General features: G+C 41.4%; 2 protein-coding genes, 1 long non-coding RNA gene, 1 other non-coding gene and 1 pseudogene across 6 annotated transcripts; 4 read left to right on the forward strand and 1 right to left on the reverse strand.

The window, feature by feature from the left end:
- Nucleotides 1-26,844: 26,844 nt before the first annotated feature.
- Nucleotides 26,845-130,236, reverse strand: B3GLCT (beta 3-glucosyltransferase). 2 transcript variants are annotated; one of them, XM_087814427.1, is made up of 15 exons: nucleotides 130,158-130,236; nucleotides 115,885-115,934; nucleotides 108,632-108,671; nucleotides 101,705-101,814; nucleotides 83,341-83,417; nucleotides 82,743-82,854; nucleotides 75,604-75,740; nucleotides 69,382-69,445; nucleotides 68,077-68,196; nucleotides 66,565-66,634; nucleotides 57,641-57,754; nucleotides 55,384-55,483; nucleotides 44,412-44,531; nucleotides 37,224-37,368; nucleotides 26,845-28,878 (listed from the first exon to the last, which is right to left on the reverse strand). In XM_087814427.1, the coding sequence occupies exons 1-15, from the start codon at nucleotides 130,219-130,221 to the stop codon at nucleotides 28,711-28,713; spliced, it is 1,491 nt and encodes a 496-aa protein (XP_087670553.1). In that variant the 5' UTR covers nucleotides 130,222-130,236; the 3' UTR covers nucleotides 26,845-28,710. The 2 variants fall into 2 exon arrangements, with proteins under 2 accessions (XP_087670553.1, XP_087670554.1); XM_087814428.1 differs by lacking the exon at nucleotides 44,412-44,531.
- Nucleotides 130,237-136,694: 6,458 nt separating this feature from the next.
- LOC107537529 (ubiquitin-ribosomal protein eL40 fusion protein pseudogene) lies at nucleotides 136,695-137,375 on the forward strand (annotated as a pseudogene).
- A 2,126-nt stretch (nucleotides 137,376-139,501) lies between these two features.
- LOC107537537 (uncharacterized) lies at nucleotides 139,502-150,684 on the forward strand. Its single transcript, XR_001603234.2, has 3 exons — nucleotides 139,502-139,599; nucleotides 144,858-144,951; nucleotides 150,364-150,684. It is a non-coding gene; the product is annotated as an uncharacterized LOC107537537 (long non-coding RNA).
- Nucleotides 150,685-152,885: 2,201 nt separating this feature from the next.
- On the forward strand, nucleotides 152,886-153,048 carry LOC148093759 (U1 spliceosomal RNA). The gene has a single exon (XR_015714116.1). It is a non-coding gene; the product is annotated as a U1 spliceosomal RNA (small nuclear RNA).
- A 7,873-nt stretch (nucleotides 153,049-160,921) lies between these two features.
- Nucleotides 160,922-185,592, forward strand: HSPH1 (heat shock protein family H (Hsp110) member 1). 2 transcript variants are annotated; one of them, XM_016213577.2, is made up of 18 exons: nucleotides 160,922-161,243; nucleotides 163,941-163,998; nucleotides 166,258-166,398; nucleotides 167,106-167,228; nucleotides 169,089-169,188; nucleotides 170,666-170,799; nucleotides 171,239-171,483; nucleotides 172,111-172,339; nucleotides 173,493-173,599; nucleotides 173,835-173,968; nucleotides 176,335-176,543; nucleotides 178,072-178,203; nucleotides 180,752-180,889; nucleotides 181,811-181,936; nucleotides 183,082-183,189; nucleotides 183,289-183,408; nucleotides 183,627-183,788; nucleotides 184,707-185,592. In XM_016213577.2, the coding sequence occupies exons 1-18, from the start codon at nucleotides 161,137-161,139 to the stop codon at nucleotides 184,914-184,916; spliced, it is 2,583 nt and encodes an 860-aa protein (XP_016069063.2). In that variant the 5' UTR covers nucleotides 160,922-161,136; the 3' UTR covers nucleotides 184,917-185,592. The 2 variants fall into 2 exon arrangements, with proteins under 2 accessions (XP_016069063.2, XP_016069062.2); XM_016213576.2 differs by lacking the exon at nucleotides 178,072-178,203 and having other exon boundaries at nucleotides 161,121-161,243.
- The last annotated feature ends 102,766 nt before the right edge of the window (nucleotides 185,593-288,358 follow it).

The raw sequence follows: 288,358 nt of genomic DNA on the forward strand, positions 1-288,358 counted from the left end.
AGAGCTACTGTGCAGGAGACAACCCTATGGAGCAGGATTTGCAGTGGGACTCTGGTGCTAACCAAGTCCACCTCTTGAGTGTGTCACTCTTGGATGTGGTAAAGTTGTAATCTGGCATGGTCTGAAGCTGACCACCGAGTGCACTGGCTCTGGGGCCTCCTGGGAGATGCAAAGTCCACTACTACCTGTGCCCTGCCTTGGGCTACCTGGCACAAGCTACAGGGCTATCTGCAGGTGGCTGCTACTTATGTTGTGCTTGGATGTGCCCAGAAGAGGCCAAGCTGTGAAAATTGGCAGGCTGCTGCTAGTGCCAGGCCTGGGGCCACTTACCAAGAGGTATGGGGCATGCTGAGGCCAACTGCTGCTTGTTTGAGAGATTTTAGGAAGTCTGAAGCATAAACCAAGACTAGTCATTCATATGGAAAACCACTGCAAACAACTTGGGTGGGGTTGCAAAATGGGTTGGGCAAGGGTCTCAGGCGGTCACCAGGACGGGGCAGTGTGGGCCAGGTTGATGGAGACTCAGATACGATGACTGCCTATTGGTACTGTGGCGGGGATGTCTCAGCAGAATAACAGTGACCTCTGCCAGCACTTTTTTCTGGGAGAAAGTTCCCCCTAATTCTTGCCCTGATGCCCAACAATTTAGTTCCTCACCATATATCTCTGGATCCTTTCAAGCTGCTGCCCCAGCACTGGAGCTCAGAGGGATATAGTCCAAGTATGTCCGTGGGCCTGCCCTTTAAGAGGAACTGCCTGAGATTCCAGCAGCCTCAGTGTTACTCAGCTGCAATCTCCACTGACTTTTATAGCCTGAAGTTATGAGAATTTCTTTTTCTAGTACTGGAACCCTGGCTTGGGGCTCCTGGTGTGGAGCTGGGACCCCTCACTCCTCAGGGGGGACCTCTGCAGCTGAAATATTCCTCCCAATTTTAATTAAACAGCCACAAGTGGGTGTCAGACCAGCTCGTTGGTTCCTCCGCCCCTCCTATCAGTCTCAGTGTGGCTTCTTCTTTAATCTTCTAGTTGTAGGACTTTCATTCAGCCAGATTTCAGACAGCTCTGAATGATCGCTGTTCTAGATTTTAGCTGTAATATTGATGTGGTTGTGGGAGAAGGAGAGAACCGTGTTTATCTACACTGCCATCTTGGTTCTCTCAACATCATTTTTAAAACCTTTTGTAATTCATCCAGTCTCTTGGTGGAAACAATGATCTTTTGCTGCTTTCTATATCTTAACCAGAAACAAAAGTCAAGTGTGCATTAGTTTTATGACAAAAGAATAGGAGTAATTCTCAATCAAAATGATTAATTTATAGAAAATTCCTAGATATAGCATGCATAAAAATTACTCCCAACATTTTAGCCTTAAAGGTTAACTTTGATAACATAACAATTTATAAGCATAAGATAATTCCTTCTAATTGTGGCTCACCTGACATGTATTTCAAATCATCTCTTTTTACCACCATTATTAGTTTTAAAAATACCTACTTTCCAGGACTCCTTAGCAAGTAGTAGTGGCTACTAGATACAGCTTTGACATGGCCTCTCTCTTGCCTTGAATGCAGACATGATGGTCTCTGTGTTTGCAGTGACCATTTTTTATCATGAGGCACAAGCATGAGAACAAAAGCCAACACACTAAGGAAGACATGGTAAATATAGAGAGATACAAACTCATCCCTGAAGGGAACTAAAATTTGTCCATTGAAGGGACAGGTATGGGTATAGGTCTTGGCTGGCTCTGAGCTGAGTTTGCTGGAGCCCCTCACCTGGCCCTGCAAAACTAACCCTGACAGTACAGGGAGAAGTCCCAGGGGTCAGTGCTTCACAGGAGTGAAATGGGAGCAAGACGGGGCAGTTTCTCTTTAATTTGCTTCTCTCTCTCAGCATGGGTTTAATAAAATTCTCTATACTTTTTGTGGATTTGATTTCCACTGCACTTACTCCTATAATTTTTAGATCAAAAACCATGCACTTGCTTTTCCTTGCCCTGCCAAATTTGAAGGGGAGACAAAAAGGGTTACCTTTTTGTAAAAATATGTTTTTTCTAATTTGTCCTGATCTCTTTCCAAAACTCAGTGCCTCCTGTTTATCTTTGTTCTCTCCTGCTCACTTAGCATTCTCCCCATCTGCTCCTTCTGCTCTTCACATTACCAGTTTTCTTTCGTATTTCACCTGAAATCCACTGTATTACCCTGTATATGCTGACATTTTCAGTATCTCTTTTCTTACCTGAATTTTAGATATTGCAAACAGGTTTGGGGAGAATGATGGAAGTTTTTACTTATATAAATTGCAGCAATAGTTCAAAGACTGGATAACTTTTTCAAAGTGAGCTAAGCAAAATATTGACATGCGTAAAGAAGGGCAACTGTGAGTCACACATTTCCGATGTTTTGGCATTGCTTTCTGTGTTGACTAAAACAGTGATTCTCAGAAAGGTACTCCTACAGAATAGTTTCCCAATGAGATGAGCTAATGTGTGCTCAAGTTTTAGCAACAGTATTTTCCCAATTACCTGGGAAAAATTAGATGAATTGAAATATTTTCTTGATTTTAAGATTTTTCTCCAGTCATGTTCATGCATGTGGAAGTTGCATGAACTTGTTAACACAAGTCACCAAATGACCAAATCTAATAAGTAATCAATAGCAAACAGATATTGACCAGAAATTCAGAATCTGGTAATCTTGCTAAATCTGATTGTATTTTTTACCAAATACATCATTTCATGTCTGAAGTGGTTTCTAATTTCATGAGGAAATAAACTCAACATTTATAGATTTCTAAAATGAATTCTTTGATTTCCAGTGTTCTGTTGTCTAAACACAGTGTGACTCATTATTCCAGACCATGACAGAGATCACTGTCCCCTCGTAATTGCGAAGTTATTAAAGTGTTTAAAATTTAGTTAGAGATTCTAATGCTACCTATCTACATTCTTCAAAATTCATTAGCTTGACCTAGTGGGCCCAGGAAAGAGTCCTGAATGAACAGTAAAGGCCAAAATTCTATCACAAGATTGTACCTCCTATTGTTTCTTTTATGGACTTTCTCATCTGTTTTTTCTACTTAAAACTAAAAATTCAGAATGTTTATTCCTTTCTATATATGTCAATTTGAAAAATGGTTGTTCCTGTCTAGGAAATTTTGGCTTACTTAATGTCAAATGAACTTGTACTAAGGTTCTTTCTTTGTTCATGGCTTTGCTGGCTATGGATTGTCATCTTACCATTGTTTCTTTTTTTTTTTTAATATAACTTTATTGATTTCAGAGAGAGGAAGGGAGAGAGAGAGAGATAGAAACATCCTGCAAGCCCCAGACTGGGGATTGAACCTGCAACCCGGGCATGTGCCCCGACCGTGAATCGAGCCCTGACCACCTGGATCCTAAGTGGACACCCAACCTCTGAGCCACACCCAGCTGGGCACCATTGTTTCTTATTAGTTGATGTGTATGTGTGTGTGTGTGTTGACTCAAATGACGTATAATTCAACTTCAGGTCAACAAAATTATTTAAATCCCTATCTTTGTAGACTCATTTAAGTTGAAAATATATAAATCAGGTGCTATGAAATAATGAAGGAAACATCATTATCAAACTATTAGTCTGCAGTAATGAGGCTGGATCCTGAGTTTGGGCAAAGAGAAATAAAGCCATCTTACACCATATTTGACATATGGATGCCGTGTGCCCAAGTGTTTGTGGCATAGATCATTTTGCAGGAGACTTCATGCCTCCACTGAGAGAACACCCTTGATATTTATGATTCATCTCCAACTCAAAGTTCACTTTGGTTTTTATGTGCCCAGTTCTCCCACTCTTCATGCCCGTGAGAAAGAAAAAAAAGCAATTGTTTCCCATGGATATACTATCACCCTTTGCATGTTACAGTGCAGTTGAGTATTTTAATTCCACTTGTCTTCACATTTAAATGTATCAATAAATTGTTCTGATCATCTTTCCCCATGTGGATGTCATGTCCAGAGTGGTGTCACTTTTTCCAAAGTCTAGTTGTTTTTAAAGTTATCATATGAGAGGAGAGGTAAGGCAATACCTTGCTTGCATTGACATAGATAACCAAGGCAACACAGTCCAGTACTGCATGAAAAGTAAGTACTAGTCAATATACTGACTGACAGCCAACTATTCTTACATATTCAAGTAAAATTCGATGCTACATAACAATTATGTGAAAGACAAAGAATTCATTTGTTTTCTGGTTATTTTCTACAGCTTGTATATTTTGTTTCCCAATAAATAACTGCTAATTTCATGCTATTTAACAAGACAATTGTGATAGAGAATGAGAAAAAGTGAGTTTCAAATAGTGTCTATGACAGGAGTTCTGAAATAAAGAGGAAATTTTGACCTTGAAGGAAGTGGCTAGGTAGAGAGAGCTGTGCCCAAATCAGAATGGGCCAAGAGTCCTCTGAGACATACAGGACTCAGGATGCTCCCGTTCCTCTGCTCAACACATTAACTTTGATGTTTTTGGGGACACTCTCCAGGCCCATGACTCCTCCTTTTTGTATTCTTTGTCTGAGCTATTTAACCCACAATCATGACTTCAGTGGATACTAGGCAGGTTTGTGTTCTTGCCCCCAATGACCCCTTCAGAGCTGCATGCTCATATTCCCAACTGTCCCAGTGGCCTTCCAGAGGCCACTTTAGGTACTTCAAATGCAATGGTACCACCTCTAAACTCTTCCTCCTCCTCAATCAGCTTGCCTTCCTTTCCTTATGGAAATGGCTCCACCACATTCTCACTGCCCAAGCTAACCTCCTTCCTCACCTATTTCCATTGCTCTGGCTTAGGCCTCATCACCTCTTACTTGATCTAGTACAACAGCATCCTCACTATCACTTGTCTCTAGTCTAAAACTGCATCAATAAACCCCTCAAAATCTTTCTCTAGTATGCAAATTGCAGTAAGTCTTTCCGTTGATAAAAATTATCAAGATCTTACCATCCCTCAGGACAAAATCTTAATTCCTTTTTCACAATCCACCATAAATCTGGATCTTAGTTCTTAAATCAGCACCGTCTTCTTAATTTCACCACTTTTGAGATGTTTGTGTTTTCACATTTTATCACAATAATACATACACATAGTTTTAAAAATCAAGTAATACAGAGGGCCCATAATTAAGTTCTTTCTCCAAACCTCTCCTCTCCCGGTCCAGAACCTCAGAGCGAGCACTTGAAATCACATGTTCTTAATTTTTCTGGTGTTTATCAGTGTATTTCTAGATAATAGATTTCACTATTATTTTTTACTTAGCAACTTTAGGGATCCCCTTACCTGCATTCTCTACCTCCCCCCAATATAGTCACATCATCTATTTAGCTCTCTACTGATTGCCCTTTTGAACTTCAAACACTATAGCTAAATTTCTATTTCTTATAGCATCAACTCTAGATATTATCTTTCAACACTTCAGATTGTAATATGAGGATCAGAGCCTTCCTACCCTTCCCTTCACCTCTCCCACCTACCCCAGGCACCACCACCCCATGACCCTTTCTAACTCGTCATGTGCACTTTCATTTTTATAATCTTTATATACTATTTGGTAACAATAATATTTTTGCTCTTTGTCTATAGGTGGATTCTTAAAGTTTTCAATACCAATAGCACACTTACATTATTGTGCAGATGTAGATATTGGTCACTCAGAACTAGTGTGTTATGATCATGCTTCTTCCCCTTACAGCTTTCATGTCCTGAAATACCTAATTGCCTTTCTAGTATTTCCTTCATTATATTCACCCAGCATCTCAGGGTGCTATCTGGTCTGTGAATCTTGTTTTTCTCCGGGAGCTCTCCCAGACTTGTCCATCTTTCTGCTGCATTCTGTTGCTCCTGGATCCCTACTGTTCACCTGAGTAGGAGCCATCATTTTCTGGACCCCTCCCTCTGTTCACTGTCCCATTTGGCTGGAACATCAGAGTTTCCTAAGGAGTAATTCACAGTGTATGAGAAATACAGTTTCTGTACCTTGGTATACTTAATATATCTACTGACTCCACACTTGATAGATGCCGTGGCTTGTATAGACAGCATTCTAAGCTCTAAATGTCTTACTGTTGGCACAGTAAAGGCATCAATCTGTTTGATTTCAACAGTATAGCTTAACACCCATCCTACTCTCTTTCCATATAAGACTACTGTAGTTTTCCTGATGGACCTGTTAGATATCCCTTTATCCTTGTTTCTATTAAGTGTCACATTGCTGTTGTGTAAATGTGGGAGGTTTCTATGTTTCATTTTATGTTTTATGTTTTATTTATTGTGCAAGACATAGAATAGAACCTTTTAACTGGAAAACTGAAGTCTCTTTACACCCCTGGGAAATTTTATAAAATTATTTCTTTGATAATTTCTCCCCTCTAATTTCTTTATTACCCATGGAAACCTCACTCATACATTGGATGTTTTACTTAATGATTTAATTTCAACCAAATTCTAGGAAAAGCAAAACTGTCATGACAAAAAGCAGATTAGTGGCTGCCTAGAGCCCACTGTGTGCAGATGGGACTGACTACAAAGGATCATGAGGAACATTTTGACAGAGAAATGTTTGACACCATAATTGTGGTGGTAGTTTCAGAAATGCATACATTTGTGAAAGTTCGTCCAATTGTATGCTCAATATTGGAAAATTTTATATCTCAAGGAAATAACTTTTTATAAAAGGAGCTGAATCAAAACCGTAAGAAGCATAAAGAGACCTATGGTGAGATATATTAGCGTAAATTAAAAGTAACTACAGTGTATTTGTACAATTACATATTACTCAGCCATAAATAGAAAAGAAGTACTGATATACATGCTACAACATGGGTGAGCCTTGATTTCAATTCTGCTGAGTGAAAAAACCAGACACAAAAGGCCACATATGTATGATTCAACTTTTATGAAATATTCAGAATAGGCAAATTCATAGAAACACAAAGCAGATTTGTAGTTTCCAGGGTCTGGGGATGAAGGAATGGGAATAACTGATTAATGAGCAGAAAGCTTTTATGTGGGGTAATGAAAACTTTATATAATTAAGTAGTGATAATGGTTACGCAACACTGTGAATGCACTAAATGCCACTGGATCATACACTTTAAAATGGTTAAAACTATATGTGTATTTTCTCACAATAAATAAAAAGTATATAATCATTGATGTTTCTATCTCCCTCCCTTCCTCTCTCTGAAATCAATAAAGTTTTTTGGTTTTTTTTAAGTACATATGTACTGTTTCTGCTTGCAGCACTGATGGGGTACCTGTATTAGACCAAACTTTCCACCAAGAAAAACTCTAAAAACAGAATAAAATTTAGAGGAAAAATAAAGCTTTTGAATCTGGTCAACAAATATTGGCCAAGGCAGGCAGCACTCAAAGAATGGGATAGACTTTCGGATGGTCCTTGTCTCACGGTGTCCATGCCTTTGTGTAATCCCCTCCTCTTGAGTACAGGTGTGACTTGTGACTTGCTTCTAACCAATATATCACAAAGGTGATGGGCTGTCATTTTTGCGATTCCGTTGTATCAGGTTGTAACTTCCATTTTGCTACAAGCTCTCTCTACTGCCTTTTCAGCTTGCATACTGTGATGGCTCAAGCTGCCACAGTGGAGTAGCCCATGTGGCAAGAACTAAAGACAGCCTCTGGCCAAAGCTCGCTAGGAAGTGAAGCCCTCAAGGAAACAGCCCACAAGGAACTGAATCAGGCCAACAACCACTGAGTGAGCTTAAAAGTGGATCCTTCCCTGGTCTAACCTCAAAAGGAGGTCCTGGTTCTAGTTGACACTTTGGTTGCAGCCTTAGGAGAAAGCAGGAAGCAGAGGATCCATCTAAGCCATGTCTGGATTCCTGCCCCTAAGAACCTGTGAAATAAAAAAATGTGTGTTGTTCTAAGCCCCTAAGTTTATGATAATTTGTCACACAACAATAGATGACTAATACAAAGAGCTAAGAACCCAGAGTTAAGGACAATATAGCAAAGTGAGCCAGACCTTCTTTGTCCCCTCTTTTCTCAGGGAATTGCTTATTTTTAGTGAAAATTATTGAGGTTGAGTAGAAAATAGCTGCCTAGAGATTTTTTTCCAGTTGGGAGGCAAAAATTAAACCTTTGTCTCCCTCCCTCTTTGCTCCCTAGGTCAGAGGTACAAATGAGTGAGGTGCTTTGCTATTGGTCCCCAGCCATGATGACAGCTCTGCTTCACCTCTGCCATGGGGCACATAGAGCCATCAGGAGGCCCCCTGCACCTTCATTGCTTACCAGTTCCCGAGTCAGCAAGGAACCATCACTGTTTCCCTTTGAGCTGGGCTGATGTGATGACCAGGAGTCATATCAGAAGAATGAAATGTGTGAGAATATTTTAACCACTAATGTCTCATAAATGGAGGCTGCTGTCTATAACTGTCAATGAACCACATTCCATATGGAGAAAGCTCTTAATCTTCCTGCATTAAAATAATCTTCACAAAATCAGAAACTGAATCTGTCAGTGGACATATGAATCTTATAATCTGAAATACTGGAATCTATGCATTGGATCATTATCAAGAACTAGTCTGTAAGTGAACATAGCATGCCTTGACATGAGTTTAGGGGGCTTTATAATTTTTTTGTGTACGTACAGGTAATTGCTTTTTCCCAATTAGCTAAATTAGGCTTGACTTCCAAGTGAGGTTGTAGAATGAAATGATTTGGCAATGGATTGTGACAAGAGAATGTAAAAGTCATTTATTTTATATTTTTGAAGAGAGGATTACAAACTGATCACTTACTGAAATTGGAGTATAAAGTTCTCAAAGCTTATTGAGAGAAAAAGAAGAGAAAGGGGAAAACATATTTTTCTCCTTTTGAGTTGTTTCACAGATTCTCCAGCAAATCTCTGATTGGATTATTCCAACATTTGTGTGTTCTGCTAACTTTCTTGATTGACTGCCTTTCTTAATATCACTGGAGGCATGATATGATATTTCTGCCTCTTAATTCGAGGGGAGTGAGTTGGTGCGACTTTCTGCATTAATATGTCAGAACAAAATATCACTGTTAGGTTCTGATGATAGAGGAGAGTTTTCATCTTTCTTAAAGTGCTTTAACCCAAAAAAAATTTTTGTCAAATGCTGACGTAAATATCTAGGTTGTGTTTTCTTCATTTTGTACATTTCTCTTTGGAATCATATAGGCAGGTATGTCTGGGCTCATTACAGAGCTGATATGGTGGGTTTAGTTCACCTGTACTAGGAAGACATTTAAAACCCATTGAGAGGTTGGCATTGGTAACTAAGGAAAGCCCTACTTTGCAACATTACAAAATCATAAGCTAAATTGTCTAGTGTAGCAGCCTTCAAACTATGTGAGTGGTTATAGATGTTTAACAGAACCAGTTTCGAGGTCTGCACTTGCATTCATACTCTGAACTTTAGGCTGCAGGTACAGGTATTCCTTTGACATTTTCCCTTCTCACTCATAAAAGAAAAGCCTATGGCTCCCATCCCAAGCTCAATATGACATACTGTTCTGGGTAGATCTCTGGGCGAAAAACCAAGAATCCATCTGGGCATCAGCAATGGGAAATGACTAAGTAAAAATACTTACGTAAGTCAGGTGGTTTCAATTCTTTCCTTCCAATAAAAATGAAGGATGATGTAATGGAGTCATTAGGTGGTGGATCAATAAACATTATTTTGAATGAATAAGTTACTGTGTAATTTTTGGCATATAACTCGGAGGATTTCAAAAAATAAATGAAAATATTATATATTTTTCCATTTCCATCTACTTATTGATGTGCTTACATTAATAAAAACTAAACTAGCAATAAATAATACTCATCCATGAATATATAAAATTTTTATAAAGCTCCACTGATCTCATTGAGTTGCATTTCCAATAAAATAATTTCTTATATTTAATACTTATCAAAAACCTAAATGTTGTTTTAATCAATTGTGTCTTCATAATAATTATAATGATAAATCAACCCAGAATTTTTTTTAACATTTAAAGTCTTTGAGTCAGAGGAGAACAAATATACACACACACACTTCGTAGCCAAGAACTATGATGGATTATTAATAAGTGACTTTTGAGAATTATGGGCATGAGTTTAAGGAGGAAAAGCAATGATTTAAGCTTATGATTGTTAACAAAGAACTTGTTCCTGTATTTTTTAGATGAATGATGGTAGGTATTAAATTGCCATGGTATCTGGATTCATCTGGATAAATAAAAAATGATTTAGCAGTTTCATTTTAAATATTTTACAATATACTATAATTATGTTTTATGACTATTCAAGCTGTCAATGTATAATGCACAAAATGTTAAAAAAATAATTATCATACAAGTATAAGTTAAAAAGATGAGCCAAAGTTTTAGTTGGAACTTTGAGAAGGAACTAGCATGAGATAAAACAGTTTCTAAAAGGAGGAAGTAAAACTGTCATTATTCACAGATGACATGATATTTTACATAGAATTCCTTAAAGATTCCACCAAAAAGCTACTAGGCCTAATAAGCTAATTTGGCAAAGTAGCAGGATAAAAATTAATATTCAGAAATCAGTGGCATTTCCATATACCAATAATGAACTTACAGAAAGAGAAACTAAGAAAACAATCACATTTATTATTGCAAAAATAAAAAATAAAACATGTACCTAGAAATCAATTTAACCAAGAAAATAGAGGCCTGTACTTGGAAAACTTTAGGACACTGAAGAAAGAAATTGAGGAAGATATAAATAAGTAGAAGCATATATTGTGTTTATGGATTGGAAGATTTAACATCATTAAAATGTCCATACTACCTAAAGGAATCTATAGATTCAGTGCAATTCCTATTAAAATTCAATGGCATATTTAATAAATTTAAACAAATATTTCAGGAGATTAAAGATGGTGGTGGACTGAGTGGAAGCTACACTGTCACTCTCTCAGGATCAAACTGGAATTACAACTAAAATATAGAAAAACCATCCTGAAGAGTCAACTACAACTGAAGACAGGCTGGAGAGCACCCTCATAGCCAAGGAGGAAAAGTGGAGACCACATAGAGACTGATAGGAAGTGCAGAGGCACAAGAGGGCTGGCTGGGCTCCCAAAGGCAGCAGCTGAAGGTCTAGAGGAACATCTCAGCTGTAGGGGGTTCCCACTGAGGACTCTGGTGCCTAAACCCCAAGCTGGGATTCCCAGCCAAGAGCACCAGAACTGAGAAAGGTGCCCACATAACATCTGGCTGTGGAAAGCAGCAGGGTTTCTGTCTGTCAGGGACAGAGAGCTGGAAATTCAGGCACCCTCTTAAGAGCCAACGCAGAGTTTCAGGGGCAGCCACTCACTTTGGGCCCCAACAGAGGAAGGGAAAAGTGGACTGGAGATGTATGAAGAATCTAGGGTTGAGGGCTCTGGAGATAGAGCTCAGAGAACACCCCTCTGGATTCCTGTGCCAAGTCATTCTCCCATACTGCAGAGGCAGACATTTACCTTTCAAGCAGCTTTTACCTGAGGGGCAAGCAATTGCCTCAACCCTGCTGGAAATCTATAGCCCTACCCAGAGGGGCTTCTACAGTCTGAGACTCATTAAAAGAATCAGATTCATCACCCTGCAGGCAGAGACAGACCTCAGAGTGCTTTGAGTCTTTGCCTGATCTACTTCTGGACCTGAGCCTTGGAAAAGCAGACTTTGCTGTGCATTTTGGTCCTGTCCAAACACACCCAGCCCCAACAGAGGGGACTTCAAGCCATGGGTTGTTGATAGCTCCAAACAGGGTACTCAAGGCCAGTCAAAAACAGTGTCTGACATTGGCCTGCACCAGAGACCTCCCCAAAACACTGAGAGTCCTAGCAGGCCTACCTAATACATAAAACAAACCCAAGTAGGCAGCCAAAATGGGGAGACAAAAAGCAAGCCCCAAATCAAAGAACAAGAAAAGTCTCCCTAAAAAGAGCTAAATGAAATGGAGATAGGCAATCTATCAGATATAGAGTTTAGAATATCGACTGTAAGGATGTTCAACAGCATGAAAAAAAGATATGAAAACTATGAAAAATGACCAGTCAGAAATGAAGAATGCCATAGCAGAAATAAAGAATACACTGGAGGAATCAACAGCAGATTAGAGGAAGCTAAGGATCAGATCAGCAAATTAGAAGACAGGGTAGAAAAAAATCACTCAATCAGAGACCCAGAAAGAAAAAACAATTAAAAATCGGGGGACAGTCCTAAGGGAGCTGTGGGACAACATGAAATATAACAATATTTGCATCATAGGAGTGCCAGAGGAGGTTGAAAGTAAGCAAGGGTTAGAGAACCTGTTTGAAGAAATAATGGCAGAAAACTTCCCTAATGTGGTCAAGAAAAAAGTCACACAAGTTCAGGAGGCACAGAGAGTCCCAAGCAAGAAGAACCCAAAAAGGCCCACGCCTAGACACATCATAATTAAAATGCCAAAAATTCAAGACAAAGAGAGAATATTAAAGGCAGCAAGAGAAAAGAAATCTGTTTCCTACAAAGGAGCTCCCACAGGATTTTAAGCTGACTTCTCATCAGGAATTTTATAGGCCAGAAGGGAATGGCATGAAGTATTCAAGGTAATGCAAAACAAGGATCTGAAACCAAGACTACTCTATCGAGCAAGGCTGTCATTCAAAATAGATGGTGAAATGAGAGCTTCCTAGACAAAACAAAAGGCTAAAGGAGTTCATCACCACCAAACCAGCATTGCAGTAAATGTTAAAGGTCCTGCTATAATAATAAGATGAAAAAGAGAGAGAAACATAAGCATAAAGAATTAAAATGGCAATAAATAAGGACCTATCAATAATAACCTTAAGGTTTAATCAGAGAGATCAACAGCTATTATGGTCATAGTTGGAGACTTTAACACCCCACTGACCTCACTGGGTAGATCTTCCAGACAAAAAGTCAACACAGAAACAGTGACTCTAAATGCCACACTAGATCAGAGGGAGTTAATTGATATTTACAGAACATTTCACCCCAAAGCTAATATACATTCCTCTCAGGGACACATGGGTCATGCTCAAAGACAGACCACACAAAAACAGTCTCTACAAGTTCAAGAAGACTGAAATCACATCAAGTATCTCAGATCACAATGGCATGAAATTAGAAATCAACTATAGTTAAAAAACTCAAAAACATTCAAACACATAGAGGCTAAATAGCATGTTATTAAACAATGAATGGATTATCAATAAGATCAAGAAAGAAATCAAAAACTTCCTGGAAATAAATGAAAACAAACACACAGCAACCCAAAATCTATGGGACACAGTGAAAGCAGTCCTAAGAGGGAAGTTCATAGTACTGCAGACCTACCTGAAAAAGCAAGAAAAATTTTTGATAAACTATCTAACCCTACAACTTAAAGAATTAGAAAGCTCCCCTGTAAAGCCATTGGACCAGGGTTTTTGTTTGCTGAGAGTTTTTTTATTGCTGCTTTGTTTTCATCAGTTGTTATTAGCCTATTCAGGTTTTCTAATTCTTCCTGATTCAGTTTTACATTATCTCACTCATATTTGGAATCTAATAAACAAAACATACTGAGGAACAAAATAGATCCAGAGACATAGAAGCATGGAACAGACTGATGAATCTCAGTGGGAAGGTGAGGTTAGGGGAGTGGGTGGGGAGAGATTAATCCAAGAACTTATATGTATATATGCATAACCCATGGACACATACAATAGTTAGTGAAGGATCGATGGAGAAAAAAGGGGAATATTTATAATACTCTCAACAATAAAGATAAATAAATAAATAAATAAATAAATAAATAAATAAATAAATAATAAAGAGAACATACAGATGGCCAATAGATACATGAAAAAATGCTCAACATCACTAATCATTAGAGATATGCAAATTAACACCACTATGAGGTATTATCTCACACCTGCCACAATGGCTACCACCAATAAATTAACAAACAAGTGCTGGGGAGGATGTGGAGAAAGGGGAATCCCAGTCCATTGTAGGTGGGAATGCAGACTGGTACAGCCACTATGGAAAACAGTGTGGTTTTCTCAAAAAATTAAATATGGAACTGCCATCTGTCCCAGTGATTCCACTTCTGGAAATATATCCAGGAATCCTTAAACACCAATTTGAAAGAATATACGAACCCCTATATTCACAGTTGTATTACTTACAATATCCAAGATCTGGAAACAGCACAAGGTCCCATCAGTAGATGAGTGGATAAAAAAGCTGTGGCACATTTACACAATGGAATACTATACAGATGTCAAAAAGAAGGAAGTCTTACCTTTGCAACAGCTTGGTTGGGCCTAGAGATTATTATGCTAGGTGAAATAAGCTAATTGGAGAAAGAAAAACACCATATGGTCTCACTTATATGTAGAATCTAATGAACAAAATAAACTGATGAACAAAATAGAAACAGAGGCTTGGATACATGGAACAGACTAACAGCTGTCAGAGGGGAGGGGGAAGAGGAGTCTGGATGAAAGGAAGTGAAGGGACTAGCCAAAGAACATACATGCATAACCCATAGACACAGACAACAGTGTGGTAATGGCCAGAGGGAAAGGGGTTGGGGATGGATGGAGATGAGAAAAGGAGGGGAAAATGGGGACATTTGTAATAGTGTCAACAATAAAAATGAAATTAAAAAAAGAAAGAAAAAAGAAAAAAGGGATGTGAAAAACTGTGATTATATTCAGTCAGTGAAAGAAGGGATGCTGAAACAAAATTGCTAAATTATAAACAAAACTGGCTAATACGTTATAGGGCAATAAAATCCTTAACATTATCTGCTCTAGCACACAGAGAAGAAAAATCAACACACCTTATCATTTTTCTACAAGCTAGCATAACCTTTACAGAATTATTCAATGACTGGGTTCCTATTTTATATCTGTTATATCTATTTTCCCCTCTCCAGGGTCTAATATGTGAGGGGGTGTGATACCAAAAGAACTGTGTGATATTTCTAATTCATATAAACAGAAAATGGTGCATTGAACATGAGGTTACATGCACCCCTATGTTCATTGCAGCATTATTCACAGTGGCCAAGTCATGGAAACAACTGAAGTGTCCTTTGATAGATGAGTGGATAAAGAATAAGTGGTGTATATATACAATGGAATGCTACCCAGAAATAATAAAAGAAGAAACATTGCCATTTGCAATAACATGGATAGATCTTGAAATTATCATACTAAGCTAAAGAAGTTAGACAATAAAAGTCAAGGGCCATATGATTTCATTCATATGTAGGCTATAAAACTGAAAGCGACAAGTGAATAAACAAGAAAAACAAACAAAAACTGATAACCCAGACAACAGTATGGTGGTTACCAGAGGGAAGGGGGTGGTAGAGTAGTAAAGGGTAAAGGGGGTTAAACACATGGTGACAGAAGATTTGACTTTGGGTGGTGGGCATGCAGTGCAATATACAAATGATGTATCATAGAATTATATACTTGAAACCTATACAATGTTATTAAGCAATGTCATCTCAATAAATTTAATTTTAAAAAAAGAAAAATGGGAAATATATGTGGGTCTCAAAAGTGTGGGATTGACGTGGAAGAAAAATAATTTTGGATGAGGCTGGAATTGTCAAGCTAGGCTCGCTAACCAAAATTCTGGATTCAGTGTTTCAGCCTGATGGGTTAGGAGGAGCTATGTTTGGTTGACTGAAACACGGACTAAAGGAGGCCAATTGCCAGAACTGCCTTGGTATGCTGTAGAGGAAAGCAGTCAAAGATTTAAGGATACTAGAATGTTAAAGTGGGTTTACTGTATCAATATGACTCCTCTGTCTTGGGAGGGTCCGGGGAACACATTTTTCATCATGATTATGAGAAAAAGATTTAGGAGGGGAGCCCCAGTGTCCCTGAATTGCTCTGTGGTTGCTCTTCTCTGTAGATCAGAAATTACAGTGGGAACAGTTTTGACTGAATTGGAATCTTTAAGTGCAATGTGGATTATGGGACCCAGGGTGGCAGTGGCCAGGGTGGCACTTAAATGCCAAAGACAATGTGGGCATGGTTACAGTACTGGACAGTGGGACCAAAGCAATAGTCAAAATAATCCAACTGGCCAAGATCTACGGAATTGGCTTGTTGATGTCATTTTCTCTAGAAAAGAAATAGATGGGCAGCCTACTAAATTCTTACCTGACTTGTGTAAGTGAAAGTGTTCTAGGTCTAGTATATAGAAATCTTGACTTCAATCACCTAAAAAAGACACAGCCCCTCATATCCAGTCTTCAAGCCCAGAACCTTGGATGAAGGGAGGGACAGATGACTACCCTTGAGGAAGCAATCCACTAAACTGCCAAATATTAATACCATTAGTCTTGCTCTCAGCCTTCCCCAAAGGGTCTGTGTTTTGGGGGAAGGAAAATAATTACACTTTTCAGAGAATAGTCAACACTGTCTCTAAATGGACAATAATTCCTGGAGACACAAAATGCCACTGTGGTCCACCATTCAGAATGGGTTCTTATGGAGGTCAGGTGATCGACAGAAATTTAATTTAGAACGCTCTCAGTGAGCCCAGGGGGTCTCCAAACCCACTCAGTTCCAGAATGCATAGTGGAAGAGACCTATTCAGTAACTGGCAAAATCTACACATTGGTTACCTGACCAATGGAGTGAGGGCTATTAAGGCAGGAAAGACCAAGTGGAATCACTAGAACTGTCTTTACCTATGAAAAAGATAAACTAAAACAATAATGCATTTCTGGAGGAATCTGAGAGATGTTGGCTGGTGATTCCTACCATATCCCTATTCAACCTGCTTATTTGTGAAGAAGGCAGATGGATCTTGGAGAATGACAGTGGATTTCCAGGTGGTGACTCCAATTACAACTGCTGTTCCAGATGTAACCTTATTGCTTGAGCAAGTTAATACACACTCCCAGGCATCTCGTATGCAACCATTAATCTGGCAAATGCTTCTGTTCTGTACATGTTAGTAAGGACCACCTTCACTGTCCTACCCAGAGGCATATCAACTCTACATCTCTCTGTCATAAAGTTGTATGGCAGGAACCTTGACTACCTTTCCCTTCCACAGGATATCATGCCAATTCATTACATTGATGACATTATGCTGACTGGCTTGGTGATCAGGAAGTAGCAACTAACCTATACATATTGATATCAGAGGGTGAAAAATAAATTTTACAAATTTTCAGAGGCTTTCCCCATCAGTGAAGTTTCTAGGTATCCAGTGGGGTGGGGCATGTCAAGATATTCCATCCAAGGTGAAGAGAATATTATTGCATCTAGATCCTCCTACCACCAAAATTAGACATATTTGGGTGTTCTACTCCAACCTATTGAATGAGTGACTCAAAATGATTTTTGTGAGACAATCCTCCTCAAATTGTACATTTGTAAACATTTAGGTATTAACAGCCAATGTCGTTGAATTACCTTTGCAAAAATATTTGTTATAAGGGCCTTGGAAAGATCAAGATAGTGACTCCTGGAGTATATTCATTTACATTCCTTACATACATTACATTACTATTACAGCCTAGTGAAGCTAGGGAATCTCTTTCCTCTCCCAGAACAGATTCACTTATGATCCGGGGTAGTAAGACAAGGTTTGCCAATAGCCCCTACATAAGACCACCAGAAGTTTTGTAATCTCTGGGTTCTCCTGCGATGCCTCCCACTACCTGCAGGAAACACCTGCCCTTCGTCACATGGTCCTGTGAGAGTCGAGGCACAGGGAGCAGAGACAAAATGTGACCCTGGCTATCAGTATAGCTAGGAGTGATAAATGATTTATTGTTTCTGACCCAGATGCCTCATGTTTTTCTGCCAGTATCCACAAAACTGTAACAGACTCACTTGTTAGCTTGCAAAGAGAATAAATCTCAGAGCATTCACAGTCTCTGACTTGAGAGTTTAACACAGATTGCTGAGTATGTTGAGTACATTGAGTCTTTTTATGTGTTTATTGGCTACTCATATGTAATCTTTGGAAAGTGTCTGGTCAAATCTTTTGCCCACTTATAAACTGAATTGTCCTCTTATCATTGATTTGTAGAAGTTTGATACAAGTATTGTGAACACTTTCTCCCAATTGGGCTTGGGAAAAGAATGAGATAAAATATGAAAAGTGTTAATACTCCATAGGACATACAGAAGTCAGCTTCTTATAACTACAGATTAAAAATAGTAGCTGAAATCTAGGTAAAGACAGCAGAATTTTATCTACCCAAATCAGGATATAAAAATAAAGTTGGAAGAGGTTATACTAAAATTGAATGAGGTTGAAATGCATGAAAGCATGATACGCTGGGGGAAACATTTATCCAAACAGTAAGGTATGTGCCTATTTGGGTTCACCATTGATGCAGTAGGCATAATTGACTACACACTCAGAACATTCAATGTGGCTCACAGAATTTTTGTGTCTCAATCTTGAATCTGTGACAGGTAAGTAATCAGCTTTCAGTCCTGAAACTCCAACCCAGTAAATTCAGCCAGCCTGTGGTGACAAATCTACTCTCCTTGATTCTTCAAATGGCATTGTCACAAGAAGGTATACCAATAATTATACAAATACAGAGTAAATTAAAGCCAAAATGAGGATACTTTTGTTCTACATTTTAGAATCACTATGTAAATCTATTTGTGTTTATTATTTAAAGTCTCTAAAATATTTAAGAAAGTCAGGCCTCCTGTTCCCGGAGGTATGGTAGACTGGTATCAATCCTACGAAAACAACAAAAAAAGAATGAATAAAAAAAATTTAATATCCTTAAACAAAAAGCTGAACTGGAAATGAGTATAAAATACACAAGGCAAAAACTAAATTAAGATGGTACTAAAAAGTAGGTGGAGGCTGCTTTGATGTTGAGGATATTGGCCACACGAGATAAAGTTAGCTGTCAGGGTTCCTGGGCAAAGGGCGTGGAGATGAGTCCCAGGGCTTAGATTGGAAGAGCTAACGAGGTGTCTCCAATCAAAACTAGGGCCACAGAGGGCTGTCTCCTCAGTGCAAGTGTGAAGTAGAAATCCTCCACCTTACCCCAGGGACTATGAGGAAGTTGCCTGTCTCCTACCTTGGCCTAGGGTAGAGGTGGAAACATTTAATATGATCCCAGTAAAAATGTCAGCAAGTTTTTAATTCCCCAGCAGTCAGTAATACTTGGATATACCAGGCCTCAGAACTACTCTCTGAATTTCCCCACTTGATGTGTAAGTCTCTCTTTCAGAGGTGATTTTTTTTTTGTCCTATCATGACTAGCCACCTGATCCACTCCTTTCTACACAGTCACTGTGAGATTCAGCTCCTTGATTATATATAGAAGAGGTTGCTCCAGAAAAAGGTTCTGAGTTGTGATTGTGTTTTTTCAATCTGTCCTTTCCTCTATAACTATCCCTTGTTACAGAGCAGACCTTCCTCCATCTCTGCAGGCCTGGTTGATCTGATGGTGGGCACTACATTGCCCCTGTAAACTTGTCAGTTTCTCCAATGATGTATTTGGTTCTCTGCTCCCTCAAAGTACAAATAATAAAACTTGCCCTGGCCAGGGTGGCTTAATTGGTTAAGTGTTGTGCCAAGTACCAAAGGGTCACCAGTTTGATTCCAGGTCAGGGCACATGGCAGGGTCTCAGGCTTGATCCCCAGTGGGGGGCATCCAGGAGGCAACTGATGGATGTTTCTTTCTCTCTCTCCCTCTCCCTTCCTCTCTCTCCAAAATCAATAAAAACACATTTAAAAATAAATAAATAAAACTTAACACAGGGTAATTTGAAAATGGTCACATCATCTTCTCTTCAGAACCCCTAAGCTTTCCTCTCAGGGAAATGCATTTATCAACATTAGAGTGAGGGCATGTGTCACTCACGGCACATAATAGAAAAGCAGAACCATACTAATATGTGCTTTGCAGAACATTACTATTTAAATCATTATTCATTTTTCACTCTCTGGAGGAAATAAAGTTGTAGTCATCTCTTAGAATAGAATCTTCTTGAAAACAGAAATAAACTCAATTTTTGCAAGGCTTCTAAAATGATTTTTTTAAATTTTATTTAAATGTAGCTATGACTTTATCCATTAAGATTATTTTCCCTTACTTTTGGTTTCTAGAGTGTTGACACTGAGAAGGAATATATCTGCCAAGAAGGACTTCTCAGTGATTGGTTGGCCGAAATTCCTAATCGGTCTAGCAGCTATGGCTGAAAGAGACTTCTCACACACACTGCATTTCAGGAAAAAGCCAGATTGAGCTGACAGCCTCCTGCACTGTGCTCCTGCTATCTGAACCCACTCTTATAAAGGAGTTCCTAGTATCATCCTCCAACCAATGGGCTGAGACCTGTCCATCCAATTAGAACTGTGCAACTATATTCTCATTTGAATTTATACTGACCAGTTAAAGAGGCTCCATAACAACCAATCAGCACGAGATTTTGACCAATCAGGATAGTACTGTTGGACATGAAGACAGTGCAGATTTGGATTCTTCATTTGCATAAAAATGGGCCAACTGGGGACTTGGGCAGGAACTTTCTCCATAAAAAGCAGCCTTCCCTTTGTTTGGGTGGGTGCACTTTCAGTGTCCACTGGTGGCTGTCTCTCTCAGGTTGGCAAACTGTTTATCTGAATAAAGTTTCTCCTCTTTCTGCACCCCCGATTGGAGACTTTTGTTGACATTGGGTTGGTGGCAGCAAACTTATGTTGACAAGAGCCTCTATGGAAATTTTCTAAATTAGTATATGTTGAGCATCTTAAATGTCGATCCAAAGATTTTATCATTTGAAATAGTAAGAAGCACTAGCATGAAGCAAAAGGCTGGCTTCCAACTCCATCATGAAGCAATCCTGACATCAATTTGTTACACACCATTTCTCTGAGTTGCTCTGTCTTCCGTGAAGTGTGAGAACACCAAAAGGTGATAATCACGTGGAAACAGACATGTTAATGAGCTGTTACTGAAATGTCATCAAGCCTCTCATCTGTAGATTCTAAACCTGTGTGATGACACGGAGAAAAATGTACAACTGTCACTAAAAACAGAGTTTTAGGAGAAGGCCAGTTACATTTAAGTTGTACACAAATGCATGTGGAATTGATTTGGCAGAGAAAGCCCTAGTCACACATTTAGTATAATCATACATGTAGCCCAGATAACACTTAACAGAAGCACACCAGGTAAATCTGAGTTCCAGCCAGGAAGACAGAGCCTTGAGTGGTGTGGTGGGAAGAGTAATGGCCCCGGAGATGTCCCATCCTAACCCTCGGAACCTGTGACAATTTTTACTTCACATGCCGTAAGGTATGCAGATGTGATTAAGTTAAAGATTTTGAGATTGGGAGATTATCCTAGATTATTCAGGTTGGCTCAATGTAATCACAAGGGTTATCTCATGCGCTCTCTCTCTTTTTTAGGATTTCTTATTGGCAACTTTATTCAATTCCCTTTGCTTGGGAATTTTAGGATGTCCTATATTCTATATCTCTGTTTAATTTTTTTTCAATAAGAGCTATTGACTAATAGCACACAATGATTATAAGTTAGATATGTGGCTCTATTAATAATTGTTTGACTATGGAAATTTATGAGAATTAGGAAAATTAGGAGCAAAATGTCACAAATAATTTGTAAACACAAGACATTGTTTGAATGTAGATTTGTATATACTATGCTAGGTGTTTTGATTCATTATAACATTTAGCTTACTTACTCCTCAGAACAATCCTAAAAGGTAGGAACTATTATTATATTCATTTTTATAGAAGAAAACATTGAGATGTAGAGAGGTTAAGTCTTGCTTGTCAAATCTGAATAATATAAGTCCCTTTTTCAGGTAATGTAGCTTATGGAATCTGGCCATTAGCTTAAATTATTTTCACTGTAATATTACTTAAATGTTTACAACTACAAGACTGATCGTATGTTTCTGTCTTAGTCTGCTTGGGCTGTCATAACAAAATACCACAGACTGAGTCGCTTAAACAACAGAATATATTTCCTCACAGATCTGGAGACCAGAAGTTCACGGTAAAGGTGTCAGCAGGATTGGCTGCATTCTGGGGCCTCTCTCTTTAGTTGTGAACAGCTACTTTCTCGCTGTGTTTCCATGTGGCCTTTTCTCCATGTATGAATAGAGAGTGAAAGAAATGTCTAGAGTCTCTTCCTTTTCTTATAAGGACACCAGTGGGTCCCACCCTTATGATCTCATTTAACCTTAATTACCTCCCCAAACATCCTATCTCCAAACGCAGTCACATTAGGAGTTAGGACTTCAACCTATGAATTTGGTAGGGAGGTAATTCAGTCCATAACAATTTCTTATGATATTATTCTTATACAACTATGAAAGCAAAATTAATTTACAAAGTACATACAAACAACATTCCCAAGTCAATAAAATGAATTACATTAATTTAGTGTGATGGCTTTTTCTCCAAGACTAAATAGCTGGTATTAAGTTTAATAGTAGAAAAATGGAAACTCAGGTCTGATTCTATTTTGACTCTTATCTGCATTCTGATTTGTAGAACTCTATTGCCTAAGCTTCTTGTTCACATAAGCATACAGTACACAATGTTATAACCTCAAGACTTTGATCAAAAGGGCTCAGGTATATATATATATGGGGAAGAAGTGAGGGGGAGAGGGGGGAGAATAAAGGAAGAAGGGAGGGAGGGAGGAGAGAAAGGGGGAGACATAGGAAAAGAGAAAAGTTGCATTAAAGATGGTTATCATTTTTTTCACTCTCTCCAAAATAACACCTTTAATAAGAAAAAAATTAAAAGTTCCTCAACCTGCCCGACCGGGCGTGGCTCAGTGGTTGAGCGTCGACCTGGGATCCAGGCGATCGGGGTTCGATTCCCGGTCAGGGCACATGCCCGGTTGTGGGCTTGATCAATGACTCTCTCATCATTGATGTTTCTGCCTCTCTCTTTCCACCTCCTTTCCTCTCTCTGAAATCAATAAAGATATATTTAAAAAAAAAAAAAAAGTTCCTCAACCCACCTCCCTGATATGACCGACATAAGCAATCCAACTCAAAATCACTGCCTTAATGTCTAATCTTAGCTAAGTCATCCTACCTCTTTTGCTTCAATTTAATCTCTTATAAAAATTAATTAAAAGTGTGAAAATGACACACTGCTGAGACTGTAAAAATATGTGTGAAATGGCAAATAACCAAAATAACCAGTGATAGAGAATTCCTTAGATAAATTCTGGTGTAAACATACAGTGAATACTATGTGGGGATTTTGTTATAGTATATTTAACAGTGTGTAAGATGTCCATGATATATTAAGTGAAGGAAGCAAGTTACAAAGGGGTATGAAAAATGTGATACAAGAGCACTCCAGTCATACTGGCTTTTTAGTTCCTCAGAGAAGCCATAAGCCCTCCACCACAGGGCCTTTGCATATGCTGTTTCTTCTTTCTAAAATGCTCTTCTGACCTCTTTACCCAGTTAACTGCTTTTTATATCTCAAATCAAAGCCCAACTCCCTCTTAGCACTTATTGAAGTTTATAATTATATATTTTGGTAGTAGTAATGGTAGTAGATTTTAATTACTGTCCATGCCCTAGATTATAAATTCTACAAGGGCAGAGAATTGTCTGCCTTTGCTTACCATTGCATCTCCAGAACCTGGAATATAATGGAAAACCTAATCAATATACTGTATATTGAATGAGCCAAAGTTACTTTTTGTATCCATAAAAATATTATCTTAAAACTATCTTATTACAGAGTTCTCCTATATTTCTGAACCCATGAATGAAAGTCAAATATATTTCAAATTGATTAAATTCAATATGACAACATTTTCCAGATTGATCGAACAGATACCTCATTGTAATTCAAGAACCTTGAAGTCTTGAAATTAAGGACTTTCAATAACGGAGTAGGGGTAGAAATCACACCTACAGGGAATAGTTAGTAATAGAATAGTTGGTAATGTGAGTTCTATATTAAGACAGTAGAATCATATAATAAAGTTCAAGCCTCTTCATTTCATTACAAATTTAAAGCCCAGAGACACAAAGTGAGTCGCTTGGGATTGCACAGTGAGGCCATCAGTAGGGCCTCTTAATCTTGTGCTCATTCCACCACAATGCAAAGGAATGGGATAATCCCTAACTCCAGCAGTGAAATCAGTAGAAGAAAAGGAATAAAACAGGAAGAGAAAATAGTAAGATATTTTAGATATAGAGATGTCTGAAAATATCCACTAGGCAGGCATGCAAAGAAGCCCAGAATAACAAAAGACAGGTCTCTCTTGACTTCTCTGCCTAAAGAATCACTTTAAAAAAAAAAGTGTGTGTGTGTGTGTGTGTGTGTGTCTTGTGTGTGTGTGTGTGTTTCCTGATGTGGGATGATCTAGGTGGCACCACTGAGTACCCAGTGTTAGCACAATGCCTAGTACAATGTAGGTGCTCAAAACATATTTGTCAAATGAATGGATGAGTGAACTACATGTTCTTGGTAGAGGTGAAAGGGCACAGGGATTAATAAACTCTGGAGCCAAAGTGTCTGGGTTCAAAAACCCAGCTCTGCCACTTACAGCTGTGTGACCTTGAGCTGGTTACTTATTCTCTGTGCCTCAGGGACCCCCAATGTAAATTGGGGAAAACAATAGTACTCACTTCAAAGGGTTGTTGTGAGAATTTAATAAGTTAACACAGGAAACACTCTGAACAGTGCCAAGCTCAGTGGCTGTTATTGTTGCAGTTATCCATAAGAGCATGCATTATAAAAAGTCAGACACCCTCAGCAGATAACTTTGTCTCGCACTTAATAAACGTGATCAGGTGCAAACATCCACTTCATGTCAACAAATCTAAAAGGCTTTCTCTGTGCTTACACCACCCCCACCCCCAACCTCATATGGCAGAGGAGCCTCTTATCAGAGTAGGTTTGTCCACTGAGTTCTGGATTCTATCTTGTTTCACCAGGACTGCCAAAGCCATCGTCCATCATCTTCCATCTCTACTTAATTATTCCCATCACATTGCCCAGAGCCTTTCATCTTAAAATACAAACTCCCTGAGGCCCATGTTCCCCCTCAAGCTACCTTCCCTTGTCTTTCAAATAACTCATAAAAAGAATTAACTTTAGACCCCAAAAAAAGTTTAGAATTGCTCTGCAATTTCAATGCGCATTCTTCCTTTTGCCCCACTCACTGAAGCAGTCTTGTCAAGGTCACTTCCGTGCAGGTGAATTACATGGTCACTTCTCTGTTCTCTCTCAATGGACCTCTTGGCAACATGTGACACACTTGATCATTCGCTTCTCTACACATTTTTCTCGGCTTCCTTTACACGCCCTTCTTCTGGTGTCCCTCCTACCTCACTAACTGCTCTACTCAGGCTGACTGTTTTCTTCTCACCCTACATGATCTCGTCTAGTCTGGTGGTTTTCAAACCCTACAAAATGCTGGTGAGTTCCAAATCCTGTCTCCAGACCTGACTTCTCCACTGAGCTCCAGACTTCCATATCAACTGTTTATTTAATGTCACCTGGATTCCTGATAATAACAGTAATGACACGGGCTTTCTTTTCTCAGAAATGCCAAACTTGTTCCTACCTTAGAGCCTCCAGTTTTGCTGTTCCCTGTGCCTAGAACACCCAGCATATACCTTGGCATTCTTCACTCTATTCAGTTGGATATTCACTCCACCACCTTCTCAGGTGCCCTCTCTGACCACTCCATCTGAAGTAACCCCCAGCCCAGACCCGAGTCTATCGCAGGACCTGTTCTTAGTGTCTTCATAGCATTTGTCACTATTAGAAATCATTTTGTCCATTAATTTGCTTACTAGTTTATGTCCCTTCTCCTTACATCTACTCCTCCAGGAATTTGAGTGCATTGAAAGTGAAAATATCTGCTAAGACTGAGTGCCAGAAACAAAACCTTCATTTTCTAGATAGGAGGGAAACACATTTTGCAGGTGGCATGTTTGTACAAGGCTTGAGAACATAAAACAATAGCCCCTATTGTGTGCCAGGCATTCAAAGATTCTAGAAATAAGTGGTGAACAGCACAAACAAGGGCCATCCTGGGATGTCTAGCACATAGTGGGTGTTTTATTAAACAGTGGCTGAATGAATCTATTCATTTTAGTTCACAGAAATTACATCTCTGGTTATGAATGGAGGACAATAGAACATTCTCACAAATGTGTATTATTAGTTTTTGAGGAAAAATAGATAAACAATTATAAGGGTTTGGATGTGTATAAGTCAGGGAATTCAGAGGGCACTGGTATTTACAGACCCATGCATGGTGTCACTTACAGGCTAGTGCACTGTTGCTTTATATTCTCAGTCTCTGAAGCCTGTGTTCATGTCTGGCTTCTGATTTACCTGCAAGACGTAAAAAATCCTGCATAACCAGACAACTTGCTTTGGCTATAGAAGAAGTAGCTTAAAAGCATATAAAACGTTCCAGTTATTCCACATATCCATTTGGAAGTAAATTTCTATTAAAAAGGCAAAGGAAAAAAAAATAGGGCAGTATCTTTCCTGGAAAGTTCAGATTCAGAATTGAATTCCTAAGATATAAGTTGCATGGCAATTAGTTCCCAAACAGCATCTCTCCAATTCATTATATGATAATATAGATTATGGTTTTATAGACTGTATTAATACATCTTCAATATCTGATTATTTCCTCATAAAAGGATAGCTGTTTATTAATGATTCTCTTTGAAAACTGTGTTTGATGAGCTGCCAACTTTTTTCTCTGAGTTCTCGAATCCCTTTTCCCCCATTCACTCTGTGCTCCCGTTCTAGGTTGGACTAATGAATACATTTGAGAAATCGGAACTTTAGGCAAAGACCCTTTATTTGTGGTTAGGCCTACAATAGTTCCAAAAAGTAAACATAATTCACAAAACACCTGAAAGTACCAGAGGAGATTCTTCAGTATCAGAGGCACCAATCGTAACAGGAAGCCAACATATGTCTTCATGTACAGAGGCAGGTCCGATCCTATCTAATGAACGTGCTGCTTTTTGAGCGCGATGATTGGTAGGAAGGTACAGGAAGAACTGAAGACTGTTCTCCACTGGGCTAGGCAGCCAGGCCCTCTAGGGGTATTATTACAAAGGACATAAGGGTGACGATGATGGCAGCAATGACAACAATCCAGCTGTGACAACAATGTTGAAGTCATCAGCAACAGCTGACCATACCTATAAATTCCTAGGGTGCTTCTACCCAGCAGATCATCTGTCCCTGATCCATTCCTTGGACAGACCACAAAATATACTCTCAGAAAACATAAATGCAATGCATCCAGATGACACTGAAAACACACCAGTACTGGTATTTGCTGATTTGGAAAAATGGTAAGTACTATCGCACCATTTTGGAAATGCGTGAAATCTAAGCTACAAGAAAAATATATTGTTAAAAACCACACACATGGTAAGGCTTTAAAATCTGTGCTTGGCTATATAAGCATTATGAACAAAATTAATAAATAAAAATTTTTATTTTAAAAAAATATTTTGCTTTAACAAAATTATTTTAAGACATATCAAAATCAAATTTTCTGCAAATACCTTTAGAAAACTGAATTATGTAATTAAAACATTAAATGACAGAGTTCTCTTTACAAATAATAAATGTGCTAAATTACTACATATTAAAGATATGATTTGAAAATTAGAGCTATTTCACAGTATTATGTTCAAATTTCATTCTTTAAGAACCCAGGAAAATTGCCAAATCACCGTGCTATCCTTCCAATATGGTTTCATGGTACCAAAGAAGGGGGGTCTATTCTGAGTCAATAGAGAGTCATTAAGTAACATTCAAAGAAAAATAAGAGCAAAACATCAGGAATAAATTAATGTAATTTACCTCCTGAGACTTCCATTGAGCTCACTGACCTGAATAAAACATGACAACTTTGTCTTTAAATATTGAGGACCCAATTGCCTGGCGGCATCCAGCACACTTTCCTGTTATGAGCAGGTAAAAAAGGGCTTCAGGGAGAAACAGAATACAGAAGAACCACTAAAGAAATAAAAAGTTCCTGCAGAAGACTTCTCTTTTTATGAGGCACAAACAGAAAAAGAGATAAAACATAACAAGATTATAGACTACAGGGGATTTCATAGTTAGACTCTTATGATGTTCCATGAATCATCCTTAGTATGGCATTATTCCTACCAGGTGACCAGAAAATAACTTTCACCATCAACAATACAGTTAAAAAGTTCACACCATTGCAATATCCATGTCAATCGATGTTCTCTCTCTATGCACGCACATGTGCACGCGCGCGCACACACACACACACACACACACACAGAGTCACATCTCTCCGGTCTCATGCGCAACCGAAACCTTCATTATAATGAAGAGAAGGAACAGGAAGACTTCTGGTGCCATTTATTTTCCCATGACAGTCAAAAAGCTGATGTGTCACAGCTTGAAAAATGTGCAGGAATCACTGTGTGGTACAACAATGCAGAATGCAAAAGAAGTGATTTTTCCCAGAAAAAAAAAACACCTATTTCCCCTAGGACTCCCTTTCCTCCCCCCTCAAAAAATACCACAAACAGGATTTCCACTGAGAGTCAGGAAGCTTCCGTGGCACATGAGAGTAGCATGTTCACAGCACACAGCACAAAGTCTCTGCTTCTGTTTCCTGCCCAGACTGTGCTCCCAGGCCCCCAGGCTTTATAACTCATCTTTAAAGCCTTTTTGTGTCTCTGGCCTGGCTTTGTGTTCCTTGCTGGGTGCCAGCCACGTAACATAAACCTTCACTGGGTCAATGTTCCAGTGTTTGTGGAAGGATATGGGAACCTGGTGAGAAAGGTAGTCCTGGGGGTAATCCACAGGCCGGGCCTGCAGGAAGAAAAGAGAATTAGGCTCGTTCAGTCACTGAGAACTCTTTTGTCCCAGAATAGCATGTGAATGTATGAAACAATTGCGTTTCTTCAACATCTGATATTTGTTATGGGAATCTAAAGCAAGAAGGAAAATCTGTTCCACTAAAACTTTCCTTCTCACTGTATGCTTGTAGCCTTTGTGTCTCCAGTTACTTAAATGCCCCAAATCCATCACTTTTTGCTTCTATGTTCCACAGTTAAGCCTCCGGGAGATTGTTCAACCACTTCCATAGTAAATCATTTTGGTTACTACTGTGACTTCTGCAAAAAGGCAGAAAAATGTGCCTCAGGTCTGTCTAAAGAAACTCCACCCATACACGGCTGTGTGGGCTGGGGCAGGGCATTCTCAGGGCTCCCTTTGCCTGTCTCCTGCTGACATGTCATTAGGGATGCTGCCTCTTTCAGAGGAGGGAATGTGGAGCTAAGTGACTTGCTCTCCTCCTACCTAAATATCTCGTCTGGCTCCAGAAGTGTGAATGGACATTCTGTGTAACCCAAAATGGTTTACAAGAGCCTAAAAAGTTTTTGCATTATCAAAATTTCAAAATTCTCTAAACTTCTGAAGTGAAATTTAAGTAGAATCAGATACAGGCTAGATTGACAAGACTGAACAAGTAACCTACAGGGTTTGGAAGGAAACTGAACCAGATCCTGTTTTGTTTGCTCTAAACAAAGCATCCACCTTCTCTCAATGTTCATCTTGTTTATAAATTTATACAGCCCATCTGTGTTATACAGTAACTCCGTGGGTTAACAGTACTGAGAGTCTTGACTTTAGTAAGACTAAAAATTACACATTTTAAGAACAAGTCTTCTCAAGGCTAGTATTTTATTACATTCTGCTTAAATTTTTGATGACTATTTAAACTCTTGTGAATGGTTCATGGGATACCTTCATTAAATTTTTATTTCATCTAGTCCTTGAAACAACCTTGCAAGATAATCAGATTATCATGACTCATCCTTAATTTATAGATGAGGAAACCAGAGCTCAAAGAAGCTGTGACTTCCTTGGGGTAGTATGACGAGCAAATTTTGGAACGGGGGCAAGGGCCCAGTTGCTAGTCCAGTGTCCTACCAGGACACCTGAGCTGGTCCTCAGTGCACAGGCCTGGCACATCACCTGTGCTTTGGCCCCGGCCTCTCTGGGAGGCTGTGAGGTGGTAGCACACATACCCTGCTCAGATGAATGTTCAAACAGTAATACCTGCGAGGAGGAGTTCAAAGTAGGGGGAGAACCTTCACACTGGCCATTGTATTGCCCTTTAAAAATTCTAAACACTCATTGAGTTAAACATTTTAAAAGGCAATTTAAAAGGAAAAGACAGTGAGACAGCAAAAACATACCAGAGTAAAGTCTAATTGAATTGGTAACATTTTGAATATTAGCTGAGGGAATTCATGAATTGTGCAATGATTATTAGCGAGGCCCTCTGAGAGTTTGCTGGCAGGGAGGAAACCCTAGGAGAACCATACTCCCAATTCAGTTATCAGATAATCTCACAGTGGCTCCAAAGAAAGAAATCGCACATTTAAAAATGAAAGTTGGGAGATACAAATATGTCTAATAAGAAGAAAAGAAATCCATAATATCTTTCACTTTATTTACTTATTTCTTGCAAAATCAAAAAGCTGACAACTCTATTTGTTTCTCCAAGTTAATAAAAGAAAATCATTTTATGGATCCACAAACTTCTAAAGTCTGAGGCCACCCCTGTCTTTCCCTCTGTTAATGTAGACTGGAAGTGATAACTGCTTCTTAGGGGCTCTGTATGCAGGGAAGAGCTGGCCTAACAAGCACTAGAAGGTGTAATCATGTCTGATGAGGCCACAGAAAAGAATGGGACAAAACTAGAAAAGTGAAATGCATCCAAGAGGCATCTGTAACATCAAGAAGTCTATATACCCTCTAATAATCACATCTCTGTGCCCAAAATGCCACAAGGAAACCCCAAATGGGCAGGGTCAGCAGGCGTGAGGAAGGCCTTCAGAGCAGATGTGCAGGAAAAGACAAAGGGCTTAGACTACTCGAGGATATAAATTGGGCAAAATTAAAATCTTTTTTCTGTAAAGATTATAGTACACCAAACAGTATAACAAATGGAGATTAAAATTGTATTTCCTTAGGCATACATACATGTGTTACAGCTGCACTGAGGTATAATTTACATACACACAATTATCACACAGTAATGGCAGTTTGAAAATTTTTGGTAAATATCTAGTTAGGCAACCACAAATCCAGTTTTAGAACACTTTAATTTCCTGGCAAGTGTTTGCAGTCAATCCCTGCCCCTGCTGGCAGACCCAGGAAACCTCTGATTTGCTTTTTCTCTATAGTGTTGCCTTTTCTAAACTTCGTTATCAGTGGAATCATATAGTATGACTAGTTTGTGCCCGGCCTCCTTCACTTAGCATAGTTACGTGTATCAGTGGTTCATCCCTTACTGCTGAGCAATACTGCATTGTGTGGCAATACCACACAAAGAACACATATTTCTGATCACACAGCTTTTAAGGGTCAGGAATCTGGACACAACTAGCTGGGAGCTCAGCTTCACAGTCTCTCATGAGATTGAGGCTCTGTGGTCTCATCTGAGGCTCAATTGAGAAAAGAGCCCCTCCCAGGCTCACTTGATAGTCATGGTAGTATTCAGGTCCTTGTGGGCCAGTGGACTGAGGGCATCACTTCCTTGCACCCAGGGCAGCTTGCTTCACCAAACTGCAGGCCAAGAAGGCGACAAGGAGAGTCACAAGGAAGATGGAAATCACAACCCTTTGTGACCTAATTACAGAAGACACGTCCCATCACCTTCGCCATACTCTACTGACCCAGCTCAAGAGGAGGGAATTATACAAGGGCGGGAATAGCAGCAGAAGGGGATCATTGAGAGCCATGTCATAAGTTGCCTACCATGTGTATGTTTAACTTTGAAAATATTGTCAGAATGTTTCCAAAGTGACTGTCTTTTAAGTTGCCACTAGCAATAGATGAGAGATCCAGTTTTCCATATTCTCATTAACACTTGGTATGGTCTGTCTTTCTGCTTAGCCATTCTAGTAGACGGATGGTGGTGCCTCATACAGACTTTAGTTTGCATTTCTCTAAAGACTGATAATGTTGAGCATCTTTTCATGTGCTTGTTAGCCATTCATGTATCTTCTTAGTGAAATGTCTATTCAAATCTTTTGCCCATTTTATACTGCATGGATTGTTTTCTGATTTGAGTTGTAAAAGACTGTTACATATTCTGGACATAGGTCCATTATCGGATATATGAATTGCCAAGTATTTCTCCCAGTGTATGACTTGGATTTTTATTTTATTTTCTTAATGATACCTTTTGAAGAGCAAAGTTAAAAAAAAATTTATGAAGTTTAATTTGTGAATTTTTCTTTTTATGGGTCATGCTTTTGATGCCATAAGAAATCTTTGCCTAAACAAAGATCACAAAGAATTATCCCTATGTTTTCTTCCAGACATGTAAAGCTTTAGCTCTGATATTTTGTACTATGATCCACTTTGAGTTAATTTTTGTATATGGTGTGGGGTAAAGTTCGATGTGGATATAGAGCTTGTTCTGGCACCATATGTTCCACTCCTTACTGGTTGCTTTGGCATCCTTACCATAAATGGGAGGGTTTATTTCTAGAATCTCTATCCTGTTCTATTTTTTTATTTTATACTAATTTCATATTGTCTTGATTATTGCAGCTTTATAGTAAGTTTTGAAAACCTGCAAGTGTAAATACTTGAATTTTGATCTCCTTTTTAAAAACTGTTTTGTGTTTCCTTATACACTTTAGAATCAGATTGTCAATTTTTATAAAGTAGCCTGTTATGATTTTCATATGGATTTCACTGAATCTTTAGATCAACTGGGGGAGTGTGGGGAAAGAAAATTTCCCTGAACTTGTTTTCATGTTTAAAAAAAAAAAAAAAAAAAAAAAAAAGCTTTAGCCCACTAAAAACATCTCATATCCCAGGAGAATCAGATCTGTCTAATTAATTGCTCTGATCCAAAATGGCAGTAAAACTTGCCTTATCTTTTAGAGAAGGTGAATGTTTACTACATCCTTGCTCTAGTCCCTAGGTCAAACCCCAAGGTGCCAGGAAGACCTGAACACTAACACCTAGGGATAGATTTACATTTCAAGAAGGAATGAGGTCCCTGGAGAGATTTTCTCTGCATACTTAAAGGGAAAAGTGAAAGCAGCCCTCTTTACTTTTATAAGCAGAGAAAACAATTTTTCCTTGCACCTTGCCTATGGGTATCTGCCTACTTGTATAGGACAACTGACCTGGCTCTCATCATATTGCCCTAGAGGGAAAAAACAGGTCAGAAGGGCAATGGGTGAGGGGTTCAAGGTGTGCTTATTATTTACTGTGAGGAATTTCATTTAAAAATCTCTCTGACCCAGAACATTTCATGCATTAGTTACATTTAGAATGTAACTAATAAAGTTAATTTTAAATAAATAAATAAATAACATTTATTTAAGATAAATTTTTAAAAATCAACAGTGAAAATTTCTATCATAGCAATATCTAGTTTTCCAATCTATAAAATATGGGTATTTACACATATACATATTTTTCTTCTCTTAATTATATTTATATGCACATATATACACATATGTATATATACATACAAACAAATGCACACTCTTTTATATTTTCCTTCATCTTCACCTCTTCCAGTTTTCTTCATTCCTTCTGATATATTCCAATTACCATATAGTGTCAGATCCTTTCAGCCCAAAGGATTTCCTTTAGTTTTTCTTGCAGGGAATGTCTACTAACAAAGGATTCTCTCACTTTTTGTTTATCTGGGAATGTCTTTACTCCACTTCCATTGTGGAAGGAAAGTTCTACTGGATATAGAATCACTGGGTGATTAGTTTTTTCCTTTCTGCCTTCAGGCTTTCATTATTTCGAATGAAAAAATCAGCCAATAATCTTATTTTTTTGTTTTCCTTTTCATTAGGCTTTTTGATGGTTTTAAGATTTTCACTTCTTCACTGTCTTTCAACAGTTTGACTATAATATGTCTATGTGTGATTCGTTTTATGATTATCCTACGTGAGCTTTGTTGAGTTCTTTGGGTCTATAGATTAATGTTTTCATCACATTTGGGAAGTTTCAACTTTCTTTTCTTCAAAAAACAAGGTCTTTTTCAATTCTCCTCTCTTTTTTCAGTACTCTCATTAAGTGTTTGTTGGTATACTTTATGGTTCACCCATGTCTCTGAGGAGGCTCTGTTCATTTTTTCCTCAGTCTTTTTTCTCTCTGTTCTATAGATTAGGTAACTTCTATTGGTTTGTCTTCAGATTCACTGATTGTTTCTTCTGCCACCTCAAACCTACTGTTAAGTCCATCTAGATAATGTCTCATTTCAGTTATTAGGTGTTACAATTCTAGAATTTTCACTTGGTTCTTTATCATAGTTTCTATTTTTCTATTAAGATTTCCTATTTGTTGAGTCATTGTCATATTTTCCTTTAATTCTATGTACGTTGCTTGCTTTAATTCTGTGCCTATAGTATTATTAACTTCTTTTAAGTCTTTGTCTATCAATTCCAGCATCTGGTCCCACTCAAAGTCAGTTTCTATTGACTACATTTCCCCCTAAGTATGTCTCTTTGCTTGTCTCACGATAATTTGTTGGAAACTGGTTATTTTAGATAAGGTGTTAGAGCAACTCACGAATCTGTTTACCTTTACTACTTTTTTTTAAGTAACGTCTGGACCTACATTGTGGAATCTTTCTTCCTGCAGTGTGTGGCTGCTGGTATCTCCACTCAAGTTAATTTTAATTTTTTTGTGTGGCTTGCTATAAGTTATCCCTATACCTGAATATTTTAGTAGTCAACTTATGATACAGGCAGAGGTTGCACTCAAACATCTCGAGCCCAAAGGGCTTCTATCAGTGTGTGGGAAAGCACATTTAAAGCTTCAGTGGGTTTTCAAATATGTTTTGGCTTTTACTTTCTGCTAGGCTCATCCACGGTCCCATGAGTGTGCACAGTTTCCTAGCAGGCCAAGAACTGTGGCGAGTTTTCCTAGCCATACTCTTGCTCTCTTATTTCCAGGGTATTAGGAATTACATTTTTGGCTAATACACCCTTCACTGTATCTGAGATTGCAACTTTGGACCAGTAAAGGTGCAGGTTTTTCTTTTTTGTTTCCTATCAAATTTGACAATTTTAGTTAACAATTTTAGTTTCATCTCTCCCTCCCCAAATCAAGTCTACCCACTCTGACAGCAAAGCTGGAGTGCTCTCCATTCAGGCCCATACTGGTAAAACTGGGGGGACTTCAGGCAGAAAGAGCTCAGGAGGCCTCAGATACTATTGTTCTTACCCAAAACTGTAGCAGTTTTTCAGCAGTAAATGCTTCTCAATGCTTTTGGTTGATTTTCAGAGTCTGGAAATGTTTATTCGGACAATTTTGTGCACATGGTTCACTGGCCATTGTATGCTGCCATACCCATTAGTAGCATATAAAAGAACAGAAAACCACATGCTCTAAAAACTTTATTTTTAACAAAGGGATATATACTAGGATAGACGGTCCTCGAAGCTCCTTTCTAAACCTATAATTTCACCATAACCTGCCCTGACTAAAAAGAGAAGGGAAGTGGCCCAGGCAACTTTGCATCTGGGACTGCTTCCAAGTGCCCACAGTACCTCTAAGTCATCAGGAATCCTAGATTTTCTCTCTTTGCCTCCTATCTCTTTCTCAATATGAATAAATATAGTATTTGGATCAGTGTGCACACCTCACAAATGGAAAGTAATATCCAAATCACAGCAAACTCTCTAAAAAGGGCTTAAGAAAGGCATCGCAGTACCTGTTGTGAGGTCAGGGTTTAAATACATTTTACAATTTTGGAAAGGCTTAGAATTTATTATGTGAACTACAGAAATAAAGAGTTTTAAAATGCAGGGAACAACAAATTTTTTTTTTTAAATTATCTTCAAAGGACTTTCACTTCAGGATAATTTTCCTTCTTTCTTTTCTCCTTATCATTTTATTTACTCATGTATTCTTTCTGTAAGTGAAAAACTGTGATAAACATCCAAGACATCATATTAACAATAAGTTATTTCCCTTACACCCCAACAGTTTTAAACACCCTTCCTTTTTCTATGAGAGAAACCTGAGATCGAGCGAGAGAGAGCCAGAGAGAATAACTTGCTTTTCTAAGTCATCATAACACCACACACAGACTTAAAGTGGGTAAGACCGCTCAAGGTTTTAAAAGATGGCTAAATACCTTCTGACTGGTACCAGGAAGGAGGTTTCTCAATACATTTCTTATTATTAAAGGTCTATCTTTATCCTTTTTTGTGGTTTGCAAAAATGCAGAAATGGATTCTGCCTTTTTGATGATGCAAACACCTTCTCTGCCTTGTTCATGTTACTTTCTATAGTGCTATTTCTGTCATGCTCAATTTTCTAGACTGCTATGATAGCATTTGCTGCTGGTTACTAAATAAAGCAGAAACATTAAATTTTCACTCTAAGGGAGGGCACTTAAGATACACGCATTCCTACATTTCAAATTTCAAAAAGCTTTGCATTTCTTCAAGAAGAGCACTAAATGGCTGTGGGCTTTGCTTATTTTTAGAGCAAGTATATCTGCTATTATTCTTACAATTCCAGGACATCCACTGACCTGATTCTTAAAAAACTACTAAAAATAAGGCAGAAGAATTCCCTTTTCCAGCCCTAAACTGCAGTATGGTGAAGCTACTAGCACCAATCATCCTTGGTAAACATCATCTTGTCTCTTCTTTTCTATGACCCCCAGAATATATACTTATTGAGATTTTTAAAGTTTAGCCACTCAGTTTAATAGCAACCAAAGGGGGGAAAGCCCAATAAAAAGGCAACCAATGGACAGTACAAAAATGGAGGGCAGTATAGAACGAGACATTTGGTGGCATGCAGGACAATACTACATCAGTCCTATATATTTCTAATAATTCTTAAATGCCATCAATTTTTTAACTCAAAAAAAGGGGGGAGGGGAGAGAATAGCTTTTCCACAGTGCTAAAGGCAAGGGGTACTGGTCAAACTCCATTTCATTTTCTAGGTTTCTGCCTTCCATTTCATGCTGTCCGTGGTATCAACCCTGTGGACAAAGTGGTCAGTCTGAATGCCTGCAGAGCCTGTCCATGCCCTTCTTAAGACTGTTTCCCGAAGAATATGTGAAGGGAAAGAAGGAGAATCCTTTAGTGAGAAGAAATCCTCCTTTCTCCCTCTGAGGTAGAAATAAAATCCATTTCCTCACCTGATGGAAGAGAGGGCTGTGTGTCACAGGGATTCCCAGGCCGCTGAAGCACATCCCCAGGACCATGTCATCGGGAGCATCATTGCTGTAGCAACGACACTTACTGGCGAGAAGTCTCCGGATGGCTTCTCTGCTGAAGACCATTCTAGCGGGAAGTCAGAGTAGACAAAGGGGTTAGAGCCAATCCTTGAAACCATTAATCCGAGTAAAGAAATGTCATTCTGAGGCCACACTTCTGACAAAGAGAAAAGACACTGACATCAGCAGTGTTGTATATTTAATATAAATTCTGGGGAAAATGTTTTTGTGCTTTCTATGAAAGGGAAATCACTTATCTATCTAGTAGGTAGTTTTATTTCTTTATCTATTTCTTGCTAATATTATGCCATGTTCTTTTCCTATATGCCACTGGGGACTGGAATTGTTCTTTAGTTCCAAAAATCTCAGTGAGATCAATAACAAAATCTACCCATACTCCCAGCAGGTAGATGGGCCCAGAAAAACTAGGTACCCCAGAAAAAATACAGGTGATAACTGACAATCAGATCAAATCTAAGTCTACAGAAGCTTCCACAACATGATTTTGAGAAAGTGAGAAAAGAAAAGAGAGGGAGGAAGAGAGATTATTGATTTGCCTAAAACAGTGCTCTGAAGGTACTTGATCTGATGTGTTGGGTACTTTCTGGTGAAACTCACATCCACTCCTGCCTTTCCAGACTCCCTCACCAGCCCATTCTGGCTTCCTTCTTACAACAAGGGTACAACCCTGGGGGAGGCCATCTGCCTCTGGCTCAGGTGGTCTCTGGGGGCAGGGGCAGGGGACAGTGGGCAGCCATAGGCTCCAGCAGAACCTTGGTGGCAGGCCCACAGCAGTAGTGAGGAGCCAGTCCTGAGTCTGGCTCACAGGCAGCACTGTGACAGACAGCAGCAGCTACAGCAGTGCACACAGATGGGCTCCACAAAACAGCACCTGCTTTGCTCCTCCAGCCGTAGGAGCAATAACAGCTTTCTACAGTTACCAACCTCTAGGTAAAGCCACTGAGCCCTTTTCCAACACTTTGTACCAAGTTCCTGAAATAAATTCTCCCCCGTTTAACATACAGATTGGTTTCTGGTTTCCATTCTGCTCCTAGAGTGGTAATGGATCATCTCCTGTCATGAATAACACAACAGTGATAGGGCTAAAGGGACGGATATGGTTCGCAACTTCATTCCCAACAAGCAATGACACTCTTGAAAGCAAAACTGTCTAAAATTTATCCATATATTCCCACAGCTGAATATTGGGCCTCGCACACAGTAAGCACTCAATAAAAGTTTGATGCATCAAACAAGTAAGAACAAAGCTCCTTTGCAAAGATCTTGAGGGAGGAAGAGTACAACGGCTCAGTCTAGTAGGAAGGGAAAAGCTTGGACATAATCACTGATGCAAAAATGTTGATTCCATGCTCAGCTGGGCTCAGCTCAGAGCAGTTTAACTAATGTGAGTGAACAAGCGCTGGAAACACAAAACGGAGACACTCTCCCAGCCCTTGCAAGGATGTCAGAAGGCACAATGAAATATGACCAGACAGGAGGGAAAAAAAGCTATTTGTTTAAGATTATACAAGAAAATGTGGCTATACGAGAAGAACTATACCAAAAGGAAAACTGCAAGTTAAAAACTCATCATAAATTGTCTTTCTCAAAGAAAATCTAGTGTCCACTTGTGACCCTGGACCTCACATGTGCATGGCTGTCAAACTCCAGCTCATCTCACTGACCCCACGAAAAGGGCCTATGTGAGGGGACACACGTGCACTATAAGCAGACAGTCCCCTTAAACGCCACCTATCTGATGCCACATCAAGGAAGATTTCCTAAGTACACTTGTATTCCAATCAGAGTTGTGATCTTGCTCACTGTCAAGCCAACTTAAACAAAAATGCTTCATTTTTTCCTTTTGCCAACATCTAGTAGAACAATAAAGAAGAGAAAAGCCTTTTATTTGGGCCCACTCTCTAGAAAATTAACTTTACAGGAAGACAAAATGTGAGCGTGAAATATTTATTAGTGTTTTTGTGCCTACTCACACAGAGCAGTCCTACATCCATTATTCACATAAACTGTATACACAGGGCCTTTAATAACACCTGTTTATTAGTGTGCTGATGGGTTATTTCAAAACAAAGGTGCCTCCAAAATGGAAAATTGCATCATCCATGGTGTGTTTGCTGTCTGTCAACTTTTAAATATTGAAAAAATGTTGAAAGGCAATAAGACTATTAATGTGATTTCCTTTAATAGATAATATACTAATTTTAAAAATAAGAAAAACTGAAATAGGAGGCAGGGACTTGCCACAGCAAGTCAAGAACACACGCAGAAGATACAGCACCTTGGGTTGGGGAAGTGGAGGAGGGTAAGGGGGAATTAATGTAATGACCAGAGTCTTGACTTGGGGTGGTGAACACACAATACAGTGTACAGATGATGTGCTGTAGAATTGTGCACCTGAAACTTGTATAACTTTGTTAACCAGTGTCATCTCAATAAATTCAATAAAAAGGAAAAAAGAAGATAAAGCACCTCAGAAACATGACCTCCACCCCCACCATCTTCCAGCAGATGAAAAGTCATGGCCTCTCTGGGAAACACTGCCCTCGGCCTCTTCTCAAGGAAGTTGCCAAAAAAAATCATGCCATCCTGATCACAGCTCCCCCCCCAACATGTATAAATAAGTATTTTCAAAATAGAAGTTACTGAACCAATTGTTCCCAAATACCCAAACTTTAAGGAGTAAGCAAAAAAGCAGAAACCCAACACCTGGATTCAAATAGTGTGCAGTGCACTGGTCTCATTTCCCAAACAATATAGAAAACCTATACGTAAATCACAAAAAACCTATACCGACTCAGCTCTGACCAGTGGGGCTTAGGGAGAAGGTTTCGGGCAGTGCTTTTCAAAAACTTACTTGACTATAAACCACTAAGAGAAAACAAGAAACATATTTGATATTGCAACAATTTGTGGGTATGTATAAAAAGGAAATAAAAATCTCACAAAACAATACTAGCCTTTAACTACATGTGACATACTATAATATTCCTAGTTTATTCTACTCCATTCTATATTTCATTATTTTAAAGTGATGGTTATGACCTTTGGTTTTATGAGCCATTAATTGATCCTGACTTGCTGTTTAAAGAAACATGTTGGTTTTTTAACAAGACCATCAGAAAGTCTAAGTAATACTAGAAAAACTATTCAACACTGAGTCTGCCAATTTTATCAAAGGTTGACATGAGAAAATCTCACAAAGAATATTTCTGCATCTTTGTAAAAGTGCTATTAACAACAGACTAGTACACTGGCCGATGTTAATTCTGTAAAGATCAAAGCCCAGTGATTTGCATCTGTTTACTCCATTCCTTATTCACTGTACATTGTAAAAAAATTGAGTCCTATGCTAGGAAACAAGACACAGGCACTACCTTCAAAGAATTCATAATTTAGGTGGAAAACAGAAAAGTAAATAGGCAATTAAATGATAATGGTTTGCATAATATGCCACGAAAGTACATCAGAAAGGCATCAACACAGATTTGAGAGGTTAGACCAGGCTGAAGGCTTCCAGGAATAAATAAATGACAATATCAAGTCCAAAAGAATGAAAAGGAGCCCTGGCCAGTGTAACTCAGTCATCAGAACACCGGCCTGTAAACCGAAGGGTCGCAGGTTGTACTCCCGGCAGGGGCACCTACCTGGGCTGCAGGTTTGATCCTCAGCCCCGCTCGAGGCGTGCGCGGGAGGCAGCCGATCAATGAGTCTCTCTCACATCTCTCTCTCTCTCCCCCTCTTTCCCTCCCTTTCTATAAAAATCAATGGAAAAAATACTCTTGGGTGAGGATTAACAGCAACAACAAAGAATGAAAAGGATTAGCCAGGGAACAGGGGCAGAACAATGCTATACAGAGAACAGCAGATGCCATGTCTTGGGGGGAAAGGGAGAAGCCAGGCCCCTGAGGAACTGAGATAAATTCAGCATGAATTCTTGAAGTTGGAGAGTATGGATGAATGAGGCATCTGCCAAGCTCATGAGAGGCCTGGTGGCCCTGATGTGGAGTATGGAGGCACTGGGAGGTTATAAAAGCAAGCAAAAGACTTTCACTCTCGTGGTAGTGCAAAGAACAAAATCACCATAACATAAGGAATTTTTGAAGAGATGGATGATATGAATGAAACCCAGATGAATTAATTCCTAAAGACACGCATACTTCAAAAGTGGAAATCAAGCCGCGGCAGCTTTCGGGGCAATGGGCGTAGGGGCAGGAAGGTGGAAGAAAAGACTTGCCAGAGGTTCTGGCCCCAATGTCCTCAGGAAACCTGGGAGGCTGTGGATTAGGCAAACTTAAGGTGATTAAAATGAGGCCTTATCTTGTTGAAATCTGAATGATTATCTCCTAGTCTTAAAGGCCAAAAGTAAAAAAGGGTTCACATTCTTGGGGAAAAATCAAAGCAATGGAAAGCTAGTGAAGGCCTCTGAGCAGAAGGCGAAGATCAGATATGTTTTGAGAAAGGTCTCTCTGACTACAGTGTGGACAACAGCATGGAGAAGTAGGGAGACCAGGAGGCTGTGTGGCAGGAACCCACCACACAGGAGATCATGGTAGCCTAGATTAGAACCGTGGAGGTACAAAAAGAGAGATATTTAGAAGATAAAATCCACATGACTTAGCAACCCAGTCAACTGCAGAGTGGAGGGGAATGAAGAAGAGGAAGGGTAAGAGCTGACTCACAGATTTCTGGGGTAGGAACTGGCATACACTGATGTCTGTCTTTCCTGGAAGGGAAGGACCACTGGAAGGACACAAAAATAGGGGAACAAGTCAGAAACAAGGAGGTCAGTATGGGAGGTGTTGAGTTTAATGTGCCCATGAGTCATCCCAGTGGAGATGTCCTTTGGTAAGTGGACATCTGAATCAGGAGGTCAAGAAAGTTCCAGGCTGGGGATAGAAATTGGGGTGCTCTCAGCACACAGACATGGGGGTGGGTGAGATCAATGAGAGAGTGAGAAGAAGAGAGGCTAGAAAAGATGACTGGAACATGGACATTTAGGGGATAAAAGGAACGGAGAAGGAATGAGCAGAAAGACAGAAATATACAACAGGAAGGTAAGAGAAACAGTCAACTTCATCAAAGGCTACTCAGAGGTTAAAGAAAATAAAGCCTGGAATGGATCCATTTGATTTGGCCATATGGATCACAGATAATGTACTTTAGGTAGAAGGCCAGAGACTTTGCCCCAAGTCAGATGCAGGTCAGGTGGTAGTGGGACCCAGGAAGTGGAGGAGTGAGAGTCGTGAATTCTTAAGATGTTTTCAAGGGGAGAAGAGAGATGCTGTGGTGATAGGAAGAGGTTTTAAGATGGGAAAACTGGAGGTGTCAGAAAAGATAGTAGCAAGGTAAAAGTTCAACATGTAGGAGGCTAAAGGTGTCACCTCGATGGTTTAGCAGTACCTGTCCAGGCCAATCCAGCAGTGGCCTGGGAGCTGGCATCCCCAGGGCCAGCCCAGTGCCTGTCACACACTGGCTTTTTGACTGAATGACCAATTAACGAGCAGTGAAAGGAAATGCAGGTAGTTAAAGCAAAACCCAGTTTCAAAAGGCCTCTAGTACCAGTCTCAGAATAACAGCCAAATCCAATAGGCAAGGAAGACAAGAGTCTGCTTACAGAATTCACAACTCACACACAAAAAGTCACTTCTAGGTTAAAAGTGTATTAACACCTTTGTGCTACTATATATATATATAAACCCCAAATATATAAACCCATATACAAACATCTTTCAGAAGTGGAAAGTTCTTGCTTAACAGGTACCTTGATCCTTAAGTGGCCCAACACTTCACCCAGAAAACTAAATGCATTACCATAAGGCTGCAAAGAGCTTAAACATTTTTTTTTTTTTTTAATGAAGAGGTGAGAATTCCTTGGCCTTACCTTATATTGTCTTTTCAAAGGCCTGTGTGGACCCCCATCTCCTATTCTCATGACCTCACGTAGATGCATGCCACTGCTGAACAAAATCAGTCCTCCTGCCCAGGCGTGGTTATCACTGCGAAAGAGCCACCCCCATGACCATGCTACATACACAACTGAATCAGCTAGGCCAAAGTGGAACACCTGGATATGATTCTTGAGACCCTGCATTAGGAACTTTTCTCATCTTGGGGACTGCAAAGTGAAAATATAAAGTCCCTGCACTTCAGGGTAGCTGGCAAGTGAAGAATTCCTGTGTCTAGAATTTTTCCCACCACATAGTGGTCCTTCAACAAACTCCTGTTGGATGGGTTTAAATTATTATAGTTGATAACTAAGTTAAGAGTCTCCCTAAATACCCCAGTAGCAAAAGGCTACAGAAATAACAGAAAAGACTACCTGCTTAATTGATTTACCCATATAAATCAAATTAAATTACCCATATAAATCAAATTAAAGTCTTTCCCAATAAGAGATTTGGCAGATGCTTCATTTAAAAGCATTTGGCCCTGGCCAGTGTGGCCCAGTTGGTTGGGTGTCGTCCTGTGCACCAGGGGGTTGACAGTTCAGCTCCTGGTCAGAGCACAAGCCTAGGCTGCAGGCTCAAGGCCCAAAGGGGGCATGTGGGCATGAGGCAGCTGATCGATGTATTGCTATCACATTGATGTTTTCTCCCTCTCCCCATCTCTTCCTCTTTCTCTAAAAGTCAATAAAAAATCTTAGGAAAAAACCCCCACAACATTTGAAATCTATAAATCCTACACAAACATCACTTAAGTGCTTGAGTCTAAACTTCTATACTACTCTTTTCCCAAATGTGATTTGTAAGCACTAGATCATTTAAAAATCTGATGACTTTTTTTCTGAAAATAAAATCTATATCTAATTTTTTTTCCATTTAAACAGACAATCAAAACTAACTGGCTACCCAGAAGCAAGCATTACTACAGGGACATTTCTACCAAGTACCTTGAATACATTTTTATATTGTCTCTTCAAGGGGTAAAATATTCTTTACTGTGGTTAACAAGTTGGATGTTCACTTCCAGCTACCATTTACAGAGCACTTACATATCAGTACAGATACCCACCACCACAGACCCAGCTCTGCATCCAGAAAAAGAAGAGCAATGTGGAGAGAATTTGCAGAAAGCCATGTTCATAGTTACCCTCCTCCTCCTGTGATGTAGCTATAGCCGCCAGTGCCCAGGCCGTAGCCATAGCGCTCCCCCAGGAACACTGGTTCGTTGGACTCGTAGCAGCTAAGCAAGTGCTGGAGCCTGGAGATGCTAGGATTCCAAAGGGAACATAAGCAATGACTATTTAGTTTAGTAAATATTTTTATGGTTCTTACATCCCACTGGTTACATTATAGAATACGAGTCTAAAATTATTCAGAGATGAAATTCGAGTGATTTACAGAAGAAATCATTTTTTTAATAACAAAAAAAAGAACTGATGAGCACTATACATTATCGAAAACAGGAGAGAAATTGAGAAACATGGACCTTCCCATCCAGTTTTAATAAGCCCCTGGCAGCACGTGGCTGCCCAGTTTGGGTGGCCAGTTAATGAAGAAGGGTAACACAGCGCATACTATACATAACTCACTTCTACCCGCCCTGTTCCTGAGGGTGTGTGAACTAATTATCATATCTCCTCAGATGTACCTGATATACTTTTAAAAATTCTTTGTTTTTTAATTCATTTTAGATAGAGAAAAATGGAGAAAGAGAGAGGCAGAGAGGGGGAGAGGGAGAACGTCATCAATTTGTTGTTCCACTTATTCATGCATTTATTGGCTAATTTTTGTATGTGCCCTGACTGGGGATCGAATCTGCAACCTTGGTCTATTCAGATGACACTTTAACCAACTGAGCATCCCGGCAAGGGCTTTTTCATTCTTGATGGCCAAAAAAGGAACTTTTCAGGAACAAATGAGATCCATGTCAGGGTGGCTAGCAGGTGAGGAAGGGACTGTGGGTGAACAAGCTTTCTAGGAAACACTCCAATTATGATGCATAGCTGTGCTTAGGTTTCCCTTGAGTACGGCACCCTTGTCTGTGGTCTTTTTGTGTCTATTTGTTTATACCTCTGGCCCCCATACTTCTTCCTCATGTGTCAACAAGGATAGCTTACAAAGGGCATTGAGAAGGTTCAAGGCTGGTGGGAAAAAGGTCTGCAACTATAGCTGCTGTGAGAATGAAAAAAGATTCACAGGAAAATAAAATCTAGAAGTAACTTTTTTAAGGTGACACAAAGGTTGCTGTTAAAAATAACTAGTTTTCCTATGTGGTAAGAACTCGTACCACTTACACATGCCTTATAAAATCCTTCCACTGGTTCTTCTAAACTAGAGCTTTCACACCACCCAATGTAGGTTCCCTCACATTAATCAGTGATCCTTACAAAAAGCTTTTCCATGCTGACTAACTTTGGATTACATTTTTTCTTTCTTTTTTAATTCAATAATTCATATTTTTTATTTTTTAAATTTATGTTTATTGTTGACATTATTATAGATGTCCCCCATTATTCCCCCCTCTTTGCCCAACTCCTTCCAGCCCCCACCCCCATCTCCCCTGGACCTCACCACACTGTTGTCCGTGACCATGAGCTATGCATGTATCTTCCTTGGCTAATCTCTTCACCTTCTCTTATCCAATCCCTCCCATACCCCTCCCCTCTGACATTCCTCAATCTGTTCCAATGTTCGATGCCTCTGGTTCTATTTTGTTAGTTTATTTTGCTCATTAGATTCCACATATAAATGAAAGCATGTGATGTTTGTCTTTCTCTGACTGGCTTACTTCACTTAGCATAATACTCTCCAAGTCCACCCATGCTGTTTCAAAAGGTAAGATTTCCTTCTTATTCACAGCTGAGTAGTATTCCACGGCATAAATGTCCCACAGCTTCCTTATCCACTCAACTACTGCTGGGCGCTTGAGCTGTCAACATCTTAGCTACTATAAATAGCGCTGTTATGAACATAGAGATGCATATATTCTTTCTTACTGGTGTTTCGGAATTCTTAGGATATATTCCCAGAAGTGGAATAACTGGGTCAAAAGGTAGTTCCATTTTTAATTTTTTAAGGAAACTCCGCACTGTTTTCCACAGTACTGCATTGCCTCCAACAGTGCAATAAGATTCCCTTTTCTCCACATCCTTGCCAACACTTGTTGTTTGTTGGCTTATTGACAGAAGATATTCTGATAGGTGTGAGGTGATATCTCACTGTAGTTTTATTTGCATTTCTCTGATGACTAGTGCTTTTTAGCATTTTTTCATATGTCCATTGGGCATCTGTATGTCCTCTTTGTATTAGTGTCTTCAGGTCCTTTGCCCATTTTTTAATTGGGTTGTCTTCCTGGTGTTGAGTTGTATAAGTTCTTTATATATTTTGGAAATTAACCCCCTTATCAAGTATATCACTGGAAAATATGTTCTCCTATACAGTGGGTTCCCTTTTTGTATTGTTTTCATTTGCTGTACAAAAGCTTTCTAACTTAATGTAGTCCCATTTGTTTTTTCCTTTGTTTCCCTTGCTCTAGATGTATTGGCAAAAATGTTGCTCCAAAGGATGTCTGTGATTTTACTGCCTACATTTTCTTCTATGATTTTTATGGTTTTGTGACTTATATTTAAGTCTTTTATCCATTTTGAGTCTATTCTTGTATATGGTGTAAGTTTGTGCTCTAGTTTAATTTTTTTTCATTTATCTGTCCAATTTTCCCAACACAATTGTATGCTCTTTCCTTCTTTGTCAAATATTGACCATAGAAGCATGGGTTGACTTCTGGGCCCTCTGTTCTGTTCCACTGAACTATATGCCTGTTCTTGTGCCAGTGCCAGGCTGTTTTGATTACAATGGTCTTGTAGCATAGTTTGATATCAGGTATTATGATATCTCCAACTTTGTTCTTTCTCAAGATTGCTGCAGCTATCTGGGGTCTTTTTTGGTTCCAAATAAATTTTTGGAATATTTGTTCTTGATCTGTGAAATATGACATTGGTATTTTAAGAGTAATTGTGTTGAATCTATAAATTGCTTTGGGTAGTATAGACATTTTAATGATGTTAATTCTTCCATTCCATGAACATGATATATGCTTGTACTTGTTAGTGTCTTCCTCTATTTCTTTCTTCTGTGTCCTTTAGTTTTCTGAGTATAGATCTTTTACCTCTTTGGTTAAGTTTATTCTTAGGTACCTGTTGTTTTTTTTTTCTTTCTTTTTTTCAATAGTAAATGTGATTGTTTTCTTAGTTTATTTTTCTTATAGTTTATTATTAGTGTATAAAAATACCAATAATTTCTGAATATTTTGTATCCTGCTACTTTGCCAAATTCGTTTATTAGATCTAGTAGTTTTTTTGTGGAGTCTTTAGCGTTTTCTATGTACAATATCACATCATCTACATATAATGACAGACTTAATGCCTTTTATTTTTTCTTCTTGACTGATTGCCGCGGCTAGGACTTCTAAATACTATGTTGAATAAGAGTGGTTAAGGCAGACATCTCATTCTTGTTGCTGATCTTAAGGCAAACACTTTTAGTTTTTGCCCACTGAGTATGATGTTGGCTGTAGGTTTTTCATATATAGCCTTTATTATGTTGAGGTATGATCCCTCAATTCCCACTTTGCTGAGAGTTTTTATCATAAATGGGTGCTGGATTTTATCGAATGTTTTTCGTGCATCTATTGATATGATAATATGTTTATCTTTCATTTTGTTTACATGATGCATCACATTTATTGATTTGCGAATATTGTACCAGCCTTACACCCCTCGAATAAATCCCACTTGGTCATGGTGCATGACTGTTTTTTTTCCTTAAATGTTTTATTTATTTCAGAGAGAGGAATGGAGAGGGAGAGATAGAAATATCAATGATGAGAGAGTCATTGGTCAGTTGCCTCCTACATGCCCCCTACTGGGGATCAAGCCCGCAACCTGGGCATGTGCCCTGACTGGAAATTGAACCATGACCTCTTGGTTCATAGGTTGATGCATAATCACTGAGTCACACTAGCTGGGTGGTGTATGATCTTTTTAATGTATTGCTGCATTTGGTTTGCTAATATTTTGTTGAGGATTTTAGCATCTAGGTTCATCACGGATACTGGCCTATAATTTTCTATCTGTGTAGTGTCTTTATCGGGTTTTGGAATTAGGCTAATGCTGGCCTTGAAAAAAAGCTTGAGGTTGTCTGCCCTCTTCTTGAATTTTTTGGAATAATTTGAGGAGGACAGGTGTTAGTTGTTCTTTGAATGATTGGTAAAATTCGTCTGTGAAGCCATCCAGTCCAGGACTTTTGTTTGCTGAGAGTTTTTTTAAATTTTTTTATTATTGCTTCAATTTCATTAGTTGTTATTGGTCTATTCAGGTTTTCTGAGTCATCCTGATCCAGCTTTGGAAGACTGTATGCTTCTAGGAATTTGTCCATTTTGTTCAGGTTGTCCCGTTTGTTAGCATATAGTTGTTCACAGTATTTTCTTACAACCCTTAGTATTTATGTGGTGTCAGTTGTTACATCCTCTCTTTATTATTTTATTTATTTGGGTCCTCTCTTTTTGTTTCTTGATGAGTCTGGCTAAAGTTTCATCAATTTTGTTTACCTTTTCAAAGAATCAGCTCTTGGTTTCACTGATCTTTTTCTATTACTTTTTTTAGCCCCTATGTCATTTATTTCCTATTTGATCTTTATTATTTCCTTCCTCCTACTTCCTTAGGGCTTTTCTTGTTGTTTTCCAATTCTTTAATGTGTAGGGTTAGATTATTTGAGATTTTTTTTGTTTCTTGAGGTAGACCTGTAATGTTATGAACTTCACTCTCAGGACTGCTTTCATTGTGTCTCATAGATTTTGGGGAGTTGTGTGTTCATTTTCATTTGTTTCTAGATAATTTTTTATTTCTTCTTTGATCTCATTGGTAACCCATTCATTGTTTAATAACATGCTATTTAGCCTCCATGTGTTTGAATGTTTTTTAGTTATTTTACTGTAGTTGATTTCTAGTTTCATGTCATTGTTAACCAAGAGGATTCTTCATATGATTTCAACATTCTTGAATTTGTTAAGACTAATAGTGTGTTCTAATATGTGGTCTATATCTTTGAAAATGTTCCATGTTCACTTGAGAAGAATGTATATTCTGCTGCTTTGGGATGAAATGTTCTGTAAATATCAATTAAATCTATCTGATCTAGTGTGTTAAGGTCCCCATTTCCTTGGTTTTTGTCTGGCAGATCTATCCAATGTTGACAGTAGTGTGTTAAAGCCCCCTATTATGAATATATTGTTGTTGATCTCTCCCTTAAAGTCACCAAGAGTTTTTTAAATATATATTTAGGTGCTCCTATATTGGGTGCAGATGTTTACCAGGGTTATATCCTCTTGTTGTATTGATCCCTTCAGTATTATGCAGTGATCTTCTTTGTCTGTTGTATGGTATTTGTTTTGAAGTCTATTTTGTCCGATGTAAGTATTGCTACCCCAGTTTTTTGGTTTTTTTTTTTCATTTCCATGGAATATTTTTTCCCATCCTTTCATTTTCAGCCTGTGTGAATTTTTTTATCTTAGGTAGGTCTCTTGCAGACAGTATGTTTTCTTATACATTCTGCTACTCTCTGTCCTTTGATTGGGACATTTTATCCATTTACATTTAAGGTTATCATTGATAGGTAGTCATTTATTGCCATTTTTCTTTATACCTGTTTCTTTCTCCATTTCTTCTTCTTCTTAAAACATTCCCTTTACCATTTCTTGCAATGCTGGTTTGGTGGCAATGAACATTTTTACCTTTTTTTTTTTTTTTTAAATTGTCTGGAGAGCTATTTACTTCAAGTTTTATTTTAAATGGTAGCCTTGCTGGATAGAGTAATCTTGGTTGCAGGTCCCTGCCTTTCATTACTTTAAAAACTTCATGCCTATCCCTTCTGGTCTGAAGTGTTTCTGTTGGTAAATCAGCTGACAGCTTGATGGGAACTCCCTTGTAGGTAATTGTCTCTCTCTTGCTTTCTTTATGATTTGGTCTTTGTCTTTAATCTTGGCCATTTTAATTATGACGTGTCTTGGTGTGGGTCTCTTTGGGTTAATCTAGATTGGGACTCTCTGTGCTTCCTGTACTTGTGTGACTCTTTCCTTCACCAGATTATGGAAGTTTCCTGTCATTAGTTCTTCAAACACGTTCTCTATCCCTTGCTCACTTTCTTTTCCTTCTGGTACCCCCATGATGCTTATGTTACTACATTTTATGTTGTCCCAAATTTTCCTTAAAAATATCCTCAATTTTCTAAATTATTTTTTCTTTTTGCTGCTCTCATTGGGTGAGTTTTTTCTACCTTGTCTTCCAAATAGCTGATCTGATTGTCTGCTTAATCCAGCCTGTTTATTCGTCCCAGTGTATTCTTTACTTCACATATAGTATTCTTCATTTCTGATATTATTTTTCATGGACTCTATGTCCTTTTTCATGCTGTTGAGCATTCTTAAAACCATTACTTTGAACTCTGTTTCTGATAAAGTGCTTGCCTCTATTTCATTTAGTTCTTTTTCTGGAGATTTCTCCTGTTCTTTCTTCTGGAGCTTGTTGGGGTTTTTTGTCTCCCCGTTTAGCTATCTCTTTGTATTTGTTTCTACATATTAGATAGAATTGTTATGACTCCCCCCAAGTCTTGGTGGGGTGGCCTTATGTAGTATGTAACCTGTGGAACCCAGTGGTTCAGTCTCCTTGATCTCCTGAGCTGGATGCTCTAGGAATGCCCTTTTGTGGGTTATGTGGGCACTCCTGTTGTAATTGGGTCTTGATTGCTGTTGGCTCATTTGTGGGTGGCATTTACCCTCAGGCTGGCTGACTGAGAGGATCAGTTCCTACCACAACATACAAGCTGCTGTACAGGTGCTGACAAAACATAAAACAAAAAACCCACAAAAGCAACAAAATTAAAGTAATAATAATAATAAAAAAAAAAACAAATAAAAAAAGTTAACTATACTAAGGAAAAAGGAAAAGTAGAAAAGGAAAAGAAAAAAGAATACGAAAATAAAAAGGAAAATAATAAAGAATAAGAAAAGAGAAACAGAAACAAAAGAATACAAAAATTAAACAGCAAATAGAGTAAAAAAAGGAGAAAGAAAAAGAAAAAAAAAATCCAAAAAATTCAAAGTAATAAGATAAACAAAGATGTATAGAAGAGAAAAGAAAGAAAAGAATAAAGAATAAAAAGTGCAGTTTGCCTCAGCAGAGCTGTGCCTGCTGTGGTCTCCCTTTGGATTTGCTGTTTGTGACACTTGTTGGATCCTGCTCCAATGTTGTCTGAAGCTGGGCACTTGGTGAGTTGGTTCTGAGCATCTTTGGAGAAGCTCTGGTGTATACCAATGTTGGATGCTATGTCTGGCCCTGAACAACCTGTTTGAGGCTACACACGATGCACAGCTTGTGGCTGCCTTTATGGCATTGGCTGCACATGAGAAGGGCCAAGCTGTGCTCTAAGGCCGACTTTTACCAGCACTGGGCATAGAGGTGGGTCAGCAAAAGTCTCAAGTAACCCTGGGATCCGCCTCTGACTGCCTCCACTTGCCAGCTGTTAAGCTTAGTCACTGAAAGGGCTTAGTCTCTGAAGAGCTTAGTCTCTGGCAGAATCGGGAGGGTGGGTCTATTGGGTCTCCCATTAAGAAGTATTCAGACTTCAGGAAAGATGGTAGGTGTAATCGCCCACCCCAGAACCACATGTCTGAGTCTGTCACGGGTTTTTCCCTGACCCTGGCAGGGTAGATCCTAGTAGCCAGGTAGGTGGGGCCTCTGGAGCCCAAAGGTTGAGTGTGCTAGAGGCCAGGAGGGTGTTCCTACCAGGTCTCCCATGAGGGGGAAGTGTCAGTCTGGTTCATGAGAAAGTGGGGGAATGGACCAGCTCCAATTCCAGTCACTGACACACACTGAGTCTGCCCAGGCCTTTCCCCTCCCACCTATGCCGCTGACTCCTCAGCAGAACTTAAGATGCACAGTGGAGTGAATGGGATTCCTGAAGTAACAGGTTTTCCCCAGGCTGCGCTACTTGGAGGGGGTTGCACCGCTCAGCAAAGATGACTGCTGCAGTATAGGAGGATGACCCAGTACAGGCATTTCAGAGGCTGCTCCCCCACATCTCCCTCCCAAGCCACAAACCACAGACTCTCTTCAGGCGACTCCAGTCTGCACTGCGTCCCCTCCTCTGGAGCTCAGGGTGAGTGGCCACAGACAAAACTTTGCAGAGGAAGCTTGTCTCCATCAGGCTCTGTCTCTCCTTCTGGATTACGTTTTCTTAATTGGCTAAATAAATGTCAGTGTTTCTCAAGCCTGTGATTCATCTCATCTCCAAAAGATGGATGTGATAGCATTTCTCTAAATTATTTATTATGTATTGTTTTCATAGGACAGTATTAACATTTAAAACACTAGAGTTCTAGTGTCTTGTTTTTTCTTTCTTTTGAGGGGGAAGGTGGGGTCCTGAGAAAACAAAATAGAGACGCAGAAGAGGAAGTCATCTTTTCTATCCATACTCATGCCACTTACAAAAATACCCCAGCTCATAGAGCTAAGGCTGAGAGTGAAGAGAACAAATTTAATGTATGAAAAAGCTCTCTCAAGACTGTGGTACTGAGAGTCTACAAGTCTTCTGATCAGGTTTATAACTGTCTGAAAGTCAAGGCCTTTGACAATGTTGACAATTTCTGAAGGCCAAAAAATGTTATCTTTGGAAATGATCCTGTGTTTGGCATACAAGTTAAATGTTCTAGGTAGCTAATTTGGAATCTGTCTTGAAGAAGTCGTTTAATAAATAGCTCTGCAGGGGAAGGCTAGTAAGTGTGTGGGTGCCTATAAAACACCACTCAGTTATGGAGAATGAACTTAAAGGTCCCTAAGGAAATCACAGCCTTTGGTTGGTAACAGACCCCGTAAAACTCAAAGCCCTCTGGGGCAAATGCATGTCTTTTTCTTGACCAGAGAAGAAATGAAAAGTACTTCTTTTCCTCCTGCATATTGTGAAATGATCAATTCAAACCCTCAACCTTCAATTTCTGAGGTTAAAATAACACATTAGCATCTCCTCTGGGTTTCTTTTCCTGATGGCATTAACCATTTCCATAGTCAAAATATCATCTTAAAGCTGAAGAATCATAAACTGAGTCTGAAAACTATCACATCCTTCATATTGGCTATAAACTGGAAATGTGGCAAATGCCAACCGATCTCCAATTCTATCCAAGTGGACTGACCCTAAATCTTGCAATTATTCAGCCTCATGACTTCAGAAAAGTTAGAGTTCATGGCAATCAAGGATGATGTCAGAGTCTTGAAAGAAAAAGGTGACAAGGTTCACCTCAAAAACACATTTAAGACACCATTAGGTATTATTGTTAGTAAATATGAAAAAAAAAAAAAAAAAAGAAACACTAAATGAAGATCTGGCAAAACTTCCAGGTGGAGTAACTGTCCTGAAGACTGATGGCATGTTACAGATGCAGTAAATGCTGCATGAGATGCTGTTGACAAGGACACAGCATGAAGGTGGCCATGAGCAACTTTGATGCTGACAGTTATGCCTGGAGTTCACTGAGCTTCTTGGATTAGTGGGTTTAGCATTTTCATCAAATTTGGAAAGTATGTATTTAAATATCTGTCATGTGCACCTTCTCCTTGGAGGACTCCAGTTGCATATATACAAGGTCACCTGGAATTGTCTCACAGCTCAGGGATGCTCTGTTCACTTGTTTAAAATTATTTTTTATCTTTGTGTTTCATTTGGATAGTTACTGTTGCAGTGTCCCCAAGATATCTGCAATGTCTAATCTGCTGTTAATCCCATCCAGTGGGTTTTTCACCCAGGCAATGTAGCTTTCATCTCTAGAAGTTTGATTTCAGTCTTACGTATACTTTCCATGTTTCTTTTTTGAACGTAAGGAATGAAGTTATAACAATTTATTAGTGATAACTTACAAACCACTAATTCTAACACTGTAACATTGTATCATTCCTGGGACAATTTCAATCAACTTAGTTTTCTCTTTGCTATGGGTGAATTTTCCTGCTACATTGTGTATCTAGTAACTTTTGATTGGATGTCAGGCATTGTGAATCTTTTTGGGTGCTGGATATTTTGGTATTTCTATAAATCCTCTTGAGTTTGTTCTTGGATATGAGCTTATAACTTGGAAACAGTTTGGTCTTTTAGGATCTTGCTTTTAAGATGTGTCAGGCAGGACTGGAGCAGTGCTTAGTCCCAGGTTAACTATTTCCAACTATTAGAGGAAGACCCTCTACATGCTCTATCCAGTACCTCATGAAGCAAGGGTATTACAGGCTAACTGGTGTGAACAGGTATATACTCAGCCCTGTGTGAGTGTCAGGCACCATTCCTTCTAGTTATTTTGGTAGGTTCTTTCCCCAGCCTCCAGCAGTTTCCTCAAATACAGTGCTGATCAATATTTACGGGGTGCTTCCACAGATCTCCTGTGTTCTCTTTCTGTGCAGCTCTGTTCTTTGCAGTGCTCTGTCCCACAAACTCTAGTGGCCTTGGTCTCCCAGACTTTCACCTTTATCTCTTCAACTCAAAGAGTTGGCCAGGTTCTACCTGAGTTTCCGTCCCTTGGACACTTTCATAGGGAATCTAGTTGGGGCAGTCATAGGACTCACCTCATTTGCTGCTGCGTCTCATCATTGTCCTTTGTTGCCTAATGTTCATTGTCTTTAAAATCCCCATTTCACCCTGGCCAGTGTGGCTCAGTTGGTTGAGCATCATACCGTGCACCTTAAGCTTGCTGTTTCGATTCCAGGTCAAGGCACATGCTCAGGTTGTGGGTTTGATACCCAGTCTGGGCACCTGCAGGAGGCAACTGACTGATGTTTCTATCTCACATCAATGTCTTCCTCTGTCTCTCCCTCTCCTTTCATCTCTCTCTAAAAATCAATAGAACGCATTTTTTAAAATCTTCATTTCATATATTTTGTTCCTATAGGGGATTGTTTCAATTGTGAGAGTAAATTCAGTCCCTGTTATCACATCTTGGCCAGATGCAGAAGTACCCATCATAGTTTCTAAATATGAATATATGTAGAATTTGAAGTCATCCTGGGATGAGAATGACCCCTTACCTTATTAATGTATCATCATCCACAATGACTAACCATGCTATTTTGTCATGGCTATGATTAAAAAATCTTTCCAAAATGGCAAATGTCTTCCCACAATGACCTAGGAAAGGCAAAAGGAAAACTTAGAATGTATTATTTTCTTTAAAATATATATAAATCATTTAAAAACATTTTTTTAGTTTTAGAGTTTTTAAAATAAAGAGCTTAAATGTTGGCATGTGCCTTAATAATTTGAAATTTTAAAAATTAGCCTCTTCTAATTTTCACTGACATAGCGAACCAGAAGGAACTTTAGAGATCATGAAGTCTAAGCCATTCATTTCACACATGAGGAAATGAAGACTAGAGAGAGATGAGAGGATTATATAAGGTCACATGGCTAACTTGAGGTAAAGACAGGACTTGTACCTTCACTCTAAAAAAAAGAAAGTTATAAACCTCAAAGAAATTACAAAAGCCTGGCATCTATCCTTACATATACTTATTCTGAAGCAATTGTTAGAACCTTAAGTATCACAACCATGGGGAAACAGTGGTGCAAAAGTGGAATTCTATACCTTCATTCACTTTGTAAATACTTGCTGTTAAGTTTTAATATGCTGGATATTGTGGCAGGTTCTACACTATGCACTAAAAATACAGTCTGACCACCCGGCCGGGCGTGGCTCAGTGGTTGAGCGTCGACCTTGGATCCAGGTGATTGGGGTTCGATTCCCAGTCAGGGCACATGCCCGGGTTGAGGGCTCGATCAATGACTCTCTCATCATTGATGTTTCTATCTCTGTCTCTCCCTCTCCTTTCCTCTCTCTGAAATCAATAAAGATATATATATATATAAAAAAGATACAGTCTGACTAAGACAGTCACAGGCTTTGGGACCACCAGATACATGTCAATGTGTATTGGAAAATGCTGGGGCCACGATAAGAATAAAATGCTTGGGAAGAGAACCCAAGTTGATAAATAGAAAGATGCCCTTCATTTTAACAATGTATTTGGTGACCGATAGAGAACAAGCTAATATTAATATTAAACCATTCAATTTGACCTTTATTTTTGTTATTCTTAATCTCTTTCTGTATTTTTAACCATTTTGGTATGTATTTTGAAAGTTATCTCAAATTTATTTTAGAATAAAGTAGAATATAAATATGAACAATAATGTTGGACTAATAATAAAATAAGAAATCCAGTAAGGAATGCATAAATGATTATTAAAGACAACCTAAATAAAAGTCTAAAAAGCAAGATTATAAAAAAAAAAATTTCATCTAAAATAATTTTTCCAAAACAGACAATAACAAACTCAGTAATACATTTAACCTTGTCAGAAGAACTGATAACTACAGGAACAGCGTATCTGATTCAACATAGTACTTATCAATCAAGGCATTATGAGTGACATTACCATGACACAAGATAAATGACTCTATAGAACTAGACAATTAACTTACTACTTTAATTTTTTATTCATAAATGGGCTTGGGAAACCAGAAAACTAAATTTTAAATGTAGCAGGAACACTGGATAAAAATTAAGATGAACACAGAGCACCTGAAGATGAGGTAGCCAAAGGTCTACTTACATTTTTTATATAAAAAATGTTTTTAATTAGAAAGCCTGCAATTTCAAGAGAAAACCTAGTGTACTTCCAACATTTATATATATATATATACACATATGTATGTGTATATATATACATACACACATATATATATAAATAAACAAACCAGTATGGAATGTGATTAAGTGCTACTTAAAGATACACACAAAACAAGCTCAGACCATAAGCTTCCTGGTGATAGAGTGTCAGCTTCATTCCTACTTGCCCCGGCATCTAACAGAGGCTGGTATACAGCAGTTTAGATAACATCCTGGCTGGTTAAATTGTTAAAATTAAATGAGGAGAAGCTTTGATGGAAAGATGATAAATTCACTTTGAACATCCCAGTTGAACCACAATGATTGTGAAGGTATGAAAAAGGTATTGTTAAACTTGATCATAATTGTCATGTGCTCAGTCATATCAATATGGCTTACTAAGAACTTATAACCTGTTTTAGTACTTATAGTGCTTAATCTGAAAAAAATCAGCCTATATCCATGGGTAAAGATGTTGAAAAGAGAGAAAGAAAAAAATTTATATAAGGCAAAATTATAGCATCTATAAGATATTTCATTTTATTACTAGTTGAATTTTCTCTATTTACAGAATGGACATTCTGAGCAAGAGGAGTGGTAGAAATGAAGGACTCACCTCTGTCTGTATTAGGAATTCCCAGATCCACTGTCGGAATGGAACTTTCTACGTAGTCACTATAGTACTCAATGAGACTGGCCTGACTCGCCCAAGTCTGCTTTACAATGGGGACTGAAAAAATGAGAGAAGCAATAGTCACTGGTAGAGTTATGTAGAGAAGCTTGGAATCTCAAAGGGCAGCACAATCCCCTATAAAGAAAGAGAACCATTACTTGTTCTTTTGCAGGTGTTCCAAGCTTTAGAGCTCGCTTTTCTACCCCTCGAAATACCAAATGCACATGAATAAAACCCTCTTCCTGAGCCACTTTCAATATACTCTAGAGCCAAGCACTTTGCATTCCTGGTGATAAATACACTTGCTTCCATATAATGATGCATCCTCTGATTATACTTATTGTGTTTAATTGGTACATAATCAACAATCTGATTATACTGTTGTTGCATTTGAGTTAATTTTAACTAATTTTTCTCTTTTGTCAATAGAGTTCATTTAAAATTCACAACTGGATTTTTAAAAAGCTTTTTAGGGAGGTGGGGAATATAATTACTTCCAAAGATGAGAATAGTCGTTGTGGCTCTGACTGAAATGCAATTTTGTCTCTTAAAATGGTGGTGGAGGGGTTATCTTTTCAAACTACATTGTTCCCACCCAAAGATTCCACTAGGACCACCCAACTCTATGAAGGGCATGACCCTACCATTTGGAATCACTACATATAATGACTGATATTATTGTTGTATTTTTGAAAAATGTGAAATAAGAGATTGAGAACCATTAACAGATAAATTGTTTAATACAATAAACACAAACAACAAAAACCTTTCCTAACTTTCTGTATTTTAGGGTGAGATGTTAAAGGCAGCTCTGTATCCACACCTGACATAGAATTCTGCCTGATTGCTATTTGATAGTCATTCACTTGACCAACTATCTGAGTAATTATTTGCTTCTGTGTGTGTGTTTAAGTTACTGTCTGTGCTTCTCTAAATGTTAAGGAGAATAAGGGACTTCTGTTGTAGTTTTGATAGAAAAAGCCATCCTATCTAGATTTTACACCCTGTTAATTTAAGAATCTCATCTCTGATGAACCAAATCTTCAGGCCAATATATTGAGATGTTATCAGATCTTTTCCTTTTTCCACGCCCAAGTAAAAATAAATTATATGCAAAAACTGCCAATGCAATGCCAAATTTAAGTGTTTAGCTATGTAAGTCAACAAACTCAGAGTCAAACTCATATAGTCTTTGTGCATAAAATACAACAGGGCACCACTTTGTAGTCCATAATTCATCTGCTTTAAGAAACAGACCTATGAATTCTGGATATTTGCTATATAATAAGCTCCAAATTACCTATTCTAACCAACTAAACATTTTTTTTATACATTAAAATATAATTTTCTGCAATTATAAAAAAAGGCAGATACAAAGATTTCTCCATGTCAAAATAAAGATGCAGTAAATGATAAAGTTGCTATGGAAAAAACAATCCGCACTGTTTTACTTCCAAATTCCAGCACAACAAAAATCTTCACCTTGACATTGCACTGGCAGTCTGCTTTGCACATAATGAGCAGGACTTAACCCAGAAAGGGCTCCCTGCAGCTTGCAGCCACTAAATGTCCCCACTCTAAGATAAAATGTTCCCCAATGCATAAGGCTGGAAAGGTCAAGAATTTCCCTCAGTGCCCAGCATTGGGTCTTACAAGCTTCCATTTTTCTCAGCCCTTAGCCATCAGTTCCTGTTGGCTCTAATAAGCCTTATTAAACAGCACAGGTATTTCTTCTCAATTAGTTGATTTAAATTAAATTAAAATCAAAATTGAGTGTGAGTTAGCTCTTTGCTATACCTAACTACTTGTTTTCAGTTGAAACAAATTTCATTAAAGGTCAGAATTACTGTATGACTGGTTCCCCAACACCTAGCACAGTGCCTGGGATGTACTCAATAAATAGTTAAATGAGGACTGAATTTTCTAGAAATTCCAACAGGAGGCCTAGGGCTATTTTTGGAACTAGTTTAAAGGAAAGTTTTATTCATAACAGCAATTCATCATTTGGTACAAAATGGTACCACTGTTACCAATCATTTAAAAATAAACTAACCATTTTACCATAATGAGGTGTTATGATTCTATAATACTAAAAGCATTCAACACTTTATCTGTCACTATAACTCCTGTGGATTTGTCTTATGTATCAACGACATAGAATTTCAAGCTAAGGCTAAGTTTTGTATAACAGCAGGTTAAGGCTTTATTTTTAATTAGGGTTGATTCTAAATTACTTAACACTTAAAAATATTGGTCTATTTTATTAGTGTTATTTGAATTCTAAATTGAATTCATTCTATTATTATAAAATATTTTATATGGTATTCAGGCAGTGCATTCTTAAAGATATTAAATGTCAAAAAATATTTCAAAATAGTTACATGATCTAATATTTCATCTTCAATAAAGAGAAGCATACTTTCTATAGCATTTTCCAAACAGTGAATGCCTCTTTCAAGGTTTGCCAAAAGATAACTTAAAATTGGAGCAAGGTAAAAGTTAGATTATAATAAAACCCCACTGCCCAGGAGGACTGTGTCTTGATATGAGGCAAGGGGCACACATTTATACTCTGGGTGAATTTACCTGTGAAACTCTGATTCCAAATGAAAATGAACATGACGCTTGAATACAATACAAAAACAACCACACAAACAACTATGAATGATTTTTTAAAAATTTATCTTTACTGTTGAAAGTATTACAAATGTCCTCTTTTTTACCCCATTGATCCCCTCCCCGCTGTACCCTTCCCCAACCCTTCCCCCTAGGCCTTCACCCCACTATTGTCTGTGTCCATTGGTTATGCACATATACGTATAAATTCCTATGTTAATCTCTCCCCACCTACCCACCCCGCCTTCCCTCTGAGATTCGTCAGTCTGTCCCATGTTTCTGCCACTGGATCTATTTTGTTCATAGGTTTATTTTGCTCATTAGATTCCACATATGAGTAAGATCATGTGATACTTGTCTTTTCCTGGCTGGCTTATTTCACTTAGCATAATACGCTCCAGGTCCCACCATGCTGTCTCAAAGAGTAAGGGACCTTTTGTTTTTACAGCTGCATAGTATTCCACGGTGTAAATGTCCAAGAAGGTGCTTGATATTATTTCAATCTTCTTGAACTTGTAGAGACTTGTTTTGTGTCCTAATATGTGGTCTATCTTTGAGAATGTCCCATGTGCACTTGAGGAGAATGTATATTCCGTAGCTCTGGAGTGGAATGTTCTGTAAATGTTAATTAAATCCATCTGATCTAGTGTGTCATTTAGAGTCATTGTTTCCTTGCTAATTTTTTGTCTGGAAGTCCTATCCAGTAAAGTCAGTGGAGTGTTAAAGTCCCCTACTACGACTGTATCGCCATTGATCTTTCCTTTAAAGACTTCCAGAAGTTTCTTCTTTTTTTTCCAGCCTGTGTGAGTCTTTTGTTCTGAGGTGGGTCTCTTGTAGACAGCATACATTTGGGTAATATTTTTTCTTATCCATTCAGCTACCCTGTGTCTTTTGATTGGAGCATTGAATCAATTTACATTTAAGGCTATTATTGATAGGTACTTATCTACTGCCGTTTCATTTCTTTATGCCTATGTTTCTCATTCTCTCTATTTCAACTTACTACAGTAGTCCCTTTAACACTTCTTGTAATGCTGGTTTGGTGGTGATAAATTCCTTTAGCCTTTTTTTTTCTGGAAAACTCTTTATTTCACCATCTATTTTGACTGATAGCCTTGCTGAATAGAGTCCTCTTGATTTCAGATCCTTGTTTTGCATTACCTTGAATACTTCATGCCATTTCCTTCTGGCCTGTAAAATTCCTGATAAGAAATCAGCTGACAGCATTATGCGAGTTCCTTTTTAGGTAAAAGCTTGCTTTTCTCTTGCTGTCTTTAAGATTCTCTCTTTGTCTTGAATTTTTTGCATTTTAATTATGATGTGTCTGGGCATGGGCCTCTTTGGGTTCTTCTTGCTTGGGACTCCTGAACTTGTGTGACTTTTTCCTTCACCAGGTTAGGGAAGTTTTCTGTCATTATTTCTTCAAACAGGTTCTCTAACCCTTGCTTACTTTCAACCTCCTCTGGCACTCCTATGATGAGAATATTGTTACATTTCATGTTGTCCCACATCTCCCTTAAATTGTCCTCCTGGTTTTTAATTGTTTTTTCTTTTTGGGTCTCTGATTGAATGATTTTTTTCTACTCTGTCTTCTAATTTGCTGATCCGATCCTGAGCTTCCTCTAATCTGTTGTCCATTCCTTCCAATGTTTTTTTTATTTATTTATTTCTACTTTGTCATTCTTAATTTCCTTCATAGTTTCTATATCTTTTTGCATGATGTTGGGCATCTTTATGATCAGTATTCTGAACTCTATACCTGATAGATTGCTTTTCTCCATTTCATTTAGCTCTTTTTCTGGAGAATTCTTTTGTTCTGTTATTTTGGTCTTGTTTTTTTGTCTCCCCATTTTGGCTGCCTATTTGGGTTTGTTTCTATGTAGATCTGCTAGGACTCCCAGCCTTTTGGATGGTCTCTGGTGCAGGCCAATGTCAGATGCTCTTTGTGACTGGCGTTGAGTACACTGTTTGAAGTTTCCTATACTCTACAGCTTCTGGTTTCCTGGGCATGTTTGGACAGGACCAATATATGCACAAAGGTCTGCTTTTCCAATCCTGGGTCCAGAAGCAAATCAGGCAAATATTCAAAGCACCCAGAGGCTGTTATTCAGTCTCTTAATGAGCCTCAGGCTATAGAACCTATACAAAGTGGGGCAGCTGATTGTCATAAGTCTCTTAAGGAGCCTCAGGCTGTAGAAACTACATTGAGTGGGGCCAGAGGTTTTCCAGCAGGGTGGGGCAATTGCTTCCCCCCCTCAAGGCAAAAAATACTCAGAAGGTAAATTTCTGCCTGAAAAAGATGTTCTCTGCACTATGGGGGAATGACTCAGCACCAAGGTCCAGATGGAAGCCCTCTGAGATCTATTTCCTCAGCCAGCCCCCATGAATTCTCCTCACTGCTCTAGTCTACTCTGCCTCCACTGGAGCCCAAGGTGAGTGGCTGCACATGAAACTTTGTGTGTTGGCCCTTTAAGAGGGTACCTGCATTTCTAGCTGTCTCTCCTTGGCAGACAGAAACCTTGCTGCTTTTCACAGCCAGATGTTACATGGGTATCTTTCTAAGTTCTGTTGCTCTGATCTGGAAAGCCCAGCTTGGGGTTTAGACCCCAGAGTTCTCAGTGGGAACCCCTCACAGCTGAGATATCCCTCTGGACCTTCAGTTGCTGCCTGTGGGAGCCTGGCCAGCCCTCTCACACCTCTGCGCTTCCTATTAGTCTCTATGTGGTCTCCACTTTTCCTCCTTGGTTATGAGGTTGCTCCCCAGCTAGTCTTCAGTTGCAGTTGATTATTCTTGGTGGGTTTTCTGTATTTTAGCTGTAATTCCAGTTTGGTCCTGGGAGAGTATCAGTGTAGCTTCCACTAAATCCCCTGCCATCTTGGATCTCCCCAATGATTCTTGATTTTATGAAATCTGCTGTTTTTGACAAACAGAAGATTAGTGTCTCAGTATGCAAGTCAATGACCACAAAATCAGAGACACCTGCCTAGACTGTGCTTTAATTCCTGATTATAGAGCTGGGGTAGATGGAAGACTGAAATGCATCCCTCATGGCTGATCTGAAACATTTTAGGGCAATCTGGGGTATCTTCATCTGTTCCAAATCCAGGGGAGAACTGAACGAGGCAACACTTGACTCATTTCCTCCCTTTAATAATTAATCTAATCATTCCACTTAACACTGGGTGTAGCCTTGCCCCTTGCTACATTTTACTCCAAGCCTCATATTTTAAATAAGCAGATTGTAGGGCAGCGCCTTTCAGCCTCTATAATCAGAGATCACAGCTATCACACATTCCTTTTAATAAGTTTGTTCAGATCTGCCTCTTCTAGATAAGATAACTGCAGTAAAGATATCAAATGGGTGTTTTTTAACCTAAAAATAATAGTGTTTATTTTTAGGAGCTCAGGAAGTTGTAAAATGGAACTAAAGGCTGAGCAAATAGCAATTTAACCTCTTTAATTAGAGGGAGACAGCATGAGGGCATCCCACAATCACCATATGATGAACATGAACCATGGCTACTCTGAGATACCTGAGACATGCATAAAGGTCAAGTGATGCAAAGAAAAGTCTTCACATTTTCTGACAGCTCACATCACACAGTGAAGAACACTAACCCAAGAGGAAGTGATCACTCTGAATATTAAATTCCAGAGATCTCCTTGCTTACATATAACCTGACATGCTATGCCCAATTTCCTTGCTTTATATAATTCTTATAAAGCTTCTTAAAACCCTACTAAGTGCTTCTATCTCAGACAGTGTTGCAGTTTTAATGGTGTCAAACATATATTTCTTACTTAAGCTAAAAGACAAAATATACTTTTGCTGACTGTGTCTTAAAGAATTTTTTTTTTTTTTTTCATTTAGATCAGAATCCAGACATAAGTAGTTACATAATAGTCAGTTTCACTGATAGGAAAAAATAATACAGGAGGTAAAATAACTTTTTTAAAATTTTGAAACTTTGCTTTATTCTGTTTTTCCATGAGTATAAAACAGGGTTCAATGTATAGTTTTCCTTGTCTTGACTAGAGCCTTGGACAGAATGTCCAGTCCCTCATTCTCTTCACTGGGGGTGGCCAACATTATAAAGAGCCAATAGTGGGGGCCATCACTAGTGTCCACTTATGCTCAGTCCCTGAGGCCAGCACACCCACAAGTGACAACCTGCCACCAGATAACTCACTAACAGTACAGCCCACTCTCAATTTGTCTTATCTAAGTTTTATTTTCCTTCATTGTCATTTGGTCTTTGTAACTTCAAGTGTTTCTACCACAGGAAAGAAAAAAGAAAAACAAAAATAGACCCCAATCCATGTATCCTGCTCAACTACAGCAGTAATATGCTTGTGAGTAGCAGTCTAAATTCCCTGCTTAATTTCTATTTGAGATCATCTGTGGGTTTCAGTTCCTGGCTATCCCCAATGTTGCTGAAAATAAAGGCTACTTCCACAGCACCTGGCTAAGTCAAACCTGACCTTGACTATAGCAGAGCAGCAACACAAATATCAAATACTATTTATCAAGTGTTAGGTTTGGAATACATCCAAGGAGATCACAGTATAGCTGTGCCATGGTAGAAAGAATGTGGGATTTGAAGCCAGAAAACCCAAGCTCCAGCTGTCCTGCTCAACTGACCACAAGAACTTGGGCCAGTTGTGTCTTGTCTATACTCAGCTTTCTCTACAATATCAAGTGAATAGCATTAGTTATCACATTACAAGGAATTGTCAACATGAAATTAGATGACAGAACATATATGAAAAATATACCAGAAAATGTAAAAAAAGGTAGCAGTCAAAAGCAGTTACGACGGCACTGTCATTATAACTAATATGATTACTAGATAATTCTTTGCAACAACTGGTGGCTAGACTAGACTTCCAAAAGGAAGGCAGAGCCCAGGGATGTCTCAGGCTTCACTTCCATCCAGCCAAATGGATATCGAAGTCTCTAAAATCCTGCTGCCTTAGACTATCTTTCCAAACAAGTCCAAGTTTAAAGAGGGCTTGCGACAGAAACCCACCTGTGAAAGTCTCATAATACATTTTAGGCTTCCTTGACTCCCAGATCCAAATTAACAGCAGCAAGCCAATGCACCTGGCTTTGGGGGGTTTGGTTTTAGTGCTCCTAACAGACTTCTAAGATTCTTTAATTTTTAAAGATTTTGACTACCATCACCACCACCGACACCACTACCATCATCACCAGCACCAGCAGCAGCAGCAGCACCACCACCACCACCACCATTCTTAACATTAATATCAAAGCAATCACTACTCTCAGTGCAGCTTCAAGATCCAAGTAAAACAAATTAATTCAAATACTTCCGCTTACTGTTAAAAAAAAAGCAACCTAGTTCATTTCCCTTTATACTTTTTTTGTGAAAGATATTTGTCAAATATCCTAGAGCCCTTCCAGATTATGAAAAAAGCAAAAAGATATTAAAGCTAGGTTAGGTTTGTGATAAATAAAAATTTTAACTGCTATATTGATTTTTAATAGTATTTTAGGACTCCTTATATAATGCTATATTTATTTAGGCTGAATTAATATGACTTGGAACTTAAGATGACTATTTTAGGTAAACATAAGGTTTATAGTTACATACTATTAAGACATTATTTATTATAACCACATTTTAATTGATGTCAATGTCTTAGAATTCTGTAAAGACACAGAAAATTTGAATAAAAACATCCACCTGTAAGCCACAATTTCCTTAAGAAGGGACTACTGTTTATAAGGAACTTTTTCCCCTTTCTCTCATATATCTACTCATGAGAAAATTCATGTCTTAAAAGTTCCACTGTGTGCACCTGAAAAAAAATGTAAAAAGAAGGCGTAGTCTTCAAGAAAACATTCCTTCTTGGTTCTGTCATCTTGAAATCCCCTACAATATTCTCAAACAGTTCAGAGACAGTGCATGGGTATAACAGGACATTGTTTTGCAAAATGCATTGTTATTCACATATTGTCTCCAAGATTGCAACAGCTGATTGCATTTCCAATCTAAAACATAGTATTTAGAAGGGTTAGGACCATTCAGGTTTCAATATAAAACTGTCCTTTCTAATTGTTCTGGGTAATTGAAGTGGTACGATGAGGAATACCAGTCAATTAATGCTTTCACTTCAACAATAAATGTGTCATTATCCCTTTCTTGAGTTTATATCTGGTTTTACTTTATTAAGAAGGCAATTCAGATTCTAAAAGTTCAATAAAAGTGAATAACCCAAAACATACTTCTATCACCATGAAATTTCTTGCACGTTTTTACTGCAACAAAAATATCCTCCTTCTTTATTGGATTTCCCTAAAAAACAAGAAAAAATATATGCATATATGAGTCCATATTATCTTAACTTCATACCCACATCAGATCTCACATGCTCTAGAGATCAAATGCACCAGTGTCAGGGATATCAAGCCTGTTTCCTGGATGAAGTTTTAGGGGGAAAGGAACTCAACTAATAACAAAGTCTTTGATGTCAGGCAGACTGGGCTGGGGATCCCAGCTCTGCCACTCATACAACGTGTCATCTGGACAAGTCCCTCCAGCTCTCTCTCTGAATTTCAGTCTTCCATTTAAAAAGCAGGAAAAATAACCACCAGTAAAGCTGCTTTTATTACAATAAAAGCTGCTTTTATTAAGCACATCATAGGTGCCCAATAAATGTCAGCTACTTTCCCTTTGCTTTTTCTGGTTGGTAAAGATTTTGACAAAAGGAGAGAACTAAGGGGATGTCGGTGTAAAATAAGAGATCACTCAGCTGATCACTCAGATGAAAGGGGGCACATAGAGACATCTCTGGACAGCCTGCTCCCAAAGGTGGGAATCATGGGTGTTCTGGCCACTTCAGCATCTGTTTAGGCCTTCAATAAAATTAATTCATGCCTCCTACATCACTTGGGACTGGTACATAGTGACATCTAACCACAGCTTTGTCATGTCACTCAAGGTACTAGGAGGTCACCCTCCCCGCCTAGATTCCCAAGAATACGCATTAAGGAAAAAGCAAGCATAATGTCGACAATCGAGCAAACACTGCAGATTCTCCCCACTGTTGCAGTGAGGGGGGGCATATATTCATCTTTCAAAATGCAACACAATGCCTTCTGTGTGACTGACTTGAGAATAACATAACATATGAGGGTGGTGAGTAAATGTTTCCTTATAAGAAGAACTGGTAACAACCGAGTGAGTTTCAGGGGTCTTCAGGCTCATCCTTGGAACTAGGCTGAGGGTCTGCCATAACGAGGAAGTTCATTCTAGAAATTCTGCAAAGTGTCAGGTAAGATAGAAGTAGGGTTGCCAGCTGAGAGAGTAACCAGATGGGCTGGGGAGAGTCTTGGGTATCATGGAAAATGTTTGAAATTGCCTTTCTAGGAAATGGACTAGGTATTCCGATAAATGCATGCTATACCATCAACCAAAGAAGTGACTCCAAAGAGTTTGGCAGGAAATGCCACACAAAGGCTCTGGGGGAGACTGTGCTGGTCACATCCTCACTTCCTGTCCCACTCACTGTGCAACCTCGAGCAAGGACTCCTCAGTGCCTCTCTCTTTCCTCTGTAAAATGGGGTGATGACAGTGCTTACCTTAAAGGGCTGTTACTAATAGAAAATGACGTACTGTTCTTACCTGGCACACAGCAAATGTAGATTTTTTTCCAGTATGTAAAGTGCTGGGACAACATATGCACAGCAGGTACATTTTCCTTTGATGTGCAAGGGAGTTTGTCTTCTATTACTTACACACAGAGGTAGGAAAGAGTGGAATGTGGTGGCACAGTGGGTGTCCACACCGTCTGTACACAGCTCAGGCACTGGAGTGAGGGGAGGGCCGTCACCTTTGTCCCAGATGTAGAGGGCAATCTGTCAGATGACGGGAGACCAGCAGTGAGTGAAAGAACTCAACCAATGTTGCAAGTATGAGAAGGTTTGAAACAGCTCAAGGAGGAGCAACCACACCTTCTATAGACAGCATGAGATGGAAGCATGTCAATTTGTCAAAATTCAACAGCTTTTTTAACTTACAAAAATAGTAATTCCATATGGATTGACCTATGTTTTATTAGCAATTAACTAAGAATCAATATTCTGAACTGTAAAAAATTCCAAAGTTGTTATAAGCAATTGTAGGGAAGGTATTTTGAGGATTCTCAAACATCACAGAGAAAGATGAAAGAAAATATTACCATGACTGGTTTCCTGCAGTATAGTAATGACATATCCTAACCACCTGACTTGCTGGAAACATCTAAAAATGCAGACAAAATATCTTTAAAATCAATGTAAGTGGATTGCTAAATTGGCAAAATAGTGTGGAGCTTATAAGGGCAAAAATGCAAGAGTGAGAACCTGGGAAGAAGGCACCAAGGGCAGCTTTTGCTGGTAGGTATCCGTTGAGCCCCGGGGATGTGGAGTTTCTGATTTGAGTTCCAAGCATACACTTGAGCATACACAGGATGCCCCTCTACCTCCCCAGCCCCTTAGTACCCACCTGCCCCATGTAGGGCACACTCCTGCCTGCTCTCTTCTTCTGTGTTCCAAGCCTGTGACCCATTGAGGTGTGGTGTCTAACAGCAAACCTTATATAGAGCTGGGACTCTGGAGCTAGGTGGAGGGGAAAACCATCTCCAAATCTCCTCTGGGATTTTGTACCCAAAAGCTAGGCCTCCCTAACTGTGCCATTTATGTGGTCCAAACACTGCAGAGGGACTTAAAGTGGCTCCATATCAGTACAACCCTCTGGCAGCAAGAACAAGTGCAAATCCTTACTGAGGAGCCAGAGTCTCAACACAGGACTCAGAGGATTATGAGACAAAGTTCCAAAGGAGCAGGAGCACTCAGAGAGAAACCACAAAAGCACAAAGAAAGGAGCTGACGGGCAAGTGCCAGCAGACACAACTCCATCGGATTGATAGGAGTGGCATGCCCTTGGTGGAGAGAAGATGCAGGGGCGATGGGGGAGGATGCACTGTTAGGGAATACAGAACATCTTTTGTAACAGAAGACGTGAATTCCTGATTACTTTTAACCAAACAAACCATGACGTACCTCATGTTTCAAATCTATTGTAAAGTCGGACCTCAGGGACTCACTCTTTAACCTCTTGGTAAGCCTAGAAAATAGAGACAATTTGAGGGCTTTTCTTACACCAGAAGAAGCATCAAACAAGAATAAAACATTCTTGAGACTTTCCCATGTTTGAAAACAGGCAAAAGTATAAATTTTAAGATAAAAATAGGAGTTTAATGTCGATGAGACAAAGGACTGTGAAAATGCAAATTTTGCTGCAAATGCAGTATTCATTATTATAACATCTGGCAAATAGTGTAAAATATAATACAATACACTGCAATACAACAAATGCCTTTTTTAAAAAGCCCTGACGTTTATTGACCCCCTGATAATCCTTACACTAAATAATGACAGAGAAAGAAAAAAATAGAAGAACAAAAGCCTGCTTTTGACCCTCCAATTTTTAATAACCCAAATGAATTACAATTTGTGAAGATTTCAGTGGAAGAGTACATGCGGTGTGGGAGAAAAATGTTTTCTTGCTTAAAAAATATCCAATGGCTCCTTGCAATGCAGAATCAAGCCCCAAGCCCCTGGGCCGAGGCAGGGGAGCCCCTCCACGCCCCTCCACCTCCCCACCCCTCAGCACCCACCTGCCCCACGCAGCGCACACTCCTGCCTGCTCTGCTCTCCTGCTGCACGGCTGCCTTGAAAACCCTCACTCAGCCTTCACTTGGCAAATTTTCTTCAAGACCAAACTCAAGACCACCTTCTCTGTGAAACCTTTCCAGGCTTCCCCACCAGAATAAATGAAAACTTCCTCTGCTTCCAGAGGAGGAAGCACAGCCCCGTTAGCTCTGTCGCGTGCATTAGAGTCTGTTGTGCACACATCCTTCTCTGTGCTCCACCTTCCGTGTGATGCCAGCGCGCCCACTGTGCCCGGCCAGAGTGAGCACCCAGTGAGCAGCCTGAATAGACAAGGGCAGTATATTCTTTGATTCCAAGCTGAGGGGGGTAGAATTACATACTTACCAAGACCACTGGGATTCCATATGGTTCTATACTCATTACAGGGCTAGAGACAAGACCATTAGTTCCAATTACAAACCTCCTAATACATATTTTAACTATAAAGAAATAATAGTGATTTTAAAAGAGAAAGTAGTAGTAAGTTTCAAAAATGTTTACTGGGTTTTTAGCCTGGTTAAGCCACAAAGATTTATTCAAAACTGTACTTTTTATTAGAGGAAAGATAAAGAAGAGTTATAATTTAGGTTTAGTTATAGAGCATTTGTCTCATGGTTGATGCTAACATAGCCTGGTGGCAGTTGGCTCCAAAAGAAGCCCCATGCAATCTGTCAGTTCCTGCTCAGTCTCTGACCTCAGATTTGTGAGTTGGAGTGGGAGAGGGTACAGGAAGGGACTATGTTCTCACACACATTCCCATACACATTAAGAGAAAAAAGGTCTGCCCTGGCATGGAATCTTGTCCAGTTTGAATTCTACTCATTTGGAGCCAGTTTTTATAAATAAACTATATCGAGGTAACTTTGGAAACTGGACTCATGCCAACTGCCTCCAAAATCTGATCAGACCACATTTAGACTCAAAAGACAGAAAAAGTAACACCATGCCACAGGCAAGGGACACAAAGTTGTGACCAGAATCCAATGGCATGGGACACCCATTGTGAGATGGTCACACTTTACATGCCCCTTCTTAATAGACAGTAATCACTTCTGAATTGTTAGCCTAAATGTTCCATCTGCTCTTTGTCTTTAAGTTTCTTTCTCATTCAATTCTTGAAATTTTTTCTTTGGGGGGGGAACTGTGTATAGCAGCCCATGGAGTGATGGCTACCTCAACATCACCAACTTTGTGTTGAAGGGTCACCTCATGCGACCATGTGACACTCCGAGCCTAAGTCAATCAGTCACCTTGCAAACGCGTTTAGTTCTGAAAGTGTGCAGGATGTTCCCCCAACTTAAAAGGCTAGTTCCTAGTGGTGGGAACTAGTTTTCATTTTTCTATACACCAAGTGAGACAGCACAAGTGATTTTTAAATGCTAATTTTAGTAACCAACACCACCAAAAAAACAAGGCCAGAAATTTCAATTGCTTAGATAAAATATTTCCTCATTAAATATTCAGTTCCTGTCAAACATGACATTTGATATTAGCTTTCTTATTCCTAGAAGGTGTTAAGTCATGCCCCAGTAACAATTCTAAGGACACACCAGCTAGGCTGGAAACTACAATAGACGTAGGGCCTCTTCAACTCTATTCCAGGAAATCTTCCTATGAGACTTTTCTAGTCCCATTTGCGAGCCAGTCAACAGAGCAAGCTGTTGAAGGAAATCCAGGTAAGGTTTGCTGGTGGGAAAACAAAAGAGGGCAGTGACTGTGGTCTGTAATAACACTGTAATGACAGTTTTCTGTAATATCACCTAACTGAAGAAATCATCTTTTCGGAAATTAACGAGTTTCTCCAAAGATAAGCATGTTTTCATGGATACTGTTGTTAGAAGATCCCACAGGTGGATTGCCAGGAAATGTTGAACAGTGTTAATTCAAACCTCACTGATGTGAGACCGGTAGGGCAAATAACACTTTTGGTGGGAAATAGCCTAAGAAAGTATGTCTTGACTACCTTTAACCAGTTTTTCTGGTGACTTCAGCTCGAGAAAGACTTTTGTAACTGTAACTGTTAATTGTTGTCCTACCTACTAAGTGGGCTAGAAAGTCAAGGAAAGGAGGCAGAAGGAATCAGCATTCCTGTAGAGGGCGCTGTCCATCGCCTACACAATACAGTTTCCCCTTCCTTCTTCCCAAGAGATTCCAGTTTTGATTAATTCTTGAGCCCAATAAGTGGACTCCAGGGTCAGAATTAGTTTTAACCCAACCCAAGCACTGACATTCCCTGGCAGGTGTTAATAGTCCAGGAGTTAGTACACGCCTGAAGTTGATCCAACCAACTTCACTTGGACAAGGTCCAACTAAAGACTGAGGATAAGCACTTACTTCCATGGTTAGAAAGGTTCTGTATTTCTGGACATAAATAAAACACATTAGCCCATATTGCCTTGAAACCACAAAAGGGACCAAATTTAGACTTGACTGATGCTGTGTACTCAGCAGGAGAGACAGAGAAAACCAGGGTCCTCAGTAACACCGTTGATCTCCTGCAATAACCAACCAAGACCTCGCCTTCCTAGTACAGTAATTAATGTCCTTCATCCAGCCTGGGAACTGATAGAGCTCCCAATAACAGGAGGAAACCCAGGAAGCACACTCACTTTGAAACGGGGAGAAGCCAACTGGGAAGATCCTGTTTTGCAGTTGATGGAGCTAATTGGTACTTATGCTTCCTTTAGTTCTAAGTATAACACTAATTTCTTGCAAATAAATAAGAATGTCCTATTAGCTGTATCTAGGCCACAGACAGCTGCTATGCTAAATGGGTTATATAATTTTGTTTGTTTGATTACTTGTCTGTATCATGAGAAAAAGGAAATATGGTCTAAAATAAGTAGAATTTTGAATTTGGTCCTATGGTAGAGTCTGCATTTTTATTTTGTTTTGTTTTTGGTGGAAGCAAAAAGGGAGAAAAGGCAGGGAAAAGACCATGGGTATTAATTAACTACAAACATTCTATGGTTTGTTGGTAATTGTTCAGTGCTGTGAAGGCAGGCGACACTCAATGTGGAAGCTAACTGGTGCCCCCTTCCTCTATCATGCTATAGTTATGGGGCAAGTACTAGAAATCTTCTGAACTTGTGAAAAAGATTTGTTTTTTGGCCCCAATTACCTTAGCTGTAGCTCCCTACACATCCTACTGCAATGACAAGAGGACTTCAGTTTTCTCACAAATCTCAGTAGAAAACATATTAAGCTTGTCCAAAAGGGAGTAAGCTGGCACTTGTCAATGAGTGTTTTTGATGACTTCATAAACACAAAGAGAATGACATGCCTGTGGGACTATCTCTACAGAATGCCAGGCAATCATAACATAAAGTGCCCCCATAACGAGTCGAATATCTTAGCTAGTGCAGAACCTGCAGCCCCAGCTCACAAAGCCCCTAGCAGCTGGTCACATGGTGGCATGAGGTAGTTAAGAGATAAGCCATGGAACCTGCCAGTGCTTGGTGGCTTCTACACATGTGAGCAGTGAGGCCAGAGGGCAGAATCATAGACCCAAAGGTTTTGTAGACCACGTGATGCCTTAATGCTAGCATGGCAAGCAATCAGACTGGACAAAACGATCTTGTATAAGGACAGTGGGAGCCAAAGAAATGTTCAAGACACATCACTACCATCCATCTGGTTTAAAAAGGGACAGTAGATATTTCTTACACTTAACTCAATAAACAGTGAGTCGCATTCAGCATGGAAATAGGTTTCCAAAAAGGTCCTTGCTGGCTGGGGAAATTGGGATGGAAGAAGAAAGGTGAAACTCTCTAGACTAGTAGGATTTGGGTTCAGGATGAGAGGCCTCCAGGATCAGAGGGACAGCATGGTGGCTTCAGAGAAATGGTTATAATCCTGGGCTTACTGTACAGGTTCTTTGTGGGTCTGTCGGTTTCCTCTTTGGCCCTGGGGGAAAGAGGCACTGTCTGTACTCAGAGAGCATCAAGGACAGGTTATAGCTATACTTGTCCCTCTCTTAAGAGAAAGACAACTCTCTTCTCAGTTCCCCTGCACTCTGCCCCAGCCCTTCTAAGAATGGAGTAGGGAAACTGTGGATCCTCCTAGACATGCCTGGTGCAGACTGGGAGCAGGGTGTCTTTACTTGACTGTCTCAGGACAGGCGCAATGGTCAAGGCTTTTAGGTGAAGATAAAAGAATCCACTGTGGCCAGTTTAAACACAAAATGCATTTATAAAGGAATATAGATGACTCACAGTATTACTGGAAAGTCAGAAGACAAGACTCTAGGCAGAGATTGTCAGAACAATCCCACAGAAATGGGTGGTCAAGGGATTGTGGCCTCTGTTTCCATCAGGAAGTTGCTACACCAGGAAGCCACTCTCTCAGATGCCAGGCCCCAGATGACCCCTCCTCTATCATGACCTCTCAAGCCAAATGCATTGTCTCCTTCCCCATGTAACTCAATTCCCAAAAAGAATTTTCCACGGGTCATCTACCTGATGGCAGCTGCCTCCCGTGGTTGTTCCCTAGCAGTAAGGAAGGCTTAAACAATACAGGGTATTGTTGATGCCATTTTTGGATTCTCAACAGAAAATATTGTTAAGCTTGACAATATTTTGTCAAAGAGGGGGTTACACTGTAAGGAATTTTCAAGTATCAAGGGAGTTGTCAAGCAGCCACTAATGTCAAGGTATCTACTACCTGTATACCTACAACAGGCTAGGAAGCTTCTCAAGACTCTGAACCCTAGAAACAGCATACTTCATGTGAGAAATAACAGAAACCCTTTTGCCCTTGAAGACATAAAGGCCACAATTGCTTTATCAACTTTCCATTCCTTAAAAAACAAAAACACATAAAAATTAATCTGAAGTATTCAGATTAAAAAGGGCCTGTTAACTACCACATTTCTCTTGAATTACAACTTAATTATCTTCATTTTCCACATCTAAAAAAAGCATTCTAGAAATAAATAACAAAAATAAATAACAAAAATAAATAAAAAAGCATTACTGCAATTATATACACAAAGAGCTAGGTAAGACTATCTACATTGCCTCCTGTCCCTCCGTGTGGCCCGTGTTTAAGTATGTATACCCACGCACATGACTATTATTCAACTGCCAATCCCAGGTGTGTTACTGATTCCTTTTCTTACTGACTATCAAAGTCAGACCTATTGCTAATTAGATCCATTAACAACAGTAATAACACTTCTGAGGGTTGAGTTCTCAGAGCCATGTATGTGTCCTCCCTAAGTCTCACAATTTATTTTGTTTGTTTGTTTGAATTTTTATTGAATATATTGGGGTAACACTGATAATAAAATTATATTGGTTTCAGGTATATAGTTCTATAATGTATCGCCTGTATACTGTATTGTGTGTTCATCATCATCATTTATTATTCACCTTATTTTGCAGGTGAGTAATAAGGAAGCACAGAGAGGTTGAGTGATGAGTCTGAGGGGACTAGTAAGTGATGGAGCAGAAGAAAAAACCCCTCCAGGTCTTTCCACTCTACCACACACTGCCTATGGCTAAAAATCCATTTGAGATCCATCAATTAAAACACTCAGTGAAATTTTTAAAAAATCTAATAAATCCTTACTTGTTTAAAAGGGGAATACTAAGGGCCCAGCCAGCAGCAAAATCTGGATATTTAAAAACTGTAGGATTTTCAGAAAAGGCGTAATGGTGAATTATTGTAGATTCTTCATCACATAATGCTTTTCCTAAAAACCATTCCTGTTAAATAAAGATATAAAATGTCATTTTAAAAAAACATTTCATGTCACACCAAAACCAAAGTCATATCGTTAGTTTTAGTTAATTAAATATTCTAGGTAATGGAGAATTAGCACAGATTACATATTTTTAAATTTTCTTAACAAAAATATAATTAATACTCATGATAATTAACAGAGTATAATCTTTGTCTATAAAGAGAGTAATTTAATATCATACCATCAGGATAAACAAAATTTAGTCATTATACCATAAATATAAAAGTGGTATTTTACAGAATATTCCATATCGAAACACTATTAAGGCAAAGAAAACAGTTCACCTTATGCCCCACTCAGGTTTGCAAAGAATTTGAAAAATTCCTTCCAGGATCAGTGCCTATTTAATTCATTTATTCACTCCATTAACATTTATTATTAATTATTATCAATTAGCATTTAACTTTGATTCCACACCAGACAGGAATATAGCTAACACAGTAGTGGGGAGAGAGAAAATAGGCAAGTAAACAGTGAGCTCAGATAGTGACTGCAATGTGCTGTGATGGAAATATCAGAGTGACTGGGGACTATCCTGGAAAGAAGTGACAACTGACCTGATGAGCAGTACTATCAAGGAGCCAGCTATGCACAAACCTGGGGAGTAACAGTCAAGGCGGTTAATACAGAGTCCCTGAGATGGGAAAGAGTTTGATGCATTTGATGAAACAAGGAACTCCAGTGTGGCTAGAATATACTGGGAGTGAGGAAACAAGGTATAAAAGAGAGAGGCAGAAGGCACACAAGAGTGGGTTTTACATGCCAATGGAACGCAACACAGACTTTATTCTAAATGCAATGGAAGACTCCCACTTCTGGCCACAACAGAATAGCCTGGCTCAGGCCTACCCCCCACTGAGGACAAGTGTAAAAGCTGGAGAAAATACTGAAAGAAAATAATTGAGATCATTAGAAAACAACAAAGACAGATAGGATGTGAGGGCTAATATCCCAGAGAAAAGCGGTACCCATCCATGGAAACCCCATATTCACCTCGTTTTATGCTCAGGAATTTGCTGATTCCCAGAGCAGAGAGGAGCACACCACAGAAAGCAGCAGCTGAGGACTCTGCAACCTCAGTGGACTAAGACAGAGGCTGGAGCTGGAGACTACCCAAAAGGTAGAGATTTAAGAGGATCCCAGTGAAGTGAGCCCAAAATTCCACATGTAATCTTCCTTCAATACTAAAGCCAAAGGAAAAACCAAGAAGCAAGTGGAAAGCAGCAGTGGAGAGGAAGAAGAGCTGAGCAGACTTCAGCAGCCGTGTGACAGAGCCCCAGGCTGAAGTACAGGGTTTTTCAGGAGAGGAAGGGTCTAGAAGTAAGGACAAAGATGGTCTACAACATGGTCCACAACACAGAAGAACATTAATTCCTCTTGTAGGAAGGGATATCATCCACAAACTCTTCAATTTTTCACATAAAATATCTGGCACTTAGTGAAAAATTACCAGGCATGACAAGAAACAAGACCTCACCAAAAACAAAGAGAAAAATAAAAAGCAGAGACACACAGATAAATCAGATTTTGCAATTATCAAAAATATAACTGATTCATATATTAATGAAATAGATGAATAATTTTTTAAAAATATGTCTTTACTGATTTCAGAGAGAGGAAGGGAGAGGGAGAGAGAAAGAGAGAAACATCAATGATCAGAGTCATTGATCAGCTGGCTGCTTCCTGCACGCCCCCTACTGGAGATTGAGCCCACAACCCGGGCATGTGCCCTGACCAAGAATCAAACCACCATCTCCTGGATCATAAGTTGATGCTCAACCACTGAGCCATGCTGGCCAGGTAAGATGAAGAATTTTACCAAAGAACTAGAATATACAAACAAGAGTCAAATGAAAATTCCCAAAATGAATAATACAGTAACTGAAGTTAGGAATTCAAGAGGATATTAGACACAAGAGAAGAGAGATTAGTGACGTGTAAGGCAAGTCAGTAAAAAATATCCAGATTGATACATGCAACAAAGAAATCAAAAGGAGGAAAATACAGAAAAAAGCATAAGAGCAATATGGGACACCATGAAGAGGTGTAAAATAAGTGAAACTGAAAAGCAAGAATAGAAGCAGAAAAAGAATGAAACGGAAACAATTTTTGTAGAAATACAGGCTTAGGACCTTCTAAAACTGACAAAAGTCATCAAGCAAGAGATTCCAGCAGCTTTATAAACTTCAATCAAGACAAATACAAAGAGGCCCTGGCCAGGTAGCTCAGTTCGTTAGAGCATCATCTTGATATGCCAAGGTTGTGGGTTGGATCCCCAGTCAGGGCACATATAGGAATCAACCAATGAATGCATGAGTGAGTGGAACAACAAATCAATGTTTCTCTCTCTCTCTCTCCTCTCTCTAAAATCAACCAATCAATCAATAAAAATAATTAAAAATTTTAAAAGACAAATACAAAGAAAACTACACATAGGTATATGGTGGTTGAAAAAACATAAAGAGAAAATCTTAAAAGTCGTTGGGGAGGATATACACATTTCTTTCAAAGAAGCAAGAACAAGACATACAGCAGACTTTTCAAGAGAAAAAACAGAATATGAAAGACAGTAGAACAACATCTTTACAGTGATAGAAGACAACTTTGGCCAACCAAAAATGCTGTATCTAGTGAAACTATCTCAGGTAGAATGGGAAATCACTGAAAGTTTTCAAGCAGATAAATGATTATCATCTGAATTATAGAGAGGCTAGAGTATTAGGATGGCAAGAGTAGAAACCAGGAGGTGAGCTAGAAACTCTTGAGATGATGAAAGCTTGGACCTGGGTAGTAGTATTAAATACGGAGAGAAAATGCATGAGAGGTGCATTCTGGAGGTAGAGTCAACTGGACATGCTAATACAGGATTGAGGGAAAAGAGGAATTAGTCATGAGTCCTAGGTTTTTCATATGGGCACCTGGATAGATGGTGATGCCATTTCTGAGATGGGGAAGACTGAAAAGGGAAGGGGTTTAAAGGGTCATTAAGAGTTCAGTTTTGAACATGTTGAATTTGAGGTTCCTATTAGACAAATAAGTGGAGGTATTAAGTAGGCAGTTTGACATACAAGTAGGAAGCACATGGCTCATTCCCTTGGTTTCTTCATGCTCTGCTCAAATGTGACCTGATCAGTGAGGTATTCCCTGAACACTCTATATAGAATAGTAAGTCCACCCCCCAATCTACCCTTTAACCCTCTTATTCTGCTTTATTTTCTCCATAGCACCAATGAACATCTGACACATTATTTGCATTTTTGCTAATTGCTTATCTCCCCTCCAACAAGAATAAACCCTGCCTGTTGGTAGGGCTCTTGTTCATTCTACTCACTGCTGTATCCTCAGAATACCTAACATGTTCAAGGTGTTCACTAGTTTTTGGTTAATGAGTGGAGCAAGCTCAGGACAGCTTTAAAAAACAACCACCCACTATGAAAAGAAACTAAAGCATGTTATTTAAATCAGGTACCCTAAGTTCTAATAGTTTTACATATTTTCTTTTCCAACCATCATCACTACCCCTTATCAGAAAATAAAAGCAGGAAGGATACAGTATTATTTCTTACGAGCCTCCTTCTGCTGTGGTTGTGTCCCAAATACCTCCCAGGGTCTTAGTTTTGGTCAATTCAGCAGCAAGTCAAATGAACTGTGTGAAAGCCAGCAACATAACCTACATGTTTAGGTTCACAGTCCCACCTGATGGCTTTCTTCTTGATATTTTGTCTATAAACATATTAAGTCATCACTGGGAAAGAGGAATAATTATAAGGCAAATGATCTCAGCTTGAAAATTCAACATTTAAAAGAAATCAATAACATAGCACTTTATGAAACTACTAAACAATTACCAATATGAAAACCATCACATTGAACATACCATGTCAATATAGCTTATTTAAAGAAAATAAACACTTTGGTATATTTTAGCCCCTTCCTCACTAATCTTTCACTGTTATAATCTCCTGTTCCCAAAAGAACTTTATGCAGAATGTGTTTTTATGTTTTAGCTCCTAATGTCAGTGTTCAGCTATTATCTAGTATACAAGATCGTTTTTCAATATTTTTGTCAGGCACTATACTGTAAACTGCTTAGAGAGGTTAATACAGAATCTGTGGAAAGAGGCGCTCCCCCATCTTTCTTTTTTTTTTAGATATGTTTTTATTGATTTCAGAGAGACAGGAAGGGAGAGAGGGAGAGAGAAGCATAGATAAGAGAAAAACATAACCAGCTGCCTCCTGCACACCCCCTACTAGAGATGAAGCCCGAAACCTAGGCACGTGCCCTGACCAGGAATCAAACCAGCGACCTTTTGGTGCACAGGACAATGCTTAACCAACTGAGTCATACCGGCCAGGGCTTCCCTATCTTTCTTTTCTTTTTTTAATATCTCTTTATTGATTTCAGAGAGAGAAAGGGAGGAGAGAGAGAGATAGAAACATCAGTGATGACAGTCATTGATTGGCTGCCTCCCACACACCCGACTAGGGATTGAGCCTGCAACCCGGGCATGTGCCCTGACCGGGAATCGAACCTCGATCTCCTGGATCCTAGGTCGGTGCTCAACTGCTGCGCCACACCCAGCCGGGCTCCCCCATCTTTCTTAATGGTTACCTTAATGGCTTCATAATAAAGACAATTATACTGCAGATAAGCTGGAAAAGAATAACTCAGATAATGTTCTACTAATACCTTAGAATTACTCTTTACCAGCACCCATGTATCAGCTCCATTAAAAATAAAAAAGTAAAACTAAATATATAAATGCCAACTTAAACATTCAATAATAGGAATTGCTTGTGTAAACTGTGTCACACTTATAAGATGAAACTGTAAATAGCCATTAAAAATTATAAATACTGTCAAAAAACTGTAGTGGAATAATGCAAAATAATTAAAAAGTCAAGACACATGGCAAACCCATCCTTATATTAAAGGCATACAGTGGGAAAAAGAAAGGCTTCAACAAGATATGGAAATTTATAGAAATAACCTGGAAAGGCAATTTAACAAAGATTAATTATTTTAATAAAGATTCAATTTTTTCACTTAAAATATTGTACAACAGCATAAATTTATGTTAGTAAGAATGACAGTAAGATACTAAAGGGGAAAATGTCAGAATCAAACACTTATACTCCACCACATTACATCATATTATTTTTGTGTAGTTTATTTGTGTCAATATCCAAGCCAGACTTGCTTTATACTTTTATTCCTAAAATTTCAAATAGTAGGGGGAAAAAAAACCCACTGGTTTGAGCTAACTTTAAAATTATGTAATTTTTATTCCTAAATGTTAGTTTCAAAAGAAATAAAGCATACTAGACCCCCCCCCCCCAACCATGGCAGAGTTCAGAAAAGAGGGGGAACCATCTCACTTTGCCTCTGTTCTTGCTTTTCATGAACTTGCTTTGAACTTTTGAATTTATTCCAATTTTCATTAAAAAGCACAGTGAGTCATCATCTCCTAAAAAGAATTAGAGCTATGGATAATGGAAAAATAATCTTCAGGTGAAATGAACACTTGGAGGAGATTAAAACTCCTACATCCTGAAAAAGATTTGGGAGTTTTTCCCAAGTCAAAAGGAAACATAAAAACCTAACAAATGTTCTACATAAAACATGGCAAAAGGTACACAGATGCTGGTTAGCATCATCTGAAATATGGTCATAATTCTTCTCTCCTTTGAAGGAATTATTTTTTTAACCTAACAACTTTCTCATTCAATTATATTTGTATCTTCCCAGAAAGCAAAAGCATGAATAGAAATTACAATGGATCCTTCACACATTTAAACATCGAAACTGGTGGTTTTATAATAGTAACAAATGTTCCAGTGCTTGAGAAATCTAATGTTCACTGTCACTCAACTTTTGGCATCTATTACCAACAGTCCAAACAGGCAGCCAGAAGCCACCTTTCCTTCCCGGTGTCATCTTTAAATGCTGGCCCAGCTCTGAGTGAGCACCAGAACATAGGTGAGGCAGGTGTTCAGTGGTATCAGAAAGGGTCCATTCTGTTTATTCCAAGTTTAAAGAATTCTATAATGTGATCAGGGTGTAACCTGGGCTTCTCCAGGAGAATGGAGCAGCCTGATTATTCTTGACATGTCTCTTGAGTCAGCCCTCTACACTTCCAGGGGCCCTGAACAGAGCCCAGCAGGAAAGCTGACATCACAGGATTATTTACTTGTTCACAAGTGTTTATTGACCACCTATTAAGTGTTCAACCCTCTGCTCATGCTGGGGCTTAGAGGTAAACAAGATCCAATGGCTACATCTTATCTTCACAAAATAAAATTTGAAAATATGAAAGCAGTGAATTTCTAACGTAAGATGCATCCCTTCTCACCTCCAGACCTTAAGTATAACTGCTTAGAACACTCTCTCTTCTGTTAACGCCTACTCATCCTACATGACTCAGATGAAATGTCACTTCCACTCGTGACCTTCCCAGATTAAATCTGATGCCCAGCTATGTGCTTCTAATAGCACCTCACGTTTTCCTTATTAAAAGAGGTCTCACTTTTAACTTGCTTCTTTAATGGTCTGTCGTCTTCCTGCTATCCTGTACCATCTATGTGGTGAGGACCCTTGTCTGTCTGTCCTGCTATCACAGTGGTACTCAAAAACTATTTTTTATCTAAAATACTATATGGTCACTGTTCATAAAGAGAAACATTTCTCAACTCTGGGTTATAGTTTCTTAACTTTCTGAAACTGCTAGCACATATAAGTAGATTTTTTTTTTTCATTTAAGAACAGCTCATTGTATGTTCCATCCCTCTGAAAGCTACAAAGCTTAGAGAGAATTATTTAACATTGCTTCCAAATATTCTACTATTATTCCATTCTTTTTCATTTTAAATTAAGTGTTTTATTAAGTTTAAAAACCTCTTGGTCAAAATCTTCTTTTAAGCATTTTCCCCAAAAGAAAAATAGTGGTATAGACACTATATTCACCTTTGAGGGGTCATATCTTCTGAGTGTTTTGAGGAGTCCTGGGACTTGTATTCTTGTCTCTTCTTCACAGAAGAAAATCCATGATGAATTTCTGCTATATGTTACAGAAAAGCTGACAAAAGGAAACAGGCTATAGTAAACACTTCCATAAAGCAAGTTTATAATAAGGTTTAAAACTGATAGGCAGGAAATGGATGAAAGGCATATAAAATGGCAAGAAATCTAGATTTTTTTCCTTATATTTGTCAACATAAAGTTTCGTAAAACAGGAAAGCCAAATGCTAATGGTTTATACAACAGCTAGAGTTCTTAAAGTTAATTCTCTCCATAATAATGCCAGTTCAGAAGACAGATAATTTTCAAATATAAGTATCAAATATATAGACATTTTTTCTTTTAAAAAAGAAACATATTTGAAAATAAAAGCCATTAGTGGTTAGAAAGGAATTGAGCTAATGTAGTAGTCATAAAAAGCAGAGTTCAAATTTACTTCACTTACTGGCTACGAGATAAAAACACCCTCTTACAAGACAACTAGGGAGCTTACGAGTGTCCAGGTAGAAACGTCAGGAATTGACACATTTCCAGTTAAACGTACTGTGGTAACAGTGGAAGTATGGTCCATGCACCTTCCTGCTTAGACAGCTCGTGAAGCAGAAGGACAGTGGGGAGCTCCTAAAGAAATACAGTGCAGTAATATTCCGTATCAGTCTTATAGTTCATACAAGTTCATTATTTAAGAAGAGAATGGTTTTAATATATATCTTTGCAGTTAAATATCAAACAAGCTTCATTTATTTATGTTATGTAGCATTTATTTTAACTTCCATGTACAAATATGAAATGCATAAACAGTAATCAAAGGTTAAATCAGACTAACAACATGGCATGTGAGAGAGAAAAAGCAAGCCTAAAGGCTAAATTAACAGCTGCCCAAGATGATTCAGGGCTTTCCTACTGTTGAGTCTAAATTATTCAGTAATTTTTACTGTCTTTTAAAAAATTGCTATAAATGTTTTACATATACACACATCTTCATGAGGGGTTATTTAAGAACAAATATCATGTGTGAAGAAAACTAATAAAGTTAACATTTGCATAAAAATTTCAAATAATTATGGAAGCATGCTAATATGAGCTATCTAGAAAAGAAACAGTAAATACTAAAAAAAGTTTTATAAGAAAATAAGTAGCAAATGAGCTATTATGTAGCAATTGAAATTATAATAGTGAAGACTATATAACAATGGAAACATCTTTATGTTAAATGGGAAAACACATGATTTCAACAACGTAAAATAAATTCATACAAGAGAGACTAGCAAGGAACCAGAAAAATTAAAATATTCATGTCAAGATGACAGAAGTTATTACATGCATGCTTTAAAACCCCTTTAATGCAGTTAAAACATAGGTTAGTTTTAAAAATGTTTTCAGGAAAAATGAATGAACCTCAAAACTTTTCTCCCAAATGAGTACTATCCTTCCTAATTATAGAAAATACAGAGTGGGCAAAAACAGGTTTACAGTTGTGAGTATGCAGAAGTTTATTCTTGTAATATTATTTATTAATTATTCTATTATTTTCCATATGAACAACTGTAAACCTACTTTTGCCCCACCCTGTATGTAAGTGATGCCACTAGGTATTACACCTTGACAGATAATGTCAGCAGAAAGGCTGTGAGGGCACTTTCCTGGCAGAGATGCAAAGTCAGGCTTATGAATAATTTCTGTCACAAGAAAAGTGCAGCAGGAAAAGTTTCCATCAGCACAAAGGGGAAGTTAAATTCTGGACTAAAATAAACTCTATGGATTAGTGGTGAATTGTAACCATTCCTATCTCCATTACTTCTTTGCTCACTAAATCATATGCCTGAACTTCACTTGGTGAACACAAAAATGGCAATCAAGCTTTCTGTACCCCTGTATCAACAAACAGAAACACTTCCAAAACTCAGATGCTGTGTTAGTAACTGTCTCCACAGGGGTATGAATGACTTTGTCTCAAATATAAGACGTTCTACCCTGACGCTCAGAAACCTGGTCTTGATTTAACTTCACTAAGCCAAGATCATTTTATAAATAAATTTTTGTCTACTAATAATACTAAAAAACCCCCAAGAGCTTTTATTCTTGTTTTATATAGTACACCTATATGTACATGTGTGTACATACTCATGTATGTATATATGAATATATTCTGTGTATGAACGCAAAAGACCTAGATATACATATACTCATGTGTATTAGCACTTCTTAGATACAATAGTTTAAAAGGTCACAATAAAATTTTCCATCAAATGGTCTTATCCCAGATCTTACCACTTGGAATTGTAATCATTCTATTCTTTCTCTCAGTCTAACACCACCATGGGGTTTAGACCTCCTTAAGGTATCATGTGACCTACCTAAGGCACCTTAGATGCAAAGTATGTTTTTTCAATATGTAATTTGGATGAATGACTGAGAAACAGTTTTCAAATAAAATCAAGGGGAAAGTATAAGCTATAGCAGAAACACTCATTCATGCAGCCGTCTGCCTTCTATTTGAGCTGTGAGTATGCACCAAACCCTGCTGCTTCAAAAGTAAAAGGTAAGACAAAATCTTATCAATAGGGAAACAATGCCACAGCAGAGGCCAGCATAAAGGGCCTAAAAATACAAATGATCAAGTGTGGGAAAATGACAGAAAAGGGAAAGAAAATGAAAAACTGACAATGATTTAAACTTTTTATGTCACCTCCACCTGTCTCGTTGAACCAAAGTCAATCTCCACTTCCATCTTTAGCACCTACCTATATCCTAACAAGCACTTTAATCTCAGAAAGCCCACTGGACTTTCAGTCAGTACTTCCTTTGAACATATTTCTTACCAAGGCATATATTCAATAAAGCCGCTAATAATTACTGAAAACAAACAAGTCCAAAAGCAACACTAACTCATCACCTGGTTGTTACACATATTCGTCATCTTCATTAGGGAACCAGGCTCGACTCCAGAGCTGAGCACTGTAAAAACGCTCTGAGAGTAGAGAAAGCCCATTATTCTTGAAACAGTGGGAAAGTCATGAAAAATTTTTAGCTAGAAATATGAATATTATGAATAAAAAAGCCAACATTTGAACATGGATGAAAACAGATATTAACATTTAAAATATCACAAATTACTTTCATTATTAGGCAAATTTGGTTTTGAATCACTTTAGTTTTCCTGCCTCTGTCTGGAAGGAATTCAACTCATTTAACCCCATGCTGCTGGCGTTTTCTCCTGTCCACAGGCTGCTTCCCAGTATTTGTAACCTCTCCATCACTTAATTAAAAATATAAGCCTAGCAGTACATGAGTTTATGGTCTGATTCAGTCTCACTGTTCAGTCCAAGTACTAAATTAGAGGCAAAAGCCCAGACATTGTTCAGTACAAGGCAAAAGTTCTAAAAGGCTGACCCTGTTTAAGGACTGATTTCAGTTCAACTGTATTTCCAAAGTCCAACTATTATATAGCTCTTAGGCACCTGAGCTTTTAGACCAACAAATAAATTATGATGAAAATTAACATCTGTTTACTGATATAATTTCTTCCATAAGAAATAGGTATATCTTATGAGGATAATAACAGAGATATACAACACTTATGTTTTATACATGTATCAGACAGATTTACTAGGCTTTAAAAACCCAGTATTATTTATGGACCAGTAGTTTATATATGATGCTATAATACCGTATTTTCCAGGAATCTGAGCCTATTTTCTTAAAAAGACATTTTTCCAGATACCTGTCTTAATCATCAACCATCCTTTCTTAACAAGAGGAAAATATTACCTCATTATTTATAAAATTTATTTTTATTAACTATTTACTTCAAGATGCATTACTAAGTACATTTTTATAGCTCATATAAATCTGTTTTAACTAATCATTCATTCACTCATGAGAGGCAGTAAAACTTAGCATCTAACGACCTGATTTCTAGACCCAAAGTACTTGAATGAGAATACTTGTGCCATGTCTCTGGGCTGAGCAACCCTGAGCAAGTTCTTTGACCAGTCTGTGCCTCTGTTATCTCATTTCTAATATGGGGATAACCATAGTCCTGGGGATCAAGTGAGTTACTACATGCTTCCACTTGGTACATGCTATGCATGTCATTGTTATTACTATAATTGATTTGACAATATTTGAGTAACTACTATGTGCCAGGCACGATTCTAGGAATACAGTAAACAGCTGTGATAGGGCTGAACCCCTGCCCCCTTGGGTCTCCCATTCTAATGAAGGAGACAAGCAATAAGCAAATAAATCTAGAAGACAATATCAGGGATAACTGGTATTAAATAATAAAGCCAGGTTAAGGGATGGAGTGAACAGGACACAGCTGACTAAACTGAGTGGAATTCTTCACACACATCAGCTGCACCCATCTTCAGGGGGCTGAGCCCCATCTCTGTGTCAGCAGGCAGCAGAGCAGACAGAAGAGGCTTTGGAGCCAGTCAGACTGAGATATAGGCTTGGCTGCACTTCTTATGATATGACCACGGGCAAGTCACTCAATCTCTCTGAGCCTCAGTTTCCTCTAGGCAAAATGAGGAAAATAACTGTAACCGCTTCACAGACTTATATGAGCTGAACTTGAAAACAGCACAGCACAGTGTATAGATAGGAGCACTGAATAAAATAATGGTGACATGCACTCAACGAGTCACCTAGGATGACTACTGGCATTCCAGGTCCGTCTCTACTTCAGGCCCTGGCCCATATACTAGAAGTCTCACTAGTCCCTCCAACCCCTTTTCCAAACATGAACTCATCATGTTAGCTCAGAGCCGTTCGCCTTCCTTTCATTCACCTATTCACTAACATTCAGTGGGAACCACAAACTGACCACCTCCCTCCATGGGAGTACTCACAGTTGCCCCAGACAGGAGTTAGCAAGCTCTTCCTATTCCTTCCAGGCTCAGTTCAGATGTGCTAACAAAGCCTTCGCTGACACTGCAGGCAGGGTTGACCTGTTCTTGCCTTGTCTCATTTTGCTGTGCTGACAGAGCTTCACGCAGCAGCACACAGGGCGGGTGGGGCTTACACATCCACAGTGATCCACTGGGAGCAGGCCACTTGACAGGCACTACCACCATGGGCACCTTCCATGTGGAACACTAGACACCAAATACTGATGTCACACCACAGGAGTGGGTTCTACAGTGACTGGTTTCCATGGGTCCCTGGCTCCAGACTCAGAATCCTGCCCAGAAATGTCCAAGTGGCTACACTCAGTCACAGGTGCCCTCCCTGAGCTCAGGGAGCTCAGCATCTGCCTCTGACATTCTTAGTGGGCCATGGCGCAGCTCCCACCAGAATCGCACGGTAACATTCTCCAGTACAGATGGGTTCAAATGCTGGGCAGCCAAAAGGAGAAAAATGTTCATGGTGCGGCCTTCCGCATGGTATGAAGAATTAATTATTTCTACAGAACACCCCTTCACCCCGGAAGCGGCCGTGGTCTCACTGGGGCATCTTGCCCAGGCCCTTGCATAAAGTAAATACCCGATAAAAGTTTTATTACATGAAAGATGAATAAATTCTTATTCAACAGCAATGTAATCAAATTTCCAGTTTAACACATTAACACCTATCAGTTACTACAAAAAAATGAACTTTTAATAATAAGCATCCAATTGCTCTCACCTACTAAGAAAAGTTTAGTGATAGTGACACAACTCTCACAACTAAAAGCTAACCTTTTAATAAAGTACCTCCCACGTCTCCTTGCCAATTAAAAAATCTCTAAAAATAAAAAAAACAAGGCCATGTTTCTCAAGCTTTGTCACACTATAACCTATGACAGGCTTTGCTCTGGCTTTCCTGGCTTATTTTATGGAAATGAGGATTTTTAAACTAACAAGCCATGGCCCACTAACTCTTCCCAAGAAAATAGTGATTCCAAAACTTTGTGAACAAGCAAAAATAATCATTTATTTGTGGGGTTGAGAGTCTGCCAGGTTTTCAATAAAATTCATACCACAAAAAAGGCAATAAAATTAGAAGTGTCTGTTCCCTTCAAAAGCTATTTACTTGGGGGTGGTGAGAGTGGGAAGGTTTCTAAGCAGCTTGTCTGGCTCCATTTGGCCCGAAGCAAAAAAGTGTAATCCAGTATCTACCATAAAATGTAATTTACAGCTGCACCAAACCCCCAAAATAAAACCTTATAAGCATATCCCACTTCTGAATTTGTTTTTCTGTATTTGCAGGCTGCCTTAAAAATAGAACCATAATTTATCTGTGGTTCTGCCCTTCCTCAGGTCCTGCCTTCATTCCAAACTCCACCCTACTCTCTCCCAGCACTCATTCCTTCCGTGGCTTACTTCCCTGTTCCCCATGCAAAATGATTTTCCAACCTAGCAGGATCCTTGCTCGGCACTAAGGTTAAAGGTCACAGTTTATAGTCTTCAACATGGTGTGTGCATCCTTGTTTTATTAGAATGTACTAAAAAACCCACACACAACGTAGCTTTATGTTTCTCCTTTACTGTTTTCAATTTCATCATATTTTGAAACTCCTTTGGAGGACAACAGTTTCCATAATGTTCAGCAACTGTTAATGCATTTCTGAAGCTACAGTGGAAATTACCTCACTCTAGGATCTCCCTGGTTACTGGACCCCATATCCAAAGGGAAGAAAAGCCCTCCTCTAACAACCTGTTCATCACAACATCAACACAGGACACTCCATGGGAGCCCTCCCCAGACTCTAAGCTTTTGTTCCCATTTCATGTAACAAACAAAATACACAATTTTTCATGCAAACATCCACTTAAGAAGGAATTTTTTTTAAGTTCAAAAAACAAAAGTCAAATAATAATTGACACACAGATGCTATGCACATAGTAGGCATTTAAAAGGAAATGTAGTAAAGTGCCTGATTAATTCGGAGGTCATCACCAAACAGTCCTATGGGCTTCCACGAGCCCCCCTCCACCAGGCTTTTTGTTCACACACCTCTTTAAATAGTCAATCTTTATAATGTCACGGGACCCTTCCATCTGTCATGTAAGGGGTAAAGCTCAAAAAAAAAAAAATAGCACTTCTTCAAAATCTTTATCTTTGTATTTACAGATTTGCCTTTAGGAACCACATTCGTCCACCACATCCCGTATCTCACGAACTTTGTTTGCCATCTGTTCCAATCTAAAAAGATCGCCATTCCACTGCTCCCACATGCTTTATTCACCCCACACTGTGCCTCCACAAATGCCAGTTCCAACCTGGCACCCCGAAAGTACAGGCAATACATGTCTTCGTCTTCCAGTCCCAATTCCAAGTTCTAAACTGACATCCCATAGCTATTGAACCATCTTTCCTACCTGAGTTGACAAAACTCTTCCTTCTTTATTCTCAGGTTTCACATGCACAATTAGCCCATTATTAACTCGTTCTTTTTACATTCTACTTCCTTTTTTTTAATGTCTTTTTTTTTAATCCTCGCCCGAGGATATGTGTTTGTTTTTTAATTGATTTTGAGACAGAGGAAGGGAGAGAGAGGAAGAAACATCAATGTGAGAGAGAAATATCCATCAGTTGCCTCCTGTACACATGCCAACTGGTACTGAACCTACAACCTAATTATGTGCCCTGATCGAGATTCAAACCCCCAACCTTGTGGTGCACGGGATGATGCTCTACTTCTTAAACAGCTTTCAATGAGCATCACCATTCTCTAGGGCCCCATGTGTTGTCCAGAGATGTTCTTTCATATTCAAAGTTACCTACTATATCTATGGATGTCCAATTAACATTTGTTGAATAAATACTTTAATATATTACAGGTACTTATTTTGGACTTCTAATTTCTACTTAATTATATAGTAATTTCTATTATGGAATATCAGTAATTCCAAGAACTAGAATGTCTTTTCTAATTCCCTTCTAACCCTTTGCTCCACAGCAATCTAGAATAGAACTCCACACACAGAACAGCGCTTGGTAAAGCCTGCTGCCTTACTGATTAGAAGAAATATATAATTATAAACATCAAAGTCCTTATAAATTTCATTATAAGATTTAAAACTGGAGATGGGAGTGACAACTTACAATGACCCCAATTATTTCAGAAAACAAAGCAAACAGTTATACCACTCTAGTAATGGCTCTAAGTACAGTATTGAGTATCACATTGAAAATTTTATATTCACTCATTATAAGGATGAAAAATGTTTGTGTTTTTAATGAGACCACAATTTAGGACCTTGAGGCAACACAGAGGCACAGTAATGACTTGCCAAAGCAGAAAGAACAGCTAGAAGCAGATGCATAATCACAGGTACCATTTCATTCTTGCTCCTTAATTGTTTTGGCAGGTATTGTAGTCAAGTTGCAACCTGACAAAAATAATGAATAAATAAAGGGCAACTCTAGACATCTGGTCATGTGAAAGGAATAAATATTTGGGGCTATAAGATAAATATTCAAATGATAAAACTTACTGTAGGTTCCTCCCTCACTAAGCCACTTTTGTGACTGCTCATGGTGGGTTAATTGTTGGAGAAACCCAAAGTTGCCACCTGAAGACTTTGTGGTTCAAGTCCCAGGGGACAGGAGGGCCCCCAGACAGCCTATTCCATTAGAGGTCTAGCACACACCTGCCAACCCATGGAACTATTCCTTCCTTAAATGAGCCAGGACGCTCCCTGCCACAGTACTGGGGCCATCCTGACACCTTCCCCCTCAGAATCTGTCTCTATGGCTCATGAATGAGCTGTCCATTCTTTCTAAAGAATATGTAAATTTCTTAAAACAAGTTCCAGTTAAGTTTTAACTGGGGAGCTACAGCTGCCTCTTAGAGGGACTTTGCCTCCCTATGTTTTATGCATCTCAGCATTTAGTTCTCTGTAGTTAGTTCATCTTTTCTATTTCCATGTAGTTCTAGGTCAGGGTATCTCATTGTTCCCCAAGTATTGTAGATAGCCATCAACCATCTTTGAATCTCTAAAATGCTATTCACAGGATAAATTCAACTTTTAATCATATATATAGCATAAAAACTCTATAAGGAGAAAAAACGAACCAGTATTAAGTACAGTTGCCCACTCTAAAATCTTTCTGGTCGTTTCAACTACCAAAGGACTTGTTAACCCAAAGATAAAATGATCTAAGTCAAAAGAGGACACTCTGGATCTTGTAAGCGAATTACATCCAAGGGTTAAAGCTCTGTCATAACTACAGCAGGTCATCCTCATATAACATCGTGCATTCAATGATGTTTTGTTATAACACTGATGAGGAAAATAAACTGATTCCCAGCACAGCTACTGTGTGTGTGGAGTTGCCGCGTTCTCTCTGTCTGTGTGGGTCTTCACCTTGTCCTCCGGTTTCCTCCCACATCCCAGAGATGTGCACGTCAGGTAAGCATGTGTTTACATTGTTCCTGTCTGAGGGCGTGTGGGTGGGTGTGAGCGACCCGGCAGTGGAAGGGTTTCGTCCTGTCCAGAGTGAATCCCTCCTTGTACAGTCAGCTGCTGCGACAGGCTCCGGCCACCTGTGCCCCAGAACTAGAATAAGTGGGTTGGAAAATCACTACCTCATTTGTTTTTATTAATCTTTCTTAAATAGTTATATAGTCCACATTAATTTCAATGTTCAATATTAGAAGTGTTTGGGGTCTTTATTTAGAGGTTTGGAGATGTTTTTGTGACCAGAAATATGCCATAGAAACATAATGTTTGTTTCTATCAATTAGCCTAGGGTGAAACTGTTTTCATTAAATGTCGTTTCTCTTAAAGTCACAGTTCCCAAGAACCTATCAAGAACATTAAGCGAAGACAGGCTGTACTTGCAGCTGGCTTCCATTCAAGGAAAGGATTTCAGAATAAGAAAACTGTGCTATCTTATCATTAAAGGGAGGCTTTCTTACTGCTTTAGTTCATATTGCATTTATTATAACAGAAATTAAATGCTGGGGGGCAAGAGTTTGCTTAATGAGATAGCTTAATTACGTGTCTTTAAATATAAAAACAATATTGCCACCTAGTGGTCATCTGAGTCACCAACAAAACAGGCTGTTGTAAATGTCAAGGACAATAACATTAAGGATATGCACACAAACTAAGTAAGCACAAAATAAAGTGCAAGAAAAGTTAACTGCTTCAGATGAACGGAGCTGTTCTCTACATTTTAGAAGCTGAGAAAACACATCAGTAACAATACACTTGCTCATGTTGTGTTTGGCATTATACAAGGTGCCCCGGAGGACACAGACAGGACCACAGAGGGTTCTCACCTCCCCCTGACACTGAGGGCAGGACAGTGCTTTAGAGGACCAAGGACACCCAGGGCACCCACATGGGGCACCAAAGGAGCACTGAGGTTACCAGCAAGACATGGAGGAGAGTTTGTCAAAATAACAGGGATAATGACAAGCTACCACCCTGAGGATGGATGGACGTGGAGGATACTATGCTGAGTGAAAGAAGCCAATCACAAAATATAAGTACTGTATGATTCCACTTATACAGAAAAGTCAGATCCATAGAGACAAAAAAGATGGTGGGTGCCAGGGCTGAAGGAAGGGGGCCAGAGTTTCAGTTGAGAAGGTTAAAAAGTTCTGGAAATGGGTTGCACAACATAAATGTTCTTTACACTAGGAAACTATATACTTAAAAATTATTAAGATGGAAACTTTGGTGTGCATCTTGATCCTGTCCAAATGCACCCAGTCCCAGCAGAGGGAACCACAAGTCGTGGGCTGTTGATAGCTCCAAACAGGGGACTCAAGGCCAGTCACAAACAGCATCTGACACTTGCCTGCACCAAAGACCCTCCAAAAGGTTTAGAGTCCTAGGAGATCTACCTAATACATAGAAACAAACCCAAGTAGGCAGCCAAAATGGGGAGACAAAAAAACAAGCCCCAAATGAAGGAACAAGAGAATTCGCCAGAAAAGGAGCTAAATGAAATGCAGATAAGCACTCTATCACATATAGAGCTCAGAATACTGATTGTAAGTATGATAAAAAAGATATGGAAGCTATGAAGGAAATTAAGAATGGAACAGCAGAAATAAAGAATACACTGGAAGAAATACACAGCAGATTAGAGGAAGCTGAGGATCAGATCAGCAAGTTAGAATACAGGTTATAAAAAAAACACTCAATCAGAGATCCAAAAAGAAAAAACAATTTAAAAAAAGGACAGTCTAAGGGAGCTGTGGGACAACATGAGACATAACAATATTTGCATCATAGGAATGCCAGAGGAAGTTGAAAGGAAGCAAGGGTTAGAGAACCTGTTTGAAGAAATAATGGCAGAAAATTTCCCTAACCTGATGAAGGAAAAAGTCACACAAGTTCAGGAGGCACAGAGAGTCCCAAGCACGAAAAACTCAAAGAGGCCCATGCCCAGACACATCATAATTAAAATGCAAAAAATTCAAGACAAAGAGAGAATCTTAAAGGCAGCAAGAGAAAAGCAAGCTGCTACCTACAAAGGAGCTCCCATAAGGCTATCAGCTGATTTCTCATCAGAAATTCTACAGGCCAGAAGGGAGTGGAATGAAGTATTCAAGGTAAACAAAAGTAAAGATCTGAAACCAAGACTACTGTATCCAGCAAGACTATCATTTAAGATAGATGGTGAAATAGCTTCCCAGACAAAAAGCAGCTAAAGGAGTTTATTACCACCAAACCAGCACTGCAAGAAATGTTAAAGGGACTGCTGTAATAAGAAATAAGAATAAAGGGAGATACATAGGCATAAAGAATTAAAATGGCAATAGATAAGTACCTAACAATAATAATCTTAAATGTAAATGGATTAAATGCTCCAATAAAATGGCATAGGGTGGCTGAATGGATAAGAAAATATGACACAAATATATGCTGTCTACAAGAGACCCACCTCAGAACAAAAGACTCACATAGGATGAGAGTGAAGGGATGAAAAAAAATTTCTATGCAAATGCAAATGAAAAAAAAGCTGAGGTAGCAATACTCATATCGGACAAAATAGACTTCAAAATGAAGACCATAATGAGAAAAAAGAAAGGTAACTAAATAATACTAAAAGGATTCAGCCAACAGGAGGATATAACCCTGATAAACATATATGCAGCCAATATAGGATCACCTTAATTTATAAAAAAAACTTCTGGAGGAGTTTGAGGGAGAGATCGACAGCAATACAGTCATAATTAGGGACTCTGACACCCCACTGACTTCACTGCATAGGTCTTCAAGACCAAAAAAAAATCAACAAGGAAATGGTGACCCTAAATGGCACACTAGATCAGATGGATTTAATTGACATTTACAGAACATTTCAGCCCAAAGCTGCAGAATATATATTCTTCACAAGTGCACATGGGACATTCTCAAAGACCACATGTTAGGACACAAAACAAGTCTCTAAAAGTTCAAGAAGTCTGAAATCATGTCAATGATTTCGGACCACAATGGCATGAAATTAGAAATCAATACAATAAAAACACTAAAAAACATCCAAACACATTGAGGCTAAATAGCATGTTATCAAACAATGAATGAGTTGCCAAAGAGATCAAGGAAGAAATTTTAAAATTCCTGGAAATAAATGAAAATGAACACACAGAACACAAAATCTATGGGACACAATGAAAGCAGTCTTGAGAGGGAAGTTCATAGCACTGCAGGCCTCCCTCAAAAAACACAAGAAAAACTTCTAATAAACTATCTAAACCTACAAGTTAAAGACTTAGAAAGAGAACAAGAAAAGCCCAGAGTAAGTAGAAGGAAAGAAATAATAAAGATCAGAATGGAACTAAATGACACAAAAACTATAAAAACAATACAAAAGATCAATGAAACCAAGAGCTGGTTCTTTGAAAAGATAAACAAGATTGATGACCCTTTAGCCAGACTCATCAAGAAACAAAGAGAGAGGACCCAAATAAACAAAATCAGAAATGAAATAGGTGAAATAACAACTGACCCCACAGAAATACAAAGGATTGTAAGAAAATAGTATGAACAACTAACTATATGCCACTGAGCTGGACAACGTGGATGAAATGAACAAATTCCTAGAAAAATACAATCTTCCAAACCTCAATCAAGAAGAGTCAGAAAGTTAGAATAGGCCAATAACTACTGATGAAGTTGAAGCAGTAATCAAAAAACTCCCAGCACACCAAAGTCCTGGTCCAGACGGCTTCACAGGGGAGTTTTACCAAACATTCAAAGAAGAACTAACACCTATCCTCCTCAAACTATTTCAAAAAATCCAAGAGGAAGGAACACTTCCAAGCTCTTTTTACAAAGTGAGCATTAGCCAAATGCCAAAACCAGATAAAGACACTACAAAGAAAGAGAATTACAGGCCAATATCCCTGATGAACATAGATGCTAATATCCTCAACCAAAAATATTAGCAAATCAGATCCAGCAATATATTAAAAAGATCATATACGACTACCAAGTGGGATTTATTCCAGGGATGCAAAGCTGGTACAATATTCACAAATCAATAAATGTGATACATCATATAAACAAAATGAAAGAAAAAAATCACCTTGTCATATCAATAGATGCAGAAAAAACATTCGACAAAAGCCTACACCCATTTTTGATAAAAACTCTCAGCAAAGTGGGAATAGAGGGATCATACCTCAACATCATAAAGGCAATATATGACAAACCTACAGCCAATATATTATCAATGGGCAAAAACTAAAACCATTTCCCCTAAGAACAGGACCAAGACAGGGGAGTCCACTCTCACCACTTTTATTCAACATAGTACTGGAAGTCCTAGCCCCAGCAATCAGGCAAGAGTAAAACATAACAGGTATCCAAAATGGAAAGGAAGTAAAGGTATCATTATTTGCTGATGACATGATACTGTACATAGAAAATCCTAAAGACTCCACCAGAAAACTACTAGATTTAATAAATGAATTTGGCAAGACAGCAGGATACAAAATTAACACTCAGAAATTGATGGCATTTTTATACACCAATAATGAACTATCAGAAAGAGAAACTAAAAAAAAATCCCATTTACCACTGCAACAAAAAAATTAAGATAGTTAAGAATAAACTTACCCAAGGAAGTAAAAGACCTGTACTCTGAAAACTACAAGACATTGCCAAAAACGATAAAGGAAGATATAAAAAAAGTGGAAGAATATACCATGTTCATGGATTAGAAGAATTAACATCATTAAAATGTCTATACTACCCAAAGCAATCTATAAATTCAATGCAATCCCTATTAAAATACCAATGGCATATTTCACATATCTAGAACAAACACTTCAAAAATTTGTATGGAACTAAAAAAGACCTCAAATAGCCATGGCAATCTTGAGAAAGAAGAACAAAGTTGGAGGGATAACAATACCAGATATCAAGTTACACTACAAAGCCACTGTAATCAAAACAGCCTGGTACTGGCATAAGAACAGACATATAGATCAGTGGAATAGAATAGAAAACCCAGAAATCGACCCAAGCCATTATGTTCAATTAATATTTGACAAAGGAGGCAAGGACATACACTGGAGTAAAGACAGTTTCTTCAATAAATGGTGATGGGAAAATTGGACAGGTGCATGCAACAAAAATGAAACTAGACCACCAACTTACACCATACACAAAAATAAACTCAAAATGGATAAAAGACTTAAATGTAAGATGTGAAACCATAAAAATCCTAGAAGAAAACGTAGATAGCAAAATCTCAGGCATCCCTCGTAGCAATATGTTTCCTGATACATCTCCTAGGGCAAGAGAAACAAAAGAGAAAATAAACAAATGGGACTACATCAAAATAAAAAGCTTCTGCACAGCAAAAGAAACCATCAACAAAACCATAAGGGAGCCCTCTGTATGGGAGAACATATTTGCCAATGATACATCTGATAAAGGGTTAATATCCAAAATATATAAAGAACTTTTACAACTTAACAAAAGGAAGACAAACAATCCAATTAAAAAATGGGCAAAGGACATAAATAGACACTTCTCCAAAGAGGACATACAGCTGGCCAAGAGACACATGAAAAAATGCTCAAAGCCACTAATTATCAGGGAGATGCAAATTAAAACTCACTCCTGTCAAAATGGCTATCATCAACAAATCAGCAAACAACAAGTGCTGACCAGGATGTGGAGAAAAGGGAACCCTAGTACACTGCTGGTGGGAATGCAGACTGGTGTAGCCACTACGAAAAAGTGTGGAGTTTCCTCAAAAAATTAAAAATGGAACTGCCATTTGACCCAGTGATCCCACTTCTAGGAATATACCCTAAGAAACCTGAAATATCAATCAGAAAGAACTTATGCTCCCCTATGTTCATAGCAGTGCAATTTACAATAGCTAAGATCTGGAAACAGCCCAAGTGCCCATCAGTAGATGAGTAGATAGAAAAGCTGTGGGACATTTATACCATGGAATACTGTGCAGCTATAAAAAAGAAGGATCTCTTACACTTTGGGACAGCATGGATGGAAATGGAGAATATTATGCTGAGCAAAATAAGCCAGTCAGAGAAAGACAAGTACCACATGATCTCACTTATTTGTGGAATATAATGAACAAACTAAACTGATGAAAAAAAATTAAGATGGCAAATTTTATTTTGTATGTTTTTTACCATAAGTAAAAATAACAATAACAGTGACAGTGGCACCAGCAACAAGAAAACAGGTGGGAGTCCGCACAGACAGTCCAGTCATGTGGACAGTTTGAGACCCTCCCACTAGTCCTCTCTGGGGACAGAACAGTACTGATAACTGTGTGCAAGGCTCAGGTTCCCTGATGTCACATGAGGTACCTTCTTTCTGTGTCCAGAGAAGGCTGCTCGTGCTCTGGCCAGCCCCAAGATGCCAGTTCCCTAGGGTCCCCCAGGGTCCCATTGCTCCCCTGGAAGTAGCACATTCCAGCTCTCAGTCACTGCCTATGAATGCTGCTAATTCCCAAACCAGCCATCTTCTGCCCAAACCTTCCTCCTGAGCTTCAAACAAATATGCAGCTCCCAGCCACTGATACCTCCACCTCAGATTTCATCTACAAAACCTCAGACATCTACACCCCATAACCTGCGACTCCGTCAGCCTCATCCTCAGTCTCAGCTGGTGGCCCCACCCCACCCCACCCCACCTCAGTCCTAGCTGGATGCCTGGTTTGACCTCCTTCAGCCTCACATGGGCTGAATCTCTTCCAATTCTGACCCCACGTCACCCCTGCCACCACCACCCTGGCCAGCTCCACCCCTATGTCAAACTCAGTGCTTCTTAAACTGTTTGTGACAAAGCAGGGTCTATACCCCCACTTTGGGCATCACTGCCCTAGACAAGTCCAAGGGCCTTAGAATTAGGCTCCTGGCTCCACTCTTGGTTCTCTTAAAGGACAGCCACCAGAGTGATGATTTTAAAATGAAAATCTGAGCAGGTCAATGTAGTAAGCACTCTCTCTAATAGTAATTCTCAACAGAGAACACTGTTAGTACAGGAAATAGGGGCCGCTCTTGTACCTACTGCCAGGAGGACATCAAAGAAATCTCTCTCAAAGTGCAAGTTAAGCCTCCGAGAAAAGCCTGGGTCCTCAAGAGGACATACAGCTCCTCTAAGGTCAGGTCCCAAACTCACTGTCCAGACCAGCTGCCGACACTGCCCACCTCCCACTTTACACCCACCCAGGGTAGCAGGCAGGGCCCCTACACACCATGCTCCTGCTTCTCACCTGGCTGCCTCTACCTGGCTGTCCACCTAGAAACCCCTCCCCGACTTCCACCCCCTCCCAACCTACCTAGTACCAAATTCTTTATTTAATATTTTTTATTGTATTGTGGTAAGAACACTTAACATGAGCTCTCTCTTCTTAACATATTTTAGGTGTACAACAGAGGACTGGTGGCTGAAAGGGCAATTTCGTAATTCAGATCTCTGGAGCCAATCCATCTGACTTATCTGAAACTTTACGCATGTTCATAACTCCTCAATATCCCTTCTCCCACCACCCCTGGTAAAATCCTTCAGTCTTTGATTCTATGAATTTGACTACTTTAGACACCACATATAAGCAGAACCATGCAGTGCTTGTCTTTCTGTGTCTACACTTCCACTCTGCTTTAAAATTGCCCATTTATGGGCCTGTCTCTTCTCCTCGACTGTGGGTCCTTCCAGTACAAGGACCATAGCTTACTGATCCTTGAACACCCAGTACTTTGCCCACAGTTGCTCTGTCAACACTGAATGAGTGAATGAGAGGTTCACAGATAAATTCCTCCATAAACTAGGCAAGTCCCTGAAGTGTAAATAATATCTTGATTTAGCAGAGATGTCAATTTGTCTGAGTCTCCACTCCTACTTTCCTCCGTTTGGTAAGTAAAACTCTAAGTTTGTCTGAGTCCAAGGCCCCCCAACTAGACGACCTTTCCCAGCCAATGTATGCCCACGTGATTATGTTCTGGACAACAGTATGTCAGGGGAAATGATGAGTACAACTGTAAAGTCACATCCTTAGAAGGAAGCTGCTTGCCCTCCACACGGTGAAATGCAGACGTACTGGTGGGGAGCCAGCTTCTACCGTGCAGATGAGGAAACCGTAGCCCACCATAAAGTAATGAGATGGAAGACCCTGAAGCAGAGCTGCCTGTTTGGGAGCGGATGTAAATCTCCAACTTCCTTAAATCATTGTTATGGTGTCTGTGTGAATGAATTTTCTGGTTCTTTTCCATATTGTCTCTCAAAGATTCACTTAATCATGAGATCATATTTTCCTAGCACCAACTCATCCCTGATTACTGAGTTTAGGCTAATTGCCACAGCCCAGCGAAGCTATGTGCCTTAATACTTGCTGGGATCCAACAGAGGGATTATTGGGGCTACTGGCTGCCCCTCTCCCCACAGCAGCTGCCTTTGTCCACCCCGCTAGGGCCTCCGGGGAGCAAGAGAAAGATGCCCAGCCAGTCAAGGGACGGCATGTCTGCCTCTCTGATGAAATCAGAACAGGTTTACAGAAGAAAATCTTTAAAAGCTGGGTTTCCAGACAAAGAAGAATTTCAAACTCATCAAGCTGCTCCTAGCTCCAATCACCAAAAAAAGCAGGCAATTACTTCCTCCCCCTTAGAAGATGTGATGCTCTAAGCAGGGGAGCCAAGGACCTGCCCTTGCAAGGATATGGGGAGGCTGGATAAATTTTATATGTAAATCATTTCAAGATAAAGCACAGTAAACCTTAATCTTAGTGGTATCTCAGCCTTCAATATCACTAAGCTGGCTAATTTTTCCACTGCTATGTACAACCCTCTATTTCCCAGCCCCCACCAAGAAAAGGCTAGCAATCCATCAAATACACATCTCCTGTCAGAGTTCTTGCTGAGTCAACCACAGGATGGTATTTATCTGCAAACACTTGTGTCTTGAAGGCCACGGCAGTGTGGAATAGCAGGCTTGGAGGAATTTTTTTCGGTTAGCCAAAAAGGAAAGCACCGATATGGCAGCACAATTTTCCTCTCCATGATCCTTCTCAGAAAACACATTAGAAATCAAATCAAAATTTCAATTAATAATGTCCAATTAAAAAACAGATTAAGATACTCACAGAGCAAACATCACACTGAGGTTAATGAAAACGTTATTTCAACATGAAAACTGCCTTGAACTTGCTACCAAAATTGAACATTAATTATCTCTACTATTTTAAGACCTGCTTTAAAAAAGTTACTTCTTCTTTGTATCATACTTTATTACAAAAGCACAATAGTCCCACATAATCATATAACTCTCTTAAATTAAAAAAACATATAATAATTTAGACTATCATGCCATTTTGAACCATAAATAGTCAAAACTAAATAAAAAGAAAACAAGTCAGAAGAGTTATTCTCATCTAAATAAAACTGATTCTCTATAGACCAAGAGCTTCAGAAAACATAAACATATCAATAAATGAATAATTAGCAGACATCCTCCTAAGCCATTTCAACATACCTGGGTAAGATCTGCAGCTTGCTGTAAGATGCTTTTTCTTAACTCTTCTGCTCTCTTTGCATGAAAAGAATTACTTTGACTCTGGATAACAAACACAATTCCTTTTAAATCTAGAACCAAAAAAGGAAAAAAGTTTTCAGGTATTTATTTTTTGACAACTGAAATGAACCTGAAAACAAGTTAAAGAAAAAAAGAAAGAAAGAAAACCTGCTACAAGATAAGCCTTCAGGAAATAAACTCTTAGGGGAAAAAATCAATTTATATGTAATTCTAGTGATAAAATCTCTTTTGAAATTGATCTCCAAAACTTCTTTCCCAGAAGTTAGCAAGTAAATAAGCTCGCTGTGCTAGACCAAGTCTATTGGAACCAACTATGGATTTGTCCTGCCTCTGTCAAAAAGAATGACTGTAAACATAGGAAAGTGTGAAACTATCTAGAACACTATCCCTCTAAGAAGCTGAAAATCTTGTTTGCAAGTAACCTTTTAACAATTCACACATAATCCTTCACTGTTACCTGTTATGGGTTGAATTATGTCCCCAAACTTCTTAGACTGAAGTCCTAACCCCCAGGATCTCAGAATGTGACCTTATTTGGAACTGGGTCTTTGTAGAGGTCAAGTTAAAGTGTGGTCATTAGTGTGGGCCCTGATCCAGTATATCTGGTGTCCTTACAGAGAGAGAAAATGTGGGCACAGACACACAGAGGAAAGGTGATGTGAATAGGAAGACAGCCTATTACAAGACAAGGAGGGAGGGCCTGGGAGACACCAACCTTGCTGACACCTTGATTTTACACTTCTAGCCTCCAGAGCCATGAGACAAAGTTCTGTTGTTTGAGCCACACAATTTGTGGCACAATTTCTGTAGCCCTAGCAAGCTAATACACTACACGACTGTTCTGGATGGCCCTACAAGGTGACATTCAATGGTGACTGCTTATGTCCCATGAGTTTACAAATAAATAACTCAGTCACCCCAGCCATACCTCACAAGGCATCCAGCCAGAACTGAGTATCTTCTCTAAGAAAACAGCCACAGTTCCATAGAAGCAGGGCTTTAGCAAGAACTGTTGCCTAAAAGCTCACCTATAACAACACTGGCCACACAGGCAGGATTTGTGAACCCCCTAAAGACTCACTGCAAGGTGGCTGGCTTTTCTACAATGGCAGAAGGGCAGAACCCCTGGTATGATATGCCCCCCTGACCAGGGGGACTATCAGAGGTTGTCCTGAGCAGAGATGGTTGCTCAGGCCCCACTGTGGAGAAGCACATTAGCCTCCCCCTATTCTGAGCTTGTAATAAAGAAAGAAACAGAAACCACCATTGTGTCAGCACCCTGCCACCAGACAGGGGTCTTGGCAGAAGGCAGATGTCACATAAATTGTAGCCTCCAGCCAGATTTACAGCAAATGAATGTGGGGACCATCCCCCCTTTAATATCTGGACTTAGGGACACTAACTGGGTTTTAACTTTATTCCATTATATTTTGTTGTTCTAATGTTTAGTTCTATAATTCCATTCATTTATTCACTCACTCAAATATTCATACAACACTAAGCCATCTAGTTCCTCAAAATAATCCCAAATGCTCTTTGATTAAAACTCAATTAAAGTTTTTAAAAGAAAATGCTGAACAACCTACTGAATGACCTCATTGCTCTCCAGCAGGAGTGTATATAAATATGAAGATCCTACATATTTATCTCTAACTCAGCTCTTGGCTCTGTGAATTGGACACCGAAGGGCTTACACGATGGCTTCTATTTCAACTAAAATGTAATCTTCCATCCACTACACCTGAAACATTAACAAAAAGTGACATATGAAAAGAGGAGTTATAAGGATTTACTTTTGTAAAGAATGAAGAAAAATTTCAAAGAATTTTTGCAAAATTTAATAAAGTTGAGGATGCACATTCCCCATGACCCAGAATTCTACTGCTATTCACCACACTGAGAACTCTCCAGCGTGTAAGCAGATCTGTAATGGGCATGCACCCAGCAGCATGTATAAAGGGTCTATAACGGGCACGTGCCTAGCCCCAGCAGCATGTGTAAAGGGGTCTATACAGGCATGTGCCCAGCAGTATATCTATACGGGCATGCACCCAGCAGCATCTGTAAAGGGTCTATAACAGACATGCACCCAGCAGCATGTGTAAAGGAGTCTATATGGGCACGTCCATGGCAGCACTGTGTAAAGGGGTCTATAAAGGGCATGTGCCCAGCAGCATATTGTGTAAAGGGGTCTATAATGGGCATGCAGCATGTGTAAGAGGAAAAAACTGGAACCAACTCACATATGCACTAACAAGACACACAAATCAGAAAACTATTCAATAACAAAAATTAACTAGCCCTAGGAACATCAACCCAGACGGATACTGTAGATGAACTGTACAGATGGAATACTGAAAAAAAGTAAGCTGCAAAGGAATAATTATATAAATCAATGGTTTACAAAAACATAAACATATACATAAAGTGGATATGTGCTATATACTTTTGTATCTATACGTGTGTATATCTGATGTGAGAATGATAAACAGCGTATCTGGATAATGGTTCAAAGGTTTCCACTGTGTTAGTAACTTTTTATTTCTTAAGCTAGGTGGTGGATCCATGGATGTTCATTACATTACTCTTTGTAGCTTTTTGTATTTTCAAAATAATTCATAATGAAATTTTTAAGAAAGCAGATCCATATGTCAAAGGCTAAAGCTGCTCTCACCACAGTAACCAACTCCCGCCACTTCTGCCAGATCAGCAGAGCTCCCACTGTTCACAGCTCGTCCAATGCAAGGAGGCTTTATAAGAAGAAATATAAAACGTTTCCCCTTCACATATCTGGGTGATGTGCTATGAGTTGTATGTGTTTTTTCTGCTAAGAAATCATCCTCTTTCTGCCTGGCTGGGAGTGGCTCAACGGTTGAGCATCAACCTAGGGTCCAGGCGATCAGGGGTTCGGTTCCCGGTCAGGGCACATGCCCAGGTTGAGGGCTGCAGCTGATCAATGACTCTCTCATCACTGGTGTTTCTATCTCTCTCTCTCCTTCTCCCTCTCCCTTCCTCTCTCTGAAATCAATAAAGATATATTTTTAAAAAAGAAAAAAAAAGAAATCATCCTCTTTCTGTTCCATGTGCTTCAACCAAATGTGCTGTGTGTACTCATTCAGCAAACATCACTGAGTCTCTAGCAAGTGCAAGGATCTCGTACACAAAGGTGACCAAGTAGTCCCTCACATCAGCATAGTCTAGCGCACTGCTGGTGGGACTGCAAACTGGTGCAGCCACTATGGAAAACAGTAGGAAGGCTCCTACTAAAAACAGGACTACCATAGGACCCACTAATTCCACTTCTGGGTATTTATCTGAAGAAACACAAAACACTAATTTGAAAAGATTTATGCATCCTCATGTTTATTGCAGCATTGTTTATAATAGCCAAGATATGAAAACAACTCAGGTATCCATCAATAGACAAGTGGATAAAGAAAGATGTGGTACATATATACAATGGAATGTTACTCGGTCATAAAAAAGAATGAAATCTTACTATTTGTGACAGCATGGATGAACCTAGAGGGTATTATGCTAAATGAAATAAGTCAGTCAGAGAAAGAAAAAATACCATGTGATTTTGCTTATATGTGGATTCTAAAAAACAAAACAAAACAAAACAAAAACAGACCTATAGAAACAGAGACCTAAGGGACAGTTGCCAGAGGGGAGAGGGGAGGGGATGAGTAAAAAAGATAAAGGGAACATAGTAATATAGTGATAGTCTGCACTGTGACAGATGATTGCCAGAACCGGTGTGGGGTTCACACTGTAATTTATATAAATGTCAAATCACTATAGTGCACGCCTGAAAGTAATATAACATAACACTGTACGCTACCTATACTTAAATTTTAAAAATAAAAATAAATTTTAAAAAAAGAAAGCAGACCATCATACCACAAAAGCATAAGTGCAAAGCCAGAGCCTGCATGGGGCGCTGTGAGAACACAGAGGATGGGGAGCCAGTGCAAGGAGAGCTTCTGGGAGGAGGTATTTCCAGTTTCCTTTAAAAAGCAGCCATTTTCTGCAGGCTTAGGCTCCGGGGTTTGCAGATCAGCACCAGAGAGAGAAGTGGGGTTATCACTGAGCCACAGCAGCCTTATCTCTGCAGCATCCCTGAGTGGGTGACCAGAGAGTATGTCAGGCATTTCTGAGGATAGGATGCAGAAATGATCAGTGATAAAGTTAGAGAGGGAGGCTGGCTCAGCCAGATCAGATCATGAAGGATGTATAGGCTTCACTCAGAGGCTGGGGCTCCAGATTAATAGCTTTCCAACTGGGGACGGAGGAGAAACAATGGGACAGTGGGACCCAAACCTTCACTGCCCTCCCCTCTCTTCTCTGTATGCCCCTAGGACAGTGTCCTCATCTCTTCCTCTGGAAATTTAAGACACTCACAATTAGGTATGGATAAGAAACAGGATGCTTATGTGGGAGTTACAGGTAGTGAGGCAAAAAAGGAAGGGTGCTCCCATCCCTAAAACCCTGATAATAATGACACAAAATAGTCTCCATGCCATTCGGCAGAACAGAACCAGGCTAGTACAGTTTAGTGCTGAAAATAGCTTTTGTGCTTAAATTTCTGCTGTTCTTTATATCAGCACCAAGAAATATTTTTTTGACACAGATCCTAAACCCTCCCTGAGTCACATCCTGGTGGTATCTAGATTGCAGGGGTCACCTCAGTAGTGTCTTCTCTGTTGATGCCTTCGACTGTGTGAGTATTAGCTCCCACTGCCCAGTCACTGGAGTTAACAAGAAAACTCTACTACTTCTTCCCACTTTGGCTGCACGTCTCTAAACTCAGTGCAATCTGCTTTCAGCAAACACTGCCACCACTCAAGATAGATTGTCATTGTTTCTCCTCTAGGAATGGGTGACAAACGGGTGGTACACTAAGTGCCTGACAATAATGATGAGTGTGACAAGAAGATAAAGAACTTAGTCAAGGACATGGAAAGGACCAATGTGGTTCTGCAGCCAGTGGAGAGCTGGGGAGTACTAAGTACAGGCAACAGAGCCAGAGATGCTTAGAAAGAGCCCCTGCAGAAATAATTCTTCTATGAAGGTAGAAGAAATCAAAGGTCCTCTATTTCTGCAGGGGCTGAGCACCTGTCATGTACCAAACTCTCTACTAAGCACTGATCCTTCCTGATCAGAAATTATCTGGGAACATGGATTTCACAATGCTGGTGTTTTCCTGATGAGAAATCAGTGTGGCTTCTTAGGATAAAAACTGGATAACAACCAGGATCATGATTTAGGGCACACATGCACTCACATGAAGAGCCACTCTCCAAATATGTGTCACTTGGTGAGAATAACGTCCCTAGTGAAGCTATGCCAGGGGTGGGGAACATTTTTTCTGCCAAGGGCCACTGGGATATTTTATAACATCATTTGCAGGCCATACAAAATTGATAAACTTAATAAATTAAGTTGATAAACTTAATAATTAGCTATGAAAAAAAGCTCCTAGATTTATTGAATTTCGAGTCCCTCCTGCGCTTGCCTTGGCAGGGCCAGACCAAGTGATTTCACCGACAGTATATACGGTGCAGGCTGGACGTTCCCCACCCCTGGATTAGGCAGTAAGTCAGAAGAGAAAAACAGACAGCCTGCCCTTGGAGACTGTCATCCAGCCCTGAGTGCTGTGAGACCATGATCTAAGCACTCTGACTCTACTGGGCAGCTGCCTTAGTAGCCGCTGGTCCCATGAACTCACTGATTGTGGGCAACAAATCCCCTGGGTCCTTTTCAGATGATTAGATACCATGTATCACCAGAATCGCCATCAGCACTTGCAAGAATGTAGATTTCCAGTCCAGGTAACTTTCCCTTGGTCCTTTCAAGCCCATGTTCCCGACAATGGTCATTAGTCTATTTAATAACCATTTACTACATGGAGACCCATCAGCTCCCATGAAATATATATACAAACAAATGGCCAAACCCACAGGGTTGGCAGCAGAGGAGAAATCTCCACATGGAGAGGAGTGGCTGAACCACAAAGAATGTTTTCACAGAGAAGAAAAGTCAACAAAAGAATGTCACTCCTTAAGTAAGGCTGCTCCCAGAGCCCACAGACCCCCACCCATGCCCCTATGCTTCTCTGCATGCAGGGCCACCTCCCAACCCCTACCCAGGTAGCCTCTCCTGCCTTCTCGACTCCTTAGAATCTGGGACAGGGAAGGAAAGGCCTAGAAAGGAAGACATACCTTTTCCCTCCTGTCCTGGCCCACCTTCCAGGTCTCTGTGGCCCACCTGAGCGATGGACAGTGACAAAGTTCACACCCTCCAGGAAAAGACCAACCCCTAAACACAGAGGTGTGGCCTTACCCTCACCATCAACACTGGGGATGTGTTTCCCACAGAATACAAAAAAAATTCTCACTCATGGTCATATCCCTGAAGACATAATATGCTGGGGGAGAAAAAAGATGAGTTTAAAAGAGGTTGCAAATAAGCGTTTATATGGCTGTGACAGAAGTGTGGTGTGTTTGCCAAGGAGCAAGCCATCCCTTTCACACCAGGGATCAGGAGGAGTCAGACAGGAGACATATCAGTGAGCAGACCTGGAGGGCAAGTGGGGTCTGTGGGTTCACAGTGGGGGACCTGGCTCCAGGCAGAGGAGGGCACCAGCAAAGGTCACAGTGTGTCCTTTTCTCCCACTAAGTGTGGGCCCCTAGTTACAGGGACGATGTCTTATTCACCTGGCAGGGTAATCTGCCTTTATTGGAAACTCAACAATATTTACACCATAAATAAAATAAGAAAGAAAAATGAATTTCACTGAAACATAATTTACAAGAAATACACCTGGGTACATACTCTTAAGTTTAAAAAAAAATCATTACATACCTATGTCATTTTTCCTTGATATACCACTTTTCTCCAAATTCTGTATTTTTAAAAAAAGAGAAAAAGATAAATCTCATCACATAACAAAGTTAACAATAATACACTGAATGAATACATATGCTACACATTCACATTTGGGGTGAAGAAACTGAAGATGAGAGCTTGGAAATGCTTCTCTACAAACACAGAACAGTATTAAGGGAGAAAAGCAACAACGATGTCCATGGCAGAAGCCTCCTAGGGGGCTGTCCCTTTCACACGTGATCTTGGGCAGTCATGTCACTGGGTTGAGTCTCTTCCTCCTGTTTAACATGGAGCTAACACTTAACGGGTTCAATGTCCTGGGAGGGTTAATTCAAAAACCTTGTGATAACCTAAAAATAAAAAGCTTTTCAAAGTGAGAGTCAACAGCGTTTGTTTGAGATCAATAAGAAAAGCTACTTGGGAAGCACTAACTTAGGGAGAAGCCCACAATTAGGAGACAATGGGGAGGGGTACTTATGAGAAAGGGAAGGGGAAGAATTACGTCCATGGAAGGAAGGCATTTCTATTGGTGCAGATAAGCTAACAGTGATGTTAATTCTAAACAATATTTTTAATTTTCAGTCTAGTAGCCATCATAACTGCTTCCTAGTTATCTCTGCAGACAGTTGTTTGGGATACAATGCTGCCTTAGGAACAATCTAAAGGCTACTTGGACAAGTTTTAACATTCTAAAGATTTAAGGCATAAAACCTGCAAAGCAGTTCTTCTGCGGTGGCAGCTCCGGTTCCAATTTTAAAGTGGTTCCATTTCTTTTTCTTTTTTTTTTTTTAACACTTGCAAACTCTTAGCACTACAAACATATCACAGATAGTATCAGTTCTGGCAGTGTGTTCCCTGCGAAGATGAACATTGTCTGGGCTTAGGTGTACGATCAAGAATGGTACCAGGTTCTCTCCTACCTGAGAAGCTACACTGGACCCTGGAGGTGGTCAATCTGTGGTTTGTGAGAATTCATGGGCATAGAAGGGGCATCTGACAGCTGCAGAGCCCCTGACAGAAACCTGGATGTGGGCACAGAAACACCTGACCCTGATCCTAGAAAATCAGGAGAAGCTCTGAAAAGATTTCTCTGACAAAGTGCCAGTGTCAGCAGCTACACCTGCCATTTCCATTGTTTCCTCCAGCAGGCAAGGAATTTTCTCTTAATTGTCCTTTTCTGCTTTCAACCACCATATTCTATAATTATGACAACTGGACAGTGGTGAGTATCATTCCATTTTCTTCACAGACAGCAACAAGAAATAACCTACAAAACTGGAAGCAGCTTAAAAGCTAAATACACAGAAATGAATCCTCTTAGAGTGCCAAAGGGATCAAGACAATAGACACGGAGGAGAGAACAAAATACAGGGGAATGTCTATCTTCAATAGTATTTTCTGAAATTATCTTCGTCTCAAGAACAGAAATACCACAGAGATGAGCACAACCCCACAGTCATGTATTCATTTGTTATACCTGATGATCAAGTGACACTTTACTTACCCCTGAACATGCTTTTTGGAAGAGCCAAAAAAAAAAAAAAAAGAGAGAGAGAGACTAGAAAGCTCAACCTACTTCTGTAAGTATGTGAACCAAAGCCAGGTACCAACATAAGTTAGCACGTGTGGACTGGCTATTTGCTGTGTCTTTCATACTCTAAATGCCACTTGTGGCCAGAACAGCCTGCTCTCAGAGAGGAATTAACAAAAATAATAACAATAATAATAAAGTGGAACCGGAGCTGCCATCCCAGAGGAACTGCCTCGCACAGCCATGCCTCAAAGCTTGGAATGTTAAAATGGCAAAATAACCTTTGGACTGGCCTAAAGCAACATTATGTTCCCAAAAAAATGTTTGCAAAGATAACAAGAAAGCAGATCTGGACTGATAGCTACAGGACTGAAACTTAAAAACATTCTTTAGAATTAACATCACTATGCTAGCTTATCTGCACCAATAGAAATGCCTTACTTCTACTAATGTAATTGTTCCCCTTCCTCTTCTTGTAAATACCCATTGCCTTTGTCTCCTGATCAGAACATTATTTGGGTTTCTGCCTAAATCAGTGCTTCCCCAACAGCTTATTCTTTTGGATTTCAAACAAATGCTTGTTGCCTCTTACTTTGCCTTTTATTTTTAGGTTAACATATCAATAAGCCAGTAACAAAAAGACAAACACTGTAGGATTCTGCTTATAGAGGCACCCAGAATAGTCAAATCAATAGAAACAGGAAGTAAAATGCTGGTTGCCAGGGGCTGGGGGAAGTGGAATGGGGAGTTATTGTGTAACGGGGCAGTTTCAGTTCTGCAAGATGAAAAGAGTTCTGTAGATTGCTTGTACAATAGTATACATGTACTTAACAGTACTGAACTATAAACTTAAAATTGCTTAAGATGGTAAATTTTATGTTATATGTATTTTGCTACAATTTTTAAAAAACAGCATTGAAGATGATCCAACCCAACATTCCCCTTTTACAAATGAGATAATGGAGACTCAGAAAAGATGAAGGATTTGCCATTGTCCGATAGTCATTCTAGCCAAAGAACTACAATGAAAGCCCAGGTCTTTTGATTCCTTTCTAATATTCCTTTCTTACACCCCCTCCCCACCATGAAAAATGCACATCCAGCTTTCCTCCAGAGGCATTCTTCAGAAAACACGCACATTAGATACAGATAGATTTAGAGAGTAAGCTAAAAATAATACCTACAACTGAGGTAGGAGAGTAAGAAGCTAGAAAAATTCCTTGGCAAGCAGAATGAGGAAACTGAGACAGCTAGCTGAACAAACTGGCTGAGCAATTTAAGGTCTCCAGAGCCGGAAGCCCTGGGTGCCTAGCAACAAGCAAAACTGGCACCTCGTCTCCAGGGTGGCCTTTTCTCCTTTGACATATCACTGGTCATGAGGTTTAGGTTTAGATCCTCTGACCTTTCCTCCCTAGAGTCAATGTCTAGGCTTCAGTTGTATTTCAGTTCCAGGCCCAGAAAAGCAGCAAAACCAGGTAGGTGACACCAGGACCAGCTGCAATGACTAATGGCCCTCTGCCCTGACACTGACCAATAAGTGGAAATCAGGACCCTGAAAAGGTACACGTGGAAAAGCTGATGAATATTCTATTGAGATCCTCCCAGTCTAAAATCCTCAAAACAAAAAAACCAATGCTCCTTCTCCCTCCAGGGAAGCATGCCTGGCACCTTCCCCTTCCCCCTCTTCTTCCCCTATAGGCATGCATCTCATAAATTCTAAGGGATCCGTCAAGACTTGCAACCAGGGGAGAAATGGGCAGCGGCAGTTCATGTGGGGCTAACCCCCTGAACCTGTCTCCATGGCCCTCTTTTCTCTGACTTTTCAGTGAGCGAAAGCAGCCCTGCCTAGGCTCATTTCTTTCCTATATTTCTAGAGAGCCAAAGCAGCCCCACCTAGGCTCTCTCCTGTTGCTTTCTATCCTAAGTCCTTCCTTGTTTCACTGTCCCCAGCTTTAATAAACATACTCTCAAAATCACCTGGACCCGTGTTGTGAAATCTTTCCTGTACAAAATCAAGAACCCACACACTACTGGCCAGCCCTAAGCTGACCTGCTAAGGGCCAGGTCCCCTTTCCAGTAACACAACAACAGTCATCTTCATCAACAAGTTGAAAGTAAAACAGCATTCTGACCTCAGTGTTTCTAGACTTAGTAACCTAAACAGGCTGGAATCCCACTGGACATTCTCTCACCAGAGATCTTTGTGAAACAAAAGAAGAGCAACCAAAATTATAGCTCTTTCTCTTTGTAATCGAGCACTGTTGTGCCGACTAGCTGACACAACAGCTAGGAAATGATTAGCCATTTCCAGTGGCTCAATTTGTAAACAGTAAAAATAAAATATCCAAGAAACGGCTGGATTAGGCGAACTGAAAAGGAACCAAAACAGTCTTGAGTAAGTTCCCCTTTGAGAAAGAAAATTAGAGTAAATAAAGTAATTAACAGAACATTCAAAATTCTGTCTCCGGTTTCCCTCGTGAAAAAGGCTTAGTTCTTCCCAAGAAAGAAGATACACACGGTTTGTTTTATTATCTCTGCTGCCATATGTTTCTTCCACTGACTATCAGTATCAGTCCAAATGTACTCACTGCCAACGTTTCATAAGCCAACTGAATTGCTACTTAGATCAGAAAGAGGTCTGTTCCTAACACCTCTACCCCACAGACAGTTCCTACTCTCGATGGAAGACTAATCCAAAGTTCCCTTTGTCCAGTTTTATTTTTTAAGGCACCACAAATTTGAACACTTGGAATCCATCTAGTTTATAAATTCTTCATTAAAAGAAAATAAGACATCCTCCAAAGAATGTAGTATGAAATATTTTAAGAAGGTAGAAGAATAAAGTGGCATCTTCTACCCATTCACCAACAGCTACCACCTACCCTGAGATTCTGAGTAAAATGAATTAAGCAGGACACGTTTATCAGAGCCCTCCACTGTAGGTGGGCCTGTGTTCTTTCCGCCTTCACCATTCACTAGCTCAGGCCTCAGTCTCTCATCTGTAAAATAGGAACCATAATTACAAGACCTGCTTCACTAGGTTTAATTAGGTCATATAATGCTAAGCATAATGTCTGCCCAAAGCAAATGCTCAATAACTGTTAGCTCCCCCTCTTTCTATTATCATCACCTCCTATGTAATGTCAACTACCACTGTAAAAGAAATTCACTAATAAAAGCAGTAAGGTCCATGGTTCCTCATTTTTTTTATTCGTTTAGGTTCCTCCTGAAAGGCTATATACGGCATTTCTTGCTGTCATCTCAGGTAAACATTTAAATAGGGCCTGGCACTGTTCTACATGGTGCGTGCACACACACACACACACACACAATCTTCAAAACAGCTTTTTGAGATAGGCTCTATTATCTGGTCTTACTGAGAATGCTGAGGCACAGAGAGGTTTGGTAAGTTCCATAGCAGGTCAGTGTTGGAGAAGGGATGTGACCCGCAGCAGTGTGGCTTCAGTGTTCAGCTCTAACTCCTTGTCATATGGGACACAATGTCACAAATCACCATAGGATGTAAGCCAGGCCAAACTGCAGGCCAAACAGGTACATGGCCATGGCTGAGGCAAGTACCCAGGGCATGGAGCATGAGCTTGGAGGGTAGGCTCCCTGAAAGTAGGCAGGTCAGAACCCAGGACAGTGCAGAGACGGGGAGCCCAGAAGAGAGGCCTGGGCCTAGTGGTGGGGCCCCAGGACCACAAGGCACTGGAAACACTCAGGATTTTCATGTGAAGCCACCTGACACTAGCTAGTAAACCTGAACCATGTTTGAGAAAGGCCTTCAGCCCTGTGTCAGGCTGGCCTGTGTTCTGGGGCATGTCACCAAGTGAGCAGTGAGGAGAGGGACACACAGGAGGCTGCTTCTAAGCAGCAATGACACGGCAGATAAACTAATGAGAACCCCAAATTAACATGGTTATTGTTAAGAGCCCTAACTCCTGTTTCCGAGCCATCTACAGACTTTGGATGACCTTGGACAAGATGATTCTTTTCTGTCTCCCAGTCTTGGGTACAGTCTACAGGAGACATTTTATCATTGCCTCTCCTCGTGGAATTAATGGCTTTTTTGGCTCTGTGGCCTAAGCACAAATGAGATTAATGACATTTTTCAAGGGCTTTAATACCTTTTCATGAAAAATGACACTAAGATAGAGGACTCCCTCTATATTTATATTTACATATGTATTTAAAGCAAAGGATACATATATTCCTTCATTTGAAAAGATTAGGTAAAGCCTGTATTTGAAAGTATGTGCTATAATCCTAAATTTATTACTTAAAATTTTAGTTCCCTATTAATAAACCTTGGGTAGCACTTTAAATTTATTATAGCCCTAGTTGGTTTGGCTCAGTGGTTAAGAGCGCCAGTCCCCCCACCCCCCATTGAACTGAAGGGTCTTGAGTTCAATTCGAGCCAAGGGCACATACCTCAGTTGCAGGCTCGATCCCCGGCCCCAGTTGGGGCTCACAGGAGAAGCAACCACTTGATGTGTCTCTCTCACATTGATGTTTCTCTCACTCTCTCTCTCACTCTCTCTCTCTTTCTCCCTTCCACTCTCTCTAAAAAGCAATGGAAAAAATATCTTTGGGTGAGTATAAAAAAAAAAAATTAGTTATAAATGAGCCTTGTTATTGACAAAGACACACACATACACATTTTATAGTAAACGTGGCTGCATAATATAAACTCACAGTGTGAAAAACTCAAGGATTCAGAAAATTTCACCTTTTAATAGTCATGTGACCTCTAGAACCAGTAGAACCACTTAACTTCTCTGAGGGTAAATTTTCTCAGCTTTACATAGGAATAGCTGTTTTGCTGAGCAGTAACAGGATCACTGAGAAGATTAAATTAAATGAAATGTCTGAAAATGTTTAATTAACCATAAAGGATCTTAAAACCTTAAGGAATTATTATTATTATTTCCAGTATAGGAACCCCATAGTATAGTCAGAACAGATAAAAGAAACAGTCTATTTAAAAATGCTTTTATTCTAACTGTGGGGCAAAAAAATAGTCAACTGACCCTTAATATAACAAAAACAACTCATATTTGAAAATATTGTTTCTTCTATGCTAAACTACTCTTGTACAAAGCCTGCATGGTAAAATTTAGATGAGGTCTAGAACGAAACCAATAATGAAATGATGACAAAGCAGCAGCTCAGAGATTTGAGTGAGTGCTGTCCCCTCTCCACTGGGGCCCCAGGTCTCATTTTCTGGTTCTGACTGTGTACAGAGTCTGGGTCTCTCAGCCAGTCCCACCATGCCCTCTCATGGTGCCACCTTGAAAGTGAGGGACACTTAGGCTCTTGTGACCCAGGAAACACAGCACAATCCTTTCACAGACTGGGAAAATTAAACCCAAGGTTAAGATGTGGCACAACTGGAAAAAACTATTGTACCCAAGCAAGATTCTAAAATGTCTAACTTCACATCACAACATCTTCTCCTTACAGTGAAATCTGAGACCTAGGGGATATGCTGTAACTACTGAAAGGTGTATTTAAACGCCAGCCTATCTGTTGGGTGCTGCTAGAGATTCAAAATCTATGTTGACCAACATTTCATAAATTCATAAAAAAAAGAAACTTGATAACCACTGAGAGAGGAAATCATGTCAGCTCCCATTAAAGAAATCACAAATGAACCTCAGATGGGAGGAACAGATTTGGTCATTGGAATCAGTACCTTAGATGGCGTCACCTCCTTCTTTACACCTTTAGAAGCCAATGCAAAAGCTGGAAAAAAAAAGAAACATTTTTATATTAAAATTAGCCATTAAGATTTATTCTCACATTGAACAGTTTTGCTTAAAATGAGAAAAAATAATGATACAAGACATATTTTGCTCATTTTTAAAAGCAGCTGCATTGCCACAAACTAGTACCACTGGCTGTCTTCATCTCCAGACCTAAAATTATTTATCAGCGAAAGCCAAAACTCTTAGGCTACCAAGCTAAAGAAATACCTCATCAGAGAAGATAGAATCTGTTTATACCATTGATGTCTATAGATATAAACCACAAAATAGATGCACACAGAATACAACTTCTTTGAAATTTCAATTCTGGTGCCATATGGTAAACAAAAAAACTTTCACGGCCAAAAGCTCTTCTGGAAAAAAAAGGCGTTTATTGAGCCACATGCTGGCTAGAAAAGGACCAGGCCCTGGGGCGTGCAGTCTAAGCCACAGCAGCAGGACAACATATGATAAGACAACATATCTGCCACTGTCTTGGAGCTGAGAGGAGTTTTTATTTATTATGTTTTGGGGAAGAAAGATGTAAGTTGTTTTGAAAGAATTTACACTGGCTACAGATAGGGGGGTGGAAAAGGTGAAGGGGCCAGTTCTAGGATAGGTGAACAGCCTGTAAGGAAGAAATATTTACTACTTTTGATTGGTGGTGAGCAACGGTCCTGAAAGTTCCTGATAAGCAGGATACAGTGGTTTTCTGCTGGGCGCTAATAGAGCCTGGAGGTGGATTCAAAGCTCCAACATACATTCAGGAAGGTGAGCAGTCACTGTTAGTTGGCCCACAGCTATTAAATGTTCAAATATTCTCATCTCTTTCTCTTACTCACTTGCCACTGTAATTTAATTTAGGACACCTCAGCTATTTTTCGTGTCACTTCTTAAGCAAAGGGGAATTCCTGAGCATCTGGAGAGAAGAAGTACAAATCCATACTCACAACCAGGGTCAGAGCCTGGCGGCAACAGGGCTAAATCCAGCACCAGCTTTCTATCTCAGGGATAGAGGGGGGGAAGTGTGGTGCAGACGCTGCTGCCACAAGAGGACACTTAAGGGAACCCTACTGAAGCCGTGGGGCCAGGGGAATGGAAGGAATTAAAATAACTTCCCATTTAGAGCAATTTAATGTTTTGAGTCAGAGCCCATAAATAAAGATATCCCTAGAGAAACGTCTAGGCTCTATGTTAAAAGTAATAGTAATAATAATATGACAATAACACTTTGAAAATGTAAAGCAAAATAATAAACCAAACAGGAAGGTGAACTGGGCAAAAAATAATCCTAATTTTACAGTGCATTTCTCAAAAGTTTGCTTTCTCCAATTAGCATTCCCAGGAAAAACAGGCAATGCCATGAAGCATGAATGTACTTCAAGGGTAGAACAGGCAATTCCATGGAGCAGTAATGCAGCACAAGGCATGTTGGTGGTGGGGCTCCCAGGTGACAGAAGTAGAGAGGACCTCACCCATTTGGGTAATTCCCAGCCCCATCCCCAGACATCACTGCCTCCAACTCTCTCCATTAACATTTGCTCAAGGGAAATAATCTAAAACATAGTCACACTAAGAAGCCAATCACTAAGGTGGTTTGATCATTTCCATTTCCAGATGACATTTCAAAAGGCAGAATGAAATTGTAATGTAAGTGAAATGAACCTCTACATGTGGAATTTAGATAACAGCAGATATTATAGGAAGCCTCCTTGAGACCACCTCTTATAAATCGCAAATCCCCAACTCCATCCCCCCATTGGTTTTTCTACAGGGCACATACTACCACTGACATAATATATATTTATTTGTTTATTGCTTGTTTTATATATTAGTTCACTGTAAGCTCCATGAAGGCAGGAATGTGGTTTTATTTACTGTTTGCCCATAAACCTAGAACACAGACAGCACATAAAAGATCAATAAATATGTAACGAGTGATAAATATGAATGAATGAACGAACGAATGAATGAATGAATGAGTGAATGAAAGTCTCCATGAGAGCCCTGGGGTCACATCACTTAGTGGCTGTGGGGTCACACACTAGGCAACACCAAGCCAGTAGAATGAAACCGTTCAGTGCCCCCACCTTAATTTATTTTCACTAGGATCTGACCTACTTTCTCGCTTTTACACACACATACAACACACAGCCCAAATCACTCATTAAGTTCTAAGAAGAAAGGAGAGATTTAACACCAAACACCTTTTAACCATTTATATTTTGTTTCTAGGTGTTTAATTTTTTTGGAGGGGGAGGGGTGATATGGGTTTATTTATCTCCAACCTACCATGCACATTTACAACCCTCAAGAAGAATCAAATATAAAATTATTAATAAACATCATTCAGAAAGGTCATCACATGTTAACCTCACTCAGCACCACAGAATTTTAGAAAATACGATATTCTGACAACTTGCAGGCTATAAAAACTGTGGTCAATCTAATACATGACTTTGATGGCAAAATACACATCCGCCAACCCCATCAATTCCTAATGCCAAACATGGACAGTCAAAGCTCTCTGGGTTAGAGTTAACTTTTCTATTAAGAAAAATAACCTCAACTGAACATGTGCAGTGACTTGTCCTCTAATAACCAGAACTTAGTCTTATGTCACTGTTTGCAAGTACAGATGGCTATGTCAACACAGAAGCCCCTGGACCTTTAGAAAGTAGACTCGCTACTGAAGAAAAAGTGTCTTTATTTGGTGGTGCTAGTTCTGAAAATGATTAATACATCACCTTTCATAAATAAGCAGCTACTATTATTTGATGATGTTACTGTTTCAAATAAGAATTACATAAAGAGCAGATATTCCCAATAAATCAAGTGAATTCCACAAATCCTGCCTGTCATATTCAAGACCCCATGCCTTTATTCAGACAAGGCCGAGGAGAAGGCAAACGTTTTCATTCTCTCCAAAAATACACAGGCCTACAGTTAAATATTCTTTTTTTAAAAAAAATATGTCTTTATTGATTTGAGAGAGAGGAAGGGAGAGGGAGAGAGAGAGATAGAAACATTAATGATGAGTCATTGATTGGCTGCCTCCTGCATGCCCCCTACTGGGAGTCAAGCCTGAAACCTGGGCATATGCCCTGACTGGGAATCGAACCTTGATCTCCTGGATCCTAGGTCGATGCTCAGCCGCTGAGCCATGCCAGCCGGGCCAGTTAAATATTCTTTAAAAAAAATGAAACATTATTTCTCCCCATCACTCTGCTGTGAAATTAAGAATGCTTCCCCTGACAGAAATAAATCACATAATATTTAAAGTAATGCCATAAGAAACACATCAGAGTACTTTCAGGCATAAGATCAAATCACATGGCAAAGATCATCCCCATTAGATGAATGAATATAAAGAAAATACTAGCTGGTTTTATCTTTGCTTCCATAATCTAAATAAAACAAAGAACTCATCAAAGAACCAAATGCATTTGGAAGACACAGAATATACTATACCATTATTAAACCCAGTTTTAAGATAATGAATCATTTATAGAATTCCTACACGAAATCTATAGCTGGAGGAAATGAAGGAGAAACACAGAGGAGGAAAGTGAGAGAAAGTAGCAAGCGAGATAAGAAATCACCTGGCACCTTGGACAACTCAAACAAGAGCTCAGGGTGGCAGTTTACCACCCTCTGCCTGGAGTGGGGGGAGCAAGAGGAGGAAAGTGCCCAGACCCCAGCAAAGAGAGGGGCTCCCTGGGGGCTACAAGTGTGTGTGCATTTGTGTGTGCATGCTCATGCGTGCACATGATGTTTGGCCTCCCACAAATTTATACATTCAGTGGGGAAAAAATATGCTGGAAAGCTTGGCCTGAAGGCCCAGTATGGTAGGAGAAATACTGCAAGGTAACTCATGCTTTTATATGTCAAACTGCTGTTTAAAAGTAATTTTCCTTTTTCAACTTTTGACATGAATTTCTGTGAACTACTACAGGGAACTATATGTAAAGTGCAAATCAGGTCAGGCAATAGAAATAACACCCTTTTTGTGATAATTTTAAATAATTCAAGCCATCAAATGTGTTACCACACACATCCTGAGAAATAAATCAAGATTTTACAACGATCCTGGGACAAAGATTTATGGGCCCCTCTAAGCCCTGGAGTGCAAGAAAACTGGAGAGGAATTAATTGCATTGCATTTAACCAACACTAATCAACTATCTTTTCTTGTTCCTTGGAAGGAGCACAGGACCCCATGCCCATGCAGGAAAGACGAGTGTACCTCCCAACTTCTCCCTCTGTCGTGTTCCTGTTCCCTGATCTGCCCTCCCAAACTCTCCCAGTAATGTCTACCACATGAAACAAATGAAATACAAAAAAACCCCCACAAAACTACCTCCAGGGGTGCTGCTGGGATTAAGTGAGTTAAGGAGGGCTGGGCATGAATGACAAGCCCAGTGGGTAATTATGGCCTTGCTGCTGGTGGTGAGTACAGTCGCACACTGTCAGTTTGGGCCATGTCTAGGTGTGTGCCTAGCACATGAGCCAAGAGAGGGAAGTAAACCACGTGCTCCCGGCTCTGCCATCGGGACCCACTCATAGCACATACCTGGAAGCTGGCAGCAGGTGCCCCCACAGGGCTAAGGGTCACACACTTGACACACTGTGGGAGGCATCCTTTGGGGCTTCACTTTCTTTCCTGTGACCTACTTACAAAACATCTTACCCAGCACAGCTCTGCCCCAGTAACTCTGTTCCCTGGAGCTTTACAGGTTCTCTGGAAGGGGGTCTTAAACTCTAGGATGCAGAGCCCACAGCCAATTTATTTGGTTCCAATTACCTGCTCTGAAGATAATCCATGGCAGGAGAGGGAGCAGAAACAAACAAACTCTGGCTCAGCAACAGGGGGCAGGGCCTGCCCTTTCTTCATTCTCAGAAAATCCATTGTCCCAGAACTTGTGGATGCGCTGGGTAGCAGCTCCATCTACCCATGCCCAAGCACAGGGTGGAGTGCCCTGTCACTCTTCATGGGCTGGGGGCAGAACCACGGCAGGCAATGGCTGAGGATCACATGGTTTAGCGTGTGTACTGTTCCTGGCACTTGCTAACTGCTCTGGGTGTTAGCAGGTATTATCATTATCACTATAAATTTATATTTTCTTTTCTTTTTTTTCTTTTTTTTCAAAATATATCTTTATTGATTTCAGAGAGGGGAAGAGAGATGGAGAGAGAGATAGAAACATCAATGATGAGAGAGTCATTGGTTGCGCCCACAACCTGGGCATGTGCCCTGACCGGGAATCGAACCCTGATCTCCTGGATCCTAGGTCAACGCTCAACCGCTGAGCCACGCCTGGCTGGGCTAAATTTATATTTTCAACTGTTCAACAGAAAATCCAAAGGTGGTTATGTGGGCATTCTAAGCCACACATGATGCTGGGAGTGGGGAAGAGGAATGAGCAGCTCTCCAGGGAGCTCATGTTTTAACAGGAGACAAGTCCCTCCATCAATGCCAAGCACAGAAGTGTGGCTCTGACGGCAGTCCTTCTGATGGCAGTCCCTAGGGAGAAACTGGGGGTGGAGGACACCTCACCCAAGAAGAGCAGCAGAGAGAAAAGAGGCTTCTAGACAGGAAAGCTCAGGGCTTGAGAAGGTAAAGTCCAGGCAGCAGAGACTTCAAGGACAGGAGCAAGGAGCCTGGAAAACAGGCTTCTGCATATAAAGCTCTGCCAACAGTCCAGTGTTTCCAGAGCGTGGACACCTGAGGGGAGGGAGTGGCTGGGGCCTGGAAGAGATGAGGCTGGAGATGCAAGGACATGTCATGACAGGGGTTGGTGTTAGGAAATCTGGTTGTATTCTGAGCACTATGAAAGCTTTTTAAGAAGGCAAGTGCCATGTTGAAACATGTGCCTTAGACAACTCTCCACAGGTAGCATGTGGGTAGGCCATGGGGAGGACATAAAAGGACACAAACACACTGTCGGGAAAGCTAAAGAGCCGGCAATGAGAGATAAGGGACTGACTCAAGGTAAGGCGGTGCCTGGGCACAGTAGGGTGGTGAGCATGAGCAAGAGCAAGTGTTGGGGATATTAAAGCAGAATGGACAGGCTTGGAGACAGATCCTAGGGGTGGATATGGGCGGGGAAGGAGAGTCCACAGGTGGGGGGGGGCATAGGTGATTCCGGGTTTCAGACGGGAGGGACTGGGCAGACTGGGCTGCCATCACAAGCTAGAGAATAAAGGAGGGTGAGCAGACGTGTGAGAAAACTCAATTTGGTACCCAATACCCTGAGGTGTCAATATCTAGTAGCAGCCTGGTCTCCAGGTATGGTGCTCAGCACGGAGGTGTGTGAGGAGAATTGCTGACTCGATGTCTCCACAGTACAGTAGAGCTGAAGCCCTGAGACTGGTCAGGAGACAGGAATAAGGGAATCCCCACCTTTCAGGGGCAAAATCGCAAAGAGGACAAAAAGGAAGGGCCAGGCAGAGAGGAGAAGCAAGGGAGACGGCCACTGTTTAAGGAGTTCCTAAAGTGTTAGTTTAAGGAGCTCTCTCCTTAAAGCTCGCAGTATAATGGGAAGACGCCGAAGTACAGGAGCCCCTGGCTCCAGGCCTGCTGGAGCATGAGGTCACTGGTCAGAGACGCAGAGTTTAGACTCACGCCACCTGGGAGTCAATCCAGGCTCTGCTGCTCAGTAGCTAAGCAACGTGGGACCAATGACTCAGTCTCTCGAAGCCTCTGCCTCCCTGCAAAGGGGGAAAATTAAACAAGAATGAAATAAGTCATTACATGTTCAAGCTCAGGACAGGATCTGCCCTACGGGAAAAGCCACTGAGCCTTTTGCTCAGGTGCCAATAACAAACTTAGGAAAAGAGATATGCTGCATTGGGGAAGATGCCAGCACAATTTTTTCTACCAGGGCAAATAGAGAGCTGGACAACATTTAGGGTCAGGGAACCTCTCTGCCTGTTCCATGGTTCTACCACACTTACAGTGATTCAGCCTTTTCAGAGAAGGAATGAGAGGAGGCCTGGCTCCCACCCAAGGACGGCAATGAGGGTACAGACATGACATTCCTCCTCTTCTGAGCCCAGTACCTACCCCAGCTTGTAACACATCTCCTGTTTTATCAAAGAACTTAGGAGGAAAAAGCCAGGACCAGTAGAGTCTATGTGCTATATGGCAAACATATTTACAGGAAGGACAGGAAATGGGAGGAAAATAAATAGGAAATAACCATATATTTTAGAAAGAAAATGGTCATTTGCTTTGAGTTATATCTCATTTAAACAAATGATATGAGAACTCATGTGCCACTCAGGACATGAACAGAAGAAAATTCCAACTCAAGCAGTTTTAGGGGAGATACAAAACAGATTGAGTCATAGCTAAGGAGCAGAGGAGTCCCAGGTCATACAACCTGCTCCAGAACACATGAACTAAGTCCAAGAGAGCAAATATCAAAACACAGGATATCAACATTTTGTGTAATTCCTTCATATTGCAGGAGTATTATTGAACCATTAACTGTCAAGCTAACTTATAAAAACACATTTATGCTTAACTTTTAGGTATCTTATTTTTGACATACAAAAAGTAGGTTTTAAATGCACCACTGTCAGGACCACTGACCACGGTACCCACAATCTGTGACATTCTAATGCCTGTAAGAAATTACTTGTCTAGTGTCCAAAAACCTTTGCTGTAACAATCCACTCCCTAGTTTTAGAGACTTACGGCCCACATGACAGCCCCTCCAGAAGCATTTGAAAATCGGCCAAACAATGCTGGAACCAGAGAGACTTTTTAGTTTGAATTTTGGGGGTTCTGGTTCCTTGCCCCAGTAGACAAAATGCCACACTGAGCATTGGGCCTCAATTCCATGTTGCTATTTCCAAAACAGCCCCTAGTATCATTCAAGACAAAGCCACTAGCAATCACCCAGTAATCATCCAGTTTAGATACCTGGGCCTAGGGTGGCCCAAGCAGGGTTCCTGCACCTGCCAGCATCTTCAATTCACCTGGAGCCTTGTCAGCAATGCAAATTCACAGGCCTCATCTCTGATCTTTTGAATCAGAAAGATCTGGAACTCAGAAATCTGTATTTTAAAAGGGGACCTTGAAGAGGAATCTTTAGGACACTGAGGTGATTCTCATTCTTGTGTGGGAAAGGTTGACACACACTGGGATGAACAGCTGGATAGGCCCTCAACGGAAATAACTGGGGCTATTTTCACAAGCCTTGGTCATTTCTTTACCTGCCTTTCCTCCCTTCATCTCATAAATGGAAAAACAAGCTCCTGCGTCAATACCCTTAGGATCTAGAAAAGATAAATGAAGCGTAAAGAGCCTTGAGCTCCTCACAGGAAGCAATGATGCAAACTAAAATATATCACCTTTCAGATCATAAAATATTCTTTTAAGAGCAAAAATAAGTCACAGCCCTGGGGAAAAAAATGGCACTGCTACACTTGAATACATTCAAAACTTATTTGATGATATTTTTATGTACTTTTCCCCCTAAACCTGTAGGTTTACATCATAAAGACTTTCCTCCTCAACTTCTACCAAAACTTTGGTACACATACATTTTGAATAAAGGCTTAAATAAATTGATTTTGTCAAGAAAGCCTCTCTTTTTTAAAAAAAATCTATTCAAATTGCCTCCAAATCATCTCTCTCCAGCAGACCCCTTCTGTGAGCTCAGCCTACAGATCTAACTGCCCACCTGACATGTTACCTGAATATCTCACATGGACCCCACTCAACTTGTCCACGCTGAGCTCATCATCCTCACTACCACCTAGAAGTAAATTTTAGAAAAACGTTTGAGTACTTAATGCACAAAACTGTTTACTTACAAGTGATTAAAGTGATAAATTTTATTTATACATATAACTATAATAAATTTATTTTTGTTTAAATCCAGTCCCTTCACCACTAGTGCCAATACCAGTAAAAAACACCACTCTCTGCCCACGGCTCAGGACAGAAACCTATGACTCCTCCCTGACCCCACTCTCTGTAGGCCGCTGTCCCTCTACCCACTTCACCTATCAATCACTGTATCTCAACGATTTTTATTCACCTCTCACATAGCTGAGCCTAGCAGCCTCCTCACTGGTCCCCCGCATTCACACCCCTGGCAGGCCTGCTCCCTTCCTCCCTCCACTGACTTCTGCTTCCCCATCAGGACTCAGTTCTGAGTCCTGATGTCCCTTCCTCTAGGAAGCCTTTCTTGAGCCCATACTCCAAAGTTTCTCATTGGCACTACTGACACTTTGGACCAGATCACTGATTCTTTGGGGGAGAAAAGGGGGTGTCCTGTGCATTGCAGTATGTTCAGCAATACCCATGGCTCCAGATGCCAGTAGCACTTCCTGCCAAACCACCCTGTGACACCGCAAAAGTCTCTAGGCAAGGACAAACATTCTGGGACAAACTCCCGGAGATCCCCCTCTTCTGAGAACCACTGCTCCAGACTCCAAGCTAAAGCCACAGCACTGAACACAGCTGCCATTGCATAGTTTCCAGTGTAGTGAGTATTTAATGTCATCTTTCCTTCAAGACTCCAAGCTCCATGAGGCTGCAGAAGGACTCTACCTGTCTTCTTTCTGCAACATCTCCAATCCTTAACACATAATAGATACTCAACACTTTTTGAATAAATGAGGAAACTTTGAGTACAGTTTTTCCTACTATTTTAATACCATTTTAAAATTGTTAACATTTTCTAGTAGTCCAAATCAGCACCTACACTGAACCGGGTTTCTTTGGGAGGGCTTCGTGAAAAGAGCTTTGAAATAGGGTATTAAGTGAGCCTCTTGATCAATAATGGGTCTGATGAACCCCAACACTCACCATAACTTTTCTTTTCTATTGGAAGAGATGGAATTAACACTCCTGTATATTGTTCATAAGTAAGAATCTATGCAACACCAAAAATGGGTCACACATAATGATACAAGGAAGCAAAACATTTAACATTTGCAGATTCCCCAAAAGTAATCCCTATGTGCCTAGAAATTAGGCTTGCTTTATAATGTTTCTAATGAGTAACAAAACCCAGCCCTTCATGTTCTGAATAAGGTGTTATTGGGATTTGCTCAAGGGGTAGTCCACACATTTGCCAGAGAGGAAGATAACAAAAGGGTCCCAACATCTCCTCCCCACCACACCCTCATTTGAAAAAGGTTCTTCCCACCTCCCATCCCACTGTCCCCTCTCTACCCCAGGGGACCAAAGAGCTTGACTACTGGCTACAAGCGAACTCTCTTGGGTCATACTCATGTCCAGGGGGCCATGCCAACCTGGGGGTCCTGGGATACCCAGACAACAACAAATCCATCCAGATGGTTAAAATCTGAGCCAGTAATGTCTGTGTACTCCCTAAGAAATAAAAGGAGGGTTTAAAAATCAAAAATTTTAAAACACACACATGAGTCAGGTCTGACTCTTGGTGTCCTAAAATGTCTGGCTCACTGCAGTAAAAAGAATCTGAGCAAGACCTGGCTTAGAATAAAAACCATCCCTAATTTTGGCAGGTGCTAAAATATACAATCTTGACCCATACAGAGCAGAATCAGAGATAAGAAATATAAAATTAAGTATCTATTATTTTACCATTGGTTCAAAAAAGCTTCACAGATGTACCAATTAGGATTAGGTTTGGCTGCATTAATAAAAAACCCAAACAATTGATGCTTAAACAAGACAGAGGTTTATTTTTAATCTCAGGCAATACAAGTCTGGTAATAAGTGATACAGGGCTAGCATGGTGCTCCACATCCATCCGGCACCCAGGTGGTTACTATTCTTTCTGCTCTACCATCCTTACTACTGGCTTCTGTCAAAGTCACCTCATGGTTACAAGATGGCTCCAGCCATCAAATTCACATAATAGGCAATGGGAAGGAGAATGAAATAATGGCAAAAAAGGCCTGCATGCAGCTGGGTCAGCCACCTTTAATAAGCTTTACCAAGACCCACCCCAAAATCTCTACAGAGAACTCCCTTGCGGCCCATATTTGCAAGGGCCACTGAGAAACATTTCGTCACTGGACACACTGCTGCCACCACCAGCATTCCTCTACCCTTGCCCTCACCCCCTGTATTACTAGTCTGCTAGGGATGCCACAAAAGAAACCACAGACTGGTTGACTTAAACAACAGAAATTTCTTCACATTTCTAGAGGCTGCAAGTCCAAGATCAGAGTGTCAGCAGGGCTGGTCCCTGCTGAGACCTCTCTACTTGGCTTGTAGGTGACCATCTTCCAGCTATCCTCCCAGGGCCTTCTCTCTGTTTGCACGCATCCCGGGTATCAAGTCCTCTTCTTACAGGGACACCAGGCCTACTGATTAGGAGCCCCCCTTCATGACCTCATTTAACTTAGTTACTTCCTTAAAGGCCCTATCTCCAAATATAGTCACACTGGGGATCAAGGCTTCACCCTAGAAACTTGAAGGACTCAATTCAGTTCATAACATTCCTGATTATCTGAGATTTTAGTCAGGAAAAGAAGGAACTAAGGGTTATCAGGTAGGCAGGTAGCAGCCTCTGCTACAATAGTATGTTAAAACTGGAAGAGATGGCAAAGTTCCAGTATTTTATCTAGTATATGGCTCTCATTTTATAGAGCAACCACAAAAACTACACAGTGGCTGACCTAGAAATGCGAATAAATCTCTGATTCTAGAACTGAATTGAGAACTGGAATTACAGTGAATTTTGTCTGTATAATCATAAGGGTTTAAAATAAATTTTCTATGGACTTCTCTCTAATGAATATGTTACAATTTGTGGGGGAAATATACTATATACAACCAGGCCAACCTTATAAAAAAAAGTTTAAGGTATTTTTAAACACTATCAGGAGTGTCCAAATGCCTTAGAACTCCTATCATATTTTCTGTTTTTAAATTCTTTTTTTTTTTTAATATATCTTTATTGATTTCAGAGAGAGGAAAGGAGAGGGAGAGAGAGAGACAGAAACATCAATGATGAGAGAGTCACTAATTGAGCCCGCAACCCAGGCATGTGCCCTGACCGGGAATTGAACCCTGATCGCCTGGATCCTAGGTCGACGCTCAACCGCTGAGCCACGCCCGGCCGGGCATCCTATCGTATTTTCTGTTTTGGATAGATTCCAAGAATCTTGATTTCATGATTTGTAGAGTGCCCCACCCCAACATCAAACCAGAGCTCAATAAAATGAATTCATGATTTATTTCAGACCTCCAAGAATACAGCTTCCTGTCTGTACCTATCCATGAAAGCCAGTTCACAAAGTTCTCAGAGAACTTTTCATAGATTCTTATTTATTGTGTTTATCTGACAACTTCACAATGCTAGGAGACATCTCTAAAAATGTGTTAAGTCCTCTGGTGTGGCTCAGTGGTTGAGTGTCCACCCAGCTACCAAGATGTCACCAGTTCAATTCCCAGTCTAGGCACACCTCTGGTTGCAGCTCAATCCCCAGAAGGGGGCATTTAGGAGGCAGCCCATTGATGTTGTTTCTCCCTCATCAATGTTCCTATCTCTCTCTCTCCCCCTTTCTCTCTCTCTCTAAAATCAATAAAAAACATATTTAAAAAAAATAAAGTAAAAAAGTGTTGACATTTTAGTTCATTCTGTGTCCTTTCGCATAGTTATCAACTTTGAGCAGTGCAGATATTCCCTCGAGGGCAATACAAAATAGGTATACACAGCAATACAAATGTGCCTTTCAGCCCATACATTTATAATATATACAAACCTTATATTCCCAGGACAGCATTATAAAGTGCAGGGCTATAAATAGAATCCCAATTTCAGCTACCACCCACTCGCTTTGGTTAGGTGCAAAACTTCCAGGCAGCAAGCCAACTAATGCAGCCAGCAGTCACCTCGTCCACTCCCTTCCAGGCTCCCTCCCCAGGGCTGCCCCGCAGTGTCCTTCCGCCAAAGCAGATCTTCGCCAAATTCGGTGGCTCCCCAGTCCCTACAGCCTTCTCTGCCCAAGGTGCCCGCACATTTTTAATTACACTGTTGCTTACTAAATCATGCGTGTGGGCAATTAATTACCACTCAATTTTCCCACACTGAGCACCTACAGAAATGCCAGGGGTGCGAAAATAAGGTCCTTGTTCAGAGAGCTTCAAACCAAGCAAAAACGGGCAGCAAAGGTTCCGGTGGGTGGGCTGCCAAACAGCTTCGTGCAACAAACGCGATGTTTTCCCCTAAATCACACCATTCTGCCGTTTCTAACAATCTAAAATTACTGCCTCTTAAGTTGGACACACAAAAGTCTGGGACAGACGACGATAACCCTGAGAACACTGAAAAGAGAATCATTTCCCCCCAAGCTTTCAAACTTTGAACAAATCTCATCATGAAAGTTAATTACAATTATTTTTAAAGAACAACTTTTATCGACATCATTTTTTGATAACGGGGAGAAATTGCTCTTGTGAGGACGGAAGAAAAATGGGAGGGGGCATTACAGCAGCAGCAGGCCCAAAGGCATTGTTTCCAGGAGTGCTACTTCCCCCCCAAAAAGACCCAAGATTGGGGGGCGGGGCACAGCAGGGCCTCCGGCGTGCCAGCGCCGCCCACGCCGAGGCCCGGGTACGCGTCCCCCCTCGGCCAGGAATCAGGGGGCGGGAGGGACTGGTGCCAAGTTGGCGCCGTAGCCTCGGGGGCCAGGGCACGTCCGTCGGTCCACGCAGTGAGCCCCAAAGGGGTCAGCAGACACGGTCTCAGCCCAACCGGCGGTGCGGTCCGTGTAGGCAGAAGAGCCGGGAAGTGCGGGTCGCGCAAAGAGATGCGGGGAGACGCCAAGAGGTGCGGGGAGGTAAGAGGCGCGCGAGGAGGCGCGGGAGGCGCGGGGAGCGCGGGAAGGGCAGCTCACGGGGCGCGCGGGCGGCAGGCGGGGGGCGGGCCCTCGTCCTCCTTGCAAAGTTTCTTGCGGGCACACGGCTACTCGCGCTTCCTGTGGGAGTGACGCCTGGCGCTCGCCGCTCGGCTGGAGGCCGGTCCCGGCGGAAGGAGGAGGAAGACGCTGGGCGGACCGGCCGCGTCGGGGACGGGCGGCAAAGACGGGCAGGGGCGGCGTGTTCCCTAGCCGGGGCCTCCGGGCGCCGCGAGGGGGCGCTGCTGCGGGGAGGGCCGGACCGTGGGCCGCGGGCGCCGGGTCGCGGCGCAGATTGCCCGGCACTGCCCTCCGCGCGCGGAAAGCCCGCGCCCCGCCTGTGCGCGCCCGGCCGCCCGCTACTTACCCAGCGAGCAGGTGAGGAGCGAAAGCAGTGCCGGGAGCGCGCGGCGGCGGGCGGGTGGCCGCATCCGGGCAGCAGGGCTGCGCCCCCTGCTTGGGCGCGGGGACGAAGACGCGCGGGGAGCCGAGCTGCGCCTCCGCCGCCGCCGCCCGTGCAGCCCGGCTGACCCTTTTCCGCGGCTCCCCCTCCCTGCGCCGGCTCCGCCCGCGCCCTCTGGCGGTCGGCAGCGGGAGTTCCGTTGTGCGGGCCAGCAACGCCCGCCTGGCCCTTCTGGAGCTGAGAGGTGTCAGCTGCGTGCCCCCTCCTTCCAGGCTGCTAACCTGGGCTCTCTCCGACGCTAGTCCCCACTCCTCCCGTTCCCCCCCTTTACCTAAGCCCCATTCTCTGTCGTCATTCCGTCACCTCTCTTTCCTGGATATCCAGCAATAGATTAGTAGTTCCCCTTCTGACCTCCAAAGTGATGGGGGTGGAGGGAAGAATCACTTTTCCACCCTGTTATGGTACCATCTGCTATTTTGAAATCAATAATTCAACTCTTAATACTCTTGGCACCACTGTTCTACTTTGATGAAGGTGTTTTTAATCAGCTAACTAATTTACTTAATATATATTTTTAATGGATTTGGCCAATAGCTTAGGCCTGAAATTTGGCTTTTAATAGAAGTCTGTGTAAATGTAATTTCATGTAAATGTAATTTTAAGCATTCACCATAATGGAAGAGAAAGGGTGTAATTCAAAACATCTGATAAAAAGTAATCGCAATACAGAGAAGTCAAGTGACTGCGGGAACCTTGGGACTGCTAGGAAAAGTGGTGGCCCTGGCATTGGCTGTCCCCCTTAGGTTGTGTGGTGGATTGAAGAGGACAGCAATTACAAAGGAAGAACTGCAGCCCCTCTCATGGTTCTACACCCCTGTGCCTCCCCCAAGCCTTGATTCATTTATGTCTTAGGAAGTAGATAGGACCAAGTACTCATCACCTACCTGAGTTTAGACCACGACCTCCAAACAAGGTCTTGTCCATGTTTCTCTTCACACTTGGTTATATGTTTCAGATGCCTACTATGTGCCTGGGACTATGCTAAGTACTCTGCGAATACCAGTATCTTCCAGGTGGACATGTAACACTCACCCAGTTCCTAAACATCAAAAGACCAGTGCCAGGCCTTAGAATACATGTGAGATGTGGGGAGCTAGAGAAGAGATGCTGAATGAATGTATGTTGTTTTGAGCCCTATAAACATGAATGCAGTAGGGGCTATGACCTCAAGTACATTAGGACAGCCTTGTCACTTGTCCCATTTGTCTGTGCAATAGCTGCTGCAAGTTTTTTAAAAAGAGGACATCTGGAGACAATGGGTTTTCTCTTTCTGGTTTATTTTGACTTCTTAAAACTAGGAGCTAAATATTGTGCATGTTATCCATTTTGTGTGAATGCAAATAGTGCCATTTTGTCCATTCAGCCGAGGTTTGTGGCCATGCGTCAATATTCTTTTTAGGGGAAGAAAAAGAAATGTAAGGATCCTTCCTTTCATTTTCTTATTGAGGCCTTTCCAATTTATGGTTGATCTCTTTTATCCTTCTAAAAGTTAGCTTCCTGATTAAGAGTTCTAGAAGGTGTACAATTTCTGAAGCTGTTCAGCTTTCTTCCAAGAAAAAAACGCCTCACATACATTAGATATTAAACATGAAAGCAAGATGGGTCTAAAGAGACACAGAAGCCTAATAATTAAACAGCTTGCTTGCCACGTATGTGTTCAAATACCTATTTCACGTTTGGTAACAAGCAACTCTGGGTGCTTAATCAATGTTTTCGTGAAAATTTGTCATGTCAGAACGTCACTGTGTGTGCTGTGCTCTAAACACAAGGGAGAGCATAGTCTGTGTAACTAATAAACAGCCCTGCGTTCTTCTTTTCCACACAGACATGGATAAATGGCACATCAAAAAGCTCCATAACTCACATTTTAAAAAGGATTACCTTTCACTTACTCCAGTCCTATGATAAATGGACTTGCTGGGAGTTCTCACTCCCCATCACAAGTCGAGAGTTCCCTGGAACAAAATGTGTTGATGAGGACACTGACAGATGCATGGAAAGGCCCTGCTTGCCTTGGTGCTGCTGCTGCCACCTGAAACACCAACCATAAGGGGACAACTTTTATTAGGAAAAGAAACTCCTCATGAACTCTAAGATTATGATAGGAAGAAAGAACAGGCCATAGCTCTGTCTTCCTGGGGTTCACCACCCCCATGCTGGCCCTGGAAAGGATGCCCTTGCTCTGTGCAGGCGTGGAGCACCTCTTTTTAGGGGGCAAACTTGCAACATGATTAAAACACTGGTCATTTTCAAAAGAATTTTCTGGCCCTAGCCAGTTTGGCTCACTTGTTCGTGTATCAACTGCAGACTGAAGGGTCTCGGGCTCTATTCCAGCCAGGTGCACGTACCTCAGTTGCAGGCTCGCCCTGGTCAGGGTGTGTACTAGAGGCAACCAGTTGATGTGTCTCACATCAGTATTCCCCTCTCTCTCTCTGTCTCTCCCGCCCTCTCCCCCCCCCCCACTCTATCTGAAAAGCAATGGAAAAAATATCCTCAGGTGAGGATTAAAAAAAAATAATTTTCTAAATACTAAAGGAAAACATAAAGACATATGCATAAAACCATAGATAGCTAAATAATCTAATAAGCAAGTTCCAAACAGATGGTTTGTGATCTTATAGTAACTATACTTAAGGCCCAAAAGTCCATTCACTCATTCAGCCCACAGTGAACGCCCTCTAGGTAGCATGCCCATTGCTAGGCTCCAGGGCAGATACCAAGAAGCATAAAATATACAGTCCCATTAGGGAGGCAGCAATGTTCATAAGTAATTTTATTGCAGAGTGGTAAGTGCTACAGCACAGGTAGATGGAAACACTCTAGACACTACAGAGGGAAAGATGAAATCTCTCAAGGCCATGGAAACCGTCAGAGAGAGGGAAGTGACTATTGCAGGGTCTTAAAAGAGAAATAGGAGGGTCCTGGGTTCAGAAAGAAAGGAAAGAAATCCCAGGCAGAAGCATGGCATGCAGGAAGCAAGTCAGCGCAAAGGAGTGGAGGAGGGAAGGGAGTGGGACGAGGTGGCACAGGTGTCTTACTGGGCCCCTTCTGGCCTGATGCCTCTCACCAGTACTTGGAAGAGGCCTCCTGGGCATACTGGTCCTGTAGCAGCAAAGACCAAGAGATAAGATTCCAAATCTCTACCCTCAGTGGCCCTTACAGGGCTTCAGGGGGCCCCTCTCTTCGCACATAGAGGAGTGGCCTTATGAATTATTAGTGGCCTTAGTGATTACTTTCCAAACTTAAAATCAGGGCAATGGTCTGACAGGGGACTTCAGTGTCTAAAATTGGGTCTCAAGGACATAAGGTCATTTTGATCATCAGACCCATGATTTAACCAGTTGCTAACCATGCCCCACACCCTCAGAATCAGTGCACATCTGGTGATGGGAGAGCAGCCAGTCATTGTCCCTGATGCTCTAGCCTTTAGGGGAGCAAGAGAACCTTTGCCTCCTATGGAAGAAGAGTGAGAGAAAGAAAAGAACCAGCAAAAACCTTCATTAGTGTAGATCCAGTGGTGCAGGCCCCAGGCAGCAGGAGTGCAGGATGAAGGCTCAGATGCATAAATAAGGTGGTCTGTCCAGTGCCCTAACGGGGCTTGTCTCACTGTGCTTCCAGAGCTGTTCACAAATTATAGGCAAAACCCATTCTGTCAAGTCAGACTTTCAACCAACATTTTGTCCAAAGAGGCTTGACCACAGGACTCTTACAGACTCACAGCCCTGAACCAAGATCCAGGAAATAAATACAACAGAGGTTGCCATCTCGACAGACCCCCAGGATAAGCCCAGAAATGCAGAGTTATTGCCATTCAATTTTCTGTTCTTTGGAATACAAAGAGTGGTATAAAGGCTTCTGTGCAAAAAAAATGAGCTATCTCCTCGAGACTTCTGATCAGAAATGGAGTCTCCCCTTGGCTATGTTGACCTCCTTTCTAGAATGAAATTTCCTCCTGTTCTGAGCAATGATTCCTGTAGAATCACTCCTAACGTGCATGATTTCTCTCAGGAGCAAGAGAAGTGTCTGCACTGGACTTTTAAGAACAGACGGCATGGGCCATGACTGTTCCGCAACCCACACAAAATGTGTTGCTGTTTTTTGGTGTTGCTGATAGGTAGTTGTTCATTTTACAACAGCTGCTTTCATATGTAGGATCCTGGTTCACAAGCTCAACAAAATGAGTAAACTTTTTTCATTTATCCGCCAACAAATAAGTCACAGAATGACTGTAGGAGTGAGGCCTTCATGTGACCTGCTGAGGTTGGGAAGAGAAATGCGTTTTCCTGGGTTGATCAGCCTGATAAACAGAACCAAGATGTACCCACAGAACCATGAGCGTGTGTAGAACAGGGAAAGTCCCCTAAGAAGCACCTGAAGGAAATGTGACATGCACAGCACACCCCTCTTGGGGACTGGAGAAGGCCTCATGCACACGAAGCAGTTGAACTGAGGGTTAAAGAAGAGATAGGCAGTCAGTAGATGGAGACAGGGAGAAGGGCGTCCAGCAGGGGGAACAGGGCAGGCAATGACATGAAAGTCAGGGGAGCTATGAGTTTAGAGGCTGATGAGTTCAGTTTGGTGTGGTCTGGTGGCTTCAAGGAGGACCTTGAATGCCATGCTAAGAAGAATAACCTTCTGCTGAGTGCAGCTGTCAGGGCAGTGGAGAGATGGGAAAGATGTGTCAGCCGGTGATGACAACAGTCTCCACTTCGAGACTGAGTCTGCAACCTTACCAGAGAGCCCATTGTTAATGAATGCCCCGCCCATGGGTGCTGGTACTGATTAAATGAATGAGTTATGCTGTGAGAAAATTAACTCAGTGGTAATGTTCTGGATAGACTGGAGAGGGGAAGAAAAAGAATAAAGACTGTTTTCAAAACAAAACCATGAGAAAAGGAGAAAGGGAAACGTGCTGAACACATGCTATAGCTGGGCACTCTGCCAGTTACTTTCAAATATACCATTTCATTTAACCCTCACAAAATAAGAGGGGGGGGGAGGAGGAGGGAGGGAGAGAAACTATTCTTATTCCCGCTTCACGGATGAGTACACTGAGTCTTGGGCAGGTCAAATACCAATAGCCAGAGCTGCCTTTAACAGCAGTCTTTCCACAAAATCATGCTCTTTAATGGTGGTAGTAGCAACAGGAGTAGAGGGAAGGGATGGCTGCGAAGGCTGGACAGAGGCCAGATCCATGGTGATTATGAGGGAGCCAGTAGATAGGCCACAGCACAGAGGACGGCTGCAGAGAGCCAGATGGAGCACTTAACTGAAATGGAGATCTGCCAGAGGAAAGAGTTTGTGGAGAAAAACAGAAGATTATCATCATTACTACTGTTATAAATGATGTACCCCCCCAATATCAGCGGTTGAAGAGCAACAGCTAACATTTAATAAACATTTGTTGTATACCAGGCACTCTACTACATGCTGTGCATGCATTATTTCTTGTTAAATAATACTGTGTTTAATTCTCAAAATTGCTTTACTCCTACTCTACAGAGGTTAAGGAACATGCTTGAGAACAGCACTTCTCACGGGGGGGGGGGGGGGAGGAGCACCGTCCTCTTAGGGGTCCCCAAGGCTCTTTCAGGTGCCCAGGTTCTCAAGGTTTGGCTTTTTTTTTCTGTGTTGGTGCCAGAGCAGCATTGGGTGAGAGTGCCAACTGCCTTAGCGGTAATCAAGGCGGTGGCAGCAGACTGTACCTGCAGTGGCAAAAGGGCCAAGACCACTTAGGAAGATCCTTGATAAGGCATACAAATTACTAAATTTATTAAGTTGCACCCTTGAGTACACATCTTTTTAAAATTCTGTGTCGCAAACTGAGGAATAGCATAAAAGTCCTTACACTGTATATCATACTGTATGTATATCAAGAAAAAGCAGTTGTGGGAGTGCTTGAGTTGCAACCTGAACTAGCTGGGTTGTCTTTTTCCCCCACAGAACACCATTTTTAGTTGATAGAAACACTTGCAGACAAACTGGTTATTCAGCATTAAGACCTGGGCAACAAATAGATTCAGTGACATAGAAGCATGGAACAGACTGACCAATCTCAGAGGGAAGGTAGGGTTGGCGGGGGTGGGAGAGATTAACCAAAGAATTTATATGCATATATGCATAACCCATGGCCACAGACAATAGTGGGGTGAAGGCCTGGGGCGGGGAGTGAGTGGAAGGGCCTAATGGGAAAAAAGGGGACATCTGTAATTTTTTGAACAATAAAGATAAATTTTAAAAAAAAAGAACTGGGCAAATATATTCTCAAAAATAAACAAAGCAAACCTATTACTTCAAGGATATTATGTGTTGCTAACAATAATATTTAAGTTTTCATGAGAAATTTGAATTTTGGAAACCTTGTATCTGCCACTGTGTGCTCAATAGCTTTTCAGTCCTTAAAGACTTTTCAATGATATCAATGGTGGTGTTTACAAATATGATTTTTTGATCTTGTATAACAAAATGAGTCCACATTTGGAAGACCCACATACTTTTGTGACCTATGTGTGATGTTACAAAAAAACTTGCATTTAAAAGAAAAACCAATGGATTTTAAGGTAACATGGTACAAAAGTTCACTGTGACTTCAGATTTGACATTTCAACTAACCCCTAAGAAACTCCCAGTTGGCTCTCTCTCTTCAAGAAGGCAACCAAGCAGCCTCCCCAGCAGACAGAGATCCATGATCTTTGTGAAGACCCTGACTGGCAAGACCATTACCCTCAAGGTTGAGCCCAGTGACACCACTGAGAATGTCAAAGCTAAAATCCACGACGAGGATGTCCCACCTGATTGCGCACCAACAACTGGAGGATGGCTGCACTCTCTCAGACTGCAATATTCAAAAAGAGTCCACCCTGCACTTGGTGCTTCCTCTGCAGGGTGGCATCATTGACTCCTCCCTCCGCCAGCTCGCCCAGAAGTACAACTGTAACAAGATGATCTGCCTCATGTGTTGCGGCCACCTGCATCCCCCGCACTGTCACCTCCCACAAGAGGTGTGGCCACACCAACAACCTGGGCCCCAAGAAGAAGTTAAATAAGGCCCCTCTACCACCTCCTTGGACCCTGCCTGAACCCCATGGCCCTGGGGCCTCAATAAAGTTTCCTTTCCCTTGACTGGAGCAGTTAAAAAAAAAGAAAAGAAAAAAAAGAAACTCCCAATTGGCTCAAGTTTTGTGGGATGTCAATGAATGTCTACAAGTATATGAAAAGATTATTAAAATATCTCTCCACTTTCCAACTAGGTTCCTGTGTGAAGCTGGATTCTCTTCATTTACTTCACCCAAGACAGTATATCCCAACAGGTAGATGAAGAAGCAAATGTGAGAATCCACCCGTCTATTAAACCAGATAAAAAAATGTACTAAAATGTAAAATAATGATACTCTTCTCACTATTTTTTTATTTTGAAAAATAAAGTTATTTTTCATAAAAATATAGTACAGGGGTGGGCAAAAGTAGGTTGATAGTTGTTCATATGGAAAATAATACAATAATAAGTAATACAAGAATAATCTCTGTGTTTTGTGTACTCACAACTATAAACCTACTTTGCCCACTGCTGTATATTAACTTGATAGGTTAAGTTTTTTAATTAATAAATGAATATGTTTAAATATCTCGGTCTTATATCTAATACAGCAAATATTCCTAGCTACAACCCACATAAAAGTTCTTTGGAGGAAGAAAACATTCTTTGGGATCCTCAATAATTTTTGAGAGTATAAAGGGGTCTTGAGACCAAAAGTTTTCTGAGCTTTAAAAACTGCCAGCTTAGAAATTGTAAGTTGTGGGACCCTGTGTTCAAACGCTGGTCAGCCTGACTCTAAAGCCCTTGGTCTTACCCTGAATTGCTCCATTTTGTTTTAGATTTGTTGTTTTGAGGTGCTAAATTTCCAAGAACCCATTAAAAATAATAAGTATTGGTGATATGGGCGAAATTATGCTTTAGTAACAAAAAACCTGAAATTTCAGGGGCTTTAAATTTCAAAGGCTTTCTTGGTCAGGCCAAGTCTGCTGGTCCAGGCAAAACTCCAGGCCAGCTGTTATGCATTGTCAGTGAACTCCAGGCCAGCTCTTGTGCATTATCGGTAACCTCAGGCTCAACTTGAGTTCTCCACAGTCCTTATTGCAGGGAAGGGGCACACTAGAGAGCCAAGCACCAGCAGCAATGACACTGTCACCTCTGCTGGAGTTTCACTGCAGGGTGAGAAAGTTGTAATCCTCTGTAGTCCAGAGAGAGAGCAGATATCCCCAATCATCTACCCTTCCTCAGCACCACCATCCTGTGACACCCCATCATCTGCTCCGAAAAGATGCTTGGTGCCTAGAGACATGAACAAAGTTGAGAACTTAGGTTCTGCCCTTCAGGGAATCACAAAATATCTAGAAAGGAAAGATACAGCTACAAGCAATGTCACCTTACCTTTGTACAGCTCTAAACTCTTTTCCAAGTTACCACATGAATAATTCTAGAACAGGGTAGTTAGAGAAGAAGTCCAGACAACCAAGCAGCTTCAAGTGTTCTTGAAAGAAAGAAAACCCTGGCTTGGAAAATCAAGGATGGTTTCAGAGAGAAGGTGGGATATGAATAGAGGTCATGAATTGAGGGAAGGACCCAAACTGGTAGAAATGGAAAAAAATAAAGACATAAAATCAGTGAGGTAAGAGAGATATTTGCAGAAGGTGGATACAGCAATGTGACTACAGTTAATCATGCATAAAATATATTTCTAACACACAAAGATGACATTGGGGTGAGAAGAAAGGAAAGCTGCCTGAAGAGGACAGTAGCCAACCCCAGAGTGGGGCACAGGCCCTGGTGAGCACTTGGGTCCCTGGGAAGAGAGGGATGCAGTTGATAAGGCCCAGGAAAGGAGGTCACAAGCACTGAGGACTTCTCATGCATCGGCAAGAGAACTGTCAAGCTTAGAGATACAGACATCACTTGTTTTAGTTGAAGAAACTAGAACCAAAATATGACCTATGTCTCTTTTATTCTAAGAAAGTATTTCCTTTATATTTCCCTGACTTCAACAACAGTAAAATAGCTACGGTGTGATAATGTTCTACACAAATGAAAGTATGATTTTCAGAAACAGCATTTTAAGAGCTATAAGTCAAGCAGATGTTAGCATTATCTTGCTTGCATTCAGTTGTCATGTTCTTTGACTTTCGAGAGTAGGTAAGTCCTGTTTTTGTGTTTCCCTGCTTTGTAGACTGACATCTACTTTTGGAGAGACATGAGATAAAAGAGAAGAAAGAAGAAAACCCCAGATGTTGAGATGCTCATTATGCCTGTGCTCAGGGAAGCTGCCATGACCCGCAGAAGCATCCAGAGGTTGGTTGAGAAAGGGAGAAACCAAAGTGGGCAGTGGTGGTAATGGGAGAGAGAAACACTGTGGGCATAGCATTCAAAGGACCTCTGGGTGGTTAGAATCAGTATAGTCTTCCTGTGATCCCTGCAAGGTTATATCCCTTAGTCTGTTTATTTTATTTTATTTTTAATCCTCACCTGAGGACAGAGAGAGGAAGGGGGAGAGAGCAAAAGAAACATCGATGTGAGAGAGAAACAGCAACTGGCTGCCTCCTGCACGCTCCCTGACTGGGGATCTACCTGAAACCTAGGTATGTGCCCTGACTGGGAATCAAACCCATGATCTTTCAGTGCACTAGATGATGCTCCAAACAACTGAGCCACACTGGCCAGGGTTCCCTTAGTTTGTTTAAATGTTCAAGGTTAACTCATAGACTAACAATGCGAGAGCAGGGTAAGGAAGGTGAGGCAACAGGGCTGAGGCCTTGCATGGCAGGTGCACCAAGTCGCGTACTTCCTTTGATAGTCAGTGGAGACTCACTGTGTGGTTGAGAAGCTGACACTCATCAAAGCAGCCCATGAAGAAGACACTGGGGACAGTCCAGAAGGCAAAGGAGGGAGCAGACGGATAGCAGCTTGGCAGCTTGTTGCAGTAGTCCAGGCAGTCATTACAAGGTTGAACTAGAGCCGGGTCTGCAAGGTTAGAAAAAGAAAGTGAGTGCCAGAGTTATTGTGAAGGCATGAAGGGCATACCAAATAGATTCAGGGTGAACCGGAAGGAATTAAACATGATTCTGAAGTTTGAGTGGTTAAGAGTCGTGGTTGGAGAAGCTAAGAAAACACATACGTTGATTTAAAAGATTTTGGTGTTCTGTATTAGGCAAATTGCATTTGAGAGGAGGGTGGGTCATCTAAATGGGAATGTTCAATGCAGATAGACACGAGGACTGGAACTTAGAGAAAGGTCCGTGACTGAAATACAGATTTGAAGTGATCTACAAAAGAAGTGAGAAAAAATTCATGGGAGTCATGAAGACTAGGAAGAGGCAAATGGCAGGACACCAGTTTGGGGACCCCATCTGGGGGGCTGTTAGGTTTTCTCCTCTTGACACCAAATACTTTAACACCACTTCTCCAATTCTCTGACACCAGCATGATTTGGGGACTTACTCTGGGCTTCCTGGCTTTGAGGCCTGGTTCCTTGCCCCTCCCCCATGTCCACCCCCCAATGCCCCCCAATTATTGGAGCTACCCAATACCTTTGTGTTCTTCCCTCCTTAAATCAGCCAGAGTGATTTCTCTTGCTTGCAGCTATGACCAGTGATGAATACAAACAGGCTACCAATGACATCAAGTCCTGCAGATCTATTAAGAGGGCGTTTGATTTCATGATTTGGTTATTTGTGACTTTAGGCAGATAGTAATGAGAATAAGTTTTATTAGGAGTAGAAAAGAAAGAATTCAAAGACAATGCTGATCTAACCACATGCCTGAGATTGATATTGTGCTAACCAGCAACATGGACTTGGTTGTAGACTGCTGGGGGACTCTTTGCAGTCCAGTTAGTGAAAATATAAGGCCCTCTCTTGCTTGGGGTGACATTTACATGTGAAGTGAGGTAGGAGAGATTTTGATTCTCATTTCTTCTTCCTCCAACAGAAGAAGGTTATTCCTGCACTCTTAGCATCATAACTAGGAAGAGAGCCCCACAGGCTGACCCAGGTTCTGATTATCCAAAAGACCACTGAGTCCTCTTTCCTCCCCTCCTCTCCTTTATATGGGGTTAAACACAAGCTCATGAACTTGGCACCCTAAGATCCATTGGTTCCCTCCTTTCCCTCACATGTCCACATGGAGGCAGGACTCTCTGGGGCCGCGCCCCATTATGTAAAAGTGTCATGTTCTTTCACAGGTGAGGAAACACTGCCATCTTTTCCTTCTGACTAGCATGCCCCCACCCCTCAGGCTTTTCTGTCTGGCAAAATCACAGGCTTCCTGTGCAACTCAGATTGAATATTGCTTATTCAGGCAATTGTCCTGAGTCCTCCACAGCTCAGATCCCATGATTCCTGCATCTTTCCTTTAGCTGTGCTCTCTAAATGACTGGTTATGCACCACAGCTACCTATATCTATTTATAAATTATGTGTATCACTGTACTGATTATGTGTGTCTAAAAACACACAAAAATTGAAAACTTTAAAGTATGAGATAAAAAAATATAAAGACAAGTTCTAATGTTTTCTTGTCTCTATCCCCACCCCAGCCCAGGTGCACAGCCTTTGTACAGAATTCTGTTGTGTTCATAGCATCTATTACAACCTATTATAATTCTGTTTCTATACCTGGTCTAATTTGCCTTTCTATCCACACAGTGCCTGACACAAAGTAGGTCCTTAAATATATGTTGAATTAACTTATATAACATTAGAAATATTTTTTTATAAATAAATAGTTCCTGTCATTTCTCAGTAATGACAGATTGTAGCAACTGGTGTATTGACTGACTTATCTGAACAACACAGTTTAAAAGTCAAGTAAATTGCTTTTTCATTGAAGTTGTCCTGACACTTGTCTCAGTTAGGCTTTCTCTACTGTCAGCCCTGGATTTATGCCTTAGGGCACAAACGAATGACAGTCCAATTTCAGGTCTGGGGCTGATAAAAATTCTAGCTCTGGGCTGATTTTTGAAACGAAGTATTTGGACACCAAATACTTAACTTTCAAATGTGAAAGTCTCTCCACAGACGCCAAAAGCCCAGTTTTTTGAACAATTTGGAATCAGAGATTTAAAAAAACAATGGGACTATACTTTAGTCACAGTTCCCATTTCTGAAAATTCTATTCAGTTTGGGCATTCAGGGCTCAGTGATTTTTCTGATGGGCATTAGTTGACTGTGAAATACTTCTTTAGAAAAATAGAATCTTTAAAACATACTATTATGTTTTGGTCCTCTATACTGTTCACTCTAGTCATTTAAGTTATCCTGCTGACAGCTCAGCGATGTAGGCAACAATGTATGAATGTGCTAATAATTGAGTGTGGGAGTCCTGTGAGGGAGTGAGTGCCTGCTTGTTGACTCTACTTGGTGCTCTATAGCATCACTTCCCAACATCCTCCCAATAAACCTCAAACATAAACCCTTCTTTTTAAAAAGCCAGTTTGAAATAGGCCTATAGTCTTGACTGAGCGCTTATTCTTTATTTGTTGTGTTTACTTGTCCCTCAAGACAACATTAAATTTCCACTAAGGGCCATTTGGACAAAAAAATCGGGTGAGTTGTTAGAATGATGCTCTAGTTTGGGAAATCCTACCCATGAGGAAACTGACGGTAGATGGGATGTTGTCAAAGGACTTGTTTAGGGTTTGAGTTGGTCTTTGAAGTAAGAAACCATTCATTCATCCTTCCCCCAGGGGATTTAGTCCTAAATGTCCCACATCCAAGAAACAGCCGCCCAAGTACTGCCTGAGCAGTCACACCCCCCTCCCCCCATGCTGGGTGAACATGACTGAGTATGGAGTCTTCCCCTCCAGTGTGGTTGTAACATGTCAGCTGTTCCCAGGAGGGTTCTGCCTTCTCCCTACAGGGAGCAGGGGTGAGTGAATCAGCAAGTCCAACACCCTGCCTGAAGGAGAAACTGTTATTCCTCTGGATTACTAGTCCTTGATGTGCTTTGGACCTTAGTTGCATCTTTCCTCACCATTATCTCTTCTTGGCACCATCAAAAGAACGTCTCAACTAGTGGCCCTGTTTCCACCCTGCTCCCCCTGGTGTAGACCTGTGCTATGCAGTATGGTAACCACAAGCCACATAAGGCTATTAAGCACTTGAAATGTGACTAGTCCAAATTAAGAGGAGCTATAAGAATAAAATATACACCAAATTTCAAAGATTTAATATAAAAATGTATAAACTATCCCAATAATTTTAATATTGATTACATGTTGTACTATTAATAATCTAGCTATATTAGGTTAAACATAATAAAATTATTTTCACCTGTTTCTTTTTACTTTTCTTTAATCCTCACCTGAGGATTTTTTTAATTTTTAGAGTGAGAGGAAAGAAGAGAGGGAGGGAAACATTGATCAGTTGCCTCCTCTATGCTCCCCAACCAGGGATTGACCTGCAACCTCGGTATATGCCCTGACTGGGAATCGAACACACAAGCTTTTTGGTGTATGGGACCTCTTTACTTCTTAATGTGGCTACTAGAAAATTTTTTTTAATTGCATATATGACTCACACTTGTGGCTCACATTGTATTTGTATTGGACAATGCTGCTGTGGACTCCGTGCAGCACCTAGAGTGACACTTTGAAAATCACAAATATCACTCCTCTACTCAAAACTCCCCAATGGCTTTATATGTCACTGAGAGGCAAAGAAAGGATCTTATTGTGGCCTATAAGGCCTGAGATGATCATAGATGATCCCAACTACCTCTATGATCCCCTCCCTATCACTCCTGCCTTTGCCACTCCATTCAGGGCTCACTGGCCTCCTTGCAACTTGCTGAACATGCCAACCAAGCTCCTACCCCAGGGCCTTTGCATATGTGTCCCCCTCTGCTGAGAATTTGTCCCCCAGATATTTGTGTCATCTCTCAGTTCTTATAGGTCTCTGCTCATTTGCTATCACCCTATATGAAGTAGGAGCCCGTGAGCAGATATGTGCAGGCACGCACACACGTGTGCACACACACACACTTCCCTGTACCATCCACTCCCTCCTTACACTGCTTTAGTTGTCTTCATAGTTCTTACCACAAGTCGTCATTTTTTATTTTGTTAGTCTCCTTCTATTAAAATGTAAACTCTGGCTTTGGCCGGGTAGCTCAGTTGGTTAGAGCATCGTCCGATATGTCAAGGTTGCAGGTTCCATCCCCAGTCAGGGCAGATACAGGAATCAACCAATGAATGCATAAATAAGTGGAACAATTTGATGTTTCTCTCTCTCTCTCTTTCTCTCTCTCAAATGTAAAATAAAATGTAAACTCCATGAGAACAAGGATTTTTGTGTGGTGTTTGCTACTGAAAACCAAATGCCTAGACCGGTGCTTGGCATGTTGGAGACACCCAGTGAATATTGTTGAATGAAAGTGAATGAATGCCGGAGTAATGAATGTGTGTGGATCCAGGATGAAAAAGCCCAGAAGCCCCTCAGGTTGGCTGCTAGCCTAAGTAAAAGGATCTCCTCCACCACCAAAGGACTTCTGTACTGGGTTTGAAACAAAGCCTCAGAGTAATGGTGGCCCCTTGCCTGACTTTGTTCTCTCTAGATACTCAAGGAGGTGACTATGGCAAGGCAGGACCTGAGGATGTGGGTGCCGTCCAAATATTATCAACCCTATCACAGCTCACAAAGATCTCTGTGTGTGTACACCTTTTTCTTCCTTCTTCCCTCCCTCCCTTCCTTCCTTTCTCTCTAGCATAACTAAAACAGAATATAATATTTTTTAAATTCTTAGGTAAAGTCAAAAGAAAGCTACAAAATGCAAATAGCATAAACCAGTCACTGCTGTGCCTGGGCTGTGATCCCACAATGACTAGAGTCACATCACAGGTTGATTAAATTTTCAAGAGCAAGGCCTGGCTTCCTCTGGATTCAGCTTCCATCTGTCTCTGTCATATGTGCTCTGGACGTTACCTCATCCCCCATTACCTAGCATAATCCTGAGCATCTTCTTGAATTCAAGGAGACACTTGAATGTCAACATTCCTTGTTATAAACCCTTGTTTTCTGGAGATTTCTAGCCCTCAGTTTATAGTCACTCTAAATGCAGTTAACCCTGTTCTTCCATGCAGCCCCTCCTGTGCCCCAGTACACTTCCAGATTCATTTCTGCAGCTATTCCAACCCCTGCTGGACTTATGGCAGTCCCCCTGGGAAGATCTAGCAGCTTGGCTCACTCAAGTAATGGGAATACAGTGCCCGAAGGGTGAAGGCCCCAGACACAGGGGAGCCTCTTAGAGCAGCCTCACCCCCAGAGCAGCCTGCAGACTCTCTGTGCCCCTGCCCCTGGCTGTGAGATCAGACAGGACTGTCCCTGCCTACACTCCTGAGGCCTCACCAGGTGCTAACCTGTGCCTCTAACGGAACTAAAATCTTGTTCTGTTCTTTGGGACTTACCCGTTATGGATTTGTGGCTTAGGTGTACTTGAAGGAAGGGCAGGAGCTACTTAAAAGCACTTTACCTGTCTCCTCATGTTGATTTCGCCCACACCCACTAGCTCTCTCACTCCTAGCTCAAAAGCCAGTGCCACATGCCCTTCCCCTCCATGGCCCCTCCCCTTTGATCCGGGGAGGACTTCGGAATTTAACACCTGGCTGAACACTTACCAGTGTCCTTCAGGAAATTACCTAATCCAGCTGAGCCTCACTCTCATTTGTAAAATGAGGACAAAATAGAAGGTACCTATCTCACAGGGACCTTGCATGGCTTTCTGGAAAACACGCATGATGCCCAGTGGTGCTCCTCTTCCCAGTTGTAAGTGCTGTGTCCCCAAGCAGCTGCAGACCTGACGTTGCCCCACATGAGGAAGGCACAGGACAGCAGGAAAGCAAAACAGAGCAGAGCTCAGCTGAGAGATGGTCAAAGAAAGACTGTAAGGCCTGATGAACCTACGGGAGCCCCTAGATGTGGCTAAGCCTACACCAGAGACACCCCAAAACTTCCAAGTTCTGTGAATCAATAAATCCCCCCCCCCTTTTTTTTTGTTTTATTGGTGGTTTGATTTTTTGTTGCCTGTAAATGCAAAAGCCCAAACCAAAATACTGCTTTGCTGTGACCTGGCTCTTCTCTTTGGCAGCTTTGTATAAGATTTTCATGAGTCTCTGGCTCCCCTGGGTGGCAGAGACTAAATTCAAGTTTCTAGGATTCCTGCTTCCTGCATAAGCCTTCTCATTTCTACAATTTATTGATACTTCAACTCCTCCGGTGTCTGACACACTTGGCTCTACTCTTAGCCCACAAATGCTTGGACAGAGATTTTCTTTTCATGGTCCACCTGCTCTCCTGGCTGTGGGGGTGCCTGCAGTGAGCCTGTAGAATCCCCTCACTGGACCTGTTTGAGGTTGCCCTTGGCTTTGGGCGAGTGGTACAGTGAGTGGCCTAAGCCAGGGGGCAGGAAGTTACCCTTCTCTAGAAGCAGAACACAAAGCACCATTTTGGAATTATTAAAAAGTGTTGCCAACCCTGAGAACCACTCAGAGTCCATCATGATTTTAAAAGCCCTGGCTCCATAGCTGTTTTGCTCAGTGGTTAGAGCATTGGCCCATGGACTGAGTACAGCCAAGGCCATGTACTTCGGCTGCAGGCTCGATCCCCTGCCCAGTTGGAGTGCATGCAGGAGACAACCAATCGATGTGTCTCTCTCATATCGATATTTCTCTCCCTCCTCTCCCACTCTCTCTGAAGAGCAATGGAAAAAATATCCTTGGAAGGGGATTAAAAAAATTATTTTTAAATAAATAAAAGCCCTGGCCCCGTGAACTGGCCTCATTCGGCTTACTCTGAATGCAGCAGGTGCATAATTGAAAAAAATTCAGGCCGACAGGCATTTTAATTGTGAAATTTGTGAGGAAATATTGGAAACACAAGGTTTAGCCATATTGATTTTATTTTATCATGATCAGTTTCCTGGAGAGTCATTGCTATTGCAAAGTCAGCAAGGCCCCTGACACCCTTACCGACCTTTTAGTTCTCAGAGACAATCTGGAAACACATCCTTAGTAATTGCCATTCTCTTGCTTACATTTTTACATAACTATTGCTCATTCCTTACTGTGACCCTTGCTCTTCCTCGTAGGTATAGTCCATCACTTGTGTATTTGCCGCCTCTGGCAGGGAAATGAAGTCCCCTTCCTCCAGCCTCTTCACCTCACCTCAGGTGTCAACTGCCTTGTCCCCCCATCCCACACCCCTGGCCCAGGCTGAGCTATGTGTACTGCTTCTGTTTCCAATAATGTTCTATACACAGCACCATGTTATGATGATTACATGGGATCATTGGGTGTCCCCAATTAGGTTGAGGAGCTTGAGGTATGGTCTTTATCTCTTTATTTCTTTAAACCAAGTGCTTCCTAGCACAGGGCCTGGTCCAAAGTTTATTAAATGAATATATAAATTAGAAGGACAGGAGGAGATAAAACAGCATATGTTGCCCAGATGCCTTACAGTACTGTGGTGAGGACTTCATAAGAGAGCATTAGTAAATAACCTGGAGAGGTAGCCAGGACAAAGTGGCCATGTCTGTCGACTGAATGATGGTGGATCCACATTCCAAAGGTGAAAATTCTGCAGCTCAGAGAGTATAAGCAACTTCCCGGAGTCACACAGTTGCAGTGAGAGAGTGGAGACATGAGAACAGTTCTCTCTGGTCCCTAAGCTCTTGGCTTCACCTACACCTCCCTGTGGCCCTTTGCTTACACCTCTCTGTATCCCTCATTCTAGCAGGTAGGTAAACATTTTTTTGTCAACAATAATCTTTGAATCAACTGTAATACTTTTATAGAATGGCTTTTGATGGGCGGAATTTCACAAATATTTGTTGGATGAATGGATGAATGCCTCGGCTTGGGAAAACTTCCACTGCTGAACAAAGGTGGCTGGCATGGCACTGTATTATTCCTTTAGAAAATGTACTGATATCACTATAGTGATCTACTAAGCAGAAACATGATGTTATAAAATGACATTGAAGTAAGGGCTTTAAGAAAAATGTAATAGAGATAAAGGTAAAGAAAATAAAGTCAAGTCAATCTCTCCAGGACAGTGACAAAGTAAAAATCTGCAGAATATTCTTTTTTTAAATTTTTAAAAATTGATTTCTAAGAGAGGAAGGGAGAGGGAGAGAGAGGGAGAAACATTAATGATGGGAGTCATTGATCAGCTGCCTCCTACACACCCCCTGCTGGGGATCGAGCCTGCAACCCTGGGCATGTGCCCTGACCAGGAATCAAAACATGACCTCCTGGTTCATAGGTCGATGCTAAACCACTGAGCCACATGGGCTGGGCCAGAATAGTCTTACAAATCTCTCAGAACAGAAAGGAGGCATTTTAACCTCCCTGCTAAAATTGGATTCTCTGATTTTGAATTACCTGTGAAGATATTAATATATATGAGTCTAATTTTATGAAATCTGTGGATTGTTGACTAAGTAGTCATGCACTATGAGCAGCACACTAATAGGTGAGGACAAGTAAACAGAGTCATGTTGTTTATTAGGAGAGGGTTACAGGAGAATGAAGGTAATTGGGTGTCTTCGGTGATGAGATCAATCAAGGCAATAACAACCATAACTGCCCTTTACCATGTTCTCTTGCTGTAGCAGGCACTTAGCTTATATTATTTAATTCATTGGTCCCCCCCTTTACCACAGTTCAGTAGGCCTTCCTATTCACATTTTACAGGTAAGATTTCAGAGAGGTTAGGTCGTTGCCCAAGAGAGGTTATCCCCAGACCCATCTGGCTCTGGACACAGAGTCCAGTATATTGTCTGTAACTCACTACCACAGAATCCGCAGCCTGCTGGCTGGCCCTAAATCTTGCCTGGTCCATCACCATATCCCCAGGGCAGACTGGTGTTTCATCCATCATAGGTGAAGCGAAGGCTACTCTGTATGAGCAAAGTGCACAGTGGACTAGTTAGAAAGTACTTCAAACTGAAGGCTCATAGGCATTTTTTTATGCAATCTGTAAGGATGTATTTAAAAGTACAAAGGTTTGGCCATATTGGCTTTATTTTAGCAGGATTGATGTCCTGGAGACCCACTGCTTATTGAAGAAAGTCAACAAGATCCTTGGAACCCTTTTTGGAAATGGCCCAAGGCTCCTGCAGTCCCCTTCCCTATACTTGCCAAGCACCCCCACATCCCTTTACTCATAGACGGACACACTTTACTCTGCTCCAGGGAGAACTGTGATTCTGTTCAAGGACAAATGTAAGCCTCAAGGACATGTCATAGGTCACAGTAGTAAGAGTGAGGTTTCCTATACTCTCAAGAAACAATAAAAGGTCTGTTCTTTTCATCCTTGCACCCAAGGGTAATAAGCCTTGATCGTACTCCCTCCTCCCTCAGGGGTGTCCTCCCATTAGAACTGGCAAGGCCAGTGCAGGGCCTCAGGGAAAACAGCCTGTTGTGGTTTGTTCTAGGCAAGAGGGGCAGCTTTTCACTGCCTTGAAGCTGTCTGATGCTGTAAAACGGCTGGGGCAGTCTTTGGCTGGTTATGCCTCTCAGCCCTGGGAAGGCCAAAGAGAAGTCAGGCAGGAACAGAACATGTATATCCTGTTTAAGCACCTTGGTTCAGGGAGCACTGGGTTTGTGTTCTGGGACCTTTAGGGGACACACCCAATAGTGAAGGAAGAGGCTAGAGACAGGCGTAGAAAAACAGGGTCAAGTTCTCAAGACACACTTTTCTCACTTTTTCTCTTGGGCTGACCCTGTTCCCTCCCTTCAGAAACAAAGGAGAAGAACTTATACTATTGTCAAAAAGTAACAAAGGTTGATAAATGAACTCCTCAGAAGAAAGCCTTTGCAAGCATAAAGTACAATAACATATTTGTGCATGTACCCTTTAATGAAAGATATCCATTTATAAACTTCCTCAGGAAAAACAGACTTGACATTTCACAATTTAAATAGTTGATTTCAGAGTCAGTAATCAGCAATATCAGCTTCCTCATGGTCACTGTGCTCCTCCCTCTCTTTGAGGTTGGGCAGCATGTCTTCTCTAGTGCCTTCCTCACTCCTCCTAACATACCTTATACCTTACGTCTGCAGATGTAGAAAGCAGCTGGAAGGCATGAGCAATGATTCTGGAGTGACTCATCTTTCAGAATCGGCAAGAAATACCATTTTTGCTGTTTCTCCTTTATGTTGGGGAATTAAAGTAACTTCAATTTGTATGACTCTTAGTTCTCATGTCTGTCTCTTTTTCACATCACTCTAGTTTTCCGCTATTAGACAACTGACCTTTGTGATTATATCCATCCTTGCCAGAAGTTGACTTTGCAAGCTGGTAGCCAGGTCTCTTGAACTATCTAGAAGAGGATTTCATCTCACTTGGCACAACTGAGGTAAGATCAGTCCGACTTGCCCAATAAAAACAAATCTTGAAAATGTTATTCTACCACTCTCACGGTTCTCCTTGGATCATTAACCCATTTGGGTTCCAAGAACTCAGTGTGCTACCCAAGGATGGCATCCATAATAACGCTAACATCTCTGGAGTTCAGACATATCCTGATTTCAGAATCTGACATAAAAATACACCAACACTTTGGTAGTGGTTCCCCACTAGAATTAAGGCGCCTTCCTTCAGTGGGGCAAATTCAAATAGTCTGTACTTAAGTGACTCATCTTTATGTATAAGGACTTTAATTTACTTCATTATAGTTCAGAATAGAGAAGACACAGGACACTAACTCTTCCTTCCTTTCCTTTTTCTCACATGTGCTAATGAAACAAAGAAAAGAAGACAGGTGGAATCTATTTCTGGCATATAAATTTCATTTTCAGTGTGAAAAATCAGAATATTATATAGGGCAACAATGATCCTGATTATCAAAATATTAAATTTCTTTATTCCTTCCACTATAATAGAATTGTTAAGGGGGCCATAAATTTAAGAGTTACTTAATAATTTTCAGTAACTGCAGGTATTCTAATTATTAGTTCCTAAGTAAGGAAACTAAGGCAAAAAAAAAGTGATGAGTTTCTGAAGGAAATAATTTATAATCATAAAAACACTTCTCAATCACAGTCAAAATTAATTCCTTGGAGTGGGCAGGACACATCTTCACAACAGCAAGCATGTCCTATAGCTAAATGGGAGACATATCACCCCTCCCCAAAAATCAGGTGGAAGGTAGGCTGGAATTGTCTGACTCATAGCTATATCCTCTTAGCCTCTGTGGTTCAGAAATCAAACATTGCTCTATTTTACCTCAAAAACATCACCTCATATTATGCCATTTTTGTGCCAGTAAAGTTTAAATAAAATCTTGTAGATATTAGAGCAGTGGGTCTCAATCAGAGGACTTTTTTTTTTCTGCTACTGGCACCTAGTGGGTAGAGGCCTGGGATGATGCTAAATATCCTACAATGCACAGGACAGTAACTCACAAAATAATTATTTGGCTTAATATGTCAACAGTGCCAAGGTTGAGAAACCCTGTATTACAAAAAAGCTGATAAATGTCTTTTCCCCCAATTAAGTATGTGATATGCTTTTATCATTCAACCATTCATCAAATACTTATTTAACATCTATAGGGCACTGTGAAGAAGAAAAACAAGGCCGTTGCCTACCTGAGGCACACAATTCAAAGAGGCAATAAGTAAATAAGATAGTTGTAGATTGTGGTATATGTTGTAAAGGAAATAAATGGGTAACAACAGAGAGTGACTAGGAGGTACATTAGATAATATCGTCAAGGAAGACTTACCTTCCTAAGGAAATAAGGATGTTTTTTACAGCAAATAACAAAAACCACTAATTCAAGTTGGCTTAAACAGTAAGGAAATGTTTAAGTTCACATAGCAAATCCAGAGGTAGGGTTGGTCTCAGGACTGGCTTAAACACTGGGCTCCAACTTCTACCCAACTACAAATGCCAGCTTCCTCTTCAAGAACGTAGTCAAGTGTCTCATAACTGCCCCTACACACTCACCTGTTCAAATAAATAGTTAAGGTGGACTGATTAAAAAAAGGAGGCTAAAAATGTACAACTCAGCTTCCACAGCAATATGAGTTGAAATACAAGTTCTGGTTTTCTTGAATAATTTTACTACTATTACTATGATTTATGGATTGCCTACTAACATACTACATGTTTTATTTATATTTAATCATTCCAAATTCCCAGCAAGGTGGGTATGACCTCCATTTTACAGATGAGGAAACTGAGGCCCACATAAGAATTTGAAGACTACATAGCTATTAACTACTAATGACATGTTTAGTACTTTACATACACTTTCAATTATTACATATACACTATGAAGTGGAACACAGGAAGACTCAGTAATTTCTCAAGGTCACACAGCTGGCAAATTAATAAATATATATAGTCAAGATTAAAGCCCATAAAGTCAAACTCCAAGAGGGCCGGTGCTCTTACAAGCTGTACTGTTGAGTATATTACTCTTGCCCCAGGACTTAAACCTGATCCAAATCTTTCTGGCTCCAAAGACTAAGAACTGTTACTTTCTCATTGCTATACAAGTTTCTTCATATAAAATGTGAGAAGCAGACCAAAAAATTTCAAAGTTCTTTTTCTGTTCAGAAATGCTATTATTCCTATACTTACCTGGCAGGGAAGATACCATGATTAGGAAGATGGTTTTCTTAAGGCAAGGCTCACCCATTGCACTCCGGGTATCCTGACTCCTGTGATTTCCCCAAATGTGGGAAACATGACTGCATAATTTGTGGTAGTGGGGGATTCATTTGTATTCTCCCCTTGGGGAAAAAAGCCGATACCATGGATTTTAATGTAAGGTTTTGATGTGCATAAAAAGGGGGGGTAAGGGGGGGGCTTTTTGGTAGGGTCCAGCGAAAATAATTATATTTAATTATATTTTCAAATTTAAGAATGCAATCACCTTGTCAGTTGGTTGAATTGTCATCCCATACACCAAAAGGTGGCAAGTTCGGTTCCCAGTTGGGCTTCTACCATCATTTTATTAGGAGTCCTTTCAAAGAGCAAGATTTTAAAACTTAAACAAAGGGGGTATAAGATGGCACAGGAATAGGTGGGTCTTTCTTGCACCTCATCCCAGAACCAAACTGGAATTAACACTAAATTGTGGAATATTCACCCTGAATTATCAGCTGAAGACGAGCTGAAGAGGAGACTTTTAAACAAGGAAGAGCAGAAATCACCTCAAGATTGCACCTGTACAACAGCTCGCACAATGTGGTTGGGGTAAACATAATAGTCAGCAATCATGAGAGGAGATCCCACCAATGAACAGGAATACGATCAAGACCCAATTACAACAGCCCAAATAACCCACAAAAGAGACACACCCAGAGCATCCAGCTCAGGAGTTGAAAGAGACAAAACACTAGGTCCTACAGGACATTTAATACAAAAGGCCACCCCCATGAAGAGTGGAAGTCATAGCAGTTATACTTAATACATAGAAACAAACACAAAGACACAACTAAAATGGGGCAACAAAGAAACAAGCCCCAAATGAAAGAAAAGGAGGAATCTCTAGAAAAAGACCTAAATGAGATGGAGGTAAGCAATTAATTATACATAGAGTTCAGAGTAATGGTTATAAGGATGCTCAAGAAACTTAGACCTATAAGAAACTTAGCGGAACTACATCAGCATGAAAAAGAACATAGAAACCACGAATAAGAACCAGTCAGAAATGAAGAATACTATATCTGACATCAAGAATACACTGGAAGCCTGGAGAGTATTATGCTAAGCAAAATAAGTCAGTCAAAAGAAAGAAAATATCACATGATCTCACTTATATGTGGAATCTAATGAAAAAAATAAACTGACAGACAAAATAGATCCAGAGACATGGAAGCATGCAACAGACTGACGATTCTAGGAGAAAAGGGATGGGGGCAGGAAGAGATTAACCAAAGAACTTATATGCATATATACATAACCCATGGACACAGACAATAACGAATTGAAGGCCTGGGGAGGGGTCAGGAGTGAGGAGGAGGGGGTCAATGGAGAAAAAGAGGGGACATCTGTAATACTTTCAACAATAAAGATAAATTTTTTTAAAAAGGATACACTGGAAGGACTTAAAAGCAGGCTTGATAAGGAAGAGGATCAAGTCAGTGATTTGGAAGACAAGGTAGAAAAACACTCAATTAGAGCAACAAAGAGAGAAAAAAACCTCATAAGGAATGAGGAACGTTTAAGGTAACTTTGGGACATGAAACAAAACAAATCTGCATCATAGAGGTACCAGAGGGAGAAAAAATTGAACAAGAGATAGAGACCCTATATGAAGAAATAATAACCGAAAACATCCCTAACCTAGTGAAGAAAAAGTCACATTATTTCAGGAAGCACAGAGAGTCCTGATCAAGAGGAACACAAAGAGACCCATACCTAGACACATCATAATTAAAATAGCAAAAGTTAAAGACAGAATCTTAAGGGCAGCAAGAGAGAGACAGTTACCTACAAGGGAGCTCCTGAAAGACTGTCAGCTGATTTCTCAACAGAAACACCACAGGCTGGAAGGGAAGGGCATGAGAAATCAAAGTAATGAAAAGCAAGGATCTGAAAGAAAGACTACTTTATCCAGCAAGGCTATAGTTCAAAATTAAAGGTGAAATAAAGAGTTTCCAGACCAAAAAAAAAAAAAAAAGGCTAAAGGAGTTTATTACCACTATCCAGCATTGCAAGAAATACTAAAGGTTCTGGTGTAAGAAGAAGAAGAAACGAGAGAGAGAAAGACATAGGCAAAAAGAATAAAAATGGCAATAAGTAAATATCTATCAGTAATAATCTTAAATGTAAATGGATTAAATGCTCCAATCAAAAGACATAGGGTAGCTGAGTGGATAAAAAAACATGACCCATATATATGCTGTCTACAAGAGACACACCTCAGAACAAAAGACTCACACAGGATGAATGTGAAGAGATGGGAAAAAAAATTTTCCATGCAAAAGGGAAAAAAAAGCAGGTGTAGCAATACTTATATCTGACAAAAGAGATTTCAAAACAAAAACCATAACAGGAGACAAAGAATGTCACTACATAATACTAAAGGGATTGATCCAACAAGAGGATATAACCCTGGTAAATATATATGCGCCCAATGTAGGAGCACCTAAATATATTAAAAAACTCCTGGAGGGTGTTAAGGAAGAGATGACAACAATACAGTAATAGTAGGGGACTTTAACACCCCACTGACATCACTGGGTAGATCTTCCAGATGAAAAATCAACAAGGAAACAGCAACCTTAAACAACATATTAGATGTGATGGATTTAATTGACATTTACAGAACATTCTACCCCAAAGCTGCAGAATATACATTCTTTCAAGTGCACACGGGACATTCTCAAAGATATACCACATGTTAGGACACAAAACAAGTCTCTAAAAGTTCAAGAAGACTGAAATCATATCAAGCATCTTCCTGGAATGCAATGGCATGAAACTAGAAATCAATTATAATAACTCAAAAACATTCAACCACGTGGAGGCTAAATACCATGTTATTGAACAATGAATGGGTTACCAATGAGATCAAGGAAGAAATCAAAAACTTCCTGGAAACAAATGAAAACGAACACACAACAACCCAAAATCTATGGGACAATGAAAGCAGTCCTAAGAGGGAAGTTTATAGCATTACAGGCCTACCTCAAGAAAGAAGAAAAATCTCAAATAAATGATCTAACCCTACAACTAGAAGGATCAGAAAGAGAACAACAGGCAAGCTCAGAGGAAATAGAAGGAAGGAAATAATAAAGATCAGAGTGGAAATAAATGACATAGTAACTAAAAACAAAACAAAACAACAATATAAAAGATCAATGAAACCAAGAGCTGGTTCCTTGAAAAGATAAACAAAACAGGATTTAAGCAGACTCATCAAGAAACAGAGAGGACCCAAATAAATAAAATCAGATATGAAAGCAGCAAAGTAACTACTGATACCACAGAAATACAAAGGATTGTATGAAAATACTATGAACATCTAAATGCCAACAAACAGGACAACCTGGGAGAAATGGACAAATTCCTGGAAACATACAATCTTCCAAAACTCAATCAGGAGGAATTAGAAAACCTGAATAGGCTGGTAAAAAACTAATGAAATTGAAGCAGTAATCAAACCCCCTCCAGCCCCACAAACAAAAGTCCTGGACCTGATGAATTAACAGGTAAGTTCTACCAAATATTCAAAGAACTAACACCTATCCTCCTCAAACTATTCCAAAAAATTCAAGAGGAAGAAATATTTCCAAGCTTTTTTATGAGGCCAGCATTATCTTAATTCCAAAACCAGATAAAAACACTACAAGGAAAGAAAATTACAGGACAATACTGTGATAAACACAGATGCTAAAATCCTCAACAAAATATTAGCCAATCGGATTCAGCAATACATTAAAAAGATCATACACCATGACCAAGTGGAGATGCAAGGCTAGTACAATATTTACAAGGCAATAAATGTGACACATCACACATACAAAATAAAGGATAAAATCACATGATTATATCAATAAGTACAGAAAAATCATATGACAAAATCCAGCACTGATTTTTGATAAAAACTCTCAGCAAAGTGTGAATAGAGGGAACATATCTCAGAATAATAAAGGCCATATATGACAAACCTACAGCCAACATCACACTCAATGGGCAAAATCTAAAAGCGTTTCCATTAATATTAGGAACAAGACAAGGTTGTCTGCTTTCACCATTCTTATTCAACATAGCACGAGAAGTCCCAGCCACAGTGATCAGACAAGAAGAAATAAAGGCATCTAAATTGGAAATGAGGAAGTAAAACTCTCTTTATTCCCAGATTACATGATATTGTACATAGAAAACCCTAAAGACTCCACCAAAAAACTACCAGATTTAGTAAATAAATTTGGCAAAGTAGCCAGAGCAATCTTGAGATATAAGAACAAGTTTGGGTGGATCACAATACCAGATATCAAACTATGCTACAAAGCCATCGTAATCAAAACAGCCTGGTACTGGCACAAGAACTAGCATATATATCAATGGAACAGAACAGAACACCCCAGAAATCAGCCCATGTCATTACGGCCAATCAATATTTGACAAAGGAGGCAAGAGCATACAATGGCGTAAAGACAGTCTCTTCAATAAATGGTGTTGGGAAAATTGGACAGGTACATGCAAATAAATGAAACTAAACCACCAACTTACACCGTACACAAGAATAAACTCAAAATGGATAAAAGACTTAAATGTAAGATGTGAAACTATAAAAATCCTAGAAGAAAACATAGGCAGTAAAATCGCAGACATCTCACATAGTTGAGTTTTTGCTGTTACATCTCCTAGGGCAAGAGAAACAAAGGAAAAAATAAATAAATTGGACTACATCAAACTAAAAAGCTTCTGCAGAGCAAAAGAAACCATCATAAAAATGAAAAGGGAACCCACTGTATGATAGAACATATCTGCCAGTGATACATCTGATTAGGGGTTAATTTACAAAATATATAAACAACTCATACAACTCAACAAAAGGAAGACAAAAAATCCAATTAAAAAATGGGCAAAGGCCTGAATAGATACTTCTCCAGAGAGGACATACAAATGGCCAATAGACATATGAAAAAATGCTCAATGTCACTAATCATCAGAGAGATGCAAATTAAAATGACAATGAGGTATCAACTCACATCTGCAAGAATTGCTACCATCAATAAATTAACAAACAAGTGCTGGCAAGGATATGGAGAAAAGGGAACCCTAGTGCACTGCTGGTGGTAATGAAGATTGCTGCAGCCACTGTGGAAAACAGTATGGATTTTCCTCAAAAAACTAAAAATGGAACTGCTGTTTTATCCAGCAATCCCACTTCTGGAAATATATCCTAAATATCTTGAAACACCAATCAGAAAGAATATATGCACCCCTATGTTCATAGTAGCTTTATTTACAATAGCTAAGATCTGGAAACAGTCAAGTGCCCATCAGTAGATGAGTGGATAAAAAAACTTTGGTACATTTACACAATGGAATATTATGCTGCTGTAACGAAAGAGAAGGATCTCTTACCCTTTGTGACAGCATGGATCGACCTGGAGATTATTATGGTAGGAGAAATAAGCCAGTCAGGGAAAGACAACTATCACATGATCTCACTTACAAGTGGAATCTAATAATCAAAATAAACTGTTGAACACAATAGATCCAGAGACATAGATGCATGGAACTGACTTACAGATCTCAGAGGGAAGGGGTGGGTTGTGGGGAGAGATTAATCAAAGAACTTATATGCATAGCCCATGAAGACAGACAATAGGGTGGTGAAGGCCTGAGGTGGGGCAGGGGCTAGACGGAGGGGGGCAAAGGGGGAAAATTGCGGACATCTGTAATACTGTCAGTAAAAATAAATTTTTAAAAAAAGGATACAATTACCTTTAGATAGCAACTGTTATTTGAAAGGTAAAGGTCAGTGGTATGTGGGCAGGCTAAATAGCCATCTCAGATTGTGGATAAAGGAAAATTAAATTTATTTAAGGAAAAGGGGATGGGGAATGAGGGTATCTAAAGGGAAGGGCTACACAGCACTAAGGCAAAGGGTATTAGGTCCATGATGTATACTTAGGATGGTGAAACAAGGGAGGTGCATAGTAGAAGTAACAGGAGAGCATAGGTTGACTTCTTTGGTTCACAGAGAAGTCAGAGAGAGAAGGGGGCCTTGGAGACAGGTTCAGGGGATAAGCCTAAGATGAGCTGCTGCTGCCCTGGTTGCAAGTCTAGTGGGGGTGGGGTCCCCTAGGAGGGAAGAATTGGGAAGGAGATGGCACGGGTGTGCTCCCGGGTGCGGAATGCCCTCTGGGTCCTTTGTCCTGAGAGTATTTCTCTCTTTCTTGCAGGTAGAAGTCTTAGAGGAGGTCTCAGGAGAGAGTCTTAATAGACTATTCATCAGCTTTCCAGGTGTGCTCCTGAAGGGTCATGGTCTCCATTGATTAGTTGGTGCCAGGGCAGGGGGGTCAATGTAGCTGGTCCTGAGGCATCCAGGGGCCACTTGTTTAATTTAGCTGCTTCTCTGGGCCTAGAGCTGAAATACAATTGAGGCCTAGATGTTATTTTTAGGGAGGAATAGGTCAAGGGGTCTAAATTGCTTGACCAGAGATAGGATAGGGGAAGATAGATTACCCGGTTTTGCGCCTTGCTAGGCATCCTGGGCGTTCGGCCCTGGTGGTTTTGGTACCTGGCCCGTAGTCCTTGCTCTGTCTAACATTACTGTCCCCATTTTAAAGGTGAGGTAAGTGCAGCACTTGATTAAGCAGGTTGTCTTAAGTGCCAAGCCATCCATAACCCACCCCCCCACCCACACACACAATTTATATGTAACATAAACGGAGGCTTCTTGTCTTGTTTCTGATTTAACCTAAGGATTGCCATACTCTCAGGAGTAAAAATTTTTATGACTTTAGGTAACAACTCCTAACTTACTTAGTAACACGTGTTTGAACTGTGCTTTGTCTCTGTGAGCCTGAGGGAGAGCAAGATGATACCAGGCAAACTGAGACACAGAAGGGTACAAAACACATGTAACAGCAGCAGAGCTTCAATACTTTTTTTCTTTTCATGCTTGAGACTTTACCAAAAAGCAAAAAGTTAACAGGAACATCGCTTTAGAGGGGAAGACAAAAGGTGTTTCAGATCAAACAAGTAAACTGTTATGTAATAATCTATGGCTAGGAGCTGCAGGGCAGGACAAGGTCTGAGCAAGTGAGACGTAGCAAAAATAACTAGCAAGGGCTACCTCAGAATTCCAAATCACACCACATCCAAAAATGCGGTTTTTACAAAACAACAAAAAGCCCTCATATTTTATTCCACAAAAGAATATCCTGCTTGCTGATGAATACGAGAACATTTAACAGAAACCCTGTGCTTATCACTCGTGGTTTAAACGGAAATTCCTTCTCCATAAACCACCAGTTTGGGGAAACCGAGACAACTTCATACACGAGCACAGAATTAGCACTTAACACTAGACAGTGAGGGCTTCAGAACGCGCGCGAAACTTCCCGCTCTCGCGAGACTTCCCCAAGACAAAGCCAGGTCCCAGCACCCACCGCGGCCCGGACTACAGGTCCCAGCATGCAAGGCGCACACCGCCACCCAGCCGGACTGCATTTCCCGATATGCTCTCCTGACAACTGGTCGTCCCCTCAGCTTCAGGGATGGCTTTCGGTCCTCTTAGTCTCTCGTTAAGGGTCTAGGGGTCGGGCAGCGTTACTCACGAGTATACTACGAAGATGATGATTTTTCGAGCCCTTCGTCGCTCCTTGGATTAAGAGCAAAGAGCCTAGGGCAAGGACGGTGGGGGAGGCGCGGGCGGGTGGCCTGGCTGGCTGAGCCAATAGCGCGGGAGCGGCTCACCTGCGCCATGACAACGGCGGTGATCCCCGCAGGGACCAGGGCCCCATTGGGTGGAATCTTTCGAGAAGGCTGGAGAAGGAGGAAGCGGAAGTGGCACGTGGAGGGGCCGGTGGAGGCGCCGCTGAGTAAATGCCGCAGATTCTGGAAAGTTCTGATCAGTGCAATACATAAGGCAGAGGAGTTGAGACCTCGCCTATTGAGTCGGTAGTTCGGCGCTCAGCGGGGAGCGAGCGGTTGCGGATCCAGGCATTCACCGGAGCAGCCCGCGGATACTCGGCGCCGCCTGCCTGCGGGTGAGCCCTCTGCGAACGCCGCTGTCCCCGGGAAGCCGGGGCGCCCGATTGACAGAGGAGCGGTCGGACCCAGCGGAGTCCCGCTTGGCGGCCGGAGGACGCGGACGTAGACCCGGGGCGGAGGCGCACCGCGAGCCAGTCATGTCGGTGGTGGGGCTGGACGTGGGCTCCCAGAGCTGCTACATCGCGGTGGCCCGGGCCGGGGGCATTGAGACCATCGCCAATGAATTCAGCGACCGGTGCACCCCGTAAGTGGAGCCTGCATGGTGCTGGGAGAGGGCCTGGGCAAAGGAAGTAGCCCGGAGCTGGCTGCAGAGCGAGGGACTCCTGGCTGGCGGGCTGGCCAGAGCCAGGAGGATGGAGGGCGGCGTAGGGGACAACCGCTGCTAAGGGGGTCCGGGGGCCCGACCGGCTGGATGCCTGCCCACCAGCTGGATAGAGGGTGACTCCGGGGGCCACGCGAGTTGAGTCGCCTTGGGTCGTCCCTGGGCGACGGGCTGCGGCCGAGCCCGCGACTTGCCTCTTCCGCGAGCTGCATGCAGCTAGCGCTTTCCGCGCCCGCCCCCGGCCACCAGCCGGCTGCTCCGAGCCGCCCCCAGTCGGTCCCCTCCTTCCGAGAGCTCTGCTGCCGAGCTTTTTCTTCCGCATTGTGAATCTCGAAATTAACTGGAACCTTCCAGAGCCTGTCAGCCGCTGCTGGTCCAGAGAGCCGGGGGTCTCTTGTTAGCAACCGCAGAGTCACTCCTTCAGTAGATGAATCTACCTTTTCCTACCCGCCCTCCTGGTTACTAACGTCACTCTTCTCAGTGCCTGGGATTATTCTGGAAGATGGAAACGTCGTTTTTGCTCATTTTATGAAAGAGGAATCCTAAATCTTGTTCTAATTTCTTTATTAATTTTGCTCAGTTTAAGAGAGAAAGTAAAAATTACCTACTTTTGTGCTAGAGTGCTAGCACTTAATAGGATTGGTGTCACTGGATAAATGTAATATTCAGCAGCAGCATGGGGTGGGCAAAGGGTGACATTTTAAATAGCAACCTTTTCACCGGGCTTATTTTCTAAAGACAATGCAAACACCCTTGCATGTGCATTGATGAAAACAAATGCTTATTTCTCAGGGAAATTAACGTAGGTTATTATTTTTAATGCCTTAGTTTATTTTTAAATGCCTTAAACCCAAGATAAATGTCGTAGAATGAAACATTGAACGGAAAGGTAGAATGACTGGCTGACTGCAGACGAATATTTATTAAAGTGAATGGAAAATTAGAAAATAAGCAAACACTTGGCAATACTAGCAGCATTGGGAAGACTGTTATTCCATTAGCATACCTTGAACCTACCTATTTGCAAATCTAAAGCCTGTTTTTCCCCCGCTATTTTTGCTATGCTAAGGGCTCTGTACTTGGAGTATAGTAAGAAAGAAAACAGCATTTTAGGCTTCCGTGCTTAGGTGCAGTTTACATCTTTGTTCTCTTTGATCCCTATAAAAGAAAGAAAAGCTGTTCAACTGAGAGTAGGAAAAAATTGATTATATGGTTTTCCTGACCATTGTAAAACTAAAGACAAGTATGGCTCTCAAAAATGTAAACTGAGGGCAGTATTGGAGTTCCCTTTAATATTTTTGATAAAATAGATGTTTGACTCAATTGCATTGGCTACTTATAAATTCCTATTTAATATAATTTTATTTTCCTTGGAAAATGAGTAAATTCACTGTGCAAGTATATAGTTACTTTGAACTCAGAATGATACCCTGTTTTTGGAAGTTATCTTAAAAGGTCTAGTCTTTGCTTGAACACTTCTGTGGCTTTTGGGATGCTACTGGGCCACCTGCTCAGAAAATCTAGGTCTAGGATGCTTGTGTTAGACCAAATTTAAACTTGATTTAGGCTAGTACTTAATGCCTTCAGTATGTTCCCACTTTGTTCATCTCATTTACCATTACAACTACCTGCCCTGGAATCTAAAATCTAATTCACCTACCACCTCCTGACTCTTCCTGTGTTTGTCTCTGCTCTCTGCCATGCTCCATTTCCATTGCTGGAAGGCGGTCTCACAGTTATAGGTCACTTTTCATCTCTTCAAAGCTGACTTAATGTGACTGGTTATTCCTGCCTTTCCTTCAGCGTTTATACTCAGTTCTGCTGTGGTGCTTCTCTGAATCATTTTTACTTGGCTTTTAAGCTCCAGAAGCATAACTTAGGCCTACATGTGTGGGTTTATAGGAAAACTTAATTCTAAAGAGGCAGATGGTATTATAATAGCAATAGAAGTAGAAATGATATTTAGATTTGTCCAGATTTGGTGACTGAAAAGGAGAATTACACCATATTTTTTGTTAATCATTTATCTAGGCCCAAGTTAATAATACCCTTTATTCAAAGCATTTTCAGAGTTAATGTCCACCTCCTAATAACTAGGGACTTGGAGAATTGAAATGTGGAGTAAAAATACACATGGGAACTGTCCTCTGAGCCATGAGCAGAATTTTATTTTTGGAGGAGAGTAGGACTGCCACCTAGATTGGATTCTCAGTAGCAGTTCAATGGACAGACTCCCTCTGAGTATTTTTTTTAAATATATCTTTATTGATTTCAGAGAGAGAGAGAGAGATAGAAACATCAATGATGAGAGTCATTGATCGACTGCCTCCTGCACGCCCCCTAGTGGGGATTGAGCCTGGAACTCGGGCCTGTGCCCTAATTGGGAATTGAACTGCCATCTCTGAGATCATAGATCCATGCTTAACTGCTGAGCTACACCTGCTGCACCCCTCTCTGAGTATTTGACCAGTTTAGACTCCAAAGTTGTACTGCATTTGTGCCCCTCCCTGCTCCAAACCATGGGTAGGAACTTCATATTAGATTTTCTCTCTTGTCAGTTAAAAATGTCCACATTTACTTTTTTTAACTTTTTTTAAACATGTTTTGTATTTGTTATAGATCAGTCATATCATTTGGGTCAAAAAACAGAACAATTGGAGTTGCAGCCAAAAATCAGGTATGTTCTTTAAGAGAATTCTGGTCAGTTTTTAAGGGGGATGTTTTTAAGGTAAAATCTCAAGGGCATGCAGGAATATGAAATACTTAAACCTGTCTGTTGTTGAGTTTTAAAAATGTAATGTGACTATCTTTATGAGCCCTTAGATGGTTATTTTTTCTTCTTTTCCCTTTTGTTTTATTGAATAACATCTACTTTTTAAAAAATGTCTTTATTGATTTCAGAGAGAGGAAAGGAGAGGGGGAGAGAGAGAGAGAAACATGAATGGTGAGAGTCATTGATCGGCTGCCTCCTGCATGCCCCCTACTGGGGATTGAACCTGCAACCTGGGCTTGTGCCCTGACTGGGAATCAAATCTCCTGAATCATACATAGATCGATGTTCAACCACTGAGCCATGCGGGCTGGGCAGATAACATCTACTTTTACTGTCTAATTCGCCAGCCTTAATTTTTAGTGACTTCACTGCTTTCTAATTTATATAATTTATGTGAAGCTTCTCGTGACACTTATTTAAGAATTAAAGATTCCTTCTAGAAGTCCTGTGTGTTTAAAAATGTTTTCAGGCCCAGCCAGTGTGGCTCAGTGGTTGAGGGCTCAGTCCCCAGTAGGGGGTGTGCAGGAGACAACCGATCAGTGACTCTCATCGTTGATGTTTTTCTGTTTCCCCCTCTCCCTTCCTCTCTCTGAAATCAGTAAAACACACACACACACACACACACAAATATATATTAAAGTGTTTTCAGGTTACTTAATAATTAAGGTAGGACTGGGAGAACTTTTTGTATAGACCTCTGCTGTCTTACATGGTAGCCATTAGCTACACATGGCTGCTGAGCATTTGAAATGTGCCTAGTCTGAATTGAAATGTGAAGTAAAAATACACATGAGATTTTGAACACTTAAACTGAAGTAAAGTATCTCGCCAATATTTATATTATATGTTGGGATGATAGTATTTTAGGTGTATTAGGCTAAATAACTATTGAAATTAATTTCACCTGTTACCACTTAATGGGACTGGAAAATGTACATATGTCCTTCCCACTTTGGACCCACCTTATAACTCTTGGAGTTGAGGAAGAAAATAAAGTAAGGAAAATATGAAATATTAACTCCTTTTTGAGTGGCTTTAAGAAAGATACTGAAAAAATTCTTTTAAATACAAAAATAGTACTGCTAACAAAGAAACACTTCTAAACCCTGAATACTATATTATGGTTAGTTGAAAGAGACACAAGACAAAAGAGGTTAAAAACAAAGGAGAGAAGAGAACTAGGTCTGTATACTCAAAATGACACGCTCGAAAGGAGAGAAACAGCTTCTATTGCATTTTTGTGGTTATGTGAGGAGAATCAATGGAGTCTCAGATCTGGCCTGTAGATTGCTAGACATTCTTTATCTCAGTTATAGAATCACAAGGAATTTTAGGTCATAAATATACTTAAATATTGTTTGAAAACATACTGCCAAGCTATATTCTTCCCTTTAAAAGAAATCAGAGAAAAAAGTAATTGGTGAATTATTTTGGTAATTTTGAGCTAGTAACTTTAGAAGTCTTAGTTTTTAATCTTTTATTTTAATTATTTGTGTATTTTAAATAAGGTTCTCTCTGCTGATGTCTTTGAGTGAAATAATGCTGTGAAGTGGGACTTTTTAATCCAGAGTCTAATCATAAAAAATACGTGCATGCAATTGAAAGTGTTAGGTCATTCAGAAAGTTTTGAATTTTCCTTACCTCTTCTGCTTTTTGGTATAGATAATTAGCATTGTATGCTACTGGTAAGTACATTGTATGTATTTTGTGCCAAAATGTTTATTCTGGCCACTTAGTAGTTTATTAGACTATAACAATGAAGTCTACTTAAAAAATGTAATTTGACTGTAGAGCATCTAGATCTCCTTATTCATTCAGTGGATAGAAAACAAGTTTAATGGGAAACAAAAATAAAATAAAGTGATGCACTTCTTGGTGCATCAGAGCTTTAGTGATAGTTTCACCATCTTCAAGTTTATGTTGCAGGTTTTGAAATCTGTTTTAGTGTCTGGTGATGGTACTGCCTCTTCTTTCTCACTGCTTACCTATAGGAAAAAGAGAAAGAATAAAGTTGATTCATTGATGGGGAAATCCAGGGCTCTGGGAAAGTTACTTATATCCCCATGATTTGTGTTCTACAAGGGACTTTTTTGTAAAATTGCTGTAAGTACTAATAAGTGTTGAAATTAGAAAATAACTTAAAATCTCTAATTTCTTGTACAGCAAATCACTCATGCAAACAATACAGTGTCTAACTTCAAGAGGTTTCACGGCCGAGCATTTAATGACCCCTTCATTCAAAAAGAGAAGGAAAACTTAAGTTATGATTTGGTTCCGATGAAAAATGGTGGAGTTGGAATAAAGGTAATATAATTGAGTAACTAAGTTAGAGTCTTAATAGGAAATTAACTTATCTATAGAGAAAGGTACTTAATTCTTAATGAAAATTTAACTCTTATTTCTTAATTGGACAATATGGTCTTTTATTCCTTTTTTCCCACCAAGCTTCTTTTAAACTGTAGGTATATCTTTAAATTGTCTTTGAAAATTATTCAAACAGTATATACTGCTATAACTTAATTTGTGTTTCTTGTAACTCCCTGGCAATTGAAATTTAGTGGTGTTTAAAAACCTAAATTGTGTTGTCATGTCAAACAAAAGTCTGTCCAGTGCAGCCCAGTTATGTTGTTTGAAGAGCCATCTTGTAATATAACCAGAAATCTTTTTTTAAACTTGCAGAGGCATTCCTCTCCTATGACCCACACAAAATAATATTTATCCCAGTGATTCAGCTCTTTAGAGTGGAAATTTACTACCTTCTATAATGTTTTGACTAGTACTTTGGGTGGGGAAAATCCACCTTAGGGTTTTTTTTTATCTCTAGAGTGTAAAGTTCTTTCTTCCTTTTTTCTTTGCTTCCCTTTGCATCCCCCTTTCCTTTTCTTCTTCTTCCCTAAACAGCTATAACAATAGAGATTTTCTGGAAGAGACTATGGAATAATATTTGGAAGTTGTTATTAACAGTTAGCTTTAAGTACCACGGGTTAAAACATTTTCTTTCTTCAACATAGGTAATGTACATGGATGAAGAACATCTGTTTAGTGTGGAACAGATAACAGCCATGCTGTTGACTAAGTTAAAAGAAACTGCTGAAAACAACCTCAAGAAACCAGTAACAGACTGTGTTATTTCAGTAAGTAGAATTCAGCAAGTCAGTGTGTTTTATTTTAATTTGCGTGCTTTATGTTACTCTCAGGTATACAGTATGTGAAAGCAGTTCTGTTACTAGGCATTAAAATTCTACGGACTTTGTTAACATAGGAGTATTTCAGAGGAGGTTTGAGTTGTATTTTTAGCCAGAAGTTGTAAAGGCTTTCGACTGGAAGTGCAAATCAAAGTCTCCTATGAGGCTTTTTGAAAATACAGACTGATTGGTAGAATGGGGGATATTCTCATAGTTACTTCACTGTTAGACAAGTTGTATACATACATGAGAGCTTTTCTGAATTCCACCCCTCAAGTTGAAAACCAGTGCATTAAAATTTTTTAAATTTAACCTACCGGTAGTATTTGAACTGGACAAAAGCCCCCTTTTTTTTTTAATATATCTTTATTTCAGAGAGAGGAAGGGAGAGAGAGATAGAAACATCAAATGATGAGAGAGTCATTGATTGGTTGCCTCCTGCATACCCCACACTGGGGATCAAGCCCTCAAGCCTGTGCTCTGACCGAGAGTCGAACTGTGGTCTCCTGGATCATAGGTTGATGCTTAACCGCTGAGCCACACCCAGCTGGGCCAAAAGCCACCTTTTATTTGGACACCAAGAAGGTAGTTTTAAATCTGTTCTCCCAAATGTCTAGGGTAACTTCTTGTTCTGCTCTGCCCCAGAACTGTCTATAAATGGACTTACCTACACCATGGTCTTTGTGTTATAGCGTGGGTAGGGTGGCCTGCCCAGACTGGTTAGAGCCTTTATGGCAGTGTGTCATAGGATATGAAAGAACAGAGAGGGCTAAAATTCCCCCTCTTGCCATTGTAAGACAGAATGGGATCTACCAGAGGGATATCTGCCTGTTGCTTGGAGAAACTACATATTAAAGAATTAAATTATAAATTGGTGGTCCTCCCTTCCTTTTTAATTTTTCTTTAACTTGATGGGGAAAAAAACTGATGAAAGCAGTATTCTGATTTAAAAGGTGAGCAGAGACCCACGTTGGCTCTTGCCTTTGTCTCTTTCTGAAGCAACTACGAATACTTTAGGGGAAAAATGTGAAATCCACCACGTCTCCCCCTAGGTGCTTTCTGGTTAAGTGCTCCTATGAATGTATTGTTAGATGCTCCTTCTTAAAGAGTATCCCAGCTAAAATGCCGTCCTAGAAAGTGCTCAAAGTAATCTAACTAGAAGCACCAGTCACTCAACACCATAAAAAACTCCATCTCTTGAGCTATTTGCTCTTCTTCCTCTTAGGAAAATCAATAGCCGCACCCCCCCCCCAGGTGTTCTTGTAATCTTAACAGGTTTACTGAATTAGAAGGTGTGCCATATTAATGCTTGAACTCAACGAATAGCAAAACTGAAAGGCAGTGGCATATGCTAGAATTAGTTCTGTGTTATCTTTAAGCTTCTGTAGTCTTTACTTATAATTAATTATATTTAACACTAAATGTTGACTTAGCATTATCATTTACAAATGTCAGTAAAAATTTAAGACATTTGGAAATGGTATTTCATCCACTGAAATTTAAAGTGCTCTGTTAGATTTACATAACTCAGTATGTCTATGAATACTAATTAATTTTTATTTTGAGTTAAAATTTGGTTGTAATAAAGAATACTTTGATAATATAAGTTGAGGGCAATCTTTTCAAAAGTAAGTTACTATTCTGAATGTTAAATAACTTTCTAGAAACTTAGCCTAAAGTTCTGTCTTCTGTCTTGGCTAGGCACCTATTTAGCTGGACTGTTCCAAATTTATTAAAAGTGATTATAAGGAATTTGTATATATTTTTGTGTTCTAAGTATGTTAAAATTCTTTTCTTCCTTGTTTGTAGGTCCCCTCTTTCTTCACAGATGCTGAGAGGCGATCAGTATTAGATGCTGCGCAAATTGTTGGTCTAAATTGCTTAAGACTCATGAATGACATGACAGCTGGTAAGCAAAAACTTTTTGTGTGGAGTGACTATTATACTATCAAACGCAGAGTTAAGACATCAGGAACAATTACTAAAAACTTTTTCACGTTGATGTAGAAATACAGTTTATTAAGAAACCATGTTAGGTTTGAAAGCACAAATTCCAGCTTTTCAGATTTTTACATTTAATGAGAAATTGGCACTCTGTCAGATTTATGAACCTCTTTCATTAGAAAATTCCTTTACATATCTATACAGGGTGGAGCATTAGTAAGTTTATAGTTGTGAGTACAGAAAACACAGAGTTTGTTCTTGTATTATTATTTATTTATTTATTTTAATCCTCACCCAAGGATCTTTTTTCCATTGCTTTTCAGAGAGAGTGGGAAGGGGGGGAGAGAGATTGGTTGCCTCCCACACTCGCCCGGACCAGGGCTGGGATCAAGCCTGCAACTGAGGTGCGTGCTCTTCGTCAGAATTGAACTTGGGACCCTTCAGTCCGAGGTCCGATGCTCTAACCACTGAGCAAAAATGGCTAGGGCTATTTATTAATTATTGTATTATTTTTCATACAAACAATGGTAACCTACTTTTGCTCCACCCTGTATATATTTTCTTTGAATTAGGTGTGTTGGATTTAGTGTTTAAATTTTCTTACATTGTTTTTATAGTTAGAAACAAATTTTCCCAAAATCTTATGATTCCAGATTTTACAACTACCTTGACTACAATTACTGATGTAGTTAAAAAGTTTTTCCTCCTATATTTCCTGAATATATGTAATTACGCATTAATCATTCATCTCTGTCAAATACTAAGCTATACCGTTTGCTAAGCATCGGGTTAGGTGTGGATATAATGTTGAGCAAAGCAGTCACTGTTACCTCCTCCTAGAGCTTTTATCAGTTTACTATGATTGCAGATTAACAAAATATAGTTACAGGTTAGTGTCAGGCAAAACAAGACTTTTTTCAGCATGTTTCTAATAGTTTTTTAAGTCTTAATTAAAGTTTCAATAAAGATATGTTCTCAGGTATACATGTTTAGGAAAACAGTAGTTTCAAAGTTGAGAAAAAGCTAACAGACTCTTTAAGGGTGATCAGTTATTTTGCCTTGGATCTAAAAATAATTGGTAGCAACTGGAGTTACTGTAGTTGTGTATTTTTAATTTTTCTGGATGAGCAGTCTCCTGGCAGGTCATGGTTCAAATGTGAGTATTGTGAAATTAGTCTGATAACTATTGTGGTTACATGTCATTGTATGTCTTCTCCATCATTTCTTTTCATATATTGAAAAGTGATACATCATTGTTCTAAAATGAGAAAAGGGTAATCAGTGCCAAGAAAACTAGTACAAAGTCAGGTATAAAAGCAGTGTGTTCAGCTTTAAATGTTTGAAATGTAGTCAAGTTTCCTGCATGTGTAATTACATTTACAACAATGAATTTCCAAAGAAAATGTAAAGGAAAGAATTGAAACTCACTTATTATTTTGTAGTTGCTTTGAATTATGGAATTTATAAGCCCGATCTCCCAGGCCTGGATGAGAAACCTCGGATAGTGGTTTTTGTTGATATGGGACACTCAGCTTTTCAGGTGTCTGCCTGTGCCTTTAACAAGGGAAAATTGAAGGTAAAGTCAAAAATTTAAATTAAGTGACCAAAACCTATTAAGTGTGTTATATTTGTCATTACTTTAAGCTGCTGGGCTTCTTGACTATGGTCTTCTTGGTAATGAAGTGTTGGGTAATGGTATGAATGAGGAATTGTTCCCAAGGTTGATCTTTATAACGATGATGTCTCGGCATACTCTTAATATTCTTGCTTAGACAAGAAAAGCTTTTTCAGATTATCTTCTGTGTAATCATTAAAAGTCAAAACTATCTTAGAGATAGAGTATTTCATTTGAATTTTATAATTACATTTCTCCTAACTGACTTGGACTTCATGTTGTAACTTAGATAGAAGTATTGAACCTATTAGTCTTCAATTGTTTGATCAGGAATGCTTAAGATTGTAGTAAAAAATATGATTGAAAATAACCAGATTATTTATTGTTTTAACTAAATTAGGTACTGGGAACAGCTTTTGATCCTTTCTTAGGAGGAAAAAACTTTGATGAAAAGTTAGTAGAACATTTTTGTGCAGAATTTAAAACTAAGTACAAGTTGGATGCAAAATCCAAAATTCGATCCCTTCTTCGTCTGTATCAAGAGTGTGAGAAGTTGAAAAAGCTAATGAGCTCCAACAGCACAGACCTGCCACTGAGCATTGAGTGCTTCATGAATGACCAGGACGTGTTGGGAAAGATGAACAGGTGTGTTCTAAATTCTGCCAGAGTAAATAGGAAGAGGCCCTGGCTGGACTAGAGCTCAGGGGTCTGTTCTGGCTGTGGTGCTGTGCATCTTGGCCCACAGTTGTGTGCTACCTGCTGGACAGACTGTGAGCATCCTTAGAGGTAGGGGCACTTCTGCAAAGAGGGTATTTAGAAAGAGCTTTGCCAAGCACCTCGTGATGAAAGTCTTTTAGGGGCTTTCCACTTTTTAGTACTTCTGGGCCAGTAATTGAATAGTGGTTTCACCAAATACTTCACAGAAAGGTTTTGAAGTCAATGGAAATACATGTTAAGAGAATTGAGAAATGGGTCACATGAAACATTTAGGAGTAAAATGTCAGTCTTAATGTAAAAGTAGTTCTTCCAGTGATACCCAGTAGAACTGATTTTTCTCCTCCATCCCCTTTCTGCACCTGTTTTGTATGTTTATTTTTTTAAAAGTTACAAATTACAACAATACAGTTAAACTTGGCCCATGTGCAGTCCAGGGTATATGACTTAAAAAAAAATGAAATTCATTGGGTTGATAAGATTTATTATTTAATAGCAAGATACTGGCTTTTAGGTGATTTTTCAAAGATTTATAAAGTGTTTCTCTTACTCACCAAGGGCACAATTTGAAGAACTCTGTGCTGAACTCCTGCAAAAGATAGAAATTCCCCTTTATTCACTGATGGAACAGACTCAGCTCAAAGTAGAAGATGTGAGTGCTGTTGAGATAGTTGGAGGCACTACACGAATTCCAGCTGTGAAAGAAAAAATTGCCAAATTCTTTGGAAAAGATGTTAGCACAACACTCAATGCAGATGAAGCAGTTGCCAGAGGCTGTGCACTGCAGGTATGCTTCCTAAGCCCTGCTCTGGGCTCATCCCATAGTCTCTTCCACATCATTGCATTGTGGTGTGCCTAATTAGATATCACACAGGAGTTACTTTTAAATAAGTCCGGAAGGCTGTATAGTGAGAAGATACAGGATATTTAAAGGAACTACGGAGCTAGTGTTTCTCAAACTGGGGATGAGGAACTGGCATCATTCTAGGATGTCACAGAAAATGGCTGTTATGCGGAAATTAGCTGCAGTGGGGAGGGGGTCACAGTTGTCACAAAGCATATAGGAGGGAATTCATATGGCAATCTGGTGTAATGCAGAATTGATGGGGAGAAATTTCAGGGTTAAGGGTATTTGTTAACTGGTTTTAGGAAAGAGCTTCTCCCCCTCCAAATTGCTTTTAACCTACTTATCAAGTAAGAAGGCACTAAGAGGCCTCTGACGAAGCAAAAGCACCAAATCTAGAAGTTATTGATTTAAAAAAAATTAATACTGGTTTATATTTAGGACATTGTAGTCAAATAGTTTTAACTAAAGTTTCAAGTTAATATGCTTGAGTTTTGACGTGGTTAGCACAGTTTTTTTAGTATAAAGCGAGATTCTGTGGACAAGGGTATTTAGACCGACTACTTCTTAGAATTTAAAAAAGGTAAGAACATGTAGCTACTTATTACTGATTATCTATTGTATCATCATATCACCCATTATGGAGTTTTTGCTTTTTCCTTAATAATGGATTATGCCTCCTTAGCTAACTCTAATTCCCAGAAACCTGGGAAGTTTTTATAGTTGACATACTATCAGCGGTTTTTTTGTTTTTTTTAAAATATATCTTTATTGATTTCAGAGAGAGGAAATGAGAGGGAGAGAGAGAGAGATAGAAACATCAATGATGAGAGAGTCATTAATCGGCTGCCTCCTAAATGCCCCTGAGTGGGGATCAAGCCCGCAACCCGGGAATGTGCCCTGACCGGGAATTGAACCCTGATCACCTGGATCCTAGGTCGATGCTCAACCACTGAGCCATGCCCAGCTGGGCAGCAGTTTTGAATTTGAAGTTAAGCTTACCCATCCCATTTGAATTGAGTTTTATATTAAAAGGTGAGTGGAATTATTCATGTGCTCATAATAATTCTTCCTTTCTGTCTGTCTTTTTTTGAAGAGTGCAATTTTGTCTCCAGCATTTAAAGTTAGAGAGTTTTCTGTCATAGATGCAGTTCCTTTTCCAATATCTCTGGTCTGGAGCCACGATTCAGAAGACACTGAAGGGTATGTATCAGAAAATAACTTTCAGATAGTGTATTTTAATATAAAAGTGACATTTATGGTAGTGTGTCTGATTAACTGGGATTTTTCAACAACCAAACCTATCAAAGTATTTCTGTCATTTTGGTGTTGTAAATGGTGAGATAGACTTGATACAGATTTTGGAATGTACCTGTTCTGTCTGTGTAGCACAATACGCTTAAGTACTTGACACATTGACTGCCTTTCCTTCCTCTAGTGTTCATGAAGTGTTCGGTCGAAACCATGCTGCTCCCTTCTCCAAAGTCCTCACCTTCTTGAGAAGCGGGCCTTTTGAACTGGAAGCTTTCTATTCTGATCCTCAAGGAGTTCCATATCCAGAAGCAAAAATAGGTAAAGCAATTAACTGTGTGTATTTACTCCTTAAAGACGTAACTTAGTGTACAATCTTGAAACTTTTTCCTAGCAATGTTGAGTGGAACATAATTCCAAGTGAAGGCATTTTTGATTTAGGATGATGGTGTTGGAGAAATTTCCTTGTTTTATTGATGAATAAACTGGCCTACAGAGGTGAAACGTCTTGCTAGTTAGTGCTGCTGATACTTCTAAGGATCTATATTTAGGAACACTTACGTGTTTTTCCTATTCTGATATCGTCTATATTTAAGGTATTACCACCTACTTTTAACATTAATCTTTCCTCTAGGTGAAACATGACTTGCAGAGTGTTACTTCTAATTTAACACCTTAGCAACCATTGAGCTACTTCTCAAACGTACTTTCATGTTTTATTTTATTTTTTTTAAAAATATATTTTTATTGATTTCAGAGAGAGGAAAAGAGAGAGAGAGAGAAACATCAGTGATGAGAGAGTTGTCATTGATCTGCTGCCTCCTGCATGCCCCTGACTGGGGATCAAGCCTGCAACCCTGGCATGTGCCCTGACCAGGAATCAAACCCCGATTGCCTGGATCCTACGTCAACGCTCAACTGCTGAGCCACGCCCCGCCGGGCTACTTTCGTATTTTAAAAAGTACTTTTTTTGGTACATTTTTCTTTGAGAGGCTTGACCTTCTCCATCTATTTTGATCCACAGTAACTCTAGAAATCTGTGGGAGAGTCTCAGACATCTTCCTAAGTGGCCGTATCTCTTTCCCAGGCTGTGGGTAGAATTTGCCAATATTGCCAGATCTTTTCAGGACTCACCCTTACCCACCGCTTTTCATAACAAAATTGTGGAAGGAGTCTAGTCTGGCCTGGCCAGTTGTGTATTTTACTCCTTAAAATTTAAAATGTTCTGACACAGGAGTTGTTTTTGTTTTTTTAACAGTTTTTACAAATTTATTGGGAAGAAGTTAGTTTGAGGAAGTGTTGAATATAGACTAAAATTTTGACAGGCCAGATTCTATGCCTAACTTTCTGTTGTGCTGAGGATAAAATCCAAGCACTTTAGCATGGCACCAAATTTTTTATATTATCACCCAAGCTGAAAAAGCTTGCGCATATTTAAAGAAATCCCTCCCTCCGTTGCCCCCCCCCCCCCCCCCCCCCCCCGCACACACGCCTTCCTGGATACCATATAGTAAATGCTGTTCTTTAAATGGTTCTTAATGGCAGTTATTTCCTGAACTGTTGAATTAATCATTAACAAAGGTCTATTCCAACATCTCTCACTGTCCTGGGAGTTAAACCTGTAACTGTCTGTGTGTTTGTGTAGACAGCACCTTAAATACAAGGCTGTTAAATCCCATATAGTGTTTTGCACATAATACGTTCATAATACTTAATTTTGGTTTAGTGATCTCTGGGGTAACAATATTATTGGTGGAGATGGTCACTGACAGTTCTTGGTTCCATAGTTTTCCATGCTCACTATAAACACCAGCTCAATCCACAGAAGCATGGAAAGGTCAAGTAACTTGTAGCCAGTCACACAGCCAGTATTCAAGCCCAGATTGTCTGTGCCAGAGCATTCAACTCTCCGTGGTAGTACTCTGGAATTACTCTGTTGTGCATAAAAATTTAAGGCTTTGATAAATATTATAGCTTACCTTGCCTATTTAAAACTTAGGACACTGTTTTGATTATTCAATCAGAAAAAACATATTCTCTGAAAGCCCCGTAGGATGAAAATGCAGCAAGGCCTGATACCATCAACCTTTCACTTGCTAATGGATTTTCACCTCTAGCTGTGCTCACCTGCCTGGACAAGTAGGATGAGAGGAGGCAGTGACTACTAGTCATTAGTGTTTTACACATAGTGGCTGTGTCATAATTGTTAAGTAAAGATAGTCACAAATATGCTCTTGGCCTTTGGACATTTCATGGCATATTTAGACTAATCCCAAGTATTATACTGGAGACTTACGTATTTTAAGAAGTTATGCTTATAGTATACATTAAAAGACTAATTCAGTTGATAGAGAAAATGAGATTTTTGGAATAGCAGTACTTTGAAGCTTTAAGTTCTTAGAAGCCTTGTCTTTTTTTTTTTGGTCTTTTTTTTTTAAGACTTTTTCATTGATTTTTAGAGAGAGAGGAAGGGAGAGGGAGAAACATCAATCGGCTGCCTCCTGCACACCCCCTACCGAGGGATCTAGCCTGGAACCGAGGCATGTGCCCTGACCCGGAAAGGCAACCTTTTGGTGTATGGGATGATGCCCAGACAACTGAGCCACACTGGCCAGGGTGAAGAAGCCTTTGTTTTCTTTACAGGGATGTAGATTCAGTTCTAAAATTGTCGATTTATTTTTGTTCAGGCCGCTTCATAGTTCAGAATGTTTCTGCACAGAAAGATGGAGAAAAATCTAGAGTGAAAGTGAAAGTGCGAGTCAACACCCATGGCATTTTCACCATCTCTACAGCGTCTATGGTAGAGAAAGTCCCTGCCGAAGACAGTGAATTGCCTTCTGTTGAAGCGGATATAGAGTGTCAGAGCCAGAGACCTCCAGAAAACCCAGACACTGAGGTAAGTTTGTGGATGAGCCTTTGAGTTTGAATACAGAATTGACTTAATCCTAAATTATAGGAGAAGGGTTGAAATAGATTTTGCTTAATTTTGATTAGCATTTTGGATAATGATGATAGTTAGCAATTGCTATATAATGTTAATATACAGCCTGGAACATGGTGAAGTATGATTAACCTGTGTAGCTTAATTTGAACTGGCATATGACAATTTAATTGGAGTAAAGTTTCTTTGAGTTATTTTTTTTAAAGACAGAAACGTCATATTGCGAAGTCAAATGTTGACTGGTGATTAAGGGGGGGAAAAACTACTATAAAAACTTTGGTGAAATATAGACCAAATATTAATGCTGATTTTTAAAATTTTTTTTTTGAATGTCAAAATTGGCTTTGGTAATTTATAACTTACTTGCTTTTATTTTCATGGTTTGCTATATTGTAGGAGGAAGAAAGAGTAGTGTCTTTCTGGAACATAGAAAGTTGTTACTACTCATGTTCTTAATTTAGACTTCCTTTAGCATGAGTGTTAGTACTGTGTGATCAACAGAGGAACATTAAGAAACTTTAAAATAGATCAGCTATTAAATTTACTTCTGAGTAATAATCAGAAATAGCTTAAATGAGGAGGCAGGCAGTACAGTGTTTTCATTAAGATGTGAGAGTAGTGGTCAGAGATCTCTATTTCTAGAACAAGTAAGAAACGTTAATGTCTGGGCTTTAGTGTTGTTCTCATCTAGAAAAACTTTAGTGTAATTAATAGAATGACCAGGGCCATGTGCTTTCTCATTTGGCTACAGACACCAGTTTTCTAATACCTGTTGTGTCAGTCTGTTAGGACCTTCTGGACATATCAGTAGTGCCTGGCTTCTGAACACTTCAGTGTCAATGTGTCTGCCTTAGAATCTCAAAGCTCTGACAGAAAAACATGAGAGACTTGTGGGTGGGCAGGGAAGATTGAGGTCACTACCGTGTAGCGTATAATCTTTATGCTGAGGTCATTTGGTTGTAACTAGTCAGACCACAAGCGATGGGGACAGAGGGTCTGCATGCCCATGAGTTTTCACGATGAGCCCCAGAATACTGATGGTTGGCTCTCATGTAATTGTTCAGTTCACTGAAATGGATATATGTCCACATGCATGATGGCTCCTGGTGAAATTAGGTTTTGTAAGCTTGTTTCTGGGACAGGCCTGGAGTAAACCTATTTCCTTTGCTTTCGAGATAGTTGATATCTGTACAAGGGTAGGTAGAAGTTTCTTAGAAGAGAGTTATTGTCATCACATCAATCCAAATGCCTACTATTTGTGTTACTTAACTATATTAAGTGCTGTCATTCAAATAATTTTTTATAGATTTAAAATTTCTAAGAAGTTTTCAGATATTTTGTGTTCATTTTGCTTATATCCAGTGTCTTTCCCCACTTGTTAAGATTTTAGAAATTGAGCGTACTGTCTCGGGTACCCTGTAACCTTTACATTTATCTAGTACACCTGCTTTCTACATCCTTTGTGCCTGGGCTTTCATTTCAGAAAAATGTCCAGCAAGACAGCAGTGAAGCTGGAACACAGCCCCAGGTACAAACTGATGGTCAACAGACCTCACAGTCTCCCCCTTCACCTGAACTTACCTCAGAAGAGAACAAAACCCCAGATGCTGACAAAGTGAGTGATGCTTCTAGTTCATTCCATTGGACAATGTTGCAACATGTGATCATTAATAATATCATTAAACCTGCAGTTTCAAGAACAAGTACCAAATTGTTTTATTCAGTCTATGTAGGATTTTTTTTCCTCTTGATTTTCTATGTATTTTCAACTAAAACCAGTTGAAGGTACTCAAGCTCAACTAATGGAATTGAATATCCTGCTTTAGACCTGAAGGCTTCTCTTGGTTTACTGCCACACCAAGCAACAAGAGATGAACACATAGCGTTGGTTGTCTTCTCTAGTGCCAGAGGTACCTGCTAATTCGAAGAGCAGAAATAGATACATCCCAGGGCTGTGTGATTGGTTTCCACTTGAATTAGCCTCATGATAAATGCATGGGCTACAGGAGTCTAGTAAACTTTCTCCTCCTTTCAAATAACCTGTCAAATTTGAATAAATTAATTAGGATGATCTGTAAATAACCAGGTTGCTTTTCAAAGTAATTGTTCTTTTTCCCTGCTTCCACAGTATGTGTTGGAAGCTAAATTAAATAGTTGTGTTGTGTCCCTTTAAAAATGCTTTCCAATCAAATCTTTAAAATTCATGGTCAGGTGGATAATCTTTAAAATTCATGGTCAGGTTATTTCTCCAGATCACTCTGCTTTGCAGAAGTTCATTCCTTATGCAAGTTGCATGTAAATTTTTAACCTTCCATTAGTGGTTTGGCTTTCTCATTGTGAGGGTAGAATTCTTTACCCTTGACAAATTACAGAATTGTTCACTGGGGTCAAAATAAGTTTTACACTTGGAGGAAGTTTCCAGTATTTAATGTCCACGTGCTCTGATTGCTCCTGTGGGGGTCCTGATTTGAGTCGTAGGTCCTGGTTCTGGTTTCTGGAAGCTTTCCTCATTTTCTTCTGCTAGAGTTAATGATGCCAGTGGAGCAGCACTGCTTCCTTTGTGGTAACAGCTCCTTGGTTTCAGCATCACTCCCCTCACTTACCTTGAGCATTAACTGATGGTGCCAATGATACTGATACCTGTCTGGAACATGCCATTGGTAGCACCTCATGCTCTTAGCTGTAGGGGGAAGCACCAGCGTTGGGCCCTTTGGAACACCCTCACACACCCCCTTGGTGGGTTCCTTGTGCATGCCACATCGAATGCCATGTTGTGACATACTGGTTTTGTCAGTAGTTGGTTTAATGTTGTATTGCCAGATAGTCTTATCCTGACTTAACTGCCAGACACAGATTGTCATCCATTTGTTTCCCAAGTATCTGTTGCTCTCCAGTGTTTTGCTAAGTGTAGATATCATCTGATCCATTTGTGTTTCTTGTGGTTCATGCCCCCAGAGCATGCATAGAATATTGGGGGGTTCTCCTGTGCACTAGAGGGAGGAAGACAGTGCAGACAGAGTGACTGGGTCATTGCTAGTGATTACAGCTTACAGCAGTTCAGAGATGTGGGATTTCTAAGGAGCACTGAAGTAGAAGTCTGGGAAACAAGAGTTCTCTTCCCATCTCTATCTTTGCAATTTTAGGCAAACCATCGAACCCTTTTCAAGTCCCATTTTTTTTCTATAAACTGCCTAGAATTTTAACATCCTTTATAGCTCCACAAAATTATCCATTGGCAGTGCTTGCTTTGATCTGTGGGCTGGATCTCTTCCTACTTTACCAAACCACCCAACCAGAGTGTGTGGTATACCCCCTGTTATCTTCTAGTCTGTTTTCTATATTGTGTTCTTCGTCACTTGTTCAAATGGGAACCTGCAGAAAGGAAATACACAGAAAAGGCTTGGAAAATTAAAGGCCGTAGGATATGCTTACTTTTTTAGCCCTGTATGTACATATTTTGAAAAACCTACAATAAATTCTTAGCACTAGCTGCGTCATTCTGTTTGCTATTTTAAGACTTTTTTATGTCTTGACCATGGGGAGTTGCTTATGAGAAGCAATACGACTCAGAGGCAGGTAGTAGAAATAGGATATGTGTGTATATACAGACATGTAAGTGTGTGTGTGACCTCCAAATTCAGTAGGATGTTTTGAAAGGCACTCGTCAGTGTGGTGCTAATTGTAATTAAGGCAGGTATAATACTGGGACATAAGGACTTAGGTGTCTATATATTAAAGAGATAGGGCTGACCCTGACATTGCTAGCATTGGTTAGTCTATCTTCAGTTATTGTCAGGTTCTAGACTATAATATAAAGATGCAGCAATTTAATAATACTTCTGATCCTTCAAAGTCCATAAACATTGCTTAAAGGGATAAAAACATAAAGACCAATGGAGAAAAGCTTTAGCACGAGAGATTAAATTGAATATGCAAAGAAAGAAATGTCCTGGTGAATTCTCAAATGAGAGTGTGGCATGCTTACATGTCATTACAGCCCTGATTTAAAACAGGCGGGTGGAAGTCAGATGACCTTATACTCTTCCGACTTCACAGTTGCAGGGATTTTATTTTTGCCTGTGTCATCAAGTATGATAAGGAGTTTTGTTTTGTTTTTCAAGGGTTATTTAAGAATTTTTTTTTTTTTTACCCACCTTCCCAAGGCAAATGAAAAGAAAGTTGACCAGCCTCCAGAAGCTAAAAAACCCAAAATCAAGGTGGTGAATGTGGAGCTGCCTGTTGAGGCCAACTTGGTCTGGCAGCTGGGGAGAGATCTGCTTAACATGTACATCGAAACAGAGGTAGGTAGTTTCAATAAATATTTTTATTTTGGAATATGTTTAGTTGTTTGAACACATTGCTCATATTTCTTCTAGGTAAATGACTATAATCCTTTTCAGTATCCCAGGTTTTACCCAGTTTTAGAGATAGGATGAAACCAAAATCAGTGGCTTTTCAGTTTTATTTTTTTTATTGATTGAAACATCAACTTGTTACACTTGTTTATGCATTCATTGGTTGATTTTTGTATGTGTCCTGACTGGGGATTGAACCTGAAACCTTGGTGCATCAGGGTGATTCTCCAACCAACTGAGCTACCTGGCCAGGGCTTAGTTTAATTTTTTTTAACAAATTCTGTTTGTTTTTGCATCCTTGTGAAAAAAGAGATCTATACCATTCTGCTTGGTATAAAATTGATTGCCCAAGCCCTTGTGAAGAAATTGGATGCCAGTATTTACAATGCAATTGGTATTTCAGCCCACACTGAATATTTCTGTTAAAACATGCTTTTCTATAGTCTAGAGTGTGTGAAATAATTAAAATTCAGTTTTTCTGTACTCGAATGGGAACATTGTGTTTAGAAATTTATTTAACAATAGATATAAGTAAATGGGCTATAATTAATTTATCCTTGATTTTTAAATGTGGCAGAGTGGTCTAATCATTATCTGTTGGCCAATATTAACCCCAATATGAGAAAGCCATATAACTCCATAAAAGAAAACAATATAAAATCTATGGAATGATTTTTTTTCTTAGTATTAAATCTCAAATGAGAAAGCTATGGAATTTTTTATATAATGTTAGAAAATGAAGAACTTTGTCGGGTTTGTTATAAGAGTTTTATGAGGTATAATTTAGAACTGTTAACACTAATTTTTTTGGTATAATTCGTTACAGGAAACAGAAGGCTGAAATTAACCTTTTCTGTTTCCTCATAGGGTAAGATGATAATGCAGGATAAATTGGAGAAGGAAAGAAACGATGCTAAAAATGCAGTGGAGGAATATGTGTATGAGTTCCGGGACAAGCTGTGTGGACCATATGAAAAATTCATCTGTGAGCAGGTATGTTTACAGCCCAGTTTTTGTCCAGCTATAAAGTGTTTAATATCAAACTTAACATTTGAATCTCTACTAGATTATGTAATGAGCCTTTTGGAAACAAAACAACTTGAAATGGAAATTGTATAAACAAAGTCCTAGAGAGAGGCTCACTAATGATGTGCAGTTTTGTTCTATCTAGTTTATACCAATGACTCTTTGGTTTTTATCATCCAAAAGAAAAATCCAGTCAAATTCAGTCTGTGACATTCACAGAGGCTATAAAGATAAATAGAAAATCCTTGCTTTCAAAGACCTCAGAAAAGTTTTTTATGACTTGTTTGCTCTTATTGTTTATCCCAAAAAACTGGTTTACCCAGTCCAAAGTTTGTCAGCCCCCATTTCCCTTAGCCCTTGTCTAAGCTTCCAAAGCCAGTAGGATTCTGAGTAAATTCCAGAAGCACAACTGTGAAAGATGGAACTTGGAAAAAAATTGGCTAGATAGAGATCTAGGATGGTTGAAGGATTAATTCTGAAGTTAAAAGAATTTAAACTTAGGAGTCTATTTTAGTCCTGTGATTCTTGTGGTATTTCAGTTCTTGGCTCTGCCCTAACATTTCCTAGATTGGTTATGGTGGCGATTCTGAGGTAGAGATAGCCCAAACCAGGCTAGACCTCCTCCAGCTAGAGTAGCAGTACGTAGTTTGTACAAATTGAGTAGGAATAAGTTTTTCATGTGTTCAGTGCATGACTGGTCAGCTTGTCTAGTTTCCCTTTCAGTACTCAACAGTTGTGGAAGTGATTAGAAAGGTTCTAATCACTCCCTAGTTATTTTGAAGAGTGGGAAGGTAATTGTTCTTCCATGCCCAGGTTTCAGTGTGGAAACTGTCCATAACTGGACTTCTAAGATACAGTATTGTAAGTCAGTAAGAATGATTCACCAAAAATTCCCAAATGTCCCAGTGTAAAAGAGAAGCCAAAGAATAACTGTCAATCCCTCGTGTGAAATACTGTATGGGGCTGGTAGTAGAGTATATTGCTCCTTGATACTTTTTAGTGAAGGGAATCCAGTTGATCCAAGTGCCTTCCTAGAATTAAGAGCAGATACTTGGTGTTTTAACATTTCTGACTCACTTTCCGCCACGTTGGTTCTCATGTTTCACATACAGGACCATCAAAAATTTTTGCAACTGCTCACAGAGACTGAGGACTGGCTCTATGAGGAAGGAGAGGACCAAGTGAAACAAGCCTATGTGGACAAACTGGAAGAATTAATGGTAGGCCCTTCTTTCCCCTCTGGAAGCAATGCCTGTGCTTTAGACATAGACTTTTAAAATATGATTATGGCAATAACTAATTTTTTACATTTGTTTTAGAAAATTGGCACTCCAGTTAAAGTTCGATTTCAAGAAGCTGAGGAACGGCCAAAAGCATTTGAAGAACTAGGCCAGAGGCTGCAGCACTATGCCAAGATAGCAGCCGACTTCAGGAAGAGTGTAAGTCATCATGCAATGGAAGAGGGGATCGTAGGTTTTAATAAGCTGGTATTGAAGTTGAGGAACCTTAATGGTGAACAGATGATGTTCTTAAATGAGAAACTTGTTTTTGGTATTTGAGACCAGAGGTAGATTTGAACTTCATAGAAAATTTTGTCAAGTCAGTTGTCACTGTTAAATACTTTATTCTACTGCATGGGCATTGCTTTTTTATTCAGGATGAGAAATACAATCATATTGATGAGTCTGAAATGAAGAAGGTCGAGAAGTCAGTGAAGGAAGTGATGGAGTGGATGAATAACATCATGAACGCCCAGGGTAGAAAGAGTCTGGACCAGGATCCAGTTGTACGTGCTCAGGAAATTAAAGCAAAAATAAAGGTGAGTGTTGTTATCTATTCATTGCTGTGTTTTCTTAGGGGCCCAAGTTGTAATCACTTAAACCCTAAACATGGCCATTTTTCCTATAAATTTTTCACCTCTTCCTGACCAAAATCAGATTTCTTGGTTAATTATTGATATCACAAAATTTAGAAGACTATAAGTTTCTATAAAATTTCCTTTTATTCATTCAGTTCAACAAATGCATTTGTTGAGCCCCTGCCATGTGCCAGTCATTGTGCCAGGTAGCTAAACTTCCAGTGTACAAAGGAAGTCACTGCCTGTGGAAGTCACCTGCTAGTATGAGGAAGACTTGACAATAAACACATATGGCAATATATGAGATGGCTCATAAAGTGCTGATGGTACAAAGAGTCAGAAGGGGTTAGGAAACTCTGGACAGTGGAGAGGCCCAGGTTAGGGTTTTGTCAGGGAAGGCCTTGCCAAGTGCATGAGGCTTGAAGCGAGTTGGGGGGAAAAATACCCAAGGAACTGCTTTCTGTCTGGAAGAATATTCAGACACCTTGAAGATTAAGGAAACGTGAGCTTTTGAAGTCAGCGGGCTTCAGTGAATTCCAGCTCTTTGGTTTTTTTGATCTTGAGGCAAAGTTACTTTACCTCTCTGAACCATTTCCCCCTTCCATCAGTGGGGATCATAATTCCTAGATTTTAATACTGTCACAAGGAGTATAATGTGTGACTACCTAGCAAGTCCCTGAGACATCATCGGAGAACATTCGCTTCTCTTCCATCAGGTTTCAAGCTGTAGTTTTAAGCAAATATAAGGAGTAAATGGGATTCTTTGAGATATGTATAACTGGAATTGGTAGAAAAGTATTGGTTCAAGTATGTCGGGAAGTAATTGAAAATGAGTGGATCTGAGTCAATCTGATTACTAGTTTTGTTTTCCTTTCTTAGGAGTTGAATAACACCTGTGAACCTGTTGTAACACAACCCAAACCAAAAATTGAGTCACCGAAACTGGAAAGAACTCCAAATGGCCCAAATACTGATAAAAAGGAAGACGATTTAGATCAAGGCAAAAATAATTTCAGTGCTGAACCTCCACATCAGAATGGTGAATGTTACCCTAACGAGAAGAGTTCCATTAATATGGACTTGGACTAGATAACATTAAATTGGCTCCAGTTAATAAAATATTTTTGCTGTAGTATGTGACTCTATATAACATACTAAGACTATTTATATTTTCTTTTTTAAGGATGTTTAGAACTTTTGTGTACTATATGAAAAAAGAAAAAGCTTAAGTCTGTAGTCTTTATGATCCTAAAAGGGAAAATTGCCTTGGTAACTTTCAGATTCCTGTGGAATTGTGAATTCATACTAAGCTTCTGTGCAGTATTACCATTTGCATCACTGAGGATGAAATTGATTTGTCTTTTGGAGAAGCTAAAACAAACTGTACTGCTTGTTCAAGAGGGTCGTGGGTAAAATTGTTAAGCATTTGTTCCTGCCAAGGTAGTTTTCTTGCATCTTGCTCTCCATTTCAGCATGTGTGTGGATGTTTATAAACAAGACAGTCTGATTTCACAAGGGCTTTCTAAAATTCTGTTCAATAGAAGATGACTTTTTGCTTTGATATTAAAATTCATTGAGTAATGCAAACGCTAGTGAAATGTGTTAGCAGCATGCAGAACAAATCTTTCAAATGTATCTCTTGTTACACAGTACACTGTCATGTGAAGGTGTCAAAGGGAAGAAATGTGGGTTCTGTGTGTTACTGGTATTGTGAAGCCTTTTATGAGCTTTAAAATAAAGTTCATCTTATGGTGTCATTTCTAAACGGTTTTGTCACTGACTTAAAAATAGATTAGGGAAGAGTGGTATAAACTATTACAGCAGAAATGAAGTCACTGTGAAAACTACTGTTTCTCTTTTACTGCTGCTTACATCTGCTGTCACTTTTCTAAACGAAAGTGACTTTCTACTGATAGAAAAGTAGCATATCTTTATCATATTTAAAATTTTTAAACTGTAAAGTTGAATATAATTTATAATCTACCACCTGAAAAAAGCATTGACTCCTGTTGCATATCCTTGAAGCCTTCTCCTAATGACAGATGTGTGTGTCAGTGTGGATATTATATTATGGTGTATACACTGCTTTTTAAAACTATCCCAAGCAAATAAGTGAATACAAGGGTGGGTACGGTGGTTCATAAGGAAGAAGACATGCAGGTTATGACTGTTACAGCTTTATTAACTGCCTACTTTTGCCCACCCCATATAATTAGGTGTTCAAACTCTACTGCTGTGGTGAGTTCCGTGAAATTAAAGACACATAAACTATTTTAACTGATCCCCATATTGGTGGATTTAGGTGTTTCCCAAGTTTTTGCTATTCTAAATTATGCTGCAAAAAACCTTATCTGGCTTTTATTTTCCAAGGAGGAGATTGAAGTAAAGTAGTGTTGGGGCTGGGCTGAAGAGAAGACAGCAGGGGGAATAACAGGTAACCACAAGTTTAATACCCCATGATCACAGGGGAAGTATTGGAGTTGGGAACAAACTTGGGCACTTGAATGTTAACTAGCCTACACTCCAAGCAGCCATTCTGCACTCAGTGACACCTTCATTTCTGTGTCTAGTGTGGACTTAAACATTTTAAATTTGTTTGCCTCTGTATTTCATGAACTGAATATTTTATGCATTCTCATTTGTAATGTTGAATGTTGATTTTATAACGTTAAGGATCTTAACCATTTGTCAATATTCAAACATTCTCCCACTTTGTAATTTTAACTCTTATCATTTAGAAGCCTTGAATTTTGTAATCTGTCTCTTATGGTTTTTCTTGTGCTCTCTAATGCACACTAATATATACTCAATAGGTGTAAATGTACCTGTTGAGAGGTGATGATAGATCTCTCTGTAGAGTTGGGAAGCACATAAATGAAAGTTTTAAAAAGTATGAATGAGAAAGTGAGTTTTTCCTACCCCAAAATAGTACCTGATGATAATGGGGATAGTAGCAATCAGGCCTAAACCAGTTTGTTTTTATCAAAGGTTAGAAATTTTTGATAGCTTTTTCTGTAAAGATGGAGCAGTATTTCAAAAGAGGCTCAACTGACTATAATTTGCAGACCTTAGAATTGCATTTTTGGATGTAAGACAAAAAATATTGACTATTTTATTACAATACTGGCTTACACAATTGTGATATATATAGACCAATTTGGATAAATGCTCTGCCAAAGGACTGAATTTTAATTTTCACATAAATTGTCACTATGACAATACTTCCAGCTGTGGTGTAGAGTGGGCCCCTTAATTCTTACTCTACCTCATGACAGGTAGCAGTGTGGTATGGCGGAAAGAGTAGCTTTGGGGGAAGACAAGATTTGCAAGGGTCCTTACAGCTGGCCCCACCCCTCACCGCAAGCACTGTGATTTTTATGCAGATCAGCTTGTCTGAACCTCCATGTCATCCTATCCTAGTCTAGGTAACATGACCTGGACTGATTGCTGTGGATTCCTCTATGGCAAGGTTTCCCACCTCAGCATTTAGACATTTTGGGTGGGGGTGCAGGGGGCTGCCATGTGCCTATCTGGCCTCTCATTAGATGCCCCTGATGTGACAACTGAAAATGACCCCTGCCCCTTGAGAAGTGCTGCTCTAGGGAAAGTGACTTTGAATTTCAAAATTATACACGGAGTAAATGCCTTAATGCCTTCCAGCGACCCTGCACTGGGCCAGGTGCTCTCACTCAGGTTTCACAGTAATCCTTAGGCTATTATTTCCTGTTTTATAGTGGAAAAATAGGGTGAAAGTCTGACCAAGTTCAAAGGTCAATCAGAACATGGATCTGACAGACTCCAAAGCCTCTCTCCTCTCTATGGTAGCAGAGTGGTAAAAGTGTGCGCTGACCCAGGTGTAAAAAACTTTTCATTGGAAACTGGGAGGACTCAGAATCTGCTCTCTGAAATTATTAATAAAATCCAGCCCTGGGGTGACAGATGGGGACAAACAAGCCATGCACAGCCTGTTGGAGAACTGGTTGCTCTCTCGTGTCCCCCCAAGGCACCTGAGTTACATGCAACCTCTCCTCAATGTTCAGCCTCACCTGCTCATGTGGGAGCACAGAAACCCATTTGTATTATTTTGTTTATAGCTCAAGTGTCTAGCGCAGGGTCCTCCCTTCTGTCCATCTGGTGCTGCCTAGTTCTTGCCCCATTGACCCTGCTGTTTCCCACTTGGGACCCTCCTGAAGATCTGCCAAGAATTAACTACATGCCACCCAGAGGTTTTTTTTTAGCCCATAATGAATTTCAAACACCATTCCTCACAGAAACTAAAGTTCCGTGACACAAAGACCTCTTTGGAAGAGCAGAGTTGGAGATAGAAGTCTATAGGTGGCCAATCCAGGTTTTGGTTTGTTTCATGGTGGTGAGGGAGGGCACGCAGAGGGCTGGTAGTCTTCACTGGCCAGTGGGAGCAGGTCTTTGAGCCGGGGCCTCTCAGGCGACCAACTCTGGACTGGAGTGCACACAGGTCATGTCTTATAAGGTGCATAATTTCCTACACAAGCAAATAACAGCGACTATTTCAAGAGGAGAGGTTGGAGTGGGATACCAGTTTTGTCAACCAAGCAGAGCAGTCACTCAGTCTGAGGCTATTCTCTTGCAGTTGGCTGGAGAGCCCTGGGCTTGAAGAGGGGAGGAGGGTCCCTGCTGACTGATGAGCCTCTCCCAAGAAGCCACAGATGATGGAGCAGAACTGTGACTTCTGGTGGGGAAGGAGTGACCTCCAGGGGTCACTGGGCACCCATACCCTCTTTCCCTGGCCACAGCAGCCCCATCCAACCTCCTACCCTCAGGTGTACAAATATGTGCCATTGTACACCATACCTATATGCATGCACACCCCCGTATATACCATCCCACCCCCCCACACCTGACTCTTCCCCCTGCCCAGGCCTCCATCTCCCCAGGAATCCCAGCCAAACCTCCTGAAAGCTTCCTGTTATCTCCCGCAGGGAACTCCCTGTATGTCTCTCCTGTGTTGTAAAGCATTACTTTATCATGATCTGTTTATAATTCACTCTCCCACTAGACTGTGTGCTACTTGAGGACAAGAATGTTTTCTGAATCCTATTTGTGTTCCCAGAGCTTCACACACAGCCTGGCACATAAATGAAATGTTAATTGAATGAACGGATGAAGTAATTAATGGATAGGCACTGGCCAGATCCACACTCTTGAGAAGGAAAACCTTAGTGTCTGTATCTCCTGTGGCTGCGGTAACAATAACCACACATTGGGTGGCTTAAAACAATAGAAATTTATTGTCTCACACATTTGGAGGCTAGAAGCCTGAAATAAAGGTGTTGGCAAGGTCATGCTTCATCTGAGGGCTCCAGGGGAGGATCCTTCCTACTTCATCCAGCTCCTGGTGGCTCCAGGTGTCCCTTGGCTTGTGGCCATATCTCTGTTCCTCATATTCCTTTCCCCTTATGTGCCCTGATACATCCTCTTATAAGGACACTTGGGATGGCATTTAGGGCCCACCAGAATAACCCAAGAGATCTCACCTCATGGTCCTGAACTTAACACATCTCCACTTCCCACTGAGGTCACATTCACAGGTTCCAGAGATTAGAACTTGTTATCTTTGGTTTGGTGCCCTTCTGAGCCCACTACCATGCTCCATGGTGGGTGAAAAAAATACTGCCTCCATCTTTCTTGCAATGTTTTCCTGTCTGTGTTATACCAGAGAGAAAACCCCAGACAAAATGTTGCTTTGCTGTTGTCTAGGAAAATTAAACCAGTAATTAAAAGTTTTTAAGCCTTTAGCAATATCTCTGATGATGATAAAGGTGCACAAAAATGACATCTTTCTTTGGGGGAGTCGCCACAATGAGAGGGAGAAGTGAAAGGGGAGTCCAGTTTCAGCATGGGTCGTAGGGGAAGGTCACGTATGTCAAACCAGCCAAATTATTTCGGACTAGCATCTAAATTACAAAATATCCTCTTTGGGGTCTGGAGATAGAAAGAGAGGAGGATGGGCCCAGGTTTAATTTGAGCTCAGAAAGGGCAGGGGATAGTATGAGAAATGAAAGTTAGAAGATGGCCTCAGGGCGGTGCCCTGGAGTAGCCTGGGTTCAGGTAGGACAGAGTAGCCTCCAGAGTCTAGAAGAATGATCTTGCCCCAGAGGCATCTGGCCAAGCTTCCAGGAACTGTAGCCAGCCTCCCCTAATCACCCGGAGTGGAAAAAAGACCACAGGCTCTCTATAATGGATCCGTACCTTCTACCAAAACATCCTAAAGAGGCAAACAAATTATGCTCTGAGGGTTAGCCCAGCAGTGCTACTCTGAATCATAATACACAGTAGAGGAGACAGTTCCATTCCTCTAACGCCACTGATTAGAGACCAGGATCTTGACTAGACTTCCTTACTCATGTCTGGGTCACTTACACGAGACCGGGAAGCCTCCTGGGGGTAAGAATTGGGGAAAGACCCTGCTCATGCTCTGAGCCTGCAGTAACCCCACTGGAGCTCAATGGAGCTTTCTGAGGGACTACCATGCATCTCGGCTTACCAAAAAATGGCACCTTGGTTCCATTTTCCATTGTTTGTAGTTATGTGTCTCCCCCTGAATTCTCACTGGGGAGAAGGAGTCATTGGTAGGACAGATTCAGACTCTCCTGGGTCTCTTGCTCCAAATCCCATCCAGTTCCATCCTTCCTGCCACCTCCCACCCACAGTCTCCTCAGCGATGGCAAGCAAGGCCTCATGCCGTCCTTTATGTGTAAAGGGAAAGAAAGCAGGTGCAGGAACCCAGAGATGTTGGTCCCAGACTTGGCTCTGCCACCCTCTTGCTAATGAATTTGAACAAGTTGCCTCTCTGTTACAAATTGAATGTCAGTGCCCCCACCCAAATTTATGTGTTGAAGCCCTAATCCCAGTATCATGGTATTTAGAGATGGGGTCTTTGGGGGTGATTACATTCAGATGGGTTCATGAGAGTGAAGCCCCCATGGTGGAATTAGTGCCCCTGTAAGAAGAGAAAAGAGGCTAGAGCTGTCGTGTGAGGACATAGCAAGAAGGCTGCCATCTGCAAGACTGGAAGTGACCCTCACCAAGAACCAAATTTGCCAGCACCTTGATCTCCAAACTGAGAAATAAATGTCTATCACTTAATCCCCCAAGTCTGTGGTGTTTTGTTATAGCAGCTGAGCTGACAAACACACTCCCTGTGACTCAGTTTTCTTGTATGTTCATCAGAAGTCTCAGATGGTCCCAGTCAGCTCCTAGGCTCCCCAGAGATGAGACCTGGGGCCAGGATACCTCCTGAGCAACAGTTTCCTCATCTGTAAATTGTGAGAAATAGTGTTGTTCTCATGGGATCTTTGGGAGGGACAACTGAAAGCAAAGATGTGGGAGCTCTTTAAAAACTTTAAAGCAAAAGAAGTTGACTGTTAGATCAAAAAGACTTCCATAGAAGAGGCTGAATGGAGCATACCTTAATCAGATTCATTGCAGTTGAAACAGCATCCCCCAAACTATGTTCCTTAGAACACTTATCTCACTAGTTGCACCTTAAGAAAGGGGTTCTCTCGTCAAGCAAGTTTGGGAAACTGGTCCTTTCCGGGGATTTTTATCAGGCACTTGGGAAGAGTAAGGTCTCAGAGAAGTACTAGGCTAAACAGGCCCATTTAACTGTCTTGAATCCAGCATTTCCCAGACCTACTTCTTCAGAGAACTGAGGGTAATGGTTGGACCTGTTCCTGCTCCTGTCCTGATGGACAGGAGAGCAGATGAGAAAACAGGATTCTGGTTGCAGAGGTGGGAAGGAGTGAGGAGGGGCAGAAAGAGGATCTGTGTAAAAAAAAAAGTCAGGCTTTTCACTGCTTTGCCCCATTTTCTTTCAATAAGGCTGGACCAATTGGAGGTGGCACCTGGAGTTACCTGGAACTCTGTTTGAAATGATTTATAAGGTGAGTTTTGTTTTGAATGCTGCTGACTTCATACAATGGCATTAGTTCCTCAAGGGGTTAGTTAATAGAGGAAACATTGCCCTCAGCAAAGCAGCACTAATGCAGAGCTCTCAATTTAAAATAATGCTAAGTAGGCAGGCGAGAACCCTGAGGATTAAACTCTAAATGTTATGGTCCAAAAATCAAGGATTGAAAATGAGTACTTCATTAAAATAGAGACAAATCCATGGTTTAACAGTTTATAAAAAGCAGGATGGGAAAGGGGTTCTGGACAAGTTAGGTTGATTGCTTAGGAGGCTCAGAGATTCAGAGACAGGGGGCAGCTTGCTCCCTCATCCCCGGCTGATGAAATTAAGGCTCAGGATGTAAAGATGGGTTCTGGACCATTAGCAAGTTGGTGGCAGTTCCTTTCAGTGCCTCTGGAGCCTGGATTCAGTGGGAAGGAGAAAACTCAGGATTCAAACCCAGATGAAGAAGGGAGGAAGGAAGAAAGGAAGAAAGAAAGGAAAGGAAGCCAGGAGGGAAGGAAAAAGGGAGGGAGAGGAGGGAGGAAGGAAGGGAGAGAGGGTGGGAGGGAAGGAGGGAAGGAGGGTGGGAGGGAGTGAAAAGGGAGGGAGGGAAGGAGGGAAGAAGGGAGAGAGGAAAGGAGTGAAGGAGGGAGGGAAGAAAGGAGGGAGGGAGGGAGGAAGGGAAGAAAGGAGGGAAGGAGGAAGGGAAGAAAGGAGAGACGGAGGAAGGGAAAAAAGGAAGGAGGAAAGGAGGGAGGAAGGGAGGGTGAGAGGGAGGGAGGGAGGCAGGGAGGGAGGGTGGGAAGGAGGAAAGGAGGGAGGAAGGGAGGGAAGGAAGGAGGGAGGGAGTAAAAAGGGAGGGATGGAAGGAGGGAAGAAGGGAGAGAGGAAAGGAGGGAGGGAAGAAGGGAGGGAGGAAAGAAGGGAGGGAGGGAAGAAGGGAGGAAGGGAGGGTGGAAGGGAAGAAGGGAGGGAGGGACGGAGGGAGGGAGGAAGGCTCAGTTTGATAGTCTAAAGTCTCGGGAATCAGTTGTCTGGCCTCAGGGGATGTGCAGAGGTTGTCTGTGCAGCAGCACCCTCCACTCCTCTTGGTGCCATCAGGGCCTTTACACCCTCTTGGCTCTAGGGGAGCAGCCATTTGAAAGGAACCAGGCTCTAGCCCTCCGCTGGCTGGGCTGAGATAAATACTGACCCAGGACACAGCAGCAAGTCCCTTTGCTAGTGGGACTTGGATCTCAGAGAATTCGAAGTCAGTCTCTCTGTGGAGCTCAAGCTGCACATTAAAACTGGAGACAGTTGCAGCCATGTTTCCTGCAATGTGGACAGAACTAGTCTGTGGAGAGAGAACATAGGGCCCAACAGGAACCAGGGATGGAAGGACAGTCCTGAGAGCGTTAACTTCCTGGTCATAGTTTTTCCAGGTCCATGAGCTGGTACATTTCTCATTTTATCTAATCTTGTTAACATGGGTTTCCTCACTGATTCGGGGGTTTTCCAAGAGCACCAGCTGGAGGTGCTGAGGTCTTGGGCTCACGGCTGGGTGGGTCAGAAAAATCTCAGGGGACAATCAGGCAACTTAACCAGAAAGCATAGCAACTTCTCCCTTCAGAGATGCTGGAAATACTGCTGTTTGGAATGTGGGTCACGGGGGTGTCAGGGGACAAGGGGTCTGGCTCCTAAAGAGTGTTCAGTGAGGATCCACCATTCTTGGCACAGGGTGGTCAGTCAAGAGGACTGAGGCCACAGGGGCCTTGAATGTGGATTAAAGGACTCTGAAATGTGAAAGGGGCAGGATCATCTTTAATATTTGGGGGCTTCAGGGCAAAAGAACAAATGGAAACCCAGTTTCTAAAAGTGAAATATCAAATTAACAAAGAGTTAAATACAACATTTAACAGATAGTGAGTGTTCTACCTCCTGCCCTGGTCACTCCACAAGACCCCGGAAAACCAGGTTGGTTGTAGTATGTTTGGGGTCCTCATAGTTCCAAGCTGAATGGAATTTCCTGCACCCAGCTACTCCCCTTCTTCTCCACCCCTAGTTTCTTCCTGCACTACGGGGGGGCCTTCCTGTGCATATGCATGTGTAACCCCCGGCTAACATGTCCCTACGTGTTCAGACTCCAGCAAACACCCAACCCTTAGCCACCTCTCTGGGGTGGGATTGTGTGGTCCCTCCTTGGCTGGATGGATTGGGAGAATGCTGCATGGGACCTGGATATGGACTCTCCAGATCCTACATGGTGGTCTAGAAGGAGGTGGACACTTTCTTGTCCTTCAGACCCCTCACCCTCTGGGGAGAGGCATGGCCAGGACAGTGCCCTTCTTGCCCAGGACTCAGAAGAGTACTGGTCATGGACTGACCAAAGGGCAGGTGAGTGGATCTTGGAAGGTGCTGGACTTGAGGGTCAGGAGACTGACTAGCTGTGCACTTGTTGGCTCTGCACCTCAAGATCTTTATCTGCAAAATGATGGCTTTGGATGAGAAGTAGAGACTTACAACCCAGGGATTGGGCCAAATTAAGGTGTGAATTTTGAATTCTTTGGCTATGTGATTTGGGGAAAAATACTTAATCTGCCTGAGGATGTTTCTCATCTGTAAACTGGGGATGTACCCTCAGTTCCTACTTCAAGGATTAAGTGATGCCCATGCAGAGATAAACATAGTCAATGCTCTGGACCTGGCAGCTGTGACTGTGCTTTTTCTATGAATCTGATAGCTTTAAATAACTCTGGGTTTTCTTGTGCCATTGACTTAACTGTTAACCATCAGCAAGTCACTTAACTGCCCAAGCCTTAGTCTCCTTGTTGGTGAAATGGGGTAATAACCGCATTTCTACCTAGGGGTCTTACTAGGGATAAGTGAAATAATACAGTTAAGCTCTTAAGCAAGACTTGCCTGTGACAAAGTAAACTTTCAAAGCTCAGTGACTTTTATTTTATTTTATTTTTTACCAAAAGCCCCCTTTTCTCGCTACTGTCCTCAACCTGCCTGTGGCAGTGGCTGTCAATGTTTCGGGTGATGGAGCTACTTCGTGGGCTGTGGCTGCAGCCCCCTTAGCTCTTTGCTCTCCTCACTCAAGGAGTATTGGCTTCCAAGGAAGAAAACTCTCAAATACAATTTGCTTAAATTCCAGCTCTAACTGGTTTTGAAAGAAACCTGTGTTGGCAGAAATCCTTCTGTGTTCCGTTCTTCTCTGGCCTGTCAGGCAAAGCCTCGTCTCAGTCAAAGCTCTTCATGAACTGAGGAAGAAGGATTGGCCAAGGAAAGGAAATAGCAGCCTGGGGTCTTCAGAACTCAGACAAAGAAGCTGCTGTAGGATCCTGCTCCTTCCAGCTGCTTCCCTTCCTTCCCTCTTTTTCCTGTGTAAAAAAATTTAAATTGAACAAATCCAGGTTCTCCCCCAGATTGCTGAAGGGCCTGGAAATGCAGAGCAGCTCCAGCTCAGGCACAGCCCAGAAAGGCCAGTGCTATTCCCATGGCAGCCCAGGGGAAAGAACCAAGGAAGGAGTAAGCCACACCTGGTGGCTTGATGCTGCCTCCTGCTTAAATGTAAGCCCCCAAATAGAGCATGGTCCTACCTCCCATTGTAGTACAGTTTCCACTGGCAAAAACATACACGTTGATCCCTTCCACTTGATATCTTTGTCACCAGCTCTTTCCTCCTTCCTTTTCATTTCTAAACACTTTGGAAAGCCATCTATGGCCACTCCTAAAACCCCTCCTTTTCACAGACAAGTCCTTGTCACTGTCACCTTCCCCACAACTCTGAGCCAGCCACCGGAACCTCTCACAGTTCCCAGAACCTCCCTGGTCTCTTTGGCTTATAGGCCTTGCCTCATGGTCTGCTTTCTTTCTTTTAAATTTTTAATTGAGGTAAGATACACATAACATAAAATTTACCATTCTAACAACTTTTAAGTGTCAGTTCTGTGGTATTAAATACATTCACATTGTTGTGCAACCATCACCACCATCCATCTCCTGAACTTGGTGATTGGACCCAAGGAGGCCAGTGTGGGGCCTGGGGGAAAAATTCACGGAATGCGGAGGCATCCATTCTTTGCCTACTTCTCTATAGAACCAGCATGACCCAGTGCAGGGAGACAAGGACAAGTAGTGTTACTGGATGGATATGGGGCCTAGCCCTTGGCAAGTCAGCCAAGGACTGGCTGGTAGTGTGCAGGTTCTTGACTTCTTGCAGGACAGATTTCACAGCATGGGTCCAGGTGATTGAGAGTATGTTTATTAAAGCTGGGGACAGTGAAACAGGAAGGGCCTAGGATAGAAGAAGCAACAGGAGAGAGCCTAGGTGGGGCTTCTTTGCTTCTCTAGAAGTGTTATAGGAAAGAAATGAGCCTTGGTGGGACTACTTTAGCTCACTGGGAAGTCAGAGAAAAGGGGGTCTTGGAGACAGGTTCAGAGGCCCAGGATGAGCTGCCACTATCCATTGCTCCCCTGGTTGTAAGTCTTGTGGGGACCTTTAGAGTTTAGGAGATGCATGCCTGTGGGGGAAGAAGAGGGGGAAGGGAAAGCTGTGGACGTGCTCCCAAGAGGGAGAACTCAAGCTGGGTTCACTGGGTCCTTTGTCTTGAAGGGTTTTTTATTGTTTGTTAATATATCTTTTTTGATATCTTTATTGATTGCAGAGAGAGGAAGGGAGAGAGAGAAAGAAATATCAATGATGAGTCATTGATCAGCTGCCTCCTGCACGCCCTCTACCAGGGATCGAGCCAGCAACCCCAGCATGTACCCTGATCAGGATCAGACTTCTATCTCCTGGACCATAGGTTGATGTTTAACCGCAGAGCCACACTGGCCGGGCTGTCTTGAGGGTTTTTCTCTCTCTCTTGCAGATGGGAACCTTAGAGGGTGTCGGGGGAAGGTTTCAGCAGAATATTCATCAATTTTCCAGGTGTACCCTTTCAGGGACGTGGTCTTTATTGATTGGTCAGCACCAGGGCAGGGGGTCATTAGTCATTGCAGCTGGTTCTGGCATCAACCACCTGGTTTTGCTGTTTTTCTGGTCCTGGAGCTGAAATACAACTGAGGTCTAGATATTATCTCTAAGGAGGTGACCTCTATCTACTGTAAATTGCTTGGCCAGTTTGTCCAGCTATCTGTCTCAGTTTCCCCATTCCACCTGCCAAGGAGTTTTCCTAGCTTCTTACTATCTGCCTCAATAAGGCCTTTGTAGTCCCCAGGCTCTCGTGGTCCCCAGGCTTTCCCAGCTTTGTGGTCCCCAGGCTTTCCCAGGGCCTGATTCTACCCACACCCTCAGGAGATCACAGTGGTTCCACAGAGCTCCGGTGGGAAGAGCACTGAGGCAGTTCTGCCTCTAGCAGCCTTGAGGATAGCAATGACAACCACGAAGTTCATTATAAGATCTGAGAGGGTGGGCCTTGACCACATGGGATGACCAGACAAAACTGGGGCTCCTTGGAGTGTTCTGAGTCATGCAGATAGTACATTAACTGGTGAAATTTGAGTTGTGACCTCACTATACTCACAGGCTGCTGGGCTTAGGGACAGGTGACTCATGCCAATGACATGGTGGCCTAAGACACGGTGGCCTAGGAAAGGCTGTCTTATGTCAGTAGGACCCTTGCTTTGATCTGGACATTTTCTTTTTTTAGGTGGACCTGCCAGTGCCAAATGCATACCATCAATTTGTGTCTTCTTCTATTTCAGCTTCGAGGATGCAGTCTTCTGGAGAGCGAGGGGCTGGAAAAAAGAAGTAGATATGGGAATGGGACCCATGGTCACACAGGTGACAGGCAATAAAGATAACTTGTCAGTTACATGGATTTTCCATGTTAGAACAAGGCTCAGGGTGGTTGAATCTGTTAGGAACAAGAGCATTTCCCCCTCCATTTTCCAACTACCACCTCCTATGGGATGTTTTCCAGGTGGATGACTTTCTGCGTTCAGTCAACTTATTTTTGTTGTGGTTGTGTTGGATATGCTGGCATCCTGGAAGAATTGCCACTGACACCCAGGAGCCAATCACTGTGTTCAGTTTTGCAAAACCGATATTCAGAGAAACATAACATTTTCCGGGATGGGATGAAACTTCAAAACGAGCTAATATCATACCCCTCATTTTATAGATTAACAAATGATGGCAGGAGGTCACAAACTGATTAAGGAGAACCTGAGAGTAGAACTCAGGTGAGCCCGTCTCATAACCAGCACTGCAAATACTTATTCTGTAGTTTCACAGTTTGGACTACCATCAAGTGACCTAGTGCTAATTTCTTTTTTTCTTTTTGTATTTTTCTTGGAAGGAATTTACAGACTGTTTCCTGGGGTACTTGTGGTCAAATTGGATAGAATAATAAACGAAGAAACACCTAGTGGTTTCCTTACACAACATCAAGGTCTCTCATGACGTCTACTGTCTCACCCTCATTCACCCTTGGAGAGCAAACCTCAGGCAAGTTGTATGTTTTGATTTTGTTGAACTGAGTACCCTTGTCCCCCACCCCTCCCCCTCCCTTCTCCTCCTTTCTCCCCTCCCACCCAGCATGCCCTCCCTTACTCCCCCTTCCTACATCTGCACTTGCAGTCTGATTCTCTCAGTCCTTGTGGAGCAGCATCCAGCCCAGTCTTTCGTGCAAGTCAGCACATTCCCCCCCCCCCTTTCCTTCCTCTTTCCACCTCCCCCTGTGCTTCCGTTTTCCAAATTGTGGGCCTATCAAAATTAATGAACTCATTTATTTTCTCTATACCAAATGCACACGGAAATTATTATATTTCTAAGTGGGCTAATAGTGCTGTGTGGCCACATCTGAGTCTTCTGAGAGCTGTCCGAACCTCTCTTTATAAGCTTGGGAATGCTTTTGAGAGCTTGACCGTGTAAATGTAAGAGGCCTCCTGACAAGACAGGTGTCCTTGATCTATGCTTGCCTGGTCCCTTTTTTCCTCCTTTGAACATGTTTGGGGCTGTATGCAGGCCAGTGGTGAGGTTATGCCGTGTGATCAGTATTCTAGGAGGCTGCCAAGAAAAAACCTGAGACATTATTTTGCTGGCAGAGCAGGTGTCCTGCTATGAGTTGTAACATAACCTGTGAGCAATAGCTCATGAAATGACCTTCTTTTCCATTTATTAAAGGGCATCCATTTCTTGGAAATCCATATAATTCACTGAGCTCTAAATCAAGGCTCCATCTACCAGGGCCCTCTCAAAGCCCCTTGCTCCAATTTTGATTTCCATGGACTTCGGCACTAAACCTGTAATTTCTCCCTTTCGCTTGTTAGGAAGGCCAGCTTTTGAATGTACTTCCTGATGGTGTGTGTGTGTGCGCGCGCGTGTGTGCTGGGGATTGAAATTTCAGTGTTTATCTGTCTTAGAAGCACCTCCATCACATGCTCTAGGGATCTGTCAGAATGTCATAGGGCACTGTAGGGGGGCTCCAGGAGGTAGGAGTGAACATACCCCATGGGAAACTCTACCCAAAGGTCCCTGGAAGAATAGAGATAAATTAGTAAGTAGTAAGCATAGGATGGAAGGTAACCTGCCTTCTAATCAGAGCAGAGCTCTATTAGGTCTTAATCCTTGCTATGTTAACTTTATCAAATTCAGTTCTGCTTCTGTAGATATTTGAGAAACAATTCCAGAACGACTGGCCCTGGAGAATCAAGCCAGGAATGCCTCCTACAAAATTCATCACGTGGTGAATAAGCTCCTCAATAGCTACTAAGAATGTGCAGCAGAGATTAAAATTAGTTCTAGTACCTGCTTTAAGGAACGTGTGCTAGGGAGACCAGATAGCCTCCTAAAACAGGTGCAGAATCTATCTGAGCAATATGCCAGGCTCAGGCTTGGCCTTCTCTGCGGTCCTGAATTGTTCCCACCACGACAGGACTCTGGGGTAACCCATTTCTTTATCAAACTCATTGCCTTCAGTCCAGCTGAGCTCTCTAAGTTCAAAAGCCTTTGATTTTGCTAATGTTTATGAAAGTAAGCTGACTTTATGGCATGGACTGAATTATGTTCCCCCAACACCCCCCAAATTCATATGTTGAATCCCTAACCCCCAATGTGACTATTTTGGGAGATGGGGCCTTTAAGGAGGTAATTAAGATTGAAGGGTAGGACCTGATCTGATAAAATTGGTGTCCTGATAAGAAGAGACACCAGAGAGCTCTCTCCAATCATGTGAGGACACAGCAGGAAGGCGACAGTCTACCTCCCAGGAAGAGAGCCCTTACCAGACCCTGACCATTCTGGTGTCCTCAACTCAGACTTCTAGTCTCCAGAACTTCTCACATGTGATAAATAAAGTCTTGTTTAAGCCCCTGAGTCTACCTCAGGGAGTTCATGACTCGCTGGAGGCTCCATCTGAGGCCCTGACCTGGTGCTGAGATGCTGACCAGATGGGTGCTCCATACCTACGTACTCCCCATTCGTACTCCACAGGCAAGGATGACAGCAGAACCTTTTCTTCTTCTATCAGCTCCAAACTAATGAGTTAGAAAGGAGGAGAGATGCTCCCAGGCTGCTCCAGTATAAAAGGTTAATTGGATCCACATGTCGATACTCCATTAATTAAAGTTGAAATATCAAAGCCAGCTTAATCTTCTGAATTATTCTTGGTTCCACCACACCCCCTCCAAGTCCCATTGTCCAGCTCCAGCAAGTCAAACAAAATACACTGGAAACTATCTGGTTGATGCTGGGTCTAGGGGCAAGCCAAGAGATTGAAAAGATCATTCTGGCCATAGTTCATGTCCTGCCCTTAGCACTGACTCCTTTTGACTTCAGTGAAAAATATCTTAAACTTACTAAGTTTCTAAACTTACAGTAAAATACCTGGTCCATTCAAGGAAAACAATCACCTACTTATAAGATAAATGAGACTTCACACAGGCAACATATGCCTTGTTTCCATCTGCAGCAGAATTATAGCACTGCTTTCTTCTTTTGACTAAATCAGAGAATTTCGGAGAGGATCCATTTGATTAAAAGCAGTGGAAAGTATTTTAACTCTAAAATGGATGGTACTCACGATGTCACCATGGTGATGTGGGCCTACTAGAATGTCACACTTAAATCAAAGGAAAGGACACACCCGAGTATGGTGGAGACTTAACTGTCGTGATACTGGATGCTGTGTCACAGTCCCTACAGGACACAGTCAGGTCTGGTGAGTATCTAGCAAAGAGAGAGGTACTGGTGTGGTAAATCATCAGTCTTGAGACATTAATTTGATAAATGTTCATTAAGGACCTATTATGTGCAGAACTCTATGCCAGGTCCAAAGACATGGAACATGGAACCCATGCAAGGTGCTTTCATTACTTTTTCCCTCAATGCTTAGGGCTTGGCCAGCATGCCAGAGTGGGCAAGTAACCACAATAATTTTTAAGCTAGCCTGGTAAAAGCTACACTACGAGTACTTGGAGTAAATACCAATGCACAACAGCTCACTCTTACTTCTAAATTATAATTTCTCTCACTTCAGCATTTACACTTCTCCTGGGATAGAGCAAGAAATGGTGACTAAAGGCAAGTATGTGAATATTTACCTCTAAATTGGCTTTACAGAATTGTATTTAATGGAATATTATATAGGCATTTAAGTATGCTAAATATTAAATATGCTAAATAGACCTACCTATACTTATTTGGAAAGTTGTCTAGCAGATACAAAGAGAAAAACAAGTCATGAAAATTATGTAGTGTGTGTGTGTATGTGTGTGAGAGTCCCTGTCTATACATGTATACATATATATGCATTAAAACTTTCTGGGTGGAAATGGAAATTCATGAATGCTGCTACTGGGAGTCAGAAATGGCAGGTTAGGTTGTAGAGGAAGTCGCAGAAATAACTTCTATTTTTTATTTTCCATTCTTTAGTGCTGTTTGATTTTTTCCTAAAAATGAGCACTTTCACAGTGCTCATAAAAGAGTTTTAAATTATTAGCATATTTTTGTTACTACCAAAAAATTATGTATCTAGAAAAATTAGAGAAGAACAATTTCAAAAAATATGAGTAAAATATATCTATAATGCCATCTACACAAAGAACATTTGTTAAAACCGTGGTGTATATCTTTCCAGACTTTCAACCTTCCATATACTTCTTTGTTTTAACAAAGAAAGACTCATACTGTAAGATTGTTTTGCAATTCAATTTTTTCACCTTTTCAGAAAAGTTTTCCCATGAAATCATTTTCATATACAGAATCATTATTTAATGACTCAATGATATTCCAATGTATTATATCACCACATGGTTAATCAATATCCCTTATGTTGGACATCTAGGCTGTCTCTAATTATCTACTCTCTCTCATAAACAATGTGTCTATTCACAACCTTACAAATAAATATTTGTATGTTTTTAATTATTTCTTTCAGTCAAATCCTTAGAACTAGACTTGCTGGTTTGAAGCTCTAGATACATACTGTCAGCTTGCCCTTCATAAAGTACGCACCAATTTACCCGCTCTCCAAAAGTGTATGCGTGTCCATTTTCCTGTGTTCTTGCCAACACTGAATACTTTCATGAAAATATTTGTCTCTAAACCATTCCTAAGGGGTTTAAGAGACCAGACCCCCTTCTCACTGGCACAATTTAATTTTACCAACCAGAATGTTAAACTATAAGTGGGTTGTGCCCAGCACAGTATTTAACATGAAGAGCTGTTGCCTACTCTTGGGAGGCCATGGCTCTGGTCACTGAAGGCCATAGTCCTTGATGTCGTAGACATGCACAAAGCCAAAGCCTTCCTGGTCAGCCACATAGTCGAGGATGTCTCCTGCTGTCACCACTATGCTGCTGCTTTGGACTTTGTCTCTAGACTGAAAGATATTCCCATCCCTCCCACCCTCCTCCACACACCCACACACAGGGCCCATCACACACAGGGACCATTACACACACATACAGGGCCCATTACACACACACACACACGGCCCATCACATACACACACACACACACACACACACGGCCCATCACACACACACACACACACACACACACATACACACACACACACACACACACACACACACTCTCTGCCCATCACAGGTGAAACTTACTTGTCAGATGATGGCAAATGAAATACTGTAACTTGTTTATAGTAAGACCTAGACTCTGCCTGTATTAATCTCCAGTAAATAGAAATGCTATGTAGTTCAGTAAAGCTAAGGGCTCAGAGCCCGGAAGAGTTCCCATGTCACACAGCCAGGGTGGTATAAAAAAAAAAATCAAACCCAAAGCATGGAATTTATTTCCATTGACCACCCAACTTACAGGAGTGAGGTTTGCCATGGGATTGGCCCCACTGAATAGCCTCCAGAAGGTGCTGGAATCTGGGAAGGGGAAGTAGAGGAAGGGTGCTATTGTGTTGGCACTTTTTGGTTGTGGCTGAGCTGGGACTCAGTCAGCCTGGGCTCTGAGGAGAGAGAATGAACAGCCAGAGGGAAACAGCAGAGGGAATGGAGGGGAGCTGAGAATGCTGAGGGACCCTTCCTTGCCAAAGCAGAGCCTAGGATGGCCTGCCTGAGAAAGAGCAGCGTAGCTCCTAGCCCCATGGGGCCCACTCTCACCTTGGGGCCTGTTGGTCATCGGGGAAGCAGCAGCTGCAAACTTGGCCACCCAACTCTTCAGAAAGGTGAGGCAGGTAACACTTAGGTCTGGGCCTAGTGACAGCAGAGAGCTTTTCTCGTGCTCTCCACAGAGCTCACAGCTTTCTCTTCCTCTCTCTTTTTACTGTCTCTGTGTCACAGAGCTGCCCCAGACCTGAGCCTGAAGCAGGCATGGCATACACTGCAGTGCAGGTGGCCTCACTGGTTAAGAACCTGCCCAGCCTTGCTGATGGAATAAAGTCAGATGTGAAGGCTACTGGCCCCAGCATGGCCTCAGCATTGCAGGACTTTTGGAGAAGAACAGGGATTGGGAAGTTGGTGTGGGTTTGAGGGAGCAGCTGAGAGACCTGGGAAACCCAAGCATGTGGTGGGGAGGGGGCTTAGGGGCTTAGCCTAGGACCTAAATATAAGACCAAAAACAATAATATTCTTAGAAAAAAAAAATAGGACAAAACTTTACAACATTGAATTTGGGACTGATTTCCTGTCTATGACATCAAAAACACAGGTAACAAAAAGTAGATAAATTGGACTTCATAAAAATTAAAAAAAATTTTTGCATGAAAAACACTCTCCACACAGCAAAAAGCCAATCCACAGAATAAAAGCAACTATTTGCAAATCATATATCTGATAGGGGATTAATACCCAGAATATATAGAAAACTTCTAAAACTTGACACAAAAAACAAAAAACCCTTTTAAAAAATGGACAAGGTACTTGAATAGGCATTTCTCCAAAGAAGACATAAAAATGGGCATTAAGTACAAGAAAAGATGTTCAACATCACTAATCATTAAGGAAATGCAAATAAAACCACAATGAGATACCACTTTAAACCCTTAGGATGGCTATTATAAAACAAACTAACTAAAACAAAATATAACAAGTATTGGTGCAGATGTGGAGAAATCAGAACCATGTTCACTGCTGGTGGGAATGTAAAATGGTGCAGTCACATTGGAAAACAGTATGGAGATTCCTCAAACAATTAAAAATAGAATTAACATATGATCTAGCAATTCCACTTCTAAATATATTCCCAAACAAAGAATTAAAACAAGGACTCAGAGAGATGTTTGTACACCCATGTCCTAACAGTATTATCCACAATAGCTAGAACTTGGAAGCAACCCAGTGTCTACCAACTGATGAATGGTCAAGCAAACAGTGATTTATACATGCAATGGAATATTATTCAATCTTAAAAAGGAAGAAAATTCTGACATATGTTACAACATGCATGAAACTTAAAGATGTCATACTAAGTGAAAGAAGCTACTCACAAAAAGACAAATATGGCATGATTCCACTTACATGAAGTACTTAGAGTCAAATTCATAGAGACAGAAAGTGTAGTAGTGGTTGCCAGGAGCCAGGAAAGGTCTCTCTCTTTCACTCTTGAATTCCTTCTCCTTGATGTGGGGAAGACTTTAACAATCCCCAATATAATGAACAGTGAAGCTAAAATGTTGAAAATTTGGCAGGAAGAACCTGTTTTCAGCTCATCCGGCTTTGCTTGCACAATTGCCTTTCTCTTCAGCTCCCCTCTCTACTGAGTGACTTCAGAAGAATTGTCCAGACGGTTTTCCAGATACGATGTCGACCTCTTAACCAGCCCCATGGGAAGACCACCTTGTTCTGCTCTGGCCCTTCAGGAAGAGCCAGTACTGTCGTTCCCGAAAGAATGAGGAACTTTCATATATTCCCATCCCATTTTTGCAATTTTGCAATGCAGACATATGAATTCTTGGTAGCTATGGCTGGCTGAGCATTTCTGGAGCAGAAAAGGAGTTTCCCCAAAGCAGCTGTCACATAACGTTAAGTAGTAAATGCTGCTGCAAACAGGGTTTTAAATCAGAGCCACTAGCGCTGGCGGAAAGGTTGACATTGCATTCTTGGCTGGTGACTATTTTCATTTTAATGGCAATGAAAGCAAACCTTTAGAAGGAAATGCCACCACTTTTCCCCAGGGATTTTTAAAACTCTTAGACACTCTCAGAAATAGCCTCATAGAAGAATTGTTTTTGTATACAGTACAGGGGGATAGGATATACAGCATAACAAGTCTACAAGTAAAACTTTCTTTTTAATCCTGTTGTGTCTACTGGTTTCAAGTTATAACCATTGTTCTCCAGTGTCTCTCAAGCACAGGGAAGCTGATTACATTGCTGTATCATTATCTTACATGTGTCGGGCAGGTACATCTTGTCTCTGAATGTAAGACTGAGAGCCCTTGAGGGCAGCAGCAGGCTTTATATCTTTCTAGTCTCCTCCACCCATCTCCCCTAAGGTTGTGTCTACAGGAGAGGCTCAAAGATAGTTTCTGATGGAATGAGTCATTAGAGCTTTTCCTGGGCTGGTAAATTATCACATGCCTAAAGCAGGAGATTACAATCTGGGCACATGGCTCTCTAAGGATTTGCTGGCTGGGCTTCAGGAGATATAAGAATTCCCCAATTTTATGCAGAAATGCCCAATGCCCTGTGTCTCCCCTGTCAGGTTCCATGGTGTGAGGTAGTGGGACCTCTGGCTAATGGCAGGTGAGTGTCTGCAGACTGCCATTTGGGAAGAATGACCCTGGAGTCTGGAGAAGGGGAGAGAAGTTGTAGGAAACCCATTGGGCTGTGGTCCCAGGCCGCTTTTCAATCCAGCACAGCCCACAATGAAACTGATAGATAAATGAATCCTCCTTTTTTCTCCTATGTGTATTTTTCAAAAGGTTCAGGACTTGGAGAAGGACGTGATTGTCATCCAGCACCTAGCACTGGGCCTGGCACATAGCAGGAGCTCATCAGTACTTTTTGAATAAATAGTGAATGCAGGGACTCATAATCACATTAGCAGAGAGAGAGGGCCTTGAAGATATGAGACCAGGGCAGAAAATTTAGGAGAGTGGGGAAAATTTGGAATGCAATATGCAAGTAGTAAGATAGACCAAGGTGGGGGTTATAGGGGAATTTGGTCAATAGGAGGACCCTGGAAGCCGGGGGCCAGTGGAAGGGGCTGAGATGAGGGTGGCATAAAGATCCCCGAGCCACAAAGATGAGTGACACATCAGGAGATGTCTGATCTGGGCTATGGGAGCAGGCTTGCTAACTGGGTGGAAGGAGCACATGGGTGGTGGTATTGAAGGCAGAGTAGTAAAATCAGTGCTGTGAGAGCTTTGTACGGACAAAGCCCAAGTGCCTCAGCAGGGGAGAGAGTCCTTCCGGTGGGCAGTGGATAAGAAAAGGGCTCCTGGAGGTGGCGAGCTGGCCTATGAGATGGGTTTTGATGGATGGGTGCCAGGGGATGTGGAGAAGCTAGTTGAACTCCTGAGCTCCTTTCCAGCTTTGGGGATCTCTATCCTTCAAATTAAACCAGAAACCAGGCCAACCCCTTTCACGGGGGAAGCATTTTGGAACTGAGATTCCTTTAGTCAACTGGCCAGAGGTCCAAGCCTGTTGTGTCTTGTGCAGAGTGGCTGCAGAGACTGCCCTTGTCTACCTTCTCTGTCTTCTGCTCTGTCAGGGGGCTGGGTGTATTCAGCTTGCAGCACCTGTGGCCTGAGATGACATTCCAAATGATAATCTCCCCATTGTAGCTGGAACTTGCAAGAAGAAAAGGGGGCATTGAGCCACACAGAGGATGTCCTCCTTGTGCCCATGTTTCTGAGAAAGAAGAGACAAAGAGGGACAGAGTAAGAAATCAAATCCCCAGTCACCCACAGCTAACTTCCCTTCATGTCACCCCTGCAACAGAGGAGGCAGAGGAGTTCCTCCTGTGGTTGATCACACCAAGGACTCACCTGGAACCTGGTCACCCAGCCCAGAGTTTCAGAAACATCTCTCCATGTAGGAGTCCATTTGCAGGTCATCCAGAGAGGTGCTGCATCCTCAGGTCAGTTTTATCACCCTCCCCAGGGAAATGCTACTCCTAGCAGCTTCCTTCCCTTCCTATATTGCTGGTAAACAGATTACTTACAAGGACCCCTGTTTGGGGCTGAAATGCTGACAGAAATGGGACAATGGAACCCAAGCACTGCCCAAGCAGCCCCAGGTCTAAACTCCAGAGAGTGTGTCCCCTGACTCCCTACCTAAGCCACCCGTCTCTCCCATGGTGGCTTATATATGGTGTTAGAAATTGAAACACCTAACCTTTTACAAAGTAGGATTTTTGAAGGACCCTTAAAAAAGATAAGAAACCAAAGTGGTTTTTTTGAGACCTGTGCTGCAAAGTTCTAAGTGTCCCTGGCCATTGTCCTTTTGATTTTCTCACTGCATGCAGTTTCCATGTGAAGAGAATTGGCTTCTATTGCACTGGAAAGGTGTCCTTTCTCTCTTGTCTTCATAAATAACCCACAGAGAGGCCTTGAAGACCTAAGATGTCCTTCTGCTTGAAAGCAGCTGTGAAGGTGGCAATGGACGATTGTTGGAAAAGAGAAGCTCAATGGCTTTCTTCATCCCACAACTTTCTGTGGCCAGTCTTGCCTCCTTCACAGTCTGTGAGCACTGATGTCCCAATTCCTCCTCCTGCCCCCCCACCCTCACTGCCTGCACAATGAGGTGGACATGCCTTAGCATGACTTTCAAGCTCTAATTTAACTTTTTGACTTAATTTCCTACTGTACCTGATGCTCTAGCCCCTCAAACTTTCATAGACCTTCCAAACAACTTGCTCCTCCCACTTCCAGACATGTTTCATGCCCTGCCTCTCATCTAGAAGCCTTTCTTTGCCTTGGCCTCCTGGGAAAAATCCTAGTCATAAGTTAATGTCCTTTAAGATGTTAGAGCAAAGTTAGCTCCCACCCTTGTGCTTCTCCTCAGTTTATACATTATTATGTTATCTGCCACATTGCATGGTTATTATTTCCTTAGTTTATCTTCCCACAGTCTATGAGGATCTGGGCTGGAAAACATTTATTTCTCTTTGTATCTTCCATGCTCAACCACTAAGCATGGCGCTATGAAAGTGTTTGATAAATATGTGGCGAACAAATTGATAACTGAATGAATAAAAATTTGGGTAAAGTAACACTTCACTGACTCTTATATGACTTCCACCCTTGCAATGGCCATGCTTCCCTGGGGTATTTTCTGCATAACTTTGTTCTTTTGCTCAACATTCACTAACCTGCAAGAGCCATGGGGGCAGAGACCATGTGATAACCATTTTGCTCATCACTGCATCTTCAGAGGACATACACATGGCACGAAATAAGCATTGGACACTAGCTGATTGAATGAACATGTATTTATTGGGCAGTTACTATAACCTAGGCAGTGGGTCAGGTCCTGGGAATACCATGGAGTTTGTATTCCAGTGACTTGTGTCTTTGGAATATTTACAGGGAGCATTAGGTAGAGCAGAGGCAACCCTTTCTTAATATTTGTCTTATTGGCTTGGATAAATTATCTGGACCTTCAGATAATTTTGAGGGAGGGCATTCAGTCTTGGGAAGCTGTAGAAAGTTGGGGCCATTTTGAGTGCTGATGAGAATCACAAATCCCCTGATTGTGGGGCAGCAGGATATTGTCTCCTAGGCTCCCTAGCCACCCAAAGATGGCATAGTGAATGGGTACAGTATTTCATGACAGGCAGAAGCAGGAAATGGATGCCTCTTTGAGGAAAGTCACAACAACCACATCCTGGTTGCCTTTCCTATGCCACAAGATCCTCAGCTGGATTCATGGAGAGCTGCATGGATTTGCTCCTGTGACCTCACACCCCAACCTGAACACGGGGCCATCACTCTTTTTGGAGCAGAAGTGGCTGCCTACAGCTCAGTGCTCCTGGCTCTACCTGAACTGCAATCATGAATCCACACAGCAGAAGCTTTTGGGATACTTGTGGCTGCCCCAGGCAGGACCAGGAGAGTCAGGGCACACCCTTGAACGAAGGAGACCCTTGTCATATGTCACTGTTTGGGTTGAGAGACAGGCCATGGACCAGGGCTCACCAGTTCATCTTGCCAGTGTGGATGCAGCTTCCAGAAGTAATGAAAATCACATGGTACATTCTGTTCCAAAGACAAACAGGAGACATACAAGCAGTGAAATGAGCTACCAGCACACTCAAAACTTCAGAGAGAAGGCATTGGCATGTTGTAGGACACTGCCCCTCACCCTACCAGTGATGCAGATTTTCAAAATATCAAAGCAAATTCCCCTGGTACCAGTGGGAATAAAAAGCAACCCACTCCTGACGTCTGGGTGACTGCATTGCAGCAAATCATATGTCAACTGACAAGCTCTCTGTGGGTGGCTCACAGCCTTACCTTTGTAATAAGACCCATTGTTTTTGCATGTGCAAAACAAGAGCCATCAGTTCCAGAACCTGTGATACCAAAGGACAGATTCAACACCAAGATGTCTCAGGTAGCCATCTCTCAAGTCATCTGAGGATGCAAGGCTTAGGCTATGCATCAAATAAATAAAGAACTTTTGATGTTTAAAGACTTTGGAAATCCATGACCATGCCACACAGCAAGCAGGGGACATAAAATGATACAGATAGATTTAAAACTTGGCTGTAGTCATCATTTTCAACTTCCCCCGTCTCTTCATCCCCTCCCCATCTCTAAGCCATTAAAAGGATTTTCTTCCCATAGAGATGCTGTTGGGTGGCATTTTATCTTCTCTTTCTATTTCAGGAGGGACTAGGGCATAAAGATAAGCCAAGGGGAAGAAGAAAGCAACTAAAGGGTTGAACAGTGACAGACTGGGTAACCTTCAGTGGAGGGTGAGGGTACATTATATAGGCTGGGAAACCCCTGCATTCTAGGAGGTGGGAACATGGTCAGCCTGTGCAGAGGGTAAGAAAATCAGGCAAGGTCTGGAGAGCTACAGGTGTCAAGGACAGTCTGCTGTGACACTTAAGGAGCATCCTCTCAGCCTCTGGTAGCTTTTTAAGCTAGCACTTTGGTATATTGCGATTTTATAATAAGAAATATGTACTCGGTCATTGTCTCCATTGCTGGCACAGAGCTCTTAAAACCCTTGGAATTTCCTACATGATGAAAGCATGGAAGCTCCATGCCCTTCCCACATAGCTTACCCTATTTACATATAGGCGGTTAGTCAGAAGCACAGGTGGCAACCTGGCTTTTGACTGGCATCTGAAGTGGGGGAGCAGTTTTGTGGGCCTAAAACCTTAAACTGTGGGATCTGATGTTATCTCCAGATAGATAGTGTCAGAATTTAGTTGAATTGTAGGAGACCCAGCTGGTGTTGAAGAATTGCTTGTTGGTGCCCCCCTCTCCCCAGAATTGGGTACAGAGTCATTAGACTTCTTCCCATAGAAAAGAAGTAGAAGGAAGAAATTGATACAAACAAGGTAAAGAGATTTTTTAAAGGGAAAGAGGAAGGAAAGATGATATGGAAAGAGGGAGGGAGGGAGGACACTCACTTGACTATATCACAGTTTGACTTGTACCACATAGCAGAGGCATAAAGAATTTCTCTAAAATAGGTTTTAAAAAATTTTTTATTTATTGATTTGAGAAATTGAGAGAGGAAGAGAAAGGGAGAGAAGCATCAATTTGCTGTTTCACCCATTTATGCATTCATTGGTTGATTTTTGCATGTACCCTGACCAGGGATTGAACCCAAAACCTTGGCATTTTGGGATGGCCAAAGCTCTAATCAACTGAGTTACCTGGCCAAGCCCAAATATGTTTTTTAAAGGGAAAAGAATACACACACACACACACACAGAAAAAGAGAGAGAGAATGAGGAGGAGGAGGGGAACGATGATATAAATGTGAAGCAGGGTTTTGAAGTATCAAAATTTTGTATATTTCACTTACAAAAGACACGTTTGTTTTTCTGTCCCATCCAACGGCTATGATACACCTAGAACAATAAGAGATGATCACATTTCGATACTGAAGCTTACCATCTGTTTAACTTTCACATGGAATCAGTGCTGTGGCCTGGTCTTGCTATGTCCAGGTGATCAATGAAGAGGGCAAGGAAATAATCTCTTCTGTTTTTTTGTGACGAACAAGATAAAATGTGATTTGATAAGTTAGGGTTAGTGTTTTAATTGGTGCTTAAAGGATCAACAAACAGACATAGGACAGCCTGTGATCTCCAAGGTCCACTCCATGAGCAGCTGATCTCCTGAGTCACTTCTCAGAGCATGCTTGAACCACGGAGGCAAGAGCACAAACAGAAACTGATCAAGAATTGCTATTAACTTTTTAGTGTTCTGGAGGGAACTTACTGGACTTTTATTCTTTGACTTATGGTCGCTGGATTTAATTACTCCAGCCTGTGATTTATACCTTCCTAAAGCATTTAGGTGAGAGATACAATGCTCCCTATTTCTAAACAGCCATCAAAATGTGCAGAGATGCCCAGTCAGTGTGGCTAAGAGACTGAGCATTGACCCATGAACCAAGAAGTCCAAGGTTTGATTCCTGGTCAGGGCACATGCTCAGGTTGCGGTCTCTGTCCTCAGCAAAGGGCGTGCAGGAGGCAATATGTAGATGTCTATCATCAATGCTTCTATCTTTCCATCCCTCTCCTTTCTTCTCTCTCTAAAAATCAATATAAGCATACTTTAAAAAATGGGCAGAGAATGGCTTCCAATATTCAAGAAGAGTCTTGTTGCCTAAATTACTATCTGGGAGCAACCTGGTCCTTGGGAGTTCCTTGACACATTTCCTTCTGAAAAATTACTTTCACTGTCTTGGTGTCCTTCTCCAGGACAAACTTTGTGTCAATAAAATGCTCCACTAAATACCAAGATGCCCCTCTTATATTTATGCTGAATATAGCTCACTTATTTTGGTTCACCTCCAAGTAGGTACAATCACACACTTGGTTTTTCATCTAGAAAGACATTATTAACATTATGTTAAACATGTCTCTCAATTAGTATTGAATCAGCTTACCCATATTGATTTAATCCAATTTATGATTAGGAAAAACTTAAGACTTATTTCCTAGTGTTCAGACCACAGGCATGTGTCTTTGAAGCCTTCAAAGCCCTGCTGATTCCCTGCCACCCTTATTGCCCCAAAAGGTTGGGTCTTCCCTTTGTCAGCTGTGGGAAAGGACTCCCCTTCTCCTGACGGGACCTACCCCGAGCCAAGCACTTGCTTAGTGAGTGAATGAACACATGAATGCATGCAGGCCAAAGACAGACCTGGGAATCACACACTCATTCCTTTGAGTAAATTTTGTCTTTTTTACTTCTACTTCATTTAGACTCTGATAGTGGAAGAACATTTGCCTCTTACTTTCCTCATAGGAAGTTTTACTGGCCAGGACTGTGCACATTTCACCAAAAACAGACATAGCAAGTGAACAAAAGGAATAAGTAGAATAAGTATCCTTGGAAAATCACACAAAAGAGACTAGCTTTTAGTTTGTTCACCTTGATTTTGGAAAGTGAAGCTCTTTTGAGAAAGCAGGTAGAAACCAGGTAGTGAAGGAACAAATGCTAGAGACATAGCCAGGAGCACATTCATTTATGCCAAGTATGTTCCCCCTAAGTAGAAGTATAGTGTCATTGGAAATGAAATGCCAAAGGAAAAGCAGTTTACATGCATCCTAGATCCTATCTCCTTTGATTTCTCCTGCATTGACAGCAAATGTTTAATTGTGCATCACTTTATGGGGACCCTTGGTAGGAAGTGACTTGCCATGTCTTAGGATGGACAGACAATGCCCATTGTTGCAGCCCCATATTTTCAGACAGCCATCTCTGCTCCCAATCACTGGCCTAGGAAACAGGGTATCCCATGAGATAGCATGTCAGAGATCACCTGCCCAATGGTCAAAAACACTACAGAAGGAACTTACTTTCTCCCACTAGAGTCAGAGGTAAGGCAAGTGATTCCAGTATTGCCATGAACCCCAATAAATTCAGACAGCAGTCTTCCTGTTTCAAAGTTCCATACTTTCACCACTTATAACAGGAAGTTAAAAAAAACACATGACTTGTAGATATTGGCTATCAAATTAAAGAGAGATTCCATTTAGAGGTCTAGTGTCATAGATATGAAAGCTAAAAGTTTACTCTGAAAGCACTTGTACTTCCAATACAAGTTCTCTTACCTGAGTGGATTAGCCTCTTAGGGCCACCATAACAAAATACCATAGGCTGCGGGTGGGAAAGGTGGACCTTAAATTAATTTTCTCACCATTCTGAAGGATAGTACTGGAAGAGTTTGTTTCTTCTGAGGTATCTTTCCTTATTGTATCCTTGCTGAATTTTCTCTATGTCTTTCCTTTGTGGATGTGCACCCTTTGTGTCTCTATCTGTCCAAATTTTCTTTTCTCATAAGGACACCAGTCATATGAGATTAGGGCCCCTTCCTTAACAGCTTTATTTTAACTTAATTACCTCTTTAAAGGCCGTATTTCCCAATATAATCATTCTGACATACTTGGGGTTAGGATTCAACATATATATTTTGGGTGAACACAATTCAGCCTATTTAACACTCAAAATATTTAGAAATTTTTGGATAAAAATCTGCTGTCTAGGCTCAGATAAAATAGGTGTGGATTGAATTTCAAACAGCAAAATTTATTTACCATCAATGCAAAGCTGATTGAGAAAGATGACCTGTTTTGTTGGGAGGATATATCTTTTAAACCCTCAATCTTAAGATTTTCCTTAGTTCAGCTAGTCTTACAGTTACATCTTTTTAGCCTTGTCCTTTGAGCCACTTTTGAGTGAGAATCATCTATAAATAGTGACTGGTTTAGCTACCCCTAGGAAGGGCTTCCTCCAGGAGTAGCCTGCACCTCAAAGGCAGTGACAATGAGGAAGGAGAAACACCTGAAGACAGCAGCCTTTCTTAGGACTATCGGATGTTCCACTAATCTACCACTTAGTCAGAGGCTGCTCCGTTGACATTGGAGAAACTTCTGGGTCTCCAAACTACAAACCGGAGGGTTCTCTCAGTGTTGTCAATTTCAGATTGCTGGGCTCAGATTTTCAGTAGTGCATACTTTTCTTCCCTTCCTCTGTCCTCCTACAACCCCAGGGTCCTAGAGGTGTCTTTAGCTCAGGTGCCTTTACCTGCTCTCCTTAATATTGCAAGAGACACTTTGCATTACTGGGTTGTACTTCAGTGGTCTCAATCATTTGCAAATATCCCAGTTTTACGCGATGCAGTGATTTGTAATACAATTGAGGTTCAGAATTGAATTCAGTAACTGTTGATATGGGAGAATGAGCAGAGACCCCAGGGTCCACCCAAGGAAGGCATCCGCCCTCTGGACGTGTATCCTTGTTATATAATTAAACAGGCCACATCTTTGTTTCTTTAAACAAAAATATTTCTTCAAGAATGCCCCCTGCTACTACTGGTAATGAATGTGAAAAGACTGAAGTGAGCAATTAAAATATTATTAAAAACTCTGTCAAGGTCCTACTTATACAATCAAGAAAAGTCTAAAGGTGTTACTTATATTTACCAGGTACACATAAACGGAGGGAGCTTCATGCCATCGCAGGGCTTCTTAAAGAATCCACTGCCCCAAGTTGTTCATACTTCAAAGATCCCATCCAATTAAGCATATTAAAACGCAACCATATCCCAAATTAAATATAATTTTACTAGTAAATTTTAAAATAATTTAAAGAATATTTACAGTTTTAAGGTCTATTGACAAAAATTATTTTTTATTCTTCTAAACTTTTATATTATAAAACTATATATACATGTGGCAGTTGATGTGTAATGTTATGAACATTTAATTGTACATTTGTTAATTCCCATTGTGCAGTTTTCAAGTATTTTTAGAGACATTGGGATTTGGTAGTCCCTAGCCTTTTCTTATAGACAACATGTGGGATAGTGGTGTTCATAAATTCAGGCATCCTGAATCACAAATATGAAGAGTGCCATGTGGTTTGGATGCTATGGATTGTGACAGTGGGCATAATGTTATAATGATTTCACACAGCAACAGATCAGCAAGTTGAAATATTCAAATCAGTAATTTAATTCAGCAAGTCTCAGAAGATATGAATGTCAGTAGCACTGTTCTTGAGAGAGGGGACTGTGTTACCATAAAGTTAGAAGGCCAAGTGCTAAGGTAGCCATTCATTCCACCTGTATGGGGGAGGGAACCTAGGAACAGTTCTCAGAGGAGCTGATTTCTGGTTGAGCCTTGAAGAGTAAGAAGGGTTTTAACAGATCAGGAAGGAAAGAAGGAGGAAACAGGTGCTCTGATCCCTGCCCTCAAGAGCCTGCTGGATTGTTAGAGAGGCGAGGCTTGTGCATGTGAAATGGAGCAGGGCAGGTGAGAACATGGGCTGGCACCACATGCCAGGTACTAACTGTGGAGATCAGAGAGGCAGATACCAGTGTGAGTCAGGACAGTGAAGACAAGTTTCATGGCAGAGGTGGAACTTGAGTTGGACCCTGAAGGATTGCTAAGGTGAGTGTAGGGAAAAAGGAAAAGGCAGGATGTTCCAGGGTGGGGTCAGCAAAGGGTTGAACAGAGCCCGGGGCAGGAATCTGAGAAGGTGGGGAGGCTGGCTGCCTTGGAGTAGAGTGATTCTCGTAAATCTTTAAGGTAAATGCTTCTTTTTAAAAAATCTTTATTGTTGAGAGTATTACAAAAAAGAGATGTTCCCTATTCTTCTTTCCCCCCACTGCTCCCCTCTACCCGGATCCCGCCCCACCCCAGGCCTTCACCACCCTATTGTCTGTGTCCATGGATAATATATGTATGCGTATAACTTCTTTGGTTAATCTCTTCCTTCCCTCTGAGATTCATCAGTCTGTTCCATATTTTCATGACTCTAGTTCTATTTTATTTGTCAGTTTATTTTGTTCATTAGATTCCTTGTTTATTTTGATTTTTAGATTCAATTTTTGATAGATATGTATTTATTGCCATTCTATTGTTCATATTTTGATCTTTGGCTGCTACTTGTGCTGGGCTTGGAGGTGCCCAGGAAAGGCCAAGCTGAGAACCAAGGTCGGCTGCTGCTAGTGCCAGGCCTGGGGCCACTTATCCAGAGGTATGGAACATGCTAAGGCCATATGCTGTTTGTTTGAGAGATTTTAAGAAAGCCTGAAGCATGAGCCAAGACAGGCCATTTGTATGAAAAAGCCACTGAAAATAGCTTGTGTGCCCACAAGTTGGTGGTGTTGGGTCTCAGGGAATCATCAGGGTGGGGTGAACAATAATAGCCAGGTGGATAGAGACTCAGATATGGTGCCCACCTGTCAGCTCTGTAGGGGGAGAGGTCAGAAAAGAAACAATGCCCTTTGCCAGCATTTCTGTCTGGGAGAAAGCTGCCCCTCTAGCTCTTGTCCTGATGCCAGACACTTCTATTTATTAATTATTGTATTATTTTCCATATGAACAATTATAAACTTACTTTTCCCACACCCTGTATACATATGTCATATTATAAAGTTGTGCACCTGAAATTCACATCATGTTATTAACCAATGTTACACCAATACATTTAATTTTAAAAAAGAACAGAATTTGGCATAGGGATGATTAGAACTTTCTCATGATGGTTCCTGGCTTCGGGACATGGAAGTGGAGTCTAGGAGCACTGTCCCAAAGAGAAAGTTCCAGGCTTTGCAGTCAGACCCTACGTACTTTCCCTGGTCTCCCTTCTTAACACCTGGAGGAAGGAGCTGAGTCTCCCCATTTCACAGATAAGGAAACCACCAGAAGGTAGAGAAGGGTTGGGAACTTGACCAAGAGTGACTGAGCAGGGATGGGCAGCATCATCTGACATCTAAGTGCTAGTGCTAGAGACGGAGGCTACTTTTCCATAGTGCGGAATTTCAGTCACACTGCTCCAAACAAAAACCAACCATGCAGGCTGTTCTGCACAGTGCAGCATGTAGAGCAAACAGCAGTCTGAGTTAATGCAGTCCCATTTCATTCAGCTGGTGGCTTTGGCATCTTGAGAGCTTCCAGGCCTGGCTGCAACAACACCTGGAGGTTGTTCTGCCAGGGTCTCCAGAGCCACAAGCCTTTCCCATGGCCTCAGGGGACAAATGAGAAAGGGACACACAACAGCTGCCACACGTCTGGACATCTCAGTATAGTTCTGATACTATGAAATCTGATCACTTTTTTATAAGATTAATTACTGATGTGTAAGTCAATCATTGAATACAATAAATGTACTTAAGATTGCTCCTATGCGTATGTTTACAAATTTAAAAAAACTGGCTTTGCCTCCCTGGGCCCATTTTTTGAGACAGTATGACATAATTTTTTGGCTCAGGAAATCCAGTTACTGTTAACATATAGATACGATTTAAACCCTGTGAACTACAATATGCAGTTGGAAAGCTTTCCTGTATCCTTTGCTTTGTAGGCGACTGACTTTAATTCATAATCCTGCTGGACTCTGAGGAGGGAAGCTGCAGACAGGGAGTGAGGATTGTGTCAGTGTAAAAGGGGGCAGGTGGGGAGATGAGATGGGCCTTGTGTGAACCATGAGAGGGCTATCGTCATGTTTCTACTTTCAGAATGAGAGGGCCTGTCAGTTCTCAAAGCACAGGTGGTCACCCTGCCAGGGTTGCCAGGTGGGCAAGCCCAGAGGAGGGGTGTGACTGTCCCAAGGCCACTGGGCCCAAGGAGGCAAAGCCAGTTCAATTCACTGCCTGTAGGTGCCTCAGGACCACCTTTTCTTCAGACCTTGGAGAAGGCAGGCTAGCCAAGTTGCTTCCTAGTGTCTGATTTTTTTTTAAAGTATCAAGCTCCCCCCACCCCCTTTGAAGTTTCAGATAGAGTTTTGCCTTTTCAGTGGGAGCAGCATGGTGGAGGGAGAAAGCAGGGGATTAGGCATCCTGAGACAGGAGAACTGTTCCCAGCTCTGCTCCTAACTCCCTGTGGGACCTTGGGCAATTTGTTCCCTTCTCTTAGCCTCTGTTTTCTCGTCTCTAAAACTTCAGGGTTGGACTAGATGACTTCTGGTACCTGGGAGGCTCATTAAAACCAGGCAGTCTCAGCCCAGGCAGGACAGACAGGCACCTGGAGTGGACATTCCATGCTGAGGGAGTAGGGCCTCTGACCTCTCTGAGTGGGGAAAGCTAAGGTGGGTAGCACCTATCTTCATTACTGAAGAGGCAACAGTAATGTGGCAAAGGAAACAGAGGTGGCAGGCTTGGGTCTTGAAGGCATTCCAGCTTCCTGACCCTGAAGCCCTGGGCAGGAGATGCCTATAAGGGGACCCTCCATAGGGATGCGTCTCATCACCTGGGTGTGTGCTGTCTCTGAAAGGCTGCCCTGCTTTAGGGACAGAGTCTCAGATGTGGGCACTGCTGCATCTATGGGACTGCAAATAGGGTCTGAATCAGCAGCCCTGGGCTTCTCGGATGGTTCACTCTCGGGGTGGAACAGGACTCAAGGGGCAGATTCCAGACTTTGGGACAATGTAGAGAGTTGCTACTGGAGTAATTCATGTTGAAGGGCTCACCAAATACATACTGCAAGCTAGGGACAGAGGGCATTCAGCACAGACACCTTCATAGGGACATTAGGTGGAAGGTGGCAAGCAGTGGCACTGACCTCAGCAGTGCCCGCAGAGAGCTGACTGCATGGAGCCAAGAGGGGACCTCGTACCTCAGTCTCAGGTGCAGAAGTGCAAGGGCATCCATGGCTATACACAGGGCTCTGGGACAGGGCAGATAGAGGCAGGCTGCCACTGGCTTTGGAGCAAGCAGAGAACAAGCAGATTTTGGTCTCCAGATCCCATATCTGAGGAGGAAATGGGGAATACTGGAGATCTTGAGCAGCCTGCCTTGCTGTGTTTCTGAAGTCACCTGCTCTGGGGTCTGGATCACCTTGACCAAAATTTGCCACTCCTAGCTCACTGAAGGGGTTCCAAAGTTGTTGTTTGTAAGGGAAGCAGAAAGTAGGACCCGTGTTCCTGAACACCTCTGCCATGCTGATGCTGCCTGAGGACAGGGACACCTGCAGCCAAGCCTCACAAGGAGATGACCACAGATTCGGCCGTCACAGCATAGGCTGACACCATGTGTCTGACTTGTGGCATGGAGCTACCTCTGTCCCCAGATTTGTTCCCATTTCTTAACACAGTCTTCAAAAATGGCCACTGGGAAGACATTTGGAGGACAAGGGAATGACCCTCACAGTGGCTATTGGCCGAGGTCATGGAGGTCCAGAACCCCTGCCTGGATTGGAATCTCAGCTCTACCACTAATGGCTGTATGGCCTCGGCCTAATTACTACACTAGCTTTCCTTCAGTTTACTCATCTGTAAAATGGGGAGAGTAATACAGTACCTACCTTCTAGAGTTGTTTTAAGGAATTAAAAAGCTAATGCAAAAAATGCTTAGGATAGTGACTAGAACATGGTCGAATGGTATAGTATGATTAAAATGATGATGTTATTGTTAATATTATGATGAGTACATAAGTCATGCCATGGCTCTCGTATTATTTTGAGGCACTGTGATCTGATGAGATCTGCGAGGGGTGGCTGCATGTCTAGGTAGAGCAGATTGGCCACAGTAAAACTGGAAAGGTCATTATCATCACGAAGGCAGCCATTGTTTAGTGAGCTAGCGTGCACCAGGCATTGTGTTAATCATTGTGTTAAATGCTTTCTTTATATACACTGTTTTATTTTACTCTTTGTTATAGGTTGAATTATGTCCCCCCTCCAATTTGTATGTTGAGTAACCCCCAGTACTTCAGAATGTGGGGGTTTGTTTAGAAATAGGGCTGTTGAAAATATAATTGGTTAAGATGACATCATCCTGGAGTAGAGTAGGCCCTTCATCCAACAGGATTGATGTCTTCATAAGAAGAGGAAATGTAGAGATTGAAATGCACAGAGGGAGACTGTCACATGAAGATTAAGGTGGGGGAAAGGTGTGATTCTTCTATAAGCCACAGAACGCCAAAGAATGCCAGAAACGACCAGAAGCTAGGAGAGAGGACTACACTAGATTTTCCAGAAGGAACCAATCCTGCCAATACCCTGATTTTGGACTTACAGCCTCCAAAACTGTGAGACAAGTCTGTTGTTTAGGCCCCCCAGTTTGTGGTATTTTGTTACAGCAGCATAGCAAACGAATATGTTTTGTGTGTTTTTAAAAATATATTTTTATTGATTTCAGAGAGAGAGGAAGGGAGAGGGAGAAAGAAACATCAATGATGAAAGAGTCATTGATCAGCTTGATTCTCCTGCTGGGGATCAAGCCTGAAACCCTGGCATGTGCCCTGACTGGGAATCATAGGTCGATCTGTGATCTCCTGAATCAAAGGTCAATGCTCAACTGCTGAACCACACTGGCTGGGCCTAATATGCTCTTAAATTAGTTTTGGTAGGTAGGCATCATCCTTGGGTTCCAGTGCGGATAAATGACTCACCCATTTACAGAGCTAGTCTGTAGCTAAACCAGGACTCAGTCTTGGGCCCATTTCCCTCCAGAGCTGCACAGGAGAATCTAAGGATTAAAGTGGGTGGGATGTGTTTGGATAGGGATTCTTTCCCCTTAGTTGAGATTCCAGGAAGCAAATCAACTATCATGAAATTTGAAGCCTTTACCTCTTAAAGCCAGACTCTTATTTGATATATTTATACTCTGTTGTTTTTTTCCCCTTTAGTTCTCCCCAGCAGTTAGCACACTCATTTTGAAAGTTCCAAGCTGCCTGTTCATCTGGGCTTTTGGGCATAAAAAGGGGAGCAATGCATCCTAGGAGGTCAGCATGGGGGTGACAGTAGAAATAATCCTGGAAAAGGTGACTCTGAGAGCTGCTTGTTAAGGGGCAGCAACCCTCCTGGATAGAAAAGTAACACACACTCTATTATCAGCCATGTATACCATAATGGGAATCCATTTATCTGTTTATTTCTTCTCACATCATGAAATAATTTTATTGAGATAAAGAGAGGTTGTTGGTTTTTTTGTGTGTTTTTTAAATCCTCACCCAAGGATATTTTCTCCAATGGTTTTTAAAAAGAGTTGGGGGGGGGGGGGAGAAAGAGAGAGAGAGAGAGAAACATCAATGTGAGAGAGTTACATCAATTGGTTGCCTCCTGCATGCTCTCCAACCGGGGCTGGGGATTGAACATGCAACCCAGGTTGGTGCTCTTGACTGGGAATCAAACCCATGACCCTTTGGTGCATGGGCCAATGCTCTATCCACTGAGCAACACCAGCCAGGGTGAGAAAAAGAGTTTTGATGAGGGGAAGGCAGAGGAGATTCTGGAGCCTGGGAAGAGTGACCTCAAGTGGGATGCTACAAAGGGACACCTGCAAGGTCCTTGAAGGGAAAAGATGGGGAGGAGCTCTTCCTACTGATGTTGTGGTTGACTTGACATGTTGACATTAAATCCCCTAAATAATACTACTTATGACAAATTAAGCATTGCCAGCTTATCTGTTGTCTGTCCTGACTGTAATTGGTAGACATGGGGACCCAAGCCTGGTCCCTCTTGAATTTTTCGGGCGGTGCTGGTAGTAAAACTAGAATTGAGATATGAGTTCAAGGCTGTGGATATCTAGGGTCCCTGCTATTTGGGAGGAGAAAGCCTTTGTGCAGTGGGCACCAAGGAGCAGAGAAAAGGGGAGGCAGAGAGTGTGGGACCAGCAGTACCATCGCTGAATCCATTAAATTCACAGCAAATTTCTGAAAATAGAAATCTGCATCTGTAGGTTACTCTCCTTTAGAGAATGCCGGACATCAGCAGGCTCCTGAAATATTTGGTGTGTCCCTATGATTTGCAGAAGTGAAATATTTGGTCTGAAAAATCAATTCAAAGAATGAAGACAATTTGATCAGGCATGTTAGAAATTTAGCTCTTTGGTTCCTACTTGATTCATTTTTATTTGATAGGAATAATATATTCTAAAATAAATTATACACCACATTTCCAAGACAGGATTTAAATATATTTTAAACACAATTTGGGAAGGGATTCAATATGCCTGAATCATCTTAGGGGAGATGCTAATCTTGTAATCATGAGTTTAGACTGGGAAAAAAATGGAGAGGACTAGGAAGAGAAAATAGAAGACATGTCTTCACACAGAATTATGATTATTTGATGGCAGCAGGTTTTGAAAAAAATGCTCATTAAAATTATGAAGTCTCCCACTTTGTGGTTTGGGAGGATGTCTTTGACTTTCAAAATAAGTAAAAAATTTAAGTCCACAAGTCTTACCATTTTAACACATTTGCTTGGAGGGTTGGATTGAGTTTGAGTCCTGGTTGTATCACTGACTATGATCTCAACATTCATTTTTATATGAAATATCCTCATCACTGCCATGGATGGACTCAAAACTCACTATAGAGGACTGCACTGGCTCCCACACAGAAAAATCCCAGCACCGGTCCTCAGTCTTTGGGACTTTTCTCTCCTTTGCCCACTCTCACTCTCTTTGAGATCTCATCTGTTCCAGGGTTTATAACTCCAAATAAATGCTAATGACTGTCAGATTTATATCTCCAGCCCTGATGTCTCCCCTCCACTCAGAATGACTCCACCCAGCACATCCGCTCTGAGCTCCTCTCAACCACGCCCTTCCCTGTCTCAGTTTTTGGTTCAGGTGCAAAACCTTAGTGTCATTCTTGACTCCTCTGTCCCTCTCTCTTCTTCTCCTTAAAAAAAAATAACAGCTTTATTGAGATATAATTTACATACCACAAAATTTGCATTTTTAAAGTGTACAGTTCATGATTTTTAACACATTCATGGAGTTGTACAACTGTCACCACTAATTTCAAAGCATTTTCTTTACTCCAAAAAGAAACCCCATACCCATGAGCAGCCACTTCCTTGTCCCACTCCACACCCTGCCCCTGGCAACTGTTCAACAACTTTCTGTATCTGTGGATTTGCCTATTCTGGACATTTCATATAAATGCAGTCATACAATACATGGTCTTTTGTGACTGGCTTTCACTTAATATAAGGCTTTCATGTTGTAAATATATTAACGCTTCATTTCTATTGTTGAATAATACGTATTGAATGGATGTACCACCTTTTGTATATCCATTTATCAATTCATAGATATTTGGGTTGTTCCCACTTTTTGGCTATTATGAATATTTATATGCAAGTGTTTGTGTGAACATGTTTTTATTTTTCTTGAGTATAACCTAGAAGTAGAATGCTGGGTCATATGGTAACTCTATGATTAACATTTGAGGAGCTGTCAAGTGTTTTCCAAAGTGGCTGCATCATTTTACATTCCCACCAGACGTATCTGAGGGTTCCAGTTTTTCCACATCTTTGCCAATGCTTGTTTTCATCTATCTTTTGATTTTAGCCATTCTAATGGGCATGAAGTGGTATCTCATTGTGTTTGTGTTTTCTGAATGACTAATGATGTTGATCATCTCATTCTATGTTTATTGGCTACTGAAATATTTTCTTTGAAGAGATTTATATTCAGACCCTTTGCCCATTTAAAAAATTTGGGCTATTTGTGTCTTTATTGCTGAGCATTAAGAGTTCTTTATATTCTAGATACAAGTCCCTTTATAGATAAACAATTTGCAGATATAGGCAAAATTATAGGTTTACAGTTGTTTGTATGGAAAATAATACAATAATTAATAAAAAATATTAAACTCTGTGTTTTAAGTACTCACAACTGTAAATCTACTTTTGCTCTACCCTGCATTTTTCTCCTATTCGGCAGATTGTCTAGTCACTTTCTTTGTGGTGTCCTTTCAAGCACAAGTTTTTACTTTTGATGAAGCCCAGCTTATTTTTTTCTTTCATCTCTTATGCTTTCTTTGTTATATCTAAGAACACATTGCTTAATGCAAGGTCACGAAGATATACTCCTATGCTTTCTCCTAAGAGTTTTGTAGTTGTAGCTTGTCTAACATTTAGGTCTATGATCCCTTCTGGGTTAAGTTTTGTATATAGTGTGAGGTAGAGTACTGATGTCCGAAATCAAGGTGTGGATAGATTTGGTTTCTTTGGGGATCTGTCTCTTTGGAGTACAGATGACTGCCTTATTACTGTGTCCTCACATGGTTACCCCTTAGTCCATGTGTCCTGATCTCTTTCTCCAGTAAGGACACCAATTATACTGGATTAGGGTCCACTGATATGACCTCGTTTAACCCTAACTACTTCTTTAAAACCCTTTCTCCAAATACAGTCACATTCTAAGGTGCTGGGGTTAGGACTTCAATGTATGAATTTTGGGGGTATGAAAACTTGTCATATTTGTTGGAAAAGCTATGAGATGATGAATAAAACAAATCAGTGAGATATCTCTTTTGGTATAAAAAATAGTGTGTTATGAAGATCACAGGCTAACCAAATTTTAAAGGTGGACGGGACCTTACTTGCAAAGAGAGGTGTTAGGCAAAAATGAAGATGGTGATACTCCTACCTCCACCAGGGTCAGAGATGTTTAGATCCTAAGCCTTACGGACAACATTTACCTCATCTGAATCACAAAGTGAGATAATAACTGCTAGTGGCAAGGGCCTGCTGTCCCTAGCCTGTCCCTGCTCCCCTTCTCCATCCTCCAACACACACTCTCACAGGGAACCTCTGGGCGGTGTGCAAACAGTGGGCTAAGTCCTGTAAGGTTTATTCGTCTGAACACAGAACACCTGGTTCTCTAAGAGGCGACCCATCAACCGTCTACATGTCCTCCTCTTCCAAAGAAAACTCAGAAATATAAGCACCATTTCACCATCTGCTAAGCAGAGGCCCTGAAGCTGCAGAGAGGGCAAAAGAACCATGAAAGGAACACCTCTGTCTGAAAAATGAGATGGGATAAAGCATCAAAATGTAAAGGAGCAAAGACCTTAGTGCTGTTGTTGGTAGATACGGAGAACGTTTTGTCATCTTCAGCAGACACCTGGATGTAGATCACAGGAGCCGTGTGGCTTTTCATCATCCCTGTTGGTTTTCTAAAAAAGAAAAAGAACAGATGAGCACTGAGCAGCTCTATCTGCTATTTCTAAATAAAAATGCAAGACTAAACTTGGTCGGGATCTGGGAGCTCTGTTCAGCCTGGAGGAGGGCTATGTCTGTTTCTGCAATGAGACACGTATCTTGTGTGATGAAAGGGACTGAAGGAAATAACACCAGTTACAGCAACGCAACTCAGCATGAGGTGAAGCCTGGCCTCTCATCCACTGCTGACAATGTCTCTGTAGCAGGAATAAATGAGGGCGAGCTCAGGGTGGGCTGGAGTGGATCCCATGCAAATTGTCCCTTTATGCAGCATTCGGGTGGGTAGGGAGGGGGGGTGTCTTTCTACTATAAGTTTATTTTAAGAGGCTCTGAGGGATCACAGTATGCCCAGGGGCTCAGGCTGGGGCAGGGGCCGGGGTGGTGAAAGGGAAGCAGGATGGAAGGTAAGCACATTGTCTTTTTATAACCAAGTCACTGAAAAAAGTAAATTGTTCCCAATCACCAGACAAATGGGAGCATAAGGTAATGGAAATAAGTAGAAACTTATTTTCTTTCTTCCTTATTGTACCTTCCATTGTGTGGAACGATCTAATTTATAACCTTGATTACTGTCCTAGGAGTGGGCACTCTGCTTATCACCGTTTGAATGGGAAAACTGAGGCTGCAGCTCTTGCTCAGGATTACCAGGCTAGCAGGTGACAGGGGCACTGCAAGGTCCCACATGCTTCTCTGGTTGGCAGCACAGCTTCCGGCTTCTGCTGCTGCCTGTTCCTGCCGAGAGGAGCCCGGGTCCCCGCAAGGTCCTCCCCTGATGCCTGGTGCAAAGGCCCTGCAAGGAACCTTGGCACACCCTGGCTGTCTTGATCTTACCTTAAAATCCTCGCTATCAATGCATGGGAAGGCGGCTCCCATCTTCCACTCTCCTCTGTCTTCAGTTCTTATCAATGAAAATGACATTGGCTTTTAGAAGAAGCCAGACCTGCATTTGAACCCTGATTCTGCCTTACTTTCAAAAGGTGATTAACTCCTTGGAGCTTCAGTTTCTTCATTTGTAACTGGGGTTGAGGTGAGGATTAGAGATGATGTATGTGTTATGCAGTGCCTGGTACAATGTTGGTGCTCAGTAAAGTGATAGTTATTGTTATTATCAAGAAAGTGTTACTGAGCTCTTGCTCTGGAGAGTCAATGGAAGGTGGGGCCTGACTCTAAAGGGTACAGTGATGACACATGGAAGGTGTGACAGTGTGAGACAGGTAAGGATTCCAAACCTTAATGATTTGATCCATTCTACCTATCAGCACTCACTTCCAGGGTTTTCAGAACAATTTCTTTCCTTATGTCAATTCTGCTATGCCTTCAGGGTGGTAGAGTCATTCATTCAGATGGGGCTAAAGCCTCTGAATTAGTGCAGAAGTGAGTGTAAACCTAGGGCTGGCTGAGCCAGGTACACAGAAAGTACACTGATGACTCATCAAAGTCCCTGATCACTCTGTGCAACTGATCATGGTTCACTGTTGGGAAGGTAGCGATCTGATTAAGGTCAGTGAGTTAATAATGACTCCACACAGTCTCTTTGACCTTCCAGGATCTTTACCTTTTAAATGAATTGCTTATTAATCCCAAAGAATAAGCCTTTAATGGCCATAAACAGAAGTTTCCCAAGGCTGTGTAGATGGCACATCAACTTTGGACAGGGATTCTCGAATTATTGCAAAGGAAGTTAGTGACTCCCAGTCCTGCTCTTGTGTGCCTTACTAGATCAGTGGCCCTGTTGGTTGGACAAAGAAAGAAACTTACCCAGGCAGGTAAGGATTCCAAACCCTAATGATTCGATCCACTCCATCTGTCAGCAGCAAGTTCTTTTTCTTGCAGAATGAAAACACCTTAACTCCTCTGTAGATGCAAAAAAACATTTGATCACATTCTCTTCACTTTGGGACCAAACGAGGAGTGCTTGGCCTCTTCTTACCTTGACATCTTTTCTCATATTCCTTATCTCTTTGATCTTTTGCTTGACATTTGTTGTCCCCATAGTGCATCCTAAAAATATTACAGAAAAACAGTTTCCACATATGATCAGTCAATTTTCTGACACATGACTGATTTTTAAAGGCCCAGGTTCACTTTCAGCAATGATTAGTGTTTCTTTCTTCTTTCAACTCCAGCTGTTCAACCACAGTCTGAAGCTTGAAAATGATTTGCCCCCCTCCTTCTCTGGAAAGAGGTCAGAAGGCTCACCTGGGGGAGGAGGAACCATCAAGAAGCCATCTCATTCTCAAGAACTGAACTTATTAAATCTTTACCAAGTGCCAGGGGTTATTTGCCAGGGCCCTTCCATTCAGGATCTGTTTTGAACCCCACAGAAGCTCAAGGAGGAAAGCACACTTACCTGCATCCTACAAGTAAGAAAATTTACACCTGGAGAGTTTAAGTAACTTGTCATCAGGAAAATGGGGCCAACTCTCAAAACTGGGACCATCTGACTCTTAAATTGGGCTCATTGACTTAACCATTCATTTTCATCAACCAAGCGGCCAATTTTGTCCTACAATTATTTGTACAGATATTTTTAGTCAAATGACTTTATGGCTTTTGAATCTACTGAACAATAGAATTAAAATGGGAGCATTGTGCAGAAGCAATCAAGGGCCTTCCTGTAGGTTCAGAGATCTTCAGTGTCACCAGAAGATCATGAAGGAAATCCCCAATCTACTCACCGGTGCATGTCCCATCCACCCAGTCCAGCTCACCTGACCTCTGACCTCAACCTTGTCCAAGGTGGCTGACCGCAGAGGAAGAAGTTCAGAGAATATTTAATCTTCCCTTTTTAAGAATATTTAAGCCTCCCTTTCACCCTACTGCCGAATAAGAATTCTCTTTCTTCCTTTGTGACTTTGGCAACCAGTTGAGGAATAATTGGTTTGTGTCTGCTATCACAAGTTACAAGTTCAGTGGTTTCCTGGGAATCAGTGAGAAAAATCTGCACTTCAGAAAAGTTCAGCCAAAGCAAGGACACATCTCATCTCCCAGACGATGCTCTGTGCTGCTGCCCTCCCACCCACCCTGGTGAAGCAAGACTCTGATGCAGACCTGCTTATTTTTCAAGAGAAGTGGGACATCTCTGTTTTCATTGGAAACTTCCAGAATTTTAAATGCTGGTACCCAGTTTTAAGTCATGTTTTAAATCTCTCTGTGGCTGCTTGGCCCACTGCTGCCTCTTGGGAGCTCTGCTCTAGGGGCACGTCGCGGTGGTGGAGGACAGGTAGTGTCGGGAAGGGAGGAAGGACCTCATCTTTCCGCTTCTCCTGGGCTCTTCTGTGGAGTGTCCAGTCCATGAATTTCAGTAGAGAAGCAGAGTCATTTCTGACCAACTGGGGCATGTGATTTTCATATTATTTGGGGCTGTAATCCGAGTCCTGGGCCACCCCTGGCCAGTATATTGAAAGTGAGTTGAGGTGACAAGTTTATTCTGAATTGCTTTCTCCCACAGTGGTGAAGCGCTAGGTTGGGCAGGGCGGCCAGACAATCATTTCGAACCCTGTCCTTCCCTTCCCTCTTTCCTGTGTGGGAGGCAGGTAAACAGCCTTGAACTTGCAGTTCTTCCATCTACCGGGCCAGCGGGGAGGGAAGGTAAGTGCTGAGTGTGGATAATTACTTAAGATGGCAAAGCAAGCCTGTGTCTGAATGAACACCTGAGGTGTCAAAGCAACACAGTAAACTCTCCTCAGACCCTTCTCATTTCCAGTAGAAAGCTGAGACTTCTAAGTAGACGTACCACTTTATTTTTATTTTTTAAGTGAAGGGAAAGCAGCCAGTTCATTTGCATGATCTCTAGCAGTGCTTTTCCAACAGAGCCAGACAGAGATCCATGTTTAAATGGTTGTCATGGAAACCAGCTAGCATTGCTCTCCCCCAAGGTCTGAAGGAGAGATGATGAAAAGTTTAAGCAATCACCATGGAAACCTAGAGCAGATTCAAGGTGGGTTCAGATCCCCAGCACACTAACTAGCAGATAAGTCTTCAGGTGCTGGGTGCTGGTGGCAGGTGAATTCTGATTGCTCACTGTATCAGGGCTTCTAGGATCAGGGCTGACCCAGAGGCCACATCCACAGTCATGGGCTCAGAGCACTCATGAGGTCAGAGTGCGGTGGATGTGTTCCCCTAAAGCTCAGACTTTCACTCTTCCTGTCTGGAGTTGGATCTTGGGGCCTCTCCCGCCCAAACTTCCCTAGAGCTTATTCCTCCCTTCCATCAATTTCCAGAGGATGGAGGGAGCTCCCAGATCTGCTGGCACCAAACGGAACCTTGCTTGGGTTTGCAGGAAGGGAGACATTCAAGGCCCAGCCTTGGTTTCTCTATGGCCTTGGTCAATTATATCCCCCTTTCATGTTCATTAGCAATCAACACAAAGCCCAGGATTCCTGCCTTCCATCTCCTTAAGTTATAAGTGTAGTTGAAAGCAGTCTCCACACTTCAGAACTCTCTTTGCAACTGTAGTTTTTTTTCTGTGATGGTTTTCCCTCTTGCCTGTTGTGAGTTTTAAAGTCCAAGAGGATCCCTAAGGGGCTGTGGAAGGGCTCTTACCAGAAATGGAGACCAGAATGAATTCAAAGGGAGTTGTGGAATGGAGGAAACATCTCTCTTGTTTCCTGACAGGGTTATGACTTTCTAGAGACCATTTATGGGTGGGGGTGCTCATACTATAGCACACAGTGGAGGAGTGTGTGTGTGTGTGTGTGTGTGTGTGTGTAAATATACATATTACCCAACTTAAGAAGTGATGTGGGCATAGGACACCGGGACACATTGGGGGATGGATGGCAGATGAAAGAAGAAGGCCACAAGAGAAGAAAGGCCCTTGAAGAGCTTGTCACTACAGAACCCCAGTTTTCCAGGTGTGTAATGTTTTAGAGCACTGCTTTAGGAAAGAGATGGGTTTGTTATGAGTTCTGACTTCACAAGTAAACTATTTTAGTAAGTATTTATTGCACACCTGTTATGTGCAATGTGCTACTCTAAGCACTTGGGACATAACTGAACAAAACAGACAAAAGCCTCTCCTTTTGTAGGGCTTACCTTCCAATGAGGGAAGATAGACCGTCATAAACAACAAACATAGTAGATAAATTATAGAGAACATTAGAGGTGATTAAGTGTATGGATTTAAACAAGGTAAGAATTGGGAATGCCAGGGGCAGGGGCTAGGTGTCCCAATATATAATAAAGTGGGCAAGGAGGGCCTCACTGAGAAGTGACATTTGAGCCAAGACTACAAGTAAGTGAAAAGGTGATTGATACAGATATTTGCAAGGAGAATCTTCGAGGCAGAGAAAGAACCAGTGAAAAGATCCTAACTATATTCAAGGAGATTTGTGAGGATGGAACAACATGAGGCAGGAAGAGCAGTAGGAGATCAGGCCAGAGAAGTAGGGTTGGGTTGATAGGCCCTGGATGACTTTGGCTTTTACTCTGAGAGGGGTGAGGACCCAGTGGCAGACTTGGACAGATCTGACTTCTAGTTTTATAAGCTCTCTCTGGCTGCTGTGTGGAGAACGAACAATCGGGATAGGATGGAGGTGGGGAGAGCAGTTAGATTCTTGCCGTAAGCCAGGGAAGAGAAGACAGTGGTATTCACTAGACGGGAGCAGTGAGGCTGGGAGAAGAGGCCAGATTCCAGGTGTATTATGAAGGCAGGGCCTACGGGTTGGATGTGCACTCTGAGGAGGAGGAGTCAAGAGTCACTATAAGATTTTGGCATGAGCAACTGAAGGATGGATTTAGGACTAACTGAGCTGAGGAAGATAGTCTGAAGGAAAAGAGAAAGATTCAGGTTTGGATTTAATTTTGATGTCCATGAGATAGCCCAGTGGAGATGTCTTCTAGGAGTCCAAGGTAGTTGGGAATATCAGATTGAAGTTCAGGGAGAGGGCCAGATTGGGGACATAAACTTGGGAACTGACAGCAATGGTCCTGGGGGAATCATCAAGGATGTGATGCAACTCTCTCCAGGACTTCTGCTCCAACAGCTCTCTGAATCTCAACATTGTCAACTTAGCATCACACCTGGCATGTCATAAATACCCAATACAGAGAGACTGCAGTGATGCTGATAGGTGTGCATGTGGGTGGGTGTTTCTATAAGAGAGTTGCTTGGATCTCTAGAGACACTTAACAGTGGTTTCAAGCTGTAAGCAATTCTAGTGGCTCTGTTTTCCATAATGTGAGAAAGAAGAGGGATGGACAGGAGTCTTACAGCAGAATGAGGGACCTATGAATCTGAGCTGAATGGATATTTAGAGCTGGTATCCATTGCTTTTATTGAGCTGGAGAGGAAACTGAGGCCTGAGGTCAGAGCTCCACTAGTGGCAGAACCCAAGCTACAATGGAAAGATCCTTGTTCTGGATCCATTGCTTTTGTTCTGTCCCCAAAAGACACTGACTTTTGACCTGTTCAGGTTCTGAAGACTGAGTTTCTTAGGATTCATATCCATTATTGTTGTAGAAAACCATAATTTCCTAGTTCCAAGAAAGCCTAATGAACATTTCCAAGAAATTCCTCAGCCATGCACATCTTTTTCTAGTACTCTGGTGATTTAAATGTCAGTGAATCTGAAATGTATAAAGCACGCTCTCCTTGAAGGGTAATGGGAGCTGGAAGGCTATAAATCCAAGGTGGAGGGGCCTCAGAGAAGACTCCTGTCAGCAAGAAGCCAGGTGGTGTTTCACAGGAGGCAGGGCTCCTACTGATTTTCCATGATGTCCTGTGGCAACTGGAATAAGACGCTAAAGGAAAAGAGCACAAAAACTAGGATTTCAGCCTTTCCCAAAGCTCAGAAATACCTACGGGCAGGGCTAGGCAGATGGATTAAATAAGTGGCTGACTCCTGAGTCACATAAAATGGTGTTAAATATTTTATTCATTACGAATGCACGGCTTGGTGAGCTCAAACCAGGCTCTTAAAATTCAGGGGTGGGACCATGGATGGAGTGGGGAGGAGGAGGGGAGAGAAGGTGAGGGGCAATTAGGAAAGCCAAGTGCAAAGGAATACCTGGAGGAGCTGTCATGGGGGAAGACATGCAAGTCATGACTATCCTCTCGGTGGATAGGATAGTAATTCCTGCCTTCCCAGCTTCCCCCTCTCCCTGCGCAGGGACCAGGCTGGGCAGTAGACCAGAGTGTCTGTCTGCGCTCTTCACTGACTTGTTTCTCAGCCCAGGCAGGCAGGGAGTCCCCCTGGAGGTCACAAGGACGATGGAAGGCAGCTTGTACCAGCTGCAACTTTCTCATTACCCTAAGGTGAATGACAGCGTTTCTTTTTACCATAATCACAGATTTATTCTGCTCCCAGGGTCAGAATCTTCTTTGAAAGGAGGCTGTCCCAAAACAAGCTTCCTGGCCTGAGGGTTAGGGCTTTACAGACCCAGGTCTAGGGGGTGGCAGGTGGAAACTGGCACTGGGGTCGGGAAACAAGTTGAGCCTCAATGCCACATTTTCCAGCTAAACGATGGGCAACTTCTCTGGGCTTATGTGTCCTCACCTATCAAACAGAAGTGCATGCAATTTATACCTCACCTGGCTACCAAATAATAAATATAACACATGTAAGTCGTCCTCGACCTGGGCTGCAAACTAGTCACTGTGAAGTGTCTAAAAAAATATAGATGCTTGGGCCCCTTGAACAGTGGCTTTTAATCTGGGACACATATTAGAGTCACTGGGAGTTTTAAAAGTCCCTGTGCCCAGGCTTTATCTCAGACCAATTCAGTCAGGATCCTGAAGGAAAAACCTAGGTAACCAGATTTTATGAGGTTCCCCAGATGATTCTATGGGTGGCTGAGACCGAGAGCCACTGCTAAATGTGAAAGTTCTTTATAAACTAGTAAGTGCGAAACACATATAAGAAACCATCTTCAGTCACAACTTGAAAATTTAACATGACGATAGCGATGTTGAGCAATTGGATGGAGCTTTTCAACATACTCTCAAGAGCTTCACAAAATAAGTATAAAGCTTAATAAATTAACTGTGAAGAATTAAAAAAAAAATCTTCAAGGGGCAAATTATTAGAAAAAAATGTATAAAACATATTAGAATAATAGAGAAAAGATAGAACATTCTTGGAATTAGAGGATGCCTCTCAGTCCTGACATATACACAGCCCCCCCGAGGCTGTCCTTCCAGGGCAGACTCTGCTTCCTTAGTCCTGAAGGGCCCGAGACTCTGAACTTCCACTACACCCCTCCGGTGATGCCATGGTTTCAGATCCAAGGATCAAAACCACAGGCTTTGGAGACAAACAGACCTGGGGTTGAGTCCCCCACCTGCCGCCTCTGAGTTGCTTGACTCAGGGCAGTGGTCATTCTTCTTTGTTGTAAGTAGCAGACCTCCTATCCTTGCCCCACTTCTGGAAAGCATGCCTTTTCAGATGCCAATCACGAGGTGTGCATGGGCCAAACTGGCCCAATGAGAACCTGCCTGGGGTGGTTGTACTGGGGACCACGAGCATAGGCCAGTCTCTGCAGGCAGCCAAGCCCTGGGAGGGCACATTGCCATTGGAGAGAACTGACACCGGAGGGAATCAGAGGGGAGAGAAACAGAGTTGGAGCAGTTAAGTCCCTGTTTCCAACACGGAGAGGTTTTCCTGCCCTTCTCATGTTAAATGAGCCATCCAAAAATTCTCCATTTTCATCAAGTCAGTTTGAGTTGGGTTTCTTTCAGTTCAGAAAAAAAAGCCCTGAACAATATCTGAGAAGTTAATTATTCTGTGCTTTAGTTTATTCAGCTGTAAGATGGGGCTAATAATGGGATCCAATCATGAAGTTGTTTGGAGGTCATGAGGTTAAATAAAAGATTATATGGTAGGAGCTTAGCACAGTGTATGCAATATTCTACTGAGACTGTGCCAGGGCAAGGCAGAGGCTGCATCCAGGGAGTGGCTTATTGTAAAGGGACTGGACTCCTGGTTCAAATCTGGACCAACCCAGCCTCTTGAAGTTCAGTCAGTGCCAGGATGTATGTCCTCAGTCTGGTCCACACAAAATGACTCCCACGTGACTAGCATAGACTTGCACTGCCGCATACCCTGCTCCAAAGACCCAAGCTCAGCCTGGTCAAGTCTATGCCCAGACTGGCCACGTACTCGGGGCTGTATGACGAGGGAAAGTTTGGGATTCAGGCTCTCCCTCGGCCTGCTTCTGAATTCACTTGGTCATCAAAGTCCAGCTTCTGGAAAATCTAAATGTCTTCTGGTTCTGAGTCTTCCTGCTGCCACCATGGAAAGCTGTTACTAAATCTAGCATGCTTTTTGAATTCTTAAAGACTCCCAAATCCCACTTCACACAAAGCCCCCAAGATCACTGTCCTATATCAGTGTTACTGTCTACTTAATATCATGTAGCATATCAGGGGTGCTCAAACGATGTTGGCTGAGATTGCTTTAAGTGGATTTTGCTCTTATTTGTCAACTCCACAAACATTGATAGAGCTCCCAGTATGTGCAAAGCACTCCCTGTGACGGGGGCGCCCACCCTCACCCTTCCTCCCCAGCAGCTGAGTGTGCAGCTTATAAAACTAATGGCAAAGGGAAGAGTGGAGGATGTCACATGTTGAGCTGCACCAGCAGTTGTCAGCAGGGTGTGAGATGCCTGTTGCAATGCAGAAATCATAAAGGTGGGAGACATCCGAGGATCTGACACACAAAAGGAACGTGGCAAATCTGAGACGTGTGAAAGCGGCACCTATTACAAGAGCAGTGGGCGCATGGTTGGAGCATGAAAGGGCAGCTTTGATGGAATCATAGTAGTTTAGCTAGAAATAGAAAAAAGAGAGAGAAAGTGCTAATTAATATGAAGCTCAGATACCAGGTCAAGTAAGCATTGTAACAATATATAGAGCATTCTTTTGACACACATTTCAAGAGCCTGAAAGAAACCACTTGCTTTGGGGATAGACATGTTTAAAAAAACCACACATTTGCATGTGGGCAGACATGTGTAGGTGGCCTGGAAGGGTGCCGGGTGTGTGTGGAGTCTCTTCTCTTTATGCTTGTTCAAGGCTAACACCAGCACAAGCAATTCCTGGGCATCCTGTCTGAGTCTGTGCTCAAGTTTCAACTGCCTATTTTAGATATTTTGGAGCAAACCGGATTGCTGCCTGCATAGCTGCTGGGGTTTCACAGAGAAAACAGCATCTCCTTCACTATAGATCACAGTTTAATTGGAAGCTATTTACTCTCAGACTGGGAAGGGTAGGACTCTTCTCCCCTGTCTTTGAAAATCAAGAACAAGGCTCTCAAATAGATGTGCCAGGACTGAGGAACCAGGGCTTTTGGGCAGGACCTGACTGAGGGCTGGGGCCAATCTTGGGTACAGGGAACCAGATTTGGGGGATTTGAGGAGTTCCTCCCCTCTCAACCATGTTCTTTCCTGGCAGAGTTCTTCCGGAAAATATGAGCATATAAAATGGATAAAGCCACACTAGTGTAGAAAGAACCACATGCAAGCAACAAAAGGTGGTTAGTTTATCATTCAGACCTAGAGACTGCCAGGCTCAGAGGAGGATGCGGAGAAGATAACCCTGTCCTAACCCTCACGGAGAGCAGAAACCACAGACCCAAAGACAGGGAGAGGAAAGGCATGTTTGGAGGGAAAGGAGGGCTTTTGATGCTCTGGACATGGCCCAGGACAATAGTACTCAGGGGCCGGAGCATCTCTTAGAGCTCAGGCCTGTCCTCTGTTGGCTCAGAGCTCACGCGGCCCACCTCTCTGTTAGGCTCCATCCCTGTACTGCCAACCCCAAAGCCCCAGCTCTCCACGCACAGTCACCCTTGGGCTGCACTGGCTCTGGATTAGCTATTGCTCCTTCTACTTTCGGAGGCGCAGAGGCCTGAAGAGGGCCTTGGAGGAGGCGGGCTGTTCCGGGCAGCAGGGTCTGCGGTTGGCCATGCAGTGGGACACGATGTCCACACTCCATAAAAGGCTCCCTTCTGCTGTGTGAAAGAAGCCGGGCACAAAAGGCCACACATTGTATGATTCCAGTCCCAGGAAGTGGGTAGAAAAGGCAAATCTATAGAGACAGAAAGTAGATTAGTGGTTGCTTGGGGCTGGGGGCTAGAATGGTAGTTAACTGTAGATAGTGACAAGGGATCTTATTGGGGTGACGAAAAAGTTCTCAAGCTGGGTTGTGGTAATAATGTCAACTCAGGAAACTCGTCAGCAGTAATTAATTGTACCCTTCAAATGGGTGAATTTTATGATATGTAAATTGAACCTCAAAAATGTTGAAGAGAAAAAGAACCTTGTTCCCATCGCCTTCTAGAAACACATTGTGTATGTAGTGATTTTATGTGAGCTATTTCAGCCTGGTATTATTATTTTTTTGTATCTAGCTTTTTAAATTCATATTTCCTTCCCTCTGCAGGACTGGTGTTTTCTTTTCTTTTTTCTTTTTTTTTTTTAAATTTTTATTTTTGTTTAAAGTATTACAGATGTCCCTTTTTCTCCCCAATGACCTGTTCCCCCCCGTTCCTTCCCCCTCCCCAGTCCCTCTCCCCACCATTGTCCGTGTCCTTGGGTTGTGCATAAATGTATATAAATTCTTTGGTTACTCTCTCCCCCTCCACCTCCCTGCCCTCCTCCATCTCTCTGACATTCGTCAGTCTCAACTATGCTTCCATGTCATTGAATCTATTCTGCTCATCGGTTTATTAAGTTCTTTAGATTCCACGTATAAGCGAGATCATGTGATATTTTTCATTTGCTGCCTGGCTTATTCACTTAGCATAATATTCTCCAGGACCATCCATACTGTCCCAAAGGGTATGAGATTCTTCTTCTTTACGGCTGCGTAGTACTCCATGGTGTAAATGTCCCACAGCTTTTGAAGAATTAATATCATTAAAATGTCTATACTACCCAAAGCAATTTATAAATTTAATGCAATTACTATGAAAATACCAACAGCATATTTCACAGACCTAGAACAAACATTTCGAAAATTTATATGGAACCAAAAAAGACCCCGAATAGCTGCAGCCATCTTGAGAAAAAAAGAACAGAGTGGGAGGGATCACCAGACTTCAAACTGTATTACAAAGCCACTGTAATCCAAATGGCCTGGTATTGGTACAACAACAGGCATATAGATCAATGGAACAGAACAGAGAACCCAGAAATAGACCCACGCCATTATGGTCAGTTAATATTTGACAAAGGAGGCAAGAGTATCCAATGGAGTAAGGACAGTCTCTTCAATAAGTGGTGCTGGGAAAATTGGACAGATACATGGTGTTTTATTTTCTACTCTTTGTATTTGAAACTTGATAGTCTTAATCTTTTAGACAAATCCTATTTTCTCTGTCCAATTTTTCTTCCGTTTAATTTTCCTTTTCACTTAGCAAATATGTTTGGTTGTCTTCCTTTCACCCAATAATATTTTTTGCCTTTCTTTTCCTGTATAAGTCTTTTTTATTTTATTTTATTTTTTTTAAACATATCTTTATTGATTTCAGAGAGAGGAAAGGAGGGGGAGAGAGAGAGATAGAAACATCAATGATGAGAGAGTCATTGATCAGCTGTAGCCGGCAACCTGGGCATGTGCCCTGACCGGGAATCGAACCCAGATCTCCTGGATCCTAGGTCGATGCTCAACCGCTGAGCCACGCCTGGCCTGGCAAGTCTTTTTTATTAAAAATCTCCTCTCCATAGTTTAAGCCTGATGTGTTTAGAAAGAGATGAGATGTTGGCAGGTGAGAGATATCTATGCTCCTCAGTATAGGGTCCCCATCGATTCTGAAGGAAGCTGTGCTCTCCGTCCTGCTCCGCAGGATGGCATGTCCACTTTGCATTTGGTACCTGGGCTGTCTTAGCATAACAGACAATGTCTTGCTATTTTATTCACCCTGGAAACACTAATTGAGGTTCTCAGAGACAGTATAAACCCCAGGGAAACAACTCTTGCTTCCAGTCACATTATTGATCCTAGGATACTCAGGTCATGTGAGCTGCCTCTCACTCACACGAGAGGAAGGAAAACATGTCTCCTATTTTCAGACCCAAAGGATGGAGACTCCCCAAACCAGCAAGTGGGGAAGTTCAAGTTGATTAATTTTACTAGTTTCTAGAAAGCAGATCATTATCATTCTTAGTGCCATCTGGGGTATCTCATGTCACATTTATTTTTATTTGTTTTCAGCTAGGTTAATAAAGTTTGCTCAGGACCAGTGGTGACTCATTGAGGAATATATACTGTTATTATCTGACTGCTTGGGTGATACCTTTAGGGAGAGAGGGCAGGCTGGCAAATTCCAATTTACTTTTACTTAAAACATTTTTGTTGCTGTTGTTCCCTGAGTAACCCAATCTCCATGCACTTTTCAGGGGACATAGTTTACATTTGGAGAGGTCACAGCATGATTAAGGCTAATATTTGGTATCTTCTCAACTTTGGGCAGCTTCTTCCAAGTTCTGAAAAAAACACAAAAATCTCAAAAGGCTCTAATAAGTGTCCCACCTACATCCTGCTCACTGAAACCAGGAGCCTTTTCTCAGACTATCCTCAGGCTCAGGAACTCCCTCTCTCCTCTCCTTTGCTCATCTAAATGCTCCCTATTCTCCAAGGCCTCGTCAGTCCTCCAGGGGAACCTGTCTGTGTGTGGATCAGACCATTGGATCACCCCCTCTTTGGGCTCCAGGAAAGTCCAGCATGTGATTGGTACCCTTGGTGTATGTGTTCTCATTTCTCATGCACAAGTGTACAGCCCAGAGGTAAGGGTGCTTCCCGCATAACCCCGCAGGACATTCTACTGAGTTAAAAATTTTTATCACAGTTTTAAATTCCCAAAACTTTTTTTATTTCCTAAATCTTCTTCTGTAATGACACCTTCTTATTATTGGATTATATCTTGTCTCTCCAAAGATAATACTGTTTTTTTGTTGTTATTTCCTGCCTAGAAAGGGAAAGTATGGCTGTCAGCCACCTATGTGGGGCTGTCAATTCCTGGGCCTGGGTGAGGTGGGTGGGAGGGTGCTCTCAGCTTTTCCCACAGCCTACTTAAGGATTCATTTTGGGGGGTTTCCTAAGTCGCTTACCATATGTTTATCTTCTTTACAATGTCCCAATTTTGCTGTTGCTTTTTCTCTCATTTGCTCCATCCTTGCAGGGTTGTGCCTTCCCAGAAGAATTCCTTTCCTGTTGTTTAGGAGAGTTTGATTTAGGAGGGAGTAAAAGTAGGTGTGTGTACTCAACCCACTCTGTGTCTTGGAAGTGTGAGAAGCCTGCTTGGGGTCACATAAGGGGTTGCTTTCTCACATTTGGAAATAACCCACATTTTTAGAGGCACCCTTGTAAGACAGGGACTCCCTTTTCTTGGGAAGGTCAAGCCAGTCTGGAATGTCTGCTTCTCAGGATGTGGAGGAGATAGTTCACCTTCTACTGGGTCGGTCGCCATAGGTATACAAGGTGTCATGCAATCACGCAGGCCTCTGATTACATTACGCTGATTTCAGGCTTTGAGTATGTTCAAGTCCAATGTGCTTTTGTTCACTTTTCATACAGCCTACTGTGTGCTTTTGTGGAGGAATGGCCTTGGTGAAGAAGTGACACCTTGAGGGAGAGTTTGCTTCTTCTGGTACCGTCACTAAAAAGTGACAGAGAGGTCATGAGAGATGATGAGAGGTCAGTGTCTAGTCCTTGTCTGGGAATTGCTATGCCTCCTAGAAACAACAGGAGTGGGGAAGAAATGCACTCCCAGTCTGATACATGCAGTCAATGTGTTCCAGCGTTCTTCAAGATAAGAGAAGACCCTAAAATCCAAACAGGACAATAACAACACTAGAAAAGCAGATGATCTAGGAGATGACTATGCATTGCCCAAAGAAACCTCATGTTCTGAAAGGATTCTCCTCAGCATTTTGCCAAACAGAAACCACTCACTTTCAGCTGAATGATGTATCTGACAGACTGGGAGGGAAAGGTGGTTATTAAAGAACATAAAGTTATACTTTGAGCTGTTGCTAATTGAATAGCATGTCAAGAAAATAAATCATGTGGCCCTGGCCGATGTGGCTCAGTTAGTTGGGTGTCATCCTATGCACCAAAAGGTTGCAGGTTCAGTTCCGGGTCAGGACACATGCTGTGGTTGCAAACTCGATCCCTGGTGGGGGACATGCAGGAGGCATCCAATCAATGTTTTGCTCTCACATCCATGTTTCTCTCTTCTTCTCCCTCTCCATTCCTCTCTCTAAAAATCAATAAAAAATATTTTTTAAAAAAGAAAATAAAGTATGTGTGAAATAATATTTGGTCAATGGGCAAATAAGATGGCAAATAAGACGGAGACATCATCACCTCTGGTCTGAGTCACCATATCAAAATTTCTCTTACATTCAACTTTCCAACAACACAGCCATCATGTGTGATTGATGTTACTTGTGTTCAAAGTAGTTATCTGAGCATATTCCTTCAGCCATCTCCTCAAAAATGGAGAAGTTAATGCCTTATAGTTATTTTTTCAGCATTTTATAATGTTTATCTGATATTAAAAAAATAAAGTCTCTTAATTTCATGATCTGACAAAGAGCCAGCATCCATCCATCCAATGTCCACTAGGGACTCAGAAATAAAAGCTCTATCTTATTCCCTAAGAGTTCCCAGTGTAGTGAGAGAGAGAGCTTGTAGACAGAACATTCTGTCTCATGTCTATAATCCTAATCATTGAAGGATGCATGGATGCATGGACTTTCTTTTAAAGAGGAAAGAAAAGTTTTCTCAAGAAGATGCTTAGTGAAGGCCCAGGCCCAGAAGGGCACTGTGTTAGGCAAGGAAGCCACCTACACAGACCATGGGGCCATGAGCAAAGAGGATGCTTGTTAGAAGTCCACCTGTATCAGAACATGGGGACCACTGAGGGTGTGAAAGTGCCAGGAAGAGATGGATCTGGGAAAAGCAGCAGGACCCCAATCCTGAAGTGTTTTGTGGGTCGCACCAAAGGATTTAGATTTTATCTGAGAGCGAAGGGGAGTCACTGAAAAGTTTTGAGCAGGACGGAGACATCATCACCTCTGGTCTGAGTCACCATCACCATCTGAGCAATCATTCAGTACAGGAGTCAGAGTATGTCACCCATGGCTTAAAACGCTGCAATGGCTCCACCCACTATAAGGCCCCATGTGACCTGGCTGTCTGACCTCATGCCTTCCATCTCACCCTGCAGTACCTCTTCTGCTGTGGCCATGTTGGCCTTCTTGCTATTCCATGAATACACCAGGTACATCTACCTTAAGACACTTTTGTCTGCAAGGAATGTTCTTACCTAATGTGTCTCACTCCCTCACCTTTGAGCAGATGCCAAGTTCTCAATGAGGCCTATCATGGCTGCCCTATTTATTTATTTTTATCTTAATATCCAATCTTTTTTCCACTTTATTTTTAAATTTGTATTTTAAATTACAGCTGGCATACAATATTATATTATTTTCAGGTGTACAACATAGGGATTAGAAATTTATATAACTTATGAAGATGGTCACTCTTTTCAGCCCCCCCCCACACACAGTTGGTACTCTTAATTCTCCATACCCTGCTGTGATTTTTCCTCTTTTCCATAGCATTTATCACCTTCCAAGATATCATATAACTTACGTTTCATTTATTTCTCCTCCCGTTAAACTCTGACTTTATAAGTGTAGATGTCTTTGTTTTGGTATATCCCAGGACAAAGACCAACATATAGTAGATGATCAATAAATGTCTTTTAGTGAGTGGGACTTTAGATTTGCTTTTTTACAAAAAATACCCGATAAAAACATGGAGACTGATGTGCAGAGTGTTGATGTTGGGTTTAAGGGATTTGGAGTTTGTGCTAATAGTAACAGGTTGAGTGGGGGAAGTGGCCATGTGGAGAGAACAGGGGTGCAAGTTAGAGTTATTTAGGAGACAGAATGGTCAGGACATGGTGACCAATTATTTGGGTGTGGGAGCTATGTGGCTGGAATGACTGGCCTGACCTGGGCAACTAGGGAACAGTGGTGTCCTTCACAGAATCAAGAGGGAGAGAAAAGATGCTAATTTTTGGTGGGTGGCAAAGTCATAATGAGCTTAGATTCAGATATGCTACCCTTCAGATTTCCAGGAGGGATGAGTGAGTGGATGCATTCTTTCTCTATATGTTATAGAGAACTGATTGACTTTTATGATTTATTTCTTTCAATTCTGTATGCAGTCCTTATGCAAACACACACAATTTATCTCAAATTTTTACCAAAATTGACATAATTACAATTTGCTTATCCTATAGTCATTGGTCATCCTTACAGTCTTATTTGAGGCTTTAAGAAAACCTCTGTATAAGGTACAATCAATTATCTTCCTCATTTCTCCACTGACATCCAGAAATGAGGTCTCTATTTCACTTCACCCTCAGATGCCTCCTAACTTTCCCTAAAATGATAGTGTCTGTAACTAGTTTACCTTGGACACTCACTGTGACCCAATCCTTAGGGAAAACACTACATTTTTTTTTTTTTTAATGGCTGGCTTCTCTCCTGTTCCTTCAAGCAGCCACCTCTTCTCATGATGAACTGTACCCACTTCTAGAAAACTGACAACTTTCTCTTTCCCTTGTTCAGAGCTCCCAGATGGTCACCAGCTGGTCTGGGCTATTTCTTGCATTTTCATCCCTTTATCCATCTTCTTGGTTTTCTTTTTGATCTCCTTGTATCTCTCCTCCTCCTTTTAACAGCCACCATACTATATTCCTCTATGGAAGCACCTACTTTCTAAGAGAAGTTTTAAAATATTTTTTATTGATTTTTAGAGAGAGAGGAAGGGAGAGGGAGAGAGGGAAACCCTGAGGTGAAAGTGAAACATTGATCAGCTGCCTCCTGCACATCCCCTACTGGGGACTGAGCCAGCAATCCTGGCGTGTGCCCTGACCGGGAATTGAACCAGCAACCTTTTGGTGCACAGGACGATGCCCAACCAACTAAGCCACATGGGCCAGGGCTCTAAGAGAATTTGAAGCATTACCTCTCTGTGTATATTTATGTATTGCAAGAGAAAACAGCTGCAGGGGTTGGGAAAAGAAAAGCTCTCTGAGAGGATGGGGTCAGAACAGATGGGGTTCCCTGACAAGGCCATTGGAGGACAAATGAGCCCAGCACGTCAGAAGCCACACCTCAGCCTTCAGTCTTCGAACTGCACTCAATGTTATCTGAGAGCAGGGTGAGGAGATGTTTATCCCCTTCTTGGCTCCCTAATGAGCCAGCCAGAGGGATGGAGGAATCTCCATTGATTTTTTGTCCCATCCCCCCATGACCAGAGAGTGTTGCACCCTAGTCCCAGTTGATTTTTGAACAAAAACCAGTCCCAGTTATATGTGCTTGACTCTGTGTGTGTGTGTGTGCAGAGGGATGTGTGTGTGCCTGACTGTATGTAAAGGACTTTGATTTTCAAGACTGTAGCTAGAAGATTGCCTGAAATGACAAATTGAAGCTAAGGTGGCTGTGTCTGTCTCCATCTGCATCTGGTAGGCTGTGAGTGTCTGCCTGTGTTCATGAGTGTTTGGGGGATGTTTGAGGTCATGGTGGAGACCTTGGCAGGTGAAGAATTTCTATGTGAGAGAGTGTGTGTGGATGGTAGGGCCTGTGCAGGGAGAGGGGTGGACATACTTGTCTGTCTGAGTGGTGACTGTCTCTGTATGTGCCTGACTGTGTGTGTGTGCATGTGTGTGCATGTGCACAGGGCTCTGTGTGTGTGCCTGACTGTGTGTGTGTGTGTGTGTGTGTGTGTGTACGCATACACAGGATATATGTGTGTATGTGCACAGGGACATGTGTGTATGCCTGACTGTGTGTGTGTCAGAGGTTTTGTGGAGTGCTTTGAATGAAATTGTGAGTGTCTGTGTTGGAGACTGTGGGGGGAAATTAGGGAATGCGTTTGGGTAAATGTTGCAAGTAAATCTGTGGAAGATGGTGGAGGGGTGTATGCAAAGCTTTGGGGGTATTTTTATGTGTTTGTGGAGGATGTTCAGGGGAATCTGTAAAGTGTGTGGATACCTGTGGGATATGTGTGAGGTGTGTGAGGTGAGTGTAACCAGGGTGTCTAAGGGATGGAGAGGGTGTCTCTGGAGGATATAGGGGTCTCCATGGGGCATTTGTGGAGTGTTCATGCATTGGCCCTTGAATATTTTGGGGGATGCTTGTGGGATGTTGGTAGGCAAGTGTATGTGTCCCTCTCTCGGGAGCTATGTGTGTCTGTGCCCTTACAGTACAGGACAGTGACACAACCTCAGAAAGTCCATGAGGAACTGACCTGGTCTTGGTGTTTTGCTGTCTCCTGAGTGTGACTGTGACAGGCATGGTGCCCTGGCCATGGCAGCTCTCTCTTCAGGCCTCCAGTCACCAACAATGATTTGCTGAAGTGGCTTACATGGGTGTTACCTTCTTCCTGAGAAGCGACAAGGTTGAGGTCCTTCTGGCCCTGTGAGTGTGGACATGGGCCATGTGGCTCTCACTGTCACTCCCAGGGCACCTACCAACATACTCAGGGGTGTCTCAGCTGATAAAAGCCTGAACTTGTCATCACCAGAACTAACCAGGGGAGGGAAGAGAGAGCATGTCCAGCTTTTTCCTTCTGGCTAACTTCCAAAGATGATATAAAAGATCAAGAGACCCTTGGGTTTCAATCCACTTTGTTCCAAAGGGAATCAATTACTCCTTTGGCTTAAGCAGAAATGAAATGTTCTATAGAGATAGTGCTTTTCACTCTATCTAGCTAAGATCCACTGATGGTACGTCCATTCAGAGGGGTCCTGGATCTCCAAGAAGCCATTGTGGGCAAGGCAGTCTTCACACTTAACAAGTAGTGTTGGAGTTGAGCTCCAACAATGAAGGCCTTTCAGCACTCCAGGAAGTGGCTGGCACCTGTGTCCAGGATGACAAATGGGGGAAGTGAAGCCGCACAGGTCACACACCTGCCCAAGCTCCTTCATGGCCCCGGATTCCAGAGATGCCCGGTTAGCATGGGGACTCAACAGGCCCTTCTGTGGTCACTCTCCGGTAGGTTGAATGACATCCCAGGCATGAACCCAGAGGTCCCAGACAAAACTCACTAGGAGGCAGGTAAGTGATTTATTTACATACAGGTCCCTGGGCTTATCTTTAGGGGAGTTAAATACTATTTTGAGTGGAGCTCTATGTTGCAGCCACAGAATGATTTCAGCCAGCTTTTTCTTTTGTCAAAAAACACACACATGTTCTTTCACTAACTTCCAAGCCAGAACCCAGGGATGTTCATTCCTGACTTACCTCTTCCCATTTACTCCAGAGAAAACATCTCCAGTTTCCAAGAAGCTCCACAGGTGGCTACTCCTTCACCTCTTTGTCTATAATACAATGGAGGGTTTTGTCTGGTCCCCTGGCAGGTGCTGGGACACCACCTGAGCCCATCCCAGGACTCCCTCTTGTGTTGCCTCTCAGTCAGCCGAGCCTGGTGACTTAATCTTCCGTGCCTTTCTGCACACACCTGAACCTGAACCTCCAGCCCCCTCTGGGAGCAAAGGTGGTGCAGGCATTGTTGTCTTCGGGTTCTGAATGAGGACACTGAGGCAGAGGTAAGTGTCTGGCTACAGCCAAGCCTCCGGAAACCCGGACAGGGACCCGAGCTTCAGGTTGGCCTGTGATGTTATCTCAGCCTCTTTCCCCAGTAATTTGCATTGAGTGCCTACTGAACGCCAGGTGTTATCTTCTCTGGTGTGTTCAGTGTACTGAAAGACGAGGCAGATCGATGGCAGCTCACAATGGGGTGGTGCCTGGGAAAAGCCCTGGTGAGGGGTGACGATGAGCATTACAGGACGGCTGCGTGGGGTCAGTGAGACTCTGGAAGAGACAGGTTTTGATCCAAGTGCTGAAGGTGGGGGAGGAATTCGGAAAGCCAGAATGGAGGGAAGGACATGCTCTAAGCTTGAAGTTTATAATTTTGTAAACAAAGTGCAGAGGAAGACGAGCTCTGAAGATGGTCCACTCCTAGAACCTGTGAAGAGATGGGTCCAGCAGACGGGAGAGTGGCAAAAGGCATGGCAAGAAGAGGCAAAAGGGTGAGGTGACAGAAGAGAATTCCTTGGTGGCAATAGGAGTTTTGTGACACCAGCGGAAATATCACAGGAGACATAGGTGTGCTGTTTCCTTGGTAGCTTACTTTTCAGACTACATGACAAAGACTAGCTGGTCATCACCAGACCTGTTTCCCTCTCTGTGCATGTTTGCCTTTCCCAGCTACTGTTGCAATTTGGGTGGCCATGAGACTGACTTCTGGAAAGTGGGCAGAAGTGACTCACAGCACTTCCAGGCATGATCCCATACAATCCTCCTTCAGGACCCCATACAAGCCTTCCTTAATGTGCTGCCTGGATCCAAGGTCCTAGGGCAGCCCGAGTCCCCAAAGCACCACAGGCAGGTCATCTACCAAATGCATGCAGTGAACTGTGAGAGGAACAGGAAATAAAGCTCTTTTGTGTGAAGCCACCAAATTTGGGGGTTGTTTATTACAGCAGCTGCTTACACTGACCAGTACAGACTGATTAGTTTTTTCTGAGCCTCTGAACACTTTGTTTGGTTGAAATGCTCATCCTGACTGTTTCTGTGACTAGTTGCATTTTCTTTGCTCTATCCTCTGCACCAAAGAGAATGATCTGATAGATCCTCAGAAAACATTTCTTCAATGAATGAATTCACATAGGAACTTTTGAGGTTGTGGTGGTATTGCAGCCAGGATAGGGGAGTGTCATTAGAGCAGGGCAGGGGGTGTGGATGTGACGACACAATTGGAGAAAATACGAAAGGAGAAGACAAAGCAAACCTGAACACTGAGCTACCGAAAGGGCATTTTCTGGGTCATTCTTTTACCCATGGCAACAGTTAAGTAAAGAGATGATGCCCTTGCTTAAAAAACCGTCATTCCCCTTCCTCTGAATTTAAATCGAAACTTCAATATTTACCTTAATAGTTCACCAAAAGAAGCCAAAACAGAATGTTCCCATATCCCTGCAACACAGTTTAAAAAAGAAAAGTAAATTCCTATCAGAAGTAGAAAGCCATTTATTTTCCATGCTTCCTCGGCAGAAACAACAAGCAACCTTTTCCATTTAAAAGGGATTGGATAGCTCTCAGGGCTTTTCTGTTTCTCCCTTAACAGAAAAGTTTGCATGTTCAGCAAGGGGAGCAGCCATAACCTTGAGTGAGACATGAGCTCGCTGAGATGTCACTGTCTTAAGCCCAGACCGAAGTCGCAGGGGAAGCTCCTCACCACTTGTGACTGTGTTCTTGCAGGACCTCGGGGTCACTCCGGGACTTTTCTCACAGTGACCTACACTTGGAACAGCATTTGCCATGGAGGAAAACCCTGGCATAATAGCAGGTGTGTTATAACAGCAAAACCGCTGTCTCTCCTGTGAGATCAACGCTGCCAGTCTGTTTCGGGGACCACGTGACTGAAGATGGTCTCCTTTAATAAGAGCCAGGCTGTGCACTAGCTGCTTCATGGGCATTATCTCACCAAATCTACACCATGGTCCTTTGGGTGGGCAATTTTATTACTTCCATTTTACAGATGGGGAAACTGAGGCAGAAAGAAGTTGAATGACATGCTCAAAGTAACAGAAGTCATAAGTGGCCTAAGGGCTGGACATGCTAAAGTTTGTGTGGTCTCTGAGCTCAGGTAGCTGAGCACTGGAACGAGTGGTCGTGGCTGAGTTTAGGGGATGTGGAGTTCACAGTAGGCAATGTCATTTTCTTGCTTACTCTGGATTCAAAAGGAATCTCAGTGTGCTATTTTTGTATGACATACATGCAAACTTCTGTGTCATGTGTCTTATGTAAGATTTTTTTGAGTGCATAATCTATTAATGAGAATTACATCAGCATCATTGGGTTCTGTTACTTTTTATGCAATTACAGCACCATTTAGAAACTCGTGTTATCTCAAACATCATGGTACATTGTTCCCTTCTCCCCACGTCTCTCCTCCTAGTGAATGTGTCACTGTCCTACTTCACACTCCCTCCTACAGCCCTGTCATCAGGCTGGTCTCTTTGGTTCCCACTGACATTTTTCTCACCACTGGTTTCATTTCTAATAAACTGAATAGAATTTTCTATCTTGTATCTTCCTCGAGCTCCCCAAATGTTCATCAACCCATACACTCATTCCTCCTGGACTTTGTCCCTTTGTCCTTGGCTTCTGCTGGTTCCCTGCCCCTCTCAGCCCCTTCCTTGTACCTCTAAGGTTGGGGTTTCAGCCCTCTCCTCTCCTCTTTGCTCACGAGTGCTCCTTGAGGATTACAGCTGAGCTGTCTTCCCTAAGTCAACGTCTCTACCATGAACCCCAAATGAGGTCTTTCAGTTTCCTACAGGACCTCTGCACTCGGAGGACTATTCAAAAGCCACCTCAAAACATACACGACACCAAACCTATTAGTCCATTGGACCAGGACACAGCTCCCCTTCGGAGTGGCATCATTAGCGTCCAGGACCTGCTAGAGACCTGTGCTTGTAGCGAGATAAAATGGGAGTGGTTAAGCAGGCCTGGTTTGGAAAGGGAACCCCACAAAACCAGCTTCTGGGCATCCCTCTCCCTCCCACCCAGTGTTTACTTGGCATCAGGTTTGTGTGTGGGGAAGGAAACACTAGCTTTATTCCATCCCACCCTTCCTGGGGCCTCCTCCACCCATCCCCTCATCCATGGAGCCTGAATAGTACCTGGCCTTAGACACTGCCTCCCAGCCTCGAGTTTCTCCAGTTAACTTTGTAACCCATGGCTCTCACTCTGCAACTTTCCTGCTAAAGCAGTCACAATGGTAGCCTGTTACCAACTAGATTAGGGTAAAACCCTTTAGCTTGATTTTCAAGGTTCTCCATCAACGGGCACCTCATTCATTCAACATTTCCACCCCAGGCTCCCAAAGTAAGCTCTTTCCTCTGGTGCATTGAGGTGCCCCACCTCCTCCTCTGGCCCCATTTGTATGTCATGCTCACATGGTTCCCTTCATCAGATTCCCTTCCCCTACCCAGACTTTACATTTCCTTCAGGATCTAGCTAATCAATAAAGATCGCCTTGCTTTCCTCAGTCTAAAATGTTTTCCATTTCAGAATTCCTCTAGTATTTATTGTCAAGATCATGCACCCTTTAACTACTATTAGTAGGGTTTGCTGTGTTCTTACAATGTACAAGGATTGAGTCAAACTTTCCTAAAAATAACTCCAAGAGATAAATGTGCACTCTATTTTGCTGATGAAAAAACCAACATTCAGAAAGTAAATTTGCCCAAAATTGCATCTGGAATTTGAACCCAGGAACACTGACTCCCAAGCCCACAGGCCTCACAGCTACACTGTGTTAAATACCCCTGTGTTTGTTTCTTTTTGTCACCAAAAGGATTTAATGGTGAAGATCATTTATTGTGCTATTTTGTTTCTTTTCCAATGGGCCTAGCTAAGGGCTGAGCATATGATATTTGATAAACACTCACTTGTTTTGGCTTCTGGCTTCCAGATTAAATGATAGTGAGACCCCAGCTGAGTTAAGCAGTTGATGAAACCAGTGGCCATACTGGGATTATTTGCCCGATAAATAACAGATAATACAGCAGTTCCTCCTTATGCACATTCCAAGACCCCCAGTGGATGCCTGAAACCATGGATAGTACCAAACCCTAGATATACTACCTTTTTTCCTATATGTATGATCAAGTTTAATTTATAAATTAAGCACAGTAAGAGATTAACAATAATAACTAATAACAAAATAGAACAATTATAATAATCAACAGTTATAAAAGTTATGTGAATGTGGCCTCTGTCAGAGAATCTCATTGTACTGTGCTCACCTTTGCCCTTAAAGGAAGCACTTTCTGGCTTCTCATTGGCATTTCTGAATTGTCAACATAACTGTACTTGCGTTTTGGGGCCATTATTAAGTAAAATAAAGGTTACGTGAACACAAGCACTGTGACACCATGATCTGATAACCAAGATGACTACTAAGTGACCACAGGGCAGGAAATGTCCACAGCGTGGACACGCTAGACAAAGGGGGGTTCACATTCTGGGTGAGACCTGGTGGGACGGTTCGAGATTTCATCATGCTACTCAGAATGGCATTCAATTTAAAACTTACGGATTGTTTATTTCTGGAATTTTCCACTTAATATTTTCGGACTACCGTTGACTGCAGCTAACTGAAACTGTGGAAAGAGAAACAGCGAATAAAGGGGGATTACTGCAATCAGTACCAGGCCAAAGTGATATCCTGAATAAACTGTTTAACCTCAGTGGTCTTTTTTCCATTTCCTTTGAAAACAAGAAAACCAAGGTAAAAACCTGAGAGCCCATTGCCAGTCTGAAATCATTTTGCTTCCAACTCATTTAAATCATCTCAGGGGCTTTGTGGCATTATCTGATAATGATTGTAATCCATCTTTCCACATGAAGAGAGGAACCAACCTGTCAAACAACACCCTTCTATCCACAGAAACTGAAGGTCTGAGGTCACCTCCTGACTGCCAGGGCCAGCACGTGCTCTCAGGTCAGCTGCATGCACCGAGCCTCTTGAAGCATTTCTAAAGGGTAATATTTACAGTGTCGGATAGCTGAGCACTGTGGCACTTAATGGAATGCTTAATAAAGGCAGCTTTCATTAAGACAGGAGTACATACAAGGTGCCCTTGCTTTTGAGGGAAGGACGAACCAGTGCAAGATGAATGCTCCCCTCGGCTTGGGAAGCAGGCGGGTCAAGTGCCTTGTCATACATTAACAGCCCTTTTAAGTTCCTGGGCAGATGAAGAGGAGAGGCCTAGATAAATGAAGGCAACGGAATTGTGCAATCTGTCTTGGTAGCACAAACGCTAAGACACAGCAGCTGCATTTAAACAGGGCAATTTGCTAAATGAGTGGTTGGCCACTTTCCAGATGGCCAGTGCGACACAGGGCTTGGATGAGTCCTTTATTCAATCATGTTCTGTCTAGACGGAGACATGAAAGGCCAGGTTACAGCCACTGCAGCAGCAGCAACAGCAGCGGCTTTGATACCCTGACATAAAACAAGCTCAGTATCGCCAGTAAGACAGCCTGGCCACAGATCAGCTGGAGAGGACCCAGCGTGGTGTGAATGAAGCCTCGGGAAAGCCAGCTTCTCAGCTGAATGGTGACCAGCTCTGAACACCGCCTCACTTCACCTACCTACCAGGTGCATGGAAGCAGGTGATCTTAATAGGAAGGGGCACTGGTGTAAGGTTAGAAAGCAGAAATATTGGTTGTGTTTTCTGTGCTTTGTTTATGTGCACTTCTAAATCATTTTACCTGTGTTCTGTCTCGAGTTTTCTAGTTAGGTTGTAAAATTCCCAAGGTAGATGAAAGAATATTCTTAGCTTTTCCCCATGACCCCACTCTGCCTTCTCTTCTCCCAGCCTCTAGCACTTAATCAGCTCTGGTGTGAGTTCCTCTTTAGAGGAGATATCTCAAAGACACTGGCTAAGGTGGCCAGAGGTAGGCCAGTTGACCACTTGGTTCTGTGGCACATGTTCACTGAATGATTTAAACCAGGTCAGGTAAAAATGGAGCCACTCAATGGGCATCTTGCCCTTAATAAAATAGGCAGCCACAGGACTTCACTGGGCTGGAATGGGGGCCCACAGGACAGAAGGTCTATTGACCTATTTCTCTCTGGTAAGTAATGCTCCTATTTAATTTTTATTATTGCATTGAAAATTTCCACCGGGGAGGGTTGACTGTGTCCTTTAACAGCCATTCAAGTGTCACAACTGAAACATTCTGACGGTTAGTAAACATGCCTGCTCCCCCCACCCGCCCCAAACCCCAGAACCACACTGGATCGAAGCCTCTGCTTGTTTCTGACTCAGGAGGAAAAGTTTAACCCGATGAATCACCAGCAGCACTTCCTGTGACGTTCTGGGGAAAACTACAGCTGGCTTAGGAAGAACTTTGAAGCACTTCATTGACTCTGGTTTCTGAGCTACACGGGATGGAAAAATTTAAGTCCTGCTCTGTATTATACCCCAAAGCTTTCCACCAACATTGTTCTCTCTTGGAAGTTTCCTGTCATAGCACTATGTCTACCCTCTAATCAGCCTGAAATAAATGAATTAAATCAACAAGGCTGTCCTAGAGAGGAATATAGCATTACCCCCTGCCAACCTCACCCAGATATCACTTCTTTTGTGACAATCTGATTCCCATTTCCTCATCTGTGCCACAAAGTACTGAAAATAATGAGGGACTATTATTTTTCAGTTCTCCACAGAAATGGTACATAATCAGCATCGTTCTAGATGCACAGGTGAGATTTAAATCCATAACTCAGAAGATGCCTTCAGGCATGGTCAGCCTAAGACTTCATCAATGAAGGTTGTTATGGCAAGAGCCCAGGCAATGAAAAGGGAGTTATTCTAGCATCTAGAATATTCTACTAGTAGATATGCCAAAAGGTCAGAACAATAAAGTCACTGAACTCTGGGATAGTTACAATCTGTTCAAGTCCTTGCAATGAGGAAATAGCTCAGAGAGGGTATAAAAGTAGATTATTAACTTTCTTAAGAAACGTTTTTAGTACAGCAAACGTAACATTAACAAATAGCCAATGATCTTTAAGTACATAATCCTGGGCGAGATTCAACTAAAGAAGTCCAAAGATAGTCACTCATCAAAACAACCTTTGTGGTGTGACGATGATGAACCAAGTCCCCCTCACCTGTGTCAGCATATCTCAAATGTAGCTTCCCTTTGGCTGAGTGTGACTTGGTCCCTGACTCCAAGGATATGTGACCATCAAGAAGTATGCAAATTGTGAGGCCTTGAAAGCTTCCAAGGGTGAGTAGGTGACACCAGGTGATAAGACAGGCAGAGCCAGTGCTTCTGCCTTATAAACAAACTTGTTTTCCTCTCAGGTGCAACTCATGGCTTTTCTAGATGGTAGCGTGAGCTCTTTAATGCCCTTTTCCAGCTTAAAGATAATTTTTAAAATGAGCATCAAATGAGGGCTCAAATGTTGCTTGAAAATGCCGTGACTTTTTAACATTCACATATAGTTCCACAAAGAGTCACCCATGGTTGACATTTTATCTTATTAAGTACTGCTCATTAAAAACCACAGCTACTAGAAAGATTAAAGCAACAGACCACGCAAACTATTCCTGAAATAAAACGCAACTCTGATTTGCTTATACAATATATTGGCTCATTTGCTCCTGGTCCACTAGGGGGCAGTGGATGATCGAGTTTCCAGCAGGAGCTTTAACGCTGGTTGCTGTATATATACCTGAAGGGTGGTAGGCCTTTTGCACAAAGTGAGCAGAGCCACCGCAATGGTGACATGTGCAGCGAGCCGCCAGTTACTGTTACCGGCACAGTCTGTCAGAGGATGAAGTGAAATGAATCATTTGCATTTTTTTACCAATGAACTTGCATGATAATGAACAAGGCAGTGTCACCCACATAGGCCCTGGCGTCACCTCCCTGCTGAACGGATGCCATAGTCACCAGGCTGAAGGCACCCAGGACTGAAACAAGGTAGAGAGGCAAAGCCAGGGGCCTGATTTTCCAGTTGTCTGGGGCTGGTGACCTCAGGGACAAGACTGACTGTGGGCGGGGCAGTGGGAAGGGGTTCCTTCTTCCATCCCATCTCTGTGCCAGTGTCCATTTAGGGAATGGACTAGAACCTGCATAGCACAAATCCAGGGACACCAATCCTGTCTTCGTTGTCATCATCGGTGTGACTGGTGCTCCTAGAGCTGGGCAGTGCACAGATCAGAGCTCACTGTCCCCACGTGGGGACTCTGGGCTGTAGGTCTCTGTAGCAGTGCCCATCAGTTCTCTCCCCTGCTCCTCTTTCTTTCCAATCTGAATTAAAAGGCTTTAAAGAAAGTAGAGAGAAAGACAACCCCTGAACAAAATTAGGACTTGGGACCAGTGGCATTTCAATGTCTGCAGTGGTCCCTTCTGCCTTTCCCCTGTCTCACTCCTTGGTTCAAGAATCTGGCACCTTTCCATGCTCTGTTCAGATGTGTCCTTCAAAAAGATTCTAGGCTATTGAACTACTCAGCTTCAGTGGTGTTTGCATCGTTCGTTGTCTTCTCCCACTGGAATGCGCATTTAAGCCTTATTTCTAATTGTGAAACAGAACACAGATTCCTCCCTCCTGGCCCTGATTAATGGGAGGCGAACCCACTATGTGATTTCCCCTGTGCTCCAGCTCCAGTGCTTTCGGAGTGATGCCGTCATTCCCAGCCCCATTTCCTCACACATTTACGGGAAACATCCCTTTTGTTTTACTTGCAAGTAAATAAATCATAGTAGTTAAATACAGACCCAGACCAAACTGCCTGGGTTCACATCCCAGCTCTGTCAGCTCTTAGAAGCTTGTAACCTCAGAGAAACTGTGTGACTGCTCTGTGCCTCAGTTTCCCACACCTCATAAATGGCAATAATAACATCACCTCCTGACGGTACTGCAGGGTTGGATAGAGAGCGCTGAGCACAGCCCCAGGCTCATGAGCAAGCACTCCATACATGCTGTCTCTTAGTATTTTCTTTATTGGACACAATGCTGTATTTCCTCTTCTGTTTCCCTCTTATTGCCTCTCAACCTTGACACAGATTCCCCCCCGCACAACCCTTGCTTCTCCCTAAAAAGGTGGCAGATGGTCTCTCCTTCCACCCTCTACACCTACTTGATCATCACATCAGAAATTCAGGCACTTGTCAAGATCCTCATAACTAAAGCAAAGAATGTTAAAAAAAGAAGAAAAAGGAGGGGGGGGAGGGGGAGGAGAGAAAAAAACCTTTTGGCATCAAGGAAAACAAGCTCTGGTTGGGGCCCAGGGCAGGGGGTTGGAATCTAACAATGCCCTTTGTGTTCTATTTGTAGAACAGTCTTAGAAATGGCCATTTGTTTATTTTGCCCAGATTAGAGGTGATTTCAAATTCTCTTCATCTAAATGTCTATTTCCACTGTGTAGGTTCGTAAGGAAAATAAGAAACTTACTTATAAAGCCAGTGCTATGGTGGAGAGAGAACTGTAAGGAGATCCGCTGATCAACCCTTTGTCAAGTAGACTCTAAACCACATGGCCAGCCTGGAAGGAGTGGCAGGGACATCCCTGACCTGGCCGGGGAGGGAGGATGTCCTTCTTAGAGAGAGGCTCAATTTTTATGAGGAAATGCTTTGGGTAGATAGCTGGCTCCAAGGGTCTGGGTGCGCAGCAGAGGGAGGGGAACAGCTGTGGGATGGAGGAAGACTGGTGCACGTGTGGATGGGCAGGAGCAGTGGAGGAGGCAGGGGGAAGGGACCAAGAGGCTGAAAAGAATAGGGCAGAGTGGCAGGTGGGCAACAATTGACAAGACCCTGAGATGTGACCTTTCCCAGTGGCCCCTCAAATCTTCAAAAATCATAAAATGCTTGGTACAGTTGGATTTCTTGACAGACCAGTGAAAGGCTGAGGGTATACAAGAAGTGATATCCCATATATGGGAAATATCAACATTACCACTACAAGGAGTGCTTGACATCAGAGGGACACATTAAATTGGGCAAATAATCAATTTGTATTAGATTTATTTATTGCTTTTTTATTTGCAAAGACAGAAGGGACCTACTAGAAACATTCTTTCTTGTGTCACTATCAGAATTCTGCACATCTCTTAAACACCTTAGTTATTATCTTTAGACACTAGGAAGCCACAAATAGATATTGTTTACTACTTTCATCTGGCTTCTAGGAAGCTCAGAGAGAATTATGTTTTTCGTTTCTACAAATTGCTTAGGGTATAATGGAATATATTTTGTTTATTGATTTTATCTTCCCATATTTTTGGCCGTCACTCTCATTCATGTGTGTATGTGCATTTGTGTGATCTTTTATTCTAGTCTATGCTCATTGCTGTCAGTGTCCTCAAATCCTCTTTTAGACAATGTGGTTATTAATAAACAAAAACACAAATAAATACCTTTTTACTTATCCTGGAAGTTCTTACACTTTAGCCTTTTACTGCACAGAAATATTCCTCAAGTTTTTTGTCAAATCTGTTTGTGCATCTTTTCTTAACCCTTAGAGTTCCATTTTGCAAAAGACTTTTTTCACCTCCATTATTATTAAGATTTTCTGGTATATTTTCTTCTATTATCTACTTTAAAACCATTTAGATCTTTATCTGGAATTTATTTTTAAGTATATTATAATATGAGCACTTCATTTTTTTCTTAAATAAATAGGGGATTAAAGATTTGAGGCTCTCTGCTAAGTTATTAAAAGGTTCTGTTTGGACTAAAAAAGTTTTTCTTTATATCATATATTTATAAAGATTTAAAGAGTAGAAATTAGTTCCTTGCACACTGTCATTCTCCCCAACACTTCTCTTTGCATAATTCTTAGTGATTTAATATCAATTATAAATACCTCATGTAGTCTACTAGTTTCTCATTTCCTTGACCTCCTACCTTCCAGTGGTCTTGTCTTCTACTAGACTTCAGCCACTTACTGCTATGGTCATACCCTTGCTTTTGGCATTAGTAATTACTGGAACCCCTCCAGAATCTCAATTTCAAACATTCTAACTCCAGCCTTTCCAGTTCATTTGCACTATATTCCAGCTCTAACTTTGGGACTTCCAATCCATTGATCCTAAGACATTGTTGCTGTCCCGGACCCTTCCGTGCCTCACTATCTTCTCACCTGGCTTAAATTCCATGGGCTGTTATAACCACTTCCTCATACACACCCTCAACCCTCTCTTTTGTTCTTATTGTCATTCTTTCTTGGCAAAAGCACATCCCTGGTTCAATTTGACTTGCCAGTTACTCCACAACTTCATCCACATGAAAATGTGGCTGGAGGCAAACCACACAACTGTGTTGAGTGGTCTGACTTCAAATTCATGACCACAGACCACAGAGAAATTCTTAGTGCTTCCTGGCAGCTGTCCCTTGTCTCCCACTCCTTGAGACCATTTCATACTTCTTCCTTCCTCTGAAAGTCTCCAACTCCTCCTCCCAATTCCCATTCTCAGATGAAGACCCTGCTTCCTGAGTCACCAGGCAAACAGAAGCCCTCAAAATAGATCTTCCACTAGATCCCACAATGTACACACTCACTTGCACCCAGGCCCACTCACTTGGCCTTCCCTTGGGTCCCTTTGATGAACCACCAGGCTCCCCCTAAGGTCAGCCTTCACATGTGTCCTAGATCCCATCATCTCTTGTCTACCATAGTTATCTTTCTACATTCTCCCCAGCTTTCCTCCACCGTCAATATTCCAGATCATTCTCACTGGCCACAAATATGCTCTTAGTTCTCTCTTTGGGGAAAATAAAAAACACTTGTCTTGATCCCCTTGCCTCTCCAACTATCACCCCATTTTCTCCTCCCTTTACAGAAAAGTTCCTTGAGGGAGGGGTTCATACTGCCATTTCTCTCTTGCTATTCCCACTTGAAAGCATTCCCATCAGGCTTTTGCCTGCCTTGCACAAAGCTCCACACTGCTAACACCAGTGGTAATGCTAAGTCCTCATTTCTCTAGTGGCTCCACTTGACACTGGTCACTCCAGGTTTGAGTGCTATGACTCAACCCTTCCTACCTCCACATGTGCCAATGGCAGTGGATTCATCAGCCTTATGACTTTAATTCCCCAACAAGCACACACGGAGCACCTTGAATTTTCAGTGCCCCTGCTTGGCCCTTCTTCCACCATAGCACTTAGCACCCTCTAACGTCCTATGTAATCACATATTATGTTGATTTTTTATTGTCTAGAAGCCAAGCTCCCCTATGACACGGATTCTTGCCTACTTTATTAACTAATGTATCCCCAGTACCCAGAACAGGGTTGGGCCCATAGTAAGCGATATCGATCTTTGCTGCTTTCCTACACTTCCAGACCTGCACTCCAGCAAAGCCTCTGGCTGGGAACCTTAGGGGTTCCCTGCTGCTCTCCTTTCAAGTCCCTTCTTCCGTGCCTAGTGAGCTGGCCCTGTCCTCCACCCTCATGCTTTCTTGTCCCTCCTGTGCTGTATTTGTTCTCCTTAGAGCATCTTACCTAACAGCCTATTGCTTTTGCATACCACTTGCCTCCTTCCACTAGAATGGAAGTTCCCTGAGAATGTAGTTTTTTACCTGTTTCTTTCGCTGCATGTCCCCAGCACACTAAATGGTGCCCGGTAAGTATTTGTGGAAGGAACTTGCTTAGAAAGTTCTGCTATAATGTTCTCTGTGATCTACTTACAAGACAGTGCTGCATTGTTGCAGGTGTGGCCTGGAGGACAGCCCAGCAAGATGCACCCGCCTACATGCTGCACCCAGGTCCCTCCAGGTGGCCTTCATATATTCTTGGTTGCTTGGCCTCCAAGCTTTATGCTCTGACCAACTTCAGGCAATGTCCTAGAGGCCACAGGGCCCTCCTCTCAGTACCAGTGCTCCCACTCCACAACCCCCATTGCTGTGACCTCCTTGATTCCTAAGCCTCAGTTGCCAACCAGCCAAACTCAGGGCAGCCACCTTGCCTACTCTCTGTTCTCTCTTCCAATGGAATGAATGCTGGTGTCTAGCTCAGTGCCTACACAGCCTAGGTGCTCCCCAAACACATTCATTCCTTTGTTCTTCATATATTTATTGAATATACCTTGTACCCAGCACTGTTTTAGGCTAATGTGATATAATAATTGTGCTTCCATTCTAATGGGGAAGCAATAATAAATAACCCAATAAATATATGTTTATGGAGATAAATAAAGCAGAGGACAGCAACAAGGAATTCTGGGTCTGGGGGTGGGGTGATGTGGAGAGAGTATTTTCATGTGGGTGGTCAGAGAGGCCTCCCCGAGTGGGTGACACTGTGGTGAGCCATTTGGATTTCAAAAGGGAGGGACACTCCTGGAGGAGATAATGGCAGATGCAAAGAAAAACCCTGAGGTGCAGGAGTGCTTGGGGTCTTCAAAGAACAGCAATGAGTCCAAAAGCCTGGAGCTGAGTGAGGGGAGGGTGGATTCTAATAGAGAGAGAGTGGCATGGAAGAAGCATAAAAGGCGGAGAAGGATTTCCCCAGAGCAAGAACTGAAAGGGAACCTTCTGAGGTTGGGGAAAGAGCAGGAAGAGGAGGAGAACCAGAGGGAGGGGGAGGAAGTGAGGGCTGAGGGTCCCAGCAGTGGGTACACCAGCCAGCTTCCCAGGAAGGCTGCCAGGGGGAACTGGGTCCCCAGGATACATGACAGAAGTGGTTGTGTGGAGCTCCAGGCAGACAGTGCCACTGGCTCTGAAAAGGCCTTGACACCAGCTTCCAACCAGTGGGCCCCAAACTGTGGCCCAATGTCATTGGGGGCACCTCTGAGGTGACTGACCTCATGATGGATGCTGGGAGCTTAAAAAAGAACTGATGTCTAGTTTTGGAAAGTAAAGGAAGTTATACTTCTTACACACCCAAAGTTACGGGCTGAGAGTCATGCTGCATTACTCTAAGTCCATTAAAATAAGAGAAACATGCTGTGGTTGCATCTCTGGCTTGTCTTTGAACCTGGATATTGGCATATTTTTCTTACAACAAAAATGGGAAAAGTTGTCTTATGTGAGAGCTCTGCTCTGCTGTTGCTTACCCTGAAAGGGGCCTCGGAGCATGAAATCACTGACTTCTGTATGAGACATAGACTCTAGCAGAATTTCTGTCCCCCCTCCCCCGCCCAAATCCCAGAAACACATCCATCCTGAGTATCAGAACCCAGGTATTATTCATATCACCCTGCAGTTTTTGCAGGAGACCATATTCCTGGAATTCAGGGCATCTGAGACATTTCATGGTGCCACAGTATAATTGGGCAATAGGCAAGGGGAAGAACAATCTGGAAAGACTGAGTTGTTCAATGAAGGTATCTTTCATTTCTTTTTAAGATGCAAAAAGGCCCAAGTTAAGACTGAGAATTTCCTTCCTCCTTCAGATATTGCTCTTGCTAATCTGTGCATTTTAATCTCAGTAAAGGAAGGGTGGCTCTCATAACATTCCGGAGCTAGGGGTCACTAAGAGGAGTTTTATCCAATGAGCTGCAGCTCAGAGACTCATGAGAGCATTTTGTCACATCCACTAACCTGGAGATTCAGTGCAGTGCCAGGACAGGCCCCAGACCCAGGGCAGACTCAGCATTTGCACCTGGAAAAAGCAGAGCAGCCAGGAAACTGGAAGTACCCAGCTGTGTTTGGATTGCCTCCAGATTTCGTTTCTTTGAACTTTTTTAAATTGCAAAGCATTATAATAAGTGAGTCAATTGCTGACAAGTTTTGGTATCCTAAATCCCAGTGATCTTACCATCTCTATTTTTTCTCTCTTTCTGGAATGCAGCAGGATCAAGCATAGAACAAATCTCCTGGTTCTCCCCTTCAAAATGGAGAGAATCAACAACTTCCAGTTGGGAAAGGTGATGGGGAGACTAAAAGCAATGGCAACTGTCCACAAGGGACCAATCAGTACTTTCTCTTAGGTGAGAAAGATTCAGGCAGCTAATAGATCACACTGAATGTGCCTCTAGTTATTGATGTTAGATTCATCTCCTCTAGACACCAGCTTTCCAGAAGTGGCTCACCAATGCTCCCAACTCATATCCAAGCTAAGGAAAGAACACAGGCCACTTTCACTTGGTGCATGCTTGACCTGAACCAGACTGACTACAGGCATCAGAAAGAAGCTGGGGTTCTGTCCCTTACGTGAGAAGGCTTACCCGAGGCATCATGAGATTGCCATTATGGGATAAACCATGTCTTGAGAGAGCCAGACAATGTCTTAATGTCAATTGGGATGGAAACCAGAAAGCAATGGTGATGATGCTCATCACTTTGTATATCAAGGAATCTGGGAGGGAGTACAGATCATGTGACAACCATTAGTGTCCAAAAAGGCCCCCTGGGATAGGGACTGGATACCATTGAGATTTGTTCAAGATTTTGAACACAGCATAATCAATGCTGACTAGAGTTTGTGAGCCACGTTGTAAAGACGAGAGACTGAGACAGTGAGCCAACCAAATAGAACATGTAAGAAATTATGGAGACCCACAGTTAAAGTCATGAGAGGAGACAAGAACTGGTCAGTGATTGAACATAGGTGGAGAGGAAGACAAGAAGCAACCACAGAGAGTGCAAAGGTTTTCAGTCTGAAGGATGAAATGGAAGTTGTAGTCAAGACAGAAAACACAAGAAACATGTCTGAATTTGGGGAAGTGTGTTGTATTTTTTTTTTTAATATATCTTTATTGATTTCAGAGAGAGGAAAGGAGAGTGAGAGAGAGAGATAAAAACATCAGTGATGAGAGAGTCATTGATGGAGCTCGGGAATCGAACCCTGATCGCCTGAATCCTAGGTTGATGCTCAACCCCGGAGCCACGCCCTGCTGGGCGAGTGCGTTGTATTTTGACACTTCAAGCTTAAAAACCCTATAGGATATCCACGTGGAGATGAATCTAGTATTTAGAGGTCAGGGGTCAAGAAGTAGGTTTTAAATCATGGCCAAAGTCATAGAAAGGAGAGAATGCGGTAAAGGAGAAGGCCAAGGGTGCCGTGAATGGGGAGAAGAGAAAGAGGGAGAAAGAGGAGTCGTTAGAGAGGAGAACCATTGCAATAGGAGGTACTATTGCAAAAGTCAAGAAAAGACAAATGGTGAACATCACAGATTTTGATACAGTGAAAACTCAAAAGAGGGAAAGGAATTGCCTCTTAAGGGTCATTGCATTAGGTCCAATGAGAGATAGTGAAGTTGTGAAGCCTGGCAGTAAGGGTGTCAGGGCACATGGCGGAGGGCCAGAGACAGGCTGCTGAAGTCCCTCCATGTGCAGGGCAAGGGGGCATGTTCCACTTCAGGCTCTGGCTTCCACTGTTCCTCTGTCTGGCTGCTCTCTCCCAAGTTTCCCTGTGGCTTCCTTGGCTCACTCCCATGCTTCCTTCAGGTCTTGGTTTTTTTAAATTGTATTTTTAAATAATAGTTTATATTAAATATTATTTTGTATTAGTTTCAGGTGTACAGCATAGTGGTTAGACAATCATATAGTTTACGAAGTGTTCCCCTGATATTTCAAGTATCCACCTGGAACCATAAACAGCTATTAGAATATTATTGACTATAATCCCTATGCTGTATTTTATATCCCTGTGACTATTTTGTGACTACCAATTTGTGCTTCTTAATCCCTTCTCCTTTTTCACCCAACCCCTCAACCCTCTCCCCTCTGGCAACCATCAGTTTGTTCTCTGCATCTATGAGTCTGTTTCTATTTGTTCATTTATTTTGCTCTTTCCATACCACATATAAGTGAAATCATATGGTATTTGTCTTTCTCAGATTTACTTATTTCACTTAGTATAATATTCTCTAGGTCTATCCATGTTGTCTCAAATGGTAAGATTTCATTCTTTTAATGGTCAGGTTATATATTTCCTTGTATATATGTACCACAACTTTTTTACCCACTTGTCTATTAGTGGGCACTTGGGTTGCCTCCATGTCTTGGCTATTGTAAATAGTGTTGCAATGAACATAAATGTGCATATATTCTTTTGAATTAGTGTTTAGCTTCAGGTCAAGTTTGAATGTCACCTTCTCAGTGAGGCCTACTATACAGCTTTACTTAGTACTGTAACCAACAGTCCTTTCCCCATTCCCACCAATACACACATACATCCTTGTCATTACTTTCTCTTTTTGCCATAGTACTTATGCCTTTTAATATACTATAATGATTTGTATGTTTATAATATTTGTTATTTATTTTCAATCTCCCCCTACTCAGACAAATACTCCTTGAGGGTAGAAAATATTATTTATTTTGCACATTGAAGGGTTCCCTGTACTCAGAACAATGTTTGTCTTGCAATGGTCCTTCTAATATTTGTTGAGTGAATGAACATAGCTGACTATAGTACAAGACAGAGGGTGCTAATGCCTAGAATAGAGACATAAATAAAGCACTGTGGGAGCCCAGATGAGAGAAAAATAACTGATTCTGAGGATTGGCAAGACTGTGAGGAGTGATATCTGAGTTGGTCTTGGGAACTGACAGGATTTTTGCATCAGAAGTGACTCCTCAGTGGGCATGCATGTCGAGAGAGCTCCTGGGTGGGAACCTGCTTCACAAATGTAGGTAAAAGCAGGCCACACATGGACTGGACCATGATGTCTGAGAGGAAGGCTATAGGGGGGCAGAGTGCAGGTGGTTGAGGGTCATCCAAAGTCACATGTTCTGGGGTTTGCATATGTCTACTGGATTTCGCGGTGGAGACACGAGTAGGTAGTTGTATGTAAAAGTCTGGAGTTTGAGAGAAATATTTGTCCTGGAAACATAAATTTGGTGGCATTTAAAGCTGAGAGGCAGGAGATCACTACAGGGAATGAGTGTAGATAGAGAAGAGGGCAAAGGATGGAAACCAGGGGTGTTCCAAGGGTAAAAGGCCAGGGAGAAGGGGAGGGACCAGTGAAGGAGACTGAATGGCAGTGCCAGTAAAACAGCTGGAAAATCAAGTGTGGTGTCCAAGAAGGCAAGGGGATCAACTAGATCAAATGAATCTGATGGGTCATTGAGAAGCAAGGAAGGTTAAAGTGTGCCCCTGTGTGGAGAGAACAGGAGGGTGACAAGACTGAATCACAGAGAGGAAGGCCAGTTGGCCTAACTCTTCAAAATGGTCTGGGAAGTAGGAAAGAGGCTCAGAAGGATGAGACGACTGAAGGCTGTTCAATGTGGGTGTTGGTAACCTCGGTAACAGCTTGGTGGGGCTGGGAGAGAGAAGAAAGCCTGGCCAAGGTAGGATGATTCTTTTAAGACGTTTTGCTGCAAGGAAAAGGGACATGAGCTGGCAGTACCAGTGGGATATAGAGAAGGATTTTGTTTGTTTGGTTACTATGGGAGAAATGGCATTTTTATTAGCTAATGGAAAGGCTCCAGTGGAGAATGAAAGGTTGATGGACAAAGGAATTGTTGTAAAAGGGATGTCCCTGAGTAGGTGAGAAAGGACAGGATCTCATACCTAAGTGGAGATCTGTGTACATAGAGCTCAGAAAGTTCATCTGGGGTAACAAGTGAAAAGGCAGCGTAAGTGGTGCAGATGCCAGTAAGGGGTGGGATAGAGTGGAAGTTGGTGGAAGTTCTTTCCTGATTTCTTCAATTTCTCAGTAAGGTAAAAAAAAACCAAGGTCAGTAGCTGAGATGAGGATGTGGGAAGAGGTGTTAGGGATTTGAAGACAGAGGAGGGAAAATGAAGTTGTAGACTTGGAGCAGGGGGTGTGAGTGTACTTGAGACTTGTAGATGATTGCCCGAGGTCTCGAGGGCCCATAGCTTTGTGACCAGGAATTCAAAGTGAGCTCTGTTGGTGTAGCTGTGTGTTTCTCCAGCTGAACTTACATCTATCTCTTTCACTTCATTTTTCCTTCTCAGAACTTTAGAATAGAGCCTTGTTTGAAAATAAAAGGTTGGATTTGGTCCCAAACAAATACATGAGAGTTGGAGAGGAAATCTAAAAATCATGGGGCATGGTCTGTTGCCAGCTTGTTTTCCTGAAAAGTCAATTTTTCTTAGCTTTACATAGACATCCCTCCTTTACCAAGATGTAAGAGTTAATCCAATTCTTGGCATCTTATGTTTGGACAAATAGTCCCCTCTCTGGCCTACTCTTAAAATGTGCTTCTCCCTCCAACAATCAAAAATGCAGACGTGAAGTCACATTTTTTCTGACTTTATTAGTGTTGCTTTCTTTCTGAAATGTCTAACTTCCTTAAGTCCATTCCCCGATTTAAATCCTGCATACTTTATGTTCTGTCCTACTTCCCAGTCTGTTTTGAATGGTCAGGCCCACTGTCCTTCCTCTGTGATTCACTCTTGTCACCCTCTTATCCTCTCCATGACGGGCACACTTTAACCTTCTTTGCTCCTTAATCCAGGCTAAACTTCATCCCTCAGTACAGTGCTGGGAAAGAATTCTGTTTTATGCATCTAGTTCCAATTGATAGCTGCTCATAAACTTAGAGCAATGAGGAATGTCATCCATGAGACATCCTTAGTCACTCATGCACCTACAGGGTGCCTGGGCCCTTATAGGGGTGCACAAATTTTCCATTTCAATGTACAAGCACATGCATAACACCCCTGGGCTATGGCTACATCTGTAAGGAAGGTGGATGGGCCAACCCAATTGCAGGGATACTGCAATTCTAGGGCCCTAGTCCTAGTTACATTCACCATGCTTTGATGAGGGAAGCGGGAACAGGCAAGGCCTCAAGCTCCTCTTAGTCTAATTTCTGTCCTCCACACTCTGCCTCCTGAGGACACTCTGAAACTCTCAGCTGCTGCTATAATAGCCTTCACTCCCTTTAATCTTCATTCCTTATTCATCCTTTCCTGCAAGGCCTGGCACACACAATAAACTGAACAAATGTTTGCTCATTGAAACCAAGGTCTTTTGTACTGAAGGGAAGTATGTAGAGGACACTGACAGGCAAAGGCAGAGAGCTGAGGAAGTGCCAAGTAAGCTAAGAAGTAAAACAAGGGGCCCTTCTGAGATCCCCTCTTCTATCCTAGTCCTGATCTGTTATTATGACAGATATAGTATACATACAGTAAATCTCCCTGTATTTTTCTAAGACAGAATAAAAGTCAAATATTAGATATTAAAATAAAATCCACATAGAATTAAGAGAGAAGATACAGTCCTCAGTAGGGCACAGATGACCCTCACTAGCAAATCTGTTTTTCCTTACTGGTCCTCTTTTTCTCTTTCATTCAAAGACATCCTTCATTCCAAAGTATGCTAGTTTCTCTAAAGAATTCAATTTTATCTTCCATGCCTCCCTTTCCCCACTTATGCTCATCTGGCTCTCGTGGACTGGAATGTCCTTTCTGTCCTTGGGCCTACCACACCTACTTGTCCTCCAGCTCAAAGGTCACTCTCTCAGGGAGGCTTTTCTGTCCAACCCTTTGTCTGCAGAGGTGGGGCCCCTCCCAGGTCCCTTCATACCCAGTGCACTTATGTCTCTTGTGATAAAGTTTGATTGGCTTATCTACCTCCCCCACTGGGGTGCAAACATTATGAGAAAGTATGTTTTTTAAACCTATATTTTAAAACTTATTTCATGGAGAAGTGGTATACAAAATTCAAACATCATTTTTATACATAACAGAACAAGAAAGTTTCTAATTTAGGAAGTAAAGCCAGTCTCTATTTGGTCTCTTACTAATATATTGTTTTAACAGAAGTGCCTAAAATTTTAAGTTTTTCTTCCAAGAAATCCTCTGGGGTAGGTTGATGTCATAATCCTTTGTAAAAACATTTTTTTTTCTGTGTTTTTAGTTTATCTTATGTTCAAAGAGATAAATCTCTTACCCTAGGTTAGCAGTCAAATTAGCAGTAGATCAGGCTGGGATAAAAATATACTGATTTTTTTAAATGTATTTTTTTTTTTTTTTTTTAGTAAGAACATAGCTATTGAATGTTTTCTAGGGTCCAAGAGCTTTACTAGGCAGATATACTCATCACTTGTCAAAAATATTTCTCTTGCCTTCCTATTTTATTTTTATATATAAAATTTTTAAGGCTGAGGCATACCTCAGAGTGTATCTACAGTCATGTGAAAATTGTATTGTACATGAAATTGTATCTTAAAGGTAATGGCAGAGTGAGCTCCGAACATAGCAATTAGTTTACAATGTTCTCCCACAAAGGCACACAGGCCCCATGAGGAGTGCTCCCTGGAGCATTCAGTCCTTGTGACTAGCAGTCATTGTGCTTGTCAGAACCTCACCCTCCCAAGATATTAGGATAAATACCATGTTGGTGCTAATATTGCTCTAAGTGGTTAGGTCTGGGTGTGAGGGGTGGTGAGGTGAAATGGAGATAAAATGCAAAGTTTATGCTCTGGTTGCTTAGCTAGAAACCAGTAAGGAACCATGCCAGCAATTCCTAAGTGAGGTTTTAGGGTGACATGGGGACATTGTATCCCATCTTACCCCCCATTTATACACATGCCCAGTCTGTGGGGATTCTAATGGGCTACAAGCACTGTTTCAAATTAATTTTCTGCTGGGTGTGTCTAGAAGGTAAACAGTAAAAAGTAATTGAATGAAAAAGAAAGCCAGTCTTCATGTAACGGAGGAGCAGAAAAGCATCCTGAACCTCACTCTTCCTCTCTTGGGACAGTCCTCCAGCAGAAGAGGGGGCCCCAGAGAATAACATCATCAACAAACAGTCCCATTGGTTGATTGAATTGGTGTGTGACCAGTACCACTGGCTCCATCCCAGATGAACCCTTCAGCAAGGGAAGGGTGACATGGTTAGAATGCATGGCCCAAGTCAGTAAATGTTCACACTGTTGTGGATTGAATGTTTGTCTGCCCCCTCCAAATTCATATGTTGAAATCCTAATCCCAATAGGATGGTATCTGAGATGGGGCCTTTGAGAGGTAATTAGGGTTAGATACAGTCATGAGGGTGGGGCTCTCATGACAGGAATAATATTCTTAAAAGAGACACCAGAGAGCTTATTCTCTCTTCATGGACACACTCCAAGGAAAGGCCACATGAAGACACAGCAAGAAGGTGGCAGTCTGTAAGCGAGGAAGAGAGCCCTCCCAGAAACAGAATTTGCTGGCACCTTGGATTTCTAGCCTCCAGAACTGTAGGGAAATTAATTCCTGTTATTTAAGTCCCTCAGCCTGTGGTATTTTTTATGGCAGCCTGAGTAGATTAACACATTAACATTCACTAGACTGTGTCACTGCTAAGGCTAGGTGTCCTATGTGTTCAATCCCTGACTCCCTGTCCATAGCAAAAAACCCTCACATGCACAGCTCCAAGCCCTGGAGTGGTAGGGCAGAACAGGTCCTTCTGACTCACTGGGACCATAGTGTCCACAGAACCTTTACTACTTGGGGTTGCTCTCTATTCAGTTCTCCTCTGTAGAGTTCACCTAATCATGATAATAATGGAAACCAGCATTCATAGAGCTTATTCTGTGTGCCAGAAAAGTCCTTGACAAGTAGTATCTCATGAAACTCTCCCAATAACCCAATGAGGTGGTTACTACTTTTATTTACTGATTTTACAGACCAGGAAACTGAAGTACAAAGAGTTGGGACACTTGACAGAAATCCTAGTGAGATTTGACTTTAGAGTCTATGTTTTTATTGTTTATTCATCTTTTTATTATTATGTTTTTTAATCCTCACCAGAGGATATTTTTTCCATTGCTTTTTAGAGAGAGTGGAAAGGTGAGAGAGGAGAGAGATAGAAACATTGATATGAAAAAGACACATCAATTGGTTGCCTCCTGCAAGATCCCTAGAATGGGGCCAGGGATCAAGCCTGCAACCGAGGTATGTGCCCTTGATTGGAATCAAACTTGAGACCCTTCAGTCCTCGGGCCAATGCTCTAACCACTGTGCAAAACTGGCCAGGGCTGTTTATTCATCTTTTGAAAAAAGTACTGGACAGCTATTATGTGCCTTGTGACAGAGGCTAAGCTTACAGTGGACAACAAAACGGATGTGGCCCTGCCCTCCCAGTCTGGTGACAGTTGATATACAAAGAATTCATCATCTATACTCATAGCCTGTGATATGTGCAATAAAGAAAATGAACAGGGCCAGTGGCGACAAAGATAAGGCCATTAGAAAAGGGCTGTGAAAGGAGGTGATATTGAAACTGAGATCTGAAGGGAAAGGTGGGGGTGGAGGTGGGCATGGTGTTGTAGGCAGAAGAAAGAGCATGTGCAAATGCCTTGAAATGGAAATGTGTTGGGCAAGCCTGAGGACCTGAGTAAGGTCATAGAGACTGGTGCTGAAGAGCCAGGGAGAGCGTGGAATGGTGGGGGTCTGAGGCCATGGTGAGGGGATGGAAGCCTTGAGCGCTGTTGAGCCTTGTTCGTGCACTTACACAGGTTGGGATTAGAAGAGGAAGGGAGTGGGTGCTAGGCACCTCTGCTCTGTTGCCATGTGTCAGGCCCTTGCCTATGGCATGCCTTTTCATCTTCACCATGGTCCCAGAAGGCCAGCCTTAGCTGTTTTCCAGATGGGACGCCTGAGGTGAAAAACGAAGACATGACTTTCCCAAGTCTCCTGAAATGAGTAAAGGGGCTGAGACCTGAGTCCACCTCCCTGTCCTGACTTTCCCAGGGTCCCTGAGCTGCCCCAGGAGGAGCTCACCTCCCAGCTGAGGGGCACTTGCTTTGCTGGGCATGTGTGACTTCTCCCAGGGGTGTCTTCTTTTCTCATCAAAGTAGTCTTTCTTGAAAGCAGTGATAACACAATCTATCATTTTCAGGAAACTCTGAAATGTCTTGAGTGGAAGGCAATCAATACCCTACATCTCAATAACACACCACCCTTGCCAGCCAGGCTGTGCAGCCAGACCCCTAAGAGCAAGTTAAGGTTTGGGCACCACCAGGCCCTCCTGGAGGAGAACTGGGACAGGACTGGGAGGAGCTCTCCAGGCAGGGGGCTGGTTGGCCCCAGAGGTAGCTAGGGAAGGGTGGGCAAGTCTGGTTGCTTCTGTCTCACTTTGTTCTAGGAAAACCCACATGGTGACAGGTTTGCTGTTTAACCCCTTCCTTCTAAACCCATCAACTTTTCTCTGTATTTCTCAATATACAAAATGATTAGTATCATGGTCAGGATTGAGTTTCAGGAAATTAACCCATCCACATTTACAACATAGATTAATTCATAATGTCATAACTAAAAATCATTTCACCTCTCTGGGCTCCCTTTGCTTGCCGGGTTCAGGAAGGTTCCTCTTTTCTGGACACTATTGTGATGTGTGACATGGTCATGACAGGCTGCTTGGAAGCCCTGACATTTACAGATTGAACACAATTGAGCATAATTGCCCAAGGGGGGAGGAGGGACAGTTCCAGTGCTCAGGGGAGAGGCGCCCACAAGAGGCCTGCCAGGCCCTGGAGGCGCTCTTACCATTAGTGAGTTTTAGAGGAACAGCTCCCAGGCTGCCAATCTGACAATAGGGCTCCAAGTTGGAGAGTTCATATAGCTGGATTTCATGATTCCTGTCCAAAGATCAAGCACACTGGAGTAAACTTCAACTCCCCACTTGATTTCTGTAGAACATCTTTTCTGTTCCATGGATGCCTGACCAGTGAAAGGCCTGCCCTACTGAGCACTGCCTCTAGCTGACCTTGAAATGTCTTTCCCTAGTCCACCATTTGGGGACACCTCTGCTGCGTTCTGCACTGGCCGTGGGCCCTGTCCTTCTCCATCAGGAGGCTGGTGCAGTTTTCAACGGCATGGGCTCTGGATGCCAGTCATAGCGTGTCAGCTACCAGCTCACCACTTAGTTCCCTCATCTGTCAAATGGGGGTCATGTCAGTTCCTGTCTTATAGGAGAGCCACGGGGATCAAATGAAAGGATGTGTGAGAACATGACTAGTCCAGCACCTGGAACTTGCGAAGTGCTCAAAAATGTGAGCTGTCTTGTGCTGCCGATAATAAAAATGATTAGGTCTGCAAAGCAGAGGGTTGAGGTCTACTTCAATCACGAAAGGGTTAACTCAGTGCTCCCCTAATTTCCCCCTTCCTGACCTGTATCCTTGACCTCTTCCTTCCTGTGTTAGCTTGTCTGCCTTGGAGCTGACTGACAGAAGGACAGTTTGCAATGCAGGAAAAACAACTTACTGCTTCAACCCATCCTGTTCACATGGAACACTCAGGGGTCTCTATATTCCAAAGCCTTGCCTTTCCCTGGGTGTTTTTAATGTCTTTTTTTTTCTACTTCCATTCCACCTGCCACACAGCTTGAGTGGTTCCCTACCTCCAGGTGTCATATGCCTTGTCTCATCTTCTGATTTGTCACCTCAGTGTCTCTAATAAGTGACTGACCAATTTCTGAACTTCTATGTATGTAAAAAGCATGATAATTAAAGTTACTGACATGGTTTTTCAAATCAAACCATGTTGAATTTATAAATCCAGATTTGTTGCTTTTTAATAGTTAATATTAATTGTATTAATATACACATATATTTATAAATACATTTTAATGATTAAACTTCACATTAGTTGTGCTTGACAGTCTGGGTGACCTGAGGCAGGTTTAACTGTTTGTTGTTGGTTAAAGTGGTTGAAGACTAGGGAACCAGGGGCTGTTAGCGGAGACCAGTGGGAGAGGAGCAAATCCTTAGGTCTGGGCTGAGGAAACATCAAGGTGGAGCCCCACAGAGGACTTGGAAACATTTTTCCAAAGAAGACACACAGACATATGAAAAGATGCTCAGCATCACTAACCATCAGAGAAATGCAAGTCAAAGCCACAATCAGATATCACTTCACATGTATCCAAATGGCTATTATGAAAAAAATCAACAAACAAGTATTATTGGTGAGGATGTGGAGAAGAGGGAACCCTTGTGTGTTGTTGGTAGGAACGCAGACTGGTGCAGCCACTGTGGAAAGCAGTATGAAGGTTCCTCAAAAAACTAAAAATAGAACTCCCATATGGCCCAGCAATTTCACTTCTGGGTATTTATTCAAAGAAAATGAAAATACTAATTTGAAAAGACATATGCAACCCTGTATTTATTGCAGCATTATTTACAATAACCAAGATATGGCACAACCTAGGTGTCCATCAATAGATGAATGGACAAAGAAGATTTGGTACATATATAAAATGGAATATTACTAAACCATAAAAAAGAATGAAATCTTGCCATTTGCAACAACATGGATGGATATAGAGGGTATTATATTAAGTAAAATAAGTCAGGTAGAGAAAGACAAATACTGTATGATTTTACTTATATGTGGAATCTAAAACAAAATAAAACAAACAAAACTCAACAACAACAAAAAGACTCATAGAAACAGAGACCAAAGGGATTGTTACCGAAGGGAGGGGCCAGGATAGGGGTGAAAAGGGAGAGGGGAATATAGTCAATAATACTGTAATAAGTTTACATGTTGACAGATGACTACTAGAATTAGTCGGTCATCACATTGCAAGGTATAAAAATGTTGACTCTATATTGTACGCCTGAAAATAATATAATCATTATAAGATTGTATACCAACTGCACAGAAATAAAAATAAATTTTAAAAGGGGGAGCCCAATAAGCAGGGCTGTGGGAGTCCCCTTCAGGCTTCACCCCTTCCCTTGGCCATGCCCACTGAGCCCAGTGCAGAATAGCCTAATTCTGTAGCCTCAGTCCCCTGGATTACAGTTCAACATCCCCCAGTCGTGAACTTGCTTTTGCTTCAGCCTTGATTTGAAATTTTCCAAATTTTCTTCCCACCAAGCCACAACCCTTTGCCCCATACATTACTGAAGTTCACAAGCAGAGCCAGATTGCCCCACATTCATTTTCATTTTGCTGCCCTTGATCAAAACCTCCAGGGTCTTCCTACCCAGCCTGAGACCCATCCTTCCAATGCTCTTCAACAGTGAGTATAATTATCTTTTCGCTGGGAATTTTATTTTTTGAATCAGCCTAAAGCACTTTGGACTGAATGTTGATGGGTAATAATATAGGAATATTACTTTGAACCTAAAATAAAGTGCTAAAAAGTCACAAGACTACTTTTTTTCTCATATGGCTGATCCCTTCACTCTGGAAGTATCTCAAAAGAGGGCCTCCATCTGTGTTTGATGTGGTGACAACATCACCACAACAGATCAACAAAACACAACTTTACAAAGTAACTTTCACTGGTATATGGACTCCAGTATTTTTAAAAGGGCTTCATGATTTTATTCTTAACTACAAATGTGTGTGTGTGTGTAACTTGCACATGGAAATCAATTTCATAACCCGACATCACTTCCAGGTTGTAGGCACTCAGCTGGTCCCCATGATCAGTCTGTTGTTCCGTGGTATGCTGATGACATCCATCACCCATCTGGGCTTCTGACCGATGGACTTATCCTAAAGGGTTGAAGAATGGAAATTAACAAAAATGTTCCTTTTTAATAAGACAGTTGCAGTTGTTTCAAGCCATTCTTGCCCATAATACCATGCTTAACATTACAGAGTTTTCTTTAGTTTACTTGCTCCTTCAAGGACAAAGAACCAACTTTACTCTCTCCCTGTAGGGAGGGCTTATTTGACAGCCTAGGGGATTAGGATGACTGCAACATGTAGTATAGATGGTAAGTTTCCTGAGATGAATTCTGCATCTCCAGCACCCAGCAGAGAGCCAGGCCTATGTCAGGGGCTCAACTATTTGTTGAAAGAGATTATTACAAACTGACTTTGAAGACAGAATATATTCTGGACTGGGTCAGGCATTGATTACCATGCTAAGTGTACTTCCCAAATGCCTTTTTGACTTCTGAATTTCTGGGATTCAATTAGTTGTCTTGAGAGAAATCCTAGCATAGCTACCAAAACTGAAATAACCATTAACAGGAAAAGAAATGGGAAAAATTCTTTTCCATTTGTCATTCATTAAGACATAAGATAAATTACATGGTGGAATTACATGTAATTCATCACTCCATCTGATTTTAGAAGCAGAATGAAGAATTATCTTGTTCTGCATATAGAGATATTTTATCTGTATTCCATAGACTAGCAAAGTCCAACATGAATATACTCAAGGACACAATTTCTGTAATCATGCCACTGAGGAACAGTTTAAAATAGCAAATAAAATCAAATGGAGCACTCAGCATCTTATCAAATAAAAATCACATACAAAATCCCCCTTGCTTCTTTTCAACTTCAGCTGCAGGGACCAAAAATAAACCGCTCCATCTTCTCTAATGGTGATTAAGGTGTCGTCAGGCATAGAGAGAGTGCGCAGCATGGGACCCCCATATGACAGTCCCTGCAGCACAGCACGCAGCTGGAAGGAAACCTCTTTTTTGGCCAAAGCATCAGCTTGTTCTGAGTCGTCTAGCTGCAGATACATGCAGAAACCATCCTAGAGAATAGACGGAAATTCATTACACAGCTATTGTCTTTCTGGCTTTCAAAAATTCTCTTTTCCATCAGTGCACTGATAAGAGCTTTCTTGCTCATGACATAATTATTAGTATGAACCAGTTCATTAGTATGAACTTGGCTGCCAAAAACCTGGGGCTAATAACTGGGTGCAAGAGTTCATATGGGGCTGGGAGTCTGCTACCCCATAGCTGGGCTCCCTTCCGCTCCCAGTCTCTCTTCCTAAAGATGAAGATGGTGGAGAACACACCATATTTCAAGCAATGTTGACCTTCATTTCAATTCTCACACTAATTATATGAGATAGGTATTATTATCCTCATTTTACAAATTGTAAAAGTCAAGCTTAGAAAGGTTAAATAACTTGCCTAATATCAAACAGCTAGTGAGTGGCTGGCCAGACAGAGGCTTGAGTCCCATTGGTCTAACTGACCAGTCCCTACCCACCAGGATATATGCCTCATGTAGAATCACAGCAGGATGCCCCAGGGACAGGACTCAGTGGTCAGAAAAAAGGGGTGGGGTGCCAGAGGGCTTGGAGCCATCTCTGTTTCCTCTCCATTTCCCCCAAAGCCTCACTTCACTAGTGTCTTCCCTACTCTTCCCTCGAATCTTGACTGTTCCTTTTAAAATCAGATGACACTAAAAATGCTTGTATTTGATTTGGTTGGGGAACTGGCCTAAGGACTGAATAGAGGTGTCTGCTGCTCAACTTGTTATCTTAGAGCATAGTCCATCCTGGAGCAATAGAAGGTCACTGGCAGAAACAATGGCAGAGAATGTTAAAAGTAGATATGTAGACTTTTCATTATTATACAATCCAATTTGGGTAATAATAATGATTATTATAATAATATTTGTTGAGAATTTAGTCTGTGCCTATCCCTGTTCTAAACACTTTACATGTGTTATCTGATTCCTCGCTCATTGGTGTTTCACTATTGCTTTTGGGTGAAGTGGTGGATCCCCTGGTTTTAGGATACAGTTGTTGAAACTTGCCTTAGCTACTGAAATCCCTAGTTAAACTAGCATCACTTGATACTACAATAACTTGGTTCCACTTCAAGTTGACAAAGGTCCAAGGGGCAAAGCATACTCCAGAAAGGAACAGGCTCAGAATCTATCATTTTATATGTTTTCCTTACCAACTTCAAATTTGATTCACAAAACATAACCCAACTTACCCACTGAATTCTGCCCACTGCTTTATAGTCTATTTTTATGAAAAGTTGTTCTATTTGTTCAGTACTCTAGAGAAGAAAAAACTAAGTTTGCTTATATATATTTCACAGGATTAAGCTATTCACTAGGTTGTTAGGGGAGGGGATGCAAAAGGAAGGGAAATCTTCATGTTTCCAATTTTTGAATTTCATATTAAAAAATTCATAATACTCAGAGATCTCTGGAATGTGTACTCCAAAATAGTAATAGGATGATTAATTGGAATTTAGTACTCTGATACCAAAATTCTTCCCCAGTGGAGACTGGGGTACCTTGAACTTCTATTTTTCAAAGGAAGCCCTAATTAGCAGGAAGAGCTGCGTGTGTCTCTGTGCTTGTGCTCCCAGGAGGTCCATCTCCATCCCAGTCACTTCTAGCCAAAAGACTGGACTGTGTTTAGGGGCTTCACTTTGAAATAAACAGCAAAGCAAATTCTGAGGATAATGGTTGGTATGATGAGAATACTCACGTGGGTATAGCTCAAGACACAAAGTTGAGCAAGTCATGAAAATTATTCTCAAGTATTAGAAGGATTATTCTGTGGGGGAGAGAGTAGATTTCTTCTGTGTGGCTGTAGCAGGCAGACTCTAAGATGGACCCAGTGATCCCTGCCTCTTGGTACTCATGGCCTTGAGTAGGTTGCTTGTGACCAACATTGAGGGTATGTCACTTCTTTGATTAGGTTATATAAGATCATAACTTCTGTCTTGCTAGCAGGCTCTCTCCTTGACTGTCTCTGATGAATCCAGCTGCCATGTTGTGAGCTACACTACAGAGAGGCCCACATGGCAAGAAACTGAGGGCAACCTCTGGCCAACAGACAGCAAGTAACTGAGGCCTTTGTCTAGCAACCTGCAAGTAATTGAATCCTGGCAATGACAACATGCACTTAGAAGTAGGTCCTTCCCCAGTCAAACCTTCAGATGAGACCCCAGCCATAGTTACCACTTTGATACAGGCTCATAAGACACCCTGAAGCAGAGAGTCTAGCTAAGCAATGACTGGATTCCTAACTTACAAAAACTGTGAGATAATAAATGTATATTGTTTTAAGCTACTAAATTTGTGATAATTTGTTATGGTGCAATGGGTCACAAATACAGTGGCTCAAAAGAATGGAAATTGGGCTAATAGGTAGAATGTCAAGAAAGATCAATTTCAACTCATAAAGGGAAAAAAATTTCTAAGGTAAGAGCTCTCCAACCTTGAAATAGGCTGCCTTATAAGATAATGAGTTTTCTTTAGCTGAACGTATTCAAGCATGCTGACTCATGTCTTAGCAGAAAAGAGAATTTGAGAATTGAAGTTATATACTAAGTGGGCACTAAGGTCCTTTCATACTCCAATTTTCTATAGTTTCAGTAATATATGTAGAAGGCAGCTTCAACAGAGACAGTCAGATTATATGTCTATTTGAGGGAGTGATATGTTGGATTTTCACCTATAAGTCCCAGCGGTGTTGCCTTTGTGCAAAATGGAGAAAATAAAATGATTCCTGGTTTCCAAGACACCAGGGCATTTCCTCTTGGTTATTCAACACCCAGTGCCAGTGTAGGGGTCATGAGGAAAGACCCTGGCTGTGGAAATAAGTGCAACCCCAGGTACCTCAAGGTCATGCCCAAATGGAGGCACCTCACACTCTGGGTGTGGCTGACAGCACAGACTTCATCATAGCAACTAGGCAATACCATAATATGTTACAAATACTTTGGAATGAATGTCCAAACAGACCTAAACACCCAGGGAAATAGCTTCAAGAAGAGTCTAGGATCAGTGATGGAACAGAAAACAGACAATCTCAAGATGAGAGCAACACTGCCTGGGCTCAGGCTGCCCACCCAGACCAGCCCTATCACCATGAAGCAGAGTCTGGGAGAGCTGTGAGCACACCTGGGCACATTGGTGGCTAAGTAAGGTGGCATCAGGCAAAGGCCATGCAGCATTATGAGTCATGGTGGGCATAGGCCTTTGGGCAGGGCAATCATATGGGCTCTCTCTGGTCTTGCTGCACTGTGGGTTTTCCAAGAGAGACTCAGCTTCTTCCCTCTATCCCAAAGCTGAGGGGACTCACTGCCTTCTCAGTGTGATTATGTGAGACACTGGAGGACATTGGACTACTTCCTTCACATGTTGAGTCACTTGTTGAAGCAAAACAGATTGATCATCAATGGTATGCCAAGCTCTGTGCAGATGCTGAGGCTTCAGAGAAGAAGGATGCATTACTTGCCTTCATGGCATTCACTGTCTACTGGGGTCACAAATGAGCAAACCAGCAATATTAAGCAAAATGATAAATTCTGTTACAGGGAACTGCTGACCACTCTTAGGTTAAAAGAAGGAGCATCTAATTATTTCTAGGAACATTAGAACAGGCTCCTTCAAGTCCATGATGGCTCTACTGCCTTAAAGTCATTCATTACTCAGCAACATTTACTGGGCACTTGTATGTGCCAGGCAGAGTGCTAAATTTTGGGACTATAAAAAAAAAATTAAGCTCCAGAAAGAGACATAACTCAGTCAAAAAAATGGGAGGAGAGTGCTTTAGGGAAATAAGCTTCACCTTCTCTGTTTCCCAAGGAAACCACAGGGCTTCATGTACTAGGGGACTGAGCCCCATTCCTCTCAATGCCCCACCTATGTCTGAAATACTCACCCTACACATTGTGCTTTTCCTGCATGTTAGCACCTTCTCCCCTTTGGGGCATTGGATTTTGACTAAGGCAACATTTCTTAGAAAGAGCAAAGGAGATACTTCCTGATTGTTAGCAGGTACTAGCATGTGAAGTCCTATGATAGTGGAAATGGCATGGGGTGTTAGATGTTCCGCTTAGCTGTCCTTCCTGACAGAATACCCATCCTTTAACTGGATACATACTGCCTCAGAATAAAGGCTACATTTACCTGCCTCCTTTGCAGCTAGACATGGGATTAATTTCTGACTAAAAAGTTGAAAATGTCACAGATAGTTTCTGGGACTCATCCTTAAGGGGAAGGAATGAACCTTTTCTTTCTTCTTCTCCCTTCTTGCTGCCTGGAATGAGGATATGTTAGCTGGAGTCTGAGAAGCTATCTTGAGCCACGAGGATGAGTCCATATGCTAAGGTTGGGAGACCACTAAGTAGAAGCTAACTCTGGTTCTGATGATTTCATGAAGCCCTTGACACCCTGACTTTTTACATGAGGGAGAAAAAAACTTTTGTCTTAATTCAGCCTTACTAGTTTCAACTTTTCTGTTGCCCTGCAGGTGAACTCAATTCTACCTGCTATATTGAGTATTAGTACAAGGCCAGAGTTTTAATCCAAACCTGTTCCTTAGTAGCAGAGAGGCTTGAGGCAAGTTATTCAGATTCTTTAACCCTCTGTCTTTGCAGCTATGAAACAGGAGTAAGAATGCTTTCTGAATAGGGCCATTCTGATATTCCAGAGACTGAGGAAATGAAATATATGAAGATCCTAAGATGGTGTGGGCACACAGTAAAAACCAGTAACTGTCTGATAAATAGGTGAAGAAAGAAATGGTTTCATGCCTCCTCAGTGATGTACTGGATACAATTTAGCTAGTGCAAACTGCCCCAAATAATCTGTCTCTCCTCATCCCCCTCACCTTCACATGTTTCCTTGGATGTGTGTCAGGCATCATGCTGGCTCTTGCCTCTGTGCTTCTGCAAATGCTGTTCCCTATCTGAGGCCTTGCTCTCAGCCTTCCATTTACAAAGTGATTCCCTTCATCCCTCTAAACTCAGCCCAAGGTTCATCTCCTCCAAGAGAGCTTCCTGAGCCCTTGGTCTGGCTTACATGTTCCCATAGCACCCAAGCTTCATTCTAGGGCATCTCTGACTTTCCAAGGGCAGAGACCATGTCTTGACCAACTTTGTGTGCCACAAAAGCTAAAACAAAGTCTTAGTAAATATTTACTAAGTAAATATTGCCCCAGGAAATATGTACTGAATAAGTGAATGAGGATAAAAGAGTGAGTAGATAACTAGGCACACAGACATTCTAAAAATATAGGTAATTAGACAGCTTTGGTTAAGAGGGTTTGGGATATTGATAAAACATCTAATAATGCATCCATTTAAACACACTTCTCTCTTTCCGACATAAGTTCTTTGTTTAGTATGATACAGATGGAGGAGGGACTTTTTAAAAATAGGCATTATTTATTTAGTTTTTTGTTTTTTTACTTTATTGTTGAAAGTATTACAGGTATTCCATTTTCCCCCATTGACCCCCTCCACCTCGCTCCCACCTCCTCCCTGGGCCTTCACCTCATTATTGTCTGTGTCCATGGATTATGTACATATGTATATAACCTCTTTGGTAAATCTCTTCCCAGCCCATACCCCCCTTCCCTCTGAGATACAACTGTCTGTTGCATGCTTCAGTGCTTCTGGGTCTATTTTGTTTGTCAGTTTCTTTTGTTCATTAGCTTCTTCTTAAAGACCCTTCAACATTTCATGTAATACTGGTTTGGTGGTGAAGAACTCCTTTAGCTTTTTCTTATCTGTGGAGCTCTTTATCTGACCTTCAGTTCTAAATGATAGCTTTGCTGAGTAATCTTGGTGGCAGGTTCTTGCTTTTCATCACTTTGAATATTTCTTGCCACTTCCTTCTGGCCTGCAGTTTCTGTTGAAAAATCAACTGACAGTAGTATGGGTGCTCCCTTGTAGGTAACTAACTGCTTTACTCTTGCTGCTTTTAAGATTCTCTTTTTGTTTTTAACCTTTGGCATTTTAATTATGATGTGTCTTGGTGTGGGCCTCTGGGTTCCTCTTGTTTGGGATTCTGTCCTTCTTGGACTTGTAAGCCAATTTCTTTCCCCAGGTAGGGGAAGTTTTCTGTCATTATTTTTTCAAATAGGTTTTCAATATCTTGCTCTCTTTCTTCTCCTTCTGACACCCCCATAATGTAAATGTTAGGCTGCTTAAAGTTGTCCCAGAGACTCCATACACTGTCTTCATATTTTTGGATTCCTTTTTCTTTCTGCTCTTCTGGTTAGGTGTTTTTTGCTTCCTCATATTCCAAATTGCTGATTTGACTCTCGGTGTCCTCTACTCTACTGTTGCTTCCCTGTAAATTATTCTTCCTTTCAGTTAGTGTAGCCTTCATTTCTGACTGGTTCTTTATTATGTCATTGATGATCTCAATAGTTTCCTTAATAGTCTTATTAAGATCCTTGAGCAACCTTATAACCATTGTTTTGAACTCTATATCTAGTAGCTTGCTTGGCTCCATTTCATTTAGCTCTTTTTCTGAAGATCTATTTTGTTCTTTCATTTGTGACATGTTTCTTTGTCTCCACATTTTGGCTGCTCCCAGGTGTTTGTTTCTATGTATTAGGTAGAGCTGCTGCATCTCCTAGAATTGGTAGAGTGGCTTTGTGTAGTAGGTGTCATGTAGGGTCCAGTGGCTCAGTCGCCCCAGTCACCTGAGCTGGCCTTCTAGGTGTTCCCATGTGTGTGCTGTGTGCACTGTCCTGTTGTAGCTGAGCCTTGGTTGCTATTGGAATCACTGGGAGGAATTGACCCCCAGGCCAATCAGCTGTGAGGACCAGCTGCAACTACAGCCAAAGAACTGCTGTGCAGGAGACACCCCTAGGGAGCAGGATTTACTTCAGTGGCGCTTTGGTGTTCACCGAGTCCACCCCTTGGGTGTGTCACTCGTGGATGTGGTACAGTTGTAATCCAGCATAGTCAAGTCTGACCACCAGGTGCACTGTCTCTGGGGCCTCCTGGGAGATAAAAAGTCAGCCTCATCTGTGCCTTGCCCAGGGCCATCCAGCATGAACTACCCAGCAATCCATAGATGGCTGCTACTTGTGCTGGGCTTGGAGGTGTCCAGGAGAAGCCGTTATGAGCCAATGCAGGCTGCTGCTAGTCCCAAGCCTGGGGCCACTTATTGAGAGGTATGGGGCATGCTGAGGCCAGCCGCTGCTTCTTTGAGAGATTTTAGGAGGGTCCTAAGCATAAGGCTAGAGAGGCCACTTGCATAGAAAAGCCACTAGAAATGGCTAGGATGAGCTTGCAAGTAGGTAAGGGAAGGGTCCGCAGGAATCACCAGAGCTGGGCCAAAGGTGTGAGTCAGGTTCCTGGAGATTCAGAAAAGGTGCCTGCCAGCTCGGGGGGGGGGGGGGCTCATCAAAGGAGCAATGGCCTTTGCCAGCTTATCTGTGAGAAAGCTGCCCTTCCAGTGGTCACCCTGATTCCAGGCAAGTTAGTTCCTCCCGTAATGTCCCAGGTTCCTTCTAAGCTGCTGCCTAGCACTGGAGCTGAGAGGAAGAATCTGAGTATGTCTATGCCCCAACCCTTTAGGAGGAGCTGCCTGGGACTCCCACCACCTTTGCGTCCCTCAGCCACAATCCCCTCTGGTTTTTATAGCCCAAAGTTGTAGGGACTTCTATTCCCAGCCCTGGAACCCTGGTCTGGGGGGGCCTGATGGGGGGTTGAGACCCCTTCCTCCTCTGAGAAACCTCCACTGCTAAGATATCCCTCCCAGCTTTAAACTGCAGCACCTGGGTATGGGACCGCAGTTGCATCTCCACGATTCAGCCCAGATTCTGCCTCGCATCTCTGCCCCTCCTACTGGTCTCAGTGTGCTTCTTCAGTTCCCTAGTTGTAGGACTTCTGTTCAGCTTGATTTCAGGATGCTCTGAATAGTGGTCTTTCTGTATTTTAGTTGTAATTTTGATGGGGTTGTGTAAGGTGGCAGGTACTGCTGTTACCCATGCTGCCATCTGTTGTACTCCAAAAATAGGTGTTATTTAATGACCATGGTCTCCACAGAAGATAAAACATTAATCACACCTAAGCTTCCTCAGTAGTGATTGACACCGAGGGCTTTGTAACTTAAAAGGAGTAGTAAGGAGCCTTGTCAGACTGTAGTCTAACAATGGTGAGTTTTTGTTCAAACTCCAGGGACAAGATCATAGACCTTTACCTTGACTATTTCTTTTTCTGTAATTAAAGATGTAATCTTGAAACCTTAGGAAGTAGAGCATAAACAGCCTCTCCTTTTATAATATGTATTTTTTTCTTATGCACACAACCTTATTCATTGCTATGGTCTGGATGTGTGTGTCCCTCCAAAATTTATATGTTGACATCCTATCCCTCCCCCCCCCCCCAAATGATGATACTATGAGGTGGGCCTTGGGAGCTGCTTAAGTCATGAGGATGCAGTCTTCAAGAATGGGATTTGTGCTGTTATAAATGAGACCCCAGAGAGCTTCCTTGCCCCCTTTTACCATGTGAGGAAAAAGCGAGAAGTCTCAACCTAACAGAGTGACCTCACCCGACCATGCTGGCACCCTGATTTTAGACTTCTAGCTTCTAGAACTGTGAGGAATAAATGCTTATTGTGTGTAAGCCCGAGTTTGTGGTATTCTGTTATAACAGCTTGGATGGAGTAGATATTTTGGAAGATTTCACATTCTGGGCCAATAACTGGGCTTGCCAAGATGACAGAGAGAATGTTTAAAATATTTAATTCCCACATCTTGGGGATAGGGATAGTGCCCAAACCCTTTGGAAAAAACCCATGTATTATGTCAACCAGTGATCTAACAAGAGCCTATTTCTCCGTTTCAAAAAAGTTTCTAAATATCTTGTTGGTCTAGTGTGCTAAGTATAGACTGTTCAGTAAATCAGATGGTCTTAGCAGAAATCACAGTTTGGAGTGGAGAGTGATCTAGATAAATCATCAAGCCTAATTGGTTTCTATGGTTAAAGTTGTAACTGATTTCAATGATCCAACATTTATGAACCCATTTACTTTATTCTAACTTTATTCTGTGACTTTATACTCTGCTTCAGTATGCATTTGAGAGTTTCGTATCCAGCAGTTGCCTTCCCCTTTTCTTATACTCCTAGGAGGAAAAATAATCATTAGCTATGGACATAGTTTCATTTTGTTTCATCTAGGAGCCAGAGCCCAAAGACCTGAGTGTCTAATTAGACTTACCAAACCACTGTAAACTTCTAACATGTTATTCCTTTTGTTCATTTCTCTGATGCATTCACAATTTGCTTCTAATTTCATTAAGAAGTTACAATTTAAAAAAAATTATTCTTCATTGTTATTTTATAGGTATTAAAAAGATTATACTTTTGCCTGGCCAGCAATGGCTCAGTGGTTGAGCATCAACCTAGGATCCAGGAGATCATGGTTCGATTCCCAGTTGGGGTACATGCCCAGGTTGTGGGTTCAGTCCCCAGTAAGGAGCATGCATGAGGCAGCTGATCAGTGATGGCCCTCTCATCATTGATGTTTCAACTCTCTCTCTCCCTCTCCCTTCCTCTCTGGAATCAATAAAGATATATTAAAAAAAAATTATACTTTTCACTGAACAATCAATCATCACAAAGAGAATCAAATTATCCAGATAAATATTTAAAAAGCTCACCTGGTCAGTTCTTACCTTAAAGAGGATATTTAAGTTCTGAAGCTCTTGCAGGGTCATTTGATGTTCAATCTCATTAAAACAAAAAGGAAAATAAATTAAAAATATATAATGCTAACAGTGATGCCCATGAAATGCAATTTCTGGAAACCTATAATTTCACTCCTTAGGAGGCCAATGAGGTAGCTGAGCCTCCAAATAATACTTAGCATTCAAACCCTCATATTTCCTTGTCTCTACTCCAATTCAATTGATTCTTCAGCCCACAAATCTGAGATAGTATTGGTTCTACTAGGCTGTAAGGAAGAGGTGGTGAGGTAGGAGAGATGATAGGCATGGCCTTAAGACAGAAAAGACAAGGAATGGGCTGAAAGAAGAAAAGGAATACTGACTATATTTTGTCACATCACATTTCAAAGACACTCTCTTCCTCGTCAGGGGTCCTATGCATTAGAAATGCCTTCTGATGCTTCCCTGTTCCCTATTCCACCTCACCCCAGGCTGAGCCAGGAGAACTAATCTGCAATCTCTTTTTCTGGGGTAAGTTTTCTGAAGCTATTGCCAGAAGCACTTGGTATTCTTAGTGTTACGGAAACTGGTTACCGTTTAGTCACCAGTCCTTAGCACAATAAGCAGATCACCAGAGGATGCCTGATTCTTACCTCCAGGCTCTTAGCTACTGTCTCAACAATTTAGCTTTCATAAATGAAAATCTATCAACTTCTGGCTTAGAATGAATGAATAGACTGTCACTAGTGGGTAGAGCCCAGCTAAACTCTGATGTTCGTACATCATTGCATGAGGCCTGAGGAAGATAGGAAAGAAGTAAATTGGCTATTTCCCCACTGGAGTCATCTTCTGAAATATCTATTCCCAGATCCTGAGGTGGTGGCCTTTACCATAAAACTCTGACACCAAAGATATGGGGAGATCCACCAATTTGTAAAATGGAAGCATCTTTCAAATTCTGTCTTGAATGATCCCATAAATGCCTTTTAACTTGCTTTCACTGAGAAACAAAATTAGAAACCTAGCTGCACAATGGGAAAACACTCCACCTGAAGTTTCTACTTAAAATTTCTCTACAGGGCTCTTTTGTCAAGACCTGAACCCAGGAGGTAACAGTAAAAAAACGGGGGAAAAGATCTCAACAATATTCAAATAGGTGTGAGAGATGATTCCATCAAACTTAGGGACCTTTTTCCTCACCGACAAAAGGCATTACCATTGAACAAATTCAACATTTTCTTAGACTAAACCTTCTTCAGCACTCCAAAAAGCAGGTGAGAGTACACAAGATTCATACCAGATTCACATACAACACTTGGAGGAAAAAGGTACTTGAAGCCTAACAAAAGGATGGTGCCTCTAAGAGCATGTGACCTCTTATCCTGTACCCTCGATGTGAATTCTAGAGGGTGAAACAATTTTTAAGGATTTGAAATTTCCCTTAAGATTGAAAATTATGGGAAAGACATGGTATTATTTCAATTTTTCATATTTTTCTGAGCCTTTACAATTCTAAACATACAATATAAGTATTTTATGAATTTATATGTTTCATAAGACATTTATATTCCTAAACTAACAAAGTGACACTGTAACCAAACCCAGGTTTGGATGCCTAGAGAAACAAAAGGCAAACTCATGAAACTGGTGCTGGTGAGAAGGAAAGAGGTTTGTTCAAGTGCTGGCCTGCCAAGAAGATGAGGGACTCTTGCCCCAAAGCCCATCTTAACAACTCAGTGCAGGGAGAGGTTTTCATAAGGAAGAAGAGGGAGAGAAGATTAAAGATGATGGAAGACTGAGTGGAAGCTACACTGACACTCTCCCAAGACCAAACTGGAATTACAACTAAAATATAGAAAAACCATCCTGAATAATCAACTGCAACTGAAGATGAGCTGGAGAGCACCCTCATAACCAAGGAGGGAAAGCGGAGACCACATAGAAACTGGTAGGAAGTGCAGAGGCATGAGAAGGCTGGCTGGGTTCCCACAGGCAGCAGCTAAAGGTCCAAAGGGATATCTCAGCTGTGGGGGGTTCCCACTGAGGACTCTAGAGCCTAAACCCCAGGCTGGGCTTCCCAGCCAATAGCACCAAAACTGAGAAAGGGGCCCACATAAAATCTGACTGTGAAAAGCCGTCAGGTTTCTGTCTGCCAGGGAGAGACGGCTGAAAGTGCAGGCACTTTCTTGAGCAAACACACAAAGTTTCATGTACAGGCACTCACCTTAGGCTCCAGCAGAGGGAGGGCAGAGTGGGCTGGAACTTTGTGTGAGGAATCTAGGATTGTGGGCTCTGAGAAAGAGCTCAGAGGGCACCCCTCTGGATTCCTGTGCTCAGTCATTCCCCCATACAGCAGAGGACATTTTTCATAGACAGAAATTTACCTTTCAAGCAGCTTTTGCCTGAGGGGGAAGTAGTTGCCCCACACAGCTGGAAAACCTTTCATTCTACCCAGAGTTTCTACAGCCTGAGGCTCATTAAGAAAATCAGATTAATCAGCCTACAGGCAGAGACAAACCTCAGAGTGCTTTGAGTCTTTGCCTGATCTGCTTCTGGACCCAGGCCTTGGAAAAGCAGACTTTGGTGCGCATCTTGGTTCTGTCCAAACGCACCCAGCCTTAACAGAGGGGACATCAAACCATGGGTTGTTGATAGCTCCAAACAGGGTACTCAAGGCTAGTCACAAACAGTGTCTGACATTGGCCTGCACCAGAGACCCTCCAAAAAGACTGAGAGTCCTAGCAGATCTACCTAATACATAGAAAGAGACCCAAACAAGCAGCCAAAATGGGGAGACAAAAAAACAAGCCCCAAATGAAAGAACAAGAGAAATGCCAGAAAAAGAGCTAAATGAGATGGAGATAAGCAACCTATCAGATATAGAGTTCAGAATACTGATTGTAAGGATGCTCTAAAGCATGAAAAAAGATATGGAAACTATGAAAAGTGACCAATCAGAAATGAAGAATGACATAGCAGAAATAAAGAATACAATGGAAGGAATCAACAGAAGATTAGAGGAAGCTGAGGATTGGATCAGTGAATTGGAAGACAGGTAGAAAAAAAAAATCACTCAATCAGAAATCCAAAAAGAAAAAAACAAAAAACAGGAAGACAGTCTAAGGGACCTGTGGGAAAACATGAAATGTAATAATATTCACATCGTAGGAGTGCCAGAGGAGGTTGAAAGGAAGTAAGGGTTAGAGAACCTGTTTGAAGAAATAATGGCAGAAAACTTTCCTAACCTGGTCAAGGAAAAAGTCACACAACTTCAAGAGGAACAGAGAGTCTCAAGCAAGAACAACCCAAAGAGGCCCACGCCCTGACACATAATTAAAATGTCAAAAATTCAAGACAAAGAGAGAATCTTAAAGGCAGAAAAAGAAAAGAAGCCTGTTATCTACAAAGGAGCTTCCATAAGGCTGTCAGCTGACTTCTCATCAGAAACTCTACAGGCCAGAAGGGAATTGCATGAAGTATTCAAGGTAATGCAAAACAAATATCTGAAACCAAGACTACTCTATCCAGCAAGGCTATCATTCAAAATAGATGATAAAATACGAGCTTCCCAGATTTAAGAAAAAAAAAAAAGGAAAGGAGTTTATCACCACCAAACCAGCATTGCAGGACATGTTAAAGGGACTGCTGTAATAATAAGAAGAAATAAAGAGAAAAACATAGGCATAAAGAATTAAAGTGGCAATAAATAAGGACCTATCAATAATAACCTTAAAGACTTTAAGGGAGAGTTCAACAGCAATACAATCATAATCATGGACTTGAACATCCCACTGACTTCACTGGATAGATCTTCCAGACAAAAAGTCAACACAGAAACAGTGGCTCTAAATGGTACACTAGATCAGAGGGATTTAATTGATATTTACAGAACATTTCACCCCAAAGCTGCAGAATATACATTCCTCTCAAGTACACGTGGGTCATCCTCAAAGACTGACCACATGTTACAACACAAAACAAGTCTCTACAAATTCAAGAAGATTGAAATCATATCAAGCATCTCAGATCACAAAGGCATAAAATTAGAAATCAACTATAGTAAAAGCACTCAAAAACATTCAAACACATGGAGGCTAAATAGCGTGTTCTTAAACAATGAAAGGGTTACCAATCAGATCAAGAAAGAAATCAAAACAAATGAAAATGAACACACAACAACCCAAAATCTATGGGACACAGTGAAAGCAGTCCTAAGAGGGAGGTTCATAGCACTACAGGCCTGCTTCAAAAAAACAAGAAAAATTTTTAGTAAACTATCTAACTCTACAACTTAAAGAATTAGAAAGCTCCCCTGTGAAGCCATCCGGACCAAGGCTTTTGTTTGCTGGGAGTTTGTGTGGGTTTTTTTTATTACTGCTTTGATTTCATTAGTTATTAGCCTATTCAGGTTTTCTGATTCTTCCTGATTTGGTTTTACATTGTCTCACTTGTATGTGGAATCTAATAAACAAAATAGAATGAGGAACAAAATAGATCCAGAGACACAGAAGCATGGAACAGACTGAGGAATCTCAGTGGGA

This window comes from Miniopterus natalensis, chromosome 2 (assembly GCF_054644295.1).
Source record: "Miniopterus natalensis isolate mMinNat1 chromosome 2, mMinNat1.hap1, whole genome shotgun sequence".
NCBI classification, from domain to species: domain Eukaryota; kingdom Metazoa; phylum Chordata; class Mammalia; order Chiroptera; family Miniopteridae; genus Miniopterus; species Miniopterus natalensis.

Coding starts and splice junctions, on each gene's coding strand:
- B3GLCT (XM_087814427.1), bottom strand. CDS start 130,221: ATGCGGCCACCCGCCCGCCGCCGCGCGCTCCCGGCACTGCTTTCGCTC. Junction 101,815..108,631: donor ATCAAGGAAAAATGACATAG/GTATGTAATGAT, acceptor TTTTGGTTCTAG/ATTTAAAAGGAATTGTGTTT. Junction 75,741..82,742: donor GAAGATATGACCCCTCAAAG/GTGAATATAGTG, acceptor TTTATTTAACAG/GAATGGTTTTTAGGAAAAGC.
- HSPH1 (XM_016213577.2), top strand. CDS start 161,137: ATGTCGGTGGTGGGGCTGGACGTGGGCTCCCAGAGCTGCTACATCGCG. Junction 173,600..173,834: donor GATTCAGAAGACACTGAAGG/GTATGTATCAGA, acceptor TCCTTCCTCTAG/TGTTCATGAAGTGTTCGGTC. Junction 178,204..180,751: donor AAACCCCAGATGCTGACAAA/GTGAGTGATGCT, acceptor CACCTTCCCAAG/GCAAATGAAAAGAAAGTTGA.